Source organism: Gambusia affinis, linkage group LG06 (genome assembly GCF_019740435.1).
Source record: "Gambusia affinis linkage group LG06, SWU_Gaff_1.0, whole genome shotgun sequence".
Taxonomy (NCBI): Eukaryota; Metazoa; Chordata; class Actinopteri; order Cyprinodontiformes; family Poeciliidae; genus Gambusia; species Gambusia affinis.
The window spans coordinates 10,113,058-10,401,415 of NC_057873.1; the positions used below are offsets into that span (position 1 = coordinate 10,113,058).

The 288,358-nt window shown below is 38.4% G+C and overlaps 6 protein-coding genes and 2 long non-coding RNA genes across 15 annotated transcripts in view; 4 read left to right on the plus strand and 4 right to left on the minus strand.

Annotated features, from left to right (window-relative positions):
* Positions 1–311: 311 nt before the first annotated feature.
* Positions 312–27,758, plus strand: zgc:165508 (uncharacterized protein LOC100101652 homolog). 5 transcript variants are annotated; one of them, XM_044119614.1, is made up of 6 exons: positions 312–952; positions 6,126–6,265; positions 14,029–14,122; positions 14,231–14,413; positions 20,323–20,454; positions 21,567–27,758. In XM_044119614.1, exons 1-6 carry the CDS (start codon positions 922–924, stop codon positions 22,223–22,225), a joined length of 1,239 nt encoding a protein of 412 aa, XP_043975549.1. In that variant the 5' UTR covers positions 312–921; the 3' UTR covers positions 22,226–27,758. The 5 variants fall into 5 exon arrangements, with proteins under 5 accessions (XP_043975549.1, XP_043975550.1, XP_043975553.1 ...); XM_044119615.1 differs by having other exon boundaries at positions 325–829; XM_044119616.1 differs by lacking the exon at positions 312–952 and adding an exon at positions 2,479–2,567.
* Positions 27,759–32,319: 4,561 nt separating this feature from the next.
* LOC122832649 (heat shock protein beta-7-like) lies at positions 32,320–35,720 on the plus strand. Its single transcript, XM_044119619.1, has 3 exons — positions 32,320–32,684; positions 33,222–33,364; positions 35,407–35,720. Exons 1-3 carry the CDS (start codon positions 32,447–32,449, stop codon positions 35,596–35,598), a joined length of 573 nt encoding a protein of 190 aa, XP_043975554.1. The 5' UTR covers positions 32,320–32,446; the 3' UTR covers positions 35,599–35,720.
* Positions 35,721–38,089: 2,369 nt separating this feature from the next.
* LOC122832651 (chloride channel protein 2-like) lies at positions 38,090–118,619 on the minus strand. Its single transcript, XM_044119620.1, has 23 exons — positions 118,398–118,619; positions 117,282–117,432; positions 95,699–95,830; positions 94,697–94,825; positions 92,748–92,881; positions 91,504–91,581; positions 87,524–87,602; positions 87,068–87,193; positions 86,050–86,134; positions 83,095–83,196; positions 82,262–82,346; positions 79,485–79,640; positions 69,395–69,464; positions 68,587–68,697; positions 66,198–66,411; positions 62,802–62,935; positions 61,144–61,334; positions 59,269–59,380; positions 58,318–58,388; positions 50,359–50,397; positions 48,492–48,596; positions 43,153–43,239; positions 38,090–41,175 (listed from the first exon to the last, which is right to left on the minus strand). Exons 1-23 carry the CDS (start codon positions 118,446–118,448, stop codon positions 40,984–40,986), a joined length of 2,634 nt encoding a protein of 877 aa, XP_043975555.1. The 5' UTR covers positions 118,449–118,619; the 3' UTR covers positions 38,090–40,983.
* On the plus strand, positions 102,049–102,596 carry LOC122832653. The gene is made up of 2 exons (XR_006370855.1): positions 102,049–102,429; positions 102,505–102,596. It is a non-coding gene; the product is annotated as an uncharacterized LOC122832653 (long non-coding RNA).
* Positions 118,620–133,276: 14,657 nt separating the features above from the next.
* Positions 133,277–223,786, minus strand: LOC122832652 (chloride channel protein 2-like). Of its 2 annotated transcripts, XM_044119622.1 has the most exons (24): positions 223,430–223,786; positions 188,123–188,258; positions 173,305–173,436; positions 172,303–172,431; positions 171,486–171,619; positions 170,450–170,527; positions 167,670–167,748; positions 166,956–167,081; positions 165,668–165,752; positions 163,567–163,668; positions 162,667–162,751; positions 159,952–160,107; positions 155,289–155,358; positions 153,661–153,771; positions 151,902–152,115; positions 149,390–149,523; positions 147,838–148,028; positions 146,317–146,428; positions 144,800–144,870; positions 144,321–144,395; positions 139,913–139,951; positions 138,068–138,172; positions 135,992–136,078; positions 133,277–134,929 (listed from the first exon to the last, which is right to left on the minus strand). In XM_044119622.1, the coding sequence occupies exons 1-24, from the start codon at positions 223,478–223,480 to the stop codon at positions 134,735–134,737; spliced, it is 2,697 nt and encodes an 898-aa protein (XP_043975557.1). In that variant the 5' UTR covers positions 223,481–223,786; the 3' UTR covers positions 133,277–134,734. The 2 variants fall into 2 exon arrangements, with proteins under 2 accessions (XP_043975557.1, XP_043975556.1); XM_044119621.1 differs by lacking the exon at positions 144,321–144,395 and having other exon boundaries at positions 223,430–223,784.
* Positions 223,787–233,237: 9,451 nt separating this feature from the next.
* On the plus strand, positions 233,238–239,731 carry LOC122832654. The gene is made up of 3 exons (XR_006370856.1): positions 233,238–233,296; positions 234,154–234,218; positions 235,565–239,731. It is a non-coding gene; the product is annotated as an uncharacterized LOC122832654 (long non-coding RNA).
* A 10,130-nt stretch (positions 239,732–249,861) lies between these two features.
* On the minus strand, positions 249,862–270,762 carry chrd (chordin). Of its 2 annotated transcripts, none has more exons than XM_044119624.1 (21): positions 270,346–270,762; positions 267,282–267,385; positions 267,056–267,179; positions 264,183–264,329; positions 263,852–263,969; positions 263,540–263,627; positions 261,490–261,631; positions 261,197–261,334; positions 261,016–261,098; positions 258,495–258,642; positions 256,704–256,810; positions 256,201–256,495; positions 255,849–256,090; positions 255,251–255,364; positions 254,437–254,628; positions 254,214–254,307; positions 254,039–254,095; positions 253,774–253,877; positions 253,300–253,563; positions 253,095–253,188; positions 249,862–250,785 (listed from the first exon to the last, which is right to left on the minus strand). In XM_044119624.1, the coding sequence occupies exons 1-21, from the start codon at positions 270,488–270,490 to the stop codon at positions 250,721–250,723; spliced, it is 2,865 nt and encodes a 954-aa protein (XP_043975559.1). In that variant the 5' UTR covers positions 270,491–270,762; the 3' UTR covers positions 249,862–250,720. The 2 variants fall into 2 exon arrangements, with proteins under 2 accessions (XP_043975559.1, XP_043975560.1); XM_044119625.1 differs by having other exon boundaries at positions 249,903–250,785; positions 256,216–256,495; positions 270,346–270,761.
* Positions 270,763–283,286: 12,524 nt separating this feature from the next.
* Positions 283,287–288,358, minus strand: part of LOC122832376 (fibronectin type III and SPRY domain-containing protein 2-like) — a 9,867-nt gene continuing 4,795 nt past the window's right edge. For both annotated transcript variants that reach the window (XM_044119061.1, XM_044119060.1), the window contains 4 exons: positions 287,806–287,845; positions 287,195–287,278; positions 286,867–287,103; positions 283,287–284,951 (listed from right to left, as the gene is read on the minus strand). In XM_044119061.1, the coding sequence (XP_043974996.1) occupies positions 284,530–284,951; positions 286,867–287,103; positions 287,195–287,278; positions 287,806–287,845 (783 nt within the window). In that variant the 3' untranslated portion in view covers positions 283,287–284,529. The remainder of the gene's footprint in view (positions 284,952–286,866; positions 287,104–287,194; positions 287,279–287,805; positions 287,846–288,358) is intronic.

The window sequence follows — 288,358 nt, forward strand, 5'->3', positions numbered from 1 at the left end:
TGACAAGAAAAGTCGATCTCTTATAGTCCATTGATCTCAATGTAGAAATGATCAGTGTCTCGATATGATGACATCGTCTTTCCTCTTATCTACATCAGAGTTGCTGAAACACAGCCCTCCTTTGTCATGATGTCAGCTGGTGTAAACACGGACAGGAAATGCAATCCCAAATGAAGTCCTTGCTCCTCCTATGCGTGCACCCACAACTCCGCCCTCATGTGACTCCAGCCAATCCCGTCTCATTCCGCTCCTACACAGCGAAAAAAAAAAAAAAAAAAAAAAAAAGAAAGAAAGAAAAAAAAAGCACATTCAGGGGGCGGAAAGTCGGCGCAAGCGGTATAAGAGAGGGATAAGCATGGATTGTTTTTCTATCAACGTGTCGACTCTTCACTCTCTGACAAGAGACAGTGGACCCATGCCCAAAATGTGGCGTGGACTCGACAGAGAGTAAGGGAGAGTGGGGAGAAAACCCCAGTAACACCCGGCACACACACCCATACACACACGCCCGCACACGCACGCACAGAAACAGAGCACTGCAGCTCTCAGGTCGGGGCAGAAACCTTAACTGCTGCCTGCAGAGAAGAGCGCTGTCCCTTCGCTGTGGTGCTGAACCTTGCGGATGCTGACGCAGGGCTGAGATCCAAAGGGAGACAAGAGGTTTTAGACGAGCCGCAGAAAACTTTATGTGTATGGATTTAGAAGAAACAAGCTGCAACGCTGAGCAGAAGTGATGACCAGACCCCCCTCCAGTCCGACAGGCTTCAGTCCGGCGGTGTGAGCACAGCGGCGAAGCGGAGGACAGGGACGGAGGCTTTCCATCTGTGAGGTACGCTCTGCGTCTCTTTACACGTGGATGATTGCGGGAAGAAATGTAATAGATTACGCTTCTAAAGGGGGGGTCTACATGCAGCAGCAAGAATGGGCTGCATCAGCTCCAAAGCGCCTGTTGGTAAGAAGTGCTTTAACTTGTTCTCCTAGATTTTTTTTTTAAAAAAGCACGATGGAGGAAGCCTGTTTTAGCTTTTTCTTTTCTTTTTTTGCATTTATTTTGCTGCATCCTAACTCGACGCAGCGGCTATATACATGTGGATTTTGGACGCATGCTTTTTCAGCAATGGCACACACACATTCCAGCTGTGCTGAGTCACATACACACTAATAAGAGTCAACACTAAACCAGAACTTGGAAAGTCTCATATGCTCAAGCGAGCCAGTCAGCTCTTGAAGATATGAGGTCCAACCAAATAATTTTAGTGCTTAGCCAGAAATTAGTTCCGCTCATACAGGGTGGATTAGGTTGCAGCAGAGTTTTGGGTGGAACACCAGCACCGCTGTTAGGGTACCATGATGGTGAACAAAAAGACAATTGTATAAGTTGAACAAATATTTCTATTGATCGTTGAAATGGGAAACTTGGGAAAAAAAAAACAGCTTTTACCACTAGTAGATGGGTAGTGGCCATTACACCTTCCAGGGTTTCCCTTGGTGGCAACACTATCACATTTAAATGTATCAAAAAAGTCAATAAAAATGTTTATTGACCTGTGTGGCTAAACATTTTATGATATTACTTTTGATTTATACAAATGATTAATATAATTTGGGATCTCAAAGCGATTGTCAAGTTGTTGTTTTCTTTTTCTTCAGAAGTGGCATAACACAAAGAATGTAACAATCATGGTCCTGAATATGTCACGGTTATCTCTTGAAGTTCTTACTCTAGCTGCATTCCACACCAGGGGATCGTGCTCGCCCTTGTTGCTACCACACACTTTGTCTTCCACTCAACTTTCCATTAATGTATTTGGATACAGCACAATATGAAGAACCAGCCTCTTTAAACAGGATGTTTTGTTAATTACACTCATTGTGGAGGATGTCATTGGCTGTCTGCTGGACAACTGTCTTTCCCGTCTTGAAACATAACATTTCTGAATTTAAAAACACATTTTATCTGGTCTTATGAAATGAAAAAAATTTCGGAGTTTTCACAAAAAATAAACAAAGGCTTCCTAGAATAAACATTTGAAATATATCTCTCTGTTTATTTGTTTATTATTTAATTGATCTTTTATTTATACCGGTTGTCAGATTGCGGTTTTCAGCTTCAGTGACACCAAAACAACTCTTGTACCGTAAAACACCATGAATGGGTTAGACTTTATTCTATAGTTTATACGCGTATTTCCATGTGTGTGTTTACTTAGTATGTGTGTGTGTGTGTGTGTGTGTGTGTGTGCGCTCGCGCGTGTGTGCGTGCGTGCGTGCGTGCATGCGTGTGTGTGTGTGTGTGTGTGTGTGTGTGTGTGTGTGTGAAGAGGGTTTGCGCTTTTACGGTTGCGGTGCATTGGTGAGCATCGAGGGGCTGGGATTCTGCAGCCTAAGCATCGCGATGCTACGAGAGTTGCGAGACGCTGTTAGGGGAGCACGCTAGTGAGAAGCACACACACACTGAGGAGCTGCCGACACCATGGATGGATGCACTGTTTAAACGGCTGTTAGACTCGTGAAAGGTGCATCCTGACACCATGGTTCTGACCGCGCTGACCCAGTTTAGCTGCAAGGTAGGACCACGCTTCTTCTTTCTTTGCTCCTGCTTTGACGCAAAAATCCTCGGAGACTTTTATATGACTAGAAACGGAGTTTAAGTTAAGTACCTTTAAAATATCACAATTTTATCATAATTTATGTAGCTACTGGTTGAAGGTTGCCAGGAAACAAGGCCCCACTTTGTTCTCAGTTTCTCCGTGGACCTTTGTCTGTGTCACCCAGACCCAGACTATCACGCCTGTCTTCCACGCGAGAAATCAAACATCAGATTCGACCCACATCATCGATCCATTGCTCCTATCTCATAATAAACAAACATAGACCTTGATTTTCTCTCTAATTTTCCTGCGACCTTTACCTGCCTACAACCCTTTCTTCCAAATTGATCACACCTACGATGGAGATTGTGACACCCTTTCTCCGCGTCTCCTTGTCACGGAGTGCGTAAGGACGTGTCCATCAGTCTCAGACACCCAGACCGAGCAGCAACTCCGGCGCTCGCACGTCTCAATGCAGCCTAGGAGCGGACAGCAGCCACCTGTTTGCTGCTCTGCATGTGTGATAGACTCACTCTACCGCCTTATAGCTACACCTAGTGGGGTTGATAGCCAAAAAGTGTAAAAGACAGGAGGAAAAAAACAGAAAAAGAGGAGGGGATGGCGTCACGGCCGAGCCGAGGTCTCCCTTCCTGCGGTTTCCACGACAACAGAAACTACACATAAAGAAGAAGCGCTTCTCAGTGCCAGGAGCGCAACTGACATCAAAATAAAGACGACTAATTTTACTTAACAGCTGCAGACGTCAGTCAGAAGAACCAGATTATTTACAAATGTGTCCATTTTAGTTGGAGGCCCGTTTGATCAAAATACCCCATGGTCCCTACGATTTACTCAGATCAATGATCCACAGCCCCGAGAGCTGCTTAAAGCACATCCTTGTTCTGGTGGAATATCGGAGTAATAGAAACCGACCTCCGTCTTCTCTACTGGAGGAGATTCGTGATAAATTTGTGCATCTTTCATGCAGCTTGTTGCCGTCGTGACAACATAGGAGGCGCACATGGCACAGATTCAAAGAAGTGTTTGGTCTCTTTATAGAAGTGGGGAAATCCTTAAAATACATGCATTGTTTATTGCAGAAACAAATCCTCGAAATAAATAAAAAAGTAGAAAATTATACATTTAATTTGATTACATTAAATTAAGTTGCAGGAACAAATCCAAGTCACAGTTGATACATAATTAGCAGTTCGTTGTCAATACCTTTTTGCCATCTGGATAGAATATGGATAGTTAGTCATTCAGCTTTGCACATCTTTCTTTCAGAGCCCTGAGTCCTCTATTACAGTCCCTGCTCACCAGCTCCCCCTACAGGTTTTCTGTAGGGTTCGAGTCTTCAGACTGCTTTGGCCAAGTTGTTCTGCTTGGCCAAAGATTCTTCCTTGCTTTGGCCAAGGAAGAATGTTGACTTTGTGCCTAGTGAACCTTCTTTGTGTCCATTTGGCTCTATGTTCGGATCAGTTTAGGAGTGGAGTTTAGCAAACATAAACATGTTTATGTTTATGATGGTAAGACAGAAAATGTCTTCTTGTGCAACTGGTTTTCATGTAGATGCTGTGATGGTTGTTATGGAGACCCTGGGTTGCCATTTTTGCTGCAGCTATTGAGGTTTGTTTACTTTGCTTAGCATTGTGCTGACAGTCCATGGTGACAAGATGAATATAAGCAGTTGTCCAGCCAGCAGCCAGTGGCTAAAATGTATCGACCATTGTGTCCTATCCTATTTATACCTCAGGAAATGGGAATTCAAGGAGTTAGTAGAACCTGCTTAGAAGAAGAAATAAAAAAATGCTTCAGTTCCACTTATTTTAAAGATATTTTTTAGAGATGAGAAATGGGTGAGTTTGTCAAAATCTGTGATTTCTGCACTGCTTAAATTAAAAGCTGTTTTTCTCCTTAAATATTTGGTGCTAGATTATAAAAAGAAATTTATATCAAGCCTCTTATAGATTCTTACTAGTGAATGTATCTGTGTCTGTAAAGGGGTAAGTGCTATTGTCAGTGACCGCCATGTTTTGGAAACTGCTGTAGAAAACACATGAGCATCTCTCACTCATCACAATTACTTTCATTAGGATGGCTTAGATTCAACACAATACATCCTAGGCAACTGATCTCATCACACCCAGTTAAATAGCACATATTGAATCCTCCAGGTGGGCAACCTGAGCTGATGGAGCTAAATGTCAAGTCTTTGACCAGACAGGAGAGGGGGGTGCAGGGATTGGCTGAGCGATCAGTCAACAGTGTTTGAGATGGGTGCTGGTGGCTAATGGAGCGAGTTGTTCTTTTTACAGATAGTAACCAGAAACGGCTGCCTGCAGAGGGCTGGAAAGGAAAGCTAGGCACTGACATTTAGACGCCCACCTCTCCTAATCATGTTTTTTCCAAATCTGATTTGATGAAGGTGAGCGCGGAGGCCGGAGGCAGCGTGAGCATGTGGCCCATGGGAGCTTTCCAGGTGCTGAAATGCTCAGCGGATGGGAAACTCGATTCTTAGTGTGCAGTGGATCAGCAGACATAGGTCTACTGTGGATTGTGTCACATCAAGACGAGACTGACTCTTGTAGCCAGCCCTAATTAAAGTGATGTTTTAAACCTGTCGGCTGTTATGTGATGTTTGCAGGAAGAATTGGACTAACAAGAAACGTGTTCTCCTAAAGGTCAACAGGATGCTTTGGATATTTTCCGTGAAGACTATGTGAAGTTTCCAATAGAAGCTCCCTTTCCTTTTGAAATAATCTGTCATATTGCTTATAGCAGACCAATATTTATTTCAAAACATTCCCACTTTTAAAAAACCTTTTGATTATAAAGAAGAAAAGGTTGAGGTGCTCAACGCATGAACAGCATGGTTTAAATGGTGCATGGAAGTCACCCCTGAGCAAATTATCTCACTACACAGCCCACAGTCTCTACTAGATAAGCAGCAATAATAAGCTTACTTCAACTCATGACCAGCTACACATACAGAATGCTACATTTCAAAACCACATGAAGAGTTTTCTAAAAGGATCAACCTGAAGAGCTTTTGCATGTGTCTACAGGGTAAAAATGATACGATCTACTGACATTTTCTCAATACCCAATCCAATTCCTCATTTAAACAGACAATAGCTGATTGAAACAAAATGTTTTATCCCCTATCGTGTTTTGGTGAATGGTTTGCTTCGGAGGGGCTGCAGTCTGTAGTGAGATAAAACACATCAGGCTACATTTCGGACATTGCCTTGACTGCCCTGTGTTCCTGATGGAGGCATGGAGTTTAAAGCATTTTCTAAAGCAGTACATATGATTAGCTTAAAACTCATGGATGGCTGATTCTTGCTCCAATTAAAAAAACAAACAAACAAACTGTCCACTATGAACCCTGTGAGTAATTTTTAAATGCTATGCCAATCCTCAAATGCAGACCTTTATTAGGTTTTGGAGTGAGAATAAAGTCCAGAACCACTATGAGTTTTAAACCACGTGCTTGCTGTGACCTTCACGTGGCTCTCTTCCTCCTGACAGTGGCGGTTGATGGTTCGTTACGTGTGGACTGGAGTGCGTCCAGCTCCATGTCTGATGTCAGGCTCCTGGGGGGCACGCGGACCTGCATGGCGCGCAGACTGATACTCGGTGCACCTCTGGGTGCCCTGGACTTCAGCGAGGTGCCCTGAGTTCTCTCTTTACTCAAAGCAAAACTTTACATTTAGTGTGATTCTACAGACCATAAACTTGACAAGGGCAGCTAATTGAAGCTAACTAGTTCCACTACAACACTGCAAATGTATTTTGTTGATTTTATAAATTGATAGAGCCACAAAAAATAATGCATATTTGTGAAGTGGAAAAAAAAAAGCAAAACATACATTGGCTTTCCACAATACTGACGAATCATCATCTAAAACGTGACCTTCCTTCCCAGTCAACAATTTGAAGAAACATTTGATTTACAGCTTGAGATTTTCTCTCTATGTCTCCATCCACCTTCTTATAAACTCTGTCCCTGTAGAGGAAATGCTGTCCATGTTTGAATGTGAGGATGGTGTGTGTTCATTGTCGATTTGCAATTTTAGTTTTCCCTCATTCAAAATTTTGCAAGTAGGCCATAAAGTGTAATTATTGTCTAATTAGACCAAAACTCCTTCTTCCATGTTTTCTTTTCTTGTTGGAAAATCCCATTAAAAACATGTTACGTGTCTCAGCTGGGTGAAACAATTGTAAGAAATTATATCTTTTTTTTTGATGTCTCCACTTTTCCTTTCTTCCGAATGGAAAGCCTGTAAACATGAATAGCTCTAGTGAATGATGGAACGACCAGGGGCGGGGCTCCTCACTCTAGATCTCCTGGTGAAACGCTGTGTATATTTTGATTCCTTCTTGTTTTCTTTTTGATTTGACATGGTATTTCGGTCAATTTCAGTCTAAAAAAACGTATATAATGCATTGCAATACGAATAATTTATGTGGTCACTTATACACTTTTCTTGACTATATAAACAAGTGATGATTATAATCTCCCACTTTATGGTGTATCACATACAGAATATAAAACAATTGGGGTGTGAATACATTTGAATGCCAAAGACTGTATCTGATTTGAAGACTATTTGCTATATAGTGTATTATATTCTACACCAGATGGCTGTAACCAAAGATGCGAGTCTCTCTGGATGAAGGGGGAAATTATTTTCCCAACCTTCCAAATTGAATAATTACCTTAATAACGAAGCCATCCAAGTTTTGAAAATGTATCTTAGCCTCGGGTTCACTTTCTCTTTTATTGCTTTTCATTAACATGAACCAGTTGATTCCTAGTTATTTATTTTCCATATGGCATAATTAACAATTATTATTTAGTATGAAGATTTAAGTGTGATGTAGCTTTCCTTGTCACAAGAGTCACTTTAACTTGAGTTGTGCTTAGGAGGCGTGTGGTCTGCTCCAATGCCCTGATTGATATTTTATCAGCCTGGAAAGAATCCCAAAGCTGTTTCTAAGCTTTTGGGACTCCAGTGAGAGCTGCTACTAAAAAATGGTGTAAACACGTGACAATGGTAAACCTTTGCAGGAGTTCATGTTGACAACTTCTCCAGCAGCTCCCCAAAACAAGAAGCTTTGAAGCACTGCAGGCCTTACTATCCTCATTAAGGCTCAGCATCCACGATTCTGAAATCAATAAATCCCAACACAGTACATGAACGGTGTGATTTTATCAGCAATCCTAGGGACATTTCACCCCACAGTTCTACATCTCTTTAATTGCATGTGGTAGATCATAGACAACTGATTATCACCGGCAGAGAGACGATGATGATTGTATAAGTGATCATGTCCCCACCTGTCCCTTTTATCTTTGCACACCATCTGTGAGTCTGACGTAGTGCAGCGAGCCAGCCAGGCAATGATTAGTAACGTTTAAGTGATCCATTACGAACATACATCCAGCCTCTGCCTCCTTCTGGAAAGGGGAGGAGATATGCTATTGAACACTGGCCTCTGTGAAAGAGGAGTTGGCTAGACTGCTGAGCTCCCTGCATCACAGCGGTGACCCTCTGTAATGCCTCCCATTTCCCTGAATCCTAGACAGACATGCTGCGTCTTTGATGTAACGATGCATTCTGACGGCTGATTGTTTCCTACACAATGCACGTCTCCTCCCAGGATCTCTGATCTCACAGAGAGCAGCGGCAGCAACTGTAGCGGTCGGTCGTCCGCCGATGTTTTGAGTCTGCGACGTCATCAGCGCATCAGCCACACATGCATGCAGAGAGGAATTGTTCCATGGTGACTGGTTGCCATAGAAATGTTCCAATTGTGGGAAAGTTAAGAGAAGGGGGGAGGGTTTGAGAGGGAGAGAAAAACAGAGAGAACGCTAGAAATGTGCTGTGCCAGTGGAGAATAAAGATCCTCCCATTATTTTTCACAGCGTGAAACAGATATCTGCATGCGGGCATTTGTGACTCTCCTTCTCAGATAGTTTGGCACAATGGCTTCTAAATAGTGGTTCCCTACAGCAGGACAAAGGGCCTCTGGATAAAGAAGCATTGTTGTTTCTCACAGTTGATGTTTGCTGACTAGAAAGCAAGAGAATGTTTCACTAATTAAAGCTGCAGAACTTGGAAAAATAATTAAAATTTAAAAAAACAAAAAACAAACAAATCTCCTTCTTTTCAGTCCCAATCCAAACTGTTAATTGTTTACTACATAATACGTTATTTATGTGAAAGCCACATGGATAATTTATTCTTTTATGAAAGTCTTTCAGAAAGAAAGACTTTACAAAAATTTACATGTCCCAAGAACTTTTTCATATTTTGCCTGATTACAAATAAGCTTGTCGCAATAAGCAATTATGTCATTAGCCAGCTATTACTTGAAAATGGTCTCAAATAACAATATTATCAATCATCGCAGTAATTACCAGGGCAATCTATCATCCAGCAAAATTTGTTACTGTGGCAGACAATAACAAACTGTTATTGTCTGTCGCAATGACAATTGTGACATTATGCTGAAAGAAACCCCAAAGCATATAAAAGCCACCTCTGTGTTTCACAGTGAGAATGTTCACAGCCATGTATATGGCTAAAGGAAAAGCCATAGTGCTTTTCCTATAGTGCTTTGTATTTTTGCCAAAAAGTTAAATGTTGTTCAGTTTTGTGTTCCCTTCATGGCCTGTGGACTGCCAGACTAATATTTAACCTCTCAGTAGACTCTTCCACCTGATCTGTAGCTCTCTGCAGCTCCTCTAAAGTTACTATGGCTACATTGTCGTTGCGGGACCTAAATAGGATCCCCACAAACCTCACAAACTGACGCTGTTGTCATGGTTACGGACACTACGCAGCCGTGATGAGCTGCTATCAACCCTCGTCTTTTTAAAGTGTCCACCCGATACTACACCGTCCTTAGAAGTAAAACCTCTGGCAAAAATACAGACGTGAGGAGGAAGACACACATTCTAGGCTAAATAATTACAGTGAAGTTTAAAAGGGGCCCAATTTTAAAAAATGGGTTGGCGATATTCAGGGTGCACAGAGGGTTGTTTGATATCAGACAGAATGGATCAGGAGAGGAACTGAAGAACCAGACATCAGTCTCTTCATCTCGCAATCATTTCCTGAGACCAAAAAATACTATGAATAGCAATTTAAAGAACAAATCATACAAATAGATTAATAATAATGAATATTGTCAAGAGAAACCATTTATTTTTTCAACATTAAAAACGTTTATGAAGGTTTGTGTAGGAAAAGCGTTGATATCTTTTGATATCAAACATGTCAACATGTTTGCATACACCTCAGGAAGTATGTAGCTGCGCCTCTGGCTGCCCCTGTGTTTCCCTCTCTGGTCGCTCTGCAGTTCAGTAGGGCAGTGGGAGAAGCAGAGGTGGGAGGGAATCGAAGGAAGAGCAGAGTCAGCCAAAGAAAAATGACCCACGAGCTCAGGGTTCTGCTCACTTTAAATAATTCATACGTCTATATACTCCTTCACGTGTATATAAAACTTCAAATAGATCACAGTTTTCCTGCAAAGTGTGAGATACTTGTTTCCAATTATGTTCTGCGGTCTTGATCTTGTCCTGCTCTGCTGTAAAAACAAAAGGGATGAAAAATGTTGATGCGAATGCCAGAAAAAGACAGCAGGTTTTTATCAATACCACCTACAACACAGTGAAAATGTTGTTTTTTTTTCAGCTGTACACCTTGAAAACAAATGGAATATACTCTGTTAAAGGTATACAACATTAAGTAGCAAAGCCTTAATTTTCAGAAAAGACCAAGCAGAATATATCATCCTCAATTCCTCCAGGCTACGTGTCACGTCTCCTCCAGATTATCCTCCCCTCAGATGTGCGAGCTGCTCTGCAGCACAAGAGGATTATCCCGCCTCTGGGCAGCAGGCGATACAATCTCAAGCTTGGGATCCCCATTAATGGTGTAGGGGTTTTCTTCAAGAGCATTCTGCTAGTTGTTTGTTATTCAGGCCACTATTTTGTTTTCATTAGGAGGAATTGAAAGGTCAAAGACAGGGTGGCGCCTTTGATGACCTGAGTTGATTATTTGTGTCTTGTGTCTGCAAATGAAATGCGCTGTGCAGTAAGCAGTGACTATTAATGAGAATGGGGGAAATAGGATTTAACTTCAGAGTGACTCAACAGTTTTAAAGTTAACTCTGTGAGGTGTTTAGTTGTTGAGGAATGTTTTTTTACAAATAAACCCAGACACCTGGGTCAGCAGGGTTTCTATATTATAGTCTGGACAATTCCAGGAGGTCAGAAAGTTATTTATATTTCCAAACTTTATTCACTTTTCCTCTGTCTAAGTATTCTAACTTTATTTCCTTTCTTCTTTTCCCCTTGATACTTCCTATATTCTTTCCTTCCTTTTGACCTTCCAGCTTCAGATTTTTCTGGTAGCTTTTCAAAATTATGCCCACTGCAGAAAAAGCCACCACAAATAAACAGTTACTTAGGCCTGTCATGATAAACGATAAATCAATTAGTACAATAAATTAAAACTATCGATGTCATTTTAATTATTGCCTTTATCGTCTCTTCCGGCCTTTTTCTCTTTCTGTTGGTGACACTGAATGAAAAAAGGCTCAACTCCGGTGCTCTCCACTGACCTCTCCCTTCCTCATTTCTTTAGTATAATGTCCAGCTCACACTACACCATCTTAGAGCTGTTGGCCGATTGTCGGCCCATTTTCAAAACCTGAGAGATCACACATTAGCCAACAGAAATCCTAGGTATAACGGTTCGATCGGGTTCAATCGTGCCGTGTGGTGTCCAACAACGAGCACAAAATAATGGCTACAAGTCCAGTTAACTCATTTTAAAACCAGACATTAATCAATGCTTTACTACAATCTACCTGCAATGCATGTGGCTCTAGTGTCAGCGTAACGTCCTGACTGAATGAAAACCATTATAACCTATTTATGTCACGTTAAGAAGAACAGCTGAAAAGTTACCAGGTTCATCAACTGCGTAGCAATTTCTCTCCAACTCCTCCCCTAATCATTTCTGTATTCTTTGCACGAAATGTTTTATAAACATTAATGTTTCCACATATCATCTCCAATGTCCGCTGGACTTCTGGTTGCACTGTGTCAGCTGTTTGGGATTCCCCTCTGTAATTTCCCCTCAGAAAGCAGGAGGAGAATCCGGCTTTCTGATTGGCTACCTGTCACATTCAACAGGCTGGTTATCTCCACCAGTCGGGGAAAACCCCTGATTTAGATCAGAGTGACCTCACGATCTACCGTAACACACCACACACTACAGGATGATCGGTTACGAAATCACAAGCAACAATCTTAGAACGATCAACGTTCTAAGATTGTCGTAAGGGGAGAATGTACGTGTGAACTGACGTGTAGTGTGAACTATTGCATCAGGTAGTTGATGTGCCCATCTTCTCTAATTAAATCTAATGACTACTGAAGGGCAATATGGTATACAGACTTCATAATCTGCACTCTTTTGGTTGAATGCAGTATTTATTTACTCTTTGGTGTTTTTATTCAAGTACATGGTTGTTAATGGAGACTGAGAATCCATTTTATTTTTGTTTTTGGTTGTTTTGTTTATTTTATCATTTCCAGTGTTAAGCATTCTTTTGAAAATAAAGTCTTTGGCAGGAAATCACATGCATTATTACGTCATTTCCATTAAATCGGTGTGAAAAGGCCTTCAAGCAATATTATCGTTTATCACAATAATTTTTGAGACAATTAATAGCTCAGCAAAATTTGTTATCGTGACATGCCTACAGTTACTGCTTGTGGAAATGTTCTTTCATGTAGCCGTTACATCATTCACTCTGCCTGACTGCATTGACCCACATTAATGACATGGAAGAGTCTGCTTAGAAAAAGGCTTTTGACTGTTGATGTGTCCATCTCTCACTTGAGGACAGGTGCGTCCATAAAGAGTTAGCAGACAAAGAAACTTGTCAACACCCGATACTCCTTCTGTGGTTTGACTTTACAGAGCTCAAGGCCTGCTGGGAGTGATGGATGACCTCAGTCTTTTGTCTCCTGTCTGCTTATCTTGAATTCTTTGTGAGACAATGTTTGGATGCTAAGCTGTATCCTTTCTTTTATGCCGTTTTAATCACCATGCCCATTTAGTTCCAATCAGTTTGCAAGGATGGCGCGGGGTATGGATAGTGTGCAAAAATAAACCAATCTATGTAACCGCGAGCCCTATTTATGTTTTGCTTGTCTTTCATGTATGCATCTGTATAACATAACAATTTGTAATCCAAGAAGGATGATTACTGTTACCTTAACTAACTGCAGTTTTGCTAATTAGTCTACAGTCTAAGAAGACATGTGGCATCAAATGGCCTCAATCCATTGATGAATATTTGCGGTTTCACGTAAAATTACGGTATATAAAATGACACATTTAAGTGTATCTCTTGATGTTTTCAACATGTTTTTCATATAAGCTCTTATATTAAATGTATTTTTATTCAGTCCACTCCGCTCTTGTGCATCCAAACAGAATCCAGTGCAACTAATGTACATTAGAAGTAATCTAATTAGTAAATGGAATTCACCTTTTGTTAGAGAACAAACAGCACCATTAAGACCAAGGCACACAGCAGACAGGCAAGAAGCTAATGGTCAATCTAGCCTTCATGGAAGAGTGGCAAGCTTTCTGCCATGATCACAGGTAGCACAGAAAATATGTAGAGGATGATGTTCTGGTTAGATTAGACTATTACTTTTTGCTCTACATGAAAATAGTGGAAAACTAACACTGAAATGTGGTGGTGTCAGAATCTTGCTCTGATGGTTCTTTTCTACAATCAGAATTAATAGGGAGATGGATAGAGGTAATTGCAAGACAATGCAGCTAAAGCTACAATGCAATAATCTTAATTAATGTGCATTAGTGTGTTAGAATGGTCCAGTCAAAGTCCGGACCCCAATCCATTTGAGATTTCTAGATAGTCTAGCTAAGCTGACAGGTATTGCTTTACAATGATGGCAGGATTTATTACTTTGTGTTCGTCGATCACATAACTGTGTCACATTCCACTCTTATAAAATGTGTAAATATACAAGTGCTGTGAATGTCATTGCAAAGAACTGCATTCACAAAGCAATACAAATAAGCAGGAGTGTGTCCCTGCTTGTACAAATTGGTTTCTCACACTATGCCTGTGACTTATCAAGATTATGTATGTGTGAAAGTGTGAGTATTTGTGGATGGTGAAGAAAATCCCTGAGTTTTTAAAGAACATTAAAGTATCCCTGCTACTTTAACAACGGGATTCTCCTTTGCACCAACAAGGCAGCAGAGGTTTTCCCTCTGAGTCATAGCAGGATGTATTGAGATGTGGCTCACATTTCTGCTGAGCTCCTGAGCGACTTCAAGACCCACTCATTTATTTCTCTTCATTTCAGGTGAATGTTGATGACACCGTTGAAATGCTACCAAAATCAAGAAGAGCTCTCACCATTCAAGAGATTGCTGCTCTAGCGCGATCTTCTCTGCACGGTAAGTGCAACGGTTCATAAAAACAACTTGCTGTAATACAGTAAAATGCACTCCGCATGCACGTACTGGACCTGGTTTAGAATAACTCCCGATATATGTGTCCTGCAGGTATTTCACAGGTGGTCAAGGACCATGTGACGAAGCCTACAGCCATGGCGCAGGGCAGAGTAGCCCATCTGATAGAGTGGAAGGGATGGTGCAAGCCCATGGACACACCGGCAGCTCTGGAGTCAGACTTCAACTCTTATTCTGATCTCACTGAGGGAGAGCAAGAGGCACGCTTTGCTGCTGGTAATCTTTATGTTCACTATTTGATGGATGTTTTTTTGTGCTCCACTCCAAGTCATAGGTTGCATGAGCATATGGAAGAGTTATTTACAAAAAACAAACTCTTGGTGACCATAACAATGCTATTCTTCTTTTAACAATTATGTGGAGATATGTTTAATAAACATGTAGTTAGGTGCCATATCTGAAAGAACTCAAGTCTATGACACGTACAACACACGTAGAAATTTAGTGGTGAGATTTTATTCAAGTTAATTGCAGGGTCTATTAATTAATAAATCAAAACTAATTGCATTTTAATTGAAAACTATATTGTGACAAAATAAGCAATATTTTCATTTAAAACCCCCTTTATGTTGCTAAATAACTGAATATATACACATCAGCAACAAAAACGTTTGTTTTTAATCTGTTATTTAAGTTATTCAGCAATCAGATTGGTGCAAAATGCCTTATGCCCATTCAGCTGTCAATTGTTTCACGGATCCATATTTCTAAAATTCTTTAGAAATATGGACTGTGGATGCTGACAGTTGCATCGGAGACGTCTGTGTTTACTCCTATATGTTTTGCATTGAGATGGTATTTTAGGTTGGAATAGCTTCAGTAATAGGCTAACCCCTTTTTGCACAACTTACACACATTAGTTTTTCGAATGTCGCTTGTGCACCTGATTTACGGGCCTACCAGAAACACACAGATACTAAGGTATGCCAAAGAAATGCAATTCATTGTACTGAAAATTTTTTAACATACTTAAATCAAATTAATTAATAAAGATAGATTAATGTCATAAAGGCCATCACTTGTAGAAATCAATGTAAACTAATCACTATCGGATTGGCTTGCCTGCATATTATTGTTATTGGATCTCAGCCAGATTCACGTCTCAACAGAGTCGGGTGACTTTGTAGAATCGATTGAAATACACGGTCGTTACATGTTAACATAAACTTATGCTGCATTGCTATTTCCCATCAATACATCTTGAACGATCTTAATATTTGTTTGACATCAACTGTAGTATGCAGTATTTTACAGCTTTACTTTAAAGTACTTCACAGGGTTGTGACAAAAAAAAAGACAAAACACTGAGTCAGAGATTTAAGGAAATTAATCCATAAAATGTACGAAATTAGATTCTTAGTATTATAAGGTGTTTTTCAGTGACATTGGTGTGTCAGCAGACTTTGCAGCATTGTTCAGTGCAGAGAAAGGAGGAAATCATTTTTTTAGCCTAGAACCTGATATTTTCATGCTACTATATGTTACAGCCATGTTGGTTCATAGTTAGAAATGTTGCAGTTTCACAATAAAACCTCCAAAAAGTTCATCATCTTTGCCTTGGCATGGACAAAACAAGATGTTTGTATGTTGCTTTTTAAAGAAGCCATGATAATGAGGCGGGAAATGTTGGAGGTATCATTTAAATATTTCCAGGGACGCACAACGCTCCAACTCCAATATTTATCACTATTCCTTTACATCTCTACTTCACTCTCACTCATGAATGTTAAGCTTTTGACTTGTAAAAAATGGTTATATAAAATATCTTATTATATATGGATAGATTAAGATGTTTTGCAACACATATATAAATCTGCATTAGAAGCATGCTGGGGATGGCTTTTGCATGTGTGCATACTGGCCTTCATGTTAAACGGTCAAAGAAAGTGTTGCCACCTAAAATATTTTAAAAGGACTTTTCACTCCATTAATTTTTTGGACCAGAACAAACATGTGTTTTACACATAAAAAAAAAAAAAAAGACTTTATTGAATTTTTCTCATCCTAACTCTTCCCCCTCTTCAGACTGTTTAAGATTTGTTCATCTTTGAAAGCACTCACTTAGAGCACATCTGTGTCGTCTTTCTGCTACCCACTAACCTCGTCTCTGCCTTTTCTTTCATCCCTCCTGCCCTTTCTGTTCATTTTTTCATTTTTCTGCTCTTCTACCCGCGCTGTCCCTCCTTGTAATGCTCCTCTTTGCCCTCTGTAACACCTCCTTTTCAGTCGTTTTCACTTGCCGTCTGCTCTCTATCCATTTTTTTGCTCTGTCCCTGCAATGCAGACTCTCAAGGTTAATTTGCACAGTAAGGTTTTGCCCCTGGCTAGTGCTGCCGTGACTGAGCAATTTTCCCCTATGCCTTCTCTGTTCTGCTCCCTTATGCTTTAATCTTTAGGGTGTGATCATTCACAGGACATCTCTGCTCCTTTAGACCCCTCTCTCAACACATTAATCAACTATTATTATTATTCTCCACTCATTGAGATGTAAGGACTTTTATTGCCGCTTTGGTAAAGATGTATGGTATGAAAAGTGTAATCTCAAAATCTAGCTATTTATTAAATGTATTTTAAAAAAAAATCCCATCTTAAGTCATAATTGCTCAATAAAATGATCGGTGGTCCAATTATTGGCACCACTACGCACTTAGATCCATGTTTCTTCTATGCCATTTCAGGCTCTTTGACTATTCTTCACAATCTTTCTTGATAATCCTGACACAAGTTTCCTCTGTTATGCTCTCATCACTTCAGCTCAACTCACAGGTTTTCTGTAGTATTGATGTCTAAGGACAAAGATGATCATGGAGAAAGCTTGATTTTATACGTGGCAAAACATTTCTGTTGAATTAGACATTTGTTTTTCATCACTTTCCTGCTGAAAGACACAGCGATGAAATATTTTTACTTAACTCCTAAGTTTTTATTGAAAATATCCTGGTATCTAAAAGGAAATCAGGATGTCATTGGAAAATAGACCATAAACTGGCTAAGTAGACTCTGATCAATAAAAAAAAACAATAAAGTAGAACTTTAAGTAATTCTTTTGTACTAGGGCTAATGTTCTTCATTCATTTTAAATGAATTGTTATGTGTTTCAGTTTTTGGCTGTGATAACAGTAAAGAAATACTTAACAAAGGTTTACTCATGACAGGATTTCTTTAATGAAAGAATTTGCAATACATTATCAAACTGACCTGTGCAGCACCGTTTTATGGAAAAACTTTCAAGTACAAATGTTACAAGGTGGATTCTCAATATTTTCTGCTACTGCAGTAAAATAGGAATTTATTTTTGAGGGTTCTTTACCTGGCCAATAGGTTCAATTCATTTAATTTTAATTGAAAAATACTTTATTAACCCCAAAGGAAAAGTAAATTTTTTTGTGACTGATTTAAGGTTATAAAAGAATTTAAATGTGGTCGGTTCTGTAACGTCGTTTGAACTGGGCCGCCTAATTCTTTTTATGAAGTCATATCCTGAGAGTATCATGGTTTGTGCAGAAAATGACACCAACACTCTTCATGCTCTGGTGTTATGTTTGCATGGAAACTGCACAGAGTCATCTCTTCACTTTGCATCATCAGTGGCGCCCACTTCATTAAGTTGCTGTCAGTTTTGCTGACTCTTTTTATTTTTGTCAAGTTGCAATCCACCGATGGCGTGACGGTGAGTGAACATTCGTGTTCAAGTTACAGAATAAAGTCAGCATGTGCAAAATTGTGATAAGTAAGTGTTTGGTGTGCATGTGTGTGAGGGAGCCAGGACACACTCCGGTATACTGTTTGTGAGTGTCTGTGTAGGAGGCAACTAGGGAACTGAATATGAAGGAGGTGATGTTCTGCTGAAATACTGAGACAAATACTTCTACTCTGCATTTTGTATGAATGAAGAGATGAATGAAAGAGACAGATATGCAGTGACTGACACAGCCAGGCAACTGCTCGTAGGATATTGTATAGCATATTGAGTAAGAATACCAGTTTTATGATATTATGGTATCTGCATATACAATTAAAAATGTACAACGTAACCAAATTGCTTTTAAATAAACTAGAAAACTAGACAGTGATCAATTGAATGACAATATTATGTTTACCGTAAACCTATGATGCGTAAGACTTATTGATAATCTAAATACTAGTCAAACAATTTTGTAGACCAAATATTTAAGAAGTAATAGGAAGCTCTCTGAGTAGTTCTCTCTCTCTCATTTTGTGACATTTGGTAATAATATTGTAAATAATTTTGGTATTCCCATCTGATCTAAAAATGGTTTATCTTTTTATTTCAACTATCAACCATGTTAGTGTTGGTTCTCAAAAAAATGCTTTATCTCTGACGACAGCAAGATGCTAATAATATGATATCAGCAGATTCACCACACTGCTGGTTCTCCATCTTAAAATCTTCAGATCAGGAAAATGATTGGCTGAAAACAGCTAACCTCCCTGGTGTTGCCTCTATTCTCCCTAACATTTGAGTCCAAGAAAGCTGGGATATCATCCTGCGAACACAATGTGTCACAACTGAATAGGGTTGAAAAACACACTCGTTCACACACCAAGATTAAGAACAGTATCAATGCAGAATACCTCCCACATTTCATCATGTAAGAGTTGCACACACCAAAGTGCAGAATGTGTGTTTCATGTGGGTGCCCAGTCTTAACTATTAAATTCCTTGTATTGGTTGTGCATTGGTGACATTAAAATGAACGTTAGCAGCATGTGAATGGCTACATTCTAGATCTAAAGCTCAACCTGCACAGCTCAGCTCTGTCTGTAGGAGGATGTGCTGCTGTTTGTGAGGAGGGTTCAGGGTCCAGCCACAGTGAGGGATGAATGGGAGCATCGATCTCTCTCCCTGTGGGAAACGTCGCATGAATACTGAGCATTGAGCTGAAGAGACCGACAGGGAGACATAAAGAGATGAAGACTGAGGAGAGGAAAATCAAAACGAGGGGAAAGCGGCAGGGCCGAAAGACTGCTGGGAGGAGAAAAAGAGAGAACATGAGGAATCAGGAGAGCCAGCTGATTTGATGGAGAATTTTATTGAGAGAGACGATTGGAAGGAAGGGATGTCATGGAGGAGAACAGGGGCGAATACAGAGCAGGTAGGAAGAAGGAGGGGGAGCAGGGTGACATTAAGGAAACAAGTGAGTGACTTCCTGTCTCTGACTGGCAGCTGCCCTGATTGGAGAAGATAGGTCACTCAGATCTTAAAGGCTATTCATGAGAGCCATAGTTACACAATAAATAAATACACACGCACACACACGCACGCACACGCACACACACACCCACGCAGACAAACATGTATCCTTTCTTGGCTTTTCACTTCTTTAGCATGCTTGTGCTTGTAAATTATAAATGTTATGCCCTAACAGAACCAGATCCTTTGGTGATGGACGCTCTTCCTTTAAAACCTGCAGCCATTAAACTGATAGATTTATCAACTAGTTTAAGTGACAGAGATTCTCTAGGAACAAAAATAAAGAGTTGATCTATTTAATCTGGCCTTTGGAGCTGATGTTTAATTCTAAACTAAAGACCAATGAAATGTTCAGATCAATCTGGGACTGTAGGGTTATTGCATTGATTATTGTCCTTTTGGACTGATGACTTTGTTTTATTAGGTTGGTTTAAATGATTTTGAATTGTAGGAACAAGTAAATGTGTTTCAAGCTCCTCACTCCTCTGCCTTATGATTTTGCATTGGATGTGACTTTACTGCTTTCTAGAAAGGAATCAAGAGATGAAAGCTTTACATAAACTAGAAACACACAAATCCATCTTTTTTCACTAATGTTTCCCTCAGATTGAGCTGGCACTTCTCCTCTGTACCTCCTCCAGCTCGCAGTCTCAAAGTTACGGAGCACAACTAAACACCAAGCGACATCCGTCTTAACTGCACCAGCCAGGTGACGGCTGACGAACCTCGACTGTGTTGGGAATGCTGTCGTTTGTCCACTCTAATGCCACATTGTGCACCGCACCTCACACAGATCTCAGTCAGGCAGCAGATGACGCCGAGGCACAATGCAGCCTCCTTGTTACCATGCCAACCGTGTAATTGCCCGTGTGCATGTGCGAGCTCATGTGTGCCGTTTGTGTGTCTGCAGGTGTGGCAGAGCAGTTTGCCATCGCCGAGGCTAAGCTGAGGGCCTGGTCCTCTGTGGACGGCGACGAGTCCAATGATGACTCATATGATGAAGACTTTCTGCCTGCCAGCGAGCCCACCACACAGAGCACAGGTAAATACACACACACACACACACGCACACACGTACACGCCCACACGCACATCAGCTAAATCAAACCTCATTGATTCAAGGCTGAATTAGACACCCTCTCCCATATCCATCTCTCTTTTCTTTCCCCCTCTCTCTTTATCTTTCTTTGTCCCAGTGCCCCAGTTTTCATCCTCTCCTGACATTTTTCTGTTTGTCTGCGCAATTTGATACCCCTCCTGCAAGTTTAATATCATTTCCTCTGCTGCAGAGGCAGCATCTGTGTGGATATTGTGTGTTAGTGGGTTATAAAGGCACTCGGCAGTGTGTGCACCCTTAGCTTTCATCTTCATTACACACATCCGCCAATGCACTGCACTGCAGTTAATAACATTCATATATTCACCAGTAGCTTCTTACCTTCTGGCAGACCATATTTAGTTGGATTTCACACATGCAGACCTGTGTGTGATGACAATAGACCCTTGAGGAAATATAAGCCAAGTTGCTAATATGCTTGAAGCTCCGGTTTTACTCCACAGCTGCCTTTCAAGGCTCCTGGTGTTATCATTAAAATAAAAGATATTTTGTTCTAGTATAATGGACCTGTTCCCATTTCAAAGGTTATGAATACTTTTGCAAAGCACTTCTTCTTAATACTGTTTTGTTTTGATTCTAAGATTTTCATCTCCATGAAATCCTTACGTGAATCTTAAGGATTCTTAAGGAAAACAAAGGTACATTTGTCCAAAAGCTGCAGCATTTTATGGACTCAAACTCCAGTCCTCAAGGCCTGGTGCTGCACCTTTTAGATGTTTCCCTGCCTCAGCACACCTGACTCCAATATTAGTTCATTAGCATGGGTCAGTAGAGCTTGACTGCATGCTAATGAGGCAACTTCACCATTTAATTCCTGTGTGTAGGACAAGGGACACATCTAAAAGTTGCAGGACTCCGACTCTTGAAGACTGTAGTTTGAGACCCTTTGTAAAGTCTTCTCTGGAAGTATTTTTATAGGTACACATATTTCTTATTTCAACATCCCAAAAAAGGTATTAGCTTTACCTCCTCTTTACTATATCATCGTTGTTGTTCTTTCAAGACTTCATGCTTACAGTTTGTGTTGTTCTCTTTAGAACTGTCATCTTATCCGCCGTACTTGAAAGACCTGATCCACAGCCAGCTTTGCCAGCACCTGGGCATGCAAAGGCCCTGTTCTGAGAGCGCAGGAGGGATCGGTGAAGGGGGTGGCAGCAGAGAGCCCTCCCCCACAGCGGGCTCTCCGGACACACTCTGCTCCAGCATCTGCAGCCTCGATGAGCAGCACCCTCTGCTCCGCGATCTGAGGACTCATCGTGGTAATCACGCCCAAAACAACGCAGCTGAACTTGCTGCAAAGATCCTGTCTGCGCTGCACGGAGGGGAAGAGCTGCTGGCCCGACTTCAGAGGGTGGGACATAGTGGGCCTGGTGGGGGAGACTGTAGCTTCCACAGCTTGAGTGGGGACGGCCGGGGCAGCAGGTCCTACGGAGGTCAGGATTCTCCTTGCTACTCCATGTCTTATTCTGAAACGTATCTGTCACCTGGTGAGGATGATGACACTCCCCTCAAGGACTATGAAGGCACTGTGTGCCAGGAGAAGGTGGAGGGCCAGGGGGTGGAGTACCCTCCTGACTACGACCCACACAGGAGGGTGTCCGATGTGGCCTCCTCAGGGGTTGTTTCTCTTGACGAGGAAGAGGAAGAGGAAGAGGAGGAACTGAAGGAGAGAGCAGAAGAGCCGAACAACCAATGACTCCTTTTTTCTCATCTCAGTATTTGGGGAGGGGCTTCTTCATTTTCCGTGACAACTTCCCCTCTTCGTCATGGTGTCTGAACAGTTTGAACCTTTCGAATGATGCGTAAATCATCTGTCTTTGCCTTACACTTGCAGCATCTCAGCTCTCCTCTCCATCCGTTAAGTGCTTTGTCTCCATTCCACGTATTAACACTTTTTGTTTTGAAGGCGTCCAAACAATCCTTTTTCATCAGTGTGACAGTGAGGGCTGGACGAGACACGGTCAGTCCAGGGACTAACTCTCGGGTATGACGCCCACAGTTTTTCGGCTACGTTGTCTTCGGTGCGGTGAAAGGACTCTGCTCCAGGCAGATGGATCGACCGAGAGTCCAAACCTCTGACTTATATCTGCATGTTTTTTGCAAGTGCTGAAATCAATGGGCTGACCTGGGCTCGAGCACGTTTTTGTAATCTCAGCTGTGCTGTATCACCCCTGCCCACCTCTCCCTCTCTATCTCGTGGGTGAACAGGCTGACACTGCATCCTGGCACCTGTCCTCACCCCATCCCTCATCTCCTAACCTCTTTCCCCCATCCTTTGCAAGAGAGTAAATAGCATCCTTCTGGGCATGGCTTGCTGAGTATGCCAAACTATTTAACCCTGTCACTGTCAATTATGAGCAAATGCTGGAATGTCTTCAAAGTGACAGGAAATGGTATGTATTTAAAAAAATAATCATGTGTTCCAAATGATATGACAGAAATGATACGCTTTTGATGTACTAGTTTTCTATCGGTCATGTTGTTCATGTCATCATCATGATGGACAGCTGGCATATTGATGAACAGCCGCTCGGTGTTCCCCGGTGTTTTCTGTGGAGGAAACCTGAACTTTGCTCTTGAAAAATAAAAACTCGCAGCAGGGACACAGGAAACACAAAGAGAGAGTTCCTGAAGCGACGGCTCAACGACGGATGTTTGGCAACAAGCGACAGAAACCTATTTTCCTGTGCAGAGATGGGTTGCATTTGGAGATTTTTCTATATTTTTGTATGCGTTGTCTTGCTTTGATCTCCTTGCCTATGCGGCGTGCCAGTGTATGTGGTCTTTGCACGAAGCTAATGTGGCTGTAGATTTCTCCTGTTCTTTGTTATCACTGTGTGATATAGTCTACTGGGAAAAAAAATACAAATGTGAAATTTTCCTTTTTTTTTTTCCAAAAGAGGATACTGTGATACGGTTTTTTGCCATTTATCATGGTCCTCATGAAGAGCTCGTTTTTTTGTTTATTTAAAAACTTCTAAATATTCATCTTTTCTTCTCATGTTGACTCTTGAAAAGCTTTGCCTTTTTATTCTGTACTCTCCCTTTCTATAATGCTTGCAAAAAGGCATGTAATGTGACACGTTAAGAGCCTACTTCGTCCTCTCCATGTTGATGTACCTGAGAGAAAGTGTCTTTCATACAACTCAGGAAATCCCAGAGCATGGACCATTCTCTGGTCCATGCTCTGAACCAGAGCATGGATGCATTCATTCCCACACGCACATAGGCATGGGCTGGTTGATGGTACCAAAAAGTTACACTTTCAAAAGAGCTAAAAGTTTCTAAAATGAGTCACCAGGATCAGGATACCAAGGTTTTAAAAGAGCTACACTTTCAAAGTTGGCTTATTCTCCCTTTATATCTTCCCCAGAGAGCAACTAAGGTTGAAGATAAACATAGGCCTCATTTAGACATTTCAAGTGTATAAATAGCCCTGATTTAATATATATTCCTTAGTCTAAACCTAGGTTTAGACTAAGGAAACCAGCCTCATTTAAAGGTACTCTAACCTTAAAATATTAATAAAAAATCGGTGAGGTCCACAACAAAAATGTAATAAATCATATAAAATGCCAAAAAAAACATTCAGTGACATTCATTTGCTTCAATCCTTATAAAAGTTATCCATTCATAAACTGAGATTTTGGAGTAATAATGTGCAACAATGTGATTTGAGTTGCTGGTTCAAATCCTGCTCCCTCTGTTTCTTTAGTCAGGAAGCTTTCCTTCACCTTGCCCACTTGTGGTTGTCAGAGGACCTGATGGTAGCTATGGCTACAATGTAGCTTACCACCATAAAGTGCTTCAGAGTCCTTGATAAAACGTCAGAATTTAGAATTTGACCAGATACTAACAGCTTAGATTTTTTATGGGCTATTTAGACACTACATTGATTTCTAAAATAGAGATACTCTCTGGGATGGGTTAAAGTCTGTTATTAAAGTACTTTGAGATAGTATTTCTCTAACCAAGTGAAAATTTCCAAAGCTAATTTTTTCTGTTTAGCATTTTTGTTAACTTTGAAAACATTTAGTACCCTTAGCTTCCACTATGTAAATCTTTCCAGATTAATCATGAAGTGCTACTTTATTTCTGTAAACTTTCTGTTGAATAAAATCCGAGTTTTGGTTATCGACTGTTACAAATTCTTCAAGTAGTTAATGATTATATTCATATTCTTATTTTGAAGTGGGTGAAGACTGTTTACGTAGCTGTTCCATATTCCTCCACCTGTGATGACAGTGCAACAAATGGCATCTATTCTGTATCCAGAATGAATCGCTGGAAAACTACAGTCTGTAGCTTTACAGTAAACTCATGTCCTCCCTATTTTCTGATGGAAGTCCTGCTGTGGTCAATCAGCAATAATACTCAATACTCAGCAACTATAAAGCGGAAACCATGAGTGAAAGGTCTGAATCATTTCAGGTTCAACAAAATTGACTCTCAGATTTGTTGAGCCTCAAAATGGTAAACAAATTTCACCATTTTGAAATTTCACATTGTAACACATGACATATTGACACATGATGGTATCAATATGGTTGAATTTAGTGCACTAAATTCTAGCTCATGTTAAATGCTACAATAATATAGTGAGTTAGCATAACTAATATTTATGATTAGTGCTTTAGCGTCAATGCAACTAATTTTAGTTAGTGCTACCCACCAATAATGGCATAAAAACATAATTCAACATAATTTAAAATTTTATAAATGTTTGTACTCTTGTGTCACAATGAAGTAGTAATATTAACTATACAAACATTATTTTACCATAGGTAGGAATAGATTATTGCTTTTTTAAAATTTAAATCACATTAGTTCGATCTCGCTATATTTGTATAAATCCTTTTTTTAACATCGTGACACTGTGAAACCAAGGTTATCATTTGAGAACCTGCTACTGGCCCATGCCTAAATGTACAAGTACCACTCCTCTTTCACTCCCACCCTGCATGTGTGCACATGTTCAAGAGAAACCCTGGAATGAATCGTCATTTTCTACAGTACAACATAATTCAAGCACAGACTTGATCCCCACTTTTATGCTTTTTGTTCAAAGAAGCCTCAATGTGTGTGTTTGTATTTTGAGATTTTGTGAAGTTGTCTGTCCGACTGTGTCTCGTAAGATGTCAGCAAGCGCTCCCAGCTTGCACAATTAATTAATTCCAAATCCCCTCCAATGCAGCGATTCCCTTTAAAACAGTGTTTTGGGGTAGGTCATCTCCTGTTTGAGGCTTAACTTTTTCTGGTTTTGATGGAATAAAACTACAACTAAGGTTTGACATAGCCTCATTTACAGAAAACAGCAAATGCTAGTATTAAGAGTTAGGCAAAACCATGAAAACTCAGGGGGAACCATTGAAGCTGTGCCTTTCATACATCACCTTTGACCTCTCCAACTGCATGACTATCCTCACGTCCTCCTTGGTGTCTCTAAGACCACAGTTCAACTCCCATCCTCTCAAACAGGGATCACAGTAATGTGTACCCCTTAGACGGAGGCATCAGGAAATCCTGTTGTGTCTCCTGCAGTGACGAGAGCTTGCAGCGGGCCGATCTGCGTCACTGTCCTTTTGCTTGACATTAAAAGCCGGGCAGCGCTGGCGAAGCGAGGTCGCGCTTTTGTCCAAGCGCGGTGACGCGACCATCCCATTGTCTCACAACCTTCCCCCTTTTTCTCCCCTGTTTATCAGCTCACTCTGAGCATCTCTTGTGCATGTCTTTTCTCTGCATGTCTATCTGAATGTCCTTGCGGCTTCTCCAAGTAAAGACGGGCATCTTGGACTTTCTCTGTTTCTCACATCTACATGTATGTGTTATGACTCTTATACTTCTGAGAACTGTGACTCTGTTCATTCATCACCAAGAGAACAGTTTGTCCTCACATGGAGAGAAGCAGAAGATGTGAAGTTGATACACCAGACAGCCTGTTGAATGTGTTTCCTCTCCATCCTTCCATCACTATCCTGTCATTTTCCCTTCTTCCATCCCACCTTTCTTTGTTTCTGTCCTTTGCACCTGCTCTTTTTTTGTCTGTCAATTGCTCCTTCCTTCCCCAAAGGGAGGCTTATTACATAAATAGATGGGCGTCTTAGTGCTACCTTTGCCGAAAGGCAATTAGCCTGCAATTACAAAAACGACTGAACTTCAGGAGACGTGTATCTCTCTCTCCTTTCTATTGTTTATTGTTCTCCTTTTTCCCCTTCAATCCATCTGCTCTCTCCTCTCCCTGCTTTCTCCCCAGACCCTCATCACCAGCACAAGTTTCTAAGCGGCAGCTTTTGAGGTCAGCTGTCCCAGAAAACTCCACACCAACTTTTGTTTTCGTACCTGTCTCTCTGTATAAAAAGTGCGTGAGATTTTGTGACCCAGAACAACAGGAAACCCTTGATTCCCTTCATTGAGACACATGTCTTTCTATCCTAACATGTTCCATCTTGTTTGTGAGAGTGTCCCTGGGCAAGTAGTTTTAGCTTGTTGCTTCAGGCAACCAGTGACATTGGATACTTATCAGAGAGAAGTGCTCCAGATTCACTACATGTGTGACCGTGTGTGTGTGTGTGTGTCATCAGCTGAGGGAACCAGTGCTATAAAAAGACATCAAAACATCTGTCAGACAGTGCGAAGCAGGAGGCCGGCATAAATATTCACATGGTGGTAGTGCCCCCATCACCTTGTAACCTACTTACCATTTCAGAACAAAGCAGATGGGCCAGGGGACCGCTCTCCTCACACCCTACCAGCGATCATTGGGTCAAAACTGGCCAACACAACCAGGAGTGAGTAAAATTGCAACAGGAAGTGAATGAGGGATATACATGGTCTGTGTTTGACCCACATCAGGCTGAAATGTACAAAAATAAGACTTACAGTAGAGAAGTCCAAGGGAGTTCAGAGAGCAAAGCCATACTAGAGTCCCCTAACAGAGAGGGCAAGGTGGGCAGTAAAAGGGTAAATGGAAAGATGACCTCAGATGATTGTAGTTTTTCACACTACAAGGGATTCATTTCACCATCTGCATCAGTCAAACACATCTCCTTGCCCCTCACCTCTGTCCAAATGTCAGTCTCTTTTCTTCTTTCTTTCAATACCTTTCTTCCTCTTTTGGCTGAATGTAATTATTCAAATATAGCCACGTTGGATTGAAAAATAAATATATTTGTTTGCTGCATCTGATATTATTTAAAAAATAAAGAAAATATTGTTATTGGTCTTTGCAATACTCTGGTGTTTGTGTGGTTATCTTTTTATGTTAGCTGAAGGTCTTCTGGAGATTAAACACTTTGCCATGTCAGAGATGCACCAAACAGGATTTTAGCTGATTTACACACTTCATGTTTAGTGAAGTTTTATTCTATCAATTCAGATTTTAGCTGATTCTGATTTCAGTCACATTTTAAACAAATACAGCGTTTTAATTTTTATATGTCTTTAGCATCTTATAGTAGTGAATGTCGATGTTAGCACAGCTAGCATTTAAATGCGTTTTTAGGATCTTATTTTCATGAAAGTCTTTGTTAGCACGGCTACTATTAGAAAACAGTCAACAGTTCTGACAATCTGCCAACATTTTCAAACTCATTATGTTTCCTGGTAGAGACGCTGAAAGCTCAAAAGGATAAAACAAAACAACTTTGCTGTTTCCTGTTCAGCCTTCTTGTTATCTGCTTTAAGTCTCGCTCTCTACCATCTTCAAAAATATTATTTCCTTTGAAATACTTTCTCACAGCTCTGCTATTCCTCACATTTCATTTTGAACACCTTTATTACTGAAAGTAGCTCATCCAGACTGCTTCACTAAGAAACAGCCTTCAAACCAAAGAACGTTGTTTGCACACGCCGGTACTGCTTTTGAATAGGTCATTCACTGATTGGATAAAGATCTGACTTTTTAGGTTTCAAACAGCAACACAGGTCAAATGAAGTTTGAATCAAATCTGGCAGATTCTGATCAGCAGTCAGTCTGTTGGTGCATCTCTGTAAAATACAGTGCTCTATGACTAATCATGCATTAAACTATTGTATTTCCTCCTGCAACACCAATAATCACAGTTAACAGAGTGTAAATCAGTTTGCAGTTAGCTTACTGACACGAAGACATGATCCCTAGAAAGACTTTATGGCGGCATCAGACAGCTGAAACAGGAAATGTGGTAAAAACTGCTGATTCTTTAGGCATATTTCACTTTTCAAATGACATTGTGACTCTCTTGGGAGCTGACAGATCCATTTGTGCAAATGAAGAGATTTTATAAGAGATGACCATGTCTGAGTTAACTTGAGACTGGCTGATTTTCACACAGAGAAGTAGGTATATTCTGAAATATTCCGCAACTAAAAAGCAAATTTGAGAAACAAACAAACAAACAAAAAAACAACAACATATGGTTTCCTAACATTGCCACAGACATAGTTGAAATTCGGAAATTAGTTTTTTGTAGTAACATGAAAGTAACATAAAATACAAACACTTTGCAGCTTTGCAGAAGAGAAAACTAGTTAAAGCAAATGATGTTAAGAAGAAATCTTGTATCATATAATAAATCTGAATGCTTAAAACTTTTATATGAAGCACTAATGTGGATAAAGAAACTATTTTCCTTCACTGTGAGAGCAAAGTGCATACCTACAGCATGTTAAAAAAAACATGAAACCATAAAATCTTCAACATTTAGTCAAAATAAGTGTTAACAGTGCTCTGATGTGTGGTTTAACAGCTGTTTGCATCAGAAAAAAGAGTTGATATGAAGCACCTTTCAGAAAAATCCTATTTTTGGAATAAAATCTCATCTAGTCAAGGTTGTGAAGCACAGCGGAGTGGCATCTGATCCCCCCGGCTCAGGCAGCTCTGATAGGATCCGATCTACACCACAGACTGAAAAATCTGATTCTGAGCCTCGGGTCTGAGTGGCTGCCATTCAGGCGGTGCTCTAAAGATATGCAGTAATATCTGGGCCAAGACTTAAGTAAATCCCAGAATCTGAAGTTTTATTGTTGAACTTGAGGAGATATGTGGTCTTTTTAGTTGAAGATACAGAGACAAGAGAGCAAAACAAGGCTTCTTCTTTTCAAGTTTTTTAGTTGTTTCATTTCAATTTCTATATAAAAGATCCCTTCAACAGTCATGAAGCATTTTTTTTCAATTTTATCAGACTCTCTTCAAAATAAGACAATTCATAAATTTGAAATCGCTTCGTAGAACAACAGCATCTGGAGGACGAAGTTGTTCAATACTAATGTCAGAAATGAAGTAATAAAGAAATGTTTGAAACAAACAATTTAGTGATAAATATCATTGAGTGGGAAATAAAAGTTTAGTTATTACTATGTTATGATACTACTGAAATCAGGCTGGCCCAGTGTGAAAAAGTAATTGCCCCAAAACATTCTTTTCCAGAAAGTGATCAAACTTTCCTTTGCTGAACTCTGTGTGAGTCTAAATATTTCCATGCAGATTTCTACATTTCCTGAATGTTTTGCAGCTGCAAACACATTGACAAAGGTTGATTTAACAATGACTCAGTCATGCTCAGGAAACCTAAATGGACCTATGATGGTGTTCTCTGTGTACTTCTTGCCTCATTAACGCCATCATTTTATTTCCTCTGAGTTCAGCCATGGTGCACCGACTGACGGTCCACCATCTGGAGCGAGGCAGCTCTGGACTCTGGAGACCAAAATGTGTCATTAGGGGCTGAAACCATTCCCAGAGGAGGTACTGGGTCCCCAGTGAGGGAGTGGAAGATGAACTCCTCTACTGCCCAGTTGAGAGAAGCTGGAGAAAACATTTGAATCTACTTTCTCCCACTTTGTCTCTTTTCTATTCGCTTTCCATCCTGAATAGTAGCACCTTGCACAGGGTCAAGGTTTTAGCCTTTTCAATGACTTATTAATGTATGCTGCTTCACAAAGGCAGATGCATTTGTTCCACTGGTGGGGGAACAGATAGGAGCTGTCAGTGCTTCATATTACCTGCAGAATTACTGCTGACACAAAGTTCTCTGGGCGTGAGGCAAAAGCTGGACGGTACAAGCACAAATTATTAAAGGTATTCATCTATGTGACAGTCTTGAATGTCATAGTGATTTTAGGACAATTTGTTAATGTCATAGAAAACATGAAGGTTAACAGAGGGGTAGAAAAAGTCTACACACCCCTGTTAATATAATGCAACAGTTTTGTGATGGCACTATGTTAAACATGTTTAAAATGTTTTCAACTTTTCAGGTAATAATATCCTGTAAAGGTAAAAGTGGTTGCGGATCCTCTACTATTTTGCTTAAACCACTTTCTGATTCTGTCCCAGCATTCATTCCACCTGTCATCAGCTATAGTAAATCTGATTAACGTGAAGGAAAGCTCAGCCTCAGGAGGATTCTCTTGACATTTGCTGATTTGTGTCCTTTAGCTAAAGCTTTGGTTTACAGAGAGGCTGAAATGGAGTTTGTTGTAGTTATGAATCAGGAGAAAATAAATCCACAGTCACTGTGGTACAGCAAAGATCAATATTTGAAAAAAAAACAAAAACAAAAAAAACAACAACAACAATAGTGCAACAGTAACATTTCTACAACTGAACATTCCCCCATTATTGATAAAAAAAAGACAAAGGAATCCAGTCCTGGAAGCTGTCAAGACTCCAACAGCAGCAGCACTGAAGTACTGATTGTGTTCTGCCTGTGACAACAATGTCTTTGCTTCTTCTTGTCTTGACTAGGAGGGGAGTTGGAAAAAAAGTTTTTTTTCTGCCAAAGAAAACATCCAGATGTAACAAATGTCCTCCAATGTGTCATGAACTGATAAAACTGAAGTTAAAGACTTTAGCAACAATTCAAAAAGGTCTATTTGCTTTACAGAAGGTGTTTGTTTGTCATGTGATGGACTAGCGACCCGTCGAGGGAGTATGTGCCAACACCCGCACCTACAAGTATCAGCTAGGAAACTCAGGATGAAGAAGAACTTTATTTTTTAGAATTGCAACAAGTCTACATTATATCCAGAGCAGTGAACAAGAGAAAAGTCTCACAGCCTGAATGATTTGGAGAAGTTTTGCAGAGTAGACAGACATTGGCAAGTCAAGTTGATTCCTACCTAACAAGACTTAACAATGACATTGAATCAAAAGGTAATTCATAAAAGTATCAAGGGAAAACACAATTTTCCAACCAGTTTCTGAAAGTATTTCTATTTTTTAAATATTGTTTTCTCCTATCGTGCAAAATTTACATCACATTAAATGCAGATAAAGTCATAGCTTATAGCTTTTGTACTTATGTGGATAAGTACAAAACCAGACCAACATTCTATATCCATTCAAAGTTCGTCTTGTACACAGAAAATTGAATTCAAAAATAGCGAGCACAGATTGTTATTTTGGCTCACAGAGTGCCTCCTCAACAAGTATCCTCTGCTTTAGCTTCGCAAAGCTTTCAATTTGTTTGCAGAATAGAAAGTAAATGAGTCAGTTATGTTTGACATTGCATGCAAGGTCAGTCGTATGGACGCCCTAACCCCTCAACGGCTTTTCTATTTCTGACTACATGCCAGAAACGTCTCCAGCAGCTCTGATGGGTGTTATCTCTGGATGTGGGTATTTGTGTGTGAGAATAGGAAGCGGTCTCCGCTCATTATCAGTTTATCCGTTACACTCTTGGCCCAAGCGCTTGGACAAATTACCATTTAGGGCTAAAGCCAGAATGCATTGCAGAGGAACCAACACTGTGTCCCATGATGCAGCAGGGCTCTATAAAACCCCACAACAAAAACTCCAGGATGGTTAGTCTGAGGTCAGGAGCTGCTGGCAGACTGTCAGTGTTTAATGAGAACTCATATCTGAAGACAGATTGGCTGCATCTGGGATAGAAGTTGGTTCTCAGCAAGTTTAAAAAGGCCACCGATATCTTCAGTCATGGCATCACTGACAACTTCCAGCCGAAGATCCTCTTCCTCGTATCACTCCTCGTCACGTTATAGCACTTCCAGCTCATATCGATCTGATGGATCGCCTAATGGATCCTCTGATTCCCTGGATGCTCTTTTCGAGCCTTTTATTCACTCAGCAAATTGTTCTAGTCTTTTCAGAGAGGAGGGTTCAGCGGGGCCCGACAGTCCGCCCAAATTCAGCAGGTCATCCTTTGGGAATCCAGGTAAGAAAAACCCTTTTTTACCATCTATTTCTCACAAGTCCAGGACACAGTAACAAAAGTCAGGGGAAGAAAAGTTACAAATGAGGTCCGCACTATCAGGTAATTAACTTTAAAGATCTAGTATTTCTTTTTTTTTAGAAAGTTTTCTAGTTTGAAACTAGTTCTGCCTCAGATCCATAAAAAAGTGTCAGAGTAATCTATTGCTTTTTAAATGGATATTCCTTTCACATATTTCTTGTCATTTGTCGATAGGAATGCAAATTTGTACAGAATATTAAACCATATCCAAAAGATTTTGAAGAACTCTACTTCCTCTCCAGACTGTTTTTTCTTGTTGAAAAGCCTTTAAAAACAGACACTGTGTAATAAAGCCTGGCTTTAATACTTTTCAAAGATCATATACGTATTAATTATTAAACATAGACAAGCTCATCTGTAAAAAAATGTTTATTATTCATAAGAAGCGCAGCTGGTCTTGTGCATGAAGGTGTTTTTCAAGCCTCAGGAAGCCCTGTTTTGTATCCACTCCTCCTGTAGGTGGCACTGTGACGAACTGGCAGGGAAATGGGGTGCGATGTCTCGGTGATTCCTACTGTATGGCAGCTGACCTCAGTCAGTTCGAACCACACGACATCGTGGTGATGGCCTACAACCACCATGTCGTCATTCACGCACAGAAGGTGTGAATGTGTCTGTTTATTTTTGCCGTGAAAAGAAGTTATTGGAAATCTAAAAATGGTGGCTAACATAGGCTATTTACTGTTGCTTTACTGAGTAGCTCTACTCAGGCTGGCATGTGTTCCTAAAATCTAGCTTAACCAGAAATATGAAGTGATCTCAAAGTGAAATCAGCGACTAAAATAATTTTAGAACGACACTTGAGTTTTCAGCGCTTGTCCACAACCTTAAGTGGTCCACAAATGTATTTGAAATTCCAAGCATCCATTTAGCTACAAATCATAACTAATGTCCAATTAATCAATTATTTTATTATTTAATTTTTAAATAAATTTTTTATTAATCTTAGTTTCATGTTAAGTAGAAACACAACCATGCAGCAAATTTTACTCAGTAGCAAATTTTGACTCTGAATAAAAAGAGCAAGAGGTTGTGAAGAGTGACCCCTATCCTGTTGTCGTATTTTTTTCTATTTTTCAGTTTCACTTTCTACAATGGTTTGACTATGTTTGTTTTTTATTATATTGCATATTTAGCTATTGCTTATGTAAAAAGACAAAAAATATCCTATAAAACTAGATTTTTAACAATTATTTTTAAAAATAAAACTTAGATTTCTGTTGCCTCAGAGTACTTCCAACTTGCTGATTTTGGCCCATGTAGCAAAATGTTTGGACGCCACTGGGCTAACAGACAAAACAAAGCAACTTTACAACATGTTTAGCCTTCTTAGTATCTGTTGAAAGTCTTGCTCTCTAAATGAACCCAGGACACATTCCACTATACTACAGAGAATGGTTTCCCTTTAAAGAGCCTTCTATATCTACTCTTCTTCACTCCAAATTAAAGAATGTTATCAGTAGCACCTTGTAGTACTAGCCATGTTGAGCTTACTGATCAATAAAATCAGCTGAACTATCAGCTGATTTACCAGTTATTTAGTGTAATAAATAAAAGCCTGTTTGTTTTCCATCCCGCACACATACATATTCACAGTGTATTGTTTGTACGTCGAGAGGGGTCGGACCCACATGCCCTCAGCATACACCCCCAGCTGACTGCATCGATTCAAATAGCTCCTATTTAGAAAGCTCATTTATTTGATTAAACTCTGGATGTGAAGCACAAGCTGTTAGAATGGGATGAACATAAAAATGGAGATATTGGTATAATTATTTTTAGATACACAAAGTTATAAAAATATCAGGCACACATCACTGAAAAAGAGGATGAATTTGACATGTGTGAAAGGACTGCAATTATTTACTAAATCAGGCCCTTGTGTGTATGAAGTAGTTTCTTATTACTTTGCGCTACGTTCATAAAACCCAAATTATACCCAGTTGTCTACTTTTCAAAAATATTTCCCGCAGTTTGTAATCCCTCCTTGGTTTTTACAGCCTTTGTCTCTCAAACTGGCAAACAGATCAGCAACATTAGCACAACATAGCGTGTAATGCAGAAGAGCTAAATGAAACAACTACTGCAGGACAAATAAGATGCAAGCCTGGAACTTATGTGCTTCCTCGTCTCTGCTGAAGCTGGAAATGATGAAATTCTAACAGGCAGAATCTTTTGTAGACTTTATTTTTGTAGCCTTGTTGCTTTGCCATTTTCCACCAGATTCATTCACACCAGTGGTACTGTATATCTCTGAAATAAACTACATTTTTAACTGGTCAAGATTGTTTTTTTATTGGTTTTGCAGATAATCATCAGAAGTCAGAAAAGTTCCTCATGTAGAACAAACTGAACAGTGACAGACAGTAGAAGTAAAAAGTTCCTCAATCTGACGTAGTTTGTTACCACTGATGACCATGAAAACTCAAGTTGACCTTCTTAATCAGGCAGTGATGAAAATGTAATTTGCTGCTGTGTATACAAAAGTGCTGAACATTTATAAACTACATGCTTTACCTCTCACCTTGTTTTTTGTCTGTTTTCCATTCTTGCTCCTCTCTTGACTGACTAGAGTTCATGTTTCTGGATCATGTTTTGTTTTCCTTTGCTTCTCTCAGTCTGATGTTCTGTCTTTCTTCTTCAGGTTCTGGATGACGGGAGCATCAGTAACACCTTCACCCACAAATCCCTGTTCCCAGAGGACATGGATCCCCTGTCAGTCAGAGGGACCCTGAGCCCTGAAGGGACCCTGTGGGTGACCGTACGACGGACCACAGAGGCGAGTGAACCAGAGCCACTGGGAGTCCCTACCTACAGCAGCGAGGCTCACCTTTGACCTTTGTGTCCTCTTGATGACGATCGTAGCTTTCATTTAGATGAGTACTGATTCCAGTGAGTGGAAGTGATTTTAGTAGCGCTGGCCTTTTTGTTAATTCTTGTCATTAAAGATTATTACAAACCTGGTGTTACTGTCCACAATTGATTCTTGGGTTCCTTTTCAATTGAAATAAAATCTGAAAACACACACTTTCAGTCACATTATTACAATGTTAATTTGTGTTAATTTTGTCAAACTATAATTCATGGAAGGGTTATATTACTACTTATATTAAGACTGAAGACACAGACCTTTTTAGCTATTATTATTGCACACTGGATTATTATACTGTGAACTTGTAACAGCTTAGTTACAAATCAATCCCTCACAGCAGCAAGAACACTTTTATTTAACACTTACCTGAAGCAGACCTCACCAGCGTGGACAGATGGAGTAACAAACAACTGCTTCAAACATCCTAAATCACATAAAGTGTCATTTACAGGATTCCTTCCTCTATGTCTTCAGAGGTCTCACTTTCAGCTCAATTACACAGTGGTCAGATTTCCTATAAACATCCCATCACTCACAGAGGGTTTCAGATTAAAGGTACAACAGAGACTTTAAAAATAGTGAAAATTATTCTCCACACTCACATCAATGACAAACAGGCAGAACCTTTTGAGACGGTCCGGTTGCTTCAACCCACCGAGGAACGGAGCAGCAGCCCGCCCGACAAATGAACACGTTTAGGTCATTAAGCTTTTAAAGCAGAGCTCCAGATGCTCTCCTCAAACAGCAAAACAACAGACTTTTATGTTTGTTTACATATAGGGAATGTTCAAATGGGCAGAAAACAGACGGGCAGAGGGACTGCAAGAACATGTGCAGATGCTGTTTACTTATGTGCAAAATGGTCCAAGAAATGTTCAGTGAAAGAGCTCAGTTTGGAGATTGTTAAATGAAATCTTAAGCTTTGCATGTTAATTTATTGATAACATGAGGTATACCCCTTCTTTCCATGTCTGATCTATGTACTGAAATATGTTAACTACATCAACATCAAGATTATCTAAACAAATCCACAATGAAGGAATATTTAAGTCAATGAAAACTGGGAGTTGATATTTTTTAAATGTTCAGGTGTCTATCTCCAGCTAACGTTCCTGGCGAAAGGAACGTTAGCTGGATGAAATTTCTGGATGATGTGTTTTTATTGAATGCAACCATTCTAGCCAATCACAGATGCATATAGATTTTTATAAAATGTACGTAGCCACTACTCTACATTAGAAATTGAAATGGTCATGTAGGCTGAATACTGAACAGGAGCAGCTCACCACCTGCACTATTGCACTGTTGTAAAATAGTGCAATAGAGGACATTAGTAGTCAAGGACAATATGCTGTGTATGATCCACATAAAGCCTTAGAGAATTATATTAATATGGATGTTTTCTATTTTAGTCCCATCATTACTCTCGATTCCTGTTTTATTAGATATAAAGTACACAGATTGAGATGGATTTACAGGTATTATTGTTCTGGGGCTCATTGGGAAGTAATATAGTGAGAACATATCTTCTTTCTTAAACATCTCTCAGGAAATACTTAGCAAACAAGACCTCTTGAACTTTGACCCTTTAGGCATATCAGAGCTGTTGAGCTAGAATGCACAACAATATATTCTTTTCCTGGATCACTATCATACAGAGGATTATTTAAGAATCTGGTTTGGACTTTCTAAAACAAACTTTAATGTGATGGCTGCCTCATTTGGAAACACATCCTGTTTCTGGTCTATTTGTTTCACAGGTGATATTTAGATAAGGGATATTAGATTAAGAAGAAAGGGATTTCTCTCACTGTTGGATTGATTTACTGCACTTGATTTTGTTAACAGTTAACAGGAATATAACTCAACAAAACCTTCTCTGTGGGAAGGAACCATGGGGAACAAATCAATGCAGCAAAACAAAGAAAATCTGAATTTTCCTTTCAAACTAGCAGGAGGTTTTTATTTCTTCATACCAGCTATTTACTGATGTTATCTGTGATCTCTGTAGGTCAGTTAGACAAACTTGGGCACCATAGAAAAAAGAAAAGTTGAATCCTTTCTGTGATCACTGTAGTTTTGAGTGTTTTAAACAAAAATTCTCTTGGTGAGTGAGCAGAATATGCAAAAATGTGTATAAATCAAGATGAAGATTGACTTCTTGATTATCTGATGCAGAACATCTTTCATTTTAGGGTTCAACTGCGGACAGTCAGGTGTAGAAAAAGAAAACCTTTGACATTTGGAGGTATAAAATATTTATGACAAACTAATACAGTTTGTCATAAACTCTGTGACAAACTGCGTTTGCACCACGGGGAATGAGAGAAAAACAAAACAGGAGTCCAGGTGTGTTCCAGCTGTTGCTGGAGGGGGAATAAAAGATGACAGGACAGGAGCACAGCCGCAGGATGACTGAGACTCTCAGACAGTAAACACACTCCAACACAAACACTCGTTTGTTAAAATCATATTTATTCATCATGACGTACAAAAAAACAATGTTTTAATTTTCGATGTGAAAAATAACTCTGGAATTTTGCTCCCTCTCTCTCGCTCTGGTTTGAACCCCCTGGCTTGCTGTAATGCACAGTCCCATAAGGAGTGGAAAAAAGATCTGGGCTCATCAAAGCGGTTCTGACTGAAGGAGAGGATGGAAGGAGGCATGATAAAACTGACTGTGTGCCTGGGGAGGCTCGGATGAGAGGAGCAGCTCCTCCACACAGCCTTCCAGATAAGGTTTCCAAAAAGCCCAACTGAGGCACCAAGAGAGCAGATTACTATTGCAATGTGAATTTTAATTTCCAGAGGCTTCTGGGAAACCTCTCATCAATTAAAACAGGTCTAGAAAATGAGATGAACTACTGTTATTGCACAAATCAATTACCCACAAGCAGATCCATAGATAAAAAGAAAATGCACAACTTGTACTGTGATTAATGCGGGTTGATAAAGAGCCAGCGACCTCTCTCTGCAGCAGATGCAATGAGATGTCAGCGGCGAGGTGAAAGGACCCGGCAGAACAATGAGAATCGATGAAAAGGCGCAAACAAATGAACAGAACCAAATGAGAGGAGAGCTTTCAGCTCCCCTTGGAGTGAGCAGACACGACGGTTGCCATGGCAGCAACTGCACACTACCATGAAACACCGTCAAGCCACTTACATATTTTGGGATGAGTGCAAGAAGTGCCTGGTCTACACGTCTATGAGGAGCGAAGCAGTCCTGCACCATTTTATTCCCACTGATAAAAGAGAAGGAGGCACTTGTGGAATGAGCAAGTTCATTCCTTTAACTTCATTATTCTGGTTCTTCAGTTTGCCATCAGACACGCCTCGCAAGCTATCACCCTGTTAGTGTATTCGCACTTCACGACTTCTACAAATATCAACTGTAGAAATGTTTCAGACAGCATGTTATATATACAAAAATAGCTTTTAAATCATTGAAAAAGCGACAAAATGATAATAAATACAAAACATGAAAAATCTCCCCAGAAACCAAAAGAGAGACGAATCAACAAGGAAGCTTGGTTAAGACACAAAATCATGATTTCAGATTACAAGAATGATATTAAATATATTAATCTGTAAGTTTCTGATCCCACAAAGACCCCAATACCTGGTTATAAATCAGGTAATGAATAAAGATTACTGGATAAGAGGGAGACGCAGCAGAATGGCAGAAAATACAGGCACAAGATGGCAAATCCAAGACATCATTCATCCGGCCAATCGTCTATGTTGCTTTTGGTGCATTTTGATCATATAAAATAAATGGCTTTGCAGTTCTCTCAAATGCTTTGCATGAGAGAACTCTTCCTATTCTCTTCCTATTCTGCAGAACCAGAGAAGAAAGAAACAAGAAAAGATGCTAAAATCTATTTAAAACCACTGAAGACATTGGGAGGCTGGGAGTGTTTTTCTAAGGCAATAGAATGGTGGCAAAAATCTTAGCCTGGTCCTAAAGCATGCGTTTAAGATGTTTATGACAGGAGGTAGAAACTGGAAGAAAGGTTTTTCTCTTAATGAACACAAGAAACTATGGAAGACATGAATTATTCACTGTAAGGTATTTAGTTTTATCTTTCATGTCAGGAATTAAAAAACAGTGCTGTTACACATTCATGCCTAACAGTAGTCTAACAATAATGCAGCAGCTAAACTCTAGTTATTTTGTCCAACTGAACAAGTTAAATCACTTCCTGTTGGTCCATTATAGATTTCGGTCAGTGGTTTTAAGCAGACAATGAATATTTTATAAGTGTTTTGTACCAGTATATAGGTGTGGTTTGTCTCAGATGATATAATAACAGCTCACATAGAGTTTAAATTCAGATTGATAAGCATCCAGAGCTGCTTTTTTTCTTCTAGACAACCATTTAATTCCTGTCCTTCTGCATTCCAGTCCTCCTCATCTTCCCTAACCCTCTCAGAAACTCTGAGAGTCAGATTTAAATAAGCAGAGAACATCCACAGTCGGAGTTCACTGCTGCAAAGTGTTTGTGTGTGTTTCAGCCTCACGTCACTTGAGGCCAGAGCTACAGAATAAAGGGAGTGTACATTATGGTGCCAACAGGCCTGGCTGCACTCGGCCTAATCGCTAGACCTCGCAGTGGAGGGGTGAGCATGCACAGGAAAAGACATAAACAACAAACCACTTCATCACTTGTCCCTTTATCAGTTCAATGCTTGGTAGTGAGACAAACTGATTCTTCTAGACCTCCTGATTTATCAACACTGAACCTCGTCACAGAGGATAATAAAGACTGAAATTTGTTCTAAAGGCAGTATAAAAAATTCTATATGACAAGAGTCTATGCTGCCCTTCTTTTCATGCACATATTTTTCGCCTTTCATACATTCACACTCCCAGTACACACAAATATTACAGTATTCTTCCTTGTTGAATTTCAAGACTCAAATGGAAGACGTGCTCAACATATTTTGCATCTTCAAACCTTGATTCCAACTCTAAACACAAGCAAAAAATAAAATAAAATAAAATCTACAAAAATAAAATCCCTTTTAAAAACTCAGTCCCAGCTTTGGAGGTGACAAAAATGATACACTGTGGGACCCCAAGGGTAAATGGAGAGCAGGACACTTCCTGTGGAGTGTCTGGCTGGGCCACTGCAAGGCTCCTGGAAGAAGCACTGGGTGAGTAAAGAAGCCGAGGAGGTGGTGCTGGAGGAGGTAGAGTGGCAGATGTGGAGAGAAGATGTGGAGAGATCTGTAGCCCTGAGGAGTTTTGCATGTCTGTAGCTTTGGAGATTAAAGATCTCAATGCATCCTCCACCTCCTCTTTCCCCACCTGCACCTCTTCTTCCTTTTTGTCATCAGCTTTCCCTCACTGGGACTTCTCGTCAGACTCTGATGTGGGTTGTCCTCCTGGCAGCGACACGTTCCTGTGACGGTCCCACAGCTTATGGAGCTCTGTTGCCTCCTTGCTGCTGCTGGTCCCACTGTCCCTTAAGTTGGCCAGTGGCCGACGCACTTTCACGCCTTTTACTGTCACAGTGCCCTCGATGGCTTTGCGTAGCTAAAAGAATAAAAAGAAGTTTAGAAAAGAAAGGAATGAAAAAAGACAGTTCAAGATAATTGTTTGACTGATGTTCATCCTAAGTTGGAAAAGGAAATTAGAAATATACCCAGTCCAGTCCATCAGTTGGTTAAGTTCTACTGTAGGTTTCTTTGGGACACTTTTTTGTGTCGAGTTAAACTCTGATGTATTTTAATTTCACAAAAGGAAGACTTTTCTTTCTTTAAAATATGAAATATGTTAAACTTTATGTTTTGCACAAAGAATGAGTTTTAAATATCTTGCAAAAACATTCAATATAACAGGACTTTATTATATTGGTGAAAGGTAAATTACAGTTTTTACATCTGAAATTCTTTGGCTATTTGGTTGAAATATTTTTCACCCACTCAATACACACTTTTTGGGTTGAAGAACTATGATTAGTGTAGAAAACTGGAATCCATAAAAATGAAAATGCAAAATAATAATAATACAAACAACAGTTTTGGAAAAATAAAATGAATGTCAAAGGACCCTACATGTGTTTTACAAAACTGGAACATGTGTCTCTGAATGCGTCCTGGCAGGGATGTTTTCAAGAAAAATCTGGTCTGTCTCTGACCAAGTGTCTGGATTTTTGCCATAAAGCTAAGCAAGCTGTTCCCAGTTGAACTGCACTTGGGCTGCAGGTGTCATAAAGTCCTATTTTTGCTTTGTGAACAAAATCTCAAGATATCCGAAGAGTGTGTGTGTGTGTGTTGTTTCAGCTGAGTTCCATCTTTCTTTTAGTAGCTCATGTGGTTCGGTTGGCATCTCCAAGCCATGACTGTCAGCCTTCAGCAGAGGAGTTCAGCAGCCAAAAGTGAAGGACGTGATATAAGATTCAGCTCTTTGAAATCAGACATTATGGTTTTCAACCAGAAAGAGGCAGGCTGCCCTTTGCCTGCTGGGGCTGTATTTACCTCCTTGCCTGAGAACAAGAATGAGCTGCATAGTGCTGCTAGGGAAAGCGTTGTGTGTGGGTTTCTCCTCCAAAATCGTTTACCACTTATAATTAGATCTTGGGATTTGAAGAAGACAATGGAAATATGGATGGATTGGTGCACTACTGAGCTATAATTCATTCAGAAATGCAGGACAAAGTACAAGTATTTCAATTGTGCAGAGAAATTTAGGTTTAGCTTTTTTAGCTTCCCATTTATCAGATACAGTAAAGTATTGGCTCCACTTTATTTATACTAATCATCAATTACAGAAAAAAATCCTTACTTCATCTAAAATTTGTTTCTGATTGATTTTTACCCAAACCAGGGAGATGGTTATATAACAAAAAATAAATAAAAAATACACTTTTACACTTGAAACTTGAGACAGTTTTCAAAGTGTTTGCTTCAGATTCACACAACTTTTTCAGTCTTCCTGTTTTAGGTTGAAAACAACACAAGGAAGAAAAAAAACAAAAATTGGTTACATTTCTTCATCATATGTGCTAAACATATTGTGATATAATAGGGATGTCTGTAAAGAAGAACAGCTTTTGTCTGCTGTTGACATTTTGTCTGATGGTGGAACAAAGCACAAAAAAGCTTTAAATGTCAGGGTCCGGAAAGCAGTGCCTGCACTTAGCAACAACCCTCTCTATACTTCCTGGCCAATTGAAAAAGAGTGAGGTTTTGAGCTGTTAGGGAGGCAGGAGATATGTAAGGAGAGGAACGTGGGCAGAGGACAGACAATAGATAAGAGACAGCAATTTGCAAGAGCCTTATGTCTGCCACAGTAAATCACAGGCAGAAAAGAGGAATCATTAAAGATGACTGAAAGGCCTTTGTGTAACTGTATGCTAGTTTAGCACAGCGACAGCTCTGCTGATGAGACAGTTTTAAAAACAACAAATGTGCTGAGAGTGCTAACGGATGTCACAGATATGAGCAGAATTCGATTCTGCAATGATTTATAATCAATTCTCACAAAAAAGGAGGAAAGAACAAGACTTACCTCCTTGAGGGAAACCACCCCGATGAGACGGCCGATGCTGGTGACGTAGGCGTGGTCGAGGCCCAGCAGGGAGAAAATGGTGTGAGTCTACGGGAGATGAAAGATGGAATTAATCTATAGAGCCAACCAGAACCTTCACAGAGACAACCTGTGAATGTTTCAGGCTTGAAATGGAGAACATTTAAGGAAATGCACCACTGACTTTAATTATCCAACACTTCATTCACAAGACACTCACTGAACATGTTCAGCTAAATTGGATACAGATACTTTGGACATCTTTGGGCCTCACTTCCAAGAACATTCACACTTTAAAAGGGGGGAAAAAATAGCAGGCTAATTAGCTAGAGCTAATTACCATCACAGTTGGAAAATTGGATCAGTTTAAACTGCACATAAAAAAGCTTTTTTTTAATCTTAGCTATGGAACAATTATGAACCAAATTTTGTAGCAAAACATCTTTATTAGCGCAGTAGGCAACTAAAGAGGTTTAACAGCCACATAAGAGGTGCAACTGTATATGGAGACGCCAAATAGCTCGAAGCTAAAAATGGAAAACTGAACAGAGGAACCAATCAAAACTTTTGGAATAACAAGATACTTGATAATTCAGCTGCTGAGAGGCTATGATGTAGATTTTCATGCTATTCATGCATGAACATCTTACCCCTTTCTATACATGAGAGATGCTCCGAAATAAAAATCTGGCTCAATATTAACATCCAATATTAATATTGCATTAAGGCAGATAACTGATTGTATTATGGAGGCCAAGATGCGCAAACATAATTCAAACAGCAAATGCCTTATTGCTGAAATGTGCTATAAATGAACTTGATTGATTGAAACGAGCTGCAAACAAGTTAATTATGCAAACTCCAAAACACACAAAAAGATGCAAATGAAACAAACACTGCAAAAAGAAATTCCTGCATTTGCAGAAAACAGAAGCAAAAACATAGAAATAACAGAACAAATATAAATGAAGAATGCTGGAATCATAAACAACACGCTGGATCCATACAGAGCTGCCTAATTGGGTCAACCTTACATAAAAAGTTACTAAGCCTTTCTGTTTCAGCTGGCTGCTCTGTGATTTTTTTCTGATGAACTGCTGTTATTTTACAGTGCCACTGGTGAGGTTGTGAGATGAGTAGACTGTTACTTTCAGACAAATGGTTATAACAGCAATAAATACCTTTAAAAGGCAGTTATGTAAGGCTGGCAACAAGCTGATGGACTTGTTTGATAAAAATCTAAATCTAAATCTAAAAAGATGACAAAAAGGAGTGAGATGTTTCCATCTTGCTAAAGAATTAAAGGAACTATTGCTTGAACTTAATTATTAAAAAAAAATAAGAAGAAAAAACAGAATATTCAGCTTAAACTTTCTAAAGCACTAAGGTCTATTCACCCTGATTTTACTAAAAAAGATAAGCTTCAGAAAAACGACAGCAAGGGCTGCACAGTGGTGCAGTTGGTAGAGCTGTTGCCTTGCAGCAAGAAGGTCCTGGGTTCGATTCCCGGCCCGGGAATGCATCTTTTCCCTGTGCATGCGTGGCTTCTCTCCGGGTTCTCCGGCTTCCTCCCACAGTCCAAAAAACATGACTGTCAGGTTAATTGGTCTCTCTAAATTCTCCCTAGGAGTGAGTGTGAATGGTTGTGTGTCCTGTGTGTCTCTGTGTTGCCCTGCGACAGACTGGTGACCTGTCCAGGGTGAACCCCACCTCTCGCCCGGAACGTAGCTGGAAATAGGCCCCAGCAACCCCACCAGGGACAAGGGTGAACAGAAAATGGATGGATGGATGGAAAACGACAGCAGGATGAGGTAGTAGGACTGCTTTAAGAGCCTTTATCCAGTAGATCTACTGAATTGGGTTGACTGATCAATGACAAAAAGCTTTTTTATAACCAAAAAAGAACCTCATTCTGTATTAACAAGTAGTAATCTCCATTAATATGTTGAACTGAACAAAAACTACTAAAGTAACCCCATTCCATAACATAACTCCTGCAGGTCTGTACTGCAGGCGGTGGGTAGGATGGATCCTCTGAATATACTCTTTCCAACTAAAATTCTTCTTCAGTATCACCACTATTCTTCCATATTTAACAGTTATAAAATAATTTTTGCTTAAACAATCCTGTTAGTATCTTTGTTTGTTAGGATGACAGAAAACATTTAGATCCGCCTGAACATTAACATTTTCACCAGAACCAAAGAATCTGTTCTTTAACACGACTCTTGAAGCAATGAAGCTGCTCATTGCATTAATTAGGTCAGAATCGTTGCCAACAAAATGCTTTAATCCCTCCAGGAGAATTTTAGTGAGACACTTAGATATTTGCTTATCCAGTTAACATGATGGCTTTTCTTTTTATCCTGTGTTTGTTTGTTGCTCCGTAATTGTAAAAGTTGACTATTAAGTGGTTGAACTTTAAGATGTACGCCAATAATGAGACAATAATAATGAGCAAAATGTCTACCTTTAACCTTTAATTTAATTCATACTTCAAAAATGAAAACAGCAGAAATGAAATAGATAATGGAGATTACTATTATTTTGATTGTGTGATTAGGTTCGTTTGTGTTATTTAACAGTAATACCATATTGTTATTCAGTCATGGTCAAATGTTAAACATTAGGAACTACATCAAATAAGACAGCTCCTTTCTTCTTGTTTTTCTGCTAAAATGTAGGTAGCCTGGTTGAAGTCCAACCAGAGAAATTGAGCTTGATGGGAGAAATCCCAGACAGAAAACTGAAGGGAGATGAATTGTGGTGGAATTCCCAAGCTGCTAGGTTGGCAATAGACAATTAAAACTTTTTAAAAGGTTAAATATATATATATAAGTTGTTTGTACTTCATCCTTTACCCTGGTCATAGTAGGTATAGGGTGAATTTGTGCAGCTAGAGAAAAATAAAAAGTCTGAATCCTCAACTACTTTTCTGCTGGATAATATGGCTTTTATTTTGGAGGCAAGTTGCATTTGAGTTTTGGGAGACTTTCTCCATCTGGGATATCTGGAATTGATCCCACAGAGCACAGAAAATAAAGGCTGTGCCAAGAAAAAGATTGTGGCCTAAAAAGAGTGATTTTTAGGCTAGGGTAAGCTGTGATGTAATTTGTCAAATAGGTCTCCCAGAGGAGAATGCAGCAGCTTCACTGAGGACGCCAGCATCTCTTTAAATTGAGGTGCATTGATTGAGGCTGCTGCACAGGCTTTTTCACAATCAACTGATCAGCAGCACACCAATTATCAATTATCAGATCCCAGTTGCAACAACCTGTGTTTATATTTATTCCACATTCTTTTGACACAGAAATATAGAAAGAATCCCACCAACTATCACCAATGAATAAATGAGTCAATCATCAGAAAATGTGCCTTTGTATTTTCTTCTATAAGTGATGGCACTAAATGTTGAGGGAGACTGTGCATGATGTTGACTTTTTGCAGGATGCAAGGGAAGGAGGGAAGCGAGATGGCGCAGGATCCCTCGCTCTTAAATGTTTAAAGAGTATTCATAAAGAGCCCCGAAAACTTTGGAGAGCCACGATAGCATTATAGATGGGAGACATTAGGTGCTGCCATGGCCACTGGCAAGTCAAAGCAGCTCTATGCAGGTGTACTCTGTATGAAGTATTTCAACCCACAGCTGTGTTTGCGTGGCTGTAGACTGAGCCTCCTCAGGGCTGCAGAAATGTGAAGCAGAAAAGAAAGTAAAGAAGAGTGAAGCTCTTTTCTTTCACTCAGCATGTAATGAACTTTAACTTCAATTGTCCTTTTCTACTGTTTATAAGATGCTTACGTTGGCAGTACTCTATTCCCATGAAAACTGGATGCTGCAGTTTATCTTACTGTGCAGCAGATGAATGAAGAGGGAATAAACAAGTCAAGTGTTGTATAAACAAGCTCAGTGAGAGAGAAAAACCAAAAGGCAAAAGTTTTCCCAATGAGCTTATGAGGAAGCATTTTTTTCATTTATTTTTTAGCTCCATTGGTTTCAAAATTGTTTTATAAAACAAAACTAAGTGGTTTGGTCAGTTTGGGAACAATGCACAACTTTTCAAACCACAGACTATAATAAATTGAATCAGATTTTAGCTGTTATATTAAATTCTTTGCCCTGGACTCTAGATTGGATGTCATTTTTAGCTAAACAAAAACTTGTTTTTGTCTCTAAGACTGCCTGACTGGTTCACCAAACCTTTCACAATTCCTCACAGGCGCTTCTTGAATGTGACTGTGTAAAAGATGAAAACTGAAAATCTCTCTCAGTGGTGCATCAACTCTAAGAACTGGTTTTAAAAATCAACACACCAATCATATAAACAGTTTTACTGAGGGTCTGAGTTTTACTTTAAAATGGAATCTATAGAGCAAGAATAACTGGCTATCTTTTGAAGAAATGATAAAAAAACAACAACATCTAAAGCCATTTTAGTCAGTGATGATTTTCTCTGAAATGTTGAAAATCATAACTGCATTTTCTGTGATAAAGAACAGTTCTTTTTAAAACTTGGGGATGGTTTTGCACATGCTACCTTCAGTTACTTAAAGTTTATACAATACAAACTTAAATGTATTTTAAGAGGATTTCATGTGTCAGTCAAAAACAAATTAGCACAAGTTGAAGAATTCAGCTTTTGCTGAAAGTCAGCTTTAGTTTTGTAAATCAAAAAATTTAAATACCTGCCATTCTTTGGAAAATTGCTCAGAAATAGTAAATGTAAATTATTAAGTCTCGCCACAAATAGTTTTTTGATTTAGGTCTGGACTTTGACTGGGCCATTCTAACATGTGACTATACCTTCATGTGAACCATTTAATTGAAGCACCTGCTGTATGCGTAGGTTTTTGTGGTTCTGGAAGGTAAACTTTTATTCATGTTATCAGCCCTTTAGTGTACCAGAAGGAGAAAGGAATTCCCACAGCATGATGCTGCCACCACCAAAATGCTTGACAGTATGATGTGTCCAGGATGATGTGCAGTTCTAGTTTTTCACCACACAAAGTAATTTGACTCAAAGCAAAATGATCAGAATGCTCAGGAGTGTCAAAATACAAACGCACACCACACTTTTCAGATTTTCCCTCCACTTGACAACAATGTGCTACTTTATGTTGGTCTACCATAAAACCTCAGCATTGATGCTTATAATATGACACTGTGAGAAAACAGTCAAGGGTTGTGAATACTGTAAAGCTTAAGGGTTCTGTGCAGCTCAGAGTGGCGACCAGCTAATGCCTCTAAACACTGAGAAACACACTGAGAAGGATGCACTTTTATGCACAAAGAGAGTAAACAGCAGCTGTAACTCCAATCAGACCTTATATAGCAAAGTGCGCTCCACCAGCTGAAAAGGGGCGGGGTCAATCTTGCAGTTGTTGAAGTCGACTTGCTCATCAAGCTGCCTCTCCTCCCACTCTGCAATCTGCAAATCACACAGATTTAGAGAATCAGAGATGATCAGCAAAAACGTAACAAGACAGAAAGACGACAAAATTAGTGAGGTGCTTTGCAGTAGTGTCAGTGGTCAATACACCTCAACTAACGGGATTTTAAACATTAATCTCAGTAAGAAAAAACAAACAAAAAAAAAAAAAAACAACTAACTCCCACATTTAGAGCCTGTCTTTATTGGCTGCAAATCTGAAGACACTGTAAAAAAAAGTGTGTTCAGAAAATACTGACAGCAGCTGAAGTCTTTATGACTAATAGCCTGTGATCAGCTGACAAAAGCGTCATATTTTCCAAACCACTATTTGACACATCACTTCCATTTACTGGCACAGATGCAGCGCTGAGTGATTATAAATCAAAAGCAACCTACACTGCAATGCTGCTCAGCACCAGAGGCAAACAAAGAGAGACAAAGACAGAAGCAGTGACATGGCAGATTTATGAAAGGTGAACGTTATTCGACTGAATGAAGGGAAGAAAAAAAGGGTGAGGAATATGTTTCTGACAGAAAGGAAATGAGAGGCTCTGTTGATGGATGAATTATGAATGATGTCATATCCAAAAATATACGACTCCAGGGTTAGTGACCCATCTGGGCACATTGAAAAAAGTGAAGGGGCCAAGGTTTGTCGGACTGTGATGACATCAAGCATAATCAGACTTTCCAGTAAGACAAACATAGGCTTCAAAATGAGAACAGATTGAATGAAAAGTAGTAAGTTCCTCTGTGTGACACCATCATCAATCCTATACCTCAAAATCAGCAGATAAATCCCATCTAACAGATAACAACTAAATTCCTATAATTTCAACAACCACTTTCTTCAAAGGCTATATGTATGTTTGTTTGGAAAAGTTGCAAACTCTTTAAACATAAAAAAGAGATTTAAACTGCAGTATTTGTTACTATCAAATGTAGCTCAAAGACTAAAATATCAAAACGATCAAACTTGACTCAGATAAATCAATACAGAGGAGATTTACAACTAAATATTAATGAAATATTTACTCAATTTATGAAAATACAAATGAGACATTAAGACCATCACAAAACAAAGAGAATCATTGAATCCACAGTAGATGGACTAGTCAAACTAAATTACTGAAGACTCGTTAGAGTTCCTGTGATTTGCAAAACCTTTGCATTATTTTTTTGAAAAAAAGAGGTGATTCTTATTCTTCTCAAAAACATACCTCCATCCTATTTTGTCTCATACTTGAGAACCCAATCATCGTGTGCGTAGGATGCATTGCTACATCTCTATTTGGTAACCATTTCAGTAATTAAAAAATGCTCATAAGAAATACTTAGAAAATCATTTTCCCCTAAAAATCTTCCATTCTTCCAAGTGTTCACTCTCTCCAAATTACTAAATAAAATCCTCCACTTACTTTTCTTTGAACAGAGTTCTCATTTACAGAACAGTACACACCATCGCAGGCAGTTTATTCGTCGCAACTTTGAAACTGAACTCCTCTTACATTATTGAAGCTTCAGTCAGAGACAGAAAGGTAGTAACAATAACCTCCATGATTTCCCTCATGTTCATGTCTGGGGAGTGTCCCTACAACTGCTGCGCCCCATTTCCTTCCTTGGACAGCTCAATTCTTTAAAACACTGACTCAGACATCATCAGGGACATTTTTAAGAGCTGTCAAGATGTATAATAGTGTATTGTTCTGGGAAGTTTGTGGCACAATACAAACATTGTGTCACTAACTGTGGGTCTTACCTCATGAAGTGTCATGTCGTCTTCCACATCTCCATCATCCTGTAGATGAAAAGCAATAGAAAAGGAGGCAGTAAGAAAAAAAAATTGGTTATTTGATGTTTTAGCTAAAAACAGCTAAAACATGAAGAACGAAGAATATCAGAAACGCATGGTAAACAAATGAAAGAGTTCTGGTTTCTGGGTTATTTTCTTAAATATTTCTCATTTCTAGTCATATCCTCTACAGCTGTGAACAGAAGGCAGAGACACATGGAAGACATCAAGAATGTTATACTGCACAAATGTCTGGTGACAAATGGACAGAAATGGAACGAGAGACTAAAAGAGTGACAAGAGCACATTTAATAAGTGCACAAAACTTTATATGTGTGATGTCAAAGTAGATGATCATTATAAAGAAGGATCTGTAGTAAGTTTCAATAAAAAGCCCGATATTGTTTGACAAGTTTGAGTCGAACCAGCAAACAAACACTTTGCAGACGGCCATAATAAAATTGAATTCATGCCTCTGTGACAAATTAAGAGAAATTAACATCAAAGTAAAGATGAGTTAGAAAAAATAAATCAGATAATCCATCCTTTACTGCAGAAACAATTTCAAATTGAAACTAAAATCCAGCCATAATCATGTATTTCCTTTAGCATTTCACAAGGTTGGAACATTTAGAAAGTTTGGTAATTCAGGTTTGGAGACAGATATCTTGGATTTGTTTTAATAATGTTTTTCCAATATCAGTCTCAAACATCTCAATAAATAAAGCAAAAATATGGATGTTGTGAGGACTTGGTGACCCCATTCTTTGCTGCAGAGTTTTTTTTATCCTCCCTTCTCATCCTACTCTCTCTCTGTGGGGATGAGATTAATGTGAGTCCTCGTCCAGCTCAGTGTCCAGTGGAAGAACTGAGACTCTGTGTTACATGATAGTCATACCCCTGAGTAAAGAAGTGATGGATTGCCAATTATAAGTTCTTGAATCCTATAAATAACTGAAAACAATAAAGCTTTTACTTTACATACTTTTCATCATTTTTAATAAATTGTTAGGGGTACCAAGAATTGTTCCACTGGGAATTTTAAAAAGTCCCATCTTGACAAGTGATTTTTCTCCCTACTGAGTACAGGTTCTCAAAATGAAAGTCGGATTTTTCAGAATTTGTTTCATTGTGTGATCACGCTGCTACACTGCTGGCACCACAAGAGCCTATAAATGGGCTTGTATGAGCAGTGGGTTGTAAAATGAAAAGTCATTTACTCATGTACTCACATGCAGGTATTTACATTAACAAGACTGAATTTAGAAAAACATATGTGTGCCAGAGCAACAGAGAGATGAAGGGCGACCCAGGGGATGATGGGAACTCTGAGTTTATTTATCCTCATTGCTGCTGAAGCTGACCTGTCGCTAACCCCTAGCAACTGTCGCTGCAGGGCGTTAGGAGGTGCCCTACTGTAGCATAATGCAAACAGAGGCCAGACGTGCCTGGAGTTTATGAGACTAAACAACTATACACTCAAACACCTACTGGCACTTTATCTGAGATAAATGATAATACTGCTTCACAGACGACACAAGGACAATTTGGCCATGAACGCCATTGTTCCAGGTACAACCTTCACCAGTACATGGAAATATAGGGGGACAGTATTTATGCTTGACATGCATCTTTGTTTGCATAATGCTTTCTTATTTTTCATGAAAACACAGAAAGATGGATGTGAAAATATAAAGCTTTTAGAAAGATTAGCTGCTGAGAAAATCTAAACTTATGCTTATAGAAAATATGCACAAAAGCCTGTCGATGTCTGGGTTTGTGTGAGGTAGAGAAGAGGTTGTGAGTCCACAGTGTCTTATAAAAGTATTCACATCTCTTAAACTTTTGTGCAACGCTTCAGTATATTTTAATGGAATTCAGTGTAGAAACACCAAATAGTGCATATTTATAAAGTGGAATATTAACAATACTGTTTTTCAAAGTTTTAAAACAACAAAAATCTGAAAACCTTGAAGAGATACAGAAAAAGGGAGATTATACTTAGATTAAATTACATACGTGGATTCAATTTACCAATTAGGTGAACTAAAAGTTGTTAGCACTAGATTTTATTTTGGTGCATCCAAAGGTTATGGACAATAGTGCACACTCGACTTTTTAGATTTTAATTGGTCATGTATTGTTTGTAGTCCTTCCACTTCCAAATTAGGTGTCATTTCTGTGTGTCTATCACATAAAATCCCATTGAAGTACATCAAAATGGGCTAATATTTTTTGCAAGGCTCTGTAGATGTAACTGACAAAAATCTGTCATATTGAAATTAAAATAGCTAGGTGAGTGTACAGGTGTGTAGAGTTTTGAGTGAGTAAGAGTGCTGACATTGGGCCTCAGTGTTTGCTGAGTTTGTTCTGTGACCAAAGGACAAAAACTCAATTGTTTTTGTATATAATTTGAATTCCCCTTCAAATTATATACAAACCCCTGCAGGCAATACTGTTGCTTCCAAAACTGTATGTTATGTTACACTGACCATTTTGGTAACTAGATTTGAATTGTAACATTTGTTTGCCGTTTCTAAGTTTAATTATTTGGAATGAAGTTGGATGTAATTGGATAGGAAATAAAACCATTTGTATCTTGGTGATGAAGATACAACTTTTTTTTTATTTCAAGACGTATGATAAGACTTGAATCAACTTAAATTTAAAAAAAAATAAATAAATAAAATAAAATAAAATAAAATAACAGCATCAATAAAGTTTTGGCTGCAGCAAAGTGCCAGTAGAGTAAACACTTTATTACTTTCTGCCCACTCAGAAAATCCCCCAGCGTTCCAAATTAGAATCTTCACAGACATTATCACATTTCAGCTCACTTTCTATCTTTATATGAAAACTTGTAAATAAAAAAATTAAACTGCCCAAAAGCAAACAAAAAGATTTGTGCAAAGCAGTCATCATCACATTATGTACATTAGTTTTTTCTCTGTGAAATTCACCCTTCTTGCTTAGTTATCTATAATTACACAATAACTCCATCCTGTTCCCTGCATACTCTGCTTATCAGATGCCTGAAGGACATTTTTAATGGAGTCGGTGTCTTTGTAACACTGCTTAGAATTTGCTTCCATTAAGATCCACTCAGGCACCAGTAACATTCGACTTCGATGACCCGAGTCGTACAAAGTGGAACAACGCAAAAATACAAACATGAACTTAAATCAAATCAATCAAGCATTTCATTGTGTGCTAGATTGATAACAAAATGTTTCTCTGCAATCACTAACACAAACTAGATAATATAAAAATAAGTGTTATAAAATCTCAGCAGTTCCTGCAACCTTGCTGAAACAGAAGTCTGCTATAAAACTCCTCTCACCATCCTCTGCAGGGTTTTTTCTGTTCTGCCAAGTTGCAACTAGAATACTAGTATCATCACACTCCTGAGCTTAAATCACGATAGCAGTTTTTTCACTCATCTGGGAGGTTTCTGCACTGCATCCTTTGGTAAAGTAATCAAAGTCAAAGTTTTAATACATTTCAGAAACGGGAATGATAAAAACTGCACTGTCTAGTTATAACACAGTATGGGTAAACTGGTAAAACTGCATAGAACAAGATTTTTCACTTTCTTAGTCAGTAAACTTCCACTTTGCAATTAGGCCAAATGTGAGGTTATAAACAGCTGCTGTAATCAGTGTTAGTGAGCCAAGACCATCAATTTTTATTTCTATGCTGACTAAACAAAAACAAATGGCAGCCGAGTTGATAAGTAGAGCAAGTAAGGAGGTTGGACTCACTTTTCAAACTGCATTTTTAGTGGAACGCCCTCAAGTTTGTGAAGCCGGATGCAAAAATATGGAGATGCATGTAATCAAGCTTAGGGGTTGAAGTCTAGAGATGTCGTAGGAACTTTGTTTATTGTGTCTCTGTTTCAGAGATAACTGTTGAGTTCTTGAGTTATTTCTCATAACTCGAGAATCCAATGTTGGATAAACATGTCAAACCAGTTTTGGAATCCCACATTCTCCATTTTAATAAAATTATGTAGAATCATTTCTACAATTTGTTTATCTGAACCACTGGTTTCATTTGTTTTTGTTTTACAGAAACATCGAAAAATTTAACCAACACAACTGTAGTCGTTTTTACAGCCCTTTACGAAAGTACTCAGTCTTCTGATGGAAATGTTTGGCACAAATATTTCTCAATGACTTGCATAAACTCAACAATAAGATGGATGAAGAGAATGATGGAAATTGTCAGGAAAAACAAAAATGAACAAAAAGAAAAATACAAGCCCACAAGCGATTATAAATAAAGCACGAGGGAAGTAAGAGTGGGAGAAGAATAATGAGAGAAAACAGCGAGGAAGGAAACATCAATCTGTGCAACAGGCTCCTGATCTCATCTGCCCTCCATTAATATTTCACAGTCACAACAGAACAATGAAAGGCAGGCGGGTGCTGTGGTCAAGATGACGGAGCAACAAAAAACTGGAGGAGGATCTCGAAAAAGTCGTCAAGCATGACAAGGATGTGCAACGGGAGCACAAATCAAGGAATGGCAGAAGAACTGAGAATAGAGCTGTGAAGGGTCTGGGGTGAAGCCATAAGTTGATCTACCAGCTGCTGCAGGGATGCAAAACCTGAAATGATTCCACAAACAGGTTTTTCTGAAAGACAGGAATGACTAACATGCTCCTTGGTTCTCTTAACACCCAAAAAGATTCCTTGGTCTAACTCCTGCTCTGTCTGCCTAAGCAGGGTGATGAGCTTCACAAGTATACCCTTTAATCATTGATTAAAATCATAACTGGCAGCAGCAGATGAAGCAGAGTGTTTGCTGTCCATCAATTAATAAACATAAATAAATATTGACAGATTTGAAAATCTGACGTCAAGTAAAATTGCCTTGCAGAAATTTCCCTCCCAAGGTTACGGTAATTACTGTGTTTAAAAAAAATGCAATATAGTCTGAACATTTCAAACTAAAGCCAATCTTTCCAGTATGTAAATAAACTCCAACCCTTGGTGTGTGGAAGTTGTGCAAATTCGTGACCTGGTGCTGCTCTGGCTTTAACCAAATATTGTGGGATGCTGTCATCAGGGGCTGCAGTGATGGTTACTGTTCTTGTTCTCTTGACTGTAATCAAGCCCAAAGTGCCATGGAAAAACCAGGACAGTATGGAACAATTTGCCAGAGTAAAAGCAGACAAAAAACCCAAACACCCCATCAATTTCCAAGAAAATTGTGATTTTTTTTTTTTTTTTGCATAATATCCAAGTTGAAGTCATAAAGAAACACAAAAAGCTTTAAATGGCAGCTTCAGAGGTTTTAAAATGGTAAACTTTGTGTATGAATTCAGCTTATTTAAAGAGTAAATCTAACAGCCAGGCATCTGATTGGGGAAACTCACAGTTGTTTAACGTACCGGCTTTGTTTGGCTATTCACAAGCTTTTGTTCAGCCAATAAGTTACACATTTGAAAGAAACACAGGGCTACTTAATGCAACCACAACAAGATCTGTAACTTAGACTATAACTGTTACAAGAGACAAAAAAGGAATTTTCCACTTGGAACATTTTCTCCAGCGTTCATCTACAAGGTGTAAATGGATTCTTTAGCAGCAGAAAGAGTAGCAGGACACAAGCTGAACACAAGTTTACTATGGTAACTCTTAAAGCAACAAGGCTGCAGCAAGAAACTTTAGAGAAAAGTCTAAATACAGGACATCACTGACACAAAAGTGATTAAAGAATGGGAACTTGTCAAAAATGTAAAACCTGTAAATAAATGTGTTGGCAACAGCCAAATTTGCAGTATCGTAACTCCACAATGCTTTGAGCTATCTGAAAAGTTCCAACGGTTTCTGAAAGGGGAGATGTTGAGCTTTCTAGCCAATGTCGTGTTGTTATGCTCATTTCACTCTCATAGTAGAAAAAAGTCAAATTAATCTGAGGGGCACTCTTAATAGAGGATAAATTATGAAAATTACCACTAGATATTGAAGGTTCCAGTTGTTATGGATAAATGTGCAAAAGTATTTGCTCACAGGACATTTAAAGAACTTCGCACAATTAAAATAAGCAAAAATATCCCGGCGAAGATTTGAAACTCAAAGAGTTAATATGAAATTAGAGAAAATTCATATAATAGGTTCCTTTTTAGTGAGTTCGATACGAGTAGAAATGACTTACAGACGTCCCATGGTGCCCACCGTACAAACAAGCTTGACTAAGTATGTAATTTTCTAAAATGTATCTCAACATGTTGTGGTGAATCGATACTGGGATTCCAATTTCACTAAAACAGAGTCGCTTGGCAGTGATGCCAATTGGAGGCTTATTCATCTGTGACCTTCAGTTCACTTTTCCTCGTAATATGACATCTTTTCTTTTACTGCAAGGAATTATTACTGACTCTAACTTCAAAGAACCTTACTCTAAAATATCTAAAGTAATCCTTTAAGGTAGATCTAATTTAGGCTGTGTGGTCATACAATGTTAAGAAAATATCTTTATGGAGCAAAACTGGATATGGTACAAACAGCTTGATGAGAAGCATGGTTGAAGCACACAATACTGTCAGTGGTTTTCCTTTCCCCGTCAACAAAACTGATCAGTGTCATTTATCAGCAGCATATTTTGGTTTTACACACACCTACACACACATAGCCTGAGGCGATGCATGAGTAATGACATGACATACCTGCGCTGCAGAATGATTAAAATTTTGTACAGACTTCAATAATTGGGCTGATGGAGCCCTTTCAGAGCTTCAAGTCCAAATCAATAATACTTCTAATAGAGTAACACTAACATTATCTGAACTGCAATTCTGTCAGAAGAAAGATGTAATCTTTTATTCAGATCAAGTTATTTTCAAGGAAAAGGTTTCTTAAAAATGTAGTTGGGAGATATTGAGAATTAGCTACATATTTTCTGATACATGTATCATTATGTTTTTCTTTGATGATTTCCAACCACCAGCAGCTTAAATAAAACACGTTTGAAGCTCAAAATGAACACACTGGTGCTGGGTATTATGTTAATATTAAGATGGAGGTTCAGCTTAACCTTGTGAAGTGGGTGCTTCCATAAAAATTAAAAGATCAACAGTGCAATTAACAAAATCTCACTGTCAAAAGATGGAAACAATAAAGACAAATATTCAGGCAGTAAATCTTTATAAAATATGCTATTAGTAAATGCATCACTGTACAACGCATCAATGCATCAGTGGCACTGAGGATCCACACATCCTCTACACTGGCATCCTGTGCCAGTGTAGAGGATGCTCTACACTGGCACGATGGAACAGCTTTGGCTGAGCTCAGCCCAGATCACTGTCCATCGGCGTTTGGGATTAGCCCTGAAATGGGATGGCTGTATGACAATTGATTGATCGGTAGATGGACTTATTGGAGAGCTGATTCCAAGCATGCTGGGAGCCCAGAACGGTGGCTCTTACCACGAACGGATATCCGGACTCGTTTGGATGGCCTCCTTTGCTGAGGAGACACTGGGGTCTCCATATTGTTGTTTTTATTCCATGGTGACCAGAGACAAGCACACAAAGTTAACAACCTGAACGTCACCTTGACTTTGCAAATGCATTAATATTTTTTTAAAAGCCTCTGGAAAACACTGACATGACAAAACGTCAATGTAGTAAAACAATCCATTTGTGGGATAAAATAAAGTGGGGCAGGACACAAGACTGAGACAAAGTGAAAGATTTTAAATGGAAGCCACCTAAGATTGTGTGTGAGTGTTTTCTGAATATGTGTGTGTGAGAGAGTGGGAGGTACTGCACTGTAAAGCGTGAAGGACTGTATGTGTGAGATAGGACAGGACTGTGTGGGTGCACTGAATGGGTGAACGGCAGGATGTGAGTCGGCGTGTGTGTGTTGTGTCTGTGCTCCTGCTGATTGGCTGCATTCAAGGACATGGTTCTCTCACCTCCAGAGCTTCTACGTCTGGACTGGAGCAGAACAGGCTCTTCAACGCTATGCCGGAATGGTCCTGTGGGCCTGCAAGTGGAAAATAGAAACATTCACAATCATTGCTTGAGATTGTTTGATCAGTAGATAACTATTCTAACCACTAATGTTCTCCTTACTATTCATGATTTAATTGTTCTGATAGGAGTCTGCACTAAATCTCTCCAAAGCTTTCTTCATCAGCCACCACTTCCTAGCTGTGATCTAAAATGACCTAAAGGTGTTCCCAAACAATCTGAGAGACATTATGTCTCCAGCTGGTCCCATGTCAGTCAAAGCCCGTCTCCCATTGTGACATGTTTGAGGCACTTTTCCTAGAATGTGACAGAGTGGCTTCTCTTTATTGAGAGTCTCCTAGACTGCTGAGCTCATCTCTCTCCAATGAGGAAAAGCTTAAATACTTCAACATCAGATTTGACTCAGCTTTGCCTGATAAAGATATAGAAAAACATGAGTGATATATATCTTTGGCTTCACAACACTATTTGGGGGAACAACAGAAATACTTGCTTCTTTGTGTTTACAAAGTGAGAAATTTAGCACCAGTAGGAAGAAGGTTTGGAAGCCAATTTCAGCACTTTTTTAGGCTTCTTAGACATGTTAGCTTGTTTGATGAGAGGTCTTTAAGTACCAAAGAACCAACTGACTACTGTACTAGAGTCCAACCCAATTTGCCAGTTTATTAGGAAGATTTGTAATAAAGTCAACAGAGCCAGAACTGTGGTTCTTCCACAGTCTGTATTTATGTCACTAAACACATTGACTAGGTTGACTAGGTTGAATGACAGTCTCTTTTTATAGATTTGATAGTAAAACTAGAGTAGTGTTTAAGCCATTTATGTTCAGCCACTCAGAAGTCTTCAAGTATTACTTGGATTAAATAATTACCATTACCTTAGTAGTTACTTACTTGTCGGAAGCTTAGTGGGTCTCTCCATAACAGACGGTCTTTTCAGTGCAGGTTTCAGAGGCTTCTGACTAGCTGGGCGAGTTGGACTTAAGGCAGACTTCTCAGTAGAAATCTAAGCACAAACACAAAGATGAAATCTAAACCACCTAATCTTCCCTTAATGCTCCATCACTCTCACTAACATTGGACCCATTAGATTAATGAATGTGCTTTCAGCAGAGTGAGGAGATGGAAACAAATCAAGGGAGTGAAGGAGGCAAGACAAAAAAGAAATTGCATACAAAGACACAAGAGGCCAGTGGGAGGAATAAAGTTCAGAGGCTGAATGTGGGGCTGGCTTTGATTTAAAATTTCATGACTGCAGTGGGTTTTCTTTCAGCCATTTTCATGACCTGAAGACATTTTTGCTCAGCTATGTCATTGATGCTCAGAAAGTGGGGAAAACATCTAGTTTCAGCCTGCTTACGTGGAAAAAAAAGTTAGAATATTCATTGTTAATGATATTTTTAAAGTTTCCAGTTCCATTATATAAGGTAGTTACACTTGTGTGTCTGTCTCTCTCTAACTGAATGCATTATTCAACAAAATCTTCTGAGTTCCACTGAAATACAGAAGTGTTTCTCTGATTAGCTGCATTATGTGGGTAATATTGGTGGGACACCAAGCGTTGCAAAATAAACAAATAAACTTCTAATTGCTGAATGCATTAGGACCAGAGTTGTAATTTAAACATGGGTGTGTGTAGATTGTTGATGACTTACAGTATAGCAATTCTGAAAGACTTTATACTTTGTCTCTCGGTGAATGCTTACATCATAAGTGGTCCATCCTCGTCTTTTTCTACAGTAAATAAGCAAACTTCTAAGCTTTTTGGCTTTACATGTTTTACTTTCATTTCAAAGCAATTAAAACTGAGAGATGAGAAATAATATGGTTTTCTTTCACCATCATCTTGCATTTAGTTCCATCGCATTTCACATTAATAGTAACCAACTTTTCTGTCACTACTGAATAAAAGTGTCCTCACAGTATGTTTCACATTGTGGGGGCAGACTGTTTTCAGGGGCGATGTGCAATTCTAGTTTTTCTATATTGCATACCGTTTTGTAGGACCAAAATGTTTAATTTCTGTTTCATCTGAGTGGAGCATCTTTCTCAAAGGTTTGCTACATCTTCTGCAGGGCTTGTGGCCAACTCTGAATGACCTGGCTTGTTTCAGCAATTATTTTTTAAGTCTCTCTTCCATAGAACAGATTTGTAATGTATAACTAACAATTGTCCTGTCAATAGACTTCTGCATCTCCTAGAGTTTCCATGGACTTTTAAGCTTTTGGTAATTACTAATGCTCTCCTTTTCTGGCCTGCTAGTTTAAAAATATAAAACAAGATGTTTTCAGGTCAACTTTCTCCTGGACCTTTCTACTGTATTCTTTGGTCTTTATGATGATGTCTGCTTTCTGACCTTCTCTAACATTTCAAGGCTTCATCAAAAACTGGATTTATATTGTCACAAACTTAATGGTGTCCATTTAGTGATCAAGTGGCTTCTGTGGAAAATGGATTTTAGTTATCGACATCAAAGTAAAGCTCTTCATATTTGTGCCTGTAAACTATTTTTATGAATGAGTTATTTTGTGTTGTTAAAATTTTTGGTTGTAACTTCACACAACCAGCAATGAAATATTTATTAGATGCACTGAATATGTAATGAAGATGTTGCCCTGTAAAAATCAACTCCCAAAACTCTTCTTAAGTGAAAGAAAAAAGAAATATGAAATGGTTTCACAGAGAATCTAATACAGATTATTTAATTGAGTGATAAATTCTCTACACATTATCTTTAGATGTATTGCACTTGTCAATAAGGACTCTAACCTGCAGACGGACCTCCTGGCTGGCCCGCTGGTGCCCATCCTCGCTATCGCTGTTTGACACATCAGACAAGCGTTTTTTCTCTGCTGCAGCTCGTTCCCTGATGTACTCCATGCGTCTGCTGCGACTGAGCTGCTGGGAAAGCAGCAACTGCAGCTGGGCACGCTCTATGGAGCCCAACAGGATCATTGACTCTGGGTTAGGAGACAGAGATGCATGGGGTGAGAGCTAGAGCGACACAAAAACCAAGGAGGATAAAAAAGGGTAAGGTGGTTTATTAGCAGAGTGCAACAAAAGAAAAAGAGAAGGCAAAGGAGGAAAAACAGAAATGGCAGAAACAGATTTGGGATAAAACTGCGAGCTGAGGGCTGTGACTTTCAAACAAACAAATGTACTGTAGAGAAGTCTGCATAGTTGCGTAACAAGTGCCCAGAATGTCCAATAATTAGTGTGCATGTGTTGCCGGCTTTAAGTAACTGCCTTTGTGACGGTGCGTGCAGATTAGGTGTTTGGCTAAATGCCGCAGCTAATTGTTCCTGTACCACTGTATAATTGAAACAGTGTTGAAATACCCAATTTGCACTTTAATGAGGTGACTAAGGCCATCAGCAAGCTGTGCCCAGACAGGTTTTTTTCTATCAATAAGTCACTTTGATGAGAACAGCACTGGGATTGCAGAAACACCAGGAGTACAAAATTAGCAACACCGAACAAAGATGCCCCAGACGTTAGAGCCACTGTATCACAGATTCTGATTTGCAAAACCATTTTAAGATGTTATTTAGCCCCTTAAAAACAAATGTGTGCTAAGCTAATGTGTGGAACAAACGTCGATGAGGTTGGAGCTGTAGGTCACTGACAGCTGATTAACTACAAAAACATAAACCTGCCAGGAACAGAAGTGGCAGTTTTGGTACCATTTCTTCCAAGAATTTCTCATAAAAACATGGTCAAATATCATTGCACTGCAACGTAATAGTCATTAATATAATCTTACTTAATGCCAGCAGGGAAAAGGCTGGTACTTATACTAAATTCTTATAGTATCCATCCATCCATCCATTTTCTGTTTACCCTTGTCCCTAATGGGGTCAGGAGGGTTGCTGGTGCCTATCTCCAGCTACGTTCCGGGCGAGAATTTAATCTTTTTAATAATAAAGCAAATAATGTCAAAAAGTTATTCAGTCAATAACAGAATGTTTTTTTCCAAAACTAAAATCTTCATCTCATCATTTGTAGATTGCCTATAAAACGTATTCACTCCTTGTGAAATGATGATCAACAAAACACCCAACAGGGTGAATATTTGTTACAGACACTTTGATTACTTTAAACTGCAAGACCTGACATATTTTTTTATTTTGGGATTGGATTTACCAATTAGTAATAAATATGTGGCAGCATGGATGCACTAAATCCCAACATTTTAACTGGCAAATCGAGATTTTAACTTGTTTTCATTTTATTTGTTTCTGCCAAAGGAAAATATGAGCAGAAAAATTAGATGAGGGACCAAATGGTTTCTTGTATGGAGATAAACTACCTTCAGGTACAAATAAACCCTCACTGTGTCTTTCAGTGGTTTCACAAGACACCAGAAATGGGCTATTTACACATAACTCTGTGTTTTGCATGGATGTGTAGATTTTTTTTTAACTCACCAGCGGATTCCACTAAAGCCAGAGTCTTGAGATGTCCCGACATCAGGACGTTGTGGAGGTCTCGGTAGCAGCAGTTGAGTGTGATGTACCGTACATCCCGCACCATAATATCCTCCACACGTATGTTGTATTTCCTGAGACAAGCATGGAAGGAAAGAAGAATAAATGAAATGTACAAGGTGAAAAAAGGAGTGTTTTTTATTGTTTCATTTAGATAAGCCCAAAGGAAGAAGACAGCTGAAACGGTATTCTTTTCATTGGCTGAAAATGTATCAACACTCATGTTTAAAAGTTTATACTACACAAACATCATAATATTTACAGATATGATGACTGCACAGCCTTTCAGCTGACTGGTCAACACAATAAAAAGTCAGTATCAACACATCTTGCGGTTGTTACCACATCGCCACATGTACTTCAGGTGAAGCTGGGTGACACTGCGCGAGCACTTATCAGCTCAGCAGAATCACACGCCTCAGTACACCAGTTAGATACACTCAGATTTCTCTTCCTGCTGGAGCCGGCAAAGAACTGCAAACATGACAGCCGTCGCTTAATGGCTTCCGCTGCCAAGACCGTCAACCGTGCCAAGACACGGACTGCGGCCAAACCTCCACTTTTTCAACCGGTGACAACTTGCTGTGCTGACCTTTCCTCAGATGTAAAAAACAAAATTGATGGCCATGCTTTCCAAGCTCCAATTCAATACATATAATGTACAACTCTAGTCCAGGAGGCCTCTTAGGAAGATGAAGAAAACCTATCAATAAACTTATGTATATTAGAGCATAGGAAGAAGAAAATAACTGCAAGTAAAATTACAGTGTGTTTTGTGAAAGAACAAAACCCCTATACAGAACAAATGACTATAATTTTAAAACTATAAAACCACACCAGTTTTAAATTAGTTTCCTGAATTATGTGTATTTTCACTATTTCAGAGGCACTTTCACTATGAATTATGTATGTATAGTTCATCTTCAGCAGTAAGATGAAGAAAAACACACATGCAGGTTTTTGTTCTCACCGTCTGAAGCTAAATCAGGCCAAACATCTCTTGTTTTAGGTCAGTTAGAATAACTAAACCAAAGTCACATTAATGAGAGACATAATTGGTCGGATATGTATAGTATTGTGTCATTTTGCAATAAATTTAAATATCACAAATATTAGAAGGCCTTGAATTAGAAGGTTTTAGGTGCATTTCTGCTAACTATGTAAAAATGAACATTTTACACAGTAAACTTTTCGCATAAACATTTCAGAATTAAATTCTCAAATATAGGACTAAAAAATAAAAAACAATTTTGTCACCTTATTTTTTAAAAAGCGAAATGGTTCTTCTAGCAACAGTCAACCGTATCATCCCAAATATGAAAAAGGCCTTAAAGAAAGTTTCCTCTTTGCACTGTGCTTGCTGACAGCATTTTAATTTGCATGTGGATGAGAGAGAATAATGTAAGTGCTTGCCTCTGAATTGGCCACAGCAGCTGCCAAGGTAAATTTCCCTTGAGGTGTCAAAGGTGGGAGATATCTAATTGTTTTTCCTCTTAATTCAACAAAGTTTCCATGTAATAGCCGGGAATAGAATCTGATCAGACATCCTGCATTCTGTATAAACTGTATAACCTGAAAGGTTGGTCCATTTTTTCCCCCCAATAACACCAACTGATGCTAAATAAGACTGACACCTTGGAATCCTGGTAAAATGAATACTCTGTAACTTTTCCGTTTTTGCAGTGGCGAGGCTCAGGTTTCACTCAGGTGAGGTGGAAAAAGTGTTTAGAAAAGCAGAGGTGACAAGCGAGCTGTGATGAGAAAGGTTATGTAATAGTTTCTACATTTAGAAGTGAAAGTGTTTTTGAATAACGTATGAAATGAAGCCATTGAAAAAGACATGCATGATCATATAGAAACTGTGTAAAGTCAAATTTGTATGTGATTCAAATACCTAACTTTGCATTGCAGTCGAGAAGAAAAAAAATTCTCTTCCAAGAAGATAAATGTTGATAAATGTACATGCTGTATGTGTTGCAGAGCAGCCATTATATAAGTGTTCATTTATAGTGCTTTGTATATCCATCAAAATTGGATAATTTCAAGATTGAGCCCTCCAACCCTTTCTGTGAAATAATTATGTAATAATGTCTGACATGTTTGATGACAGATTATCCTGTCAAGGCAGAGTCAGGAGTACGCAGGAAACGTATTTTTCTTGCCACAAGTAAAGCAAAGTAGAGTTATATTGTAGGGCTTGAGACTAACGTTTTACACTAGTTTCACCTAATTATCTTTCTAAGATGCACCCAAATTTTTGGTCACATCACATTTAGACCATTTTGTTAAACAAAGACTGTTTTGCTCAAGAATAAACTGAGTGACTGAATTTGTCGCCTTGTGTACAAAGAGTTCTGTGCTAATAAACATGCTCTGCCTTTGCAGCCGAGGGGAATAACATCACTCAAAGAAATGCAAAACAAAGTCAATATTGAGACTTGTTTTGTAAAATATGCAGGAAAATTCAATATTGCCTTACATAGAGAACAAATACTCTTCAACTTGTTAGAAGATGTATGTTTGGATAATTTCAAAGCAGTCATTTGAGCTTCCCACTGCAATGGGAGCAGAGCAGAGTTGTTCGACTGATGTTTTTCTTGCAGCCTCTTGGGACCCTCTGCTCCGCAATGGAAGCGGCAGTTCAGGATGGAGCATGCAGTCCTGCCTTCTTACACAGAAGTATATAAATAATGACTTAAAGAGAATAAATTAATAAAAAAAGATCTAAAAATAAATGCTAATGTGTGTTTCTGATTGCTTGAATTTCACACCACTGTCAGTAAACAGACTTACAGAGCTTTGTTTACTTTTAAATTTTTTATAACCCACACATGCAACTTTATCAAAATGTTTTTAGAAGAATTTTCAGAGGATGGCCCAATAAGAATTGATACGTGGGAGCCACCTACTGATCCCAAGACAACAAAAACAAACAAACATAAATAAATAATTTGAGGAAGATTTCTTTCTTTAACCTGATCCTGGACACAATGCCAGTCCCTCTAGTACATGTAGTCAAATGCTGGATTTTACAATAGATAAGACAGAATATTCAATTGTGGTGGTATAGTGAAGGGAAGAGAAGCTTTTCCAGCAAAAATGATTAAGAGTGACATTTGTAACATTCTGAAAACAGCTTCACCTGTCTGTGGACAGCAGGATTACAGTCTGACAGGACTCTTGCACTGCTCTAAAAATGTTTGGCAAATTTGAAGTAGAGGTACACTGTTAAGTAAATGTAGTTTTCTTACTGTAGTTGTACAGAGTAATTTTAAAAGACAGGAGCTAATGCATATTTGCTGTAGGCTCTTCTTCAATATATTACGCTGTACGTACTCATGGTGACCCCAGCCCAGCTCTGGGAGGTAGGGCAGCTTCTTTATCCTGATAAGAGAGTCGTAGTACGACGGCTGCAAAGATTGAGCCACGGCGTTGGCCAGTATAACAGCTATTATCACCGGCAGGATGTGGGAGATCTGACCAGTCAGCTCACACACAATGACCGCAGTTGAAATGGTGTGGGTGACCGCTCCCGACAAGGCTGCAGCACCTGTGGATGGGGGAGAACAGCAGAACAGGCGACTCTCAGTGTCACAGTAAGCTCTGGAACACCAAGGGTTGTGTTAACTGAATATTTTCAGATGAATGGTTTTATGAAATGTTGCTGGAAACTTCCGAAGGCTATGATTGATTTTCACAAACTGCAATTCACACCTCTAACCCCTTTGTGCAAACATGTAGACGTTTTCAATTTTATGCACAGAATACATCGTGGAGGAAACTAAATCTAAATCCCAGTATCTGGGAGCTGAATGTGTTGAAGAGGCTTTAGAGCGCAACCTGGTTACAGATTGGTGTAGTTGGACTACTGGTGGACAGGAAGGGCATAATTTAAGTGCAATCATTTAATCTAATTGTTTAAATGTAGTAGTTGGGGTGACAGTGGGTTTTTGTCACTGTGAGTTTTAAATATGTATTTGTCTACTTGATGTGTGATGGCAAGATGTGGATTGCCTATTCTGAATGTTAATTAAGCTGTAAGAAAAACAAATGTAATTGATTTTGTTGTCATCATTTTAAAAACTGACAGGTAAAAACTGATTATAACTGATTTTATTCGACCCCGTCAGTCAAAAGATAGACAACAAAAATGCCTGGTGCAATCTCTGATCAAAACGGTCCTAAGAAGATGTTTAAGAATATCACAAATTAAGATTCTAGTATCTAAAGCTTCTTTTCTTTATAAGTTGGATCTATGTGAATGTTATTAACCTTATAAAAGTTTCCAATAACAGTAGATAAATAACAATAGATCTGATAATAAATTTCATTAGTAGTCAGGGAATTATTGTAAAACTGTTTTTCTAAATACATCAAGTTATGTTGTAGTAAAATAAATTATTAATAACCACTCACAGCAAGGAGGATAGAAATAAAATCTATTTTCACTGCTATTAATAAATCTGTCAAGATGAATCTCAATTGGCTAAAATCACTGCTGGCAAGTCAATGCTTTACAAAGACTGTAAATAAGTATAACTGGTTTTCAGGTTTCTTGTAGTGTTTTTAAAAAAGTTTAGTATTTGGTTCTCAGAGAGGTGTACCAAATACTAATCTGCTTAATCAACCATTCCAAGTCATTCTCTCATCGGTTTTATTTATCAGATCTAAAACTCTTCTTCTAGCTCTGCTCAGCTAAATAAATTCACATTCTTTTCCTATACACCCATAAAGCATAAATGGATGTAATTTAATACTGGAGGAAATCTCTGCATCAACCCCTTTTTTTTCTCCTTTCTTAGAAGTGATGTATAAAGAGTTGTATAAAATCTGGGACTAAACTGACAGAGCAGCGTGGTGTGAATGAGTCTTCATACAGACAGACAAAATGGATGAGTCCAATTTAAACAGTGGAAAAAAGAGGAACAGTAGAGAATGAGAGAATTAAAGAGAGAGCAATACAATGAGGGAATGAACAAACAGATGCTAGATAGGAGCGTTTGCACCAGCAGGTTTCATTGTTCTTTCCCATAACTTAATTAAGCCGTGTCTGCCTCCCTCCCCTCAGATAAATGCTGCTGCTGCTCTCTCCACCCATCCTAATGCTCAGTCCTTAGAGCGAGTTCTGCTGTGAGATGAAAGAGGCTCATCAGAATGTCGGGGCTGCAAAGGGCCGAGTCATCAGCTACAGCACAGCACAACAGCATCAGCCCAGAAAAAAAAGGAAAACAGCAGGCGCCGAGGCCGCAGCAGAGGCATAATCAGCACTGCTGTCAACAAGTAACACTGGATCTCATCACAGGCGCAACTTTATTGTAGATGTCTAATCAAAGTTGAAAAAAACCCCCAAAAAACTAAAATTAATCATTTTTACAACTCATATACAGTATTTTAAAAAACCCATTGAATATTTGCTAATAAAGTTCAACAACAAGTGATGATTCTGTTATGATTTACCTCTTTCAAAACAGTACTTTTGTATTCGGTTGATTTTCTTGGGTCATTTTTGTTTCCATTATGTTATATTCTCATACTATTTCATGATTTTATTTGTGGTGCATCAGAAAGTTTTGATCTTGAGCTGGGAGCTCAAACTTAGTAAGAATAAAACTATATAAATGCTACAAATAGACCAAATCAGATATTCATACTTATTCAAAAGTATAACCAGAAAGAAAAGAAGAAAAAAGTTATTCAGTAATAAATTAATGAGTGTTCAACATACCCGCAACAGCGTAGGCTCCTGGCATTATGAGATAAATGGACTCGTCAGAGTGAATGCCATCTGGGAACCAGGCTGCCATGCATTCTCCAACCAGACGACCAAACGCTGCTCCTACAACCACAGGGACACATGGATGAAGACACAAACAGTCTGACCTCGGGTTTCTGCCTACATGTAGAGAGGTAATAAACCTGAATTTATGTGCAATGGAATGACTACACCTGGTTCCAAACTATAAATATTACATTTAACACATTCCGATCTGCAGTGCTGCATCTCCCCTAGAAGAGTTACAACAGGAGTGAAAGGTGTAGATTTAGGTGAAAAGTAATTCTGCAAAGCACTGATTGCTACAACTAAGGTAAAAGATAAGACTATAAACCCCATCTGATGGATGTTGGAGGCTTAAATTGGTGGATTAGCGTCTTAAGGTGGAAAGCCAGCAACAGTGACACATCATTGTGTGTCTTAATATCTTCACATTTTGCAGACTTTTACCAAAAATTACAATTAGGACCCAATCAGGGTTCTGCCATAATAGTTCTGAACAATTATGATGAGTTTTTCATTTTAGGAAAGGGGCTGTCCTCTCAGTCACTACTTTCTTTTGCACCAGAAGCAAAAAGTTGATATGATAAACTTTTTAAAACATCCTGTGTAATTTGTCATCTCTCTCCTATTTTATCTGTTGATCCAAGTCTTTGATGGGGCTGATTAGACTTCCTAAATGACAGTCCAACTTCACCTACTCCAAAAAGACAGACTTGAGCTCACTGTTCTAAAACACACATTGTTGATTGCTCATTACCAATGACAATTATAGGCACGAAAGATCCACAGGGCACAGGCATGGTGATGGCCAAGGCAGTCATCCAAAACTAAAGAGAAAGAAAAAAATATTTGTGAGATAAAGATATAAAATGAAAGAACACGGTGGCATTTCAATTAGATATCCAAGTCCTCTGCAGTATGCCCAAACATGATAGCTAATCTGAATCTCGAATCAGCAGTGAGGGGGCGGCCATGCAAGGTTAGATTGAACCGTCACATTCATTCTTCATTTGACAAAGACCCTGAAATAAAGCTTGTGTAATGAGTGGCCTTCACCGATTGGCTGACACTACAGCAGGCAAGGAGAAAGGACAGCTAATTAAGCAAGAAAAGGGAAATGTCACTGCTGACAATGTGTTAGCATTGCTCTATGTCCACATGTGTAGGTAGACCTGTACTTAAAAGTATCAACAGATTTAGTCCACAAAGTCAGCTACACAGATATTACATAAGATACCTTGTTATTATTCATACAAACTCCACTCAATGATCACAGTATTGATCAGTTTTAATACATGATCAGTCATTACATCCTTGACACTGAAGGAAGCAAATGCAACTAAGAAGATTGGAATACATAATCAATTGTTAGCCAAAGCTAATATTAGTTTGAGGTTCAACAATGACTGCTTTAAATGTACAAACGAAGCAAAAGGTGGATCAGCGGTAGAGAAAGAGAACCATATATAAAGGTTACAATCCTTGATGCAACTGTCCCAGGTTTGATTCCCAGCAGCATGATGAGTACTGCATGTCCTGCCCTTCTGTTTCAGTCCTTTTTCCTGTCAAACTACTAATTAATAAAGGCCACCCTCTCAACATGCTATGCTGAACAGCAGCAGAAATAAAAGCATTTGGGGAAATTCACAAGTCAAGTTGATCATTGATGAGATTATTAATAGAAAGAAAATGGGAGGACAATATACCTGGCTAATTCTTATGGACATTCAGTCAGATGTAGGAACTGCTGATCTAAACATCATCCTCTGGCTGGAATAGTCAGTTTGAGTCAGCTTTAGGTACAGCTCTGTTCTGTCTGTAATTTCTTATATCTTATGGATTTGTTTTAAACTGTTGAAGTACAACTCAAATAATATTAGATAGTGCTACGTTTTATGCTGACTCAGACTCACACTGCCTACATGATGTTAAAGTTCAGCTAAAAACTGGGCTTTCTAGTATGCTTTATTTGAAGAAAAGTGGGAGAACAGATTCATGAATTGTATTTTTAAACAAAACAAAAATAAGACCAGAACTGGTGCTGCATAAGCCAAAGCACCAGTTCTTTGTATTTCCACCATGAACTTAAAAGAACTACAGGTGATGTTTTGTCTACAGTCAGCCTGTGAGATGATCTGAAATTACTCCTCGACTATTTAGGTCAGTTTGGTTTATTAATTCACTTCTTGCTTCAACATGGGACATGTCATTTATTCATCGAAGTCACACAAAATTGAGACGTTGTCACATTAAACATTTACATGCCCAAAGTGCAGCATGTGAATTGGAGTATTATACAAACTATTAGGCAAATCTCATTGCTGTATTAATCTCATAGTTTCAAATAGACTTTTTAATTACTCTCATTACTCCGTCTCTCTCCTCCCTCTCTCTTCTCTCTCTCTCTGGACCCTCTGCTCCGTCTATAGTTAGTAGTAATTAAGGCCGGCTGCCATGGTGACGTAATGCATCTCCTACTGCAACCCTGAACTGCCACCGTTTTCACACCTTGAGCAAACACACATATGTGCGTAGGTGTTAACACACCCCCACAGCACACACCATAACACATACTCTGTGACGAGAATCAAAGCTCCATGCTGCCAGACACACAAACATTTGATTACAATAAATGAGTCTCATGGGCAAAATAAAGCAGACAGTGGATTCTTCAAACTCCCTTTTCCATCGTATTGTTGCTCTTCCACCCAGACAGTAAAACACAAATGACAAAGAGAGCGTAAAGAAGGATCTCTGGACTCATAATAAAAGCTTAAACTAAAGGTTGAGGCCATGAGTTCTGTGGAAAGAATCACAGAAGTGCACCAGGGTGTCACTGTGTAGGTGTTTGATATTATCCGACAGCATTAAAAAACCCAGAAGGGGGGGAGAATGTCCATCCATCCATCCTTCCATTTTCTAACACCCTTGTTCCTAGTGCGGTTGGGAGGTGCTGGTGCCTATCTCCAGCTAACATTCTGGGCGAGAGGCAGAGTACACCCTGGACAGGTCACTAATCTGTCACAGGGCAACACAGAGACAAACAGGACAAACAACCATGCACACACACACACACACACACACACACCTAGGAAGAATTTAGAGACCAATTTTTTGGACTGTGGGAGAAAACCAGAGTACCCGAAGAGAACCCATGCATGCAGAGGGAGAACATGCAAACTGAGTGCAGAAAGACCCCGGGTCGGGAATCGAACCCAGGACTTTCTTGCTGCATGGCAACAGTGCTACCAACTGCGCCACTGTACAGCCCGAGTGGACAATGTGGCCATCAAAATTTTTTGTAAAATTCAAGTAACTCACACTGAGAACATCTGAATTGGTTTTTCTGAAACAATCACTAGGAGATGATTTTAATTAAAGTTCTAAATGTGTGCCATGTCTAACCTTTAATGTGCCGATTACTATGGTTCAAAAACTTTACAGTTTTCAGTAATCAAAAATGCAATAATCAAATCCCTGAGATTGATTTACAAAGCTTTGAAGTCTAGATAAAATAATAATAATAATAATAATAATAATAATAATAATAATAATAATAATAATAATAATAATAATAATAATAATAATAATAATAATAATAATAATAATAATAAAAACATGAAAATGACATTGTCGATCTGCAATATTCCAAAGAAACTGAAGCTTGAAAGCTGAAATACTGGAACACACTGTTGCTTCACATGCTGCTGGCTGGCGATTGCAAAGCAGCCAATCGAGAAGCACCATTTATTTTATTTACGACCGATGGACGGAGAAGAGATTAGAAAAACTGTTGAAATTAACTTAGGTGGTAATGCTAAAATGGTTTTCACTGCGCATATTAAGGTATTTATGGAATTTGAACAAAAAGGGGTAGTTAGTGTTTTTACAGTATGCAAATATTACCAGATTTCAGCTGTTTGTGGGTAGCTGTGGTCCTTGAACCACACACACAAAGAAAAAGAACACTTTTCTGAAACCTGAAAAACATTTTTGGTGCATCAAAAATATTTTTGTCAGATTAATATTTTTTATGGTAATGTGTCAATCTCCACTTTATCTTGCCACCCACGGTCTGAGTCACCCACTTTCAACAATCCCTTATTGTCCCATTTAATTTGACAGATTTGAACATCCTCCTCTCTGAGAAAAGTACTTTGAAAAACGTCAAACAGACATTATTATCCACTATTGAGAGATGAGGAAAAAAAAAAATCATTGGAATAAAAGCAGAAAGCACAATGTACACAGATGAATGCAAAAACTGACAAAAATTGACAAGTCTGGGTTACGGATTTATTTTTTATGGTCCAACAGAACTACTCGTTACTACTTTTGAGCAAAATGGAAATTTTATTTTCATGCTTTAAATGATTTTCTGAACATCTGAGTCATGAGTCTTAAAAAGACAAAAGTGGTCCGATCACTGTAGAGAAAGTTTAGTGTCAATCTGCACAAAACCTTTTGCACATAAATATTAATATTAAACGTAATGTTGGGATCGGCCTCTATTAAGATGAAATAGCTGACGACTCTTTACAGAGCACCTCGTCTGCAAGGTGTAGATGACAGGGTAATATGATCCAGCTGCTTGTTTGCACAGAAACATCCACTCAAACACAGGTGAATGTGACAAGATGCTGCCAGCTGTGTCGTGTCCATCCCCATAGGACAGCAGTCTTTACCATGGCAACCACTCTGACGTCTGTAAAGTTACAGTGGCCAACAAATCCCCTGTGGCTCAGGGTTACATCCGAGATAAACTAATGGAAAGATCCCTGTAGGCTGTTAATGTCCCTCGATGTATTTTTAATAAGTCACTGATGGAAAACGTACCCTTACTATAGCCATGTCATGTTACAGATTGAATGCTATTGGTGGTTAAAACTCCTGCACTGAAGGTTTAGTCTAGAAACCTTCATGTTTATAAATCATGTTTAGTTTAAAGCTAACATACTGACAGAGCAGCACCATGTCTGTAATATGTGTACTGTTTTTAAGCAAATATGTTGTCATGGGGTGTTGGCTGGTGTTGGTCAAGGGGGAACTTTCTTTAAGAAATATGAAGATATTAGAACAATATTTGAAGAAAAAAATGCCTCAACTCTGTCTCTCAGGGTCTCACAGCCCGAACAAACAGTAGAAGCTGCTTCTATTTAAAATAGTTGGTTCTGAGTTTTCTTTAATCAATAACAACCTCCACACTCACGGTATTAGGAATTTGTGCGATAGTGCTCAGTATGGAGTGATCACTGATCAGGAAGGATCATAATTAAGTCTCTATCCTGTTCAGTTTCATTTGTCATATGCAAGTTAAGAAAGTCAGCAATGCAATGAAGAGCTTTGCATGAGAAGAACTGTTCAAATGGCTATAAAATAAAGTAGTACTAGCATGGAATGGAAGTAAAAAATTAAATAAATCAATGAATATATAATATTTACAACTGCAGAAGAAATTTACCAAACAATAGAGTAAAATATACACTGCAGGACAAATAAAGTATAGGTAGTATTTCATAGTATTTCACAGATGATAATATGGCTTAGACGATTATTGTATTAACGTTGAGATGAGTTAAGATAGTAAGGTAGTGACATATATGATAGTCATAAGGTGCAGCAGTTATAGACATAAGTGTCACAAATGTGTCTTAGTGCAGTATTATTGTTGAGAGTTAACCACATAGCAACAGAGTTTAGTGACAGTTTGTGGATAATACTCGTCTTTAAGTCTTTTTGTGTGTGGTGGCCGGTTCCTGTACCATAAACTAGAGAGTAGCAGTTGGAAAAGTTTTTGTGCTGACTGGGTGCACTCACCACCCATTCAGCACCCATTCCAGTCAACTTCTAGGCATGACATTGTCTTACAATAACATTGACTTTGAGAGCAACATAATCTGACCTGCTCTCCAGGATTCATTAACCTGTTTCTTGCTTCCCCTGTTTTATGATTGCAGTGGAAGACCAGTTCATTATAGTTGTTTACAAAGATCTGAGGTGACAACCTGAAAAAGCTGATGTTGAGAATTTGATGCTTTTTGATTTGCATTGATTCTGATCACGAATCAACAGCACAACGTCTACATTGAAACGCGTATTTTTCCTAAAATGAGCATCACATACCTGCAGAAGCATCAGTACATGTAGAACATTTGTTATGGGATTAACCAACTCACATGAAGGGAAGGCTAAATAAATCTTGAAATATCAAGATTTGTTTTAAAATCAGCTGATGATATGTGGGTTAAGCACGACTATTTGTCCTGCCAGGACTAATGCTACACTCAATTACGTTTCCTAACTATTACTGTAACAAATCTTATGGAGCAGAAATGACTCACTCCCCCGGAGGAATCATTAATTTTTAATCTGATTTAATCGACTCACTGTATGTCTCACAGAAGAGATTCACGGCCATCAGACATAATTATGAGGATTTCCAACCACAACCTGAATGGAGACTTCAGTAAGCCAAGGTTTTAAAACAAGAAAATAACTCTACAGCATGAAAAGCTTTGATGTTTAAAAACCTTCAAGGAGCAGCCAGAAAACACAGAAGGAATCCTAAATTAAAATCCATTTAGAATATTCCTAATGAACCGCATGAATTTTGAAGGTGGCTTTAATAAGACGTATTATTTATAGACCTGCTTCAGGCTTATACTATTTTCAAGGGAGAGGAAGTAGTTATTGTATTCAGTTCAATTCAAAAACGGATATTACATCTTCAGAAGTTGTTGGCAAGTCTGGACAGGCAGGCAAAGTTAGATTTAAGCAGCCAGAAACATGCATGTCTGAAAAGGGACTGTGTTTATACCTACACCATTAGCAGGAACAGCAAACATTACCAGAAGTCCCAGAACACAACAACTTTAAAAACAAACAAGTTATTCCTCAATCGAGCAATAAAAACAGTCATGAGACAGTTTGTCCCTATCAAGGTATGCCAGACTTAAATTTTTTTTTTCTTCTTTTTTTAAATTTAAAACTGCAGAAAAACTTTAGGTCAAATCATTGACTTCTTTCTGATAGTATAGAACGGAGATGATGTTAAACTTGCCCCTCCCCTCTGTTGCTGGTCAGCACACATTGCTGGTCAGCACACTGAAAGAAGGCAACTACATATATTTTTTTTCTGTAAAATACATGCAACTGAGGGGATTTTTTTTTACTCAAGGTCGCCATACTAAAATGTTCTCAGCTCATGTCAAATGTTGAAATATCTAAATAAAGTTGGAGCAGGTTGACCAAGAAACTAATATAAGCAAAATGCTGTGAAAGATCCAAAATAGGCTGTTTGTAGGAGACCAGCTGGTCTATTAAGAGGCCAGGGCAATAATGGCTCTTCTGTGCAAAGCTGATAAAGGTGTAATTTCAGCTTTATTAGCAGCCACTATACGCTCAGAAAAGAAAAGCAAAGATTTTCACACATTTCACACTTCTAGATAAAACACTGGATTATTTTTAAAAATGACCATGTTTGTGACACTCTCATTAGTGCTAATGTTTCTATTATTGTTTCTCTAAGTCTTTATGTATCTGCATAAAGCCTCTCAATAAGTTGTTGTGTGCCAAATTTCATTTTAAGCAGATATTTCTACCTTAATCAAGGCAATCTGCGCCCGAGGTAGTGTGACTAAGATTGAATCTGTACTTTAATCCCAAACATGATAATAATATGCTATGGTCAGGTCAAGCAACTGAAAAAGTAATTGCTACAAATGGGTGCCAATGAAAAATAAAACCATTGTGGTTCCTTTTCAGCCACTTGGGTAACATATTCTCAAAATAACATTGCATTTGTTTGAGCCAATGCAATGTGGGTAAAACACACTGATTAAACCAAAGCCCCTGAAATACATTGAAGTTCTCCCCAATTAGCCTCATGGTAAGACAGAATTCTTAATACCAGTTCAAATACTTTAATATAACCCATTTCAAGCTATTGGACAAGAACAGCTATAACTACATAGTCATTTGACTTTATGTTTTTCACTATAATTTGATGAAACATGGATCTGACATCTGACATCAAAGCTAAATAATGTGTTGCAAATTTATTCGAATCTATTGAAGTACAACCTTTTCAGATTGCAGAAAGGGTCATTGCTAAGTACTACAATTAACATTTACCATTACAAAAACAGATTTTTATATTGAAAGAATTGATACTTTATAGATGGAATAAATCATTACAGCTCTTCAACAAATATTGCTTCCAAATAACTCATTTAGTAAAACTAACAGACTTTTATCTAAGAAGATTGCACCAGATGTAGCTCGAATTAACTGAATGCTTTTGAAGTAAATGAACAACACTAGAGATTGGAGAATGATCTAGGTTTTAATAAATGTGTTTGTTGTACAATCATGGCCACTGCTGTATTTTGGTTGGTACTACTTTGTCAAGCGCAAGGTTACACTGTGATTCTGCTATAAAGTAATAACTCTCCTTGTGTTTGGGCCAGATTGGAGCAGTCTTATAGAGAAATAGTATTTTGTTTGGATTGCTGTGTCTTAGTTGGACAGCCTTTACATTGGTTAAGGGCAGCTTAAAGCAATCTGAAAATGAAACAGGAAAACACATATCCTCTTTCATTTAATTAGGATGTGGATTTTCATTTTGTTATTCAAGTCAAAGAAAAGTGACCACAAAAACTGTAAGACTACATGAGTTATCAAGAACTAAAGGGTACAAATGTCAATGCTATCAGTTATGACGGACAATGGAGGACATTTATACTCAATCAGCTGGAAGAGCTGTATGAACCTGTGTGTAAACCATTTTCAGAGGACAGTGCTTCTTCCCAGGAGCCCCTCCTAGATTCCCACTCCAATTACAGTCCAGTCAGCTCTGTGACACTATAAAGCACACACACTGCTGTTTAAAGACAGACAGCAGAGGACACACACCTGCATTAATATACCCGTTTCACCCTGAGAGCTCATAACAGTGCAAAACTAAAAATAACATTGAATTATTATGAATGGCAAATTGGTTAGCAGCTTTGAGAGTGCACAAAGCAGCTAACCAATGAGCTGTGCTGAAACTAGCATCTTCACAGTAAGTGCCAACATTTCACTGTCACAGCTTAATCAGGGCAAGTTGCTAGTTGTTAGCACAGCTGAAGCTGATGGAGAACTGTGCAAACACCTTTTCTATTCATCACTGGAAACAGTGTATCATAAGTTTCAGCATGAAAAAGGGAGCATCAAGATAAGATGGCTGCCAGGGTGAATAAAAGAACCAGTCATTATAGAGAAGAAGCGGGAGTGAGAGCAATCTCGCCTTTGAAAATCACCAGGCTGAACCCAGCAAAACCAAAGGCTGTAATTAGACCGAGCCATTACAGCCTCGCTTTGCATGTCGAGTCAGGGTGATGGAGATAGAGAGAGGACATTAGTCAGGACATGGCGTCAAATACATGCTCAACTGCTCAACAAGGTTTGTTCAGGTGGCGTTTTATGTTTACAATTTTCATCTGTTTTAATATTACCATGTAGTACCATGTCTAAATGTTTTGGATCATATATGGAGTGCTGGAATAATTGAATTTGTTTATAGTGTCACTAATCAGTGTTAGTGCAAACATTTATGCAAACAGTTCCTGCTGTCACTGCGTTAACACAGCGCCCTCTGGACCGACACAGAGCTACAATTGGACCCCAGAAGACAGTGGTTATTAGACTGTGTGCTAATCTCTTTTAAAAATGTTACTTCTCCATTCTGTACCTCAAGTATTCAGACTTTCCAACCTTTCCAGAGTTGTGCAGCTGAGGTGAGAACTGACAGTGATAATCTACTGAATGTTGTAGCTCCTTACATCTCTCCCATCTGTCTCATCACCCGTCACCAGTGAGCTCTGTCATCAGCGCTGTGGGATAATCGAAGACTGCGATCATGTTACGTTAGCAGAGAAGAGCTGCTGCTATTCTGCTCCCCAGCTGAGCATAAGGCACAAATTCAAATTGCACAGAGACAGACAGTTCGTTCTTATTCCGCTGATTTTCAATAAGCAGATACGTTTTCAGCTCTTACAGTTGAGAGACAACATAAAGCATGACAGCTGCTTAGGAAATGTATGGGAAAAAAATGTTCAAATGTTCAAAAGGTTTCACAGCAGGGATATCCCAATCCAATCCCAGGTATGGAATTGGGGTCCTACTTACAGGAGCTTTAAATGATCAATGTAAAATCCCAGATGAAAACCTTCTGCCGATACCTGATATTGTGTAGTCTGTAACTGTACAACTGTGGCAACCACAGGTAATAAAAACTCCCATTTCTCTCTGCAAAACTAGCAAAAATGCACACTCCTCTGGTATTTCCAAATACCAGAAGACTGCCTGAGCTGTGCAGAGGGCAGCTGAAACACCAATCATTCAATATGAAAACATTAAAAGCATATTGATGAACCAGGAGAATAACTAATATTGGCGTGTCCTGAATATCTTTGTAAAGGTAATTTACTAATATACTCAGACAATACTAATAAGAATTTATACTGATATTTTACAACAACATAAACCTTGTGATTTTTAAGCAAATTGATACCAATTATGAATTGGTTTTGAAGTGAGTATTGCTGTCAAAACAGATAAATGGCCTTAATTCGTTCTCTTCTTGTGCTAGCCATAGTTCCCGTCAAAGAAAGGTTGCTTTGCACAGAATGGGCCTCTAATGTATTGAATCTTTTGCTAATAATATTTCCTCAGAAATTACAGTTTCCAAGCTTCAACATGAGTTTCAGCCGCAGTGAAGACGGCTTTAGGGCTGTCACCTTCAGCAGAGTCCTCTACAGACGTGTGGTACCACCATTGTAAAGCTTTCTCAAATTTGTTCCTACCTTCATGATGACGAAGAGGACCAGTGTGACGAAGACATTGACTTGTGGGTGTATCCAGGCTTGGGCTTTTCCCATGTAGTCAAATTCCTCAGCAATTCCCTGTTTTGCCCATGTCCGGTTGTCAAATAAAGTCCTCAGAGACTCCTCTTGAGTCAACTACAAATCACAGGAAATAATAATTACAAGTCAGAATCAGGTACCAGCACTTTGTTAATCAATTGTTTGTAATATAATTGCAAATTATGTAGATTTATGGACTACTAAATAGTGTGTATTCAGTCTGTAAATCAAAAGGTAACTAAGTCTAGACAATTAAACTGTTTTTATATAAAATTGTGTTTTTCTAATATTTATCCAGACCTGAAATATTCCATGTTTACCCAGACTTTTCAAGACTGTAAGAACCCTCTTCATTTCCTAACATTAAACCCAGAAAGTTCATATTACTAGCAAACATGGGAAGACAGAAACATACTATTCAGTCCCTGGAAGTATACAAGTTGCCGTGTCCACAGAAAAACAACCAGAACTCTTAACAGCTTTGTGATCTTCTGTTACGCTTGTGTCAAACTCCACATATAACTCTGTCTCTTGTGCAGAGATGGATTGACTGCAAGAGGAAGAATGTCAGACAGTCCATCTGCCAGTTATGTGGAAAAGCCTGGTTACCGGGAAACATGGTGCCACAATGAACCAGTTTCACTTTCTCTGAACTAAACAACTACACTTACTGTCGGCACACATCTTTCTTTCGGGACAAACAAAAGAGAGATGGTTGTAACTGGAAAGAAGCACTGACTGTCCCTGATATCCTCGCATTATTTTGTAATATTTAACCCCAACAGATGTCAAATGTTTCTGGTGAAAATTCTGTAGTTGATCTACGAATAGATAATCTTGCAAAAAGAGAACTTTTATGGGAACCTTTTTTGCCTCAAATATCTCCTCCAGGGCTCAGAGCAAAAACAAAATACAAACTGTTAACAGGTTCTTTCAAGTTGAATTTGAGATGATTTTCATTTAGTTGCCGTTGTTTTTGCTTTTTCCTCATGCTCACACCTGCTTGTTTACAGCTATCCATGGTTGTTAATGTGACAATTGTGTTTTTGAGCTTAATTATAACGCATTTAGAATTTAGAAAATCTGAGGTTTGGGCCCAGATTCACAGCAGGTTTTAATGGAAAGGCCTCCTCTGAATGTGAGCACAGGAAAAGATGATGAGCTCAAGGTTTTACAAAATGTCACCAGAGACTTAAATTTTACAATCTCTGTCAGGGATTATGCTGTGACAAAATCATCTGGAGCCGGACAAAAATCACATCAGCTGCAGACAGTGATGGAGATAAAGTTCCCACTGGCAGAGATGATGATGAAGAGTGTGCCAGGAAGACAAAGGAACCACAAATACAAATTTCTGAGTGGGTACTCCAAAGAGAGGAGCTTTAAAAGTAAGCCAGCATGGGCAGAGCTTCAGAAGTCTTCAACACTTTCTTATTTGGAGCCAAGGTAAAGAGAGGGAGTCAATCTGTGTGTGTGTTTGTGTATTGAGTGTACAAAGGATGGAGAGTCTATTCCTTTTCTAATTCCAATTACCCGGTTGAAGGGGATAAAATCAGAGAAGGCACAACACATGCTCATGAGTCATCCCTGGAGCAAAAGGACAATATGCTCGTCCATGTCTCCAGTGTCCAGTGTTAAGCTATTATGACCAGAGGCTTAGAAAAAAATAATGAGTTTTTATGTTATTGGACAATTTAACCCAGGGGTGGGCAATCCTGGTCCTCGAGGGCCGGTGTCCTGCAACTTTTAGATGTCTCCCTGGTCCAACAGGGAGACGCTTGAATCCAATAGCTGAATCACCTCCTAAGTGCAGTCAAGATCTCCAGAGTCCTGCTAATGACCTCATTATTTGACTCAGGTGTGTAGAAGTAGAGACACATCTAAAAGTTGCAGGAGACTGGCCCTCGAGGCCTGGAGTTGCCCACCTCCGATAGATGCTACAATCGTATCGATCAACCTCTAGCTGTAAACAGAGTACATTCTTACAGCCTTTAGCATATAGCTCCTTATCGGTACAGACCAAACAAAGAACCATCAAAGTCTGTTGTAGCAGTCCGGAGGATCAGCTGGGATGCCTCCAGAAAATGCAGCTCTCTTTTAACTAACTTTTGCACAAAATATCAGATGTTTCTAACCATTAAGTCATAGTGGATAAAGCTGAAAATGTAACCATTAAAGTCCTATCTGGCCTACTTTTCATACATGATCTTTCCAACACTGAACCACAAAGCTACTTCACAATATGAATCAGGCATATCCATAATGTGACGCCTGATAACCTCCTGCTAGTGTTGGTTAAGTTTTGTAATGCATCCTTGAGGCGCTCTCTGTTTCATTTGATCTTCATTCACTGTTTGGATTGACTGTTGAATGCTCTGGAAACAGTCTGCTACACATCACTCTATTCATGATGCTACCACTTCAGCTCGCTGGTCACTATTCTCCAAATTCCAGCAAAGTAAAATTGGAAATTATTTATGTGATCACTGCTGATCATCAGAGGTACCAGACAACCTTGAATTCATCCCAATCCTTCTGGTTTTCTTTTAGTAGGTGTAAATCATTAGCGTGACATTGACTATGAAGAAATGCATGTCTGAATTGTGTTTCGGTGAACAAAACAGGCAATTATTTAAGGTCAAAACCTGCAAAGCAATGCAGTTTATGCAAAAGAGTATTATTTCTGTCATAACTTTTGAAAGATGTTGGAACCATACCTTTGCAGCCATAAACTGTCCAAATCCAGGAGGAAATGTCAGTGTTGAAATCAGTAAAGTGACCAGAGCTGGATACAGCAGTCGGCTGAAAGAGTAAGAGGTAAAAAGAAAAATAAATTCTCTTCGTATTTGCAGTTTATCACTTTGAAGAGTAAATATGCTGTAAGTTCAAGAAGCAGCCATGTTGAAAAACGCAATCCTTGAGATCCTTATCATCATAGCAGTTAGTTATCACACAAATTTAAAATGTTCAATGATTATCAAGAAATATATGTGTAGCTGTTACTATTGGCTTTAAATGAACAGCCCAGAATGTGTCAAAGTGATTAAACAGATAATAAAATTTGTGTTTGTTCATGCCTTCACAATTTTCACTGAAATACAAAAAGCTTAGAATAAGATGTCTGTAAAACCTTTTATTATTGTATCATAATAAAGTACCACAAAAAAGGTTTTCAGGGGTATGATCTTGAAATGCCACTTTAAAACTGTTTTAAGCTTATTGTTACTGTATGAGTCCTGCATACTGTTTCTATGATTTGTTAATGGTACAAAAGCAACTGAGTTTCCTGCTGGGTTGAAGGAGTTGATTTCTCATCAGGCTTGGGTTAAAAGATGCTTAATCAAAGAAAACGTTTGGAACTCTTTGGGTTGTTTTGACCATTTCTTCTATTTTGAACTTCTCAAAATACAGTAGACTACTGTATACATGCATAGAGCCCACAAACACATCCTAGTGTGTGACTCATATGAAACAATGCAGAAAAATTTAGGCTGGGCGCAGGGTGCAAGTTTCTCCTGAGACATCCGTCACATACTTCACATGTACTCACTTCTTCATGAGGAATTTGTTGATGGTATTTTGTTTTCTGATGAACTGGACAATCAGTCGGTTCAGGTAGACGAACAAAGCACCAATGAGTCCACTGGCAATACTGCAGACAGAGAAACTGGGCAGTTAGTCCTGTTTTCCCTGTACGGTGTGATGAAGCAAAATGAAACTAAATTGTATAAATTAGTTCAAGAGTAAACAAAGCAACGCATCAAGTCTTCTGTACCACCTCCATACGTTGCTCTCAGTGCATTTGGCCACAATAAAAACAATAGGAATGTAATGAGGCTCTAATGCACTGGAGGCGGGTGTCAGGAGTAAGTGCAAATGTGATTCAGTGAAGCCATAAAATGAGTATTGGTCAGGGAGAGAGATGATGTGGAGGAGCAGCATTAATGTAAATACAGAAAAGCACAAAAGAATAATAGAACAAAGACGAAATGGAGGAAGAAAATTGCTGGACTTAAAACCAAGAGACTAAAGCTAAGAGTGAGACAGACGGAGCGCGCTGTCAGCTGAGGAAGTGTGGGGGAGTTGGAGAAAAGCCGAAGGAGAGGTTTATATAAGTACACATTTAAAAGCGCTGTGGGAGACCTCTTTATGGAAGCCAGAAGAAGAGAAAGAAACAGGAAATAAGTGAGTGTGTGTGTGTATATAATACTTGCTGCATTATTAATTCCATCAACTATGTTTGAATAAATAATGACCAGGATGATGAGGTAGTCTTTAACACCCTGATGAGGCATAAAGAAAACAGCAGGTAAGCTTCTGGGTTCCTTTTTTCCTAAAAAATAAGCAACAATTTTTGTTGGTCTAATTTCAGTTTTGGCCAAAATTAGTGCTAGGTCTCATGGGGTGCTGATCGAGGAGGTGTTAGGTAATGGTGGAGTTGGGTAAAGCTCTCCCTAATCTGTTTTATTGCTTATTTTTATTGAAACAAAATTCCAGAGAGTCCTAAGAAGGCTCGGAGGAGAACATGCAACAAATATCTTACTGGATCAGAGGAAGAGAAAAAGCTGAGAAAAAGCTCAGAAGATGCTACATTCACCTCAACCTTTTAAGAACTTCTCAGACTTGCATTTCACTAAATAGGGTCATTGTACACACAAACTACTCAGGACTACATTCAGTTCATTCTCTATTGGAAACCTCAAAGCTTCTCAAAAAACAGTTTGTTGAGAAAATCCTCTATGAAGTTCAAATAAGAGCTACATTAAAGCTCATCACTGGGTGCATTCATCTCCATATGTATGTTGTTCTGTGCAGTAATGAGGTCGAGTTTCACCAAGCGAGCTACTTCTGACGCCTGAAGGTGTAACAAACAGCAAGTGGAATAGGAAGGAACTCTTCAAAGACTTGCCCTTGGCAGCATGCAGCGCAGCACAAACCGGTCCTGGCCTAGTTGACTGAGACAATGACCAACTTTCCCTGCTACATGGATCGTAGTGAGGGGAGATGGATGGATAAGCTCTCTGTTCCACAAATATGTTGGCACCGAGAGCAACAAAGTGAAACTGAGACTAAGCATTCCAGGGGCCCTGTTGATGTCCAGGCTGGAAAGAATATTTAGAGCAAAAAGCATCAGAGTAAGAGTAAAAGCTGAACAATAAGTCATGTTCTTAAACAGCACATTAACAGCTAATCCAAAAATGGCAATCTTTCACTCTGAAAAACAGTGACGGATGGAAGGCAGAGGAAGAAATGAGAGCATCCGTCCTATCTCTGCCCCAACTTTTATTTTTTTTTTCAGGGCTTTCTGTATCATTCACAGTCAGGAAAAGCCCTGAAGCTATGACAGAATAAAATAGGACATCCCTCAGAGAACAGGCAGCTGCTGAACAGGGCTGAATTATCCATGTCAGGAGACTTATGCAGGCCACCCTGAGGAAACACCCTCCAAATGCTGCAGCAAGTCAAGATTCTTCCATTATAAATGGGATCACCTGTCACGACTTAAGGAAACATGCGTTTTTGTTGATTTGCTACCTTCTGCACCTTTATGGTTTAAAAATGGATCTTTTGCTGTAAATGACTAGGTACAATTTGTGTTGAACAACATTTTTTTATCTAAATTGTCAAACTCCTTTCAAGGGAGGGTATTCTGCAACTTTTACACAGTTTTCTGCTTCATCACACCTCAATCAAACAATGATATGGTTCACAGGAAACAACTCTTCAGGACCTGAGAGATAATTCCACCATTTTCCTAAAGTCTGCTTAGCAATTATGAGTGACCGAAAAAAAAAATCTTTTGGTTATTTTTAACTACTATCCAAGTGCAGAAAAATAGCAGCTACAGGCAATGGCATTTGTGTTTTTTGTTCTTCCAGAATGTGTGATGCTGTCGATCTGCTTTGCCCTTAAGTCTATCAGTAATCATTGATTGCAAGTTGTAGACAATCTAGAACAGGAGACTGCTACCTTTAGAATCAAAAGAGCCATTTTGCCCACAGACAAGCAAAAAAAAACAAACAAAAAAAAAACACACACACACACATTTAGAGTTGCAAAGGTTATGTATTTTAGATAAATATCTACTAGATATTTTCGGTTTTGATTTCTAAATTTTAACATGAAGAAAATCCTCAAACCTTTGCAGAAAGAGAACGGATAGTTTCCTCTATGGGTTGTTGATATTCGTGGAAAATTATGTGAAAAATATTTTTAAAAGAAATTTTTTGTTGAACAAATATTAAATATTAATATTAAATACTAATATTAAATATTAATATTAAGTCTTAATATCAAATGTTAATATGAAGTATTAAATTAAATATTGAACAAATATTTCAACAAATGTGTAAGTTTTATGCAATTATTTAAAACAAATTCCATTATTAAAAAACTGTAAAGCTCCTAAAACCTACATTTGTTCCGTATTTTTAAATGTCAAGAGTCATTGTGGAAGATCCAGAGAGCCACAGGTTGAAGACCTTTGACCTTGGGGAAAACTCACCCAAGGACAGCGAAGGCAGGAAGCTCCAGAAGGTTAAAGGGAAATTCCAAACGGAAACTGGTTTGTAAAAGTGCTGTGATGGTCTCTGAATAAGCAGAAACATTCAGAAAGTGAGAAAATAGAACAAGCCACAACAAAACACACAATATTGGTAATGTGAGGTCCAAATTGAAGGTTTTAATTGTAGGTGTTTCAGTTCTCTGTGCAGGTACAACTACAGTTCATGCTTTGTTTCTAATTACAAAAAGCAACCTTGCCCTGCAGACCAGAACTCCTGCCAGCACACAGTAGACAGATGGCTAGAGAAAATTAGGTGTTGGAAATAAATGGTAGTAGCCAACAGATCACTGGGGACCTGCAGTGCAGCTCTGCAAACCAATTCTTGTTCCTGTACAGTGGCAATACATTTCAGTCTGCTACCAGAGTTTCTAATATTCCACTGAATTCAGATGTTATTACCACCAACAGGAAATGTTAACTTCTCAGAAAGGTAATGATGTATGCCATAATACAAAGAGCGGATTCAGACATAAGTATTGAGTCATACAGTTCAGGTTCTTCTTCCTGTTTGATAAGTTACTTATTATTCATTACAGGACAATTTAACAAGCTGAGAATATTATTCCAAATGGTTTTCAACAGCTTACAATTTCATGTTGCTGAAATATGATAGGTTTGTTGTAATTTGTTGTAGCTAGACCTCAAAGGACCTGAAAATGTGTTTCCAAACTAATAAATAATAGGTAAAATATACTTAACATAAAATTTTAAGAATTGTGGTAAAGTAAACTTCAGTAACATGATATTTAGGTTAAACTTCTTCCAATCTTTTATATGTGCACTAATTTTTAATAGTCGGACAAACATTCTTTTAACAATTTAAAATTTGTTAAGTTTTAGCAGATGGTGTTTTGCTCTGATTAGTGAATATGTGTGGTACAATAGGTTCAGCATTAAACTGCTGAGCTGTTAGGTGGTTGGTTAACAACATGATATAATCTGAGCATAATGACGTTACCTTGGTCTCCTTTCCAGACAGCCAGCAGTCTGAAGATGAAGGCACTGACAGTAGCTGCCAAGAACCCTCTCCAGTAGTTCCTCACAGCAAAGAATGTGACTGTTGCTTCAATACTGAACAACACACCTGCAACACAAGGCAGAACAGTAAATTGTGGCATATCTTTCCTACAGACATATCTTAGAACATTATGGGATTGGAAGAGAGCTGTTTAAATGTGTGATGGTTAAACAACAAAATATGGTGTGTGATGTGAAAACTGCTTCTTTGAGCAAGTCCCCCCCAGATCTCGTATGTTGGACAAGGTAGTTCAATGTGTTCTGAAGAATTTTAAATCAAAGATTTGGATCAAATATTTCAGTGATTTTAACTTTGATATAAAAGTTGTTTTCAAAATAACTGTAGAATTAATTGGACTAATTCAATCAAAACAATTAATTTGTCCTGCAAACTCACCTCCTACGGGGGCAGCAAAGCAGCAGGCCAGTCCCACCGCACAGGCTGCCACCAGCATCTCAGTCTTTCTCAACTCATTCTGAAACACAGGTACAAAATGACAAATTTATTTTATTTTAAAAACAAACAAAAAAAACTAATGATATGAGAGATGAGTTGTAAATTTATACAATCGTCTTCAAGCATTTAGAAGCATTTAAGGATTGTTTTTTTTTTTTCAATTTAGCAAGACAATGAATTTATTGACAGGTTACCATTACAGTCAATTACCGTACATATCTACAGAAGGTACCAGAAACAGGACCATTAAATTGCATCAGTTAGAAAAAATCAATTAATTAAATAATTAAAATCTTGAAAAGACTGGCAAACCCTTAAAGGAACCAACAAGACAAAACAGTTCATATAATATCAGACACATCTAATTCAGTACTTTTCTTACTGAAAATTACTAATTTCCTTTCTTTGGGTATGGAGTTTCAGTGTAAAACACAATAAACCAGATAATTGAAGAGCAGAAAAACAAAGATTGTTCCACCTTTTTGCAGGAGAAAGTGGATCAAGGTGCATTCTGAGAAATTGAGTTTTTTTTTCCTTTGACCATTTAAATCTCCTTGGTTCCCAGGAGACTGAAGTCCTTCAAGCAGCATTGTAATGTGAAAGACCGGTTAGAAGCACTTGTATTTTTCTCATTGTTCTGAGGCTTTAGCATGTGGTGCTACTTCTGACATGCACACATCTCACATCAGAAAGCAACTAATGCTTATTCTGACCCAAATATTGATGGATGAAAATATTTTACCTGAGAGAGAAACTCAACTAAAGTGGATGCTGATAATAAATCTTCCTACTTTTTATTTTTCCTGGACATATATACTGAATATTAGACAAGTCTATGGACTGATTATGCCAAAAAAAAAACACAATTTCTTATGGCATCTGACAAGTGACTTTTGGTCCCAGCAGTATTGGATAAAACTTGTAAAACTCTTATCATTGGATACTTATTTAAATACTGTCCCTCTTCCTCACAGTGGTAGTCATTTTGATAGGACAAAGAAAGGGAAGCATGCTGGGAAATGTAGCTGATTTACCTTAATCCCTACCAGACCCGACTCCTTCTTGTGGCAGGAGAGCAAGAGACAGCGTTAACAGGCAGAGAACAAATGATTAAACTGTGTGAATCAGCGCAGCCATTTGAATGTTTTAGCATTTACACTCCATCACCTCACGTTCACAGATCTGAATAAAAACATGTTATGCAATTAGGTCCAACTAGCCCTGTACAAATAATGACATTCTCCACATGCATATAAGCCTCTCATCCCATTTTTGTGCTGTAAAGTACAGCACTCTGGAAAGAAAAGCTGCTTTTTCACAGCCCACAGGTTACATTAGCATACTGTACTTAAAACTGTGGAGAGGCCCGGATCCAGCAGCAGTGGCACACTTCACTCATGCATAACTCTTTCTATTAAAATGCTATAAAGTGCAACACATGACTCTCCGGGGATGAGGAGCCACTAAGAACATTAGATGGAAACAATGATGATAATAAAAATGATGCATGTGAAGATGGACAAATGAAAAGAGGAAAAATGGTCGAATGAAAAATTTTAAATGAAGACAGAAATGTGACAAGTGGTGTAAGATGCATGTCAAATTAGAGATGCCCACTTGATCCATTCTTGCATTCATTTAGATTTGGGTATGGTGTGTAGCTTTTTAGGATCTTTTTAGCCTACTTTATTTTGTCAGACGTTCTGCTCAAGTGAATCTTGATTCTACAGGTCTGACAAAAACAAACCTGGGTGTGGTTTGTGAAATTCAATTCCACTTTCTAAAATGGATTCCATCATAGTTCATTTATGATTTATCATACGAAGGTAGTTATTTTTCCACATAGTTTAGGTTTTGATAACATTTTCCTTGTTGGGAAATAACAAGGAAAATGTTATAAAGCTAAATGTAGCTTTATTTAAAAGCTACATTTTGTATTGATTCTGCGTAAATTTCTCAAATTTTTATCTTAACATTTGAGTGTGACAAAAAGCAAAAACAAAAGTAATTTGTCAGATGGCAGATAGTTTTGTTTATGTAACACAAACATTCCAGCTCTATCTGCGCCACCTATTTAGGAAGCTGGCACTAACCTGAAAAGATTTACGGAGCAATAAATCTTTCCAGAACTGTTGTGAATTTTGTGACCATAGATGCATCGAGGAGGAAGTTTTCAATTGAACTGCCCTCAGCGCTGCTTTCAAACCCTCCAGTTTCTCCCACAGTTCATTCCCCAAAGAGAGCAGCTCACATCTCATCACAAGGAAAGATGAGAGTCAGAGAGAAACTCTGCTTCCTGTCAGATCCCACACTGTTCTCCCAATGGATAAAACTCCAACCCCACTGAAACACAGAGTTGTTGGAAACTGTGCAGCTTGTTGACAAATAAAGGGCAATTAAACATTTATAAAATAAGTTAATAATAGATGTTAAATTTATGTAAAAGATATTGGAGAATATGAGAGAAGGGGAGAAAATCAGCATTTTGAGCCTTAGTGATAAACCTTAATTTCTGCATAATACGTAACCACATAAAAAAAGTTACGTAACATTTTAATGAACTGTATACGGTGTCTTGTGGATCTAGACACTCCCCTTGAACTTCTTCCTATTTTACATTATAACGATCAATATCAATGTATTTTACTGACATATTATGTGACCAAGACCAAATAGTAATAGAGGCAGAAATGTTTACCCGTTCTTCTTTTCTAAGTAGATCAAGCTCAGTCAGACTGGAGAAAGGAACTTTTTGAATCTCAAATCCTGCTGCAGATTCTTAGTTGGACATATATCTGGAGTTTAACTGGCCTACCCCAACACCTGAAACTAAGCCGTTACATTTCAGCTGCATTTATGGTTGCAGTCCCACTAAAATATGAATCTCTGTCCCATTCTCCAGTCTTTCACAACCTCTAATAGATTTTCAATAAGATCATCCCAGACGATCAGCTCTGACCAGCAACTCTGTTCCTTCTAAAGACAAGTTTCTCCACAACATGATACTTCCACCACCATGTTTCACTGATGTGATGCTGAGTTCCGGGTGATCAAGTGTTGTTCCCTCCACAAATAACTTTTTGCATGAAAGCTAAAGCACTTAATTTTGGTCCCACATGAATTAAGTGGGACCACTTAATTCAGTGATCCCACTGAATTAAGTGGGACCAAAACTCTTTTTTTAAAAGAGTTTTTAAAAAAACTCTTTTATTTTAAAAAAGAGTTTTTTTCTTGAAACTATAGTCCAAATGTGGTGCCTAATTCCTGGGGAGTGTTGAACTTTTTGGATGACGTCTCCATGGTAATGACCTCACCTTCCTCCAAGTCCTTAGATGTGGAGACTGAATGAAGTAGATACTTTAGGAGCTCTGTTCAACACCCAACAATAACTTCAGTGCTGGTCCTTTCTAAGTTGCTGGACGGTTTCCCAGAACTTCTCAGAATTCGTCAAACCCCTAGGTTGTTGGATATCACACTAAGGAGGGCTAAAAATTAATCCACTCTGAATCTTTAAGCATTTCATTTATAAATATTTTTGAAAACCTGTGTATATTTTATCCTTCCACTTCAAAAATATACGGAAGAGGATTAGGGCCACCAAAAAAAAAAAAAAGAATTCTGAGATTAAAGTCGGAATTCTGACTTTAAAGTCAGATTTTTTTTTCTTTTTTCGGTGGCCCTAATCCTCTTTCGTACAAATATGCACTAATTAATGGTTTTTATTTGTAAACCTTAACAAAATAGAAAGAAATAAAATGAAATAAAATGTGAAACAAGTTTGATTGGTATGAATAACATTGAAAGAATCTAGAGAAACAGCAAAGTAGACATCCCAATATTGCTAGTGGCACTGAAATTAATGCAGTAGAAATAGAGAATAGTGAATCCTTATGAGTCATACCAAAATCTGTGAAACTCACCTCATAGTTTCCTCCAAACAGAGACATAAACTTGCTGAGCAGAGCAGCACACAAACTGGCAATGTGCACAAAGGGACTCTGACAGGAGGAAACATAGAAGTCATGAGACAGACGCAATCACTTCAGGTTAAGAACCACTTTACAACCCCTCCCTATTTACTCTAAGTCACATGTGACAACATGCAGGGGCTCTATGAAAAAAAATCAAAGTGTAACTGATAGGATTAAAAGAGAATTAGAAGGGGGTGCACAGATAAAGAGGAGGAAGAGGTCTGTGCTGAATCAAAACTACAGATGCTGCTGCAGTGATGCGTAAGCAAAAGACCCTCAGGGGTTTCTGTGTACATGTGTGTTTTAGCATTTCTCACCTTTGAAGGCCCATGTTTCCAACAAATACTACAATGTGAGGACCCATTACTTATTATGGGGCCTCATAAGAAGAAGTGCTGTTGCTGGGTTACAGACAAGGTTTAGGACTAAGATGTAAATTGATTTCAGGTTTAGGGTGATTCATAGAAATGAATGGAAGTCAATGCACAGTCCTGATTTAACAGTGGAGATGTGTATTCCTGAAAATCCCTGCTTAAAATACTTTTGGAAAAACAACAGACTACATTAAAATCTACTCAGTTAATATAAACACATCTTCCAAGAAAATAAATAATTTCTTCTCATCAGATTAAAAGACACTCCATGTAAATTGCAAAGGGTTTATTTCCTCCCAGATTTCACTTACTGCACTACACCTAAACTCCGACTAATGTGATTAGAGAAATTTGAAAATTTTTCAAGTATTCTTGAAAAATCTCAGCTTAAAAGTTCCAAGCAAAATTCTTGATGAATGTCCACCTCAAACACCAAATGTCTTAGTCATACTGCATTTCTCTTTTGCCATTAAGGATCTGTGATTGTGTTAAAAATAACATATAGTCAGAACATTTGAGGCAATTAAATGCAAACCCATGACTGCATAAATGAATAATTCTTAATAACTATGCAGCTGTACATTCCTCAACATGAGTAAGAGCGGCCTTTAAACCTACAAGTCGTGCACTGCAACAAGTGAGTCAGTGATTCACAAAGTTGCCAGCTTGTGCAGTGTGGGTCAATGTGTGTTGTCCCTACATCGTTCATTGGCCTGGTTGTGTTCAGATCACAAACTGATGCTGCCATTATGGCAGGGTGGAGGATGAATATTGATGCTGCTGCATCTGCATGGGTGTGGGCCTGTGTGTGTGTGTTACCTCCTTGCCCAGAGGCATGCCACTGCCCAGGGCGCAGACGAGCCCAATGACTTTGGCCACAAACGTTTTGAAAGTGAGGAACTCCTTCAGCACCACCCCTCGCAGGATGGTCTTCATCTCGGGAATGCCTGAACCTGCAGGACAGAAGGCGAATGATTAGCAGCTGACATTTCAGTCAGAGTTGATTCATGACTTTAAATATTTATGACAGAACTGCAGAATATTAACACATATCTAACAAGTTTTCTTTATTTATCCAACCAACATGCCCAGGCTCGCTGGGAGTGGGTTGTTGGGGTGACTGGGACCCATCATTAGTTTGTGGTTTTCACACTACAAACACAAGCCTGACCCATACAAATGAATGCATAACTTTGGAGTCAAAGTCTAGACCAAAGTCTGAGACGAGACGCTTCATTCAATATGACTGAGCTTGAGAAAAGAATGGGTCTCTCTAGCTCACTAGCTTTGATTTAGGAATCTCTAGACAACATATTTGAATGTGTATATGTGTATTAATAATAATTATTAATAGTTAATAATTACTAAGCATTAGTAATGCTTAATAATGCATTTAACTCTCCCATCCCTGCATTCCGATACAGAGGAATGGAGGTAAAAACTTACCAAATTTCTGCTGGAAAAGCCTTCAGATTTTTAGGAGGACACCCATCACTTTAGCCTCTGTTTGTGACAGTCAAGTCTCCTCCTAACCCGCCAGAGTGTACTTACATACTGTGCTACACTGCATTCAAATAAACCAAACCTGAATACCAGGAAGTACTGATGTGTTCAGGACACTAGTGGGGGATTTACTGTTCTTTCCCAAACTTGTAGAGAAACAGGAAGGGCTATCTAGGGGAATGAATGTGAGGATTTCTGAGAAGGTTTTTACTTTCCGGTCAGAGGTTTCTAATTCAGTTATTGTGAATATTAATGTTAAAAATGCATTTTAACAAGCCTTTTACAGTATACTAATATACAACAAAAAAATCTGATTTATTTTAAAAAGACTTGCTTTATTCATTTAAAAAAGAAAAAAAAAACTGTCTTTAGGCTCCAGCTAACAACCATGTTAGTAATTGATTATTTCAACAATTATTCAGACAATTAATCATCTAAAATGAATTGGCACATTTTGCAAATTTTTCATTTATCCACTGAAACCTTTTCATTCAATATCAGAAAAACATTAAAATATGCAATTAAATAATCCAATTCTGTTTCAATTAAACATAGCAATTCTTTAGTGGATGCTTGATCATTTGCTGCAAAGGATGCAACTGCAACTACAAAAAATACTTCTAACAATATGGAAGGGGCAGCATTATGCAGAGGGACAGCATCATTGCCAGTAGCACTGCTGCACTGTTCAGAGCTGAGGAAACAAAGACCAAAGACTACTTCCAAATTCATGGATGTTTCAAATGAACATCCATGAATTTGGAGCATAATCTAATACATCTATTAATTCTAGCCTGAAAAGTTGAGAACTCATCATGGGATCTGCCATTTCTAATAAGAGTGTCAAATGTCCATGCAGAAGCTGGTTGATGGCAACATAATGCTCAATGATCCACCTTCCTAAGGGACATCTATCCAAATGTTATTGGAGGTGTTTCTCTTGTTTACTATCTCTGTAAATGAGAGAAAACTAACAATACATTCCAGCTTCTACACAAAGTTCTTGGTTTAAAAAAAGTTGAGTTGTTGGGTCATTATTTATTACATGTCCTAAAACAATTGTATACTCATCATGACTGGAAATGTATCAAATCTTAAAACTGATTGACTGGTTGTGAAATTTTGGTCAAATATAAATTTAAAAAGAAGAAAGGCTACACCTTCACCCAGTGGTAAATAAATGCATTCTGTGTTTGTGTTTTTGTTTTGAAAGGCCTAAACCACCATCCTGTCCAGTTGTGTGTCCGTCTGTGTGTTTGTCATACCAACAGCCTGGGGAGCGAGGATCTGAGTGAAGCCGGCAGAGAAGGTGATCAGAACCAGAGGGCAAGTGACCCAGGCCAGGTACTGCAGGAACACGTTACTGTCCAGTCTATCATACATCCAATTCTGTGCTGTGGAAACACACATAGGTAGAGCCAACAGGTGTATATAAACAACAAAATTAGAGCAACAGCACAGACACAGGAGGGAGGTTGTGTATTCATGCAGGGTTGGACTGTGTGGGAGAAACAGGCCTCTTGGATCATTTAAAAACAAGCGGGTTGAATCCAGTTCAGTACCAACTGGAGCAAACAGATCTCTGTTAGTTTATTTTACCTTCATTTCATTTAGAAGTTTGTTTTAATTAGACAATATCCTGTTAAATTTCAAACCAGGTTTACAATCTTACCTATATTTTCAAGTGTTTATCCATATAAACCTCCCATTATCCATCCTGACATTTAAGACTAATCAAATATTTTTGCTCACTCACCATTGACTTCTCCTAATTTATGCCAATTTATCTTTTATGAACTTATCCTACGATGCAGTATCCCACCAAGATATGTCCAATCAAATTTATCAGCACATTCTTATCCTAGGCATCAACTTCCATTGGGTTTTGAAAAGGCTCCAGGGTAACTGCAATATTCTACAAACTCTTCTTTTTATTTCACATCACGTAAACATGATGGATATGAGTTTTGATCCAGGTGAGAAACTGCCTTACTCAAAGTGATCCAAACACTAATTTCCATCAACCTTAAGCCTATTCCTGTTACTAACTCAGCAATAAAGTGAGAGGCTTGCAACATATTCCAAAGTGAAGATGACTTGTGTTGGCAGGCCTGAAATTGCTCTGTATTAGGCAAAAAGTAAAATCTAAGTGTTTTAAATTGGTTGTCAAGCCTCAACATATTGATCACAGACATTGGAGTTTAACAAGAACTTTAAATACGACAAGTAGAACATTTTGCTGATAATAGCCACCTCTGCTCTCTCACCTTGTAGGAAGACAGCGATGCAGATGTCTACAACCCAGCTGAGGAGGCCCGTGACCAGTCCAAGCAGGATCAGGACGATCCAGTCCTCTCTGATTAGTGAGATCAGGAATTTTTGGCAGCGAACTGTGCAAACTGCAGGAAGACAACAGAACATGTTAGCTGAGGGGCATTACACAGATCAGAGCCGTGTTTCAGTCCAGGAATTAGTTGATATTAAAAAGTGCATTCCCAAAAACTAAGACATAAACTGTCACTGCATTCTGAGTGTTGAAAACGGCTGTGTACTGAACTGATGAAGAATTAATTTGTACACATCAGGCAGACGCTACCTGGCCCCCCTGCTAGTCATGCATATTTCCTCCCTGGATAGCAGAGCTACTGCTCTGAAACCATTTGATCTGTGATCAGGAATGGAAAATTTAAATGGTTTTGTGTCAGTGCTTTTCAATACTTTCCCTGGTGCACAAAAGTCTCCCCAAAGCATCATGCTGCCACAACATTTCACTGCAGGAATTGTTTATGCATCTTTTGCGAAGTGTTAGTTTTCCAACCATATGAAGTTCAGAATGTGCTTGTGGCCTGACAAACTATAAGAAGTTCAAGGAGTGTGAACAGTTTTGACAGGCGTGATGGTTTAAGACACAGTTAAATATGCTGCACCCAACTAACTAGGCTCTGGTACACCGTTTAACAGAAATACTCATCATGACTAATTGCTGGAGCTGAACATTAGCTTGATTGTGAAATAGAGCAGCAGTCTCATTAGCAGGTGCGCACACAGTAGGGTTTATATATTTCTCCACGGCAGAAAAAAAAGTGACATTTAGAAAAATGTTCTGGCATCTTTCAGCAGGTTTACATTATCTAAAGAAAAAAAACTTCACACTCCCCTCAGTAGAAGAAAATGGCAAAATCAATAGTCTGAGTACAGCAGTATTCATAATTTATTACAGCTATCGCTCCTTCTTTTTCTCTCTGAGCCAAACAACTCTCCTTAAATGCCACTGCTCTGCAACCATTTGCTCTGTGATCAGGAATGGAAAATTTAAATGCTTTTGTGTCAGTGCTTTTCAATCAGATAAGATAAAAAGTCCATTTGAATCAAACAAACTGGACTTTTACAGTCTTGTTACGTTCCTATAATAATATTCATGGTACATTCATTCAGTCAAATACAAAGGATGCAACAGAACTGAACACCATAAGAAAAAAAAAAACACTAAATGATGATGTTCTTGGTGAATATTGAACATCATACTGATCTACACCTCTCCTCTCATAGAGTACCACCTCAGCCAATATCATCAACATCAGCTTTTTGCATTAAATTTGTGGATACTGCTTGCATGGAAATTGTGATATCAATCAATTAATTGATTGTAACTCTGTTATATAGCGAAGCAAAATAACCAAATGAACCTTGCTGTTCATTTGTTTCATTTAACACAGAGAAGAGCTTTCATTAATGAATGGTGATTATTTTCTTGCCCAATCTGGGGAAATTTAAATGAGATTTTATCGTCATGGAGCTGCTCCGGTTGTCATGGGAGCTTGGTTCTCCGGTCCACAAGTCATGAAAAGGCCTGTTGCTTGGCACCTGGACATATTTGATATTTTTAAAGGACCATTTTGATCTTGCATAACAAAACTAACAATCTTGACCATATTCTGTCAGAAAGATGGATGTAGTTCCAGTGCAGATTGGACTCCGCCAGAGCTCTTTTTTGTCCCTTTTCCTGAATGTAAATCAGAAGTTAATAAAAAAATTTTTAAAAAACAGCATAAAAAATATTTGAAGGTCCTGTGCATGCAGTCATTCTGATGGTAGAGAAAGGGAAAATACAGCCGTTGAAGCGGAGGATGAGGTGAGGAGAAAATACTGCAGGGATTGGAAAGAAAACCACATGCACACATTCTCCAATTAACACCTTGAGCTGTGAACTGAGGCAAAAGCTGTGAGAAACACATCCCCCATCGCACAGATTTGCCTGTGCTTTCCATCACTCCATCTCCAATTTTGTGACAGATCAGAGGAACAGGACTTGTACTTGAGTATATTTAGCTTTATGTGTTATGTGAGTGCATGTGCGCATGCTTGTGCGTCATCTCACCCACGGGCCGTCTGTGTTCCTACACCCCTTCTGTCATCCAGTCAATGTAAGAAAAGTGTGTGTGTCTGCATGCACACATGTAGCCATGACTTCCTTGTGCTTCTGCGCAGAGTGTCTATGTGCCTTTAAAACATCATGTGTAATTTGGACTCTTTGTATGTATAAATTCGTTAGCATACAGTGCTTGATGGCTTTTCAGCACAGATTTCAGATTTATTCGTATCCCAAATAGGGTAATTAATCTTACAGACACAGAAACACAGCGGTCCAACAGACTAGATGCTGCCTTTATTCTTCATGGCATGCAATAAGCAGCATGTTCCTTCCCAGTGACTCTTATCGGCAGAGTCACCCCATGCATCCTTCCCCGATCCCTTCATCCATCCTTAAATCACATTCAACCTCTGTCTTGGCTTCTGAGCTCCACATCTCCCTCCCTCTCTCTCTCTCTCTTGCAGGTCTTAATTGAAACTGTTCACTCCTCTTTTACACTCTTTCCTTTTCTCTGCACTCCTTCCTTCTATTCCGTTTTTAGTTTTACATGCACACTTGCTCAATCTCTCCTCACCAAGAGACATAGTGCCCACAAACCTGCTGAGACTAATTTAGGTTGCCTTGGATACACAGTGCATCAAGCTCCTCGGTCTGACATTAGGGAACTGCCTTAGAGAGTGGCCGTTTCTGCGTCACTCCCGTCTATATATTTTTTGTCAAATTTAAAGAACTACTGAACCATCTCCAATCACCCAATTGTTAACGATTTATCTGAGCATTTCAGATAAAGTTGTGGGGGGCAGATTTAATGTGGCATGTAAACATCTGCACACCTAGAATAGCTCTTTGCAACTACAGCAGACTGTGTTTGCATGACCTTTAGACAGAACAAAACCATTTTGGAAACCAACACTGGTCCCATTCTGCTGTGATTTTACTGTGAAAATGAGGAAAATAGAAAAGCAGAGTGAACACACACCTCTGAAGACCAACACTACCGGTCCATAATCCTCATTACTGCTTCCACTGAAAACCCAATTATTCAAATCACTCCTTCATATATTATGCAAGGTGACAGCCTTCTAAGGGTGTAAAAGGCCTAAAAGGCTGACCATTAATACACCATTTTTGCTCGGTCATGGCAATGAGGCATGCTCCCTCTTTGTGTCTATGTGGCTCCACATTCATTATGGAGCTTCATGCATGAGGCAGAGATTCAATTAGAAACGGCTCGCTGTGTTTAAAACCACCTGCTTAATTAGATCAAGAGGAGCACAGATGAACGTCACCGTTCGGATCATTTGAGTTTTAAATGCCAATGCTGACTGATACTGGATGGATTTAACCAAAACTGATGCTTGTCACCAATAGGTGTACAGACGCACACACCCGCACACACCCACCCACGCCCACACACACACGCACATGCACATGCCCACACACACACACGAGTTAAAGATTTTCATAAATTGTCAAATTACTTTCAGGATTTTTACAAACAGTGTCCTATCTGAGTTGCATCAGATTTTAATTTAACCAAGTGCAAGTAAAAAAGAAGCAGTTCAAAACAAAAGAGCTAAAAGAAGTTTGGATTGGGATTCAGAGTAAGAAATGTATTATTCTTCTGGTCTTGAATTAAACAATGGCTTAATTAGCTCGTCAGCATGCTATCAAGTTCTCTAGCAACATGCCAACAATCAGTTCCTTTGATCAAAGTGTGCCAAAACAGGAAAACATCTAAAACTTGCAGGACAGAACATGAAGAAGGACTTTGGACCCCACTATTTAAGGGCTGGACATACCTCCAAGGTTACATCAGCCCCATAGTGCTCACGGAGAAACATGCTCTTCTATTCATTTTTGAGCGCATCTGTATTTTACTCAAAAATAAATTGCTTTTTACAGCAGCCTTATCAGGGAAGATAATGTGATGTTTATAAAATTTCCACAAACAAAAGAAGAATACCAAAGATCTCATCAAAATCTTCAGAATGTATAATTTTTGTAACCTTTTTAAAAAGTGGATCTCTTCTGCATGTATTTTTTTTCTTATTCTGCTCATGATCTGACCAGCCATTTCTGTCGTCTGCACAACCTGCATGCTGACACACATCTAAGCTCCACATGTAGATGTACCCATTGGGTCGCAAAATTTACATCATACGGTATTCGTGTTCCAGTAAACAGTAGCAGCTCAACATAAAGATTTGAATATGATTTTAGAAACTTCAAGCATGGATTGGTTTGAAAGTATTCTATGAAAGCTCTTGCTACAAGAACCCAGGTTGGTTCCGAGTGTTTGCCTCTTACAGATTCCTAAATAAATCAAAGAATCAATGCGATTTCAGTGAAAAATAAACTAATTCTGTAAATGAGCCAATGCAGAACAAGGGAAAAAATAAATAAGCAATAAGAATGGAGATTACTAAATAAAGGAAAGACCTTACAAAACAAATCGGTCCCTAAGGAAAACAAAGAAATGTCGTTAGAGAAATAATGATAGAAATGTGAATCTGTAAATGTTTGTTCTGCTACATAATGTGACCATCGTCATTCCTGTGAACCCTGCAACTGCAACATCTCGTTCTCCTGACTCGTCTATTCATTAATTCCTCTATCCATTCCTCCTCCGCTCCCTTTTCGTGTTGATATGTTCTCTATGCTAATAAAATGAAGAGGGAGGGGATGCTTATGTAAATGTTCTGTAGCAGCCACTGCGTCGGTCCCCAGCGAGCAGCCAAAGCATCTCGTCTCGCGCTCAATCACTCGCCGAGTAACGACTGTTGTGGCACCAGTCTTATGGCTGCAGAACAATGTCTGCTTAATGAGGTGGAATGGTGTGTCTGCACGGACACACATGCAACACCAGATCAGGGGCTGGGACAAATCCGCCACCTTATTATACATAAATAGCTTGGGTGTGCTTCGTTAATTGCAGGCTTTAGGGTGTGTGTTTAAGTCATCTACAGGAGGGTAACGTTAAACCTACGCACCAAACCGGGTCGTCATTCCTCAATTTAAAGCTTAAGTAGAGCAAGGATGACAAATGCCTTGCAATACATATTAAAGATGCTTTCAAGAAATAAACAGTTTCTGCTCTGGATCCAAATTCTCATTAAAGGAGGATCATCACATGCTAAATACCAAATGCTGTAATCTAAGTTTCAGGCCTCATTTTGATTGTTAAGGAGCACCTTACCACCTCTGCATAACTTTAAACTGATTTTTTTAATACTTACTTTTGTGACTTAATACTCTCATGAGAAAAATCTGCCGCCAAAAATACAAGTTTGTCACACAGGAGAAAATGTAGCTTTGAGACGTTTTTCTGTTCAATCTTCTAAGGCGACGGCAGAAACGACACAGTCAGCATAAAAAAACTGCAGGTCCGAACCTTAATGTTACAGCGCTTATAGTCTGAAACTGTACCTTAATGTTTTCAAAGCATAGAAAGTTTGCTATGTTCACAGATATTCAATAAGTAATGTGTAAGAGGCATATCTCAATAAAGGATTGATCACACAGAGTAGCAATAGCTGAGAGGCCTCGTCTCCTAAAAATCAATTAATTATTTAGTAAGGATTGTACTTCAGAACATAAATATTTTAAAACCTTCAAATATTGCTTTGGATAAAGAATTTTCTTCCTCTTTTGCCAGAAGCGGCTGCTAAAATATGACGGAAATTTTAGAAAAGTTTTCTTGCCTGTGTTCGCTCGAAGTTTTCTTTTTGTCCTTTAACATCTCAGAGTCTACCAGTTTGACATTTCATGTCTGTCAAGTAGGACAAAATTAATGCTTAGGAGGAGAGTTTGATTACAAATTGATTCAACTATTGACCAGCACAATTATACCGTCTCCAAACAGAAAGAACAATAATCACAGCACCAGTAGAGTGTCACTCTGCTGTTTCACATTAAATTGTTGCCCACATGCTGCTGCAGTGTTATTGATCTTTGTGTGCAGTTTGCAAATGCTTATAAAACGCAATAAATTAAGCTTAATTTAAATGTCCTTCACTGCTGAGCAATACAACCAACTTAAAGCTGACATTTACAGCAGATAACAGGAACTAATCAATGAATTTCTTGTCAAGGTTGTGGATGCAATTATCAGTTAAACAATTGCACAATGTACTTTGGGAGAGATCCGAACTATGGAAATATTATTTTAGTTGACCAAACCTTTATTTTTTGGCTTTGAGCATTCCTAGAGTTATTTATAATCACCCCATTAATCCTACTGTTAGGTACTGGGGTTTTTGGTTTCTTTTTAGTTGTGGGTTGGGTTCCTTTTCTTTGTGTCAACCGCTAGAGGGTGCCAGAAGCTGCCGTCCCGGAGGGGTGTGTCGGATTCCCGACACACCGGTTGCTGATCACTCATCTGCTCGGCTGTTCAAGAGGAGCTGACCGACACTCATTCAACGCCTGAGTGTTAACCTGCAATGGTGCTGCACTGGAAACGTGAAGTTCCCTTCCGAGAACTTATTCCGCTTGTTCTTACCTGTCCGCCCTCCGCCGCCGTCTACTACCTCTGGACCCTTGGAACCTCAAAATACCCACTCGAAGATCCTCCCCGATCCTACGGCCCGGAACTCCCCCCCCAGCTCGTAATCCACCTCGCCACAAGTAAGACCACTCCTTTCCTTCGAAGCTCCCAATTCCCATCACCTGAAACTCACCATCTGTCTGTTACCTTCCTAGTGTGTCAGCAGACCGCGAGCCGCTCCCTGGGAGACGCTTCCCGCCCGCGATACATCACCCTTTTTTCTTTGTAAAATAAACCTTTAACGGAACATCTATTCTCTTGTCGTGTTCTGCATGTGGGTTAGGAAAGTTGAGCCAAACATGACACCTACATAACTCATGACCAATGCTTTTCAATAACAATAAAATGTGTCTGCAGTCATGTCATAATCTATTTTCAGGTATCTGCTTGAAATTTTCAAATTCTTGGAATACAAATATTTAACTGCAAACAGATGATCTCTGTTTACTAATTAGGTTACTTCTGAAGGCATTTTGTTACACTTGGTTTGATGAAGGAATATATGAATAAAGGGGCTTAATACGATTCATTACTTCATCTCAGTTTCTTTTTACACTGAGCTGGAGCTGGAGCTCTGAATTTCCTTTAAGTCATTGATTAATTTTTAACTGTCAGCTCCACATAAACACAAAATCAATACAATGGCCCTTACACCACCCTTTGTGAATGCATTAGTCTTTTTTTTCCATCTTTCCATGAAGTCACTTTTCTTCTGTCTCCACCAAGTCTATAAAAATGACTATAACAACCAACTTCACCCTGACCCCTTGATTTCTGAGGCTGCCTTCGCTCCAGGCATGGGGATTTGCTAAAAATCAATAACTAGAAAGTAAAAAGGCACAAATCAACTATATGCAGTTGTTAATTAATTTTATTGGATGTTTGCAGCTGTTTTAATTTAAGTTATCATTCGAAGATGAATCACTGAAACAAACTCATTGAAACAAACAGAATGTGAGCGTAGAGCACTCTTCAATCATTTTAAGTGCTGTACAAATGCAAGCTATTTGCCATTTACTCTAATTGGAGATCATTGTCTTGTACAAGATACAACCTTAGAGAAGAAGAAATTGGTTTACAGAAAAGTTCATGTTCATGTTGGCTCAGGGTTAGGGTTAGGTTCTGGTGGCATCAATACAAGCCCCTTAGTCGGTGTTCTTGGTGTGAGGAAATGTATCTTGGACCAATACATGAAAATCTTTTTAGAAAATCTGTCAACCTGTCTCCAAGAAATCTCACCACAAGTTGTATATGAACAGTCTTTAACTGAATTCCCATAATCTTTCACATTCATTACATTCATCAAGGGCCGCTGAGTCTGAGATGGAGCTCTTGAGTTTTTTTGTAATTTATTTGAGCGTGCCACAGATGGATTCACAGCTAATCTTGATAGAGTGCAGATAGGTGATGCTCCAACATGTTCTCCATTTATGGGTGCTATTTTACACAAGAACTAAATGACTCAATCATTTAGAAATTGTATTAAAACAGTATCTCAACAATTGGAAAACTGACATCTTTTCTTCCTGATGTCAGAAGAAAACTCCATGGAGGACTTAAGGTTTTTTAACTATGCAAATCTGGGCAGATTTATGTATGTGTAGCTTGAATAATTAAACAATTGCTAATCTCCCTCTTGTGACACGTTCAGCGAGATCAAAATGAAGAAGTTGTTTGATTTCCTGCACTCCAGCCTAGAAAACCAAAACTCACAGGATGGATTGCAGACTCTCCCCAATTCTTTTTTTCATTCTCTCTCTTCTGCTCCTCTCTTTTCATCGTCATTCATTTCATCAATCTCCTCTCCAGACTTCTGAAATCAACTCCTCCACTCATCTCTTTACTTTCATTTTCTGTGTTAACTTTCCACCTCTTTCCATTTCAAATCATGCTTTCATTACAGCTTTGCATCCATTCATTTCTCCAGCTTTCTATTTCACTATAGTTTGCCCTTTTCTTGCCCCGCCTTCTCATCACAAACACACACACTCTCTATTGCAGACTCAGCACTTTTGTTCTGCAGCCCTCTGCAGACATTGAAGTGTGCTGATTTACACTTTTACCACCTACCGTACCAAGCCGCAGAGCAAAACTACGGCCCACCCAGTATCTGCACTATCTTTCAAAAGTGACAAGAACATGCATAGCGTATGTATTCACCATGTTCTCTTTGCTCATACATAAAAGAATAAAGTAGAAACACATTTGAGTTTACAAACTGCACCATATATAATGACCTAAACACAACTAATAAAAGGAGGGGAAAACAAACAAAAGCTGGAAATGCAGAGTATTGCTCAAACCCCAGAGGTTCACCCACCAGCAAGTCAACAGCCCAAAACTTACATCCAGGGTTATGATGCTGAATTAGGATGCCTCCAGTTTAAAAATTCAGTTTTTAAACGGGACCTCAGTTAGGTCCAATTTAAAACCTAATCGTTAATCTAAACAAGAATTTAAAACTGATGTCCACATATACCCAAATTCAGCTTGACTGAGGTCAAGTCATTATTCTTATTGTTTTGTCAAAGAAGGACGAGCAAAACATTTGCTTCAAGACCTGCAAAGCTGATTGAGACAAACTACAGAAAGCCTTCCACTGGTTTTCTCTAGAAAGCTGATTTAACAAGGTGCTGTCTCAGATAGGCTGAAAACAGAGGCACATCTGAGGTTTTAGATATATTCCTCTTCATAAAAATGCACTACATTGTGTTAATCTGACATTTAAATTCCAATAAAATACATTGAGGTTTGTGGCTGTAATGAGACAAAATGTAAAAAAAATATATATATATATTAATGGAGAATGACCAATTTCGCAAAGGCTGCAGTGACAAGCTATTGACTCCTAGTTTACTGCATAGCCTAACCAGAAGTATTCAGTTCCCCAATCACATGGACACATGTTTGCATGGCTATCTTTGTGGGGACTTTTCATCAACTTCCACTCATTTCTACAGCCTAAACGTTACCCTTATCCTAACCCTAACTCTACCCATTACATAACCAACCCTAACCAAAACTCAATTCACATCTTATTCCTAAATCTAACCCTAGACCCAAAAACAGTGTTTCCCCTTGTGGGGACCAGGCTTCGGTCCCCACCCACAAGAAGCAGTGGATCTCCACAATGTAGTATGTGTCAGGAAAATGGTCCCCACAAGGTATTACAAACAAATGCACACACACACACACACACACACACACACACACACACACACACACACACATATCTATATGAAGACATTGTTTCCAACTACACATTAGGGCTGGAGGCGAGCAGTAATAAGGCCAGGCTGGTGGAGTTAGTCTTTACTGACACAGCAAAATAGCAATGTTAAGCACACTGAGGTATTTTCTTGTTGGTTGTTGATTAATAAGAAGCCAGAAGTTGTAAGTGTATAATGTTGTGTGTGTCACAGAGCTGTTTTGAAATTTTATCGCACAGAGACAACCACTGGAGCTCGAGTCTGCAGAGCTTTTTCTGATATTAATGGTGGGGGTATTAAGACATCACAAAGCATTGGAAAATGTTTGGAAGCATTACAGCAGTGCAGAAACACTTAATGACCATTTAATACATATTATTGACAAAGTAGTACTGCAGCTGTAGTAATGGAGAGGTGAAATTGAGGGTTTAATTTTAGTTGATGAAGGCAGACTGGGGGTTATACATTTTGTTGTTTGTTTACCAGAGATAATTGTTACACAATGCACAGCTGGGGTCATTGGTGTCCTTGTGATGCATAATTGTGAGATGTAAAGAAAGGGACATGCATTCCCTTTTTATAACAAAAACCTGTAAATGTGGCATGCTTTGGTATTCCAAGTCAATATTCTTAGAATTACGCTTCACAGCAAATACATCAGTAAGTGCTTTGGTGGAAAATTGCTCAAGTGCAGTTAGATTAAATAGAAAGAATGTGAGAAGAAATGTTTAAGTCTTGCCACATATTCCAAATTGTAAATGTGCTGGTCCATTATAAAACAAATTAACAAAACATTGATATTTTTGGCTTAATGCAAGTTCCAGGTATATGAATGATTTTGCAAGCAACTGGAGAACCTATACAAATATTGAAGTATTAGAAAAATCATGCAATCCATGTTACTTTTGTGAATACCTGAGCAAATCAATAAATGTGAAAGCTGTTTTGATCACCCTCTAGTGGCCGGCTGTGCTCTAGTCCGTCACAATATCAGATCATCACAACGCAGTTATTATTGATGCAAAATACACCAAACCTATTACTTGTAAATTAATGTGTAAGGACTTAAAATGGGAATCTCAGACTACGTCTCCCTCTGGCATCACAATTATGAAAAAATAAATGAAAGGGGTAAAACGTTTACACCTTTCAGCCCAGTCTGGAAACAAATCAGTAAGGTATGGAGGGAAAGTGAGTTGTGGACAGGCTCTGGTCTCACTGAGGATTAGAGAGTAATAACTCAAAACATGGGGCTCAAATGGATGGTGCAGAAGGCGCACAGTAACCCTCAGCTTGCACACAGCCTAAGAGGAGGGACAATAAAAGCTGATGGATTGTCTTCCAAGAGGGAAGTGAAGAGAGCTGAGTGGTAAGAGCAAACAAGAAAAAGTGAAGGAAAGGTCAGAGAGGTTGGAAAAAGACAGAAAGTGAGATCAAGATAATTGAGATCAGGAAGATGAAACAAAGATTTAATACAACAAATCAGATTAGCAGGGAAAGGTTAAGAAATGAGGCATACAACAGATAAAACAAGTTTGAAACTAGACTTTAAAAAGCTAGTAGAAAAGTAACATCTAAATTCTTTGTGGCCTTTGACAAATAAGCCTCAGTTTTACGGTGAGGAGTTGCCCTGTATAAAGCATGTGCTGTAATCACAATCCAAACACATAAAAATTAATCATGGCATTAATAAAACTCCACTGTTTATGGTAGAAGCTGCAGTAAACCCATCAACAGCAATGAGGTAAGTGATTTACAGTAACCTCAGGATCACATTGGAAAACTGCAGTCCCCCTGATCTGTGGCCCAAACTGCACTTCATCAAGGCATTCATTTGTTTGTAACTCCTGCCAACTGTTGGACTGGGTAATACTGCAGTTTGAGCTCAAAACCATGATACAAAAAATATTTCCAGAAGTTGCTCTAAAATCTAAATTAATCTGGCTAAACTTGAGATCAATTATTCCTTCACCACTTTATTATTAAGTTAAAGGAAGAATCCATTCACCACCCTTCCTCATGGCTGCATGCTCCATCTTACCCTGCTCTCCCTCATTATTCACCCTCAGAGTCCTGCATTTTTCAGAGTGTTTCGACAGACTGTGAGGAATTCGACCAGGGTGCAGCATTATTCTTTAAAACAGCTCCCAGTGGCTTTAGAAACTCAATGACTTTGGCAACCCAGTGAGTCTCTCTGGTGACGGCTGTTGGGATGGATGGTCTAACCTCTCATTACACCATCGGAAGATTATATTTGTTGAAAGTCAGAGTTAAAATGCTATTTGCAGCACCATGTAATGTAATTGGGATAGTTCCCTGCAGCGTGCTCAAACACAACAGTCTTTGAGGAAGTAGAGATTTTGATTCTCCAACAGAATGTTTTTCCAGCAATTTAACCATTCCCCACTTGTGGGCCGGTGTCAGAGAGAACTAGCTTGGACTTTCAGCCTTGGCCACGTTAGCAGTTGTTTCTCTCCTTCTAACTATTTTTCACATAGTTGAATAGTTGATTTATAATTCCTTTAGTCCGCTTTAAATCACAAGACTAAGCTGATACAATCTTCTCTCTAAAAGCACCAGACAGTTCTTTCAAGACCTTAGTCTCACTTCATCAAGGAGAACAAACCAAATTTGAGTACAAACTTGTATGTATATTTAACTATTTAAAATGTGTGGGGGTGTTCAAATTTGTTCCTCACCAGAAGTTGTTTTTTAATTAAATTTTACAGAAAAATATATTTGATGTTTTTTTGTTGTTGTTGTTGTTAATGTGTTTGTTTTTACTATTTATAATTATGAATTTCATGTTTCAGAAACGACAACTTTTTCAGTTAATAGGAAAATTACAATATATTTAGTCCAATATATTCAAGTAGTGGATCCATTTAAGCCTCATCTATGACCCCAGTGCTTGTTGAACATCTTGCCTTCCATTGACTATCGTTGATATGTCATGATTACTACAGACTGAATATCTTAAAACAGACAAATGATTACAAAGCTTGAAGTGTTCAACTGTATTACCTAAACAGCGGTCACTGTGTATGTTCCATACAGAATGCAGGTGTTTACCTTACTCTTGAGATTTTTAAAGATTTCTAACATCTTCAGTTAGAAATCCAGCTTCCTAATAGATACTGGAAGCTCTAAACAACAAAGCAGTAATATTGTTGTAAACAAATGTGCCTTGTTTGTTATAAGTTTCTGTCTCTCTTTAATGATGAGCCCCAGATATGTCTCAAGATGAATTAAACCCATTTTTCTTTGGGGCTTTTAACAACCTTTTGTGCCTCACTGATTTTGAATCAGTTTTCAATCAGCCTCCTTTAGTAAGAGCTTCCACACCAACAAATTTTACCTTAATCCAGTGGCACACAGCTAGAGTTTTTGTTTTAGCTTCAGAGGCTTTACCACCTTGTGAAAGGTGCACAAATGTTACACATAACATTTCCATGTGATTAGTCCTGGCTGTATTTAGTGCCATATTCACTCTATCTATCCCATCTTTAAGATGGCAATAATAAATGTGAGTTAGTGCAGCAGTCAGCAACTTTTCAGTGTACTGATCAACCATGTGGACCTGGGTCACAACCTGCATAGTGAAAGCAATGTAACAGCAGCTCAAGATCTCTCACACACACAGCTCGAGTGGCAGAGGATCAAATATTGAGCAGGTCTGGTCTCCCTGGTTACTTGATATATTAAAGTGAAAGTTCCACCAACTCTGTGTGTATGCGAGTGTCACATGCCCTGTTTCCTGGACCTGGCAGGTGCCTCAATGTGAATGATACTTGAACACCCCCGCCATGCGTCAGCATGGAGCACAACAAACATGCGCCCATGAACAGGACACACGTGGCTTCTGCATAGTGCTGAAAAGCTCATTGAATGCACATGGTGGAGCTAAATGTGCTCTTCAATCACAGGTCAGGTTAATGTTTCACGACCAGATAATCAACTAAATGCTACTCATGCAAAACAAGAAAAATTGTCCCATGTACTGTTGCACCTTTGACATTTATCAGAGCTATGACTTAATAAGCCACAAGGTCGGGAATTTCTTTTAATCAAATGGGTAAAAATGAATACAGAACATCTGGCTTAAAATGAACATAAAACAAGCAGTTTAAAATTAATCAACTTTACTTTTTGTTCTATTGTCACAGTCACGAAACACAGGAAACCCTCCATTACGGCTGTAAAAGAACAGAGCTTTTACAGCTACATACTTCAGTATCAAAGTCATAGTTCAGTATGTTTCAATCGAGAGAAACAAAAACTTGCTATTTAACTGGAATTAAGCATTTTTTTATTATTATTTTTTTAATAAGACTGTACAAACACTTAACAATCAGATGCACTTAATGGATCATAAAAGCACAGCTGTATTCTACCCAGTGTTCTGGACTGGTTGATTAATGTAGGCAGTTGGATTTGGACTTTCACTGATTATTCTTCAGTATCAGTGTTTCCATTCACCCTGATGTTGTTTCAGGAGAGTAATTCAATTCTGTTTTTTTCTGGTGTCACTTTTAAAGTTGCAATACAATCTAGCTTTGTGAACTTAGTGTTGCAGATAAAGGTTCTGCCTGTGTTCAGATGTTATTATTTGATACATGTGTGCACTGAACCACGCATGACTGCACCGGACACAGTCTGCATGAATGTTGTTACACTCCTACCTCCTATTAAAAAAAAAAAAAAAAGGTTTTTGCAGTTTTTCTAGTTTTAAGCACACAAAATAACAACTGTATTCCTCACTTTTATGCTTTACTAAACAAAAACAAAGCCTGTGATACAGTACAGCCCCCCATTCAATAGCCTCAACAGCAGTAACTAAATTATGTGTCACTCTAAATTGTAACACTGCTTTAGTTCATTGATGTTTGTTGACATTAGTTTCTCTTTAAAACTTCCACTACAAAATTTCAATCACTCTGCAGTCTACACTTTGCTTGGAACACTACATTTTTCTTTTTTGGCCATCCTCATATATTTCTAAGGAATGTCTGTAGAGCTTTGGCTGTCACTGGTATGTTCTTGGAAGGTGGAGTTTTTTTTAAAGTGAATGCCAGGTCTAAAAGATTAGACACACAGTGACAAGCATCTTCATCAGAATCCTTATACCTCCCAAAATATCTACTGGTACATTCCCATCTGTTTATGTTGATCTTGGCTTTTATGAAACAATTGCTGCTAACACACCGTTTGGCTTATTAGATTGTGGTGTATAAGCGTTTTCTAGAAGAGAACTCTGAAGTCTCACTGGTTAGCTCTGGCTGAATGTCTGTGTCCTTTGAAAAATGTCTGTGTCCAGGCATTTCATCAGGTGATTTTCTGGCCTGACATTTTCATCCAGCTTCTATCATTATCAAAGAAGGATAGGTGAAGGAACACGGACAGGAACAAAGCAACGACCACAAGATAGGTGATGAAGGCGAAAAGACAAGGGCAAAAAAAATTTTTGATAGATGAACACGAAAGCATGTGTGCGCCATTGGTCGCTAGGTGCCTACCGGTCACCATGGCAACATGTGGTGCCATGCTGAGCTCCTGCTGACATCACACCTGTTGAGGCAAAACGTGTGTGCGTGCCATCTTGGAGCCAATTATATGACATATCAGTGCAAGGTGGATTGAAAGTGAGAGAAGGAACAAGTCAGGGGACAGAAAACAAAACGGCAGCTGTGACGATTTTATCACCTCATGGAGAAAGCTGCTAATATCGTGTGTTAAAGTGTGTTGCCCCTAGGAGGCTGAGCATGGAAGAGGGGGACAGTGAACAACAAGCCTGAGAAAGGATTCTTCATGCAGACTCTCGCATGCTTACAAATGATTCTCTCTGCAGCAATGCGGACAAAGTAATGAACATGAAGAGGGAGGGGGGGAGAAAGACAGTTGACTAGAAGTTGTTGTTTTTTTCTATGCAGAATCTGTTGGTTTCTGGTATCAAAATAAGCCGGTTAGTTAGATAAAAGAAAGCTTTAATTTACAGAAAAGAACACTTTCGCTCTGGAAATATTTTGAGTCCTCCAAGATCCATACAGTCTCGACATGGTACCTGCAGGATCCCTACCTATCACTCTTATGAACACAAATCATTTTACAACTACAGCTGATAAAACTACAAGCAATCCATCCGGAAAGCAGGTGGTTGCAGCAGGTAACCTGACTAATAATGCAACTAATATCAGAATATTAGACTCCCAGAATTCATCCAAAAATAAAATGGTATTTTACTCTGCACAAATTAACTCAATGAATGTTTATTCTATATTTTTGCTTACATCTATGAATCAGTATGGTATGGGAACCACTGTTCTGTGAGTAACATTAAGGTTACAGAAATACAATATTATTTAAGCAACAGAAAGAATAGTTGGTTTTCTGCTTTAAATTCTCTTAGAGCATGTGGCACGTTTTTGTTCAAGGTTTAATTTAGCACAGTTATACCTTGAATCCATGTTTTTGTTAAAGATCATCATGCCTTAAAACCTCAGGACCTTAACTGATTTTAAATTGCGTCTTCTCTTTTACAAGAAAAATGACATATTTTCAAAATGACATAAAGAAAGAAAACAAACTGAAACTGATGTGGATTTGTCTTGGCAAGTATAATCCTCTCACTAAAGAAAGCTTACCTGGGATTTCAATTGTGGCGTCACGGTGAGTTACATTCTACGGCTGCACACTAGCAATGATTATACCTTTTGTGTATGGATCTATTTTTTCCTGGCATCTTCAGAATTTCATGCCTTCCACCTTTAGAACAAAAGTACAAAAAGTCACATCTGATTTTCAAACTGAAAGATTTTCTCAGATAAATACTGCTATCCCTTTAAGATTAATCTCTTCACAAAATGTAGAATAATATCTAAATTCATATACAATTTTTGTGAAGGATCCATTGATGTAGTGTGAACAGGAAAGCTGACAGGATGCTCCTGAATGCCCAGAGATTATACTCAGACACACACAAATAAAAAACTCATCCGCAGAGGAAGAGAAGCCCTGCCAGGATCCCACTTCCTCCATGAAGTCCACGTTTCATCTCTGCCAGAGCTCCTCCAACTGCTGCCTCCGTCACAATGCAGCACTGTAAAGTTCAACGCCGCCCCCTGCTGACCAATGCACACACAGCAACAAGCCTTTCCCCACAGACTGCACCGGCTGGTTGAACAGCCAACAGTTGGTGAAAATACCATATGCTCACTCCTGCGGCACTTGTTTTTCTATTTATGCTCTCCAAATGGAGGCATTGAGGGGGATGAAAATCATTCAGCTTTGCAGCTCAGAGTTACTGTCAGGTTTAATGAGGCCAGACTGTTTTAAGGGAAAACTTCCATTTAACAGCACAAAGAAATGCTTAATTATTTGTGCTTTGAATTAACCAGGAAACAATTAGGTTTTGCAGAAAATATCAATCTGTATTTATATCTAGAGCCATAAAATAACATTTAAAGAGGAACTATCATCTATGACCTACACAATAAATATTGATATTTTTCACATAAAAATAATTCATTTTAAGTTCCTTTTGGAATGAGCTGATTTAGGGCTTATTGTCACTTTTATGCAAATAAACTGCTGCTAGCTGCATCCCCAATCTCAATACTTGTATTCGAACTTTATATATACATGATAAAATGGCTGAAAAATAAAGTTACATCTCTGACCCTTGCGAGACTCCTGCACAACCATTGTGGAACAGCAACTCAGGTCAGCGTGTAAAACCTGCTGACCAGCTCCACTCTGATTGTGTCTCCAGACACCAAAAAACATTAAATTATTGACAGAAAACAGTTTGGGATTTATGCTTGCACTGCTTCTAGAAGTTTAACATATTATGCCCCCTTTAAAGAATATATCTGAACATTTCTCACCATGGAAGAATAATAAAAAAATTATATATTTATATTTTTAGAAAGTTCAATCAGAGGATATAAAAACTTGATCAAAGTTCATAGGACCATTTACTGAACAGCATGTATGAATGCCTTTATTTAACAGAGTGTGTGTCCTTTAACCCCCAGCTGATGGAGGCAGATGGTTACCCTTCCTTTGTCTGGTTCTGCTCAGGGTCTCGTCTCCATCATGACACTTCATCCCATGTACACTAAAAATAAAGGACTACAGTAAAGACCGCATTCAGTCTTCATTTATTTTCTTCTTCTTTCTTCTCCCTCTTTTCTATTTGACAATCAGAAATTATATAAAGACTAATGAAAGGTCAATCAATTAAGATCAATGAATTAAAATGCATCGGTCTAATCAGGATATTTATAAATTCGCTTTACTTCATTACACTCTGTTTCTTGAATTGGGTTTAATTAAGAAAAAGTGAATGAGAACTTGAATTAATTTTTGTTTAATATAAACTTTACTTGAAATAAAAACAATAGATGATGAAAATTCTATCCGTTTTCTCTCTGCCTCAAGAAGATTTGTTGTGAATAACTGTGGTCTGCAAGTCAAACTGAATGAATGTTTCTGTTCCAGCTTGTTGCAAAGCTTGAAAACATGTTATAAAACCTGAGATAGCTACAAGAGACGCAAGAGTGCTATGTAGAATGAAAGTCATAAGTCACTATAACATTATACATTATTGACTCAATAAGAATCAAATTGGATTCTAGCAAATAAAATAAAAAAATTGTATTATGAAATTGAAACCCAATTGCACAACACTCAGGTGAGAAGAGAACAGATATATTACTGGATATTTTTTTAATCTAGAGTTGCAGCTGTGCAGCTTGTTAATCTTAACAAGCTCACAGCTTTCTGCTTGCTTGGTCTTGAACAAATGAACAGTTTCCTGAAAAAAAAAGACCAATTCAGCTTTTCTGTAGCCTTGTAAAGGTCAAAGGTGAAGCCACAGCTGCTGATGCAAGATTGAACCCAATCTTGTAAGGGAATGAAAGATGTGGGGTGCAACCAGTGGGGCAAGGAAAGCCTGACTTTAAATGAAGGACTTGAAGGATTTGCAGGTGAAATTTGGGCCATTTGGTTTTACAGGTTCAAGACAACAGATACAGCAACTCAAGGAAATTGAAATTACAGAGTGAAACCAAATAAAGCAAAACTAAGGTTGGACTTTGTGTTTAAGATTTTTTTTTGTATGTTATGCTCAGATAGATTCAAAATCATTAACCTTAAATCATCATTATGCTCATTTACTGGTGCAGTTCAGTGGTGTGATTGTTGTTGCATCCAGAAATAGACAGACAAAAAAAAAGAAAAAGAAAAAGAAAAACAGAATATGTTTCCTGATCAATTACCATGTGCCTCATTTGATGGCTTGGACATGTGAGAATGTTTTTTTAGGGGACGGAGGGGTTTGCAAACAAAAAATAAAAATGCACAACACAAGTTGAAGCAAATGAAAAAACAAAAGTCTATTTTATTTTGAAAATAAAATGGGCCAAATACAAAACTTGGACATAACCACATGTGAAAGTTTACCAAGACTTTATGGCAGCCATTTCTGCAGTTTTCAGCTAGTAAAGGATAAAAAGTGTTCTGTGCAGAGAATAAATTTGGGAATTTGGAATCAAACTCCAAAGTAGGGAATTAGGAAAATAAACTAAATAGAAAAACTAACCAAGATATGATGGTTTATTGACAAGCAATATTATAAAGTTATTGACTAATTTCACTGAAAACTCTTGACTTGTTGCTTTAACACTTGAAAAGCCAAGTTCTTTGATTAGCAACTGCTAGTAATCAGAATATTCTTATTTATTTCTTCAAAATAACAAAATCCAACCTGATTGTGTTTACATATGAACAGACAATAGTCGTCTGAACCGCCACGAGTCAGCTGCGACTCATCGACAATCTGCAACACTGTTGGCAATAACTACAGACATGATACCTGTTGCTCAAGCTGCTCCGCTGTCACTGCGTTTTACTGAGAAGAATATCTGGAGTGGGGCTGGTACAGCTTGTACAGCCCCAGTCTCTCTTTCTGTCTCTCTCTCATACACTGAAGACAGCTGAAAAGATGACAGCCTCCTTGGGGACAGAGATGGCTCATGATAAGCTGGTAATGCCGTTGCCTGCAGCATTCAGCATCATTGCACTGCAACAAATGAGCAAGACTGCGTGCAAATGCGAGTGTGTGTTATGGATAAAATATAGATAAATATGGGCCTCCTGTAAGCAGTGCATTTCTTTTTGTTTGTACTCACACAACACATTATCTGCAGCCATAAAGCACATAAAATGACAAAGTGTCTGAATGCGACAGATTCCCAAGTACTTTGATTCTCTACAGAATGTTTAATGGCTCTCCCTTGCTGTGTGTTCATTTCTGCCTTTTTTCCTGCAGGCGTACAAGTGAGCATAAGGCTGAACTGCTGTCCAAACAACTTCTCTCATAATTGCAACAACCTGCTGAGCTAATCAATTGAATCACTGGCCCCTCTACAGGTGTTCTGATCCATCTGAAGAGTACAAGAGCTGGTGGAGTAATGGAAGACTGATTCATCAGCTGCCAGGAAAAACAACACTGAAGCTCATTAGGAATATGAGAACAGAGGACACTCATACACACAAATCTGCTTATTGGGACAAAACAGTGTTCAAGCTGCCTGCATTTATGCTTTGGCGACACTAGAGGGCTCCCTGCTGTCACAGAATGAGAAGTGACACCAGGCTGATGAGTTGTATATATTGGCAAACTCTGGGGTTTCTTATTTAGAACAGAAATGAGCAAAACGAGGTGAGGTCAGTTAAAGAGCAACACAGTTGACACAAATGCGATCAGGCTTTCTCCGTTGTTGCTCCTATTCCAGATCAGAGCTGAGTAAAGTCTGGGTCATTTTAAAACGCTTCTTAAAACTTTTTGCTCTCATACACACACCCTTGTTTTCACTACTAACAAACCAGAGGAAGGTGAAGGACGGTTCACGTGGATCCCCTGTTCACTGCAGGGCTCTGAACGTTCACGTGATGCTGACAGACTATGAAGAAGAAATTCTTGTTATGATGATTGTCTGATGCTGCTTAATTTATAGCTTTCTGATTTGTTGTCCAGGACAGCTTGAGCTTCCTTAGCAATTGAGCATTGAGAACCACATCCAGTTCAGACCCAAAAAAAGAGGTTCCAGCATTGTATTTCTGTCACTAAAATAATGAAAACAATCAGGCAGTGATGATAAATCATCACAATGGTTGATTAGGCCTACATAGTGTCAGATCTATGCTCTAATCTGTGTTTACACCCACTTTTGACTCAGATTTTTTTACTAAATGATTTAAAAAAATAATTAATATACTGTGATATTGTACTGGGAGACAATAACTAATTAAAAAGAGGCGCCAGGTTGAAATTAAAAGGCCTTCATAACAAATCCTTAATGACATTATTGCAGTCAGAGGTCTGAATCTTATTAAGAGTGATCCAATCACTGGACTGACAGTTCCTCTTAAGTATGATGTTAAATTACCTTTTTCAGGTCACTCACTTATGAAGGCCACTCACTTTTGCACAGCAGACCTGATTATCGAACACTCAGAAACATGATAGTCAGAGCAGCTACGTCCTACAGGTGCAGATGTGAAGACCCTGATATGAATCAATCCAAACTGCATTTAAACCAAAAGGGAAAAAAATAAGTTTGTAGATAAAAGCTACGACCTTTACTCTGAATTTAAAGATTACTTCTGCAGCTTCACATGAACCACATTCTGACCAATAGGAGTTGCTTGCTTGTACTTACTGCGGCACTTGGCGCAGCGTCCCTTGTTGTACTCCAGAGAGTCCAGGGTCCGGCTGCGCTCACTGATAGACCGCCTCTGCCCGCTCTCCCTCAGCCGGGCTGCCTCCTCTTTGACGGTTACCCCGAGTTCCTGGGCGTACCGCCCATACATCTATAGAGAAGAAAAGTGACACATTTAGGTCTGAAATGAATGGACATATCCATTAGTATAATGTCCAGGATGCAAAAACTATTACTGGAAAAAACAGAGGCCTCTTGAATCATTATTGGTATTAATCGCTGCCAGGAATCTTGGGTCCCATGACAAAAAATGTAATTGCAGTATGTAACTGTAATTAAAAATACGTTTTCTCCATATTTGTTAAAACTGTCACCATGTTGTGACAGTTTGTTATGAGACAGGTAATCTGTGAAAACAATCAATCTCCTCCACCTCCTACCTATTGCTAGCTAAAGTAATGCAACGTTCCAACCAAAGCAACCAATCAGAACCAGTAGGACGCTCTTAACGCTGTCAGTCAACCTCATTCACTCACTGCTAAATGTGCTAAAGGTTGGAAAACAACTTATTACAGGAAAAATGTTAATCTGCTGTCATTGGTAGCTATGCTAACTATGCTGAATGGTTGATAATCTCACACAGTCTACCCACTTCTCGGAAAAAAAAAACTGGGTTACAAATAGACAATTTTACGTTTTTCTTTCACTGTCTATTTTTTTGAAAACCTAACTTTGTTATTTGTCTTTGCAGCACAGTCCTTATTGTCTTGTACTGACTTCTGCTGAACACGAAGTGCTTCAACCAGGAAAGAACCATTTCATGCAGATCCAGGGGGATGATTTAGGGCAAGTGTGTGCTTCTTGGTCTGGGAGTGGTGACATTTCATTTTTACTGCTTTGAATTTTAGAAAGCACAATATAATTAATTTTGTAATTGACAGGGCCCCTTGTTTTTAATTTCTATGAACAAAAAATAAATAAATAAATAAATAAAAAATTGTGGAGGGCCCCCTGTTGGTTAGGGGCCCTTGGAATTGTCTTAACTTTTACCCCCTATACGGCGCCCATGGCCGTGTATAAATACGAAGGCGCCAAAATGCAACAAGTGAAACTCACCAAAGTTTGTTCATACTGCAGGGCTGGCTGGTCCGTACCGTACCCCGCCATGGCTCTGTTCCGTACCTCACCCGGCGACTAGATGGAGGGATTTTCGGCTTGGAAGTGACAAGAAACCCGGTCAGCGACGTCTCTCTGTGCGCTGGCTGGTTAAAGCATCAGTCTGTCTCAAGTGTCCGTACAGCAGTTCACTACTAGGTGAACTCTAACTTCACACCTGTCTTTGTTATTGTGCTAAAACGCTTCATTCTTATAGCTTTAGTTCCCAGCAAGAAACGCGCGAGGCGGGACTTGAGTGTGGAGTGGAGCCCAGCCTCCTTCCATTTGACAGTTCAAATTGTCCTTGCAAAACCTATGCTAAGATTCAAGTCTTTTTCCAATACCTTAAAATTATTGCCATTTATCCAGCATTTACAAGAAAACTTAACGACCACCTGATTGTTGGTTTCCTTTTTCCTGACAAAACAATCTTGAGTGAGACCATCGGGAATCTACAGAACATAGAGAAAATCTTATTAAGGCAAAAATTGTTGTAAATATCAATTAGAATATCAGTAGTGATTTCGTCTTTCTCTTTCTTTGACCTCTTTTAATACATAGTGCTCTTTCCCCATCAAAAACTTTCCACAAGAGGTACAGGATGCTCTGACCAGTTGCCATAAGTTTTGCCCTTGTCAAATTCACTTTGAGAACAATATGTTTACTTTTTCATAATTTTATTATATAAAAAAAATATAATATTTATATTTGTGTCAGAATGGGTTGTATGTCAAATGTTCAGATTAAAAAATCAAATGTACCTTTAAATGAATGAGATTATTTTGTAATGATAAATTTACCCAAAAGCTTAGAGTGTCTCCTAGAAAGCCCATGTCTTAGCTGTATTTTTCCAAGAACTGTTCCTCTGGGGACAGAAATAAAACCTCTATTTACAATGTGTGTACAGCTCACATCCATAAGTGGAAAATTTTTCAAAGTATTTGATGTCAAAAGATGAGATTTTGATTTTTCAGGTCAGTTGAGCAAAGGATAGCTCTTTCTGAAGTTCATCTTGTGGTTGACAGAATTTGTCTTGAGAATCTTGATTAAAAGAAACTGAAGTGTTTGATGTTCTGTGTCAGTCAAGGGCGTAAATCCCATCTCATTATTAGGGTGGACCTTAAATAGGAAAATTTCTTAAGAGCAACCACATTCAAGCTGCTGGACCAAAAATGATAAGTAATGGACATCAAATATGCTTTATTTTCAGTAAGCAGCCTGCAGAGAAGTAAAACTAAAATTAAAATTTTGCTTAGTTTTGTTCAGTCTGACAATATATTCTCTGCTACACCTTTACAAAAATTTAAGGTTCTAAATACAAAAGTTTTAATGAGTAACTACTCTTAATAAAATTCCTCATAAACATTGATTTATAGAAATGGCTCCCAATACAAGTTAAGGGCTATTTAACTTATAGCTTAAGTTTCTTTATTTTTAAGCCTTTTTAGTTTTTACATGTCCTGGGTCACTGAGAACAAATAAGTAGATAGAAATGAATGTATGGGGAGTATCATAATTTAAATGTAACACTTAAAGCACCAGGCTTAATATGAAAAAATATTCAGATTTTATTTTAGGGGCTCTACGTTGAAGATGGTGAGAAATAAAGGCAGCCTTCTGTTTTTTCTATTTGTTCTCTCTTCTGGTCTCGGCTCCCACAGACTTTTCTTCAATGATTTCTTTTGGGGGGAGACAATTGTAGACTTTTCCAAGATTGGGGGGATCCGGACCCCCGACCCCTGTCCCTGCGATTTACACCTATGATGGCAGTGATGTGAAAGAAATATGGGAAAATCTATTCATAACTGTCAACAGGGGGTTCACCTTAACACGGAAGAACAAAAACACTCAGCCTTTATAGATTATTAAAAAAAAATGTGTGTGTTAATTATTTGACTGCTTTGTGCAATGCATGTTTGAAAGTGACAGCGTTTGTGGCTTAAAGTCCTTAAGAAATCAATCATGTAATGTTTAAACGCTTGCCTGCCAGCTCGCTCTACAGTAAATGCCACAGGTTCACCATCATGTGGTCAAGTAATTTCAAGAAAGTCGATCTTATTGAGATTTTACATCTGGCCTTAACTTAAAAATGTGATGTTGCTTTTATCAAATAAAAAGCTTTTTGTATGAATGATGTTGCTGTTGTGGTTGTTTTTATGTTGTTTTTTAGATTTGGGTGCTGAACTTTGAACCCAGGCAATCAATGGGTGAAGACACTGAGGCTGTAACCATCCTCTGTAACGCCAGAAAATCTTTAGTTATACACTCAAATAGTGCTGTACTAGGCATTTCATTGGAATAACAAGCCTTCCTCTGTTACAGCAGCTGTTTCAAGGTTAAACAAGTATTCCAAGAAGCTACCAATTTGCAGTGGAAAATGGCTGGAGGTATCAGATAAACACAAATACTCAGCCTCAGGATCAGCCAACCAACCATTTTCCATCAGTTACCCAGATCGGGGTCATGGTGGCTACAGTACTACAAGATGAAAAACTGATTTCAGTCATTTATTCATCCTGACCGTTATTTTCAAATGACCAAAAAAATAAAATAGAAGGTGGCCACCAAGCACCAGGCACCTTGTCTGATGTTAAAGAAGCACTCAGACCACTTAAAATTTTATTTTGTCATGTTACACTTGATGTATTTCATAGGGATTGTAGGTCAGATGCCAACAATAAAATGTGCATAATTGAAAAGTGGACAAAGTTGCAGCCATAAGATAACAAGTCTGCTGTGTTAGGATCTTGGGTTGTTTAGAGTTGTTTTGTAGTTTGATTTGATTCTAATTTATGTTATCTTAAATACCTTGAAATAAGCTGCAGTCTGACTGCAGATAAATATTTTCCATGTTGGTGGCTAAACAGGGTATACTGCATGCAAAAGAGAAAATACTTTAATTTCTATGTCTTTCTGTTCAGACACAAAGCTGAACTGACAGAACAAACACATCTGGAGGTGTCAGCCCCATCTGATTCACATGGATGATTTACTGCTGGCTGTCTCTGTACAGCTTCTGCACTCCCTTCTGTGAGGACAGATGAACAGCTGGGTGCTCTTCTAGCAAGTCATGATAACAAAGAAATAAAAAATGATAATGTGCCACTTCCCACTTGTTTGATATTTCACTGGTTTCAAGTTTTTTTTCCTAATTCTTAATTATTTTTCTTAACTTATTAAGAAATACCTGAAAACAATATAACTTCACCTCTCACTACACAGACTAACTGTAGATCAGCTTTTCTACATGCTTCATGTCTTTGTTCCAGAACACCTTATTCAAATGACTGCATGACTTTTTCCTTTCTTCTTTCTTTAAGTTTTGTCCTCTAGATATTTCTGCACTTTTCCCCATAACACTGCCTATTGCTTCAAGATTTTATTCCCTTGAGTCATTAAATTTTGTGCCATACACTTTCTATTTTCAAATGATGGTTTAAACAAAACCCAGCCCTATCAGCTTTCTCCCCAGCCTGTCTGCTGTATTCTTTGGTCTTCATCATGTTTGTTTACTAATGTTCTCTAACAAACCTCCGAGGCCTTTTAAGAAGCATCTCCATTTATACAGATGATGAATTAGACCCAAATGGACTCAATTTAGTATCAATTGGTCCCACAAGACGTTGTTCAGAGGTAATAATAAAAGGTCAAAACACAAATGTACACTTCCCTTTTAAGATGTATAAAAAATTACCTTGTGTTAGTCTACGACTTAAAATCCCAGGTTTTTGGTTGAAAGATAAGAAAAATGGAAAAAAAAATTAAGAACAATGAATACTTTTGCGATTATTTACTTACTGTGTATATGCATGTGTTGCTGCACCAGAGGTGACTGATTGAAAAGTGATGTTAAAATTCAAACTTCATAGTTATGGGATCTGAATCCTTTCCCCCCCAAACCTCAATTGGAGCAATTTTATGGTAAATGTGTTAATAGAGAGACTGAATGGTGAAGCTGTAGTTGTTTATTTTGTTTGCAGCAAGAAAGTCCTAGGTTTGAATCCTAGCCTGGGGATTCCTTGGGAGTGTATGGACTCTTTCTGACTTGGGAAAATAAAGCAAATAGAATCCTACAGAAAATTTGCTGGGCCCTTTGATATCTGTTTCTACTGCTCAAAAAGTAACTTTTCAATGAGACGTCATCTGGAAAACATAAACTTCACACAGAAACAGATCTAAAAAATACTGAAACACTTGAAACCCCTCTAAATGTAAACAAAAAAAATTGTTGATTTCATTTACGTTGTGTCCTTACTTGAATGGATAAAAATGTATTACATGTTATATGCAAATCTGTTCATCTCTGATTTCTTAAAATATTGCAAGAAAAAAAAATACTCAGATTGGAATAATCAGGGAATGACAAAGTTATGTGACAAGCACAGAAGATAGGGCCTTCATAGCTATGTTATTGTTTCATTATTCATAGATGAATTACTCGGCAATTTTTAAGAACAATATTTTAAAGACGTTTTACATGACAGGAGCAAAGGGAGCAACATGATGAGCACCACACTGCAGGAAATGAATAATTCAGGCAGCAGCTGAAAGAGCATCTGGCTGGTTTAGAGGCGTCTTAGGTCCATTCAGTCATGTACTATGTCTTAAGAATTCTACATATATTATAATTTTGACATCTGAGATCAGTACAGTTTTACATTTGTGTCATTTTGACAAACCTTTTACTTTTTCCTCATCATAAACTCACTGCCAACACTCCAACAACATGCATGTTAAGCTAATTGGAAGTACCGTATTTTATGGACTATAGAGCGCACCATGCTATAAGCCGCACCTACAATAAAAAATGAAAAAAAAACTTGGAAAGTACATATCGGTTTTCTCGGACACAGCCCCGGAATCTGCTGGATTTATTAAGGACGCAGCCCTCCGTCTCCAACGCTGAACCATGGCTCCATTCACGCAGAGTTTACATGCAGCGGCTCTATTTCCCTCCTGTACTGCCAGATCGATAGCTCTCAACATTATATGAGTTTGAAAACATTTCTCCTGCTGCTAGCTCGTGCTTGTTCTAAATGAAAATTAACACTTCCTACTTTGATTTCCAAATTTGACTTCCAATTACTCACTTCCTGGTAAAGAGCCCCCTTGCAATTGAAGAAAAATCCACAGAGAAGCTCCATTGGGCTATAACTTTGTTTATTTTTGTAATTGTAAACAAAAATGTCCATTAATAAAAAATAAGTAAATAATAATAATACATAAGCCGCATGGTTCAAAGCGTAGAAAAAAGTAGTGGCTTATAGTCTGAAAAATACGGTATTACAAATGTTATTTAATAGTTTAGACATTTTAGCTTTAAAACCAACACTCCGGCCCCTAATTGTGAATACTGTCACAATTACTTTAAAAAGGAAAAGAAGCTGTTGCTTCCAATAGCAACAGGTCACAGGTCACAGGTCTTTCCAAAACACTGGTCTTTGTTTGTAATAGCACAGAACGCACCAAGCCCTTTGCATCCTGGTTTACACTCAAGACTTTAGTCATCATCCATGATCCTCTTGGAGCTGTAGAGTCTGAAATTAAGACAACATCTCCAGGAATGAGACATCTTTTAGTTTTTGTCCATTTTTGTCTTTCCTGCATCAGAGGTAAGTACTCAGAAAGCCATCTTTCCCAGAACAGCTTTCCCATGTATTGCACTTGTTTCCACCTTTTCCTGACATAAAGATATTTTTGGTTGAACAGTCCTGATGGCAAAACTGGGTTGTTTTTCAGCAACAACAAATGGTTGGGTGTGAGTGCCTCAAGATAATTTGACTCATCTGAAACTTTGGTAATGGGTCTGTCATTCAATATGGCTTCAACTTCACAAAAGATTATTTAAAGTCCTTCATCCTCCAAAACTTGTTCTTTAAGAACTGAGACCAAAATACCTCTATTGGAATGAATCAGACACTCCCTAACTCCACCTTTGCAAGAGGCTGCAGGGATGTTTCACGTTCCATTTGATTCCATCCTGCACAAAAGCATTTTGAATTTTAGCATGGTTCAATTCAGCCAAACTCTTTCAGCTTTTGATTTGCACCAACAAAATTTGTGGCATTATCAGATCTAAATGTAACTTATTAGCAAACAGCTTGAAGATGGTGATTTTGACCATTTTTATGGTAACAAAGATAGATAGATGACCATTACACAAAAATATAAAACACATTTTTATCAACTAAATCCTACAATATCAACTAAATATTAGTTTTCAAATATGCAACAACTTACAGAATTACATTTGAGAAAGAAAAAATAAATAATACAAGTAGTATTTAGTTCTTGTGGAGTACATAATGTGGTTGCCAGAAAGAACTTGGTTCTTGTTCATGAAGCTTCGAGGAAAATAATTAATTTCTCTGCTCTTGTTGAATATGCACTATACCTGCCAGCAATACCTGATGTTTGGCAGGGTGACTCCATTGAAGTTAACATGCAGATAAATTCCTTCCAGCAAATTATTTCTTTCTTCAACTTTTACTTCATTATTGATGCTGGATAAGATCCTAGCTAGGACATGTTGATTTTTATTACTTAAATTAATGTAACCTAAGCTAACCCAATCAAAACAACTGTACATTATTAACATCAATAACATCAGGGTGTATTTTAAAATGTATTTTTTTATAGGTGACACACGAACACAGCAAAACTGAGAGCAGAAAGCTGGAAAATAAAATAAAGCTAGAAAATCTATTCAGACAGAAACTCTTAAAGCAGACACAGCAAAAAACACTCGGGAAGAATTAGCAGAAGCAAGCCAAGATATGAAGGTTCAGTGATGAATAGAGATTACGTAAATAAACACCTGCATTCTCTGCCCTACAAACATTCATTTGCATTAGGCCAGCAAAATGATTTATCAAAATCCTTATCAGATTTGTTGGCAAGATATCTGAATTTTAAAAAGAAGAGGAACATATTTATTCAGGGGTGTTGGGAGATGGGTCAGAATATCTGAGAAAAGTGTTAGAAGAAGAACAGTTGTTTTATTTGAGTTACTATTGGAGCCTCTCCATGCCTCTATGTTCAATAAAGTGAATTAGGCTCCAGAATCAGGCTTCCTCTATGCACTCAACACATGCACAGAGGAAACCATTTATCAGCACAGTGCAGAAAATGTTTTGACACCTACATGCACAACATAGCTACATTTTAGAGAAGCAACTTAGAAAATGTACAAATAATAAAAACATTGTTATCCAAGCTTACCATCTTGATTAACTCTTTTGTGTGATATGAGATGTCCTTGAATTGTTCCATTAAAAACAAGATCACATAAAATAAACTGTTCGCCTTTCCACTGGATGTGTAAAACAGTTGCTCTATCCAGCTGCCAAGCAAACTTTATGCCTGCATGGAAATATTTTCCATCAGTTGAGTTTTGCTCACGCTATCTGCATGCTGCACTTGGAGACTTATTGCAGTTTTTTTGCATATGAAGACTTCCACTAAGTTTGCAGTGATTGTTCATGTCAGCACCACCAGCAGTACAGGGAATTGCAAACCAATTCCCCGTACTGCAAAGTTGCATCACAGCAAGAAGGAAGTTCTGAGGTGTTTGTTTTTTACAAGCATGGGTGGCAATTTTTGAAGAACTCTGGTTTTCTGAAAAACATGCATCCCAAGTTAAAGAAAGATTCTAAGCCAACCTTAGGCACTCACACAAACAGCCTGGTTCACAGAAAAAATGTTTTGTAGTAGAAACACGCCCACAGTGACCCTTTAAAATCACCTTAGATTACTTTTAAAGCTTTAGCTTCACACCACTGACACATTATATCTGTGTCCCGTTTAGATGTTGCTATCCATATTTCTTCTTTTTTGTCTTTGCCTGCAGGAGCCTCTGCAAGTGAAAACAAGAAAGAGGAGCTGAATGAAATCTTGCACATTTTAGAGAGTGTGTGCTTCATTTTTTTGTGATGGCCAAACCCAGGGCCACACTACTATGTCCATAACTTTTTTTATGCACAATTTATTTTTTTATACAAACACAACACTTTAGATTCAATAAAACATTTATTAGTTGATTTGGATACATTTTAAGTAAGTGTACTCTCTTTAGTTAGCCCTATTGTGTCTTATTTGTTCTGATCAGCCAGTAAATATATATATATATATATATATATATATATATATATATATATATATATATATATATATATATATCTATATATATATATATATATATATATATATATATATATATATATATATATATATATATATACACACACACACACACACACCCCTGTGGGTATATATGGAGAGACTCAGACGAAGAAGACAGTGATTAAAAAGGTTTATTGACATACAGTACAGACCAAAGGTTTGGACACACAGTTGTGTCCAAACCTTTGGTCTGTACTGTACATGAATTAAAGTTCTTTGGAGCTTGGGTCCCATCCGAGGACATCGAGCTGTGAATTGTAATTAGGTTGGATGAGCATTCATGATGCTGGTTAGGAATGCAAGCATGCCTAAAGATGAAACTCTGAAACAAGTTGGTGAACTGATTATTCTGGAACAATTTTTGAGAATGCTGTGTCTTGAGCTTCAGGTCTGGATCAAGGAGCACAAGCCGAAGTCTGCTGCAAAAGCTGCTACTCTGGCTGATGTGTTTGTAACTGCCAGAAGTAGGAGTCAGCCATGGAGCAACAGTGCATGGAGAGCTGCCAAAGACTTGCGTTGGTTACAATCCTCTCAGCTTCATCACAGTTAGACAATCACAATTTTCATAACAGATTTTCAGGAGGATTATTGAAGTATTCTTGTGGTGGAACTCCCAAACTTGGACACCATAGAAAAAAGAAATGTTTAATCCTTTCTAGGATTATTTGACATTTTCATACACTGGTCTAGCAACACTGTTATTTTGGTTCTGATTTGTTCTTTTTGTATACTTTTTTATGGGCAATGATCATATTTCTGACTCCATCTCTGCCTGACTTTCTAAATTTACAGCCAGACAGATTTTTTCAAGAGGAGCAACAAGAGCAAATGAGGCGATTAGCAGTGCTTACCAACAACTTAAGGTCTCACCAGGACTTGTTACTGTGAAACATTGTTGCTACTGCCCTGATAATGAGCATTTTATAATGGTCATAAACTGCAACAATCTTCAGTCAGAGGTTTCTTCAGAATTATTGCAAGACTGATGGCTACTGAAGATCAATCTGTAAGAAAATGTTTCACCGCCATGATCCTTTAAAGATGGAAAAGTAGGTAATTTCCTAATCTGACTCTTGGAAGTCAGTACACAAAAATCCATCCTATAGAAAAAGTGATGCACTACTAAAATCTTTGTTAAGTAAGGCCGCCCAGACCTAACTGACCTACAGAGATCACAGATAACATAAGTGAATATCTGGTATGAACAAAAGAAAACCTCCTGCTAGTTTGAAAGGAATATTCAGATTCTCTTTGTTTTGGTGCATTGATTTGTTCCCCATGGTTCATTCCCTTTTGTTGAGCTATATTCCTGTTAACTGTTAAAATCAATTTCAAAGTTCTGCCTGTTTGTCATCGATGTGAGTGTGAAGAATAATTTTCACTGTTTTTAAAGTCTCTGTTGTACCTTTAATCTGAAACCCTCTGTGAGTGATGGGATGTTTATAGCAAATCTGACCACTGTGTAATTGAGCTGAAAGTGAGAACTCTGAAGACATAGAGGAAGGAATCCTGTAAATGACACTTTATGTGATTTAGGATGTTTGAAGCAGTTGTTTGTTACTCCATTTGTCCACGGTGGTGAGGTCTGCTTCAGGTAAGTGTTAAATAAAAGTGTTCTTGCTGCTGTGAGGGATTGATTTGTAACTAAGCTGTTACAAGTTCACAGTATAATATTCCAGGGTTGATAGTTGATAGTTGATAGTTAAAAAGGTCTGTGTCATGAATCTTAATATAAGTAGTAATATAACCTTCCATGAATTATAATTTGACAAAATCAGCACAAATTAATATTGTAATAATGTGACTGAAAGTGTGTGTTTTCAGGTTTTATTTCAATTGAAAGGAACCCAAGAATCAATTGTGGACAGTAACACCAGGTTTGTAATAATCTTTAATGACAAGAATTAACAAAAAGGCCAGCGCTACTAAAATCACTTCCACTCCCTGGAATCAGTACTCATCTAAACGAAAGCTATAATTGTCATCGAGAGGACACAAAGGTCAAAGGTGAGCCTCGCTGCTGTAGGTAGTCTGTCGTATGGTCACCCACAGGGTCCCTTGGGGGCTCAAGTTCCCTCTGACTGACAGGGGATCCATGTCCTCTGGGAACAGGGATTTGTGGGTGAAGGTGTTACTGATGCTCCCATCATCCAGAACCTGAAGAAGACAGAACATTAGATGGAGAGAAGCAAAGGAAAACGAAACATGATCCAGAAACATGAACTCTAGTCAGTCAAGAGAGGAGCAAGAATGGAAAACAGACAAAAAACAAGGTGAGAGGTAAAACATGTAGTTTATAAATGTTCAGCACTTTTGTATACACAGCAGCAAATTACATTTTCATCACTGCCTGATTAAGAAGGTCAACTTGAGTTTTCATGGTCATCAGTGGTAACAAACTACGTCAGATTGGGGAACTTTTTACTTCTACTGTCTGTCACTGTTCTGTTTGTTCTACATGAGGAACCTTTCTGACTTCTGATGATTATCTGCAAAATCAATAAAGAAAGTGGAAAGAACAAATGGAACTGTGAAAAGCAGATGAAGAAAATGTACTGAAACAACTGGCAGGCCATGGCTAGAATGTTTAGAGTTGGTAAAGCTGTACATGAGAATTACACCCAGACAGGAAGAGGTAACAGCATTTGAAATAATTCATGGAAGACCATACACATTACCTGTGTTCTCTCCAGATTTACAGAAAGCAGGTGAGGAGCAAACATTGGCAGATTATATGATCAGGACTCTGAAACAGAAAGAGGTGTAAAATACAAATTTACTGTACTCTAACCCCCCCACCCCCCCACAAAACCAGTCCATTCAAGCCAGGAGATTGGGTCTACATTAAAGTTATCAAAAGAAAGAACTGGGCCAGCCCATGGTGGGAGGGACAATTCCTAGTGCTGATAACTACACCAACTGCAGTAAATATTGCTGAGAGACCTAGATCTGTGTCACTGTAAGTTGCAGAAAGTGTTAGACCCCTAACACTGGGGAAGTGGGGGGGAAGTCTGACTACAAAGGGGTCTCACCATTTAGTATGGGTCGTCTCAACGTCAGGGAAGAATCCAACAAATCCTCACTTTGCTAGGAAATAGGGTGTCATAACATCTCTGTATACTGAGCAGCAATGGAATTTCCATATGTTAGATGGATTGTCTGCTGTGTTGTGAATGCTGCATGTTTACTGTCTTGGAGAAAAACCTGTGGAAGCCTGAGGAATCCTCCTGTAGGCAAAAAGGTGGTATGGCAACCACTGATCACAGTCAGAGCCTGTATAATGAAAAAACTTACAAAGCATTTATTTGAGGGTTTGGTTAAAACACTCCGTTGCCTTGATATCCTCCGGATGATGGATATCAACCATCCTTCTGTGGGTGATATGGTGTTGTCCTCATGCTCCTGATGCCCAACAGCTTATAGACCTGTTTCAAATGTGTGGACATAAAGTTAGTGCCTTGATCAGTTAGAATCTCCTGTGGGAATCCAACCTTTGACAAAAGTTCAACCAGTGAGGAAGCCACATGTTTTGCTTCAACAGTCTTTAAAGTAAAAAGTTCAGGATATCTTGTTGCATAGACTGTAATGCAATAAAGCAATTTCCAGATTTCCTTTTTTCCACCATCCCAAGACGTAGAAAAGGTGTGCCAATGATGGGAAGGGGTTGAAGTGGTGTTTTGGTAGGGACTCTAATTGAGGGTTTATGGCAGTCAGGGCAGCTTCTGCAAAATAGAGCAACATCTGATCTTAAACCAGGCCAGAAAAAGTACCGCTTAATGCGAGCAGTGGTCTTATACTTCCCAAGGTGGCTGGCCCAGGGAATATGGTGTTCCAAAATCAGCACTGTCGCATGAGAATTCGTAGGGAAAATTAACTGCTTAAGCTTAATCTGGCCATGTTGATGGTATAAAATGCCATCTTGCAGTATATACTGCTCTTTATTTGTATCAGATCCTACAGAGGCCTCCCCTCTAGCCTTCAGCAACCGGGCAGACAAAGTTGGATCATTCTGCTGCATTTGTCTGATATTTGTGGGTATTGAAAAACCCAGTTGTATATATGTATATATGGAGCCACTTCAACTGAACTCACCCAGTGCATGTTGAAATTACTTATGCCTTCTTTGACTGCATGGCTTCCGAGACTTCCCAGGTTCTGTCTGCAACTCAGCCTCGAAAAAAGGTAAAGCACTGAGTGTGGCAAAATGCTCATCTTGATTTTTAGCTTGGGCTCTGGTTACAGCCACATTACAGCTCTGCACATCTGTCAATAATCATAGATGACAGGCAGATCCTCCCCAAGAACTACAGGATAGGGTAGGTTATCAGCTACCACAACCTTCAACAGATAGGGAGCCCCCTGCACCTCAACAAACATATCAGCAGTGGGGTCTGATTTCTCATCACCATGTACACAGCAAACTGATATTGTTTCAGAACAGCATATACAATTTGTTGGTACATGGTTCTTGTGCACTAGAGTCTGTATGCTGCCAGTATCTACTTAAGCATTCATTTCATGTCCAGCATTCTTCACTGGAATGACTTTATTTGGCTGCTTTATTTCAGGTTAAATTTCCATATTCTGGTAAGGCACAAAACACATTTGAGCAAACTTAGTTTGATTCTTGGGGGACATGGGCTTGGTGTGATCTTCTTGCCCACAGAGGTAACACACTAGTGGCCTTTGAACTGGCTTAGAAGTCTGGTTTTCTCTTAAAAAAGGCTTAACCACACCTGTTGCTAACTTCTGATTAGGCAGGGTAATTCCTGTCACTTATCACTGTAGTTTTGAGTGTTTTAAACAAAAACTCGCTTGGTTGTGTGAGCAGAATATGCAAAAATGTGTATATCAGGATGAAGATTATCTGATGCAGATCTTGATTATCTGATGCGGAACATCTTTCATTTTAGGGTTCAACCGCGGATAGTCGGGTGTGGAAAAAGAAAACCTTTGACATTTGGAGGTATAAAATATTTATGACAAACTAAACAATCTAAAGGCTTGAGTAGTGCTGCGTTTGCACCACAGGGAATGAGAAAAACAAAACAGGAGTCCAGGTGTGTTCCAGCTGTCACTGGAGGGGAAATTAAAGATGACAGGACAGGAGCACAGCCGCAGGATGACTGAGACTCTCAGACGGTAAACACACTCCAACACAAACACTCGTTTGTTTAAATCATATTTATTCATCATGACGTACAAAAAAACAATGTTTTAATTTTCGATGTGAAAAATAACTCTGGAATTTTGCTCCCTCTCTCGCTCTGGTTTGGACCCCATTGCTTGCTGTAATGCACAGTCCCATAAGGAGTGGAAAAAAGATCTGGGCTCATCAAAGCGGTTCTGACTGAAGGAGAGGATGGAAGGAAGCATGATAAAACTGACTGTGTGCCTGGGGAGGCTCGGATGAGAGGAGCAGCTCCACCACACAGCCTTCCAGATAAGGTTTCCAAAAAGCCCAACTGAGGCACCAAGAGAGCAGATTACTATTGCAATGTGAATTTTAATTTCCAGAGGCTTCTGGGAAACCTTCCTCTACAAAGAGTCAAAGACCTTACCATGCTACTTCTGCTTGTATACATAAATCTTTTTACTCTTTTCAGATTTCTTTACAAAAATAAGGTTATCTTGCATTCATGTCATCAATTAAAACAGGTCTAGAAAATGAGATGAACTACTGTTATTGCACAAATCAATTACCCACAAGCAGATCCATCAATAAAAAGAAAATGTACAACTTGTACTGTGATTAATGTGGGCTGATAAAGAGCCAGCGATCTTGCTCTGCAGCAGATGCAATGAGATGTCAGCGGCGAGGTGAAAGGACCCGGCAGAACAATGAGAATCGATGAAAATGGCAGCAATTGCACATTACCGTGAAACACCATCAAGCCACTTACATATTTTGAGATGAGTGCAAGAAGTGCCTGGTCTACACGTCTATGAGGAGCGAAGCAGTCCTGCACCATTTTATTCCCACTGATAAAAGAGAAGGAGGCACTTGTGGAATGAGCAAGTTCATTCCTTTAACTTCATTATTCTGGTTCATCAGTTTGCCATCAGACACGCCTCGCAAGCTATCACCCTGTTAGTGTATTCGCACTTCACGAATTCTACAAATCTCAACTGTAGAAATGTTTCAGACAGCATGTTAAATATACAAAAATAGCTTTTAAATCATTAAAAAAGCGACAAAAAAATAAAAAATACAAAACATGAAAAATCTCCCCAGAAACAAAAAGAGAGAAAAATTAACAAGGAAGCTTGGTTAAGACACAAAATCATGATTTCAGATTATAAGAATGATATTAAATATATTAATCTGTAAATTTCTGTGCCCACAAAGACCCCAATACCTGGTTATAAATCAAGTAATGAATAAAGATGACTGGATAAGAGGGAGACGCAGCAGAATGGCAGAAAATACAGGCACAAGATGGCAAATCCAAGACATCATTCATCTGGCCAATCGTCTGTGTTGCTTTTGGTGCATTTTGATCATATAAAATAAATGCCACATGCTTTCTCTCATGCAAAGCCATGCTTTGTCGCTGCAGACGCTTCCTATTCTGCAGAACCAGAGAAGAAAGAAACAAGAAAAGATGCTAAAATCTATTTAAAACCACTGAAGACATTGGGAGGCTGGGAGTGTTTTCCTAAGGCAATAGAATGGTGGCAAAAATCTTAGCCTGGTCCTAAAGCATGCGTTTAAGATGTTTATGACAGGAGGGAGAAACTGGAAGAAAGGGTTTTCTCTTAATGAACACAAGAAACTATGGAAGACATAAATTATTCACTGTAAGGTATTTAGTTTTATCTGTCATGTCAGGAATTAGAAAACAGTGCTGTTACACATTCATGCCTAACAGTAGTCTAACAATAATGCAGCAGCTAAACTCTAGTTATTTTGTCCAACTGAACAAGTTAAATCACTCCCTGTTGGTCCATTATAGATTTCGGTCAGTGGTTTTAAGCAGACAATGAATATTTTATAAGTGTTTTGTACCAGTATATAGGTGTGGTTTGTCTCAGATGATATAATAACAGCTCACATAGAGTTTAAATTCAGATTGATAAGCATCCAGAGCTGCTTTTTTTCTTCTAGACAACCATTTAATTCTTGTCCTTCTGCATTCCAGTCCTCCTCCTCTTCCCTAACCCTCTCAGAAACTCTGAGAGTCAGATTTAAATAAGCAGAGAACATCCACAGTCGGAGTGCACTGCTGCAAAGTGTTTGTGTGCGTTTCAGCCTCACGTCACTTGAGGCCAGAGCTACAGAATAAAGGGAGTGTACATTATGGCGCCAACAGGCCTGGCTGCACTCGGCCTAATCGCTAGACCTCGCAGTGGAGGGGTGAGCATGCACAGGAAAAGACATAAACAACAAACCACTTCATCACTTGTCCCTTTATCAGTTCAATGCTTGGTAGTGAGACAAACTGATTCTTCTAGACCTCCTGATTTATCAACACTGAACCTCATCACAGAGGACAATAAAGACTGAAATTTGTTCTAAAGGCAGTATAAAAAATTCTATATGACAAGAGTCTATGCTGCCCTTCTTTTTATGCACATACTTTTCTCCTTTCATACATTCACACTCCCCGTACACACAAATATTACAGTATTCTTCCTTGTTGAATTTCAGGACTCAAATGGAAGACGTGCTCAACATATTTTGCATCTTCAAACCTTGATTCCAACTCTAAACACAAGCAAAAAAAAAAAAAAAAAAAAAAAAAGTCTACAAAACAAATCCCTTTTAAAAAACTCAGTCCCAGCTTTGGAGTTGACAAAAATGATACACTGTGGGACCCCAAGGGTAAATGGAGAGCAGGACACTTCCTGTGGAGTGTCTGGCTGGGCCACTGCAAGGCTCCTGGAAGAAGCACTGGGTGAGTAAAGAAGCCGAGGAGGTGGTGCTGGAGGAGGTAGAGTGGCAGATGTGGAGAGAAGAGAGAACGGCATAGGAGAACTTTCTATATTTAAATAATGATCTGTAGCCCTGAGGAGTTTTGCATGTTTGTAGCTTTGGGGATTGAAGATCTCAATGCATCCTCCACCTCCTCTTCCCCCACCTGCACCTCTTCTTCCTTTTTGTCCTCAGCTGTCCCTCACTGGGACTTCTCGTCAGACTCTGATGTGGGTTGTCCTCCTGGCAGCGACACGTTCCTGTGACGGTCCCACAGCTTATGGAGCTCTGTTGCTTCCGTCTCGCTGCTGCTGGTCCCACTGTCCCTGAAGCTGGCCAGAGGAGGTCGCACCTTCACGCCTTTTACTGTTACAGAGCCCTCGATGGCTTTGCGTAGCTAAAAGAATAAAGAGAAGTTTAGAAAAGAAAGAAACGAAAAAAAAGACAGTTCAAGATAATTGTTTGACTGACGTTCATCCAAAGTTGTAAAAGGAAACTAGAAATATACCCAGTCCAGTCCATCAGTTGGTTATGTTCTACTGTTGGTTTCTTTGGGACACTTTTTTGTGTCGAGTTAAACTCTGATGTATTTTGATTTCACAAAAGGAAGACTTTTCTTCCTTTTAAATATGAAATATGTAAAACTTTATGTTTTGCACAAAGAATGAGTTTTAAATATCTTTATTTATACTATTCATCAATTGCAGAAAGAAATCCTAATTTAATCTAAAATTTGTTTCTGATTGATTTTTACCTAAACCAGGGAGGTGGTTATATAACAAAAAAAACAAAACACTTTTACACTTGAAACTTTAGACAGTTTTCAATGTGTTTGCTTCAGACTCACACAACTTTTTCAGTTAAAAAAACAATAGTCTTCCTGTTTTAGGTTGAAAACAACACAAGGAAGAAAAAAAAACATAAAAATTGGTTACATTTCTTCATCATATGTGCTAAACATATTGTGATATAATAGGAATGTCTGTAAAGAAGAACAGCTTTTGTCTGCTGTTGACTTTTTGTCTGATGGCGGAACAAAGCACAAAAAAGCTTTAAATGTCAGGGTCCGGAAAGCAGTGCCTGCACTTAGCAACAACCCTCTCTCTACTTCCTGGCCAATTGAAAAAGAGTGAGGTTTTGAGCTGTTAGGGAGGCAGGAGATATGTAAGGAGAGGAACATGGGCAGAGGACAGACAATAGATAAGAGACAGCAATTTGCAAGAGCCTTATGTCTGCCACAGTAAATCACAGGCAGAAAAGAGGAATCATTGAAGATGACTGAAAGGCCTTTGTGTAACTGTATGCTAGTTTAGCACAGCGACAGCTCTGCTAATGAGACAGTTTTAAAAACAACAAATGTGCTGAGAGTGCTAACGGATGTCACAGATATGAGCAGAATTCGATTCTGCAATGATTTATAATCAATTCTCACAAAAAAGGAGGAAAGAACCAGACTTACCTCCTTGAGGGAAACCACCCCGATGAGACGGCCGATGCTGGTGACGTAGGCGTGGTCGAGGCCCAGCAGGGAGAAAATGGTGTGAGTCTACGGGAGATGAAAGATGGAATTAATCTATAGAGCCAACCAGAACCTTCACAGAGACAACCTGTGAATGTTTCAGGCTTGAAATGGAGAACATTTAAGGAAATGCACCACTGACTTTAATTATCGAACACTTCATTCACAAGACACTCACTGAACATGTTCAGCTAAATTGGATACAGATACTTTGGACATCTTTGGGCCTCACTTTCAAGAACATTCACACTTTAAAAGGGGGGAAAAATACTATCCCTGCAGTTGCTAATTAGCCAAAGCTAATTACCATCACAGTTGGAAAATTGGATCCGTTTAAACTGCACATAAAAAAGCTTTTTTTATCTTAGCTATGGAACAATTATGAACCAAATTTTGTAGCAAAACATCTTTATTAGCGCAGTAGGCAACTAAAGAGGTTTAACAGCCACATAAGAGGTGCAACTGTATATGGAGATGCCAAATAGCTCGAAGCTAAAAATGGAAAACTGAACAGAGGAACCAACATACGTGTTGAAGTGAGATAAAAGTGAAATATTGTGGTTCAGCCTGTTTCAAAACTTCTGGAATAATCAGACACTTGACAATTCAGCTGCTGAGAGGCTAATTACATAATTTTTGTTATTTAATAATTAAAACTGAAGAAAAGCTGTCATGGTGTAGATTTTTATGCTAACCAGGCATTAACAGCTTTCCTGTTTCTATACACACTATACATGAGAGATGCTCCGAAATAAAAATCTGGCTCAATATTAACATCCAATATTAATATTGCCATTAAGGCAGTTAACTGATTGTACTACGGTGGCCAAGATGTGCAAACGCAATTCAAACAGGTGTAAACGCACAGCAAACGCCTTATTGCTGAAATGTGCTATAAATAAACTTGATTGATTGAAATGAGCTGCAAACAAGTTAATTATGCAAACTCCAAAACACACAAAAAAAGAAGCAAATAAAACAGACAAACACTGCAAAAAGAAATTCCTGCATTTGCAGAAAACAGAAGCAAAAACATAGAAATAACAGAACAAATACAAATGAAGAATGCTGGAATCATAAACAACACGCTGGATACAGACAGAGTTGTCTCTGAAATGTTGAAAGTCATGACTTTGCATTTCCTGTGATAGAAAAACCCCATCTTTTTAAAACATAGGAATGTTTTTGCTCATGCTAGCTTTAGTTACTTAAAGTTTGTACAATACAAACTTAAATGTATTTTAAGAGGATTTTATGTGTTTGTCTAAAACAAATTAGCACATAGCTACAAATTCATTATTCATTATAAAATGGTGGCAAGCACTTTAAATCCAGCTTTTGCTGAAAGTCAGCTTTAGTTCTGCAAATCTAAAAATTTAAATACCTGCCATTCTTAGAAAAATAGCTCAAACTTGGTAAATGTAAATTATTAAGTCTCACCACAAATAGTTTTTTGATTTAGGTCTGGACTTTGACTGGGCCATTCTAACATGTGACTATACCTTCATGTGAACCATTTAATTGAAGCACCTGCTGTATGCGTAGGTTTTTGTGGTTCTGGAAGGTAAACTTTTATTCATGTTATCAGCCCTTTACTGTACCAGAAGGAGAAAGGAATTCCCACAGCATGATGCTGCCACCACCAAAATGCAGTATGATGTGCAGTTCTAGTTTTTCACCACACAAAGTAATTTGACTCAAAGCAAAAGATTGGTCTCATCTGATCAGAATGCTCAGGAGTGTCAAAATACAAACGCACACCACACTTTTCAGATTTTCCCTCCACTTCACAACAATGTGCTCCTTTATGTTGGTCTACCATAAAACCTCAGCATTGATGCTTATAATATGACACTGTGAGAAAACAGTCAAGGATTGTGAATACTGTAAAGCTTAAGGGTTCTGTACAGCTCAGAGTGGCGACCTATTAATGCCTCTAAACACTGAGAAACACACTGAGAAGGATGCACTTTTATGCACAAAGAGAGTAAACAGCAGCTGTAGCTTCAACCAGACCTTATGCAGTGAAGTGCGCTCCACCAGCTGAAAAGGGGCGGGGTCAATCTTGCAGTTGTTGAAGTCGACTTGCTCATCAAGCTGCCTCTCCTCCCACTCTGCAATCTGCAAATCACACAGATTTAGAGAATCAGAGATGATCAGCAAAAACGTAACAAGACAGAAAGACGACAAAAATAGTGAGGTGCTTTGCAGTAGTGTCAGTGGTCAATACACCTCAACTAACAGGATTTTAAACATTAATCTCAGTAAGAAAAAAAAACAAAAAAAACAAAAAACAACTAACTCCCACATTTAGAGCCTGTCTTTATTGACTATAAATCTGAAGACACTGTAAAAAAAAGTGTGTTCAGAAAATACTGACAGCAGCTGAAGTCTTTATGACTATCAGCCTGTGATCAGCTGACAAAAGCATCATATTTTCCAAACCACTATTTGACACATCACTTCCATTTACTGGCACAGATGCAGCGCTGAGTGATTATAAATCAAAAGCAACCTACACTGCAATGCTGCTCAGCACCAGAGGCAAACAAAAGGAGACAAAGACAGAAGCAGTGACATGGCAGATTTATGAAAGGTGAACGTTATTCGACTGAATGAAGGGAAGAAAAAAAGGGTGAGGAATATGTTTCTGACAGAAAGGAAATGAGAGGCTCTGTTGATGGATGAATTATGAATGATGTCATATCCAAAAATATACGACTCCAGGGTTAGTGACCCATCTGGGCACATTGAAAAAAGTGAAGGGGCCAAGGTTTGTCGGACTGTGATGACATCAAGCATAATCAGACTTTCCAGTAAGACAAACATAGGCTTCAAAATGAGAACAGATTGAATGAAAAGTAGTAAGTTCCTCTGTGTGACACCATCAGAAAACCCTAACCCTCAAAATCAGCAGATAAATCCCATCTAACAGATAACTAAATTCCTATAATTTCAACAACCGCTTTCTTCAAAGGCTATATGTATGTTTGTTTGGAAAAGTTGCAAACTCTTTAAACATAAAAAAGAGATTTAAACTGCAGTATTTGTTACTATCAAATGTAGCTCAAAGACTAAAATATCAAAACGATCAAACTTGACTCAGATAAATCAATACAGAGATTTACAGCTAAATATTAATGAAATATTTACTCAATTTCTGAAAATACAAATGACACATTAAGACCATCACAAAACAAAGAGAATCATTGAATCCACAGTAGATAGACTAGTCAAACTAAATTACTGAAGACTCGTTAGAGTTCCTGTGATTTGCAAAACCTTTGCATTATTTTTTTAAAAAAAAGAGGTGATTCTTATTCTTCTCAAAAACATACCTCCATCCTATTTTGTCTCATACTTGAGGACCCAATCATCGTGTGCGTAGGATGCATTGCTACATCTCTATTTGGTAACCATTTCAGTAATTAAAAAATGCTCATAAAAAATACTTAGAAAATCATTTTCCCCTAAAAATCTTCCATTCTTCCAAGTGTTCACTCTCTCCAAATTACCAAATAAAATCCTCCACTTACTTTTCTTTGAACAGCGTTCTCATTTACAGAACAGTACACACCATCCCAGGCAGTTTATTCGTCGCAACTTTGAAACTGAACTCCTCTTACATTATTGAAGCTTCAGTCAGAGACAGAAAGGTAGTAACCATAACCTCCATGATTTCCCTCATGTTCATGTCTGGGGAGTGTCCCTACAACTGCTGCGCCCCATTTCCTTTATTCTCAATACTGACTCAGACATCATCAGGGACATTTTTAAGAGCTGTCAAGATGTATAATAGTGTATTGTTCTGGGAAGTTTGTGGCACAATACAAACATTGTGTCACTAACTGTGGGTCTTACCTCACGAAGTGTCATGTCGTCTTCCACATCTCCATCATCCTGTAGATGAAAAACAGTAGAAAAGGAGGCAGTAAGAAAAAAAAATTGGTTATTTGATGTTTTAGCTAAAAACAGCTAAAACATGAAGAACGAAGAATATCAGAAACGCATGGTAAACAAATGAAAGAGTTCTGGTTTCTGGGTTATTTTCTTAAATATTTCTCATTTCTAGTCATATCCTCTACAGCTGTGAACAGAAGGCAGAGACACATGGAAGACATCAAGAACGTTATACTGCACCAATGTCTGGTGACAAATGGACAGAAATGGAACGAGAGACTAAAAGAGTGACAATAGCACATTTAATAAGTGCACAAAACTTTATATGTGTGATGTCAAAGTAGATGATCATTATAAAGAAGGATCTGTAGTAAGTTTCAATAAAAAGCCCGATATTGTTGTTTGACAAGTTTGAGTCGAACCAGCAAACAAACACTTTGCAGACGGCCATAATAAAATTGAATTTATGCCTCTGTGTGACAAATTAAGACTAATTAACATCAAAGTAAAGATGAGTTAGAAAAAATAAATCAGATAATCCATCCTTTACTGCGGAAACAATGGAGTCAGTGTCTTTGTAACGCTGCTTAGAATTTGCTTCCATTAAGATCCACTCAGGCACCAGTAACATTCGACTTCGATGACCCGAGTCGTACAAAGTGGAACAACGAAAAAATACAAACATGAACTTAAATCAAATCAATCAAGCATTTCATTGTGTGCTAGATTGATAACAAAATGTTTCTCTGCAATCACTAACACAAACTAGATAATATAAAAATAAGTGTTATAAAATCTCAGCAGTTCCTGCAACCTTGCTGTAACAGAAGTCTGCTATAAAACTCCTCTCACCATCCTCTGCAGGGTTTTTCTTTTTCTGCCATGTTGCAACTAGAATACTAGTATCATCACACTCCTGAGCTTAAATCACGATAGCAGTTTTTTCACTCATCTGGGAGGTTTCTGCACTGCATCCTTTGCAAAAGTAATCAAAGTCAAAGTTTTATTTCCATTTCAGAATCGGGAATGATAAAAACTGCACTGTCTAGTTATAACACTGTATGGATAAACTGGTAAAAAAATGGATAAGTAGAGCAAGTAAGGAGGTTGGACTCACTTTTCAAACTGCATTTTTAGTGGAACGCCCTCAAGTTTGTGAAGCCGGATGCAAAAATATGGAGATGCATGTAATCAAGCTTAGGGGTTGAAGTCTAGATGTCATAGGAACTTTGTTTATTGTGTCTCTGTTTCAGAGATAATTGTTGAGTTCTTGAGTTATTTCTCATAACTCGAGAATCCAATGTTGGATAAACATGTCAAACCAGTTTTGGAATCCTACATTCTCCATTTTAATAAAATTATGTAGAATCATTTCTACAATTTGTTTATCTGAACCACTGGTTTCATTTGTTTTTATTTTACAGAAACATTGAAAAATTTAACCAACACAACTGTAGTCGTTTTTACAGCCCTTTACGAAAGTACTCAGTCTTCTGATGGCAATTTTTGGCACAAATATTTCTCAATGACTTGCATAAACTCAACAATAAGATGGATGAAGAGAATGATGGAAATTGTCAGGAAAAACAAAAATGAACAAAAAGAAAAATACAAGCCCACAAGCGATTATAAATAAAGCACGAGGGAAGTAAGAGTGGAAGAAGAATAATGAGAGAAAACAGCGAGGAAGGAAACATCAATCTGTGCAACAGGCTCCTGATCTCATCTGCCCTGCATTAATATTTCACAGTCACAATAGAACAATGAAAGGCAGGCGGGTGCTGTGGTCAAGATGACGGAGCAACAAAAAACTGGAGGAGGATCTCGAAAAAGTCATCAAGCATGACAAGGATGTGCAACGGGAGCACAAATCAAGGAATGGCAGAAGAACTGAGAATAGAGCTGTGAAGGGTCTGGGGTGAAGTCATAAGTTGATCTACCAGCTGCTGCAGGGATGCAAAACCTGAAATGATTCCACAAACAGGTTTTTCTGAAAGACAGGAATGACTAACATGATCCTTGGTTCTCTTAACTCTCAAAAAGATTCCTTGGTCTAACTCCTGCCTAAGCACAGACTGGGTGATGAGCTTCACAAGTATACCCTTTAATCATTGATTAAAATCATAACTGGCAGCAGCAGATGAAGCAGAGTGTTTGCTGTCCATCAATTAATAAACATAAATAAATATTGACAGACTTGAAAATCTGACGTCAAGTAAAATTGCCTTGCAGAAATTTGCCTCCCAAGGTCATGGTAATTACTGTGTTTAAAAAAAATGCAATATAGTCTGAACATTTCAAACTAAAGCCAATCTTTCCAGTATGTAAATAAACTCCAACCCTTGGTGTGTGGAAGTTGTGCAAATTCGTGACCTGGTGCTGCTCTGGCTTTAACCAAATATTGTGGGATGCTGTCATCAGGGGCTGCAGTGATGGTTACTGTTCTTGTTCTCTTGACTGTAATCAAGCCCAAAGTGCCATGGAAAAACCAGGACAGTATGGAACAATTTGCCAGAGTAAAAGCAGACAAAAAACCCAAACACCCCATCAATTTCCAAGAAAATTGTGATTTTTTTTTTTCTTTGCATAATATCTGAGTTGAAGTCATAAAGAAACACCCAAAGCTTTAAATGGCAGCTTCGGAGGTTTTAAAATGGTAAACTTTGTGTATAAATTCAGCTTATTTAAAGAGTAAATCTAACAGCCAGGCATCTGATTGTTTGGCTATTCACAAGCTTTTGTTATTGGCTTCAGCCAATAAGTTACATGTCTGAAAGAAACACATGGCTACTTAATGCAACCACAACAAGACATGTAACTTAGACTATTAATGTTTCAAGAGACAAACAAGGAATTTTTCACTTGGGACATTTTCTCCAGCATTCATCTACATTGCTATGATAAGACAGGATAAGGATAAGACAAGGCAGATCATATATCACATATTATATACGTTATTTAAATAATGAGTGGAGAACAGTACTACTGGATGCTTACAAACAGGTGAATGCATTCAGACGGATTTATGTTGAAATAAACTGTTTGATTTGAGCAGCTGAAATTGTTTGATTGTCATGCAAAGTCAGCTGATCCAGTGGAATAATTTTTAAAAATTCCCAATTAGATGCTCATTTCACTAATTGACATGCATTGCTGCATGAGTAATTGCACGATGGCATGGGTTAGATCCCAGGAAGCATTATTTTGTTTGAGGTGGTGTCAGATCTTTATCAATTATCTGATATTAAATGTAATGCTACATGCAAGGATTCAACCCGATGTCGCTCTATGCAGTTAAATATATGGGATGAAAGAAAAGGCTACAACAGAGTGTAAAGGATTATTTTATTAGGTCACTACAGAAACAGGGCGGGGCCTGCTCTGGGAGGCAGTCACTGATTGGACACCTCGGGTGACATCCAAGATGAAAGACAGCATGCTTGACTGAAATATGCAGAACACTTGACCAAAACTCCACTGAATGTTGGTTGTAGTCTTCGCCAAATGGACCATTTTGTAAAAATGAATGAAGAGCTTTCTGTAATGTTTCTGTATATTTAGAACCAAAAGCATCAAGTTAAAGTGTCTCTCCTTTAAGCTCCTCTGACATTAAAGAGGTCATTATATCAAAAAAAGTACAAACACACACACAGCTTCCTAACTTTTTTTTTTTTTATTTATTTATTTATTTTTTTTAATTAAATTTTCCAAATGGATATACAAAAATTTACATACAGCTTCCTAACTTTTATAAAATTCTTTCAAAAATTGTCTACAGAGTTAAAAATGTTGTTAGGTTTAGGAATTATACTGTAAGGTCTACAAAGACACCAATTATGTGGGTTATAATCACTTATTACTTATGGTTAAAGGTTCAAAGCATCTTACTGGTATATATTCGCATGCCATTGTTTTTAACCAACAGTTGAATTTTTTCCTTTTTATTTTAATGTGGTCCATTGTTCAAGGTAAAATGATATATTTTTAACTAATGATACAAGGACACTTTGAGGGAGTGGAATCAATAATAGGCAGCAGTGAAATGTTATCAGTCAAGTGTTCTGTATGTCTCCTGACCAGCAGACCAATGGAAACTGGTTAAGCTGTATGGATCAAAGCCAGAACCTACAATATCAACTATTAAAGGCAGTGAAAGGTCAGTGGTCAGGTAACAGGTTGGATCAGAAAGAGGATGCTCTACACTGGCACGATGGGACAGTTTTGGCTGAGCTCAGCCCAGATCACTGTCCATCGGCGTTCGGGATTAGCCCTGAAATGGGATGGCTGTATGACAATTGATTGATCGGTAGATGGACTTATTGCAGAGCTGATTCCAAGCATGCTGGGAGCCTAGAACGGTGGCTCTTACCACGACGGATATCCGGACTCGTTTGGATGGCCTCCTTTGCTCAGGAGACACTGGGGTCTCCATATTGTTGTTTTTCTTCCAGAGACAAGCACACAAAGTTAACAACCTGAACGTCACCTTGACTTTGTAAATGAATTATTTTTTTTAAAAGCCTCTGGAAAACACTGACATGACAAAACGTCAATGTAGTAAAACAATCCATTTGTGGGATAAAATAAAGTGGGGCAGGACACAAGACTGAGACAAAGTGAAAGATTTTAAATGGAAGCCACCTAAGATTGTGTGTGAGTGTTTTCTGAATATGTGTGTGTGAGAGAGTGGGAGGTACTGTACTGTAAAGCGTGAAGGACTGTATGTGAGAGATAGGACAGGACTGTGTGGGTGCACTGAATGGGTGAACGGCAGGATGTGAGTCGGCGTGTGTGTGTTGTGTCTGTGCTCCTGCTGATTGGCTGCATTCAAGGACATGGTTCTCTCACCTCCAGAGCTTCTACGTCTGGACTGGAGCAGAACAGGCTCTTCAACGCTATGCCGGAATGGTCCTGTGGGCCTGCAAGTGGAAAATAGAAACATTCACAATCATTGCTTGAGATTGTTTGATCAGTAGATAACTCTTCAAACCACTAATGTTCTCCTTACTATTCATGATTTAATTGTTCTGATAGGAGTCTGCACTAAATCTCTCCAAAGCTTTCTTCATCAGCCACCACTTCCTAGCTGTGATCTAAAATGACCTAAAGGTGTTCCCAAACAATCTGAGAGACATTCTGTCTCCAGCTGGTCCCATGTCAGTCAAAGCCCGTCTCCCATTGTGACATGTTTGAGGCACCTTTCCTAGAATGTGACAGCTTCTCTTTATTGAGAGTCTCCTAGACTGCTGAGCTCATCTCTCTCCAATGAGGAAAAGCTTAAATACTTCAACATCAGATTTGGCTCAGCTTTGCCTGATAAAGATATAGAAAAACATGAGTGATATACATCTTTGGCTTCACAACACTCTTTGGGGGAACAACAGAAATACTTGCTTCTTTGTGTTTACAAAGTGAGAAATTTAGCACCAATAGGAAGAAGGTTTGGAAGCCAACTTCAGCACTTTTTTAGGCTTCTTAGACATGTTAGCATGTTTGATGAGAGGTCTTTAAGTACCAAAGAACCAACTGACTACTGTACTAGAGTCGAACCAAATTTGCCAGTTTATTAGGAAGGTTTGTAATAAAGTCAACAGAGCCAGAACTGTGGTTCTTCCACAGTCTGTATTTATGTCACTAAACACTTTGTCTAGGGAAGTCTCAGTACTGTGGTGAGCAGAGAAACCAAACTGAAAGACAAATGGGTTCCTCCTTTAAGAGTTTGAAATACAGCTTTTTCAATAATTTTTCTGAATGGAAGGTTAAAAATTGACCTATGATTCTGCAGTAAGGAATTTTCAAGTTTGTTATTTTTTATCAGTGTCGTTTTTAAAGCCTGGGGGAAAACACCTGATGAGAGGGATGAGTTAACTATTTGAATCAGAGCAGATGCAACGACAGGAAGTACTTTCTTAAGGAAAGCTGTGGATAGGAGGAGCTTAATTGTTTTTTAATTTCTTCCAGGTTTTTGTGGCTGAGTTGGTGAAATTTTTTTCATTTTCTCTGCATTTCTCAATTTTTTGGAATAGGAATAGAAGTGAAATTGATGTTAATGTGCAATTTAACTGTCTATTTTTTACATTTTCTCTGTAAGAGAGTTGGCAAAGTCATTGTAGGCTCATATAAAGTTCAGTAACAGGAGGGTTTGTCAACCTATTAACTCTAGCAAATAAGGCACAAGGATTGTTGATATTTTTACTATTGATTTCTGAGAAGAATGCCTCCTTTCCATGTTTCAAGGTTGAATTTCTTTTTATAGATTTGGTAATAAAACTAGAGTAGTGTTTAAGCCATTTATGTTCAGCCACTCAGAAGTCTTCAAGTATTACTTGGATTAAATAATTACCATTACCTTAGTAGTTACTTACTTGTCGGAAGCTTAGTGGGTCTCTCCATAACAGACGGTCTTTTCAGTGCAGGTTTCAGAGGCTTCTGACTAGCTGGACGAGTTGGACTGAAGGTGGACTCCTCAGTAGAAATCTAAGCACAAACACAAAGATGAAATCTAAACCACCTAATCTTCCCTTAATGCTCCATCACTCTCACTAACATTGGACCCATTAGATTAATGAATGTGCTTTCAGCAGAGTGAGGAGATGGAAACAAATCAAGGGAGTGAAGGAGGCAAGACAAAAAAGAAATTGCATACAAAGACACAAGAGGCCAGTGGGAGGAATAAAGTTCAGAGGCTGAATGTGGGGCTGGCTTTGATTTAAAATTTCATGACTGCAGTGGGTTTTCTTTCAGCCATTTTCATGACCTGAAGACATTTTTGCTCAGCTATGTCATTGATGCTCAGAAAGTGGGGAAAACATCTAGTTTCAGCCTGCTTACGTGGAAAAAAAAGTTAGAATATTCATTGTTAATGATATTTTTAAAGTTTCCAGTTCCATTATATAAGGTAGTTACACTTGTGTGTCTGTCTCTCTCTAACTGAATGCATTATTCAACAAAATCTTCTGAGTTCCACTGAAAGACAGAAGTGTTTCTCTGATTAGCTGGATTATGTGGGTAATATTGGTGGGACACCAAGCGTTGCAAAATAAACAAATAAACTTCTAATTGCTGAATGCATTAGGACCAGAGTTGTAATTTAAACATGGGTGTGTGTAGATTGTTGATGACTTACAGTATAGCAATTCTGAAAGACTTAATACTTTGCATCCATCTCAAGGGTTTGCTACATCTTCTGCAGGGCTTGTGGCAAACTCTAAATGACCTGGCTTGTTTCAGCAATTATTTTTTACGTCTCTCTTCCATAGAACAGATTTGTAATGTATAACTAACAATTGTCCTGTCAATAGACTTCTGCATCTCCTAGAGTTTCCATGGACTTTTAAGCTTTTGGTAATTACTAATGCTCTCCTTTTCTGGCCTGCTAGTTTAAAAATATAAAACAAGATGTTTTCAGGTCAACTTTCTCCTGGACCTTTCTACTGTATTCTTTGGTCTTTATGATGATGTCTGCTTTCTGACCTTCTCTAACATTTCAAGGCTTCATCAAAAACTGGATTTATATTGTCACAAACTTAACGGTGTCCATTTAGTGATCAAGTGGCTTCTGTGGAAAATGGATTTTAGTTATCGACATCAAAGTAAAGCTCTTCATATTTGTGCTTGTAAACTATTTTTATTAATGAGTTATTTTGTGTTGCTAAAATTTTTGGTTGTAACCTCACACAACCAGCAATGAAATATTTATTAGATGTACTGAATATGTAATGAAGATGTTGCCCTGTAAAAATCAACTCCCAAAACTCTTCTTAAGTGAAAGAAAAAAGAAATATGAAATGGTTTCAGAGAAAATCTAATACAGATTATTTAATTGAGTGATAAATTCTCTACACATTATCTTTAGATGTATTGCACTTGTCAATAAGGACTCTAACCTGGAAACGGACCTCCTGGCTGGCCCGCTGGTGCCCATCCTCGCTATCGCTGTTTGACACATCAGACAAGCGTTTTTTCTCTGCTGCAGCTCGTTCCCTGATGTACTCCATGCGTCTGCTGCGACTGAGCTGCTGGGAAAGCAGCGACTGCAGCTGGGCACGCTCTATGGAGCCCAACAGGATCATTGACTCTGGGTTAGGAGACAGAGATGCATGGGGTGAGAGCAAGAGCGATACAAAAACCAAGGAGGATAAAAAGGGTAAGGTGGTTTATTAGCAGAGTGCAACAAAAGAAAAAGAGAAGGCAAAGGAGGAAAAACAGAAATGGTAGAAAGAGATTTAGGGACAAATTGCGAGTGACTTTCAAACAAACAAATGTACTGTAGAGAAGTCTGCATAGTTGCGTAACAAGTTCCCAGAATGTCCAATAATTAGTGTGCATGTGTTGCCGGCTTTAAGTAACTGCCTTTGTGACGGTGCGTGCAGATTAGGTGTTTGGCTAAATGCCGCAGCTAATTGTTCCTGTACCACTGTATAATTGAAACAGTGTTGAAATACCCAATTTGCACTTTAATGAGGTGACTAAGGCCATCAGCAAGCTGTGCCCAGACAGGTTTTTTTCTATCAATAAGTCACTTTGATGAGAACAGCACTGGGATTGCAGAAATTTTGAATGTAATGCCAGCTGGAGGGCACACCAGGAGTACAAAATTAGCAACACCGAACAAAGATGCCCCAGACGTCAGAGCCACTGTATCACAGATTCTGATTTGCAAAACCATTTTAAGATGTTATTTAGCCCCTTAAAAACAAATGTGTGCTAAGCTAATGTGTGGAACAAACGTCGATGAGGTTGGAGCTGTAGGTCACTGACAGCTGATTAACTACAAAAACATAAACCTGCCAGGAACAGAAGTGGCAGTTTTGGTACCATTTCTTCCAAGAATTTCTCATAAAAACATGGTCAAATATCATTGCACTGCAACGTAATAGTCATTAATATAATCTTACTTGCTTATAGTATAAGAATTTTAATCTTTTTAATAATAAAGCAAATAATGTCAAAAAGTTTTTCAGTGAATAACAGAATGTTTTTTTCCAAAACTCAAATCCTCATCTCATCATTTGTATATTGCCTATAAAACGTATTCACTCCTTGTGAAATGATGATCAACAAAACACCCAACAGGGTGAATATTTGTTACAGACACTTTGATTACTTTAAACTGCAAGACCTGACATATTTGTTTATTTTGGGATTGGGTTTACCAATTAGTAATAAATATTTGGCAGCATGGATGCACTAAATCCCACCATTTTAACTGGCAAATCGAGATTTTAACTTGTTTTCATTTTATTTGTTTCTGCCAAAGAAAAATATGAGCAGAAAAATTAGATGAGGGACCAAATGGTTTCTTGTATGGAGATAAACTACCTTCAGGTACAAATAAACCCTCACTGTGTCTTTCAGTGGTTTCACAAGACACCAGAAATGGGCTATTTACACATAACTCTGTGTTTTGCATGGATGTGTAGATTCTTTTTAACTCACCAGCGGATTCCACTAAAGCCAGAGTCTTGAGATGTCCCGACATCAGGACGTTGTGGAGGTCTCGGTAGCAGCAGTTGAGTGTGATGTATCGTACATCCCGCACCATAATATCCTCCACACGGATGTTGTATTTCCTGAGACAAGCATGGAAGGAAAGAAGAATAAATGAAATGTACAAGGTGAGAAAAGGAGTGTTTTTTTATTGTTTCATTGAGATGAGCCCAAAGGAAGAAGAACGCTGAAACGGTACATGCTGTAAGTGTTGCAGAGCAGCCATTATATAAGTGTTCCTTTATAGTATATATAATTTCACAATTGAGCTCTCCAACCCTTTCTGTGGAATAATTATGTAATAATGTTAGAATTGTAAATAATATCCTATATATATGCTCATCATTATCTAAAAATACTGTGGCATTCTTTTTGAGTTTCTCTGGAAGTTGTGATACAAATGTCTGCAGGAAGCTGATAAGCGTTCCAAATTGGAAGCAGATACCAGCCACTCTGGGGCCAAAACTGAGAGCTGGCCTGATAGTGAAAACACCCAAAGGCTAAAGGTCAAAGCTTGTGACCCAGAGACACGGGAACTACGCTTGAGACCTTCCATCCACAAAGACAGGCGTCCATTCTATTGAAAAGATTTATCAGTGTTTGTTAGCAGCTGGGTTTTTGTTGCCCCTACCCTTCCAGCAGCTGCTAACTTGTGTAATCAGGGCTCTCTAATCCTAACAAAAAGAGGAGTAGCAAGAGAGGAATCTCAGCATGAGTTTGGAGACTGTAATAATCACTCTCCTCTATTCCTGTCCTAAAATACAAATTTAACCACTTGTCTCCCTTTTCTTTTTGTCTGTTTAAAAGCGTTTAGGTTGATTGAACTTGACAAATAATGTCAGACATGTTTGATGACAAATTATCTTGTCGAGGCAGAGTGAGGAGTACATAGTAAGAATATTTTTCTTTCTACAATCAAAGGAAAGTAGAGTTATATTGTAGGCCTTGAGACTAACGTTTTACACTAGTTTCACCTAACTATCTTTCTAAGATGCACCCAAATTTTTGGTCACATCACATTTAGACCCTTTTGTTAAACAAAGACTGTTTTGCTCAAGAATACACTGGGTGACTGAATTTGTCGCCTTGTGTACAAAGAGTTCTGTGCTAATAAACATGCTCTGCCTTTGCAGCCGAGGGGAATAACATCACTCAAAGAAATGCAAAACAAAGTCAATATTGAGATGTGTTTTGTAAAATATGCAGGAAAATTAGATCTGTGCCTTACATAGAGAACAAATACTCTTAAACTTGTTAGAAGATGTATGTTTGGATAATTTCAAAGCAGTCATTTGAGCTTCCCACTGCAATGGGAGCAGAGCAGAGTTGTTCGACTGATGTTTTTCTTGCAGCCTCTTGGGACCCTCTGCTCCGCAATGGAAGAGGCAGTTCAGGATGGAGCATGCAGTCCTGCCTTCTTACACAGAAGTATATGTAAATAATGACTTAAAGAGAATAAATTAATAAAAAAATCTAAAAATAAATGCTAATGTGCGTATCTGATTGCTTGAATTTCACACCACTGTCAGTAAACAGACTTACAGAGCTTTGTTTACTTTTAAATTTTTTATAACCCACACATGCAACTTTATCAAAATGTTTTTAGAAGAATTTTCAGAGGATGGCTCAATAAGAATTGATACGTGGGAGTCACCTACTGATCCCAAGACAACAAAAACAAACAAACATAAATAAATAAATTGAGGAAGATTTCTTTCTTTAACCTGATCCTGGACACAATACCAGTCCCTCTAGTACATGTAGTCAAATGCTGGATTTTGCAATAGATAAGACAGAATATTCAATTGTGGTGGTATAGTGAAGGGAAGAGAAGCTTTTCCAGCAAAAATTATTAAGAGTGACATTCGTTGTGTCCTTATCGCGAACTAGTTAATGAAGGACACATTTAGGTTATTGTTCCAATGTAACAATTTGCAGATATCCAAGCAAAACTGTCAAATGCCAAGAGCAAATGTTTGAACGGGTGTATCTCTGAGGACACCCAGCGAATCCTGCAAAGGAAAAGAACCTCAATACAGAAAATCTATCAACAAAAACTGATAAAGCTACGGTTAAAGCCAGAAGTTTACATGCACTCAATACAAATACTTGTTTTTTGTCCTTCATTGTTTGAAGTTAAATCAGATCAAAGTTCAAAAAAATATTTGCCCTCAAGTCAAACCATCTTCAAGCTACTGTTTTTATGGATGTATTAATGAAATGAGGAATAAATGTTGTACTAGTCTAAAGACTGAAAACAGCTTCACCTGTCTGTGGACAGCAGGATTACATTTTGACAGGACTCTTGCACTGCTCTAAAAATGTTTGGCAAATTTGAAGTAGAGGTACACTGTTAAGTAAATGTAGTTTTCTTACTGTAGTTGTACAGAGTAATTTTAAAAGACAGGAGCTAATGCATATTTGCTGTAGGCTCTTCTTCAATATATTACGCTGTACGTACTCATGGTGACCCCAGCCCAGCTCTGGGAGGTAGGGCAGCTTCTTGATCCTGATAATAGAGTCGTAGAGCGACGGCTGCAAAGATTGAGCCACGGCGTTGGCCAGTATAACAGCTATCATCACCGGCAGGATGTGGGAGATCTGACCAGTCAGCTCAAACACAATGACCGCAGTTGAAACGGTGTGGGTGACCGCTCCCGACAAGGCTGCAGCACCTGTGGATGGGGGAGAACAGCAGAACAGGCGACTCTCAGTGTCACAGTAAGCTCTGGAACACCAAGGGTTGTGTTAACTGAATATTTTCAGATGATGAATGGTTTTATGAAATGTTGCTGGAAACTTCAGAAGGCCATGAGTGATTTTCACAAACTGCAATTCACACCTCTAACCCCTTTGTGCAATCATGTAGACGTTTTCAATTTTATGCACAGAGTACATCGTGGAGGAAACTTAATCTAAATCCCAGTATCTGGGAGCTGAGAGTGTTGAAGAGGCTTTAGAGCGCAACCTGGTTACAGATTGGTGTAGTTGGACTACTGGTGGACAGGAAGGGCATAATTTAAGTGCAATCATTTAATTTAATTTTTATATGTAGTAGTTGGGGTGATAGTGGGTTTTTGTCACTGTGAGTTTTAAATATGTATTTGTCTACTTGATGTGTGATGGCAAGATGTGGATTGTCTGTACTGAATATTAAATAAGCTGAAGGAAAAACAAATGTAAATGTCAGACTCTGCTAGGCTAAATAAATTCACATTCTTTTCCTATACACCCACAGAGGAAAAAAATTGACCCATGCATCTAATTTAATGCTGGAGGAAATCTCTGCATCGACCCCTTTCTTTTTCCTTTTGTTAAAAGTGATGTGAACTAAACTGACAGAGCAGCGTGGTGTGAATGAGTCTTCATACAGACAGACAAAATGGATGAGTCCAATTTAAACAGTGGAAAAAAGAGGAACAGTAGGGAATGATAGAATTAAAGAGAGAGCAATACAAAGAGGGAATGAACAAACAGATGCTAGATAGGAGCGTTTGCACCAGCAGGTTTCATTGTTCTTTCCCATAACTTAATTAAGCCGTGTCTGCCTCCCTCCCCTCAGATAAATGCTGCTGCTGTTCTCTCCACCCATCCTAATGCTCAGTCCTTAGAGCGAGTTCTGCTGTGAGATGAAAGAGGCTCATCAGAATGTCGGGCCTGCAAAGGGCTGAGTCATCAGCTACAGCACAGCACAACAGCATCAGCCCAGAAAAAAAAGGAAAACAGCAGGCGCCGAGGCCGCAGCAGAGGCATAATCAGCACTGCTGTCAACAAGTAACACTGGATCTCATCACAGGCGCAACTTTATTGTAGATGTCTAATCAAAGTTGGAAAAAACCCCCCAAAAAACTAAAATTAATAATTTTTACCACTCATCTACAGTATTTAAAAAAACCCATTGAATATTTGCTAATAAAGTTCAACAACAAGTGATGATTCTGTTATGATTTACCTCTTTCAAAACAGTATTTTTGTATTCGGTTGATTTTCTTGGGTCATTTTTGTTTCCATTATGTTCAATTCTCATACTATTTCATGATTTTATTTGTGGTGCATCAGAAAGTTTTGATCTTGAGCTGGGAGCTCAAACTTAGTAAGAATAAAACTATATGAATGCTACAAATAGACCAAATCAGATATTCATACTTATTCAAAAGTATAACCAGAAAGAAAAGAAGAAAAAAGTTATTCAGTAATAAATTAATGAGTGTTCAACATACCCACAACAGCGTAGCCTCCTGGCACTATGGGATAAATGGACTCATCAGAGTGAATGCCATCTGGGAACCAGGCTGCCATGCATTCTCCAACCAGACGACCAAACGCTGCTCCTACAACCACAGGGACACATGGATGAAGACACAAACAGTCTGACCTCGGGTTTCTGCCTACATGTAGAGAGGTAATAAATCTGAATTTATGTACAATGGAATGACTACACCTGGTTCCAAACTATAAATATTACATTTAACACATTCCGTTCTGCAGTGCTACATCTCCCCTAGAAGAGTTACAACAGGAGTGAAAGGTGTAGATTTAGGTGTAAAGTAATTCTGCAAAGCACTGATTGCTACAACTAAGGTAAAAGATAAGACTATAAACCCCATCTGATGGATGTAGGAGGCTTAAATTGGTGGATTAGCGTCTTAAGGTGGAATGTCAGCAATAGTGACATCTGGTTCCACAGAAATCTCCACCTTTAGGAGGTAGAAACCTATTTCTTAAAAACATACTGGGCATTTTGCTGATTAAAATTGTATAAATAAAACATAAAAGTTTTTTGTGTTTAGTTTTCTAATACTGATTTGTGCAACTAGGCTAAATCTTATGGAAAAAAATTAGGGCACCCTATCAAATATTCATCTCTTTAAACAAAAATGTTTTGGGTTATAATCATGTTTCGGGATCCAGTTCTAATTAGATGCAGATGCTCTCATATTTCCCTCAAGTACTTTTAATACACAACTGTATTCACGGTGAATTCTATGATGGTGATGATCAACAGGACCTGCTGCAGCAAAGCAGACCCAAACCATAGCACTTCCTCTGCCATACTACACAGTTGGTATGAGGTTGTTTTGCTGGAATGATTCATTTAGACAAACATGCTCTTTATTCTTGTGTCCAAATATTTCAAATTTTGTCTCATCTGTCCATAATTCTTTTTCCTTGTACACCTCTATTAAAGTTAAACTCGAGAAGGTTTTTTTTATTGTACATGTATGGTACTGTGATCGGATTATAGGCTTTATGGAAACTTATGTTAGCTTTTTATGATCTACTTTCAGTGTTATCTTGCTTGGAGAGCAAATATATTCCTCATCGCATTTTGCATTTTTATTACATTATACAAAAAATCTTTAACATACTCATATTTCTCAATATTTGTATAGTTGATATGAAATATTCACATATGCTGATATCTTAGAAAAACACAGACTATCACTGTGGGTCTTAATATCTTTACATTTTGCAGACATTTAACAAAAAGGAAATGGACTCTACTGAGTTTTCTTATTACGATTAGGACCCAATCAGTGTTCTGCCATAATAGTTCTGAACAATTATAATGGGTTTTTCATTGCTTTTAGGAAAGGGGTTGTCCTCTCAGTTACTACTTTCTTTTGGTTGCACAAGAAGCAAAAAGTTGATACGATAAACTGATCCTGTAATAAGACTTTTTAAAACACCCTGTGTAATCTGTCATCTCTCTCTCCTATTTTATCTGTTGATCCAAATCTTTGATGGGGCTGATTAGACTTCCTAAATGACAGTCCAACTCCAGTTTGTCCATAAAGACAGACTGGAGCTCACTGTTCTAAAACACATATTGTTGATTGCTCATTACCAATGACAAACACAGGCATGAAAGCTCCACAGGGCACAGGGATGGTGGTGGCCAAGGCTGACATCCAAAACTAAAGAGAAAGAAAAAAATATTTGTGAGATAAAGATATGAAATGAAAGAACAAGGTGGCATTTCAATTAGATATCCAAGTCCTATGCAGTATGCCCAAACATGATAGCTAATCTGAATCTCGAAGCAGCAGTGAGGGGGCGGCCATGCAAGGTTAGATTGAACCGTCACATTCATTCTTCATTTGACAAAGACCCTGAAATAAAGCTTGTGTAATGAGTGGCCTTCACCGATTGGCTGACACTATAGCAGGCAAGGAGAAAGGACAGCTAATTAAGCAAGAAAAGGGAAATGTCACTGCTGACAATGTGTTAGCATTGCTCTATGTCCACATGTGTAGGTAGACCTGTACTTAAAAGTATCAACAGATTTAGTCCACAAAGTCAGCTACACAGATATTACATAAGATACCTTGTTATTATTCATACAAACTCCACTCAATGATCACAGTATTGATCAGTTTTAATGCATGTTCAGTCATTACATCCTTGACACTGAAGGAAGCAAATGCAACTAAGATTGGAATACATAATCAATTGTTAGCCAAAGCTAATATTAGTTTGAGGTTCAACAATGACTGCTTTAAATGTACAAATGAAGCAAAAGGTGGATCAGCAGTAGAGAAAGAGAACCATATATAAAGGTTACAATCCTTGATGCAACTGTCCCAGGTTTGATTCCCAGCAGCATGATGAGTACTGCATGTCCTGCCCTTCTGTTTCAGTCCTTTTTCCTGTCAAACTACTAATTAATAAAGGCCACCCTCTCAACATGCTATGCTGAACAGCAGCAGAAATATAAGCATTTGGGGAAATTCACAAGTCAAGTTGATCATTGATGAGATTATTGATAGAAAGAAAATGGGTGGACAATATACCTGGCTAATTCTTATGGACATTCAGTCAGATGTAGGAACTGCTGATCTAAACATCATCCTCTGGCTGGAATAGTCAGTTTGAGTCAGCTTTAGGTACAGCTCTGTTCTGTCTGTAATTTCTTATATCTTATGGATTTGTTTTAAACTGTTGAAGTACAATCAAATAATATTAGATAGTGCTACATTTTATGCTGACTCAGACTCACACTGCCTACATGATGTTAAAGTTCAGCTAAAAACTGGGCTTTCTAGTATGCTTTATTTGAAGAAAAGTGGGAGGACAGATTCATGAATTGTATTTTTAAACAAAACAAAAATAAGACCAGAACTGGTGCTGCATAAGCCAAAGCACCAGTTCTTTGTATTTCCACCATGAACACACATATGTGCGTAGGTGTTAACACACCCCCACAGCACACACCATAACACGTACTCTGTGACGAGAATCAAAGCTCCATGCTGCCAGACACACAAACATTTGATTACAATAAATGAGTCTCATGGGCAAAATAAAGCAGACAGTGGATTCTTCAGACTCCCTTTTCCATCGTATTGTTGCTCTTCCACCCAGACAGTAAAACACAAATGAGAAAGAGAGCGTAAAGAAGGATCTCTGGACTCATAATAAAAGCTTAAACTAAAGGTTGAGGCCATGAGTTCTGTGGAAAGAATCACAGAAGTGCACCAGGGTGTCACTGTGTAGGTGTTTGATATTATCCGACAGCATTAAAAAACCCAGAAGGGGGTGAGAATGTGGCCTTCTAAATTTTTTGTAAAATTCAAGTCACTCACACTGAGAGCAGCTGAATGTGTTTTCTGAAACAATCACTAGGAGATTATTTTAATTAAAGTTCTAAATGTGTGCCATATGTAACCTTTAATGTAATAATAATAATAATAATAATAATAATAAAACTTGAAAATGACATTGTATATCTGCAATATTCCAAAGAAACTTAAGCTGAAATACCTAAACACACTGTTATTTCACATGTTTAATACAATAATGGCCAAGATCTGATAATGGCCCTGCTGTCTACAGGGTGTAGATGACAGGGTAATATGATCCAGCTACTTGTTTGCACAGAAACATCCACTCAAACACAGGTGAATACGATAAGCTGCTGCCGGCTGTGTCGATTCCATCCCCATAGGACAGCAGTCTTTACCATGGCAACCCCTCTGAAGTCTGTAAAGTTCCAGTGGCCAACAAATCCCCTGTGGCTCAGGGTTACATCCAAGATAAACTAATGGAAAGATCCCTGTAGGCTGTTAATGTCCCTCCATGTATTTTTAATAAGTCACAGATGGAAAATGTACCCTTACTATAGCCATGTCATGTTACAGATTGAATGCTATTGGTGGTTAAAACTCCTGCACTGAAAGTTTATATACATACATAATACACATACACACATAATTAGGATGTGAATTTTCATTTTGTTATTCAAGTCAAGAAAAAATGACCACAAAAACTCTAAGAATACATGAGTTATCAAGAGCTAAAGGGAACAAATGTCAGTTATGACGGACAATGGAGGACATTTATACTCAATCAGCTGGAAGAGCTGTATGAACCTGTGTGTAAACCATTTTCAGAGGACAGTGCTTCTTCCCAGGAGCCCCTCCTAGATTCCCACTCCAATTACAGTCCAGTCAGCTCTGTGACACTATAAGGCACACACACTGCTGTTTAAAGACAGACAGCAGAGGACACACACCTGCATTAATATACCCGTTTCACCCTGAGAGCTCATAACAACACAAGACTAAAAATAACATTGAATTATTATGAATGGCAAATTGGTTAGCAGCTTTGAGAGTGCACAAAGCAGCTAACCAATGAGCTGTGCTGAAACTAGCATCTTCACAGTAAGTGCCAACATTTCACTGTCACAGCTTAATCAGGGCAAGTTGCTAGTTGTTAGCAGAGCTGAAGCTGATGGACAACTGTGCAAACACCTTTTCTATTCATCACTGGAAACAGTGTATCATAAGTTTCTGCATGAAAAAGGGAGCATCAAGATAAGATGGCTGCCAGGGTGAATAAAAGAACCAGTCATTATAGAGAAGAAGCGGGAGTGAGAGCAATCTCGCCTTTGAAAATCACCAGGCTGAACCCAGCAAAACAGAAGGCTGTAATTAGACCGAGCCATTACAACCTCGCTTTGCATGTCGAGTCAGGGTGATGGAGATAGAGAGAGGACATTAGTCAGGACATGGCGTCAAATACATGCTCAACTGCTCAACAAGGTTTGTTCAGGTGGCGTTTTATACATCATATCATTTGCAGTGGTGCTTCCAGAAATATTTCACAGGGGCCGCCAGATTAGTAAATATTTTGGGGTGACACACCTAAAAAATAAATGGATAATTTTTCCACAGTTGGACAATGAAGGATATTTCTATTCAGTGTTAGTGCAAACATTTATGCAAACAGTTCCTGCTGCCACTGCGTTAACACAGCGCCCTCTGGACCGACACAGAGCTACAGCTACAGTGGTTATTAGACTGTGTGCTAACCTCTTTTAAAAGATGTTACTTCTCCAAGAATGGGGAAACACTCAATTTTATGCACACACTGACACAAGCTGTTACATGTTATGATGTGTGCATCACTGGCAGAGCGACATGTTAAGAACTTGTTTCCTGTCGCACACACGTTGCCTTTGTGTACGGACTGTTTGTACACACTCTGGTGTAGGCTTCGTCCCCTGTATGTTATAAAGGATAATAACGAAACTTAATGTTTAAAATGCTGATTACACCAGAGTGGAGCTGGTGAATGCAACTCATAGTTTGAATGAGAGGAAGGGGAATGTGTTTCAAAAACTGATTACATCTAAGAGGTTGGTTATAAAAAGGATAAAATAATTTTAAGAGGAAAATGTTCAATTTACATGCAAATATACTTTAAAAACAAAGTAAACTTCTTCTGGGTGCTCAAATTCACTGACTGAAGTCTTTCAAGAACAGCAGGTGCAATAATGCTAATCTTTAAATGTCTGTACCACTGCATAACTGGAATTATAGAAGGAAAAATAAGCTACTGTTTGAATTAGCTCACTTCAGCCAGCTGGGTAAAAGGGAAGTAAGAAAGAGAAAATTATAAAAGTGAATATAATAAACATTATTGGCCTAAAACACCGGTAGTCACCAGGATAAAAAAAAAAAATCCAAAAACTATTGGCAATAGAAAAAGAACATATTGGTCGACCACTAGTTTAGCTTTAAGAGTACAAACACCAATCATTCAATATTAAGAAATTAAAAGCGGGTTAATGATCTAAGAGAATAACTAATATTGGCGTAGGCTGAATATCTTTGTAAAGGTAATTTGCTAATATACTTACACAATACTAACATGAATGTATATTGATATTGTACAACAATATAAACCTTGTGATTTTTAAGCAAATTGATACCAATTATGAATTGGTTTTGAAGTGAGTATTGCTGTCAAAACAGATAAATGGCCTTAATTTGTTCTCTTCATGTGCTAGCCATAGTTCCCGTCAAAGATAGGTTGCTTTGCACAGAATCGGCCTCTAATGTACTGAATCTTTTGCTAATAATATTTCCTCACAAATTACAGTTTCCAAGCTTCAACATGAGTTTCAGCCGCAGTGAAGACGGCTTTAGGGCTGTCACCTTCAGCAGAGTCCTCTACAGACGTGTGATACCACCATTGTAAAGCTTTCTCAACTTTGTTCCTACCTTCATGATGATGAAAAGGACCAGTGTGACGAAGACATTGATTTGTGGGTGTTTCCAGGCTTGGGAGTTTCCAATATAGTCAAATTCCTCTGCAATTCCCTGTTTTGCCCATGTCCGGTTGTCCAACAAAGTCACCAGAGACTCCCCCTGAGTCAACTACAAATCACAGGAAATATTAATTACAAGTCAGAGTCAGGTACCATCACTTTTTGCATCAATTGTTTGTAATATAATTACAAATTAGATTTATTTAATAGTGGATTTAATAGTCCATTAGATTTATGGACTATTAAATAGTGGGTATTCAGTCTGTAAATCAAAAGCTAAAATACTGATGAATAAATTGTTAAATTGAAATTGTGATGTGGCAAATTAAAAATGAAACCTGCCATTTATATATCAGGGCAAAACAGTACTGTTGGAATTATGTCTCTAGTAACATGGAGAAGGTAACTAAGTCTAGACAATTAAACTGTTTTTATATAAAATTGTGTTTTTCTAATATTTATCCAGACCTGAAATATTCCATGTTTACCCAGACTTTTCAAGACTGTAAGAATCCTCTTCATTTCCTAACATTAAACCCATAAAGCTCATATTACTAGCAAACATGGGAAGACAGAAACATACTATTCAGTCCCTGGAAGTATACAAGTTGCTGTGTCCACAGAAAAACAACCAGAACTCTTAACAGCTTTGTGATCTTCTGTTACGCTTGTGTCAAACTCCACAGAGAACTCTGTCTCTTGTGCAGAGATGGATTGACTGCAAGAGGAAGAATGTTAGACAGTCCATCTGCCAGCTATGTGGAAAAGCCTGGTTACCGGGAAACATGGTGCCACAATGAACCAGTTTCACTTTCTCTGAACTAAACAACTACACTTACTGTCGGCACACATCTTTCTTTCGGGACAAACTAAAGAGAGATGGTTGTAACTGGAAAGAAGCACTGACTGTCACTGATATCCTCACATTATTTTGTAATATTTAACCCCAACAGATGTCAAATGTTTCTGGCGAAAATGTAGTTGATCTACGAATAGATAATCTTGCAAAAAGAGAACTTTTATGGGAACCTTTTTTGCCTCAAATATCTCCTCCAGGGCTCAGAACAAACACAAAATACAAACTGTTAGCAGGTTCTTTCAAGTTGAATTTGAGATGATTTTCATTTACTTGCCATTGTTTTTGCTTTTTCCTCATGCTCACACCTGCTTGTTTACAGCTATCCATGATTGTTAAAGTGGCAATTGTGATTTTGAGCTTAATTATAACGCATTTAGAATTTAGAAAATCTGAGGTTTGGGCCCAGATTCACAGCAGGTTTTAATGGAAAGGTCTCCTCTGAATGTGAGCACAGGAAAAGATGATGAGCTCAAGTTTTTACAAAATGTCACCAGAGATTAAAATTTTACAATCTCTGTCAGGGATTATGCTGTGACAAAATCATCTGGAGCCGGACAAAAATCACATCAGCTGCAGACAGTGATGGAGATAAAGTTCCCACTGGCAGAGATGATGATGAAGAGTGTGCCAGGAAGACAAAGGAACCACAAATACAAATTTCTGAGTGGGTACTCCAAAGAGAGGAGCTTTAAGAGTAAGCCAGCATGGGCAGAGCTTCAGAAGTCTTCAACACTTTCTTATTTGGAGCCAAGGTAAAGAGAGGGAGTCAATCTGTGTGTGTGTTTGTGTATTGAGTGTACAAAGGATGGAGAGTCTATTCCTTTTCTAATTCCGATTATTAACCGGATGAAGGGGATAAAATCAGAGAAGGCACAACACATGCTCATGAGTCATCCCTGGAGCAAAAGGACAATATGGTCGTCCATGTCTCCAGTGTACACTGATGAGTCACTAGCACTCACAGGCACATTTATACCCCTTTAAGCTATTATGCTACAATCATGTCTACCAACCTCTAGCTGTAAACAGAGTACACTCTTACAGCTTTTAGCATATAGCTCCTTATCGGTACAAACCAACCAAAGAACCACCAAAGTCTGTTGTAGCAGTCTGGAGAATCTGCTGGGATGCCTCCAGAAAATGCAGCTCTCTTTTGACTAACTTTTTACAAACATGATTCTTCCTTTAGCTTAATGGACAAAATATCAGATGTTTGGGTTTCCAACCATTCAGGCAACAGTCATTGTGGAAAAAGCTGAAAATGTAACCATTAAAGTCCTATCTGGCCTACTTTTCATACATGATCTTTCCAACACTGAACGTTACTTCACAATATGAATCAGGCATATCCATAATGTGACGCCTGATAACCTCCTGCTAGTGCTGGTTAAGTTTTGTAATGTGTCCTTGAGGCGCTCTCTGTTTCATTTGATCTTCATTCACTGTTTGGATTGACTGTTGAATGCTCTGGAAACAGTCTGCTACACATCACTCTACTCATGATGCTACCACTTCAGCTCACTGGTCACCATTCTCCAAATTCCAGCAAAGTAAAATTGGAAATTATTTATGTGATCACTGCTGATTATCAGAGGTACCAGACAACCTTGAATTCATCCCAATCCTTCTGGTTTTCTTTTAGTAGGTGTAAATCATTAGCGTGACGTTGACTATGAAGAAATGCATGTCTGAATTGTGTTTCGGTGAACAAAACAGGCAATTATTTAAGGTCAAAACCTGCAAAGCAATGCAGTTTATGCAAAAGAGTATTATTTCTGTCATAACTTTTGAAAGATGTTGGAACCATACCTTTCCAGCCATAAACTGTCCAAATCCAGGAGGAAATGTCAGTGTTGAAATCAGTAAAGTGACCAGAGCTGGATACAGCAGTCGCCTAAAAGAGTAAGAAATGAAAATTAAAAAAAATATATATAGACATGCATTTTTCCATATTTGCACTTCATCACTCTAAAGAGTAAACATGCTGTAAGTTCAAGAAGCAGCCATGTTGAAAAACGCAATCCTTGAGATCATCATCATCAAAGTGGTTAGTTATCACACAAATTTAAAATGTTCAATGATTATCAAGAAATATATGTTTAGCTGTTACTGTTGTCTTTAAATGAACAGCCCAGAATGTGTCAAAGTGAATAAACAGATAATACAATTTGTGTTTGTTCATGCCTTCACAATTTTCACTGAAATACAAAAAGCTTAGAATAAGATGTCTGTAAAACCTTTTATTATTGTATCATAATAAAGTACCACAAAAGAGGTTTTCAGGGGTATGATCTTGAAATGCCACTTTAAAACTGTTTTAAAAAATGTTTTCCAGTTGCCATCAGCCTCTGACTTCATGAAATGGAAAGTGTAACTTATTGTTACTGTAGGAGTCCTGCATACTGTTTCTATGATTTGTTAATGGTACAAAAGCAACTGAGTTTCCTGCTGGGTTGAAGGAGTTGATTTCTCATCAGGCTTGGGTTAAAAGATGCTTAATCAAAGAAAACGTTTGGAACTCTTTGTGTTGATTTTACCATTTCTTCTATTTTGAACTTCTAAAACTACAGAAAACAGCTTTATACATGTGTTAGTGAGCACAATGCCCACAAACACATCTTATTGTGTGACTCATGCAGAAAAATTTAGGCTGGGCGCAGGGTGCATGTTTCTCCTGAGACATCCGTCACATACTTCACATGTACTCACTTCTTCATGAGGAATTTGTTGATGGTCTTTTGCTTCCTGATGAACTGGACAATCAGTCGGTTTAGATAGACGAACAAAGCACCACCAAATCCACTGGCAATACTGCAGACAGAGAAACAGGGCAGTTAGTCCTGTTTTCCCTGTACGGTGTGATGAAGCACTCTGCATGATCAAAGTGAAACTAAATTGAATAAATTAGTTCAAGAGTAAACAAAGCAACGCATCAAGTCTTCTGTACCACCTCCATACGTTGCTCTCAGTGCATTTGGCCACAGTAAAAACAATAGGAATGTAATGAGGCTCTAATGCACTGGAGGCGGGTGTCAGGAGTAAGTGCAAATGTGATTCAGTGAAGCCATAAAATGAGTATTGGTCAGGGAGAGAGATGATGTGGAGGAGCAGCATTAATGTAAATACAGAAAAGAACAAAAGAATAATAGAACAAAGACGAAATGGAGGAAGAAAATTGCTGGACTTAAAACCAAGAGACTAAAGCTAAGAGTGAGACAGACGGAGCGCGCTGTCAGCTGAGGAAGTGTGGGGGAGTTGGAGAAAAGCCGAAGGAGAGGTTTATATAAGTACACATTTAAAAGCGCTGTGGGAGACCTCTTTATGGAAGCCAGAAGAAGATAAAGAAACAGGAAATAAGTGAGTGTGTGTGTGTATATAATACTTGCTGCATTATTAATTCCATCAACTATGTTTGAATAAATAATGACCAGGATGATGAGGTAGTCTTTAACACCCTGATGAGGCATAAAGAAAATAGCAGGTAAGCTTTTGGTTTCTTTTTTTCCTCAAAAATAAGCAACAATTTTTGTTGGTTCAGAAGATGCTACATTCACCTCAACCTTTTAAGAACTTCTCAGACTTGCATTTCACTAAATAGGGTCATTGTACACACAAACTACTCAGGACTACATTCAGTTCATCCTCTATTGGATACCTCAAAGCTTCTCAAAAAACAGTTTGTTGAGAAAATCCTCTATGAAGTTCAAATAAGAGCTGCATTAAAGCTCATCACTGGGTGCATTCATCTCCATATGTATGTTGTTCTGTGCAGTATGAGGTCGAGTTTCACCAAGCGAGCTACTTCTGACGCCTGAAGGTGTAACAAACAGCAAGTGGAATAGGAAGGAACTCTTCAAAGATGTGGCCTGCAAGTCAAGATTCTTCCATTATAAATGGGATCACCTGTCACAACTTAAGGAAACGTGTGTTTTTGTTGATTTGCTACCTTTTGCACCTTTATGGTTTAAAAATGGATCTTTTGCTGTAAATGACTAGGTACAATTTGTGCTGAACAACATTTTTTTATCTAAATTGTCAAACTCCTTTCAAGGGAGGGTATTCTGCAACTTTTACACAGTTTTCTGCTTCATCACACCTCAATCAAACAATGATATGGTTCACAGGAAACAACTCTTCAGGACCTGAGAGATAATTCCACCATTTTCCTAAAGTCTGCTTAGCAATTATGAGTAACCGAAAAAAATCTTTTGGTTATTTTTAACTACTATACAAGTGCAGAAAAAGAGCAGCTACAGGCAATGGCATTTGTGTTTTTTGTTCTTCCAGAATGTGTGATGCTGTCGATCTGCTTTGCCCTTAAGTCTATCAGTAATCATTGATTGCAAGTTGTAGACAATCTAGAACAGGAGACTGCAACCTTTAGAATCAAAAGAGCCATTTTGCCCACAAACAAGCAAAAAAAACAAAAAAAACACACACATTTAGAGTTGCAAAGGTTATGTATTTTAGATAAATATCTACTAGATATTTTTAATTTCGATTTTTAAGGTTTAACATAAAGAAAATCCTCAAACGTTTGCAGAAAGAGAACGGATAGTTTCCTCTATGGGTTGTTGATATTCGTGGAAAATTATGTGAAAAATATTTTTAAGAAAAAATATTCTGTTAAACTAATATTTCTGGTACTGTTGTGTAAGTTTTATGCATTTTTTATAAAAAATTGCAGTTATTAAAAAAACTGTAAAGCTCCTAAAACCTACATCTGTTCCGTATTTTTAAATGTCAAGAGTCATTGTGGAAGATCCAGAGAGCCACAGGTTGAAGACCTTTGACCTTGGGGAAAACTCACCCAATGACAGCGAAGGCAGGAAGCTCCTGAAGGTCAAAGGGAAAATCCAAACGGAAACGGGTTTTGAAAAGTGCTGTGATGGTCTCTGAATAAGCAGAAACATCCAGAAAGTGAGAAAATAGAACAAGCCACAACAAAACACAATATTAGTAATGTGAGGTCCAAATTGAAGGTTTTAATTGCAGGTGTTTCAGTTCTCTGTGCAGGTACAACTACAGTTCATGCTTTGTTTCTAATTACAAAAAGCAACCTTGCCCTGCAGACCAGAACTCCTGCCAGCACACAGTAGACAGATGGCTAGAGAAAATTAGGTGTGGGAAATAACTGGTAGTAGCCAACAGATCACTGGGGACCTGCAGTGCAGCTCTGCAAACCAATTCTTGTTCCTGTACAGTGGCAATACATTTCAGTCTGCTACCAGAGTTTCTAATATTTCGCTGAATTCAGATGTTATTACCACCAACAGGAAATGTTAACTTCTCAGAAAGGTAATGATGTATGCCATAATACAAAGAGCGGATTCAGACATAAGTATTGAGTCATACAGTTCAGGTTCTTCTTCCTGTTTGATAAGTTACTTATTATTCATTACAGGACAATTTAACAAGCTGAGAATATTATTCTAAACGGTTTTCAACAGCTTATAATTGTAGCAGCCAGTATTTATGATGCTGGAGTGAAACTCCCATAGTTACTGATTTAAAATTCTGCAGCAATTTGAGAAAAAAAGTTATTTTAAAAGTCTGAATGTTTTAAAAGGTACTAACCAGTGGCGCAAATAAAATAAATCAATCAAATGCAGTGTCATATAAGACTGCATCTAACCCCTTTAAATGTAGTCAGATGTATTTATATACAATAAAAGAATAAAATATAGCGGCTTACAATTTTTCTGTGCACTTGAAAATGTTTCATCATATTTCATGTTGCTGAAATATGATAGGTTTGTTGTAATTTGTTGTAGCTAGACCACAAAGGACCTGAAAATGTGTTTCCAAACTAATAAATAATAGGTAAAATATACTTAACATAAAATTTTAAGAATTGTGGTAAAATAAACTTCGGTAACATCATATTAAGGTTAAACTTATTCCAATCTTTTATATGTGCACTAATTTTTAATAGTCGGACAAACATTCTTTTAAAAATTTTACATTTTTTAAGTTTTAGCAGATGGTGTTTTGCTCTGATTAGTGAATATGTGTGGTACAATAGGTTCAGCATTAAACTGCTGAGCTGTTAGGTGGTTGGTTAACAACATGATATAATCTGAGCATAATGACATTACCTTCGTCTCTGCTCCAGACAGCCAGCACTCTGAAGATGAAGGCACTGAAGGTAGCTGCAAAGAACCCTCTCCAGTAGTTCCGCACAGCAAAGAATGTGGATGTTACTTCAATACTGAACAACACACCTGCAACACAAGGCAGAACAGTAAATTGTGGCATATCTTTCCTACAGACATATCTTAGAACATTATGGGATTGGAAGAGAGCTGTTTAAATGTGTGATGGTTAAACAACAAAATATGGTGTGTGATATGAAAACTGCTTCTTTGAGCAAGTCCCCCCCAGATCTCATATGTTGGACAAGGTAGTTCAATGTGTTCTGAAGAATTTTAAATCAAAGATTTGGATCAAATATTTCAGTGATTTTAACTTTGATATAAAAGTTGGTTCAATACTAAGAACAAACAAAGTAAAACTTTGAAATTAAGTATCTTTTGTAAAAGCCTTGAAAATCTGATCTGCTACTGAAATACATTTCATCACGGCTATTTTAATTCCTCTAATGTAATTGGAATGATGGCCACTACTTCTCATCATCATCTTCCCTTTTTCTTATTAGTTGTACTTTGATCATTTCAGGTTATGGTATCGTACTTAACCTTTATTTTTATGCACTATGGCCAACAGTTGTTTTGAAATAACTTTAGAATTAGTTGGACTAATTCAATCAAACTTACAGTAAGCAAAACAATTAATTTGTCCTGCAAACTTACCTCCTATAGGGGCAGCAAAGCAGCAGCCCACTCCCACCGCACAGGCTGCCGCAAGCATCTCGATGTTTCTCGACTCATTCTGAAACACAGGTACAGAATGATACATTTATTTTTTTTAAAAACCTAATGAAATGGGAGATTAGTTAGTTAGTATTTATAAGAATTTAAGAATTATTTTTCTTTCATTTTAGCAAGTCACTCAATTTATTGACAGGTTACCATTACAGTCAAATACAAACCAATTACATATCTACAGAAGGTACCAGAAACAGGAGCGTTAAATTGCATCAGTAAAAAAATATATATATATATTGAAAAGACTGGCAAAACCTTAATGGGACCAACAAGACAAAACAGTTCATAGAATATTAGACATGTCTAATTCAGTACTTTTCTTACTGAAAATGACTCATTTCCTTTCTTTGGGTACAGAGTTTCAGTGCAAAACATAATAAACCAGATGAGTGAAGAGCAAAAAAACAAAGATTGTTCCACCTTTTTGCAGGAGAAAGTGGATCAACGTGCATTCTGAGAAATTGAGTTTTTTTTTTTCTTTGACCATTTAAATTTACCTACCTTGGTTCCCAGGAGACTGAAGTCCTTCAAGCAGCATTGTAATGTGAAAGACCGGTTAGAAGCACTTGTATTTCTCTCATTGTTCTGAGGCTTTAGCATGTGGTGCTACTTCTGAAATGCACACATCTCACATCAGAAAGCAACTAAAGCTTATTCTGACCCAAATATTGATGGTTGAAAATATTTTAGCTGAGAGAGAAACTCAACTAAAGTGGATGTTGATAATAAAACTTTCTACTTTTTATTTTACTGAATATTAGGCAAGTGTATGGATTGATTTTTGCCAAAAACGACCAAATTTTCTTATGGTGTTCGACAAGTGACTTTTGGTCCCAGCAGTATTGGATAAAACTTGTAAAACTCTTATCATTGGATACTTATTTAAAGACTATCCATCTTCCTCACAGTGGTAGTCATTTTGATAGGACAAAGAAAGGGAAGCATGCTGGGAAATGTAGCTGATTTACCTTAATCCCTACCAGACCCGACTCCTCCTTGTGGCAGGAGAGCAAGAGACAGCGTTAACAGGCAGAGAACAAATGATTAAACTGTGTGAATCAGCGCAGCCATTTGAATGTTTTAGCATTTACACTCCATCACCTCACGTTCACAGATCTGAATAAAAACATGTTATGCAATTAGGTCCAACTAGCCCTCTACAAATAATGACATTCTCCACATGCATATAAGCCTCTCATCCCATTTTTGTGCTGTAAAGTACAGCACTCTGGAAAGAAAAGCTGCTTTTTCACAGCCCACAGGTTACATTAGCATACTGTACTTAAAACTGTGGAGAGGCCCGGATCCAGCAGCAGTGGCACACTTCACTCATGCATAACTCTTTCTATTAAAATGCTATAAAGTGCAACACATGACTCTCCGGGGATGAGGAGCCACTAAGAACATTAGATGGAAACAATGATGATAATAAAAATGATGCATGTGAAGATGGACAAATGAAAAGAGGAAAAATGGTCGAATGAAAGATTTTAAATGAAGACAGAAATGTGACAAGTGGTGTAAGATGCATGTCAAATTAGAGATGCCCACTTGATCCATTCTTGCATTCATTTAGATTTGGGTATGGTGTGTAGCTTTTTGGGATCTTTTTAGCCTACTTTATTTTTTAAACTTTAGCTTTAATAACATAAAGCTATATAATTTTTAAAGTTTAATCAGTAATACTTTTAAAACAAATTTATGTCAGATCATGATTTCTTGGTTAATGTCAAGTTGTCATAACAAAGACATTTTGAATAATGTCAACTTTGTATCAAAAGTGCCATGATTTACCGGATGACACTTTATGATAACAGTCAAATACTCATGAAGACTTAGTCGTTTTCATGACAAGTGTTATGTCATGTTTATGATGGGGTCAAGGCAGTTTTATTCATAACCCATCAAATAAAGTGTTACCGATCATCCCAGACGATCAGCTCTGACCAGCAACTCTGTTCCTTCTAAAGACAAGTTTCTCCACAACATGATACTCCCACCACCATGTTTCACTGATGTGATGCTGAGTTCAGGGTGATCAAGTGTTGTTCCCTCCACAAATAACTTTTTGCATGAAAGCTAAAGCACTTAATTTTGGTCCCACCTGAACAGAATACATTTTTAAAGAGTTTTTTTTCTTGAAACTATAGTCCAAATATGATGCCTAATTCCTGGGGAGTGTTTATCTTTTTGGGTGACGTCTCCATGGTAATGACCTCACCTTCCTCCAAGTCCTTAGATATGGACACTGAATGAAGTAGATACTTTAGGAGCTCTGTTCAACACCCAACAATAACTTCAGTGCTGGTCCTTTCTAAGTTGCTGGATGGTTTCCCAGAACTTCTCAGAATTCGTCAAACCCCTAGGTTGTTGGATATCACACTAAGGAGGAGGGCTAAAAATTAATCCACTCTGAATTTTTAAGCATTTCATTGGTAAATATTTTTGAAAACCTGTGTATATTTTATCCTTCCACTTCACAAATATGCACTAATTAATGGTTTTTATTTGTAAAAATTAACAAAATAGAAAGAAATAACATGAGATAAAATGTGAAACAAGTTTGATTGGTATGAATAACATTGCAAGAAGTTAGAGTAAAAGCAAAGTAGACATCCCAATATTGCTAGTGGCACTGAAATTAATGGAGCAGAAATAGAGAATAGTGAATCTTTATGAGTCATACCAAAATCTGTGAAACTCACCTCATAGATTCCTCCAAACAGAGACATAAACTTGCTGAGCAGAGCAGCACACAAACTGGCAATGTGCACAAAGGGACCCTGACAGGAGGAAACATAGAAGTCATGAGACAGACGCAATCACTTCAGGTTAAGAACCACTTTACAACCCCTCCCTATTTACTCTAAGTCACATGTGACAGCATGCAGGGGCTCTATGAAAAAAAATCAAAGTGTAACTGATGGGATTAAAAGAGAATTAGAAGGGGGTGCACAGATAAAGAGGAGGAAGAGGTCTGTGCTGAATCCAAACTACAGATGCTGCTGCAGTGATGCGTAAGCAAAAGACCCTCAGGGGTTTCTGTGTACATGTGTGTTTTAGCATTTCTCACCTTTGAAGGCCCATGTTTCCAACAAATACTACAATGTGAGGACCCGTTACTTATTATGGGGCCTCATAAGAAGAAGTGCTGTTGCTGGGTTACAGACAAGGTTTAGGACTAAGATGTAAATTGATTTCAGGTTTAGGGTGATTCATAGAAATGAATGGAAGTCAATGCACAGTCCTGATGAAGATAGAAAGATTTAATATTTGTCTTTACGTGTGGGAATAAAGATTTCCGATGAGGCATTTTTTAACAGTGGAGATGTGTATTCCTGAAAATCCCTGCTTAAAATACTTTTGGAAAAACAACAGACTACATTAAAATCTACTCAGTTAATATAAACACATCTTCCAAGAAAATAAATAATTTCTTCTCATCAGATTAAAAGACACTCCATGTAAATTGCAAGGGGTTTATTTCCTCCCAGATTTCACTTACTGCACTACACCTAAACTCCGACTAATGTGATTAGAGAAATTTGAAAATTGTTCAAGTATTCTTGAAAAATCTCAGCTTAAAAATTCCAAGCAAAATTCTTGATGAATGTCCACCTCAAACACCAAATGTCTTAGTCATACTGCATTTCTCTTTTGAGGCAGCCATTATGGCAGGGTGGAGGATGAATATTGGTGCTGCTGCATCTGCATGGGTGTGGGCGTGTGCGTGTGTGTTACCTCCTTGCCAAGAGGCATGCCACTGCCCAGGGCGCAGGTGAGCCCGATGACTTTGGCCACAAATGTTTTGAAAGTCAGGTACTCCTTCAGCACCACCCCTCGCAAGATGGTCTTCATTTCGGGAATGCCTGAACCTGCAGGACAGAAGGCGAGTGATAAGCAGCTGACATTTCAGTCAGAGTTTATTCATGACTAGCTGAACAGCTGAAAAGTTACCGGGTTTAATTATAGTTTATCATGACAGGCTTATAAACATGGCATTTGTTTAGAGCATGCTTGATCATTTGCTGCAAAGGATGCATTAGGAACTACAAAAACATACCTCTAACAACAAGGAGGGGGCAGCACTATGCTGAGGGACAGCATTATTGCCAGTGGCAATGCTGGACTGTTCAGAGCTGAGGAAACAATGACCGAAGGCTACTTCCAAATACATGGATGTTTCAAAAGGAGCATAATCTAATATGTCTACTAATTCTAGCCTGAAAAGTTGAGGACTCATCGTGGGAGCTGCCATTTCTAATAAGAGTGTCAAATATCCAGTGATAGATTTGAAAATAATATTCCATATACTCAAAATTAACATATAGGACTGTGAGATTCTTTTGTTTTCTTCTGTAATGTGTGTTTTGTGAGAGATGTCTGCAGGAAGCTGATAACATGCCAAATTGGAAGTAGATGCTAGCCACTCTGGAGACAAAACTAAGAGCTGGCCTGATAAGGAAAACACCCAAATACATTGTGTTTGTGTTTTTGTTTTGAAAGGCCTGGACCTCTGTCCTGTTTGGTTGTGTGTCTGTCTGTGTGTTTGTCATACCAACAGCCTGGGGAGCGAGGATCTGAGTGAAGCCGGCAGAGAAGGTGATCAGAACCACAGGGTAGGTGACCCAGGCCAGGTACTGCAGAAACACGTTACTGTCCAGACCACCATACATCCACTTCTGTGCTGTGGAAACACACATAGGTAGAGCCAACAGGTGTATATAAACAACAAAATTAGAGCAACAGCACAGACACAGGAGGGAGGTTGTGTATTCCTGCAGGGTTGGACTGTGTGGGAGAAACAGGCCTCTTGGATCATTTAAAAACAAGCGGGTTGAATCCAGTTCAGTACCAACTGGAGCAAACAGATCTCTGTTAGTTTATTTTACCTTCATTTCATTTAGAAGTTTGTTTTAATTAGACAACATCCTGTTAAATTTCAAACCAGGTTTACAATCTTACCTACATTTTCAAGCGTTTATCCACATAAACCTCCCATTATCCATCCTGACATTTAAGACTAATCAAATATTTTTGCTCACTCACCTTTGACTTCTCCTAATTTATGCCAATTTATCTTTTATGAACTTAACCTACGATGCAGTATCCCACCAAGATATGTCCAATCAAATTTATCAGCACATTCTTATCCTAGGCATCAACTTCCATTGGGTTTTGAAAAGGCTCCAGGGTAACTACAATATTCTACAAACTCTTCTTTTTATTTCACATCACGTAAACATGATGGATATGAGTTTTGATCCAGGTGAGAAACTGCCTTACTCAAAGTGATCCAAACACTAATTTCCATCAACCTTAAGCCTATTCCTGTTACTAACTCAGCAATAAAGTGAGAGGCTTGCAACATATTCCAAAGTGAAGATGACTTGTGTTGGCAGGCCTGAAATTGCTCTGTATTAGGCAAAAAGTAAAATCTAAGTGTTTTAAATTGGTTGTCAAGCCTCAACATATTGATCACAGACATTGGAGTTTAACAAGAACTTTAAATACGACAAGTAGAACATTTTGCTGATAATAGCCACCTCTGCTGCCTCACCTTGTAGGCAGATAGCGATGCAGAAGTCTACAACCCAGCTGACGAGGGCCATCACCAGTCCAAGCAGGATCAGGAAGATCCAGTCCTCTCCAACTCGTGAGATCAGGAATTTTTGGCAGCGAACTGTGCAAACTGCAGGAAGACAACAGAACATGTTAGCTGAGGGGCATTACACAGATCAGAGCCGTGTTTCAGTCCAGGAATTAGTTGATATTAAAAAGTGCATTCCCAAAAACTAAGACATAAACTGTCACTGCATTCTGAGTGTTGAAAACGGCTGTGCACTGAACTGATGAAGAATTAATTTGTACACATCATGCAGACGCTACCTGGCCCCCCTGCTAGTCATGCATATTTCCTCCAAGGATAGCAGCGGTAAGACTTCAATACTGGTACACAAAAGCCTCCACACAGCACCATGCTGCCACAACATTTCACTGCAGGAATTGTTTATGCATCTTTTGCGAAGTGTTAGTTTTCCACCATATAAAGTTCAGAATATGCTTGTGGCCTGACAAACTATAAGAAGTTCAAGGAGTGTGAACAGTTTTGACAGGCGTGATGGTTTAAGACACAGTTAAATATGCTGCACCCAACTAACTAGGCTCTGGTACACCGTTTAACAGAAATACTCATCATGACTAATTGCTGGAGCTGAACATTAGCTTGACTGTGAAATAGAGCAGCAGTCTCATTAGCAGGTGCTCACACAGTAGGGTTTATATATTTCTCCACGGCAGAAAAAAAAGTGACATTTAGAAAAATGTTCTGGCATCTTTCAGCAGGTTTTCATCTTCTAAAGAAAAAAAACCCTTCATACTCCTCTCAGTAGAAGAAAATGGCAAAATCAATAGTCTGAGCACAGCAGTATTCATAATTTATTACAGCTATCGCTCCTTCTTTTTCTCTCTGAGCCAAACAACTCTCCTTAAATGCCACTGCTCTGCAACCATTTGCTCTGTGATCAGGAATGGAAAATTTAAATGCTTTTGTGTCGGTGCTTTTCAATCAGATAAGATAAAAAGTCCATTTGAATCAAACAAACTGGACTTTTACAGTCTTGTTACGTTCCTATAATAATATTCATGGTACATTCATTCAGTCAAATACAAAGGATGCAACAGAACTGAACACCATAAGAAAAAAAAAAAAAACACTAAATGATGATGTTCTTGGTGAATATTGAACATCATACTGATCTACACCTCTCCTCTCATAGATTACCACCTCAGCCAATATCATCAACATCAGCTTTTTGCATTAAATTTGTGAGGATACTGCTTGCATGGAAATTATGATATCAATCAATTAATTGATTGTAACTCTGTTATATAGCGATGCAAAATAACCAAATGAACCTTGCTGTTCATTTGTTTCATTTAACAAAGAGAAGAGCTTCCATTAATGAATGGTGATTATTTTCTTGCCCAATCTGGGGAAGTTTAAATGAGATTTTATCTTCGTGGAGCTGCTGCGGTTGTCATGGGAGCTTGGTTCTCCGGTCCACAAGTCATGAAAAGGCCTGTTGCTTGGCACCTGGACATATTTGATATTTTTAAAGGATCATTTTGATCTTGCATAACAAAACTAACAATCTTGACCATATTCTGTCAGAAAGATGGATGTAGTTCCAGTACAGATTGGACTCCGCCAGAGCTCTTTTTTGTCCCTATTCCTGTTTGTGGCAGTTCGAACTCGCTGAAGGAAATGAGACTGAAGCACCTTAGGATGTCCCACTGATTTACATTCAGAAAAAAGAAGACATTATTTTTTCTGAATGTAAATCAGGAGTTAATAAAAGAAAAACTCATAAAAAACATTTGAAGGTGCTGTGCATGCAGTCATTCTTATGGTAGAGAAAGGGAAAATACAGCCGTTGGAGCGGAGGATGAGGTGAGGAGAAAATACTGCAGGGATTGGAAAGAAAACCACACGCACACATTCTCCAATTAACACCTTGAGCTGTGAACGGAGGCAAAAGCTGCAAGAAATGTTTCCACTAGCGCACAGATTGTTAGAAATATTTAGTATATGTTATCTGCTGTGTTCTTATGTTCACCCTGTTTGATGTGTTAAGTTATTGTGCTGTTCTCCCATTGTTCTGTGAGTTTTCAGTTCCTGCCTTACAGCAGAAGGACCTAACAGGAGCTGAACTCAACCATCAGTCCGTAGGTGTGGCATGCCTGCACTCAAGATAACAGAAGAAATAACTGAAGAAATAGCAACAATATGTAACTGACTTTAAATAACAAGACAGACTAAGGAAAAAAAAGGAGGGTACGGCAAAACTTGCTTCAGGGCAATAGGAGATTGCAACTGAAGCAAGTCTCTGTTCCATTTCTCCTTGCAAGTAAATCTAAACTCTCTTGTCTTTCTCCATTTTGTGTGGTGTTTAAATTCAAGTACCTCAGGTCTAACTCCTTTTGAAACTTTGTTTGGGAATCCATTTAGGATACCTCAGTTTAACAACCAATGGGAAACAAATGATGAAGCTTATGGACCTGGTAGCTATAGATTTTGAGTTCTCCATTTGTCGGTGTGCTATAAATAAAAATGTAGACCGAATAAATTACATCCACTATAATGTACAGAAATTAGGAAACTGGACACAGGGAGGATTTGAGGCTGCGAATGATCAGTTTGCTGCTACCTCTCTCATGGCATTCCAGAACAGAATTGCCCTCGTCATGCTGCTGTCTAAGGAGGGAGGAGTGTGTGTGCTGTTTGGAGAGCAGTGCTGCGCATTCATCCCAAAACAACACAGCCGCAGACGGCAGCCTCACGAAGGTAATCGAGGGGCTTCGCACCCTGGATGGGAAGATAAAAGGCCACTCAGGAGTGGACACGTCCACGTGGGACTCATGGATAGATGCCTTTGGGAAATATTGCACTCTCATCTCCTCCGTCTTGGTTTTCATTGCAGTATTTGCTGCTGTTCTTACTTTATGTGGCTGTTGTTGTATTCCATGCCTTGTTGAGCTGTTCTCTGATTGTTCTGTGAGTTTTCAGTTCCTGCCTTACAGTAGAAGGAACTAACAGCAACTGAACTCAACCATCAGCTCATAGGTGTGGCGTGCTTGCACTCAAAATAACAGAAGAAATAACTAAAGAAACAGCAACTGGACAGGTTTGTCTGTGCTTTCCATTACTCCATCTCCAATTTTGTGGCAGATCAGAGGAACAGGACATGAGTATATTTAGCTTTATGTGTTATGTGAGTGCATGTGCGTCATCTCAACCACAGGCTGTCTGTGGTCCTACACCCCTTGTGTCATCCAGTCAAAGTAAGAAAAGTGTGTGCATGTGTGTCTGCATGCACACATGTAGGCATGACTTCCTTGTGTTTCTGCGCAAAGTGCCTATGTGCCTTTACAACATCAAGTGTAATTTGGGCTCTTTGGATGTATAAATCCATTAACTTACAGTGCTTGATGGCTTTTCAGCAAAGACACAGAAACACAGCGGTCCTACAGACAAGATGCTGCCTTTATTCTTCATGGCATGCAATAAGCAGCATGTTCCTTCCCAGTGACCTATCGGCAGAGTCACCCCATCCATCCTCCTCTGATCCATTCATCCATCTTTAAATCACATTCAACCTCTGTCTTGGCTTCTGAGCTCCACATCTCCCTCTCTCTTACAGGTCTTATTTGAAACTCTTCACTCGTCTTTCCTTTTCTCTGCACTCCTTCCTTCTATTCCATTTTTAGTCTTACATGCACACTTGCTCAATCTCTCCTCACCAAGAGACATAGTGCCTACTATGTCTCTTGGTGAGGCATTTAGGTTGCCTTGGATACACAGTGCATCAAGCTCCTCGGTCTGACATTAGGGAACTGCCTTAGAGAGTGGCCGTTTCTGCGTCACTCCCGTCTATATATTTTTTTGTCAAATTTAAAGAACTACTGAACCATCTCCAACCAACCAATTGTTAACGATTTATCTGAGCACTTCAAATAAAGTTGTGGGGGGAAGATTTAATGTGGCATGTAAACATCTGCACACCTAGAATAGCTCTTTGCAACTACAGCAGACTGTGTTTGCATGACCTTTAGACAGAACAAAACCATTTTAGAAACCAACACTGGTCCCATTCTGCTGTGATTTTACTGTGAAAATGAGGAAAATAGAAAAGCAGAGTGAACACACACCTCTGAAGACCAACACTACCAGTCCATAATCCTCATTACTGCTTCCACTGAAAACCCAATTATTCAAATCACTCCTTCATATATTATGCAAGGTGACAGCCTTATAAGGGTGTTAAAGGCCTAAATATACTAATATACCATTTTTGCTCGGTCATGGCAATGAGGCATGCTCCCTCTTTGTGTCTATGTGGCTCCACATTCATTATGGAGCTTCATGCATGAGGCAGAGATTCAATTAGAAACGGCTCGCTGTGTTTAACACCACCTGCTTAATTAGATCAAGAGGAGCACAGATGAACGTCACCATTCGGATCATTTGAGTTTTAAATGCCAATGCTGACTGATACTGGATGGATTCAACTAAAACTGATGCTTGGCGCCAATCGGTGTACACACGCACTAGTTAAAGGTTTTTCATAAGTTGTCAAATTATTTTCAGGATTTTTATAGACAGTCATATCCTGCAGTCCAGCCTAGAAAACTCACAGGATGGATTGCAGACTCTCCCCAATTCTTTTTTTTCATTCTCTCTCTTCTGCTCCTCTCTTTTCATCGTCATTCATTTAATCAATCTCCTCTCCAGACTTCTGAAATCAACTCCTCCACTCATCTCTTTACTTTCATTTTCTGTGTTAACTTTCCACCTCTTTCCATTTCAAATCATGCTTTCATTACAGATTTGCATCCATTCATTTCTCCAGCTTTCTATTTCACTATAGTTTGCCCTTTTCTTGCCCCGCCTTCTCATCACAAACACACACACTCTCTATTGCAGACTCAGCACTTTTGTTCTGCAGCCCTCTGCAGACATTGAAGTGTGCCGATTTACACTTTTACAACCTACCGTACCAAGCCTCAGAGCAAAACTACGGCACACACAGTATCTGCACTATCTTTCAAAAGTGACAAGAACATGCATAGCGTATGTATTCACCATGTTCTCTTTGCTCATACATAAAAGAATAAAGTAGAAACACATTTGAATTTACAAACTACACCATATATAATGACCTAAACACAACTAATAAAAGGAGGGGAAAACACACAAAAGCTGGAAATGCAGAGAATTGCTCAAACCACAAACCCCAGAGGTTCACCCACCAGCAAGTCAACAGCCCAAAACTTACATCCAGGGTTATGATGCTGAATTAGGATGCCTCCAGTTTAAAAATTCAGTTTTTAAATGGGACCTCAGGTAGGTCCAATTTAAAACCTAACTGTTAATCTAAACAAGAATTTAAAACTGATGTCCACATATACCCAAATTCAGCTTGACTGAGGTCAAGTCATTATTTTTATTGTTTTGTCAAAGAAGGATGAGCAAAACATTTGCTTCAAGACCTGCAAAGCTGATTGAGACAAACTCCAGAAAGCCTTCCACTGGTTTTCTCTAGAAAGCTGATTTAACAAGGTGCTGTCTCAGATAGGCTGAAAACAGAGGCACATCTGAGGTTTTAGATATATTCCTCTTCATAAAAATGCACTACATTGTGTTAATCTGACATTTAAATTCCAATAAAATACATTGAGGTTTGTGGCTGTAATGAGACAAAATGTAAAAAAATATATATATATATATTAATGGAGAATGACCAATTTCGCAATGGCTGCAGTGACAAGCTATTGACTCCTAGTTTACTGCATAGCCTAACCAGAAGTATTCAGTTCCCCAATCACATGGACACATGTTTGCATGGCTATCTTTGTGGGGACTTTTCATCAACTTCCATTCATTTCTACAACCTAAACGTTACCCTTATCCTAACCCTAACTCTACCCATTACATACCCAACCCTAACCAAAACTCAAGTCACACCTTAGTCCTAAATCTAACCCCTGACCCAAAAACAGCGTTTCCCCTTGTGGGGACCAGGCTTCGGTCCCCACAAGAAGCAGTGGATCTCCACAATGTAGTATGTGTCAGGAAAATGGTCCCCACAAGGTATCACAAACAAATGCACACACACACACACACACACGCACACGCAGCCATGCACCCACACACACGCCCACACACATATCTATATGAAGACATTGTTTCCAACTACACATTAGGGCTGGAGGTGAGCAGTAATAAGGCCAGGCTGGTGGAGTTAGTCTTTACTGACACAGCAAAATAGCAATGTTAAGCACACTGAGGTATTTTCTTGTTGGTTGTTGATTAATAAGAAGCCAGAAGTTGTAAGTGTATAATGTTGTGTGTGTCACAGAGCTGTTTTGAAACTTTATTGCACAGAGACAACCACTGGAGTTTGAGTCTGCAGAGCTTTTTCTGATATTAATGGTGGGGGTATTAAGACATCACAAAGCACTGGAAAATGTTTGGAAGCATTACAGCAGTGCAGAAACACTTAATGACCATTTAATACATATTATTGACAAAGTAGTACTGCAGCTGTAGTAATGGAGAGCTGAAATTGAGAGTTTAATTTTAGTTGATGAAGGCAGACTCGGGGTTATACATTTTGTTTACCAGAGATAAAATCCTGGGCTGGGGCCTCCAGAACATATGGGTACCCTGACCCTGGAGAACAAACAAACCATATGAAATTGTTACACAATGCACAGCTTGCGTATGTGCATTTTTTTCTCTTCAAGATTCCATTTTTCATTCCATCACTTAAGGAAAAAAAAAGTTAAGTACATAATGTCATTACTTTGTGATGGATGTAGGCCCTGTTCACATGCAGCAGTTTAACAAATGAACAAGGTAACAGAAAAGACTGATGGGGCAATGTGGGGAGAACCGGGGTAAGAGATAATGTTGTCATTGGTGTCCTTGTGATGCATAATTGTGAGATGTAAAGAAAGGGACATGCATTCCCTTTTTATAACAAAAACCTGTAAATGTGGCATGCTTTGGTATCCAAGTCAATATTCTTAGAATTACGCTTCACAGCAAATACATCAGTAAGTGCTTTGGTGGAAAATTACTCAAGTGCAGTTACTCAAGTTCCAGGTGTATGAATGATTTTGCAAGCAACTGGAGAACCTATACAAATATTGAAGTATTAGAAAAATCATGCAATCCATGTTACTTTTGTGAATACCTGAGCAAATCAATGAATAAATGTGAAAGCTGTTTTGATCACCCTCTAGTGGCCGGCTGTGCTCTAGTCCGTCACAATATCAGATCATCACAACGCAGTTATTATTGATGCAAAATACACCAAACCTATTACTTGTAAATTAATGTGTAAGGACTTAAAATAGGAACCTCAGACTACGTCTCCCTCTGGCATCACAATTATGAAAAAATAAATGAATGGGGTAAAACGTTTACACCTTTCAGGCCAGTCTGGAAACAAATCAGTAAGGTATGGAGGGAAAGTGAGTTGTGGACAGGCTCTGGTCTCACTGAGGATTAGAGAGTAATAACTCAAAACATGGGGCTCAAATGGATGGAGCAGAAGGCGCACAGTAACCCTTTTGCTTCAGCTTGCACACAGCCAAAGAGGAGGGACAATAAAAGCTGATGGATTGTCTTCCAAGAGGGAAGTGAAGAGAGCTGAGTGGTAAGAGCAAACAAGAAAAAGTGAAGGAAAGGTCAGAGAGGTTGGAAAAAGACAGAAAGTGAGATCAAAATAATTGAGATCAGGAAGATGAAGCAAAGATTTAATACAACAAATCAGATTAGCAGGGAAAGGTTGCGAAATGAGGCATACAACAGATAAAACAAGTTTGAAACTAGACTTTAAAAAATTGGATAGCAAAGTAACATCTAAATTCTTTGTGTCCTTTGACGAATAAGCCTCAGTTTTACGGTGAGGAGTTGCCCTGTATAAAGCATATGCTGTAATCACAATCCAAACACATAAAAATTAATCATGGCATTAATAAAACTCCACTGTTTATGGTAGAAGCTGCAGTAAAGCCCATCAACAGCAATGAGGTAAGTGATTTACAGTAACCTCAGGATCACATTGGAAAACTGCAGTCCCCCTGATCTGTGGCCCAAACTGCACTTCATCAAGGCATTCATTTGTTTTCACTGTAACTCCTGCCAACTGTTGGACTGGGTAATACTGCAGTTTGAGCTCAAAATCATGATACAAAAAATATTTCCAGAAGTTGCTCTAAAATCTAAATTAACCTGACTAAACTTGAGATCAATTATTCCTTCACCACTTTATTATTAAGTTAAAGGAAGAATCCATTCACCACCCTTCCTCAGTTCTGCATGCTCCATCTTATCCTGCTCTCCCTCATTATTCACCCTCAAATCCTGCATTTTTCAGAGTGTTTCGACAGACTGTGAGGAATTCGACCAGGGTGCAGCATTATTCTATAAAACAGCTCCCAGTGGCTTTAGAAACTCAATGACTTTGGCGACCCAGTGAGTCTCTCTGGTGACGGCTGTTGGGATGGATGGTCTAACCTCTCATTACACCATCGGAAGATTATATTTGTTGAAAGTCAGAGTTAAAATGCTGTTTGCAGCACCATGTAATGTAATTGGGAAAGGTTTAGAGTGCACTGGTACAGGAGATGCACACAAGCAGACATTTCATTCAGATTTTGTGTTGCAGGATTCCCTCTCAGGAGAAGAGATATTTTAACAGCTGAACTGACTCTATGATGGATTGTATTATATATCAAAACAACTTTGAAGTATTGCAAACATTTGTTATTCTCGTTAATCTTCATTTTAATTGACAACCTTTACTATTTTCAAATGGTTTTATTGTCAAAAAATGTATCCTTTCATCAGTTTTACCCAATTGCCCCAGTCAATTTTTTACAGCTATTTAACACACTAAAATTATTTATCTTGTGTCTTTGCTTACAGCTACTTTGTGGGTCAGAAGCAGAAGTACGGGAACCACTGTTCTGTGAGTAACATTAAGGTTACTGAAAAACAATGTTATTTAAGCAACAGAAAGAATAGTTGGTTTTCTGCTTTAAATTCTCTTAGATCATGTGGCACGTTTTTGTTCAAGGTTTAATTTAGCACAGTTATACCTTGAATCCATGTTTTTGTTAAAGATCATCATGCCTTAAAACCTCAGGACCTTAACTGATTTTAAATTGCGTCTTGTCTTTTACAAGAAAAACAAATATATATATATATATATATATATATATATATATATATATATATATATATATATATATATATATATAAAAGAAAGAAAACAAACTGAAACTGATGTGGATTTGTCTTGGCAAGTATAACCCTCTCACTAAAGAAAGCTTACCTGGGATTTCAATTGTGGCGTCGCGGTGAGTTACATTCTACGGCTGCACACTAGCAATGATTATACCTTTTGTGTATGGATCTATTTTTTCCTGGCATCTTCAGAATTTCATGCCTTCCACCTTTAGAACAAAAGTACAAAAAGTCACATCTGATTTTCAAACTGAAAGATTTTCTCAGATAAATACTGCTATCCCTTTAAGATTAATCTCTTCACAAAATGTAGAATAATATCTAAATTCATATACAATTTTTGTGAAGGATCCATTGATGTAGTGTGAACAGGAAAGCTGACAGGATGCTCCTGAATGCCCAGAGATTATACTCAGACACACACAAATAAAAAACTCATCCGCAGAGGAAGAGAAGCCCTGCCAGGATCCCACTTCCTCCATGAAGTCCACGTTTCATCTCTGCCAGAGCTCCTCCAACTGCTGCCTCCAACTGCTGCCTCCGTCACAATGCAGCACTGTAAAGTTCAACGCCGCCCCCTGCTGACCAATGCACACACAGCAACAAGCCTTTCCCCACAGACTGCACCGGCTGGTTGAACAGCCAACAGTTGGTGAAAATACCATATGCTCACTCCTGCGGCACTTGTTTTTCTATTTATGCTCTCCAAATGGAGGCATTGAGGGGGATGAAAATCATTCAGCTTTGCAGCTCAGAGTTACTGTCGGGTTTAATGAGGCCAGACTGTTTTAAGGGAAAACTTCCATTTAACAGCACAAAGAAATGCTTCATTATTTGTGCTTTGAATTAACCAGAAAACAATTAGGTTTTGCAGAAAAGATCAATCTGTATTTATATCTAGAGCCATAAAATAACATGAAAAGAGGAACTATCATCTATGACCTACACAAAAAATATTGATAATAATATATTTTAAGTTCCTTTCGGAATGAGCTGATTTAGGGCTTATTGTCACTTATGCAAATAAACTGCTGCTGGCTGCAACCCCAATCTCAATATTTGTGAATTTATTTATTGTTATTTTAAAAACAAATGGTACATCTCTGACCCTTGCGAAACTCCTGCACAACCATCAAGGAGCAGCAACCCTTCCTGGATGTGAACAACTCTTGTCTTTTCCAGCAGGTCAGCGTGTAAAACCTGCTGACCAGCTCCACTCCGATTGTGTCTCCAGACACCAAAAAACATTAAATTATTGACAGAAAACAGTTTGGGATTTATGCTTGCACTGCTTCCAGAAGTTTTACATATTATGCCCCCTTTAAAGAATATATCTGAACATTTTTCACTATGGAAGAATAACAAAAAAATATATATATTTATGTTTTACAAAGTTCAATCAGAGAATATAAAAACTTGATCAACATTCATAGGACTATTTACTGAACAGCATGTATGAATGCCTTTATTTAACAGAGTGTGTGTCCTTTAACCCCCAGCTGATGGAGGCAGATGGTTACCCTTCCTTTGTCTGGTTCTGCTCAGGGTCTCGTCTCCATCATGACACTTCATCCCATGTACACTAAAAATAAAGGACTACAGTAAAGACCGCATTCAGTCTTAATTCATTGATCTTAATTGATTGATCTTTCATTAGTCTTTATATAATTCCTGACTGTCAAATAGAAAAGAGGGAGAAGAAAATAAATTAAGATCAATGAATTAAAATGCATCGGTCTAATCAGGATTTTTACAGATTCACTTTACTTCATTACACTCTGTTTCTTGAATTGGGTTTATTTAGGAAGACGTGAATAAAAACTTGAATTAGTTTTTGTTTAATATAAACTTTACTTGCAATAAAAACAATAGATGATGAAAATTCTATCCGTTTTCTCTCTGCCTCAAGAAGATTTGTTGTGAATAACTGTGGTCTGCAAGTCAAACTGAATGAATGTTTCTGTTCCAGCTTGTTGCAAAGCTTGAAAACATGTTATAAAACCTGAGATAGCTACAAGAGACGCAAGAGTGCTATGTAGAATGAAAGTGGTAAAATGAGGGATATAACAATAAATCCTCCTCACAAGTCACTATAACATTATACATTATTGACTCAATAAGAATCAAATTGGATTCTAGCAAATAATAAAAAAAAATTGTATTATGAAATTGAAACCCAATTGCACAACACTCATGTGAGAAGAGAACAGATATATTACTGGATATTTTTTTAATCTAGAGTTGCAGCTGTGCAGCTTGTTAATCTTAACAAGCTCACAGCTTTCTGCTTGCTTGGTCTTGAACAAATGAACAGTTTTCTGAAAAAAAAAAAGACCAATTCAGCTTTTCTGTAGCCTTGTAAAGGTCAAAGGTGAAGCCACAGTTGCTGATGCAAGATTGAACCCAATCTTGTAAGGGAATGAAAGATGTGGGGTGCAACCAGTGGGGCAAGGAAAGCCGGACTTTAAATGAAGAACTTGAAGGATTTGCAGGTGAAATTTGGGCCATTTGGTTTTACAGGTTCAAGACAACAGATACAGCAACTCAAGGAAATTGAGATTACAGAGTGAAACCAAATAAATCAAAACTAAGGTTGGACTTTGTGTTTAAGATTTTTTTTGTGTGTTATGCTCAGATAGATTCAAAATCATTAACCATAAGTCATCATTATGCTCATTTACTGGTGCAGTTCAGTGGTGTGATTGTTGTTGCATCCAGAAATAAAGACAGACAAAAAAAAAAAAAAAAAGAAAGCAAAAAACAGAATATGTTTCCTGATCAATTACCATGTGCCTCATTTGATGGCTTGGACATGTGAGAATGTTTTTTTAGGGGGCGGAGGGGTTTGCAAACAAAAAATAAAAATGCACAACACAAGTTGAAGCAAATGAAAAAACAAAAGTCTATTTTATTTTGAAAATAAAATGGGCCAAATACAAAACTTGGACATAAGCACATGTGAAAGCGTACAAAGACTCTATGGCAGTCATTTCTGCAATTTTCAGCTAGTAAAGGATAAAAAGTGTTCTGTGCAGAGAATAAATTTGGGAATTTGGAATTAAACTCCAAAGTAGGGAATTAGGAAAATAAACTAAATAGAAAAACTAACCAAGGTATGATGATTTATTGACAAGCAATATTATAAAGCTATTGACTAATTTCACTGAAAACTCTTGACTTGTTGCTTTAACACTTGAAAGGCCAAGTTCTTTGATTAGCAACTGCTAGTAATCAGAATATTCTTATTTATTTCTTCAAATTAACAAAATCCAACCTGATCGTGTTTACATATGAACAGACAATAGTCGTCTGAACCGCCACGAGTCAGCTGCGACTCATCGACAATCTGCGACACTGCTGGCAATAACTACAGACATGATACCTGTTGCTCAAGCTGCTCCGCTGTTTTACGGAGAAGAATATCTGGAGTGGGGCTGGTACAGCTTGTACAGCCCCAGTCTCTCTTTCTGTCTCTCTCTCATACACTGAAGACAGCTGAAAAGATGACAACCTCCTTGGGGACAGAGATGGCTCATGATAAGCTGGTAATGCCGTTGGCTGCAGCATTCAGCATCATTACACTGCAACAAATGAGCAAGACTGCGTGCAAATGCGAGTGTGTGTTATGGATAAAATATAGATAAATATGGGCCACATAAAAGGACAAAGTATCTGAATGTGTCAGATTCCCAAGTACTTTCATCCTCTACAGAATGTAGAACTGTGTGTTCATATCTGCCTTTTTTCCTACAAGTGAGCATAAGGCTGAACTGCTGTCCAAACAACTTCTCTCATAATTGCAACAACCTGCTGAGCTAATCAATTGAATCACTGGCCCCTCTACAGGTGTTCTGATCCATCTGAAGAGTACAAGAGCTGGTGGAGTAATGGAAGACTGATTCATCAGCTGCCAGGAAAAACGGTGTTCAAGCTGCCTGTAGTTATGCTTTGGCGACACTAGAGGGCTCCCTGCTGTCACAGAATGAGAAGTGACACCAGGCTGATGAGTTGTATATATTGGCAAACTCTGGGGTTTCTTATTTAGAACAGAAATGAGCAAAACGAGGTGAGGTCAGTTAAAGAGCAACACAGTTGACACAAATGCAATCAGGCTTTCTCCGTTGTTGCTCCTATTCCAGATCAGAGCTGAGTAAAGTCTGGGTCATTTTAAAACGCTTCTTAAAACTTTTATTCTTAGCATCTAATTGAAACTTGACTTTTATTGCTAACTTTTCGGTTGTTATGTTTTAGTTATATTTTCGCTTTCGTCAGTTTATTCTATTGTGTTATTATCTTTGTACAACACTTTCGTGCAGTTTTATACTGTTTTTAAAAGTGTCAAGTTTTAAAAACTTAACATTGACAATTGATATTAGCTCTAAACTCAATAACATCTTGACAATGCTGAAGGGTTAAATTTTTGGGGTTCAATAAATTGTTTCATAACAGAAGAAAAATATTCCAGATTTTACATCTTATAGGGCTATTTGGACAGTGTGTATTTCGTCTTAAAAGTTAGACATACTGGTGAGGAACACTCCAGAGTTATCGAGTAAGGTGAAATCAGAAGCCTTTTCTCATCTGCCACATGAATCTCAAAGAATTCCTCCAACTCCAGTAAATGGCCCATATTTTCCTGTTGTGTGTTCTGCTTTATCTCACTTCATTTTATAACTCAGTCACACACACTTGCTCACACACACACACCCTTGTTTTTACTACTAACAAACCAGAGGAAGGTGAAGGACGGTTCACGTGGATCCCCTGTTCACTGCAGGGCTCTGAACATTGACGTAATGCTGACAGACTATGAAGAAGAAATTCTTGTTATGATGATTGTCTGATGCTGCTTAATTTATAGCTTTCTGATTTGTTGTCCAGGACAGCTTGAGCTTCCTTAGCAATTGAGCATTGAGAACCACATCCAGTTCAGACCCAAAAAAAGAGGTTCCAGCATTGTATTTCTGTCACTAAAGTAATGAAAACAATCAGGCAGTGATGAGAAATCATCACAATGGTTGATTAGGCCTACATAGTGTCAGATCTATGCTCTAATCTGTGTTTACACCCACTTTTGACTCAGATTTTTTAAATAAATTATTTAAAAAGATAATTAATATATTGTGATATTGTACTGGGAGACAATAACTAATTAAAAAGAGGCGCCAAGTTGAAATTAAAAGGCCTTCATAACAAATCCTTAATGACATTATTGCAGTCAGAGGTCTGAATCTTATTAAGAGTGATCCAATCACTGGACTGACAGCTCCTCTTAAGTATGATGTTAAATGACCTTTTTCAGGTCACTCACTTATGAAGGCCACTCACTTTTGCACAGCAGACCTGATTATCGAACACTCAGAAACATGATAGTCAGAGCAGCTACGTCCTACAGGTGCAGATGTGAAGACCCTGATAAGAATCAATCCAAACTGCATTTAAACCAAAAGGGAAAAAAATAAGTTTGTAGATAAAAGCTACGACACTTACTTTGAATTTAAAGATTACTTCTGCAGCTTCACATTCTGACTAATAGGAGTAGCTTGCTTGTACTTACTGCGGCACTTGGCGCAGCGTCCCTTGTCATACTCCAGCAGGTCCCGGGTCCGGCTGCGCCTCTGCCCGCTCTCCCTCAGCCGGGCTGCCTCCTCTTTGGCGTACGCCCCAAGTTCCTGGGTGTAACGCCCATACATCTACAGGGGAGAAAAGTGACACAGTTTGCCCTGAGATGAATGGACATATCCATCAGTTTAAAGTCCAGGATGCAGAAACTCCAAATTTTAGCGACCTAGTCTATTACTGGAACCATCTTTGGTATTAATCAGTTTTTCGCTCAAGTGTGGAGAGGACCCACAATATGATGTGTGACGTGATAGAGTATTGATGGTAAAATTCTCACAGTCAGGAGCTTGTAGCCATCATATAACACTAGAATAAATGTTTAATTCTTTAAAAGTATTACATCTTTAGAGTCGATTTTACCAAGCTCTTCCTTTAAAACACATATATTACTTTTACTGTGTGCTTCCTTCACTTTGTGTTCATTTCTACTTGAATCATAAAATTCAGCACCATCTTACAGACTTCATACAGGGCAAACCTAAACATGTACTCTGCAATTTACACTGGCAAAAAGAAAAATTATCAGAAAATATCTCACCACAAAAAGTATGACATGTTCACATACAGAGTGTTGAGTCAGCAGTACAAGAAACAGGAAGAACACAGTTTTACATACTATTCCTCCAAAACATTCTTTGTCATTAGAATGGAACAAGAGAATCGATTTTCCTCTTGGCCACCCATAACAAGGCTCCAAATTTTTTCAAAAAGTTCACACAGGCTCACATTACCGCCAAGATCAATAAATAGAAAGTTTTATCAAACAATGTCTTGCAAAAGCTTTCATACCTTATGGAAATTGCTCACATTACAACCAACTTATAATTCATCAGTATTCAACAGATGTTCCTTGAAGATTTGTTAAGAACATTAGTTTAGGAAAAACCAAGGAATACAGCAGACAGGAGAGGTTTAGAGCAGGAGTTGGGTCTCACGCTTTGAACATAAACAGAGAACTATTCAATCTAAATATAAAATAATAAAAATTGATAAAAAGTTTCTACACCTACATGCAAAATGTTGTGTGGTTCTCAATGAAAGAAGTTCTCAATGAAAAAGGGTGGGAGCAGCTTCATGGTTAGGGGACTTTGAATAAACTATTAGCTTTCATACAACTGGCACTAAAAAAAAGTGCAGATTTTTTCCATCAGCACTTTTGATTACAATTACTTCCCTTTTTAACTCAAACACAATTATTCTTGTAACTGCACAGCAAAGTAATAGATGTATTGCTATTTATTCTTAAACACTCAGATGACCTTCACTAGATGTCAATGTATGTTGGCAGAAAACAGGACCTCAAAGCAGTTCTCATGCTTCTTTGAATTCATTTTCCATTGCCCGGCAAAATAAACTGGTTGGATAACTTGAGGGAATACAGAAATTTGTGCATTCACCCATATAAACAGAAACACACAGAGAGCTCAACAGCTGCACCTTGTAACAGTGTCTGCAATATACACAACTACACCTATTTCTATTTCATCCCTACTGACCGCCAGAGGGCAGTGCTGAAAGCACTGATTGCTCCTTTCGTGCATACGCCATTCAAGCAATAATATCAACAGAGTCAAACCTCAACATTCACTCTGCCATTTACACAGGCCATAAGAAAAGTTATCAGAAAAGACGGCACCACAAAAAGTATTACATGTTCACATACAGAGTGTTAAGTCAGCAGTACAAAAAACAGGAAGAATGCAGTTTAACATACTATTCCTCCAAAACATTCTTTGTCATTAGAATGGAACAAGAGAACTGATTTTCCTCTTGGCCACCCATAACAAGGCTCCAAATTTTTTCAAAAAGTTCACACAGGCTCACATTACTGCCAAGAAAGCCAAATAGAAAGTTTTATCAAACAATGTCTTGCAAAAGTTTTCATACCTTTTGGAAATTGCTCACATTACAACCAACTTATAATTCATCAGTATTCAACAGATGTTCCTTGAAGATTTGTTAAGAATATTAGTTTAGGAAAAACCAAAGAACACAGCAGACAGGAGAGGTTTAGAGCAGGAGTTGGGTCTCACGCTTTGAACATAAACAGAGAAGTATTCAATCTAAATATAAAATAAGAAAAATGTTATAGGCCTATATGCAAAATGTTGTGTGGTTCTCAATGAAAGAAGTTCTCAATGAAAAAGGGTGGGAGCAGCTTCATGGTTAGGGGACTTTGAATAAACTATAAGCTTTCATACAACTAGCACTAAAAAAAGTGCAGATTTTTTCCATTAGCATTTTGATTACAATTACTTCCCTTTTTAACTCAAACAATTATTCTTGTAACTGCACAGCAAAGTAATAGATATACTGCTATTTATTCTTAAACACTCAGATGGCCTCCACTAGATGTCCACACCTAGTGGACATCTAGCTTTTAGGTCCTGGCATAAAACAGGACCTAAAAGCAGTTCTTTTGCTTCTTTGAATTCATTCTCCATTGCCCGGCAAAATAAACTGGTTGGATAACTTGAGGGAATACACACATTTGTGCATTCACCCACATAAACACAAACACACACAGAGCTCAACTGTTGCACCTTGTAACACTGTCTGCAGTATACACAATTACAATTCTATTTTTAGACACACTCTCACACAAACCTGCATATGTCTGCTCAGGGTATATGAGAACAATAAAGCCTCACAGTTCATGGTAGTATAATGATTTCAACAGGTTGAGGAAGACAGGAATTCATTAGGGCTGAAACGATTCCTCGAGTGATTCGAGTACCTCGATTGTTAAATTTCCTCAAGGAAAATGTATTTGTGCCGTGCTCTTACTTCCACTTGAGTTGTTGACGAAAGCTAAGTGTTAGTAGCATAACGTCCCGTTTTCAAGTTCGGCCTGGGAGGATTTTGTTGATTGATGATAATGTGTAGGTGTTTGTCGTTTTTCAGGGGACCAATAAGCATCCTTAAAATGGCTGGCACGATGCCTGCAGTACGGCAGAATTTATTTCACATCTGTGTCAACATCGTGCGGCACGTAGCAGTTTCTGTGTGTGACAAGCGAAGGTGTCAAATCCCGTCACCAACAAACACAAAAGCTATAAATGTCTGGGCAAGGTGAGAGTTCATCTATTTAATTGACTGAAGCTGAATGCATGAACGAAAAGCTGCAGTATAGACATTTTTTTTTATAAGCGTATTTGTAAGCCTGCCTCTTTATTATTGAATTGAATATAATTTCAGATTTTTGTATAACTTTTCTTCAGGTTAACTTAGAAAGTTAACCCTTACCCTATGATTCTTGAGAAGATGGACAAAACAGGTCCTATGGAAAAAGCACAACATTTGAATAAAATATACACAAAATATATTTTTTTCAAATATCTGACTAAACTAACCTGGGCCATGTGAGCACAACAATGTATGTTTTCCCGGTGTTTGCTGAATATTTTTTATTTCATTTTACTCACTGGTTTGTCACCATCTTCAGTTCTGTGTCAACTCCGTCATGCACTGTCAATGCCGTCAGATTGACTTTATGTTGTTTTTTGTTTTAAATATTTCTTTTGTTTCTTGAGAAGCATTTCTCTGTAAAACTGTAATAGAGTCATTAAAATAAATATAAAATTATTTTTGTCAGATGGTGATGACATAGTTCTGGGTCAGGTCCATTAAAAATGTAATTTTCAAAAACCATGTTGCAACTGGGGGCCTACACCTTAGCATCTTTACATTTCCAAAACGTTATTTGTCATATTTGTATACATAAGCTTGAGGAATAATTTTTAAAAAATTTGGGGGAACATTTAAACCCATTTTGTCCCGTTTCTCAAGACTCACTGATTGTTACGAGTCAGTTTTCTAAACTACAGAAAAGTTACTGTTACGGAAGCTCAACAGTGAAAATTTGGACTGATGTTGATATGTGATAGTAATACTGCTGTCATGTTAGATTTACCAATGTTTTACATTATCTTTTTTTTTTATTCTTACGATAGTCGGATAAAAAAGTACTAAAATATTTGTTTACAACAGCCCTAGAATTCATGGAATTCAATGGAAACAAGGAATGGAGGATATTTTGGGAAAACATCAACTGGCAGTTCAGCTTATGGACCACCACCTAGTTGGATTTGTACTTTTGAAAACTGAAATCAAACTGAGAATTCAGCCAATTTGAGGAAAGGTTGACTGCTGCCATTTCCCACAGCTGCAAGCACATCTTGAGCAAGTCCTGCCCATATCAAGTATTCTTGGTATTTGTAAAGGCTCACCACATGTGTCACTAAGGTCAATGAAGTTCCAGCAAAAATCAGCACAAATACAGACTTTACGCAAAAGATCAGAGGTCAAATGTGCATGATCACACTTGATACTTTATAAGACAAATATTGCTCAACCATACAGAAACACTGATATTTTCATGCAGGAGACATGTCTAGGTTTCTGTTCCTAATTATAATGGGTCAAAGTTATTGCCTGGTACTTTACATCCCAAGTAGTGCCCAAGCTCATTTCATAGAGGAACATGTATTTAGAGCTTTAATATGTTCAATAAGACTGAACACTGTCAATGCCTTTGAAGAGCAACAGATTTTATTGTGTGAACATGCACTTATGTCATCTTCTATCAGTCTGACCCATTTTGACATGTTTTTCTCCATGCCCCTTATGCAGCCATCCAGAACATGCATAAACCATTTGCCCTTTGATATGATTAGATCCCTACTTCACACAACCCATGTGCATCTCCAGTCATTTCAGTCAAAGAGTCATGCTCCTTTTGAATGAGTAGTATGTGCAACACAAATTGTAATCAACCAAAAGGTTCAATTTGTTTTCTGCTTTTAAGTGGTAGGCAGGAGCTTTATGACCCATGTACAACATGTTTAATGTTGGTGAATCAGTGTTCCTGCTTTATGTCATTGATTATTATCATTAGGACTTTATGATGTCAGGCTGAGTCAATTAAACTGGCCAGATATGTAGACCATGAAACTTAAATTGAAACTTTGTACTAAATAGTACTTCCATATGGTCCTGTGTGATTGTAATGTTGCCCACTTCCTAAATTATCCGGATCAAAGTTCAGTGACATGAACTACAGTCTACTGGTCGCACTTTGTATAGAATGGACCTATATCGCGACAACTATTGTTATTGTTTCATTGCCCAGTCCTATTCACCTGAATCTTTACAAACCTCACACATGCTGCCACGGTTCTATGAGGTGAGAAGAGAATTTATCCTAGCAACCATAATTATTCAGCCTGATTCTACTTGAACTCTTGTGAATTTAACTGATGTGGTGAAGCTTTTGAGATTTTTGGGGTTTCTCTGAGGCTCACTTTGCTTATCTTGGGATAAAAAAAAAAATGAGCCTGTACAATCAAGAATGTGTTACACTGTGGTGAGAAATTTACTTCGAGGCAATAAATAAATAAAATCAACAAATTTCAAACGTAAAAAACCTAGAGTTTTCAATCTTCATTCTCACGTTCCTCTTCATAGAGAAGATTGACGGGCTATGAGGACTCCATATACCTTGCTGAGTTCATGTAAAAGCCCAATATGGGAGAAATAGTAAACAGTGGTACAGATTTGGGGTTTCTGGCATCGAAGGCCAACTGCTGCTCGTGCAAAGATGGCATTCTCCATGGCCTTCTCAGCCACATCCATGATTGTCAACCCTAAGTTTTAATTAAATGAGTAGACTTCAAACGGGACGGAAACTCCAAGGACCCAAAAATGAGGGGCAAAAATAGGCCCTCTGAGATGCACCCCCTCTGAAATCTGCATCTGAGTGGAGGAGGAAAACAAACAGACCCATCCAAAACAAAGACATTACTGCTTGAAAGCCTGTCATTATGCTGAGCATAGTCAGAAAAGGCCACATGGCCAAGCCTGCCTGCTTTACTAAATTGATCCCAGATGAAGGGGTTGTCCTGCACTCAGTGTCCTCATTATGTGGGCAACAGAGAGCACGGAAGACACATGGTAAACAGAAAGGGGCTTCACTGGTGTGGAGGTACAGAGAGCACCCCCCCATTTATAAAATTTGTCAGGATTTGATCTCAAGGTCGATTTCTGACCTTGAGACCTTTACAACATGTCTTCCCAACGTCTCTCTCAGCCATTTTACTTTCTAATTACTGTCAATGAACCCCACCAGTGCCAACAAAATAGGAACTGGGGATCTTTCCAGTTTCTATTCGGAACAGTACATAATGAAGTGGGGTATTGCACAGCAATGATTTTCTCCAAACAATTAAAAATTTGGTTAAACACGTTTCAAAAAGCTGATATTAACTCAAACTGAATGTAAAGCATGGATAAGAAAATAACGCATAAACCCCATGTTTAGTTTGCTGTTATGTCTGAAAATATTTGCCAAGAAATTTCACTTTTCAATTGATTGTCTGTAGGGTGGAATATGAGTTTCTAATTACCGTAAGATTAAATGACATAAGGGAAAGATTCTTTAGTACCACAACTTTGTTTACACAAAACTCTGAAGCAAAAGTGCACAACATGATGTAATTGTGTTTTTGTAAAACAGAAAAGCACCAAAGAGCAAATAATCAAGTATGGGTAAAATAATATTTAAAAAAACAGCATTACTTTACATTTACTTTTTAAAAGAGTATATTTAAAAACAAATTAAGTTGACCTAAGTAATTTAAAGGCAAGTTTAGAATATAAAACACAATATATAGAACTAATAAATGAAAACATTCCACAACTCACAAATAAGTTTTACACAGCATCAATAATAAGAACCCTGTTTTTCATACTAAACCAGAGCAGAAATCATGGTGAGAGAGATGTTGATTCATCAATCTGAGATTCAAAAATGTGTACCGTAATTGTGTTGCCAGTCTGTGAAGACATTTAAAATATCATAAAATAAAAGCTAATTAATTCAAGCTAAAACTGCTGTAATCTTCCTTCAGTTCAAGTAAGAAGATGTGCCGGTGGATACAAAGCAAAGACTTTCAGGAAAGAAGGGAAATGTGCCTTTCTCAGGCAATCACCTTGGAAATCTTTTATTAAGGCTCTTAAGGGTAATATCTCCCAGAATGTTATGTGTCCACACCTTTCCAGTCTTCCAAGTGGCTATAATGCATTAGTGTAACTACTGCAAATAAATGATCTTAGTTGATTTTTCTTTGCTTCCTCAAAATATTAAGTAAATCTAAAAGTAAAGAGATAAAGAATAAAGATACATCTTTGTTCTTACAGAAATCTATTCGTTTCTCTAGTTATCTTACACAGCATTGTGCAAGGTTCAAAGCAAATTACAAACAAGACCTGAAATGAGCAGACAAGAGTCCAAAATATACATGAAGAGCACAAGTGATCTGAAAGCACGCACGTGCACAGCTGGCTGCAATCCATCTAGTAAAGCCTAAATGACTGCTTGACTTCAGAGCAGAACAGCTCGCTTTGCCTAATGAGCTTCCTGATCGAGTGTATGTGTGTGTGATTTCTGCTGTGGGAATAAAAGTGGTGCTCTAAAAGCAGAGAAAGAGCAGAGGAGGTGGTATTCTGTCCCAATATCTGAACTTCCTTTTAAAAACATGGACCCATACATTAACAGATAGAGGCACTGCAAGCCTGTCAGCACATTTGTTTGCAGAGGAAGGAAGAAAGTAGATTTTTAGAAATCCTTGTATAGGGGAACAGATGAGAAGGAAACATAAAAGGTGGTCAACTTGACTGGGAAAACACTGTAATATGGATATAGAATTTATTTGAAATGAAAAGCAACAGTAATAAATGGAGAAGCCCATGTCTCTCTACTTTGACAAAAAGTCTGTATAGAATCATGGTCTTCAAGGCCATGATAATGCTAATCACTTAAATAAAAAAAAAAGCAGGTGGACCTTCTGTCTTGGTTTACAACTGTGGTCCAGATGCTTTCTACTCAAGAACTCAGGTATTTAATAATACTTAATGAAGCAATCTTACAGTGATTTTGTGATTTAAATGCTGTATCTATGCTCACTTGGCTCATGGGTCCATTAACCATCCTGTGATTCAGTCCATCCTTGCTCTAACCAGCTTTAACCCGACATCCAACAAACGGTTGCTGTGTACTTTTTCACATTCAAAACAGAACTGTCCAAAATCTGATTGGAGTTTATCTTGGCCTTTTAGTTTTTTTGAATTTTCAGAAATATTTATTTCCACTGGTCCTAAAGCTGAACTGTATGTTCTATTCAAAAGAGGGGGGGGGGCACTAAATCCCAAAGAAAAAGCCAAGAAGAACAAGTGAGATGAATAAGATTTACAGTAAGTAACAGTTTCCTATTTCTCCAGAGGGGTACCCCAGGGGGCATCTTGAAAGTCTTGTGTGCTTGTGCCAGGCTGCCATGCCAACGTCTGGGCCTCTCTCACACTGATTTAGGGCTGCACAGACAGAAGGAAGAAAAGGAGGAAGGATGGACATATGACAAATGGACAAGAAAGCTGCTGGAGGTGTATGGCAGTCATGGAAGAATTACAAAAAAAGAAGTTAAAGAAAGTAAGAAGTGCTGGGTTGATGTGTGTGTGTGTGTGTGAAAGAAAAGTTGTGACATTTGGCACAGTGTACCGCATCCACTCTACAGTGTGAGCTGAATTCAGAGCGTAAATGTGCATCAGTAAGACGAGAGGAAAAAAAAGCAGGGACTGAAAGAGTTCCGCTTAGCACACAGTGATCGGTTGAAGATTAATGATAGAGGCCTCACCTGTCTGCTGCAAGCCTTCATTCGATTGCTACCAAACATATATCACAACAATCCACTTAAGAAATTATTTCTATTCCAGCTGTTCCATTACGCTTTTATTTGCATCTCCTCGTTTCTGCTACATGACTATAATTATCCTATCTAATAAGCTGCAGTTTCCCCTCAGGAAAACGAAGCACAGACACAAAGCAACTTTGTCTCTTTGGATCTCTGTGTCTGTGTCTCTGGCACCATGAGCCACAATGTGCAGCTGCACATTGGCATTAGTGCCACGTCTTAAGCAGAGGAACTGCCAGCGACACTGCAAAGTGCTGACATTCACCTGTGGAGTGGGAGCGTGTGAGCAGCAGGTGCACTCTCCTCCTGCCCATTAAGAAAACCCATATTTACTTGGGCACTTCTTGCTGTATTGGCAGAGTGCAAGCCAACTCCTTCCAAGTGGTTCAGTTTTACCCACCTTTGTCCCCCCTTCAAAAGGTATAGAAAGTCCTGGAGCTCTTGTAAGGCATACTGATGTGTTTCTGAAGCCAAATGAGTTCATTCAGATGACTTCAAGATAGCCCCAGAATTATTAAGACCAGGTTTAACAAAGAGTGGCCTATCACATAAAACCTCACTAACACCCATTAACATTAACATCCTATTCTGTCTCTCTGTTCTCCTGCAGTTCTACCTCAGCATTGTTTTGGTAAATGCTTCCATTGTTCCTGTACGTGTGAGAAAACTGATCTGAGCTAATCTCATGTCGCGTGATGAAGCTAAGGAAGTTAGTCACTTGGAGAGGGATAAAAGTTGTTTGTATTTTGAGTGCAAGTGTGTAAGGTTCTTCATGGACTTTAATGCAAACCAATAAAGGCAGCACTGGTACACACAATATTTGGTTCCTTTTATTTTATTTAACAATTAATGATTTTTTTTTTTTTTATCTCAGTCTAAAAGCCAATAAAAAAAAGCATAAAAAATATTAAATGGAATGCATAAAATTGTATAAACCCAAAATTGAGTCTTTTGGAATCATTGTTAATCGATGAAGTTGAATCGGATGTGTATGTTTTTCACAAGGGGATGGTGTTGACCATGCAGTATTTGTTTGGGCATGTGATAGTGATGCAGGCCAGGATTGGAGGTTGTTTACCTGAAGTGAAGAAGCAACATCGGCAGTTTGGTTTTTCACAGTGTCGAGAAGGTAGGGAAATACATAACGTAGATAAATAATCATGATTGCCCAAAACACCAAAAATAATATCAGATATTGGTCCAAATATTTATATTGGACCATCCGTACTGTAAACCGTGCAATAAAGAGGGAAACATGCAATTGTTTATTTTACCAGGACTTTGGATGGTGGATGTCAGGACCAAAAAATAAAACTCCTGAAGGGGACATCCCGACTGAATTGTAAAATAGATTCATAACAACTAATTTGGGTGGTATTTAGCCTTGATTCAATGTTGATCTGCAGAGCTCTAAGCATCATGGACATTTAAAATAAAGGAAAACTATCTGTGAGGTTCAGTTTATAATACCTTTGAATTTTTCTCTAGTCTTGTTAGATCACCATAATTTTTAGAAAATTTTCTACAAGAACAAAAGTTTGACAATAAAAGTCTTAAACATGCCCTTGGACTGAGATGAGCAAAAATGGCTTTAAAAAGAAAAACAAACACTTTCCTCTCCTTTCATTTTGTTGAAATTAAAAAAAGGTCAGAGGGAAAGATTTAACTGAACTCCATGTGAATTAAATGTAAATATACACAATTCCCACATATATTAGTGGAAATTCTGATAGTTTAGTGTTCATTTTAGAAACACTTTAGAAGAGCCCCAATAGGTAGTGAAGGCAGCACTAATAAAGTAATGGGTAGAGGGTACAGCAGGTGATGTGGTGCAGTGCAGCTTTATGCTGATGGTTGCAGGTTTGTCTTTTTACTTCTCAAACACAAAACTCACACACATACACACCAGTTGATGGGATATTGTCTCAGACAGCCTTAATTCCATTACAAATATTGACATATTGACAAAAGTTGCCCACCTTGCACTAAGCAGTGTCCCTCATTAAGTTAAGCTGTGTGTTAAAGTGTGTGTGGGGGACACTGCGGCTGCTGGATCCTCCAAGATTTTATTTTATTATTCATCCTCTCACCTGGGTCTGTATCAGACTTTCTCACATGCAGTTTTCCCCTCCTCACTCACATTGGAATCTTGTTTATGTTATGACTCTCAAATTTCAGTCTCTCAAGCTGCACCCCCTTCTCAAGTTTTCTCAGGATCTCGTAAACTCTACCTTCAGATGCTGAGATCCTTTATTATTTTGGGTTCCATCTTTGGTCTTTCTGTAAATGTAACCTGTTTTCTGTTTTTTTATTTTATTTTAAAGATAAAAGTGTTTGTGGACTCCCTTATCAGCGCAAGTTGTTGTGACACTTATTGTCACAGCTGTGTTTGCTCTGACAGACTTCAGTTATGAATTTGCTGGACATTGTGTCCCCGTCTTTCATGTGTTTGTGTGAAAGTCTGTACAGGCCTGTGCAATGACCGAGTCTTCCCACGTCCCAACTGAGCACGTGTGAGAGAGACAGAGAGAAAGAAAACAAAGATTCATTGTGCTCAAATGTCTTTCCTCCCTGCAGACCTCACTCTGTCTCACCCATATTCTTGCTGGCACTGCATTAATCTTTCCATGCACCATTTCATCTTCATCATCTGAAAATAAAACTCATTATCTGCCCTTTCTCACTTTGATCTGGACTAACAAACAATGGTTGTTTACAGCGTAGCATAATGATCAGTTTGACAATCTAAAAAAAAAAAATTTAAAAAATGTAAAAAAAAAAAAAAAATCTACATTTGAAGTGTTTTCAAAGATTTAGCATTAGGTGAAATATTTCTTTATACAGACTTGTTTGCAGAAAGATTGAAAAAAAAAAATGCAACAATGCTCTAATTTTTCTGACTGTAAAAATAACAGATCACAAACAAATCTAATATCAATAACTGCTCAGATTTATGACCCTGTCTAGTTTTCAGTGTTGAATGTGATCAGTGATCACCTCTAAACACTAAACTGCTGGCAACTGGAGGAGCATTTCTATCTTTATTCTATGTACGCATAGTAACAACGAAGGTGACATAATATGAAGAACAGTTATGGTAGTGTGGGGTCACAAGGTCTCCACCTTCCTCACCTAGAAATCGGCACCGACTCACAGAAAAGAATTATTACCCCGTAAACTTTGACCGTTACATTTTAAACTCAAACCTCAATGTATGGAATTTAAAAAAAGTCAGTTTCCCAAATTAATCAGAGAGTGTATCCAGCTTTTCGGTGAACACCTCAGAGGCTCGTTAACTGACTTTGGAGAAAAACATCATAATGATAACCAAAAACCCAGGAAGTCAGGCAGCAGGTTGTGGAGAACTTGAGGAACTTAATCCTGAACACTTCATCTGCACCTTTAAAAGTAAGGACGACTGCAGCATTATTCATTCATTTCTTCTGGAACTGGTTAGAAGACGGTTGGAGTTAAACACCTAAGAACACTTTAAAGACACCTGGTAGAAACTGCAAATGACACCTCCAGCAGGATAATGACCCAAGAGGCCTAGACAAAGCCTTGGGCTGGCAGACAAGTATGTGCTCTTATTCACTCTATTTTTAGCTCAAGTGTAAAGAGATAAAGATATGGATAGGTTAACACATTGTTAGGTTATAAAGCAATAATCCAAGCAGCTAACGGATGCATGGGAGGAGCTCGAGAGATAAAAAGCTCAGATGGGAGAATTTGGTGAAAGGCCAGCTATTAGCCGCACCCACTGTAAATCTGGACATTATGAAAGACTGACCAAAAGAAAGCCACTATGAAAGAATCCCATTAGAAGATTTATAGTCTGAACTCAACCTGAATCTGACCCAAAATTGTAACATTTCTTTAGCTGTTATACAGCTAAAGAAATTGATTTTTTTTTTTATTGATTGATTTTTTTAAAATCTGGCTATGTAAAGCTGATACAACACATCTTTAAAGGACTTCCAGTGGTTCCACAAAATAACGACCCAGCGGGTGCCGAATCTCTATGCATGGCACAAATTTCAGATGAGTATTATAGTAAAGCAGAGTGGATACAAATGTACACTATATAAAACTATTGGTTTTTTTTAGCTTCCACTTCACAATTATGTTGTGCGTTTGTTTTGGTCCATCACAAAAGATCCCAGTTAATACAATGCAGTTTGTACTTGAAAAATGGAACAAAATTATGCAAATGAACACTTCTGTGTGGCCCTCTATGGAAACGAAAGGACACAATGTTAACCCCAGGGCTGCCTTATTAGCTGCCAGAAACAAAGGTTGGGAATCAGCAGACTAGATAAATGTAACATGTTAACATCTCTATGGTGTTGAGCACATTGTTGATATAGTCTCTCCTACAAGCATTATGAATCCCACAACTGGCTTAAGTGTTGCTTCAGGGCCGGAGAACATGAGCAGAGGATTTTCTTCCTCATTTATTTTTACTCGGCTGTCAGCAATGCTGGCTAAGGCATTCACCTAATGGGAATATGTCAGCTAGAAGTTCCTCTTCACTGACATACTCACAGTTGTGTCCCTTGTCCTCACATTGTGTGTGTGTGCATGTGTGGGTGTGTGTGTGGGATGATGAGCAAAGACGGGGGTGGTCTGGCTGTAGGAGACCACATCATAACAGTAACGTAGGTTAAGAAATGTGCCTGCTGTCACACTCCAAACAGGTACTGTTACATAAATTCCACACTTTCACAGTGTACTTTTTTCTGACCTTGAAATTTTTCCATAACACAATCAACATCTGATCACCAAGATACTACCCATGGTTTTATGATCAACAACAGCAGAATTACTACAATGAAAAGCTGTCCCTGCCCTGAACAATCAACTCAATAAATGTGAGTTCGGAAAAAGCCGTCTACATTTGTGTACATACATTATAAGCAAGACGTCCTGTTCCCAACTCCTTTTTTGGTTTGAGTAGAAATTAACTGTTTTTATAGCTAGATATCCCTTTAAATCAGAAAAGCTCCCAAATAAATCCAATAAAACAACCTACTTTATTGGTCTGGGATCAGCGTTAGATACATTGCCATGGGAAAATCATTTTGGAGTACCTTCCCTAAGCCCTCCATCTTGAAAACAGTCACTAAGCTCAAGCACCTGAACCAGAGAAAAAAAACTCACTTCACTCTCGTGTTTTACAAAAACCATTAGCTGATGGTGAGTTACGAGGTAAGTAATAGAGCGCTCCAAATAAATGTACGAGCATATTTATTGGAACACGAAACAGAACTCTTTTCAACAAGATCACAGGAAACAAACATCATATATGGTAAAGATAAGCCATTGGAAACCAGTCTCAGACAGTGCTGTCCAATGTTTGTCTCCTAAACAATGTCCAATATAGCAAGTCTAGCAGTTTCCCCAAATTAAGAAATTTTGAACTAAAATCTGTCTGGACATCAGTTCTCTGACATACAGAGAGCAGAGCTGACTGCAACATGAGTGGGTTTTCATCTACTGAGGATTTTATGGATATGAGCAACATTAAGAGAGCTGCCAGTCCCCTCTCTGCAGAGAGATACTTACCTGCAGCCCAGCTGGAGCTAAATTCCCATCAAAACACACCACCATTAACAGACTGATCCATTTCAATAACAGCAGTCTTAAATGTACCCCAAAAACACACATCATAACCCCCTACAGCTCAAAGCTCTGCTCTTAATAAAATATTAAAAGTTTTTGTTCTCCCTTCTCAACATAGGTGGACATATTGTTACGTTATGATTGCATATCTACTCTGTGTTTGTATGGCTTAAATTACAGTATGGATAAGTAGTATTTGATACGCAGCAAATTTTTGACGTTTTTCCACTAAACAGAATGTAGAAGTCTGTAATTTTAATAAAAACTAAAAGTATCCAAAAAAAAGTTACATTGCATGATTTTTAATAATTATTTTGCATTTTGTACCGAAGTTGCGGTTAAACGTTTCTATTTAACGACCCTTGGCAGATGACGAAAGCCAACAAAGAATAAATGTGAATGATGTCACATTATTTCTGAATGAGACCAACAATACTTTCAGCTCATGACATAAAATGCAGAAAAACATTGTTATACATATTTAAAATACATGTAAAGTAAAATGTACATTATTTAGTAGCAGTAGGAATAATTAACTTCTTTTAAATCCAAGCAAAAACATGGTTCTGTAAATATTGTAATGATATGTTTTGTCCAGTAAGATTCTCATATGGCTGCGGTTATATTCTATGACGTTACGTAAACGTGTTTTGTCAAGTTTCAAATTTATCAAATAATAATTGCATATACATTTTCAAAACCTCTTCTCCACGCTCAAAAAGTGTCAAAGTTGCCCATCTTACAGAGGTTCTTGTGAGGGACAAAGAAGCTTCTCACCTCTTGTTTTTCCCCAGTTCTCCTGGGGAGTGTGTAGTCTTTAATTTGTGGGTTTGTAGCAGCTATATGAGGAAAATGTGGCTGCACTTTGTTTAACTGCGACACCACTCCACCCTCCTGCTATACTGTATTAATTTATCTTCTAGACACCTATGCAAATCTTCTGAATTCATCTTGCAAAAATTTGGGAAAGAGTGCAAGGCAAAGTAAGGTGTGTGGTGTAATTAATTTAAAGCTAATGACAGCAATCTGTCTTTCAGCAAGGGGATGTCAATAGGTGAAAAGCCATACCCATACCCAACTGATTAAATCCATCCACTTTTGATCCAGCCCACCTAACTCCTCTATAATAAAACTGTGGTTGCATTAAGTGGTGTTATGTTAGGCTTTCGAGTTGTGTGGGAGTGTGTGTGCATCATTCTTGGTGCATGGAGCAGCATACAGATGAGTAATTATAGGCTGTACAGACAGGGAATTGGCAGATACAATCATGCATCCATATGTTTTCAGGGTAGTGTTGTTGGCTTGTGTGTACAAGGTCAGTGGAGTCATATTGTTCAAGCTGATACAATAATCAATCAATGAGCAAGACAAAGAACTGCCTCTGTTAAATACTTGCACACAAACACCTTTGACCCAATGGGACTAAGTCAGCTACTGTGGCTAGCAAGCTATTAGACATAAAAGCCATAACACTCCGGCTTACTGGGACAGAGGAAGTGTTTTTGTCAACTTTTATTGAGTCCAAAGGGTGTGTGTGTGCGCGAAGAGCCAGCTCTTTGATTAATCAGGGCACATGGGATGATTGCCTAGCTTGTCTCCGTCTCGTTACAAAGTAGTAAACTTCATCCATGTCATTTCCAACTCAGCTTGCAGACTCACCATGCATTCAAAAGTTGCAGAAAGTTATAGGAATTTGGATGAAGCAAAAAAAATTGACCACCACCGATGTCTATTAAAACTATTAAATTTTTAGGGCTTCCCTTCTTGTTCTGCCAGTGACATATTATTGCTGTGTCTGGAGCTAGAAATTGATAGAGTAATAATGCTCAAATCAAAGAATGGTGAAGAAAGAATGAGCCAAAAAGTATAGATCTCAACTGGAATTAGCTTCTTTAGCTGGGTGGCTGGTCTCAACCTTAGAGGAAGGGTAAAGAGTTCCATTATAACAGCTAAGAGCAGAACAGCAGATGAGGATGTTTCAGGCATCTGATCAAGATGCTTCCTGAGAGATTCTCTGTTTAGATCCAACTGGAAAGAGAGCCTAGCACAAATGCAGAAACCACAAGGAGACTGTTTATCCCTTTTAATCTTTGAAGATCCAGAAAATGTTGGAGCATGTCACTAGGCAGGTGGATGAGTGGGTGCCTTCTTGGGCCTCACCACCTGAAATATGATGAAGAGGAGCCACTCTACCTGCCCTTATTGCACAACTTCTTCCAAAAAAATGGGAATGGCCAAGCTTTGTTTGGTAAGTAAAAGTCACAGACTCAAACATTTCTTCCAAACTTTGTAAAATATTAACTTAAAGTTTAAACAGTTTCCACACTAGAGAAAACTGTGCGACATGCATTATAACATCACCCATAGGTAGATTTAGTGACAAAAGATCTAAACTAACCATTTTAAAGTCACTCATTTCCTGAGTGCAGCCACTTTATCTTCGTATGACCACAGGGAGATAACCTCCAAAGCCAACAGATTATAACTTAACCTGCAGAAACCACACATGAAACATAATCTGTAACAGCTCATTGTTCACACAAGTCATGCCCTACATACATAGAAAAAAAGGAATTTAAAATTACTTATCACCTCTCTGACATTAACCCATCAGACTTGCATGAATGGTTAATGACCTCCATCTTTGTTGTTGGATTTCATAATTTCAGCTCTTCTACTCTGCATAGCTATTTAGCTGGAATGCACTAAGGTATCTTGTCTCTAAAGACAAAGATGGAGATGGCATGTACATATGGAAAAAGTGTGAGGAAAAAGTCAGTAAAAGAGAGTACCTGTAAAGAAAACCAATTCAAAGCAAGGCTTTCATAATGACTCCGGTGAAAAACGGCAATGCGATGAAGAAATTGGCATTCTAAAGAAAAGTGGCTGATTTCTAATTGATCAACCCTGAAGGCAAGACAACTTTATTTGCACCTTTCAGTCAGAGACAACTCAAAGTGTTCGTACAAAGAAGTTAAAAGCAACATCGGAAAAAACCCAAACAGATTAAAATTATATGAACTGATCAGTTGATCAGCAAGAAAATAAAAAAACAGGTCTTTGATCAATGAAGACATTATTTCTAGGTCCTATCAAGTGTTGAAAATCTCAGAGTAGATGTTGATAGTAAGTGACAAAGGTTAAAAATGAAGTCAGCGGATAAACAGATTTTAGAAGCTTTTCAAAATTAAACAGAAAAGTGTAATGTATGAGATAGGATCTATAGTTTTGCCTAAAACTATTCACTTTTTTAAAAATCTGTTTTGTTGATTAATTGAAATTGCATGTCAAAAATAATCAATATTCTTTTTAATTTAGAAATATTTACTTTTATGACATAACTGCTGACTGCTTTAATATTCAAATTCCATAATCTTCCAGATGAAAGACTGCCAAACTTTAAAGAATACATGCAAACATTTATTATAGATATGTATATTATTCTGTTTTGGTGGGGTAAAAGCCAAACATCTTTCTGTACTTTAAGATTTCCATGTCTAAGGGACAATACAACTTCTCAATGGCTTAAAAAAAATTCTCTTTTATTACAAATCTGAAATATTTTTTAAAAGCTAGTTATTCCTCTTATTTACCCACATTGTATGCTTGTTTGTGTTAAGAGCCCAAGATAAACCAGTAAGGTATTATCACAGTCTAATCTTTATCACTGCATTGATATTACAAGAAGTAATACAGTAACCAATGTCCACATTCATATCTTTATGAATATATATGTGCATGTGTGCGGAGGAGAGAGATAGCATTTCTCACCTCGTAGGACCTTTTTTTTTTTCTTTTTACAAATGCCACATTATGAGGACTCCCTGCTCTTTAGGGAGCCCAAACAGAGGATAGTTTAGGGTTAGGGATGGGCATGTACGGATAATGGATGGGTTTAGAATAAGGATCAGGCTACAAAAATAAAAAAAAATATGAATGAAGTCCATGCAAAGATATACTATGTGTGTGTGCGCGTGTGTGGGGTTGCGCACGCGCAAGCACAAGACATTGAAAACCAAGGTATTGCATAAACAGCACAGTGCTACCAAGGTCGAGTGTCCTTAGTGTAAAATTCTTCGTCATATCATGGCATGTGTTTTTCAAATTGCACAACAAAGCTAGACAAAATATTAGACGGTGCTCTAGAGAAGTCCTTGTGTTAGAGGCTCTTCAGAGTTCTCCCTCCCTCAGTGAGAAGTGGAGCGTAGAGGAGGAGACGAGTGCAGAGCTGCTGAAGCTTGGGCCAACTTATTAGCAGAAGATCGATGTATGCGAGCCTCCAACTCCGGCAGTGGAATGTGGAACAATGAGCAGCCACACACTTTATACAAGTATGGCAGGGACAGAGGTATTAAGGTAGAGGGAGCAAAATATGTATTGATATTGATCCAAGCAACATGAATACAGTACAGGTTTCCCTTTGGTGCAGTCACACACAAACACGGTGTCAGGTGTTGCAGCACAGAGGTACCAGTTATGGGATGATGAGCACAGCCGTAGGCGACCAGCTTACAAAAAGCTCACACCCACCTGCAGTAAAAATAAGACATGCAGTGGGAACCCAGACAGAGAGCAGCTGGCAGGACATGAGCGCTTGGGTGACCCAACAAGCTTAAATAGTAGATGATTTACATGTGCCAAATGCAACAAAAACTATTCTACTGTTTGAATGAGCTGAACTTAAACAAAATGGGAACACAGGGTACAAATCAATTTTTTTGTTTTTCAGAGCAAAATCACAGATTCTAGTTCTCCTTCTCCTTCAAAATTAAGATATTCTAACTGCAGTAAAATTATCTCATGAAGATAAAATATTCTACAGCCTCAAGGCAAACGTAGGGACTTACAAATAAAAACAAGCATTTTGAATATATCTATTTAGCAATTTGTAGAAATTTGGTTCACACTTTGAAAAAGTTTTTTTGCCTTTTGTCAAAAAAAAAAGCCAAATTTTTGTGACAATGAAGGATTTGTTAAAACATCAAAGGGAGTCATTTATCAAGATTTTCTACAGAAACCAGATTTATTTATCATATTTGTATTCTCCCTCCCAGTAAACATTGAATACTTTAGAGCAGAAAATAGCCCAAACAGATAAGGTTTGCAGGAGCATTCAGTAGTGATGCATATAAAATTTATATCCCAAACATTTAAAGTGTGACTCTCAGTTTTGAATAAAAGCAGAGTATTGTTATTAATTTTATCCCTGATCCTCATTCGTTACCAATAGAATTGTTCCTCAATGGATCTCTATTGTTGAATGTACTAACCAGGTTGCCCAGGGGTGGCATCAGGTGGCACTGCAGTCTAACCAGCACAATGCTCCTCATTCTGTTATAACGCACTTCACCCATGTGAAAGTGAGGAGAGAGGGCTTTACATAAACACACCCATCATGCCGTAGATATCGTTTTGACTTGAAACTGTTCACAGAACTCTAGATTAGAGATGGGACCCAGGATTTTGCCTCTCCCAACTGAGAACAAGTCCTAATCCAAACATCAGCCGCAGGCTTTGGTATTACTGGAAGGCTTTCTTTCAATTTACAAAACATAGCTTGCCTCTGTTCAGTGACACATGTAGCAAAACAGAAAGAAGAAAACAAACTACAAGATGAAAATTTCATTAAGCATTTTAAGGCCATACAAAAATTTCCAACTGGCTAACTGGGCTGAAATATGTTTTCAGCCAAAATGTGTTTTAATAAAAACTAGATGACTAAGATACGTTTTCAATGTTTTGGAAACAAAATTAAGCATCCAACACTTGCCAGCCTAAACCGTTCTCAAAGTTCTACTGAGAGTATGCATGGCCTGTTTGATTTCACTGAAGGACTGGAAATTGCAGGATATACACAGAAATATACGTATATATATTTTACTTTCAAGTTATTTATAAGTGAAGAAAATAAAAGGCAATGATCTCAGTAAAACTTTGCTGCAACACAGGAGATGCAGTATTTACTTTTTCAGGAATGTTTTTAGATTTTCTTCCAGAAAGAGGTATTGGGTTTTCCTGCTTTACAAAAATTCTCCACAGGATACCATTTGAAAGGCAATGATAGAGGTGGCCCTGAATTTGAGAGGTGAACGTGAGCCGCTATGAATCTGTGTGCATGTTCTCCGAGTTGAATACCAAATGTGATATAACCCCCCCGGGTTGTTTGATTCTGATCCTCAAAGCTAAAGCTGCAGAGATTGACATCAGACGACACACAGACGCCTCAGCCTTGTGTTCTTCATGCAGATGGGTCAAAGACGGATGATGCAACTGCAGCACCAGGAGTCCAGAGACACGCTTTATAAACACACTATCGCCAGTATCCCTTACTAACCACAAATTAAATATTACATTAATTAATTAGAAAGCATCCAGGAGCTTTCAAACATTGTACTTAAGGTTGACATGATGATTTGACCCTGGTCTGATTTGAATTGTTGATCAGATCCATCTAAACTGAGCTCTTAAACCACATTGGAAGAAATAATCAATGCTCTTAGGGAGCTCTAAATAAAAACATTACCATTAGAAATGCATTCTTCATCCTACGACTAATTCGCAAAAGAACAAAATTTGGATTTTTCAAAAGATATAGAAATAAACTACTTGCAAGTACATCTGGCTTAATGTTTCCACAACCTCTTCAAGCTTTCAACTTCTAAGGGAGACTCAAAATAAGTTATGTGTTGCAAGATGTTATCAAGTTGCAAGAACAGCATGGGACTCTCCAAAATTGTAGCAGTTCTACCTTAAATACTTAGTTGAACTTAGATGCTAATTAATTGTTCCAAACTAATCTCATGTTTCCCTTTCTACATACTTGGGCTCACTGTTCTGCCACATCTCAAGTTTTTGGCTGGAGTATTACTTTTATCCCCAACACTATCTTGCTTGCCTATCTCTCCTGACAAAATAAATCCCCACAGCATGATGCTACCATAACTATTTTTCAACATAGTAGTGTGATCATGGTAATTTCCACTTTTTTTGCCTCAGTTTTTAGCATTTAGCTTAACTTGTCAATCTTGGTCTCATTTGATTAAAGCTCATTCCATGTGTTCTGTATCCTTCAAATGATCTATGTAGGCTTCCAGTGCCATACTTGCTCTGTAACACTTAAGTCACATTAATCAAGTGACCACATGACAGTGTAAGAGTATTTAAAAAATTGATCTGGAGGCCATGCATTTTATTAAAGGGCATTAGAGTAAAGAGGACTGAATACAAATATTTCAGATTTATCTTATTTTCTCCCTACTTCACTCATCTGCTGGTCTGTGTTGACCTTTCCGACAAAATCCCATTAAAAACACACAGAAGATTGATGTTGCATAATGTCAAAATATGGAGAGGCTCAAGGTATATAAATATTTCTTCAAGGCACTGTAACTTAATCTGAAATGTAACAAAACACATAAATCACATTCAAATAGAGTTGCACACTCCTCCTCTGAAAGCAAACTGAAAACAGGCTTGCCAGAAGTAAAGGACATGCAGCTTTGAGGTGAAAAGAACAAATGAAATTAAAAAATAAAACTGAAAAGTGAAAGGCGAATCAGCTCCTGAACTAACCAGCTAATGCACCAATCGCTCACGTAACTGCAGCTGGGCACCGTGGGCAGCCCTTCTGACAAAGCGTAGGAGTTTGTGTGTGTTGAATGTGCATCTTCCATTTATGGATGTTGTTCAGTTTATGCAGGGTATCCATGTTGTGTGTAGAGTATGTGTGTGTGTGCCTGTGGGAGGACTAATCTTGTGCTGCGGTTAGAGTGACGAGGGGTGTTCAAAGGCACCCGGTCATTCTCCAGGGATGAAGAATCTTGCGGAATTTGTTTGCAGGAAGAGGGAAAGCAACAACAAGGATAGACCAAATGCACAAATGCTATATTTGTTAAAGAAAATATTTTGGGCAGAAGAAAAAAAAAAAAAAAAGGCATACAGAAGCTGTAAAAAAGAATGGGCATGGAAAAACAAAGAATCGTTCAAGGTATGAGATAGAGATCACACCCCTTTAATAATGTAAGGGCAAAACTAAGTTAGGACCTTTAAAGTAATAATTAAATCTGTGACAGCTGACAAGATTAGGGAATTCAATGGAAAGTCTTCCTGGAAAGCAGTTTTACAAGTTCTTGGAGCTCTTGGATACAAGGACTCCTTGATACCTAGGAGATAAAACACATAAGTCAGCTGTCTACTACCATCAAGATCTGTCTGATCATGGAGTACCTGTTTTTTTTTTTTTTGGTTTGTTCAGAGAGGGGAAAGTTACACAGTGTGTACTTCTTTCTTTGCAATATTTGAATTGTAATTAGCATAGGATCTCTGAAACTTCATCTCCCATTTCATCAACTATCAGTCTACCTTTTATGCAGACTCCCTGACAGAAATTAGTGGGGTGGACTACACTTAAACCTCTGATGTGTTCTAACATCTATCACGTTTCAACATCTGCTCCAAGAGTCATTCTAACCTGGCTTCAGAGGCACTTGTTTGAACTGTTTGTAGGATTAGCAGGATTAATTCTACTGTAAACCAGCCATGTATAAACTGCTTTGATTCAGGCTTATTAGTAGTGTGAACAAAATAGAAAAAAAAAAATCTGAGTCAGCAGATGCAGGCTTAGCATTCCAAAGTCAAAAATGATGACAAATAAACACAGATATTAAGGTGGGGTCTTTATCTCAAAGGTTTTACAATGTGTCTAAAATTTGTCAACTGTACAGTAGTTTGTATTTCTACAATAAAAGATACTGGAAAGGCCATCTAGATCAGCTGATATAGTAAGACTTTTTACCCATCTTAAGAATTGTCTGCATCTGGAGCATACTCGTTTAATGACACAAGCAACTGCAAATAGAGATACAATGATTCGATTTTTGTGGCAGATTTAGAACTTAGCAGAAAGAACCTTCCTTTTGCATGGTAAAAATCTCACATTGCACTACCCAAATGAACTACGGACATTTCTCACACCTGGTTGTCTGGCAGATTTGGTTCTATAAGGATCTACAATAGTCATTTGCACTCTCACACCTCTCCAAATGAACCGGATTTATTTATTTTTTTACTTTTTATTTTCATTTTCAATAACCGTTTTATATCAACACATACACATATCCACCCCTGTCACAATTCACATCTGATTTATGCAGACCATTCCAGACATTTGACCCATATCAAGCAAACTGGTCATACAATTCCAGCTCTGCCAAAAGTCTTCCAGGGAATGTTGATGGAGGAAACACTCCAACAGAGATACATTTCCTTCAGATAGACGTTAGACCCATTAGGAGACACTTATATTCGTCAACATCTATGGCTATATATTTGAACCGGATTTTTAAGCAAACAAACTAGAGTTTTATTAAGCAAACCAAACAGGGCTGGTGTGGATGCACCCTCAGTATGTCAAAAAAAGAAAATCTTTACATCCGTGAGTTTTCTTTAGTTGATAGCAACATCAGCATCTTATAGTGTTGCATTTCATGTGACCCGGTTGAACTTGCATATGGGGAGTTTGCAAATCTGTGAACGGTCAGATTTCACAGAAACCTCTTACAATTCACAGTTGATCAAAATGAAGTCATTCCACTTGCTGATTTTTTGCATCTCTAATTATAAATGCACTTGTTCTTAAAGAGACAGGAATTATACACATTAAAATAGCTTCCATCTTGCAGGAACAGTGTTTTCATTTTAGTCTCCTTTAAATAAATTTTATTTCATTTGAGCTCAACATTACTGCTAGCTAAATTATTCATCCTGATGCCAAATTCTAACATTGAGGGAATGGTCATAAAATCAGAGTCAGAACCACTTGTTGGAATTACCAACACTACAATTACAATAGCACTGCTTGGCCAGATGTTGTTTGTTTGTTTAAGACCTACCTTATAACATGCATAAAAGGTATTTGCATGTTAAACTGCAGTCTTACTTGAACACCACTAGTTTCATCCTGGCCAAACATCAAGCAGTGTGTGTGTGTGTGTGTGTGTGCGTGTGTGTGTGTGTGTGTGTGTGTGTGTGTGTGTGTCAGAGCTCAAACAGGGCAGGAGGAAACAGGTGGGCTTCAGGGTCCAGGACCTATTAAGTGTGTGACACACAAAGACTCATCTGTGTGTTAGCTTGTCTGTGATGGTTAATAACCAGCATTTGATGAATCAAAGCATCTTTCCTCTTGCTCTCCAATCTGTCAGCACTGTGCCTGTGCTGCCAAAGGGGAAGCAGATCTACTTTTCTAGGGGCCTGTGAACCGCCAAAGTGTGCTTAATTACACTCCACTGAGGGCAAGCCAGCAGCAATTAAGACAGCAGGGAAACAAGAGAGCGACTGCTTTAATTTGGAGTTGATGAACACAGGACAGAGCTGGAGAGGGTCTTTTACACCAAAGAGGAAGGTGATGCTGGAAAATAATGTTACAATCCCATTTATTTAACACAGTCCTTACACTTCAAAAGAATAACCACCACATTAGGTCAATATCCCAGGGAAATATCAGATTTATTTTGCTTCTAATTTGTAGTTTTCAAAGCACTTAATCTATGTGAATGTGTAAGTTAACAACTCCTCAGAATTAAGGAAATTACTTTGTGAAATAGACAGTTGTTTGTGACCAAATATCAAATTTATATTAAATAAAAGGCAGAAGAGTTTCTGGTGTCACATTTTTAGGTCAATATTATGGTGACAATAACCTCTCACCACACACGCAAGGAGACAAGTCAATGTGGAAACTTAATGGTAGAGAATGTGCTGATGAAGGTGTGGATATATAAACAGAGGCAAGCAGTCTCAGTGTGGGAGGTCAGTGATGACAGCAGATCAAGATGGGGCAAAAAGCTGCTCTCTTATTGGATGATGAAGCGGACAGGACAGGAAGGACAGGAAGGCATTAAGTTTAGACCAGGGTCTATGTCAATAGCCCTCAGCTGCAGTCTTCTTCTGGCTCCTAAATAGTAAGGCATTTAAGGAGAATGTAAAAGGTTACACTAATGTGGGTATGTGAACTTTGGAGACTTAAATATGTCAGCTTTAAAAATCACAAGCTAAACCATGCTAAACACATTCTGATCCCAACTCAGGTTAATATTCATGGGATTTCCTCCATTCCAGAGATGAGAAAATTTAACTAGAAATGTAAAATTAGCCAAGGTTGAGATAGTTCCCAGCAATAATATGCAGACCCAGACATGGACTATGAATGCAAACACCATTGCCACTAAACATTTTCCTGCTTACTCCCTTCAGCATTTATATATTTGTCGCAAAGTCATTACAAGTATCCTAGCTATGCACAAGGTTAGGGCCTTTAAGCAGCCAAGGTAGATACAGCTGAATGTAATCTTATGTCCTCAACAGGATATGCCAGCATAATTGAGTTTATCTGGGATATGTTGAAAGTAAACTCAACTCAGGACATGAAAAGTCTCATAGCAGACACGCACAGCTGATAATGAACTGAACATCCTCTGATGTGTCAACGTTGAGTTTATTACAGCAAGAAGTCACCTAGAGGTAATCTGGCTTTTTTTTTTGTTCTGACTGTGCATCAGTGTGAAACAATTGAAAAAGAAAGAATCATTCAGATAAAGCAGTGCCTGCGCTGGACATCTAACAGCTGACTTTCTGGACAGTGTCTATAGTCGAGCAGGATTCCAAAACAATGTATGAGATGCTATTCCAACAATAAAACACTGTTTAACTCAGTGGTTCCCAAAGTGTGGGGTGCACCCTCTATGGGGTTGAGCAGGGGTGGCTCAGGAAGTAGTATGGATGAATAAAAAACTAACAAAAAAAAAACTGTTACACAAAAGTGTTTCACTGTAAAGACGGATTGTAGTGTGTTTTGTTGCAACCTGAAGTGTGAAATAAACTTACGTGGAGTTTAGAAAACAAAATATGTGTATAGGTTTTTGTGTGGTTGAACGATGTGCGCCCAGTTGATTTTGTTTTTCTTTTGTGGGAGTGTTATTGTAATCCATAGGGGGGCACAGAAAATCTTTGGGAACCTCTGGTTAACTTGAAGTATTTTTAGACAAAAACAACTGACTCCTGAATATGATGTGGGATTGTAGAAAAACAGAATCTTTGAAAACAAATCTGCATGCTGTTCACTAACAAGCAATCAGTACACAGCCAAAGGGTACAACCCTATCTGAAGGAACAATATTGACTGGCTGAAAGGCTGTCTCGAACCGGAAAGGGAAAAAACCTTAAGAGTCACACTATGGAGAAGGTGAACATGTTTGTGTAAAGGTCTGTGCTAAATAAAGGTAGAATAGGGTACAATGCCAGAAGCACAGAAAAAACATTATATGGCAATAAAGGAGGGCTTCACTTTTTAGGAAACATTAAAAAAAAAGAATGTTTTCTTCTTTTAACTACTTAACTTGTTCTGTTTGTCATCTTATAAGCTCAACTGTTTTTGTGGAACGGGCTTTTCAGAAAGCACCCATACAGGATGTTCTGTTCCGACAACTAAGATGCATTTTACTCACTGTTGAACTTGCAAAAGTGTTCTCAACGTTTTACCCATTTTGTCACATCAAAAGCACAGACTTTAGTATTAGGTAACAGAAAATACTACTGAATTCTTTGACAAAAAAAGACTTCAAATAAAAAAAAAAAAAAAAAAAGAAGTGTGATCTAGTTCCCATAAGTCAGTATTTATTAAAAAGTCAGTATGAAAAAGTACTGACTTATGTACATCTTGAAAAAACATTTCAATGCAATTACAGCTCCAAGCCTGTAGCCTCCTTATAAACTTTATACATCTAGAGGCAGGACATTTTTGCCTAAACTTTGCATAATAACCCCAGCTCAGATGGTCAGACAATTTAAATTTTAAATGGCATATTTCTGCACACAAATATGAGATCATTTTAAAGCACTTTAAAAGACAATATATTTAAAATTCATGGTTCAGTTTATAGAATATTGCCCAACATATTTTATACAAGAACTACAGATTTTCCAAACTAATTTTTGTATTGCTCACTCCATTTTCTGTCATTTTTAACATATAAATTCAAATATTTATTGTTAAAATACCTCTATGCACATTTAACTATATATATTTTTTTCCACCCCTGGAAAATGCTTAAATGAGATCCAATACGTTTCCAGACTTCACAAAGCCCCATTATTTTCCCTCACTACAATTGAACCCTAAAGCTAATCTTTTTTATGTTTGCAGTCAACTTGAAGCTTTTCATTAACTTTTTTCTGCAGAGCTCTGATATTCAGAGGGTTTTGCCTCAACCGGCCTCCATTTAATTGAGATCTTAAGTTTTCTATTCTGTGTGACAAAACTCTTCTCAAGATTTGAGAGCAGGTTGAAATAATGTATGGTACTAATGAAAAGGCACGCCTCAACACTTCAAAGAGGCTCATGTGTAATCATTCAAGCTCTGTCTCTCTCTCTCTCTCTCTCTCTCTCTCTCTCTCTCTGCGATTAATCATCAACAAAACCCAAAAAGTATCAGAGAACAAAGAGCAAGCAGATGCACACTTTTTGATTTCAACTGAACACACTCTCCACATTTGCTTTGATTTGTTTTGCATGTCTAATTCACTGTTATTACAACTAGTTCCTCAGTATGAGAGCAAATGTTTTGTTTTGATTGTATTATTGTTTGGCCTAAACTTTTCTTTTAGCTTAACCCTTGACTGTGGCAATTTATCAGGACTGTTTGTGAAGAAAGCAAACAGTGATGGATAAGAAAAGAGCTAAATAAAAGCAATTTGTTGGTCTTTAGTAACACTGTGACAACTTTTGATGCTTATCTGCAGATAAAGTCAGCCCTGATAAAGCAAACACTTGTCTTCACACTCAAGAAAAGGGTCAAGGGGTGTGCCATGGTGGCGTAGGGGATAGCGCGACCCATGTCTGGAGGCCTTGAGTCCTCAACGCGGCTGTCGCAGGTTCGACTCCCGGACCAGACGATATTTGCCGCATGTCTTCCCCCCTCTCTTTCCCCCTTTACTGTCAGCCTACTTTCATATAAGGGACACTAGAGCCCACAAAAGATCCCCTGGAGGGGTTAAAAAAAAAAAAAAAAAAAAAAAAAAAAAAAAGGGTCAAGGAGCTGTTGACCCATCTTGAAAAATAAAAGGAGAATTATTTACCCGTGAGGTAAGTTTATGTGGACAGTGAGGGGAAAGGGAAATTTCCACCATAAAGGCAAAATGCAAGAGCAATGCACAAAACACAGGATAAAGAAAAATATGCCATCATAATACATGATTTCATTTATAATGCCCTTTATGTCAAATTGAAATCTTAAAGGGCACAGTAAAGAACACAATATGAAAATATCTATGGGATCGTTAACAAGTCATAATATTTCTCAATAGCAGTTTCACTTTTACGGTTTTCTACCTACTTTGTGCAAAAAAGATCCCAAGGCACAATAATAATAAAAAAAAAATTAAAATACATAAACCAAGGGGCGAAACCAAGGAAGGACTTTGCTTCAATCGCACCAAAATTTTCCATCAAACCCATGTTGCAGTATCGGAAATGTCTTTACTGACTCACAAAAGAATTCCTGAAGTTATACACAATGAAGAGTAAAACATACCACAACAAGTAAGCTTTGGAAAAACGCCAAACGAGATGAACAATCAAAATTTTCCCCTGGTGGAAACTTAATGAACTTTGATATTTGTTGATCGGAAATTGTTCCACTTTCAATTTAATCAAAAATTACTGTTTCATTTCGCGTGTTAAATTTATCCAATATGTATGTCATATCTCAATCCATTTATCAAGTCGAGTGCAACTAAGTGTTTACAGTAGAGTTACAAATGGAAATTTATTCATGAATCTAAAACAAAACAAAAAATTCTAAAAACATAGATACATATATTTTTTGTCATTTTATACTACTTAAGTTTGTTTTCAAAATTAGACCTTAAAATTAGCTTGCAAGGCCCAGCACTTGGCAGAAGCAAGATAATAGGCTCATTATTAAACTTCCATCTAAAATAAAGTTTTGCACGTTCTATGTTTAGACCGTGTTTAAGTCAGGATATAGTTTTAGGGAAGTTTGGCATTCTCTGCACATCACTGAATACTTCACAATGATGACATATGGTGATGGCAACATCATGCTGTGATGATGCTTTGGTGTGAAACAATGCTAAAAAAAATAAAATCAATTCAAAAATACTTCAGCGCAAAGAAAGACTGCATGTTGTTGCAACTCACATCATCCAGATATCTTGAAAGAGATGTCATGGATGGTGATGCTGTGGGAGGATCTCTGGTAGCAACAAATCTGAAGAGGCCTCTGACAAAAGACTGTTTCAGTAAAGCAGTCTCATGACCACCATGATGAGCAGCAGAGACAATATTCTAAATTAATATGTCATGGATGACACCATCTTTCATTAGCAAGCACTGCTAATCCATCTCATCTGGTTTTGCTGCTCCTTTTTAAAATCTTAAATCTTCTGACTACAATCATTACTGAAAGACTTCTTCAAAGTATAAAATCTGTTTCTTGTGAATCTTAAATCTTTCTATAGCTAGAAAGCCAGTCAGAGAGTCAAGGACATGGTTCTTGCCCATTATGATCGATGAAAAAGATGACTTGAACCTCTTCCTTCTCTCTCTGCTCTTTGGTCCTGCTCTGCATCCATGAAGCATTATTTTTAACTCCTCGGGGATTTGGAGATCAGGTTCATTTGAAATAATCATCAGCTACTTCTAGTTGTAAAAATATCTTATTGTCATGATTACATAACTGTTCCAATATAAAAACCTAAGAGCAAAATTCCTTTTCATTTGCTAAACATCCAAACCCAGAAGGAATAAGTGTCCAAACATGCAGTGTTTCTACCAAAATAACTAACACAAGTCTACAAAAAGAACAAATCAGAAGCAATGTCACAAATATTCTAACATGCTGCCCCCAATTATATAAATTTGTTAGCGGTTTCACATGACATTCGGCTGAGGTTCATTTTTCAGCACTACAACAACCCTATATGTATCATTCATTATTTGTTTTAATCAAACTTTATACCCTGAAAAAGTTCAAGGAATATGAATATCTTTGCAATTTAGTAGGCATGGAGATAAATTCTGTTGTTCAAAGTATTGGGATGCAGACATGGATTATTATACAACAGAAATGAATTAGACAAGAGCCAAACCTTATTAACTCTGTTAATCTAATATGAAATATTTTAAAACCATACCACATGCTATCACATGGAGGCACAAGTAAAACAGCCGATCTTACCTGCTATCATAAATTTCACCACCAAATCTCCCTATAATTCGGAGAAGACAAAGCCAATTACAAAGCTCATTACAACTGCTACCACAATGGATCAGCAGCCATCGAGTTACTAGGAGTCTAATACAAAACTAGGATAGCTATTGACACAGAATCCTGTTACCATAACAGCACATGGGACCTCGAGACCTCTGTTGGGGTCACTAATCAACAAAAATGGGGTCTTGACATATTCTTGTAAATTAAACAATACCAAAATTATAACAAGCAAATGTATTATGTTAATTTTAAGAAAACAGAACTTACAAAAAATAAAATTAATATATTGATGACATCATTACACCCTGTTTAACTGCTTCATATTCTGAGTCATAAATCTCTTTCATTGTGATTTTTGTGGGTCTTAAGGTTAAATTTTTGGGAACTACTGCTCTAATAAGTACAATGGGTGAGCCAAATTAGAGCAGTGCAAGAGAGTCACATGGGTTTAACTTTGAAAGGGCTTAAAAACATAGAAGAGAAACAATAGATCACCATGAAAAATTTTGTTTTAGTTGGTTCCTTGTTTTTTTCCAAAGAATGGGTACAGATTTTAAAAAGTGTATTCTGTGATAAATTGCACACGTGGGACTGCAAGTTACTGCATTTTAGCCTTCTACATAAACATTAACCAACTAGACATTTTCATTCCTTATACCCAAGTTTAGATACACCAAGTGCTCTTACACTTTCAGAGTGCAACATTGTCAAATGCCTCTAAGCTCAGTTGGTAAACAACATTCAAACACATGTGGGAACAGAAACAAAAAAAGTCTGGTTTAAAAACTGAAAAAAATACTTTCTGATGATCAGGTCATATTACCTGCATGCCTTTGAGAGGCAGAGTCTAAAAACTGGGCAATATCGTTAGCAAATCACTAATCACATTCTGCATAAAACAAATTTTTAAGCACATTTATCAGAAAATACTGAAATTTTCCAAGTCGACCAATGAGTTTTAACAATACATGAAAGCCGATAAGCTGGGAAGAAACTTTCATCTTATGCCTCCATTTTATGGGAAACAGATGGACAAATTAAATTATGCTTATTTAAAAAGAGTTATGGTTAAGGGTACAGTATGATTTACGCCCAGTGTTTGGCACAATTACTGATAAAATTCAACATATAGCCGCACTTTTATTGGAGTGATTCAGATAAACAGTCTTTTATTGGGGGAAAAATACTTGTCACGCCTCGTGAAATGAGAGTTATTAACTATACACTTCAAGAAAGGGACACAATCAATGCCATTATACAGCACATAAAATGTTACCTTTGATCACATGAAGAAAAGGGCCTAATATTGCTGATAAAACAAATGATTGACAATTGACTCCCTCAATAACGAGTGAATATGCACAGGAGACATATCTACAGATCAGGCATTTATAAATGTGAACTGATCTTTCAGTTTGAGGTTTACCAACGCCAGCTGCGCCGGATTCATTTTTGAGGTGGGGGAGCCATGGGGTGTTTCGTCACCTCTGTTACGCACTTTGAACGTCAGGCGCACGCACTTGTTCAACTGATATGATGGGACCTGTCAATCAATTCAGTGGGTTTGTCGCAATTTGTCCTGAAGTAAACAGTAAACAACCCTTATCTGGAGGTCAACGTTTTTGGGTCTACAATGCGCTGCGATCTAGCTAGATTTGATGATTGCTTGCTATTAAATGCGCTGCGGTCTTAGTGATTTGGTGGAAAATAATCTGAAAAAAATGTTAAATGTTGTCAGTGGGGAACATGCAGAAGGCATCTTTACACAGAGCATTTCCAAAAAAATGGAAAAAAAAACAAAAAAACCTTTGGGGGACTGTTATGCGATCTGGAACCTTTAGAATTTGGTCCAGATCTCAGTGCTGTAAGTTTTATTTGTACCTCTGTCTGCACATAAACATAGAGAGATGTCAGTCACGGATTGTAAGAGTTGTGTGCAACCTGTGTAAAAGTTTGGTGGGACCAACGAAGGGGCAAGGCAGGGCTGTAAAGTGGGGGGCCAATGGCCCCCTGATCCCCCCTGTTCCGGCGCCTATGACCAACGGTACTTTGAGGCAGGTTTTTCGTCTTAGAGCTTGGCACTCCTGACCCCGCCAGCTTTTCTCTACAGCCAGCTTTTCATTCTCTCTCACAACCGAACCACACTGGCCTCTTTGAGCATCCGCTGCCCACAACAAAACCCACATAACCATCACGACTGCCAATATCACACAAAGACACCATGTTACTACAGCCCACAGCGAGGAGATGGAAAGGCGGCAGGAGGGGGGAACTGATGGTAAACGAGGTTACTCTCATTTTGAAACGGTTTTCTATTTTTGTTTGGTTCTATGTAGTTTATGCCATTGTTTTGCAGCTGGGTTGAGGAGAGTTGGACAACAGCCGTCGGGTTTTTACTTATTTATTTTTCTCCCTTACAGAGAGCCGTAGGGCCGAGCACGAGACCTGTCAGGGTGACGGAGTGTCCAGTGCTGAATCAGCGGGTCGCAAGTTGTGTAATCTCTCACACAACTGCACACACAGATTAACAGAACACAGCGTGGGGGGAGGAGGGGACTGTTTTTCCTTTAACAAAGAAACTTTTTCAAATAGAGGAAACAGAGGCCTAAAGTGGTGTTACAGCTGTGGTTGCTCTTAATTTAAAGCCTCAGTGCTACTGAACTGGTCCGTATAAAACCAGAAATAAAATGGGGATTCTTTTGGCCTGACAGAAGTTTTATCCAGAAACGTCCACACAAAGTTCCCTCTTTACCAACGTGAGGAACATGCTGAAGATCTCTGCTCCACAAAGACACATCCAAGCACTCAGAAGTGACTTATAAAGTATCTTCCTACAGTTTCACAAGACAACACAATACCTTAGAAAATACATGAAATAAAAATATAACCATTTGTTAGTAGTAAATTAATAAATAACATGCTTTTCTTAGAGAAATCTCATTGAAAACATTAAAAAGAGAAGCCAATGAAAGAAGGAGCACAGCAGACAAGCCAGAGGTAAAGCAAGGTTAGGTTTTAAAACAATACTAATCTACTACGAAATCTAGAAACTTGACATGTCACGCAAGCAGAGCTTTAATCAGAAAATCCCTCTATGCAACTCCGGAGAAGCTGCACAAATCTACAACTCAGGTGTACACTCTGTAAATCCATTCATTGTGGAAGCATTTGTTGCAAGAAACCCAAACCCATAAAAAGTCACTTTTGCAGTAGAGGACACAACAAACATGGTCAGATGAACCTTGTGGCATTAATGCTAAACAGTACGAGAGAAACTGAACATCCACACGGTGCATCATGGAACACCTTAAAACACATTAAAGTTTAAGACAACTTTATTACAAGTTTTACAAGGCATTGCAGTGTAAGAGTTCAATGTTAGTCAGGTTCAGCCTAATAAAAACAACCAAAAGCTCAGCACAGACTTTCTTTGAGATGGCCAATATTTATGCAAAGTGCATCAGTAACCTATGAGCCTAAAACTGTGACCCAACAGCCAGCACAACTATCCCCAACTGCACAACTGTCACTTGCACCAACACACTGAACATTATTTCACACTCGGGCTCGCCCAAGCAGCACTGAACACATCTATTGTCTGATGTTAATGGAACCGCCGCACTGACACATACAGTAACCATTATGACAGCTGTCAACATAACATTCTGCTAATCGTACTTGATTAATATTTAATTTGAGCTGCACCCATACAAGTCTTGCATTTTTTTGCACACCAGTTTATTTTAAAGGAGTTAGCAAGGAAAACTAATTGCACATGCAGCAAAAACTTTCATATTTTAAGGTTTAGTCACCTGAATGTCAAATGTACAGTTTGGCTCAAAATTATTGCTACACATGGAAGATTAAGATTAATTGTTCAAACATGATATCTTTTTGGAGATGCATGTGACTTTTTGGAAACTGCCTTTTTGGATGAATGAAATTACTTTGTAATCCAAAACTGCCATAGGGTATGAATAATTACAAGACTAACAATATATACTTTGTGAATTGAAAGAGGGGAGCTTTCTCATCTTTTTTTATGTTTCATTCAAGCCTGGCAAAAATCTAGTCTTAAAAAGGTAGGACACTGGCTGAATCTGAATCCAGATGTTGACAGCGAGCCGCTTCGCTCTGTGCTTGTAAAGTCAATTAATATATCCTGCTTAACACTTTAGAAACGTCACTATAGCCAACTGTGTCACCTTGTCTGTGTACGTGGAATGCGCAATAAAGCCTTCAGGAACACATAAGAGACGGACAGCTCCTGTACGCGCGAGAAAACAAAACAAGTTGAACTTCGTTCAAAATATGTTGAAACAAGTTTGTCATTCTGCTCACTCCTGATTTACAGACTCAGACTTGAGTTTTTAGCATGTAAATGTCACGATGGATCATTCGGCTCATGTATTTTTCACAGTTTCCTTGTATTTTCACTCCAAGTAAACTTTGAACAACATTCTGCTGTTTAGCTACCAGATGTTTGCGGGGAAAACCAGGTGGTACAATCCGTCAATCCTGTTTTCCGAGACTAAGGAGAGCCGTGGATAAATACGAAAGTGCCAAAATGCAACAAGTGAAACTCACCAAAGTTTGTTCATACTGCAGGGCTCGCTGGTCCGAACCGTCCCCCGCCATGGCTCTGCTCCGTACCTCACCCGGCGACTAGATGTAGGGACTTTCGGCTTGGAAGTGACAAGAAACCCGGTCAGCGACGTCTCTCCGCGCGCTGGCTGGTTAAAGCATCAGTCTGTCTCAAGTGTCCGTACAGCAGTTCACTAGGTGAACTCTAACTTCACGCTGCGCCTCTGTTATCGTGCTAAAACGCTTCATTTTATAGCTTTAGTTCCCAGTAAGAAACACGCGCGAGGCGGGACTTGAGTGTGGAGTGGAGCCCAGCCTCCTTCCATAAGCAGTCAATCAAGGCGAAAAGAAACTCGCTGTGTGGAACCTTCACCTGAGCTCATAAACAAGAAGAAAAAAACCTTCATTGAACATTAGTAGGGAATTCCTTCTGCCCAGGTGGATGGTGATTGCCAGGGTTTCCGCATTGTATATAACAGCATAAACTCTCGCAGGCCACTTTATTTAAGTACAGAATCAAATGTTTCATGTCATTTAAGTCAAGACAAGTTAATTTGATCAGCACATTTCAGCAACAAGGCAGTTCAAAATTCTTTACTTTAATACAGCAACCAATTATGAAACGAGCAGTATACATAAAATGCTGAAATGTTAAACATTGATCAATATTCTATATTTATCAATCAAAGGCAACTCTAAACAAGTGGGTTTTCAGAGTTGATTTGAAGGAACTTAGTGTTTTAGCTGTTTTGAAGGTTACTGGGAGTTTGTTCCAGATTTGTGGAGCGTAAAAACTAAATATTTCTTCTCCATGTTTGGTTCTGGTTTTAGGGATGAAGGGTAGATTTACATCAGAACATCTTATTGGTCTGGAGGATTGGTACAACGACAACACCTTACCTTAATGTATTTTGGTGCTAATCAAAATACATTGATCAGGCATTTGTAAAATAAAAGTATTTCAAAGCACAGCCTCTCGCCTTTTGAACGTTTAAGATAGGCACCAGCACCCCTCGCAACCCATCTAGGGATAAGCGTGTAAGAAGATGAATGGATGGATGATTCTTTAATCTTAGAAATGTTCTTCAGGTGACAGAAGGCCAACTTTGTAATTGTCTTTATGTGTCTTTGAATGTTCAGGTCTAGGTCCATCACTGTCCATATGGACACAGATTTTGGGCCTGATCATTAGATTCTAGCTGTAATAATAAAAGCTATGTGTTGACTCTAGATATTTCCTCTTTAGGTCCCAAGATAATAATAATAATAATAATAATAATAATAATAATAATAATAATAATAATAATAATAATAATAATAATAATAATAATAATAATAATAATAATCTTATAAAGTAGAAAAATAGGAGAGTAAAGTGTAACCTGCTAAGGCAGGGGTGGGCAATCCTGGTCCTGATTGTGAAACACGAATTGTAGTAACACCAGCATTGTCAGTAGTTTCTTCTGTGGATTTTAGGAAGCAGGTATGTTTTGCGTCATACTATGTTTGAGCTAGGGATTCTTTGTCAGAAAAGATCCATTTATTCTGTTTATAAGACAATGGACACCGGTATGTTTTACCATTGCATTCTGGAACCCGTTCTCAAACTGTGCTGTTGTCAGAGAAAACATTCGGTGGTTTCATGTAAATGTACAGTACAAACACGACAAAACTCTTCCATTTTCACCTGAAATTGTTGTCGTGTGAACAGGGCCTAACTCAGCTGAGTGGAATCCAGTCAAAGGTGTATACATGTTTGTTTCTGTAATACTCACATAAATTAATAATGTATTACACCTTTGAATGACACTTGAATATATTTTCCATTATTAAAAAAATGTTTTGAAAGTCTGTTACCAGTGTTCAAACCCTGCTAACGTCTCTAGATGATAAAGGTTTCACTATCAGAGGACAGTTCACTTCATATTATTGTCTAATAAATCCTAAGTAGAGCTTTACAATCAAGTCTGTGTCACAACTCTAAAATTATTTTTGAACATCTCTGCATCTCTGGTTCTAATGACTTAATGTATTGGCTTTTTGCAATGGAAACCATTTTTTTGCTTTATCTTTTTGATTCATTCTCTTCAAAAAGGACAGTATTATGTATTTTGTAGGTACATGGTATCACTTTGTAGCACGATGAAGTAACTATGTGACCGTCAATTGTTATGGAAATGCTTCATACATCAATTATTGAAACCATTGCATACACTGACCTTAGAGGCAGTACTCTTAAGATTGGTCCAGTTAATTGGTAGTGTTAGAGACTTGACTCCTCACAGTGACTGCCTAAAACTGCCTCAGACATTCTTAGTATTTCCATAACTGTTTAAACCTCTGCACTTTGTTTTTGATTGCCTGGAGTCTGGCTAAAACAATTATCACTGCTCTGCGACTATGACATAAAAGATTCTCCTTGTTGGGTGAATTGCCATAAAATTGTGATTAAGTACTAATTTCAATTGTATGTAGAAAATACAGCCTGCTAACTTGACATACCTCCTTTGTAGATGGGTGCCAAAAAGGTAGAGTGCCTAAATCCAAAGGAGATTTTTGTGGACATCCAAACATATCATCATTCATGGAGGTCAGTTAAAAAGTTTAGATTATACCTAATTTACATTGTCATCTGCTAAGCTACTTTGAGGGAATGTCTTAAATCATCTTATATTATAATCTGCAGAGATTTTTTTCTGAAAGACCTGGTGGGATTACCAAAAAATGCGATCACTTTACTAGTTTGACAGCATTCATCTAACCTATTCAGTGCTGTAGTGTACTTTCTTTTATGTTGTAGTAAATGTGCACACTAAAAACAGTCATGCATTTGTAACAGATAGAAAAGTGTGTATGTATGTGTATGTGAATTTTATCCAAAATAATAATAACAAAAGTATGTATTTATAATGAGATTTTTAATCGATGCATATGTTTAGAAACACCTAGTGGTGTGATGTGTAACTGCATGCAACGGGTCCTTCAGGCCCTCTCACGGCTTCCCTCACTAGCAACCCTCAGAATGAGTGAAACAGCTCTTCACTACTTTATTTATTTATTTTACTTAAGGTCATATTTTTCCAGTTTAAAAATTAACGAAATACTGTAATAACGTCTACAAATATAATTTGTATTCGTGGTTGGGGTGGAAAAATATGACCCTATGAGTGGGAGCTGCCAGTTGGTGTTCGTGGCTGACCAGTCACGACACCAACTGTGTCTTCTTTTATTTTTCAGCTGTGGGGCCACTTGCATGCAGTTATAAATCACATTGTGAAGAGTGTTTCATTCTGTGTCATACTAGTGAAGAAGGTGACAAACAACCAAGCGAGGAAGGTTACACTGGTGCCGTGACGAGCGAGGAAGGTTACACATTGCCTGACCTTAAGTCAAACTGTAGCATATTCCACCATTCACCCTGAGGCCCTGTTTACACAACAATTTCTGGTGAAAATTGAAGTTTTGTTGTATTTGTAGTGTACATTTACATGAAACCACCGAATGTTTTCTCTGACAACGGCACAGTTTGAGAACGGGTTCCAGAATGAAATGGTGAAACGTACCGGTGTCCGTTGTTTTGTAAACAGAATAAATTGATCTTTTCTGACAGGGAATCCCTAGCTCAAGCACAGTATGACGCAAAACACAGCTGCTTCCTAAAATCCACAGAAGAAGAAACTATTGACAATGCTGGTGTTACTACAATTCGTGTTTCCCCATCAGATACGGTTCCCCCAGCGTCTCTTCACCGCTCCTCACCCCCCAGGTAACAAAATACACTTGTGCTTGTTCAGCGCTCTTATCTAGAGAACTAAGGACACCGTGAAAGCTCAAACAACGTGTTTCAGCAAAGTTATCCCACATTTTTCCATCTGAGTCCTAATCAGACGCACATGGTAGTGTGCACATGGTACCTGAAGGGGAAACGCGAATCTACTGGCTTTCAAGTACGTAGAGCATTAAAAAAGTGTTAATTAAACGTGCGCGCTTAGTTTCAAAGGACTTAACACCAACTAGTGGCTTGGCGAGAGCATTACACCTTTTCGATCTGTACTGTTACTGTAAACAAAGATTGTATTTGGAATGTCTTCATCTAAATGTGTTAACAGAAACGAAACCAAAATTAAATTTTTGTTGGATCATTGTCATCTTAAAAGGGCAGATGGTACTGGAACCCAAAACCCCAATGGTTTGAATTCTGGTTGGCAAACCTTGCTTTGACAGTGCAAATTGTCCCTGCAAAACCTATGCTAAGAGTTAAGTCTTTTTCCAATACCTTAAAATTATTAAGGTATCAATGTCATTTATCCAGCATTTACAAGAAAACTTACAACCACCTGAGTGTTGGTTTCCCTTTTCCTGACAAAACAATCCTGAGTGAAACCGTCAGGAATCTACAGAACATAGAGAAAATCTTATTAAGGCAAAAATAATGGTAAGTATCTGTTAGGATATCAGTAGTGATACATGCCTATTTTGTTCTTTCTCTTTCTTTGACCTCTTTAAATACATAGTGCTCTTTGCCGATCGAAAACTCTCCACAAGAGGTACAGGATGCTCTGACCAGTTGCCATCACAGTTTTGCCCTTGTCAAATTTACTTTGAGGACAATATGTTTACTTTTTTCATAATCTTATGATATAAAAACATACAATACTTATTTTTGTGTCAGAATGTGTTGTATGTCAAATGTAAAGATTTAACAATCAAATGTACCTTTAGTTGAATGAGATTATTTTGTAATTATAAATTTACCAAAACGCTTAGAGTGTCTCCTAGAAGGCCAATTTTTTTGCTGTATTTTTCCAAGAACTGTTCCTCTGGGAACAGAAATAAAACCTCTATTTACTATGTGTGTACAGGTCACACCCATGTGAGTACATCATTACTGAAAGATTTCTTCTAAGCATAAAATCTGTTTCTAGTGAATCCACTGTACTTTGGATGAATAAGTGGAAAACCTTTCAAAGTATTTGATGTCAAAAGATCAGATTTTAACGTCAGTTCAATTGAGCAATGGATCGCTCTTGCGGTTGTGGTTGACTGAATTTGCCTTGAGAAGCTTGATAAAAAAGAAACTGAAGTGTTTGATGTTCTGTGGGAGTGATGTGAAAGAAATATGGAAAAATCTATTCAGAGCTGTCAACAGGGGGTTCACCTTAACACGGAAGAACAAAAACACTCAGCCTTTATAGATTGTTAAAAAATGTGTGTGTTATTGTGTTAATGATTAGACTGACTGCTTTGTGCAATGCATGTTTGAAAGTGACAGCGTTTGTGGCTTAAAGTCCTTAAGAAATCAATCATGTAATGTTTAAACGCTTGCCTGCCAGCTCGCTCTACAGTAAATGCCACAGGTTCACCATCATGTGGTCAAGTAATTTCAAGAAAGTCGATCTTATTGAGATTTTACATCTGGCCTTAACTTAAAAATGTAATGTTGCTTTTATCAAATAAAAAGCTTTTTGTATGAATGATGTTGCTGTTGTGGTTGTTGTTTTTATATTGTTTTTTAGATTTGGTTGCTGAACTTTGAACCCAGGCAATCAATGGCTGAAGACACTGAGGCTGTAACCATTCTCTGTAACGCCAGAAAATCTTTAGTTATACACTCAAATAGTGCTGTACTAAGCATTTCATTTGAATAACAATCCTTCCTCTGTTACAGCAGCTGTTTCAAGGTTAAACAAGTATTCCAAGAAGCTACTAATTTGCAGTGGAAAATGGCTGGAGGTATCAGATAAACACAAATACTCACCCTCAGGATCAGCCAACCAACCATTTTCCATCAGTTACTCAGATCAGGGTCATGGTGGCAACAGTACTACAAGATGGAAAACTGATTTCAGTCATTTTTGTATCCTGACCGTTATTTTAAAATGACCAATAAAATAAAATAGAAGGTGGCCACCAAGCACCAGGCACCTTGTCTGATGTTAAAGAAGCACTCAGACCACTTAAACTGCCAACAATAAAATGTGCATAATTGAACAGTTTATGTGTATTTTGGAGGTGAATGTTCTTCACCACAGCTGGGGGCTCTATTCAGTGAGCATGTGATGAACTGTATCTTTAAGAAGCCTGAATGTTTTTCGTTTGTTTTGTTTTTGCTGGGTGGACTTTCATCTGCCTCAGCTGCGGCAACCAGGACCCTGATATGCTGCCGACATTATCATGCACCACCACAGTCTCACTGTGGAAGTTGTCTTCATGGTGTGGTCTTAATCTGGTGTGAATGGAGACCTAATTTTCTGAAACCACTGAAAACTGGGATTTAGGCCGTTTACTTCAGCACCTATTTAAAACGGATTATTAAAAAGATTCAGAAATAAATGTGAAATAAATTCAGAAATACAAACACAAGAGTTGAGGGGGGGGGGGAAACAGTTTCCTTCTGGTATCACAGCATCCTGCGTCAAAGCTGATTGCTTGATTTGTTTAGAGAGGTCAGTGTGATCCATGCCAAAGATTACAGCACATAAATCACAGAAAAATGAGAGGCTGTTTTTTTCTGTAGGACATTATGATTCCTTTAGGCAATTTTTCGTGTGAATCAGAAAAAGTCACATGAATTTTTCTGATTCACATAATTTTCTGATTCTTGAGAGCAACTTTGACTTTTAAGTCAAAGTTGCATGAGGTCATAATGCGCCCTCTTTTGGTTTAATAATAAATGACCTAATTTGACTGAAACTAGTTTTAAAATACTCTGCAGATTGATACGCTATTGCTGTGATTCTTAAGATTCCTCAGATTACACTTATTGGGCTGCGACAGACTGGCGACCTGTCCAGGGTGTACCCCGCCTCTCGCCTGGAACGTAGCTGGAGATGGGCACCAGCAACCCTCCCAACCACATGAGGGACATGGATGGATGGACACTTATTGGATAAGATTTTTTCCTTTTGTTCATTCTGTTTTTCCAGGTTAATAAATTCACGAAACAATGTTAGTCATAAAAATAACACAATCATTCACCTGCCTTTACACAAAGGTAAATGGCTATTGCTTGACTGCAGGACAACTTGTTTGCTAAAGGTTTGCGAGTGTGATAAATGAATCCCTGAGGGGTAAAACACTTACAGATGCTCAGACAGATTTTACCAAAGACATCGGACTGATGTAGGACGACTTCTGCTTTTAGCTGTGGGAAGACATGAACAAATAGAGTGCAGTTTTATCAATGTTCAATTGATTTTTAGATCCACATTGCATTGGGTATGAAGGTAATTAACTAGGACACTTTATGTTCCAAAAGAATAAACTAGTAGTTTAATCAACCACTAGCTGGAGGGCCAGTTGGAGATTATAGGTCAGTGAAACAGAGAGACTTAAGAAGTGAGACACTTGCTTTGAAAGTGTGTTAGGAGGAGCATGAGTAAGTTGCTTATTAAGTCAAAACAAAGTCTTAAATTTTTTTTGATTAACACAGAAAAAAAAAGAATTTGATATACTTCTGTTTGTTCACATGAAGATAGTCTGAGGGATTCGGCTCCATTGGATGGGTAATGTCTAGCTGTTGGTTTGGTTGACTTTCACAACACACTTAAAACTGTGACCATCTGCTTTTTCAAAGTGCTATCACAAAAATCTGTCCAATATGAGCAGAGAGGAACAGCGGACTATCCAGCATGTTGCTCTGTGTACATGAGACAAATGCATCAGCTCAGAAAGAGAGAGAGAGGAGGAAGATTGTGTGCTGCAATGGTTACATATGATGGTTCATCATTTAGTTCACGTTCTCTCTTTTGTTCTCCAGATAGTCCATTTGCTTTGCCATTGTAAGGACACCATAGAAGCACGCAAACTGAGACCAATGCTTGCAGATGCACAACAGGTAACATGATTAGTCCAGAGATTGAATGAATGTCTCATGGCATGCCATTTGCCTGGGTTGGTTTACCCACAATGCCTCATGTTGCAAACCAAGAGCTTTTATTTGACATATCATGAACGCAATGATGTTTATTATTTCATAATATTTCATGACAACTTGTGGATTGCCCTGTAAATGTAAAGTTTTGGGGTTTTCAGTACTTAGCTTGAGCATATTCAAATTGAGGCATACAGTTAGTCCAACAATATGAGTCCTCCTGTGAGTCGAGTTACTGCATTGTCCATGGTATGTGTTAACCTATGGCAATATTTCATGACATCTAATCCATTTCATTTCTATGAAAGGTCTCTCTGATCTGTAGGGTTTGAGTGGAACAAATTTCCAGGCTTGAAGTGGATTTTTGTGGAAGAGCACTCTGCCTCTTTTTAATGCCATAAAAAATGAGGTTTAACCCACTTTAGGCCTCTGATTGTTGCCTCAGTCCTTCTGAATAGGAGCTTCTGTTTCCACACAGCTGAAACAGCGTATTGAATTTCTAGTTTACTTAACATGCTATTTACAAGAACAATAAAGATTCATAGCAGGAATATCACAGGGTATGACAGACTGTCCTTGATGTAGACTTCAAATTCACAATACTGAATATAACATTTAAAAACTAACACAGTCAAGGCCGGAAATACCTGTTAGACTTTAATTTCAATTTATTTTTAATTACCCAATAAATTTGTTTGTAACTGCAATAGGATAGCCCAAAGCAAAAGTCTGAGTATGTGGGAGCCTTTACTCAGCAACTCAAGTAAATACTCTTGTCTTTCCTATTTACCTGCTATTTTGCTTTGTTTTGCTATTTTGTTAATCTTATAAAGAGTTAAATATGCTTCAAAACATCCAAACTTGTATTTTGGATGGAAGCATTTATGCACTGTACATTATCACTGGTTAATTTGATGACACAATATGCAAGCCATTTAAACAATTAATCAAATTTTAAGAACTTAAAGGAAACACAATGAGTTTGTCCTGAAGACATTCAATACAGGATTGGAATTCTAACCTACATGGATGCATGGTTAGAGGTGACCTAGATGTCATGGACTTGATTTTTATTTGTGCAATTGTTAAACACTTAACTTGGATAAAATGACTTGTGGGCATTTTTGTTTTGTTTCCACCTAAAAATACTGAAAGAAAAGGCAAGTTAGACCCTCATAAGTAAAACACAGCTTGATACTATACTTAAAACTCAGAATTTCAGATGCTATGTTAATTTACAATATATGTAGGCTATTTTAGATGCACTGTTATTTGGAGAAACACTCACTCCCTAGTGCATCAGAGTTTATCATTATACTCCAGTCAGATTGGGTTTGTCACATTGCTTTTAAATCCCTGTTTTAGGCACTGTTGTCTTAAGTCTCCAAACATTTTTCCAGACTTCATCTTCCAGACAGGACAAATCATGAAAAAATAAATATGTTTTTGTATTAAATGGTAAATGGACTGAACTTATATAGCACTTTTCCAGTTATTTTAATCACTCAAAGCGTTTTACCCTAGAGTCACATTCACCCATTCGCACTCACACACACTTTTATACACCGATACACAGATCGGTAGGCAATTTGGGGTTAAGTGCCTTGCACATTGACATGTGGCAGGAGGAAGCTGGAATCAACCTTCCGATCGCAAGACGACTACTCTACTAAAGAGCCACAGTCGCCGCAACTCACACTCTAGCTCAGGAGTCTCAAACTCCAGTCCTCGAGGGCCGCTGTACTGCAGTTTTTAGATGTGGCACAGGTACAAAACACTGGAATGAAATGCCTTAATTACCTCCTCCTTGTGTAGATCAGTTCTCCAGAGCCTTGCTAATGACCTAATTATTCTATTCAGGTATGGTGCAGCAGAGGCACATCTAAAAGTTGCAGGACAGCGGCCTTTGAGGACTGGAGTTTGAGACCCCTGCCTGGAGACTTTGCTGTCACTACTTTCCTTCTGGCTGGCTAATGTCTTCGGCATTGCTGCCCTAGGTTGGTGTTTTAGATTTAATTGCATCATTTTTCAGCAACTTTCTAAAAGTTGGCCTGCTCCATGATTGACTTTTAATTTTTTAAATTCTATTTCATAATTTTGAGGATGAAACTGAATCAAATTTCAGCTTCAAGCCTGAGCACAGCTGAAAAGGATTATTTGCATAATAATATATTACTTCTGGCCCTCCATCTGCATTGGGTAACGTCGGTGCTACGGCAACTGAAACCCAGCAATAAGCCGCATGGTTCAAAGCGTGGGGAAAATGCAACGGCTTATAGTCCAAAAAATATGGTATTTGCTTTGATTTAACTGAATTTAAGCTGGAGAGTTGATTACTAAACGAGGAGCAGGTGGTTGACTAAAAACTCGGTGTTGCTGTGAGGAAAAGCAAGAAACTGAAGTTGAACTGAGGACATGGGAGAAATGGCCGGCAGGGAGCAGAATATATAAAATATAAAAACAAAGCAAAAGCCAAAGACCTTGACAGCTCGGAAAACATAGCAAAATTTAAATTCATTACTAAACATGGCTGAGTTATTGCTTTTTAGAGGCAATAATGATAAACAGATCAACGGAAGATAAGATGGTACTTTAACCCTTTGAGGCCCTGCTCTGATTTGGAGTGCATTAAAAAGCCTTTTCAACAAACTTTAAAAGGTCTGTTGTGTCTGCACCCCACAGCAGAAACTGAATAAGGCTGTTTTCTATTCTCTAGCAGACCTTCTGTAACTGGGAGACAATTTCTCTGCAGAGGAAAAAAAGCCACCCAGCCTAACAAGTTGAACTCCTTAGTCAGGATTCCTAGCTCCACCTGCTAAACTGCTACCACCTGACTCACGGTTTTGTATTTAAGGAGAATTTCTGACTCAAGTTTCAAAGTGCCATCCAGTGAGAGTCTTCGGGAACATTCTGCAGAAGGTGAGTGCATTTTCTATGATAGAAATAAGGTTTTGAGTAAAATCGGAAGGCTTTAAATAATGCCAGTGCTGATGTAACAAAGCTATTTTGATACAGAAATCAAGCATCATCAGCTCAACATCAGTATCCATGTACATTGAGTAAAAATAGATATGGAGAACCATAGAGGCTTGAAAAGGAACTTCCAGCCACAAAAAAGTAAATGTAACTTATCAAAAAAAACAGCTTGAAGATGTTAATTTTGACCATTGTATTGGTAACAAAGATGGATAGACCATCATTACACAAACATATAAAACACATTTTTATCAACTGAAGTTTTCAAATATGCAACAAAATTATTTCTAAATGTGTGCAGAAGCCATTCAAAGAATTACATTTGAGAAAGGAAAAATAAATAATACAAGTAGCATTTAGTTCTTGTGGAGTACATAATGTGGTTGCCAGAAAGAACTTGTTCTTGTCCTTGAAGCGTTTAAGAAAATAATTAATTTCTCTGCTCTTGTTGAATATGCATTATACCTGCCAGCAATACCTGATGTTTGGCAGGGTGACTCCATTGAAGTTAACATGCAGATAAATTCCTTCCAGCAAATAATTTTTTTCTTCAACTTTTACTTCATTATTGATGCTGGATAAAATCCTAGCTAGAACATGTAAAAACAATGTATTTGCAAATGTAACTAATTTAGAAGCCATTTGATTGTTATTTTAAATTTTATTTATACATGTAATCTCATTCAAACACCAGCTGTCATTTCCATAATAAAATATAATTTATAGATTATACTTATGATCAAACTTGTAGCACAGGATAAGAATGCTAATTTATTTCTTGCTTTGAAAAATTCAAATGGCTTTATCCTTCAAAATGTGGTGCAATGAGAACCCTCACGCTATCTGCATGCTGCACTTGGAGACTTATTGCAGTTTTTTTGCATATGAAGACTTCAACTAAGTTTGCAGTGATTGTTCATGTCAGCACCACCAGCAGTACGGGGAATTGGTTTGCAATTCCCCGTACTGCAAAGTTGCATCACAACAAGAAGGAAGTTCTGAGGTGTTTGTTTTGTACAAGCATGGGTGGAATTTTTCAAAGAACTCTGGTTTTCTGAAAAACATGCATCCCAAGTTAAAGAAAGATTCTAAGCCAACCTTAGGCACTCACAGAAACAGCCTGAAAAAATGAAAATAGAAAAAATGTTTTGTAGTAGAAACACGCCCACAGTGACCCTTTAAAATCACATTTACTTTTAAAGCTTTAGCTTCACACCACTGACACATTATATCTGTGTCCCATTTAGGTGTTGTTATCAATATTTCTTCTTTTTTGTCTTTGCCTGCAGGAGCCTCTGCAAGTGAAAACAAGAAAGAGGAGCCGAATGAAATCTTGCACATTTTAGAGAGCGCGTGCTTCATTCAACCCTATTTTTCTAAAATATCTTGTGACTCCTCCTGTTTTTAACTCGATCCATCACATTTCTTGCACCAGAAGCGGGCCTGTCTGCTCGCTGTGAGTGACTTCATTAGCTTTAGCTGTGTAATCTCAGTGTGAGGCAGTCTTTTTCTACACCCTCCATCAATGGACAAGCCATGAATAAATTACCAAGTCCTTTGGTGGAGAAGTCATTACTCATATAGAGATTGAAGAAGCACCTGTGAGAGTTTGTCGGCAAAGCAAAGAAACATTCAGGATAAACAGCTTGTCAACATCATCTCTCTCTCACACACAGTAAGCACACATATTTTTAGTTATATATATATATTTTTTGTAATTTAGCCATTAAATCCCAGCAGAGCCAAACATCCCCAATAAAGAGGTCACCATCGGACACAAAAGAACCCCAAACTTCAAATTGTTTGATGAAAAAAAGCACAAGTATTTTAGTTTAACAGTTCCCTCACGTAATTGCCTCTGACTTAAACTACAGGAGTACTGGAAATTTCTAAGGAGGCCAAGAGTGATGGTGAGGAGATGATTCTCGAGAGGAGAAATGGGGAGATGACTGATGTTTTCCCAATGAGAAACAGGCCTCAGCGAGCAGCTGACAGATGGAACAGGTGCAATATAAAAAAAATAAATAAAAATAAAAAAGTTCTGAAGGAATTTCACATTATAACAAAGCCAGTTAGATTATTGTTATCCCTGTATGGTACCATATCACCCCCAGGCAACAAACCATTTCTGGACTGTCACAATGCATTTTGCTGAATGATGTAGCTCTTTAAAAAGGAAACCATAGGAAACCAAAAATATTGCTTGAATTTGTCATGACTTTCAGAAAACTAAACCCATATTTTTTTTTTCTTTCTTTTGTGGCAGACTGCTGGAGTACCCATAGACCTAGTTAAAAACTTCCTATAAATGCTAAATGGCCTGTACTCACTTCACCCAGTCCTGAGGACTCCAAACTGCTTTACACAACATAATTGTAAGCTACATTGTAGCTATAGCTGCATTGTCTGACAGAAGCAAGGCTACCATAAGTAAAGTATCTTGGACAAAGACAACGGCTGAGTTGGAAAAAGCCAGAACAATCATGTTTCAATCAGAATAATATGAAATAGGCAAAGGGATCTCAAATAATAGCATGTTATCCTGATTCATATTCAAAGACAGATAATAAAAAAGTAATTGACATCTATTTGTATGGAAAGGGTTACAGAACAAATGTTGAACTCCAACTAGAGTCCAATATCCACAAAATGAGAAAACATGGATCAGTGGTGAATTATCCCAAGACTGGCCAGCCTACCAAAATTACTTCAGGAGGACATGAATTAATAATCCAAGAGGACACAAAAGAATCAAGAACATCAAAAGCCACATACACCATGCTTGGCTCAGTTAAGAAGAGTGTTGATGATTCAAGAATGAGAAAGAGATGAGGTCCAAGACAAAGTCCATTGCTCAAAAAAAAGAAAACAACGGTTTGTGTTTTGGTGTGTGCGCGTGTGGGTGTGTGTGTGCGTGTGTGTGTGTGTGTGTGTGTGTGTATGACTCAACCCAAAGTTGCAGAGCAAATGTAGGCAGTGAATGAAGCTGAATAACTTTATAAAAGAAATATCTACAAAAACATACAATAAACAATGGAGAACCAAAGACAAACAGGAACAGGATGAAAAGAAGTGGACAGTAATGGCAGAATCCAGCAGCGAGTGAATGTATGGGGCTTTCAAACAGAGGAGTTTGATTACCAATAAAGAACAGGTGACTGATCGGTTGCAAGTGAGAGAAGGGACCTGACAAGCAAACGGAGAGAGACAGAGAAAGAGACAGAGAGAGAGACATCAAGAGTATCACCAAGAGGAAAGCAGGGAAAACAAAACTGTAACCAAACAGAAAGTAACTTAATTTATTCTAACTAAAATAACTAAGGCTTGCACAGATCAACAAATGAACAAAACTACAACCCATAAAAAACCCCAACACAACCCAGGATTCTGACGGTTTCTGAACATCCTGAAGGAACTACAAGTTTAATTGGGTGATATAAAAAGACAATGCTGCACAGAATCCATGATTAATAAGACTAATTTTAGAGTAACCTCATCAAAATCTGGACTCGCATCTGATTGATTTATGGCCTGCCCTTAAACTGGTTGTTCAAGTTCAAAAACCCTCTAATTTGGCTGACATAAAAATTACTTTGTAAATGAGGGTAGACCAAAAAATTTCCCACTGCAATGTAAAAGGCTGTTTGTCGGTGATCACAACTGGATGACAGTTGGCACCAAGCGTGTAATAATGGCATAAATGTTATATCAACAGACTTGAGTGGTCTATTCTAAGTTACAGGCACCAGAAATGATCACTATTTGTTTTTATGGTCTTGAAGGAGGGCCTTTAGTTGTGTCTGGAGCTATTTTCAAATGTTTTTTTATGGTGAATCAAAGTATCATAGCTTTATAGTTCCACTAAATCATTAAAGGTCCACTGCAAATGAACAAGTATCTACTCAGCAAGTGACAACCTCATTTAGGAAGTAGAACAGACCAGTAAATGTGAAAACTGTTTGTTAAATTACTCACAGTTTTATATACATAAAAAAGCAAAAAAAAATTCAAAATCAAATTCTACATTTCTGTTCCAAATGAATGAATGACTTCTGGTGGTATATTTAAGTTTTTGAAGTGTGCAGTGGTTGAGGTAGGTGCAGTGGTTGTTTTAGGCCCCCTAGTGGAACAATCAATGTACAGTTGAAGTCAGAGTTTGACTGAAGGAGGTTCTTTCTCTGAATTTGGTGCATTTTGTGTCTCACAGGTTTATCTCAAAGATTTTCACATAATGCAAACCACATTTTTGGAGAAATATCCATGTGTCTTGGTATTATAACATGCAAATATATTTTAAAAATGATGTGAAAAATTTTATGGATTGTTGAAGCCTAGACGTCAGCCAAATGAGCATGTCCACACTGACCAATGTTTTAAAAGTTTTAAAATTTTCACTGAATATAAAACAAATAAAAGTAGCCAGTAACTGCAAGTTATTTGTACCATTATAAAATAACTATATACATATTTTTTTTATTTAGGTATACTTTAACTTAAATAAAGGAAATATGAAAAGAATACATAAATTATTTATAAAATAGCACTTTATAATCATGACCCTCCAGTTGTGTTCAACCCTGTAACAACATACTAATCTCTCCTTTTCATAAATAATGGTTCAGCCCAATTTCCTCAGCACCCTGAAAGTGACATCACTCAAGTCTCTTCCCACTCAGACTGTAAAGAGACTTAAGTGTATAGTTTCTTACCTATATTTGATTATTTTTAATCCAAATATCGTCATCGTCAAGCTCAACCTTTCAACACTTTCACATGTAAATTATATTTATTGTTGTTTGGGAAAAAGTAAAGAATGGTCTTTTGAAACACATATAATTTTTTTGTTTTCATTATATCATATGTGGCTTCATACCCTAGCTGATGTGGACTTATGGCAACTTTTAGTGAAAATCTTCAAACCCGTAATGTTCAACCCCGTTATAAAAATTATGATTTTGTTACGGGGTTGAATTTAAAGCATCCGAAGTGACAAAGAAATTTGTAACAATGTTACAAATTTCTTTGTAACATTGTTACAACATTGTGCACATTGTGCACTTTATGCATGAAAGTGCACTTTATGCACTTTCATGCATAAAGTGGGGAAACATGTTTTCTTGGAGGTTTCTTGGAGTCCTTCAATAGATGCAGAATTCAAAAACACAATTTTTTGTGGTGTATTTTTAAGTAGACTGAGACCCCAAAATGTACCGAATTCAGAGAATCGCCCAGGAGTTTCTGGTTGGTGCTGCAGGTGTAACTGGGTCTATATTAATAGCTGTATATTTTCACAACATGTTTTCTTTAATGTACGGTATTTGTCCGCTTATACTTGACTGTCCTTGTGTTCCTTTGTGTCTGCTACAAGGAGTTTGATCCTCCAGCTCCGCCTTACTTTCTTCTTCTTTAGTTCAGGGTCTTCCATTATAAATATTAAGTTATTAATTTCCTCTTCCCTTTTGTTACTCATTCCACTAGGGAGAAGCAAGTTTTATAATCCATTGAAATCCTTTCATTTATATTGTTCAAATGTTTATTTTTCCTTCTGTATTAATGATAGGTGTTTGGATATTTTCATTTGAGTTGCTATTACGTTTTTATAACATTTGATGCAATCTAACACTATTATTTTGTATAGATTGGGTTGGAGAACTAGAGCACATGCTATGTGCTAATGCTAATATCTCCCGATTGACAGATTAAATAAGCGGAGACCGCCTCCAAACCCAGATTTGGTGTTTTGTGGTTTGTCCGATCACCATATAGCACACACAACGCAGAAGTCCACCGGTCACACAGGCCTTCAGTCTCCTGCGTTTGATCTCACGATGGTGGAACCAAAGGCAACTTGTCGCCTCTAGCAGGTTCAGTTTTGTGCCAAGTTTCTGAATTTCTCTTTACGTAGAAGAGGCATGACTAAAATGTCTATTTGCACAAATTAGAGATTTTTTTTTAAATTTTTTTTTACATTTTATTTCCCGAAAGAAGAGGCCCTTATTATGTGTGTAAAGATCAGCCACTAAAAAAAGCCTTTTGATTTGAGAGCCAGCTGCTGATGCACAGCTATCATAAGCATCTTGTGACACAATGAGCTTTAGCCACCACACCGAGTCGAGGCCTTGGTTGGTTGGTCGGCAAGCCTAGTCACATGCATAATGACTATTAGCATGTAAGGAAAAACAAAGGGTGGTAAGGCCACCGGACTGGAAGCTGGCTGGATCATGGAAGCTTACTGATGGTGAAGGTGTGCAAAGATCTCCAAACAAAGCTCTGCCTCTGAAGTTAAATATTCAATATTATCCTCAGTTTGTAGGCCCCCTCAATCCCACAAATATTCATCAAGAACATTGGGGTGTTTATTAAACAAAAACCTCTTTGCACACTTTCCAGTACTCCTGTAGTTTAAGTCAGAGGCAATTACTTGAGGCAACTGTTAAACTGAAATACCTGCAGGACTTGTTTTTTTAAAATCAAACATCAATCACTATTAAACATCTAAGACTCTAATAGGGCTGTCTGCAAAAAAACGCTGTGAAATAGTCCAGACAGCCACACGGAGAAAAGACTGGAGTCTGGACTGTCTGAGTTAAATGTATTGATCTGATTCATTCACTATTCAATCACTATTAAACATCTAAGACTCTAATAGGGCTGTCTGCAAAAAAACGCTGTGAAATAGTCCAGACAGCCACACGGAGAAAAGACTGGAGTCTGGACTGTCTGAGTTAAATGTATTGATCTGATTCATTAATTAATAAACATAACACCACCAATGCATGTCGCAAAATAAGTAACATACTTGTGTGTTAGTTTTCCAAACAGAGCTGTTTCCAATACAACATTGTAACTTAAAAATAAGCTAATTTGCAAATTAGCTTATTTTTCTGACAGTTTCATTTTATATTCTGCAGCAAATGGATTAATAAACATGCCTGAATAAATCTTTTTCTTAGTGCTGATATGTTGTGAAATGAACTGAGTCAGAACTTTCTTAAAAGTAAAAAAAAAAGAAATCACAATTAACGTGAGCTGCTAAAGATCCACAGGCAGCAAGTAGTGACATTTTATAGCACAATCAAGTAACCATATTACCTTCAATTTTTATAAAAATTCTATGTATGTCAAATATGACTTAAAAGAAATTTCACTTTGTAAATTAGTGCACTGAAATTGAGCCTCTGTCTTTTTAAAAACACCTGCTCTTTAAGATCTTACATACATAGTCCAGGAGGACCATGAGTTTAAGATTCTATCCAAAACCAAACCTTAAACTGTTCAGCAGGTGCACGTTGTATAAAACAACATTTACAGCAATTTGTGTGTCAGGAAAGCATGAACAATCATTCCCATCTCAGTATTCGACACTCTTTACCAATATTAAAGACTTTCCATTGTCAGACGAATCTCAATAAAATACTTTAAAATTTGTGGATGGAATGCGTGCTGTGGTGGCGTAGGGGATAGCGCAACCCACGTTTGGAGGCCTTGGGCCCTTGACGCGGCCGTCGCGGGTTCGATTTCTGGACCCATCGACATTTGCCGCATGTCTTCCCCCCTCTCTTTTCCTCTCAGCCTATTTTCAAATAGGGGACACTAGAGCCCACAAAAGATCCCCTGGAGGGGGAAAAAAAATTGTGGATGGAATGTGTGAAAAGTTCTGGGATTTTTTTTTTTTTTTTTTTGTCAATTCACTAGAAAAACTGTTGTGCAGCTATTTCTCTAGACTTTCAGCAGTAAAGAAAGACAAATCTATAAATACTAAGAACTGATGTTTTTTTTTTTTGTTTTTGTTTTTTTTTTTTTTCAAAAAGCGCAACCAGCATTTTTAAGTGATGCAGCAAAATTAATTGATAATTACCAAATTAAACCATCCACAGTTTTTTTTGTTGTTGTTTTTTTTAAATACGGATCTTGCATGAGTAGCACTGTGGACTAGCCTCTTCTTTTGCTCCTGGTATATATTTTTTGTTTGCTTTTACAACTTTAAAACTTTCAGAAATCAAAGTTATAGAATAATTTTACCAAGATGCTTAAGCTAGTCTGAATCTTAACAGATGCTAATGCCAGAAAGTATTAAAAAGGCTCCTCTTAGAAACAGAGTAAAAGTTGTATACCTCTCAACTCTGTTTTAAAAAATCACTGTTTCATGCAGAATAATTATATTAATATTCAAATGCATAAGTGAAATAAATTCAAATGAATTAAAAGAGTTAAACACTTTAATTTATCACCATATAATCTACAAAATCAGATAACGACTTTAGCTTCCAACAATGCTGCTGCCATATTTATGTTTGTTTTTTACAGTGCAGGGATGGAATCCACTTCCTATTAAGAGGAGAAAACCCTTTCTGGATTCTAACAACTTTGTAGAATGCTCCTGTCGCCCCCTGATTGAATGGCGCCCACTGTGGTGTGCCATATTATCCACATCAACAGCAACCATTAAAAACGTGTCTTACAACATGTCATGTTTTCAGTGTAACATCAAGGTTGAAACTGAGTAAAGTTTTATAGATGCAGATTTGCATTATAAAAAGGAACAACTCTGAGACATTATAGATGTTAGACTACAGCTTATCTCCTTTATCAACTAATGCTTCTACTTTACTTTACTTCACATCTGCCCATTAACTAATTATGCTGCGTGTCAAATTGAAGCGGCGGTTCTCTCCCCTGCCAGCCCTTTAAATCCCATGTGACATGTTGCTGTTAATTTTCACACAAGCGCAGACAGCAGGCATGCAGACGCACCGTGCGCAACGCACTCACCATACTGTCCTGGGACTTTCTGGGTGATCCCAGTGTGTCCGGTGAGTCCCCAGAAGACGTCCTGAAGCGACGGTGAGCGGTGAGTCACCTGCTGCTCTCCATCTCTCCCCCTCAAAGCGCTGAGGGTGAATGTTGGGGAGGGTAAAGGGAAGGCTGGAGACCCAGCGGGTCCCAGATCCAAGCACTGACTGACAAAGTTGACTCAAGGCAACAGTTAACTCCTCTGAGAGCTTGACTGAGTGATCCTGGAGTCTCAGGCGACCAGCAGCGACAGTGTGATGGGAGGAATCCCCTGCAACAGCCTCAACTTCAAGTAAAAACGTGGCGAAAACACACAAAGTCTTTGCCTGACAGCGCCCTGCTCAGGAATGACAGCATTTCTTTAAGATAACCGCTGAACGACGGGAAGATGCTCTTCGTGGCATTCAACAGCCGCTGCGTGTTGCATTGCGGGTGTTTTGCCGCTGCAGGATCCCCTCGCGGTCACACTCGGATGCACACGAAAAATCAACGAGTTCATGGATGAAACCATCCGTTTCATCTGTCGGTCCAGATGTGCGGACTCCCGGCGCGCACTTTCACGGGACTGGACAGCCTGAGAGACGGCGGGGCCGAGTGGGAAGAGGTGAGGGCGCAGCGGAGTGCGCATCTCTGAGTGAGGCACGCCACGCCGGTGCGGGATGAGAGCGCGGAGGAGAGCTACCTACCTGTGGGAGGCTCTGGAGAACCGAGTTGAGATGGGAACATGATTTGGAAGATATCCGTTTCTGCTGTGCGCAGGAGGGCAGCGGCAGGTTCCCACACAGCGCCACATTAAAGCTTTATAAACACAATCCACAAGGTCTGGCATGTTTGTTTGATAAATGAAATCCAAAATTTAAAAAACAAATGCTTTGTATTTAGTTAAATATAAAACGTGTAGCAAAAAAGCAAAAACTGCAAAAATCTGAGAAGAAAAATACTTTTTTTTTTTTTACAGTAATGAATTTATATCCAACCCTCAGCTCAATTCTTGAGCATAAAAAGTGCTTTGATGTATTCTAATTATGAAGCAAAATTATTTAAAGTAACTCTGGCTTTTGTTTGAGCCATTTAATCTGTTTTAAAATGTCCCCGTAGTTGGTACAAAAACCAGCATCTTCAGCTGGTTGAAAGGTAGTTTTGAGCTGCAAACTTTGAGGTGATTCACTGCAGAAGCAACAAAATCTTACAAAGAATTTTTTTGCTTTGTTTCTAGAGCAAATATCTTACTACGCTTGAAACAAGGCAAAACTAACTTACATGTAATGATTGAGCAGGAATAGGAGCTTGCGTCATGTCGAAAAATTTCTTAATATTGATGAAAAAATACAGGTTTCACAGGCAGATTATTTCACTTACAACATGGGAAAAATGTCTTCTCGTCTTGTCAGTGTTGAGCTTCTGATGAGGCAACCCCAAATCTGTAGATTGTCCTGCAATTACTCTTGTGAGTAGAAAATGTTACTTTCGTTTTTCTGTTTTCAAATCATTTCTAGAAGACACAATTTTACTCCCTGCAGTGTGAGACGTTGCCCACGTTTCCTCAGTGCAAGATTGGTTTGGGCCTTTCTGGGCTGTTGAGACACCTGAGACTCAACAGCCTGAACTCTCTCCATTAGAAAGTTTAATCTTTAATCAGCCAGCTTCATTTCCAGCCAACAATCATGTGAAAGTGAGCTACTAATAATTGTCTCTGGGACGCTCCATTGCGACCCCAGGCCCTTCTCAGCCACCCATCAGGTTAGAAGCACTCAGAAGGTAGAGGAGTCAATAAAGTCATTTGTGGCTTCTCCTCAATTTCTCTCCATTTGCACACAGATAGCATTACAACGGCTGAGATCCCAAAGTTTATTAATCCATGTGATTGTGTTTTGAAATCTGGATTTAGATTTAATTACATCTTAAATCCCCCTGGTTGGAGGAATCCAAGGTTAAAAGGTCACATAAAAAAATGAAACTTCTCGGCTGACTCAGTCCAGTCATTGCTGCTATGATGAGTCAAAATAAAGCAGCTGGTGCATTTTTACTTTGGTTATCTGAAATTCAGTTCATTTGCAGAAGCATGTGTGTACAAAACAAACATTTCGCTTTGTTTTGTAGATTGGAAAACGAAAATTTACATCCATATTCTCTAGTGCTTCTTGCATCCAAACATTTAATTCCATCAGTGTTTGATACAAAAAGAAGAAGAAAAACTAAACTGTTAGTTTGTTTGCTCTGTCCGAATATGGAATGGCAGAATTTTTCTCTGCATTTATTGCTCAATTAATGATAATGACAGTGACTCAAGTCTGTCTCATGGATATATTATTGGACATTTTTGTAAGTGTTCACATTCTCAGAGGTTCACACTGAAGATGTGAAAAGATCACTTCCTGCATCGAGACACTGGAACCTGAAGTTCTTTAGAAAGATTAATGCTTTAGGGAGCAGAAGAAATGGAACTTGTTGCTTCTTTGAGGCAACAAATGCTCTGTGTATTTTTGAAAGGGTTCTATATTGCCTGAAGATGCAGCAGAAAAACTCAATTTTATATACTAAATGTCAGGTATGATGGAGGTATTATCATTCTGGGGGCTCTGCTTCATTGTATGTTTCTGCCATGTAGCATAAAGTTGGTGGGATATGCAAACGTGAGAAAGGTCTCCAGCATGTGGGAGATGAGCTGAGAGAGTCTGTTCTTCTGATGCCAACTTAACAGTTTTAATGCTTCCAAGACAAGGAGAATAAAACAGAATCAATTACACACAACATATTTTAAGATGTTAATGCATGGGACATCATGAACGATTGTTGTTCTCTGAAACCTCCACACAGAACTTTCAGAGAACAGCTGTGATTGTAGTAGAAGTAATGACCGACTGACTTTGTCAAATCTGGCTCTGCTGTCACTTCTGAAGGCGCAGCAGAGCAAGAAACTACAATAAAAGCTGCAGGAAGTCCATGGCCCAGTGGAAGAAGAGACATGCAGGGAGCTGCAGCTGTCATGTCCAATAACTCCTGTTGTTACTCATTAGGATCCTTCTTCCATTGGTAACTTGAATATGTAACCCCACAAGTTATTTATTGAATTTCATCTCACAAATATTACAACCCCTTAGCTTAAGAGTTGATGCACACCTATAGATTTTTTATCCCATTTTCTTCTCCTGAAAAATAGTTTAGACTCAGTCGGTTTGGATGCGGAGCACCTGTGAATATATATTTTCAATTACTGCCAAAAAAATTGAAATTATATTTAGCTATGGACTTTATAATTTGCTGAAAAGGAATAGTCTGGTAAAAATAGCATGTACGGCAGAGCTTCCATGCCACTGCTGAGCAAAAGACCACAAAGGTCGTTCACCTCTGGCATGAAAGTAGCACTTATTAGGTTTAGGCAGCTATATAGTTTTACTTTTTTCCCTTGGTTTACATGGCTATTTTCCCTAATTGATGAAATCACATTTTTGATTCATTTAAATTATGTTTTTCTCCCATGAAACATTGTGTGACAATCTATAACATTCAGTTGTGACATAAAAGTCATGACAGAAGAGACCAGTAGGGCACAAAAATAAAAATTCACAGCACTGTAAGAGAACTGGTTGTCCCCCAGATACCAAATATCTCCAGTGCCAATAAACTCAGCAGCGCATTTATATGGCAGAAAACAAAGCGAAACCTCAGCCTCTCCAAATCGTAACGGTCAGATGACGATAGATGTGTGCAGTTCATCTTTAAAATGTTTTTTTTTCCTCCCAAAGAGAAATTAAATGTCATAACTCATCTCATCCGAGACAAGTGAGCTCTTCACTCAACTGTTTGAGAAGTTCTACACAGAGAGAAAAAGTAAAGCATCCAAGCTTTTGCCCTCTACAACACAAGGTGTTTGGCCATGTATAAAGCATCAGGTGTTTTCCTTTCATCCCCAGCCCAGAGGGGTTTCATTGATGCAAGCACAGTCTCAACACAAAGGTGAGATTCATAAGAGATTACAGTCAAAATCCTTTTGATATGATAAAAAAAAAAAAAACTGTTTGTTCCATCTTCAGAGTGACCTACCTGCAGTTTGAAGGTTGGAAAAACTAATCAGGCCACAGCAAATCAGCAGAGGTAAAATAATTATAATTGTTTTCCCGTAACTTTGCCTTTCACTGTTTGAAGACTTTTTCTCTTTGAGCTGTATCAGTGGAGCGGCCGGGAAACAGGAGTGCCGTCAATTTAAAAAAAGAAAGAAAAAAAAAAGCATCCTGGAGAAGTGTTGCAAGCTTAGGAACCGGTTTACGATGCTATATATAGCTCGTGAAAGTACAGGCTGTTAAACACTGTAAATCCCTATTTTATGGCTGTGAAAATGTCAGTTCAGATGTTCACAGCAGAGGGCAGCAGTGGTGAAATATTGATGAGGCTCTGCTCACTCAGCTGGAGTCTGTTCAGCAGTGTGAGACAAAGACATCTTTTACCTCGACTTTTACAGCATTTCCTTTGGTAAGCGCCGTTTACACTTGTCCTGTTATTTCCTACAGGACACGTTTTATTAGATTTATCCTTCTGAGTAAAGTTACAAATGGTGTCACCTCTATTTTAACACTTGTGGGTCACTAATTGCAAATACCCAGACAAGTTATCAAGACATGAAATCAGATAAACTGGATTTCCAGGGGTTGTACACTAAAAACCGTGACTGCATAATGGTTTAAGGTGTTGAAAGGATCGTAAATAGATAACAGATAAATATAAAGCCTGTAGTACAGACCACTGTATAGATTTTCACATTTACTTTACAGGGCTTATAAAAAGTATTCACCTCTTTGGGTGTTTTACCATTTTTATTGCTTCACCAAATCAAACAAGTGCAACAAAATTGTGATTTTCTTTCTTCTTCTTCTATTTTTATTTATTTATTTTTTTACAAAAAGAAAGACAAAAATCTTCTTTTGAGAAATTATTTCAAAGGTCTGACACTATCAAACGTTCCTGTATAATGTGTTAAAAGTCAAAATTGAAAACAATTTAACCACAATTTAACGTACTTATTTGCTTTAGCACCTAAATAAGTTAGAAAAAAATGTAATCTCTGGTGATACATAAATTAACAAAAACGTCCGTCATTAAAAAGGTTTATGCTTTACAATCCTGTAAAAAAAAATATTTGGGCTTTTCTGTTTTTGTTCTGTTTAAGTTCTGTTTTTTTATGTTTCACAGCATCAAACTACATTTAAATGATTTATTCAAACAGAACCTGCATAGATCCAGCAGTAATAGACCCAAAGTCTTAAATAAAAAAATAGATTATAATAAAAGCTAATAGACATTTCCTTATTTAACAAGTAGAGCCATTATATTTGACTGAGTCAGATTTCTCATCGCTTAATAAATACAATTCTGATTTAAAAGCTTTTTTTCTGTATTTTGATCAGGTGGCTATCTTTGTTATGAAATGCTGTAGCATCTGAAACATTTAAATGTGACCACAAAACACAAACAAACAAACAACAAAAGAAAAAGTCTGAGTTGTTTGGTTTTGTTGACAATTCAAGGATGTAAAACAGACATTTTAATGTTGCTACTTCCTATTACTATGCCTCTGTAAAGCAGCTAAGTTTAGGCATCTGCTGTCAGACTGCATTCTAGCCAAATCCTTCATTTTATATTATGTAATTTCCGTTTTTAGAATATTTATAAATAAGGTTTGATAAACAGTCAAGAGTGTGTTTTTGTGATCATCAAAGCTGGACTCACAGCACAGTCCTAAGTTAACTTGTCAAGAAGAAAAATGAAGGAGTATAAATCACCGTCTTACTGGAACAGTGCTGTGATGACACTCATGGAAACTAGAAAATAGTTTTGAATTTGGAAAATCTTTTGTTTATAGTTTTCATTCTCTCGCTCTCTCTCTCTCTCTCTTTCTCTCTCTCTCTCTGTGCTTACATGGGATTTCTCCAGGTTTTCTAGCTGTTTCTTGTTTTATTAATCGTCTCTTTAAGGACTTTTTAATTTGCTGTTCTTTGTAAAAAAAAAGGTATTTTTTACATAATAAAATTAAAACTGAAAAATATTATTTCTAAGAAAGAACATCCTTACTTTTCAACAAAAATCTTTTGTACAGAGACACGTGTACTAGCGGGAAAAAATACAAATAAAAAAATCATGTAGTTATTGTGTATCCATTTTTGTGATTTAGAGGACTGTAGATGTGAATTAGCTCATCAAATGGTGACATTGGCATTTGACCTGTACATAGTCTGTTTTTCAAATAAGTTAATCATCATAGTGTAGTAATGTATTTTGACCAGGAGAGGGCAGCAGTCACAGTTTTATAGCGGTGTGTTGGAAAAACTGCTGGCAACAATGTGTGTGTTCCAGGTTCAGGATTTTGGACATGTGTCAGTCTGTGAGTGTCTGTTTATGTTTCCCACCTCCTCTCTCCCGTGCTGTAAGTTTAATGTCACTAAACAGCATACTGTGTGCTTTCCCTGTGTGTTTGCCTTTTTTTCTTCCCCTGCGTGTGTGTGTGTCTGTGTATGAATCTTTATTGATCACATGTGCTGTCTCAGGAAAAATTGCAAGCTAGAAAATGAATAGAAAGCAAAATAGAAAAGGAAGAAGGAGATAGAGGAAAATAGAGAAAAGAGATGGTACGGATTTGTCGAAGAGAGCTTCTCTGACGTGATTCTCAGCAATTGCTCTGATATTCGTAGAAACATGACATTGCGGAATTTAAAGAAGCGTGGTAAAATCCCAGCAGCTAAAAGAGGAAATGGGTCTATAACTCTAGCAACTATATCTATAAATCAGCAGACATTTCCTCTTTTACTAACAAAACCTTTTTATTTTGTTTCAACAGTATTCAATAAATACAAAATACAAACTGCTTCATATTTCACAATGATGAAAAACGCAAAAATAAAAATGACTAAAAGCAAAACGGGAAGAACCAAAGCTCAGGCGAAATGATATAAACAGAAGGTGTTTTAATGCTCTATCCCAGAAAAACTGAGCGATCCTTTCAGGAATGAGAGTCATACAGAGTGGAAATATTTTCTTACATCAGACAAAAGCTGTAGGCGTGTGGGCACGGATACTCTTCTTCTATTCACTTACTCACACTTTAAAAAAACCAAAGGAAGTAAAAGAAAGACACACAGATACCTACATTCACACACTCGCGCCTTCTTAAGTAACATTTTCCATTGCTGTGTCCAGTGGGAGCTGCAGTAACTATGGCTATGCTTCAAAAATAAGCTCTGTCGACACAAACTGCTTTTTTCTCCCAACATTTACTACCGTATTTAAAATCCACCTGGATTTCAGTCCAATGAACAGCTGCGTTGGACCTACAGCTTCGCCTTTCACCCATTTAGGAACAGTTAAACTCCAACAAACACTGAAGGCAGCATGTGAGTAACACTAGGATGGTCCTCTCCAAAGCTTTACCGCTTCACTTAAAGTCCTTATTTTGCATTTGCAATCCCTTCAGTCTCTGCATGGCTCTCCTCTTTACAATCTTGAAGCTGATAACAGGGTGGGTGTTGGGTCAGGAGAGATAAGGGGGCCCCAGTGTGCAGCTCTGGGTAAAAGTCCATGTGGGATGAGGAGGAGGAGAAGGACGCTGTTTTCTAGTAAAGGGGGTTTGGTGCTCATCTCTGATGTGGGGACATTCCACATCCTCATTGTTTCCAGGTTCGTCTTTTGCCTGGTGTTTTTGTCATCAGATCAGCTTCCTCTTTCTGATCTAGGAAGAAGATAAGAAAATGAATGAGAAATGTGATACAAAATTGTTTGTTTCACAGATGTAACTATTCTAAAGGAACAGTTACATCTGACAGTCAGACATGAGCGGTCTGACTGTCAAACTGCTCATGTTTGACAGTCAGAGGTTCTGTATATGATGAACAAATATCACACAGATACTTTAAAAACAGTCAAAACAACAAATAAAAAAACCCCCTTTGAGTTAATTGTCAATAAAAAGCTCAGAATCAGTTGCCAATGCTATGTTGGTTAGCAGCTAACAGCTAGCCAATTGTGGTTTTCCCACTGTGTTCATAGATTATTTTATTTTGTCTATCACTAATACTTCTTTCTAAGACTAAAAAAAAAAGAATAAATGTTGCTGCACCAGCAGTTTTTAAAGTAGAAGAAGATTTTCCAGTGCTTATGTAATTGCGTGCTGTCAACCAGAATGGCAACAGGGTGTTAACAGCTGCCTCTGCCAACACAGAAGTGCAACGCTATTGCCAACTCCACAGCAGGGATTTAGTCAGCTGCCCTAAAAGTTGCTAGAAGTCACTAATAAGATTAAGTCCTAATTTGCAGACAATGTGCCTGGAAGCAGCAGCAGAAGAGATGAATAATGTTATGGGTGAGACAAAAAAGATATGTAGAGAAAAGAATTAAAATATGTTTTGAACTTTTTATGTTGGTTTAGTTTTCTGCAGGAAAAATTGTTAGATTTATTCTTTGTTTTATTTTTTTTGTTTTTTTGCAGGGGTGGGCACTCCTGGTCCTCGACGGCCGGTGTCCTGCAATTCCTCAGGGGTCCCCTCTTCTTCTGGACACTTTTACATCTAAAAAATGTCCTGCAATTTTTAGATGTATCTCTACTTCAACACACCTGAGTCAAATAATGAGGTCATTAGCAGCACCTGACTGCACTTGGGAGGTGATTCAGTTATTGGATTCAGGTGTGTTGGTCCAGGGAGACATCTAAGAGTTGCAGGACACCGGCCCTCGAGGACCTGTTGTGCCCACCCCTGGGTTAGAGGAATCTGAAAACTAGCTAATAATAGCTGGAAACGTTGCAATACAACTCAAGAACTACAACAAACAACACTTTCACATCTAGGCAGTGTTGTAGTACTAGAGTCTCAGGATTTTATTTCAAGACCAGTCAAGACCACAACTGTGAACATATCATTAAACTTACAGCATACTGTCCAGTTTATTTGTTAATATGTTTGTTTTCACCTGATGCAAAACGCACCGATTAAAATCCTAGCAATAACATGACTTACCAATTACGTGTTTCTGTAATTGGCACTTTGACTCGCACGCGGCGCTCCAAGACATGCACAGTGGTTTTCTTTGAGCGGTTGAAGATGTGTGTCTAATTGTCAGTAATAGAATTGCACTGCATAAATAAGAAATCCGATGGCGACAGCTAATTCAGCAGCACTTTGCTTTCACAGATGGTGGGGACTACGTCTAACGTTTTTTTGTCACTTAGAGAAAGGTAAGCTCCGTTGACGTGATGGTAGCAAAGCTAGCTGTACAGAGACACATAAGCATTGTGATGAAAAAAAGTCACTCATTGCACTGAATTATTGTGCGGAGGTGTCACATAAATGGGACAACACTGTGTCCAGAAGTCTGCAATATAATGATGTAACATTCACGAACGAGCCGAATCTTCTGAACTTCTCTGTAGTAACAAAATAGGACTGGAGCGTCACCAAGAGCCGTTCTTTGTTGCTCTTTGTACAATGCGGTAGCTATCATTATTTTATTTAATTATATACATTGATATTTATTTAATTACCAAATAAATAAAACACAAGTACGAAAGAGCACGCAGAGGATGCGCCTTTGATTGTTTTGTTCAAAGTGTCAACTGTAATGTAACTGTAAGTATTTAATATCTAGGTGTCTTAGTGGAATGTGAATATTTCAGATCAATTCGATTAGCAATTTCTATTATATTTCACATTTTATTGTGTCATGTAGCGCAGGGCTTTGGTCTCGACGTCCCTCGGTCTTGGTCTTGTCTCGGTACGTTTTGGTCTTGGTCTTGTCTTGATCTCGGGTTAGGTGGTCTTGACTACAACACTGCATCTAGGCATGCAGTAATAGTTTTGATTTGTTTTAAAGACATAGATTTGCATTTAAATATTAAATTTTAATGCACTCCTCATAAAAATATTGTCACTTTTCTAAAATAATGGCCTAAGGTATTTGCCAAAAGTGATTTTGGCAAAGAAAATAACTTAGGTCATTATTTTAGGAAGGTGACAATATGTAAATCGACATGTCTTCATTCCTTACCAGCACAATCAGGACAGCATGAGCTCTCCGTACGGGTGATATTAGAACAGGTCAGCACAGGACATTGTTTCCTTTGACACTTGGTTATTCCATGCTGTAGAGAAAAAAAGAATGAAAAAGCAATATTAGGAGTTTCTTCATTTGATGGAAAAAATTAGATTTCATTTGCATTTCAGCAAAAAACATGTAGCTCCTTCATGCTTACATCACACCAGCAGTTGATGCACTTCATCTCGCCCACCAGCGGCACCCAGGGGTGCCAGCTGTCGCTGTTCTGGTAGAAGTTCTTTCCAAATTTGCAGTAGCGTGGGCCGTCCGCTTGCATCATGTCGCTGTGCTCCAGGCCTGCAGGGGTCCTCTCTTCTTCTGGACACTCCTTGCAGCAGTCAGAGGGGCTGCGTCTTACTGGCTGACTGCAAGTCAGTACGGGACACGTCACCTTCTCACAGTGTACCTCCCCTGTAGAGCCCTGGGGTTAAAACAACAACAGATTGGAAACAGTTTCTCTTAGGAAAAATGTGACTTTTCTTTCCAGTTGTATGGACATTCTTAAAGTACAGAGGAGAATTTTTCTCTACCCTTCACATTCTTTGCAGCCTAATACAACACAAACGACCCGTAAAGAGCCTCTGAGATGTAAACTCAGCCAGATGTGAGCCTATTTATTGATGTTTATTACCTTGCAAGTGCAGACTGCACATTTAATATATCCAAAGGGAGGAACAAAGGGATGCCATGTGGTCCCTGGGGCATGCATCTTCTGGTCGCCCTCAAAGTAACAACCTGAGTGATGGGAAATGCAAGCCAAGAGGGTTGTTATGGGTAAGACAGGGGCTTTAGAGTTAATCTGTGAGCTAAAATCTCATAAACAAAACAGCAGTTAGAAAACATAAAAGACAAAGGAAGTTAAAAAATAGAGAAGAGTAATAACACCATAACACCACCTTCTAGATGTTCCTCCACCATCTCTGGTACTTTTATGTCCGTGGGCTCCCTCCTTTCTGCACATGGAGAGAATAGTCATAAAATGGTTATTAGCTTGAAACTTATGGATGGTAATGGAGAGCACTCTAACATCTATGAATGACTTTAAAATCCTCAACATAATGTTGACCGAACCATCACAGGCAGAACAGCACTTGTCCTCGGGTTGAATGGTTCTGGAGCAGGTCAACTCTGGACAAATAACTGGATCACAGATCACTGTTCGCTTCTACAAATGGGGGAAAAAAAAAAGTTTTATAAAATCAGAGTAAATATGCTAATGTTAGCCCAGCACTTCATCAAAATTTCTTGCATAAAAACATCGCCATGTGCAGCAAGAGGTGAGTGCTCTTTTTACCTGGCAGCTGCATGTGAAACACTTGTCATAGCTGGGAGTCCAGCGGGAACCATGAGCGTGATACTGGTTCTCAAAGAAGCAGGTGTTTGGATCTTTCTTCAGCTCCTCGGGGTCATTCAGGAAAAGGTCATCAAACTCAGGCTCCTCTACCTCTGCTGGGGCACCAGGTTTACAGCTGTTTGGGACATGCACCTGGAAATGCATCATCAATTGGAGTCAGATGGAGAGGGAGGGCATTTGAACAAAAAAGAAAAGTAAAAGTGTGTGTGAAATGTGTAGAGAATTAAATTGGGATGAAAGACGACCTCACAAAGTGATCAACGATTACTCCTGTGGGGTTTACAGCCAACTGTGGTCTCTTTGTATGTTCCTGTAGGCCAATAAAATGAACTAAACGCTCTGTAGAGAAACAGCTGCCAGTGAAAACAATAACCACCTGAAAGACTCGGGTGGTTAAAGAAGCTGCAGGACTTTTAGAATACAGAGCACCTTCTCTAAATACCACATTTTAAAAAGCATAGTGCCCTGCCAGTTTTGTGAATCAGGTCTGCCAGATCCCCCTCACTGCCTGTTTCATAGCTTTTTGGCAAACAGCAAACACTTTGCTTCTAACATTTACTCTTCCTGATTCTCAGCACCTGTGTTTAATCTGTAAAATCCCAAAGGAAACATGCAACAAATTGTGTCATTCAAGCTAATTGCTAAGTCCTTGGTAACTATTGTGGAAGTTGGTGGCTTAACAAACTTCCACAATAGTTTCACTAAAGTGAGGCAACGACATTAAAATTAGTGACCACGTGACTTAAACGCATACCTGTCCTCGTATTTCTCCCTGAGGATTCAGCTTGGTGCTGACTTGGATGAAGGCTGTTCCCAGGTCCAAATGTTGCAGTAGTTCAATGCTCATGTCCTTTAAAACCCCCTGTGCCTGCAGGGTAGACACAATACTATAGATATCATATTTTATTAAAACATTTTTAGAGTGATGCACGAAGAAAAGAATATGTATGTTTTTTAAGTGTTTTCTTTCATTGTATATCCTACTTTTCATTGTATATCCCTGTGATCCCTTTGACTGATGCTGAGTTAGCGATATTAGCAGTATTTAGTTTTCCTTTCCAATACAAACTTATCTTGTTTCTTATCAGACACCATGTTCGATGCCAAATACAGGCTGGAATGGTAATAAAAATATTTAATAGTTACAGTTTAACATTGCATATTTGCACCTAATAAGTGAGTCAAATGTGATTATTGATTGCCCTGCTTTAAAGTCAAAATATTTTTGCATCATTAATGCATGTTAATATGTAATACAACTTTAAATTTTTTATATTCAAAGCAAAACAAAAACTTTAACTTCTGACCTGAATGGTCTACAGTAACATTTGTAAGCAGACAAGCGGACGGACCTGAGAGCCATAGAAACCCGTCAAGAGCCTCTTGTGATTTGTGCTGCTGTCATCCAGCTCTCCGATCTCTGCTAGTCCGTGTAGGTGGGCGTTCATGGTCACGTCATCCGTCTTACTAAGACCTGCGACGATTATCTCGTAGTGCAGATGGCACTGTTTATCCACAGACACCCAGGCGTGGCCAGATGCTCCAGTTCGTACCGGTGGAGACACAAAATGCCCAGCCAGAGGAGTGGGCAGCTCTTGAAGAAACAAAAAATGAAAGAAAAAGACACTAAATGTAGTATATTTTCAAAGCAAGTCAATGTACTTTTTTTACTGTTTAGATGTTTCTTAATCTGTTTGTACTCACTCCACTGGTCCTCACCATGTCTGGGTACCTCCAGGCCACTGTAAGGCTGGACCTTGATTTGCCCCCTGAGCTCTCCTTCATGGCTGTGTGCTGTGGCTACGTTGATGAAGAGTTCGTTTTGCAGCAGCATGTGGATATGTCGGGCCTCCAGTCGACTCCAGCTGCCCACCGCCTGCCCAGTCGCCCTGCTATACTCCCCAGTTAAATCGTAAAGGACAGAGCGCTTGTTTCGACGCCGCGGCTTCAGCTCTATTGTGAGACCCACAATGTCACTTGTGAGACCTGCGACCTGAACCTGCAGAACACCAAGAGACCCAAGCATTGAACACCCCATTCATTCTAAATGTGCTTTTAGAAAAATATGAAGATTCTGCTATTTGACCCAACAACATTTTAGTATACAGAGAAGGTCATTGTTTAGTCTGTGGAATCAAAACCTCAGAAAGGGAAGTTTCCTGAAAACAAAAACACAAACATTGTTTATGAGTAAAAGAGACTGATACCTGGTAGTCCAGCGTCCCATTATCATGGAGGTTAAAGATGGCAGAACCCACCCCTCCTGTCTTCCCTGGAATCAACGCATCGCCGCTGGACATCACACTCTGAATAGCTGAATTGGACAAAGAGATTCATGTAAAAATGTAAATATCAAGGACTTCATAATTTCTCTCTTAATTTATCCATCACACACAACAAAAGAAGTTGAAATTAAGTTTTCTTTTTGGTTGAGTAAAGAAAGTTAACAAGCTATTCCTACTTGTGTTCTGCAACAGCAGAAGCACACATCTGAGTCATTTTTTGTTATAGCTTTGTCTGTTATTGTGAAAAATTAAGTTTAATCATAGCCAAGAATCTGTGTCTGCTTATGTCACACCAAAAACATCCATGCTGCTGCACACAAACAACTTTGCATAAGAAAGTTACAGAAAGGTTATGTCTGAGATTGAGGTATATTCTGGTGAATGAAGTGAGCCTTATAAAGACTGAGCTGAGGGGGACAGAAGGTAATAAGTAACAGAAGTGGAGAGAAAGTTTTCAATATGAGACAAAGAGGGAACAACAGCATACACGAGAACTGATGCCAAAGCTGCACAAAGAGGATAGCGGATGGAGGGACTGAGACATGGAGGAGACAGAGAGGGAAAGAAGAAATTTGGACCTGAATTCTTACCAGATTACGTCACATGCTGTTAATCAAAACGCTGGAACCCCGACACAAGGAATCAGGTCCAGCACACTGACCTTGGCAGCAACCATGTGTGTGTGTGCGTGTGCGTGTGTGTGTGTGTGTGTGTATACACATTTTACAAACAAGCATATTTTTTTTGTTATAAATCCCAGTCTGCGACAATAAAAAACTTGAAATCAAAGCATTTCACAGCAATGGACACATGATGATTAAGTTCAAATAGTAATGGTGTGCTGCACAGAAAAGAACGTGTTCATGATTTTATATTTGAAGAAAACTTGGGCAGTCCACAGCATTCCTAAAACCCTTTTCTAACGGCTACACACACACACACACCCACACACGCCTGCAGACCGTTGGTGAGACAGCAAGTCCAACATTAGGTCTATAAACATAGTTTCCCCACATTGATAAGACTTGAAAGAAAGGACGCAGAAAGTATTTTATGGAGGATGACAAAACCAGCCACAGATGGATGAACAGCAAGCAGTACTGCAGCAACACAACCCATGTTTTTAACTGTGTTCTTTTTCTCTGCTTCTCAGAACCAGATCCAAGAGTTTTTAAAAAAAGTACTTCTTGAACCTTTTCACATTTTGTCAAGTAACAACAACAAATTTTATTGTGCTTTACTGGGATTTTAAAATGGAAGAAGACTGCTATATCATTTCCAGAATTTTCAACAAATTAAGACATGGAACGTGTGGCAGGCATCTGTATTCAGTCCACTGTAATCTGGGCCCAAAACTAACCCAAAGTATAGACCCAAAACTAACTCAGCATCTGTGGGGAACTTCACAAGATGCTTTCTGTCCAATCTGATACTGTTTGAACTGTTTTGCAAAGAAAAATTGGAAAAACCTTGCATCTCTATTTAAGTCTTTACTAGCCAGATGTCTGTACTCCCAAAACTAGCAGACATGCCCAAGACTTGCAGCTGACTCCAAAGAATGAACACTACTTGGAAGTAACACTTTTTGTAAAAAAAATATCAAAAACCACTGAGCATTTTTCTTCCTTTTCACAATAATGTTCTATTTAGTGTTTATCTAACACCTGTACTCCATCAGTTAGTATTCAGGTTTCTTAGAGCAAAATCACTCACTGTCACAAGATTTTCTCCCAGTGATGAAGCCAGAGATTTGTCGGAGATCCTGATCCTCGGTTGCCACGGCGATTTCCAGCTGACCACGAGATAGCCAAAACAACTCTCGGCTGTTCAGGTCTGTCAGCACCTCAGCAAAGTCTGGATCCTGTACAAATTTAAATTGTTAGCACACAGCTAAAAGAGTTTTTGTGTCACAGAAAGCCACAAATGGTAAAAAAAAACAAAAAAAAAAAACAATAAACATTTCACTAAAAATTAATTACTGTCTTCAAAAGCTGGAATGAAAATGTCACAATGAAGTGTTAGATCTTGTAGACATGAGGTTTATGCAACATTAACTTGTCACCAGAGTAACCACCCCCCAACTTCTTTAAATGAAAGACAGGCTCGTTATTTGTGTCCAGCTCCATTTGTTTGTGTTTGTTCTAAACAAAAATGGAACAGAGAGCAAAACAAATCACGTGGCAGCTAAATCATCTTGAGGTTGAATAAATACGACGGTCGCAAAGACATGACAGAGCCCAAATCCATTAGAGACACAAACATCTCTGCTACGCAACAACGCGACCCCATAATCACCCCACTCACACACGCGCAATTTGACTCGAGGCAAAAATATGGTTCAAATTTTTTTTCAGTGGTTTCACACTGAAAGGCCTCTGACTTAAAGCGGGAGTGACACTATTCCATGAAGAGGTTGAGAAATGCTGGATTAATAGGACACGTGTATGAGTGTGTCAAAGAAATGTTACTTTTATGACCCTCAGGCCTTGGTTCAATATAAATATACACGAAGCATAAATCCACAGAGCGAGCAGCCAAAGCAGCTCAGAAATAGAGGGGAGGCACTGAGAGAGGGTTATGTTGCTGGAGAAAAAAAATGGACCGAATAATGAGGGGGAGGCAATGTGCAGATGGATATATTAGGGTCTGGTGTTAATGGAGCGGGGCAGTAACACAGCAGTAATAAGGCTGCTTGTCTATGTGTACTATTTCACAATATATCACGTTATAACCACAAGCTTTAATATGTCTTTTTGGGATCTTTTAAGCTATAGAAATCTAAAGCACTGTTTTCAACATATTTTTTTACGAAATAAAAACCTGAAAAGGTCCATCAAGCAATATCTGCAGATGCAAGCCTTATGTCTCTTCCAGCTTTGCACATTTAAATTCAGAAAATGTATACACATCCTATTATACAAAGTAGCTCAAGCTCAGTCAAAAAGGAACATGAGCAAATGTGAACAACAATTTTGAAATCTTTCCATAAATTCCCAGTTAACTTACTAGACCATTTTATAATATGCATAGCTTTATATTTTTAGAATTGGCATCCTAATGAAAACCGGATGTTTGCCTCAGATGATTTTGTTTCCAGTTCTGCCCTACATTTTCTGATCAGCTTCTTTTTTCCTGCAGAAAAAAAAAATGCATGTTCACAGTGTATTGCTGGCACCACCATGTTTCAGTGTTGGGGTTGTTAATGTCCAGAGTTAGTTTGTGTTTTGAAATTTGTTCCAGTTTTGGTCTAATCTGTTTAAATAATTTCCTACTTAATGCAGTTCTCCAGATGCACCATACTTGCAAATGACTTTATTGAAGGCTATCAGAGGAAACAGGACTGAATACATTTTCATGGGGAATTTTTTAGACTTTGATTTGTAAAAGAAAACTTTACATAATTTTCCCTCCACCTTAGTGTAGTATCATATAAAATTCTAAAAAAATATATACTGATGTTTAAATTTGTAATGTCTTAAATTGTTAAAGGGTTTGACAAGCATGAACACTTAAAGCATATAAGCTAAATATTGTCTTGGGTTTGAAATAATACGTAATATGTTGGGAGCTTGGCTTTTTAGTCATTGTGTAGTTAAATAGGTCAGAAAGCAGTGGCTAAGCTCAAATCTTACACAATATTTGTCAAGGACACATTCTGTAAACAGACGGATCAAAGGAGAAACATCGTCCCTTCCTGGCAGAATTAAAACCAGACGCACCTTTCAACACCCCCTCCGCCCTCCTCTCCTTATACTAAGCCCACAGACCACTAACCACTGACATGTGTGAGAGGTGGCGCATCCTTTTTTAGCCCCACGCTTCCCTTTATGTCTCAAACCCTGCCACTATCTGTCTCGTGCCAAACTCTCCACACACACTTTCCCTTTTCTTTTGTTTCCTCGCACCTCCATAAATTTTCCCTCACCGTCTGTCAGGATGCTGAGCTGTGATCCAAGCGTCACAGTAACTTTGCTAGGATGTGGCGAGGAAACCACATCCGTCTCCTTGAGTAGTTGGGAACGGGGCGGGGGCAACAGAGGGACTTTGGCGATGTGACATAAGTTTCTAACCAGAAACAAGACTTAGCTCCTAAACATTCAGAGCAAAACATTTTCCCCTAAAACTCTCCCCTGTCTTATAATAGTCAGCATAAAACTAATCTTTTTCAAAATCATTATTAGTTCTTTCTATCTCTGACCAAACTGATAATGATGGATGTGTAATTGTTACTCACGTTAGAGGTGATGTTGGACCGGATCTCTCTTAGGACATGTTGGCGGTACATCAGCTGGACTCGGATTGGGACCAAAACAGGCTCTGAGGAGAAAGAGTTTTGTTTTTTTTCATTTAACTGATATAACTTTATTAAGAATCACATCTTAGTTTCAGTGTCCCCTCTTGTGTATCTTCTTCACCTATGTCCTTGTGTCTGATGAGGCCCTGCAGAATGAGGATGAAGTGAAGGTTGTTCTCACTGTCACTCAGCGTCAGCATGGCAATGCCTCCCATTCCTGCATTCTCTTCCTCTGAGGTCAGCACTGAACTGAATGTCTCTGCACATAATAAGCATGCAACATGAGTTATCAGCCCATGCATTTAAACATTTTCTATCAGCTTTCTTTTGCATTACTTAAGACTCAACAAAATCGATGCGTTGAAGATAACAGGAATAAGAGTGCATGCAGTAAAAACACACATGCAGTCTCACCGGCAAACAGCGCTCTGTGTTTGATGATCTTTCCAACCACCTCTTCTCGTCTGCCTGTGGATGTGGTCATGCTGATGCGCAGTTGCTCAGACTGCAGCTTTCGCAAGAGAGGTTTCGCCACGTTTTTCCAAGCTCCACAGATCTGCAAACAAACACAGACCAAAACAGGTGCAGTTTTGGAGACATTTAGGATGCAAATGCACATGAACAACGGATTTAGAATACATCGGGCCTTTTTCAGTTCTTCCTGGAAGCACATTTAGACAAAGTGCCTGCAGTGTTTAAAATTTCTTCTCAATATCAATCCATCAGTTCTGTGAAGGCCTCAGAGGCTAGTTGGAGAAGATTAGTGAAAAAAAAGCATCTTGAAACACATAGGAACAAAGCAGATAGGTGAGGGAAAGTTAGAGCTTTAAGTCCCAAGTTTGGGATATTTTTATGAAAATGTAGCAGAAACATCAATCCTGTTTGGAATTTGCCTCAAGTCATGTAGGAGTCAGATAAAAGTGAAACTGAATGCTTTTGCTTACACACAAAAGCCTATGTTTTGTGTGATGGGGAATTAATGAAGCACATCACTCCATGGTGGCAGCATCATGTCTTAGAAATACTGTTATTTAGCAGAAATATTAAAACTGGTCAGAGTTAAATGGGAGATATCAGACAGCGCTAGAAGAAAACCTACATTATGCTGCAAAAGACTTGATACAACCAGAACTACAATGGAATGATTTCAATCAAGGCATTTCCAAATGTGTTGAAATGATCCAGTCAAAGTTCAGATCTAAATATACTTGAAAATCCACGGCAAGCCTAATAGGTTATACTCTTCAGAAATGGTTTCCATCCACTCTAACTGAGCTTGTCCTATTTTGTCAATATTGAGGAAAAATGTTTCCATTTCTGTAAATGGTAAAGGAATATACCAACAAGACTTGCATCTGTAATTACAGCCAAAGATGATCCTACATTGCATTGATTTAAGAGGTTTAATAAAAACAAGCATCCTTTCAATGGTTTACTTAAAAAACATTATTTTTTTTTATTCCACTTAACTTTTATGCACTACTTTGTTTTTTGCCTTGTCACAACAAATCACAATGATATACATTAATATATAATAAGATATACATTAGTTATTGCTATAACGTGACAATATGTGAAAAGTTTGAGGGTCATGAATACTTTTGCAAAACACTGTAAATAAAAGCAGATAGGGAACACGTTGCCATCTGCTAGATCCATAAAGTTTTGTGATCGTGCATTGAACTCTTGGCCACAGCGCTTTAACATAAAACCAAAACTTCTTCCTCTGAGCTGAGGGAAGAAATGTGGCAGACTGCCGACACCTCATAACTCCGAGTTCAGGAGTAATCTCCATTTTAATTAGCAATACTCTCTGTCGCCATGCTAAGCAGTGATGTAACGTGTGAAAAATTCCCTCTCTTTCTTTCTCTCTCTCCCTTAAAGTCCTGCTTCAACAAACTCCCCTCCTCCTTTCTTTTTCAGAGCCACAGTGTTTTCTCTGAGGTCCTCTGGAGCTTTACTCTGACATTTATCTAAAAATAATAATAGGCCAATTTCTGGGACCTGTATTTAGGGGGCTCCTGTCTCACTGAACAGTGTTTGTGTTCAAAGTGGAATGTGAAGATGTGTGTATTTTGGAAGGAAATCACATATAGTAATGCAGACAAACCTTAGGGAGCATCCAGTGAAGTATAGGTAACCTGATTTATCAATACAAAACTGACTTAAACCTGAACAGTTGTTGTGACTGACTGTGTGCTAATAATGACTGTAATCAGTTTGAAGTTCAGAAAGCCAATAGGAAGTGTCACCGACTCACTGTGTGTTTATTGTTTATGATGTTACTGTGAGTTATGAGAAAACAAATCAGAGTCTGAGCACACAGTCCCGCTGTAAAAGCATCCATCATGTCGCTGCTTGGTTTCCCTGCATCTCTCAGGAAACACATGTGTGCGAAACCAAATACAACTCAGATGGAGCCAAAAGGATATGATTGTCTGCTCCCATGAAAGTAATGTCTTACCATGTCCGTCTGTCCTTTGGGGACTTTATATTCAAAAGCAGGAGTCCCATCTGAGTCCAAGATGGCTATTTTACTGGGGCGGCCGATTCTGGAGAGCAAGGGTAAAGTTTCACTTAGATGCGAGTATAAAAACAGGCAGCAAAAGCAAAAAAAAATAAAAAATAGTTCTCATTCAGATTAAGAACATTCCATTTTACTCCATTTTGTCAACAGTCATAACAAAATTAGTTTTTGAACAGCAGATACAATACCAAAAAAAGTCAAGGGAAACTAATCAAAAGACTTGTTTCTTCTGGAGAAAACTGGTTTTACCTTTGGTATGTAACAGAAAAGGTCAGCGTGGTTCTTGTCAAAGAAAGACGGACTCTGGCAACTCCGCTGGAGCTGGGCAGCCATGAGTCTGTCACTCCGGTCAGTAACGCCACAAAGTCTGTAGAGGGTAAGAAAGGGCATAGCAAACTCATCACTCTACTCTGTAGATAAATGTGGCAAATTAAATATTACATTTCCATTTATTCTTCCCACCTACATAATGAAAGAGTGAACATCGGGTTTTATCTATTTGTGGGTGTGCAAGCGTGTGCGAGCGTGTGTGGGCATGTGCGTGTAGGCATGCGTGTATGTGTGTGCGCGTCTCCTGTACCTGTGCGGCTTTCTCCAAGGCCTGTGTCCTCAGAGCTCAGGTAGGATCTGTCATTGTAGGATTTGTGGAGGTCGTCCTCTTTGCCCTTTTCATGGAAATACTCAAAGGTCTCCAGCATAATATCAGTCCGCTTTTTGTCAACCGCACCTGCAGAATTTAAAAAATAAGTCACTTTATTGTACTAAATTAAGCAGCTGTCCTATTCGTTGCCTTCCGCTTATCAAAGATGGGTCAAAGTGGTGAAAGGTCAATTGACCTGCTTGATCCATACCTTGTGACCATATGTGGGTGTCTGTGGTCCTGATACTAGTATATTGAAATTGGCTGAGCTCATTGTTGACAGGAACGAAACCCAGATTATTATAAATAAGTTTTCAGTCTGTCTATTTCTGTCCCACTCCTTCCTACCGTCACTTGTTAACCAGACGCTAAAATTTTGCTTTAGCCAGACAGAACATACTCAAAGGTTTCCATTCTCAAAACTCAGTACAGAACGCCAATCTGCCTCTCCAGTCTGTTTGCCATTCTAAGTTTATTTTTAATTTTGTGAAGTCATTGTGAAGTCATTTTTGTATGGATTCCTGAGATTAACCACTTTTTCATTATTATATTTTGGTTTTTACTTAGTACTTGTCTTTGAAAAAAGGTCCGTACCAGGTAAAATAAACCACATAAATCCAAACAATTCAAAACACGTTCGGTCAGAGTATCCTCCAACGTCTGGCCCACATATGAACCCCAAAGCCTGGCCATTGTGCAAACAGTGTGACAAATAGGTATGTGAGATCTGGCAGGATTGAAACTGATTTTGGCTGATTAGACATATGACCAAAATAATATGGAGGTCTCCATCTTCATGACATCTTAGAGTTTCTCCCTCCTCGTTTCTTGGCCAGGAACAGCTATCCAGCACTGTGTCTTATAGCTGATGAGCTTCAGGAGGATTGGAAGTGACACTGGCGTGCGATCTCAACAAAGACCCACTGTTCCTCACAAACTGCTGTGCATCCTGATGTAATGTGGAGCCCTCACAACTCCACACACACATGCACAAACACATAGTAACACATGCAGGGGTGCTTGTTCAGCCAATTACAGTCTTCTGACATGTTCTTGAGAATGAAAACCACACGCTGCCTCTTAGTCATCCAAATGTTATTTCTCCCAAGGTTGTTTTCTGACATGCTCAGTCGAAGTGTCTGCCTATCCTTCCTGTGTCTGATTTACACACACACAAATATCACACACGTGCACCCCTACACAGAAGTGAGTATATATATATATATATATATATATATATATATATATATATATATATATATATATATATATATATATATATATATATATATATATATGTGGCTGGCACAAAACACCCACAAGCCTCCTTCAACTCCTCTCTGAAGTTCTTCTGGGTTGCGTCATCCTCACTTCTCCTTGCTTAGCTATACTGTATCTTCAGGTGCACCAAGTAATAAAACACACACATGTGCATACACAAACACACATTTTCCATCACTTGTACAAACATACCAGGTGTGATGGTGCCAAGGCTAAGACAAACACACTCAACCTTTTCCTTAAGACGTAACCACAACACATACACGCACACACACACACACACATAAAGGGGGCTGAACAGTTCTTACGAACACACACAACATAAAGTCCAACAGTGCTCTACCTTTACTTTCCATTCCATTACCAGACACCCAGAAAAACACCCACCCAGTGTGTGTTTGTGTGTGTTTGTGCAGGGCAGCTCTCCAGCTCTGTAATAAGGCGGAATTGTGTGTGCAGGATTGCAGAGGCAAGGTAGGTGGCTTTCACTTATGGCCAAATTAGTGGAAAATCAATTAAGATGTTGGATGCATCCACCAGCTGTTCTGAAATCTAACTAGTCAACATGTGACTACATCATGAATATTCATATGAGGTCAAAAAAAGGAGACAAGTAAGAAAGGGAGTGCTTATTTTTTGCTGTCATGGTGGGATGGAATGAATGTTAAATTGTATTTTAAATATTTTTGGCTGAAAAATTTGGAGCGCATTTGTAATCGGGCATCTTTGCTTTGATACTACTAAACACATTTAATAGCAATCAGTTATTCTCACCAGTTTCCTAATTAGTAAATAGAGTCCAGTTGTGTTTAATTTGTTCTCAGTAAATCCAGCTGTTTGAGAATATTGGAGAACAAACAGCCTCATGAAAACTAAGAAACACTGCAGATCAGTCAGGGAGAAAGTTATAGAGAAGTTAAGATTAAAGAATGATTTGGCTAACAGAGCAAGCTTTGAATATTTCATAGTGCTGTTCAATGTATCGTCTGCAAATGGAAAGAGAATGACCAAGACATGGCGTCCCAATTACACTGAAAAGCTGAGAAAAGACTAAATTAAACTGAGACCAAAAGGTCTGTGTAAACTGATGGCTGCAAAATGCTTAAGACTGTGACAGAACTTCATCTTTCAGGATGACAAGGACCATAAACAAGCAACCATAACTAAAATAAAACACTTTACACAAAAGCATATTACTGTGACATAAACGCATATTCCAGACCTGTAAAAGCCGAAAATAATTGGAAAGACTTGTGTGTTTGTGAACATCCCAAACACACAATTTGTTTTTGATTTCTACTTGAAATAACAAAAAAACAGGTATAGTTTTCCTTCTACGACTTGGTGTTGGTATATTATCCAGGATCCCAATAAAACACACAAATAATTATGGTTGTAATATGAAAAATGGAGAACAGCTCAAAAGGAAGCTTTTGCAAGATCCTGCCAGCCAAAAGCTATATGGAATTAGAACAATCTAAACTGATCCTTTGTGGGAAACAGGTGTTGAGTTTGAGGCAGAGCATGAGTACCTTTCTGACAGGTTCTACAGCAGTGTCCTGGAAGCAGAACAGAGTCGTCACAGTCCAGCGTGGGACAGTCCTGTTTGATGTTTCTGCAGTTCACTTTACCCGACACCTTCCTGCGACTCTTTTGCTGCCAGACAAGCAAATACACCTTTAGTGTGAATGTTCTTTTCATTAAATAATACACAATCTGCGATAATAAAGAGTGGAATCAGAGTCCAACAAGACTTACAGGTTCACAGTGGCACTGGACACAGTGCATGACACCAAAGGGCTCCCCTAGATCTGGGTGCCAGGTCTCCTCCAAGGAGTAAAATCGACCTCCAAAGGAGCATCCTGTGAAACACCCCATGCTGATTAAACATCAGGTTGTTTTACGTACTATTCTCTGATTTTTTTTTTTTTTTTTGAACAGAAAATAAGTAAATTAGAACACATATAGAGCTTTATTGACAAATACATGAAACAAAAAAAAACCAAAATGAGGACTATGGCTTATCACAGGATGCCTATCCACTAGAGGGCGTCACAAGTGCTTTTTTTTTTTTTTTTTTTTTTAAACTCACTTAGTTTTCTGTTGGTTATTCACATTTTCATTCAAAACGAGTGGGCTTGTGTTATATTTGAGAGATATGTGACAGTATAAGTAGTGTGAACTGCATCTGTGGTCAAAATATAAAATACTTATATTAGTTAGACTCAAATTAGACCGATCCACACTGATTGCAAAGATTAGTGTGAAATTAATTAGATTTTTATTTTAATTTTGAAGAATAAAAAAGGAAAAAAATGACATGTCTTATGCTTTTTTAGTCATTAGGACCTCCTTGGTTGGTATAATAAACAAAATAAGCTGTTGGGTGTAAAAGTAGAATAACTGGTTTCAGAATTTCAGTCAACAAACCTGCATGTTTTGACATTTTTCTTAATGACAAATTACAAGGACTAAACCACCATTTTAATACTTAACAAGCAATAGATCTCAAAAACTTTCCTGCCCAGGCATGTAGGAGTTAAACAAAACTTCCTGGATGCCTTTGGAGTTTTGGTGCCCTCATCCTGTCTAATCTAAATGAGCCAGAAAAAAATATGGGGGAGACCATGCCAATATCTTCTTATAAAGTCTGCCGTAAATCACAGGAAAAGGCTCTTTCAGTTGTTTTACAGTGCAATTTAAAGTTTATAGATAATATGAAACCATAAAACACCAGAAAGACTTGAAAATAAATAGGAAGACTGTACAGAAAAAACTGCAAAATGTTAATACCCAAGAGATTATGTAAACCTCTTGGTTATTATGATAACCAAAAGGTCAATCAAATCCAAGAAGCTAAAATGTAAATGTGAAGTTTCTTGTTAGTTTAAGGCTCCTCAAGGACAGTCATGATTCTAAAATGTTCTAGTTGATCGTATATTGTCTTTATGGCAGATAAAATAGCACTTCGTGTTATTATTATTATTATTATTATTATTATTATTATTATTATTATTATTATTATTATTATTATTATTATTATTATTATTATTATTATTATTATATTTCTTCAAGAATAATTGAGCCTTTGTCACACTGAGGCCCTACAGGAGTATTACAGTTATTCGTATTTGGGGAACTGCCCACAAGCAGTGTGTATAACACTCACAAAGTTTTACCACATTATAATTACAATAAAGTGACTGCACACTTTAAACACACCAACTAACTTACAGAGCCAAACTGTGAGCAGCTCGCTTTGCCTGCCACTTGTCTGTCTTTGCTCAAATAAATCATTCTGCAGGAGCCAGCTCTTGTAATGGAAAGTCGATTGATTACAGTTTCCAGCTCTGAATTACATGGTATAAGGCAGTGGTTACCACGAAGATCCTCACTAGTTTGAACTCTTAGGAGTAGTTACCTTATAAAAACCACATCGAGTCCTGCGTGAATCAAAAGGCATTCGCAGCAGTTATGACTCAGAGGTGTGGCGCTTGCTTTAGGAGAAAACAGGAGGCAACACTACAGGAAGTTTGAAGGGAAATGTGTGAAGATAAAACATGTGTCATTAGGCTGGGAGACTTTTAGATGTTATCTTTATTTTTATGTGAGTCTCACAGCCTTGACTTGTAGGAGCCACATAGCAACACTCAGAAATTAGCTTACCATTCCTCACTTTAGCAGAGAGTCAGAAATTGGCTGCCAACTTCAGCATTGTGGCCAACTTCACAAAACCCAACTCAAATGTTGACCAAGACTGTGAATTTGGCGTCCTATATGAAATTTCAACATTGGACTAAAAAGTTATTTTACTTTTTTTTTTCTTACCTTATTCACAACATCAGAGAGTGAAATCATCTTATAAACTACACCACCAAGTCATGTTAAACCTGAAGCTTAATTATGCTGCATTCAGGAGAGATTCCATAAAACACACCCTGTGATTTGCTAAACCTTCATTTAATTTGTAGTTTGTTTGCTTTTTTTGTACAAAAAGTCAATTTTAAGGCCAATTTGACTTGTTTGCAACCTCTTATCTTAAAAACCTGCAATACTATTGGTAAAGCCCAAAAATTGCCCTCATTGAATTTCCACAAACTTATTGAAGGTTTCACAAATCACACTGTTTTATAGTGGTATGAATTTTGACTAATTTATTCTAAGTTTGACCAGTCTATGTAATATTGCTTTTAAAATGAATCCACCTTTAGCTAGCAAACCAAAAAACCACATTAGAACAGTTCCATCCAAGAAACTTGCAATGCCAGATGTGACATGTCTAATTTTTTTTAGATTTTTTAAGATGGACGACAAACAAAAGAACGTTAAATGTTTCCAATTTAAAAATAGTTCATGATTATAAAATCATAAATACCATTTTATAGAAAGTAGGCTATATTAGATTTTGCAAAAGCAAAATTAAGTTAATTCAGAGTTATTACATGTGTTAAAATAGCCCTTTAGACATTTGACATATAAGATAATAAGTTAAGGATTATTTTAGTTCTTTTTTCCCCATTGAATAGACTAATATTTATTTCTAAGCTTTCATTTCTTAAAAATCCACAAAATTTGAGCTTAAGCCACTTCATGCTCAATGCTGCCCTCGGAGTCTACTTTATGAAACGTTTTAGAATAAGTTTTGCGCTTTAAATAAATGTCTTCATTGGCTCTCTGCGTAATTTGCAGGCGGTCCAGAAGGCAGCCATATTTTTAAAAAACGGAACACATATGTAAGGGGTTTCGCTAGCCTATCACAGGGTCAAGTTCAGAGGCAGACAGTAAATATGGTAAGTATCGGCAACAACGCTGGCACACTCACCTGCCAAGCCTTTGGAGGGCACCGGCTCCCTCTCGGACTGGATGGGCAGCGCAGGAGTCTTGAGGCGCGAGGCTGTCCCGGTGGGAAGCCACCACGCGCAGCTCAGAGCGCACAGCAAGCAGCGGAGCGCGCGGGAAGCCAGCATCCCAAACTCTCCACAAAGCAAGCTTTAGTTTCTCTCTCCTCAATAAACACCCAGCAATTTCTTATTCTTTTGGACCTTGTCAGCGCAAATTCTCACTCAAGCTCACGGAAAAATTGTAGTGTCCTCGTCGCCTCCAACTGTCCGTTTTTATTAGGTAAAAAGTCGCCTGTTTTAAATCATCAATCTCAGCCAAACAGAGGTATTTTTTTCCCCTCAGTCAGGACACAAAGTAACTGTACTGTGTGTATTTCCCCCCAAAATGAGCAGCCTCTTCAGAGCCGCCCCTCTCTGTTTTATAGCCTCCTTCTGACAGCTTGAAGCAGCCACCGGTCGGAAGGAGGAGGAGGGAGAGGGGGCCTGAAGAGATGAAGGATGGGTTAGAGGGGGTGATGGAAAGGGAAATGGACGCCTTGACAATTCACTGCAGCCTAAGATATGGAAATGAGTTAGCGTCTGATTTATTGTGTCTACAGCTGCAAAGATCAGGTAAAAAAAAAAAAAAATATATATATAGATATATATATATATATATATGGATTGAGAAAAACACATTAACTAATAAAAACTTTAAACTAGATACAAAAAATAAATGTTGAAGTGTGAAGTATTAGACATTAGAATGTTTTAAGTAGGCACATTAGTTTGTAAATATAATGTTCAAAACCTAACTATTTTAAATACACATGTGTGGTTTTCCAAACATATCAGAGGATTCAGTTGGAAAATGTGCAGTATCAATAATTTTATTGATCCCGAGGACCAAACTGAGGAGACTGATTGAAAAACAGCATTTGCTTAAATCACTAAAACCATTTTTTTCCCTTTATGCTGCATTGCACTACTAAAAGAAATTGGTAAATTAAGTAAATTTTACTATAGCTTCCTATTAAATAAATGGAACTTTCAATAATTCTAACATTAGTTACTGATAACCAGTCTAACCAAAACAATTTTATTAGATTTTTGCTGCAGATGTTTGTTTAGTCAGCTTTTATTTTCACTTGTTGACCAGCAGAGAATGGTAAGATTTATTAATACGGATTATAATTAACCTGTCAATTTATTAGATCATACTAATTGTTATATGACTTGTGATTGTTTCAAGACAAAAAAGGATGGATATGTTTGTATCCATCTTTCTCTACAGGCACAGAGCAAAATTCAAATATAAAGAAGGTCAGATTTGCTCTAACGTGTATAATGCATATCTGACCTTATTTATCACCTTGTTGGAAGTTTTAAAAAGTTTATTTGCAGTTCAGTAGTGATCTGTACCTTTATCTCAAACATTTGCCTTTGAGAGTATTTTCCCTATTAAACTCACATAATTTACAAATAATTTAAATTGGCCCAAATAGAATATATGGAAATTCTCACACCAATTGTATTGCCTGAAATTGTGACATATTGTTTTATTGGGGTATGCTAAGACTTTCCAAAGATGAGAATGACTCTGAACATATATGGGAAAGGCATTTCTTTCCTTTTTTTGTGCTTTAGCATTCCCTAAAATTCAGTTTGCTCTGATTCTGTAATGACTATAAAACTAAACCTTCTACATGCTCTTTGACCATGTCAGTGATTAAAATGCATCTGTTTAACACTGCAAGGAAGACGAATGCATTTCTCTAATTCAGTGTATTTCAAACCTGCTTCTCAAGGCACATTGCCCTTCATGTTTCAGATATTGCCTTGCTTTAACACACCTAATTGCAGTTCTGTTAAACAGCCATCAATTGAAATTAAGTGTGGTGAAGGAGGGAAATATCTAAAACATGCAGGACAGTGTACCCTGAAGACCAGGGTTGAGAAACATTGCTCTAAATTAAGCATCCTGATTAAAATCGAGCCATATAAAATGTATGCAAATTTCTACAGCAGTCTTACATTAATCAAATTGTAATTTTATTTTTAATAGAAATTGGGTTTTTTTCAGTGTTTGGTTTTGATTGGTTGGCTTTCTGTGCACTCCTCGTTTCTGTCATTCTAATAGCTTTGACAGCACCAAATGCTCCACTATTTGGGTTAACTGCTCGTCTTTTGGTCCCTTCATGGATTTATGACTATCCTGCGCCTATTTTCACACTCTGCAGCAATAAAGACTCCTCTGTATGATGGGAAGCACCTCGAGGTCATCTGACACCCACACAAAGTGCAGCTACATGAGCGCTCCTGTTGAGTGAATGAGTGAATCTCCAGATCATGTACAGTAAGGAATGTCTGAGTGGTTGCCTTTTATTTTTTTATTTATTTATTTTTTCAAATGTGCTTGGAGCTTCAGGGCCTAAGCTACTTAACAGAAACAAATGAAAATAGTTGGAATGCTTCACGCCAGATTTTCTTGGCATTCTGCTCCTACTGGATTGCCTACAAGCTGGAGGAAGAATCTCACTTAGTGAGACTTGCAGCCTAATGCTGCTGTTTAACCTGAAGGCGGTTTAACCCCAACAATTTTACAGTTCACCGAGCTCAATATGGGGCTGCACAAGGGGGGGGAAATTTATTGGGACCTATTTAGATCTGCAAAATGTTCCCATCAAACAAAAGCTGCATGTGAGGTAACAGTCCAGTTCCTCGCAGTGGTCCCTTTGGGAGAGGGGGGGGCACAAGCGACGCAAGTTTACATCACTATAGCTGCCCCCGCTTGATTTATGGTGGAGAGTTCAGGAATTGTCAGGCCAGCTGTGTCCCTGAGCTGTTTGGAATAAATGATTAATCAAGGGATGTTGGGAAAGGATATTGATTAGGTCTGTGTTTTGGCTTGAGAGAGCCAAAAATCACTCTAAAAATGGGCTACTGGTTAATCTCAAGAGTCGTCTATGAAGGTGCCAAGAGTCAGAGTCAGAAACGCATGAAGAGGTGCGAACTAAAGGTATCGTTTTTATGCAAATTATGTGGCTCCTGTGGGGCCCCACTTCCACATGGGTGTGAGGATTCACGCAGCCTACAGACTCTGTGTCCCACCCTGCCATTGGGATTGATGATGGACTGTTTGCTGTTCATCATGGAGCGATAAGTGACGGCTTTTGTTAAGCGCTGCAGTGATTCATTAAGCAGACTGGATGCTACGTTGTCTATTAGAGTTAATACAACCCAGTACACACTGGGATGCTCACAGGAGCGTTTGGTGTGTATTGAAGGTGGACAGTGCGATTTCAGCCGTTTATCAAAAAAAGTCAGACATGACCTAAAAAAATTCCTGACTCTGACTGCGTTGCAGGCCTGTTTCCAGTCTATACCCAGCAACCCCATTGCGGTGGACTATAAAAAGGAATTTTGGAGGATATTAAATATTAGCAGGGCTGCAAAGTGGCACAGTTGGTAGAGCTGTTGCCTTGCAGCAAGAAGGTCCTGGGTTCGATTCCCGGCCCGGGGTCTTTCTGCATGGAGTTTGCATGTTCTCCCTGTGCATGCGTGGGTTCTCTCCGGGTTCTCCGGCTTCCTCCCACAGTCCAAAAACATGACTGTCAGGTTAATTGGGCTCTCTAAATTCTCCCTAGGTGTGAGTGTGTGTGCGCATGGTTGTTTGTCTTGTATATTCTTGTATGTATCTTGTGTGTTGCCCTGCGACAGACTGGCGACCTGTCCAGGGTGTACCCCGCCTCTCGCCCCGGACGCAGCTGGAGATGGGCACCAGCAACCCTCCCGACCCCATTAGGGAAGAAGGGTGTAAGAAAATGGATGGATGGATGGATTAAATATTAGCCATTGGCATTATCTACACAATAATTAAGCATATTAGGATATACAGGGGTTGGTTGTCACACTTTTTGCTATCAACACAGATACACTTTTACTTTTTTGCAATGAATTTTCACAAAAAAAATACCCATCATTGACATTCTTAACACTTCATGACAAGCGAATGTAGCTCAGTTGGTTGTCCGCATATCAATGTGACTTTTATTTATTTTTTCTCATAAAGACGTCAGTAAGGTTAGACATGGGCTAGAGAGACCAGATCAGTCGCATATTTTCATGAAAGGATGCAGTTGGGTTCTGTTTATTTTTCAAATTACTTAAGAAAATGAATCTGGCAACAAAACCGATTGCATTGAGTCACTGACTTGCAGAACAAAACTGCTCCTGGACAAGCATGTAACGAAAGAGAAGAGTTGCTTTCATTACTTTTACTTTTCACTGCTAAAATCCTCCTTGACTTCCTCTTGTCAAAGTTGCTAGCACACTATAAAAGGAGTTCTGGATGCAAGCATATTAGCCATTGTTGATTTCTAGAGCAGTCACATTTGTTTGATAATGTTATGTTCATTAATGGTAATGTGTTAACATGAGCAAATAGTAAGGCTGTGTCATCTATGTTGGTTCTATAATGAATGAATCGATCAATTTACTAAAAGTTATTAACTGTCAAAGGAATGTTTTTCTGTTGAAGTGAAACTTAACTTTGCATCCAGCATAGGCTAGTTTAGCTACAGCGCTGATGCTAAAGTCAGACTTGGTAGCGTGTTTCTTGACTTGCCAATGGAGTTCTTACTGTCAAGAAAAAGATTTACATGACACATTGACAGAATAGATCCATAAAGAAGGGATCCACTGATCCGACCAACTCTACTATACTTTAATGTGTTATCATACATTTCTGAGTTTTAATTTCTTAGAATTAGTAAAAGATAAAAAATGGTTCAGCAAGATCTTGGGACATGATGAAAGTTTTGTATCCAACAGAAAGTGAAGGAACTAGAATATCATCCATTTATCCAAAGCATCTATCTCTAGCGTCTAATTTTCATTAAAGTTGCGAAACAGTAGTGGTCTTCTTTTGTGTTTGCACCCCCAACAAATGGTGGCTTTTAATGCTATTAATAAATTCAGGCTCTCCACGGATTATTATTATTATTATTATTATTATTATTATTATTATTATTATTATTATTATTATTATTATTATTTTTTTTTTTTTTTTTTTTGGTTCTTCTGTACCTGATTTGCCAATACAGCAAAGTTCTTATTTTTGTTACATTAGTGTTGTTAACAAACAAGATAAGCCAAACAATCTTAATTAAAAAGTACATTTCAAGAATTGGTCAAAATTTAAGTAGTCTTTCAGCCTTTACACTCACAATTATTACTCAGAAACACTGATTCAAGTTGACCCAAATAAAATGTACCAATTTTATTTTATTTTTTTTACTCTATCTGCTTGCTTTATCAGAGATGTTGCCTTTTGAAACATCAGACCAGCTCCTTACAGATTTGAGAAAAGCAATTTTCATTTTTTGTGCAGTAAGATTCCTGGAAATTCAATGTTTGTGCAAAATCTGCCATGATTATTAAAACAAACAATTTATTAGCACTGTAGGCATGTTTATACTAATAGCCTTTATTTGTGTAAGGTGATTGTTGAGAAGAAGGATACTAATGTATTTTGGCCTCAGAACAGTGGCCATCATTCAGTTGTGGTATTTTAGTTTATTTGGTGATTACATAGTAATTTAATTTCAATTAGAAAACTATCCCCTTGCTTTTGGACCGCTAGAGAAAATGGCCAGAAGAAAAACAAACATTCAAATCCAGAGAAATCGATTTCAAATTATCCGCTGCCTTCAACTTTATAAGCCTTTTAACATTCCAAACGTTCAATCAAATATACATACATGTATATATATATATATATATATATATATATATATATATATATATATATATATATATATATATATATATATATATATTCCAACAGATCCAAGTTTTCATCTCTTGCCCATTTCCGCTTCGTTGTCCGCCTCGTTGTTCCAGTAGCCCATTTATCATCAAGGTGCTCTGGTTCCCCAGCACCTGACGCAGACCTTGTTTGGCCGGGCGACGTCTGAGCCGGCATGTTTCCTTGCTTCTTTGTGTCTCTCATGTTATGAGGTAGGCTGTAGCTCGAAGGATCTTGCCTAAGGACCCAGACAGGATAGCGCCCTTTTTTTTTCCGGTTTCGACCTGGATTCGAACCCGGGTCGACCGGGTGAAAACCCGCTGACTTATCTATTGAGCTATCCTGCCAGCTACCTTGATGAGGTCACAAGAAAAAGAGCCACAACCAAATACCTCCAACGAATAAGACAAGTCCTGAGAAGCCAGCTCAATGGCAAGAACAAGATCCGTGCAATAAACAGCTATGCCCTACCAGTAATCAGGTACCCTGCAGGAATAATTAGCTGGCCAAAGGAGGAGATACAGGCCACAGATGTTAAGACCCGGAAACTACTAACAATGCACGGAGGGTTCCACCCCAAATCCAGCACACTGAGACTCTACACGAACCGCAAAGAAGGAGGCAGAGGACTAGTGAGTGTGAGAACCACTATCCAAGACGAGACATCCAAGATCCATAGATACATCAGGGACAAAGCCTCAACAGACAATGTGCTCAGTGAATGTCTCAAACAATGGGGAACAGAACCTGAGGTGCCGGAGGAACCATCATGGGAGGACAAGCCCCTGCATGGGATGTACACCGCAACAACCAAGTGGCTGACATCAGAAAGTCCTACCAATGGCTGGAAAAAGCTGGACTGAAGGACAGCACAGAGGCCCTCATCATGGCCGCCCAGGAACAGGCCCTAAACACCAGAGCAATTGAGGCCCAGATCTACCACACCAGACAAGACCCAAGGTGTAGGTTGTGCAAGGAGGCCCCTGAGACAGTCCAACACATAACAGCAGGGTGCAAGATACTGGCAGGGAAAGAATACATGGAACGACACAACCAAGTGGCAGGCATAGTGTACAGAAACATCTGTGCAGAATATGGACTGGAACCCCCAAGATCAAAGTGGGAAACACCCCCGAAGGTAGTGGAGAATGACCGAGCTAAGATCCTGTGGGACTTCCAGATCCAGACAGACAAAATGGTGAGGGCGAACCAACCAGACATAGTCGTGGTGGATAAACAACAGAGGAAAGCCGTTGTGGTGGATGTGGCAATACCAAGTGACTGCAACATCAGGAAAAAGGAGCATGAAAAACTAGAGAAATACCAGGGCCTAAGGGAGGAACTGGAGAGGGCCTGGAAGGTGAAGACCACAGTGGTGCCTGTGGTCATCGGGACCCTCGGGGCAGTCACCCCCAAACTGGAACAGTGGCTACAACAGATCCCAGGAACAACATCAGACATCTCAGTCCAGAAATGTGCAGTCCTAGGCACAGCCAAGATACTGCGCAGAACCCTCAAGCTCCCAGGCCTCTGGTAGAGGACCCGAGCTAAGAGGAAGAAGAATCACCACCCGCGGTGGGTGAGAAGGGAATTTTTTTTTTTATATATATAGTTATTCATTCTCGCTGCGATCCCTGGAGAGCTCTCAGGACAACCTGATATGAATTCACGGTTGAAATGGGTGTGTGTGTGCGCGTGTGTGTGTGTGTGTGTGTGTGTGTCGGGGGGGAAGCGGATTTTTGCAAATGAGACATCATTAAAATTATATTATCCCCGTTGTGTGCGTGGGAGGCAGTAAATCACGCACAAAGTTGCAGGATGGATCCCTGCATGATCGTGGAGACTTTATTTTCCCCTTGGCGCGCTGTGTCTGCAGCAGACATTTTAGTTTGCAAGTGATAAACGCTTCTCCCTGCTGCAGGGCGCAGAGAAGCGGGGGACCGCATCCTGTTTGCTGCTTGGACGGGGAGGTGCGAGTCGCGGATGGCCTGGCAGATGTGCCGCACACACCCCACCTGTTCCTCATCACACGTGGAACTGCAGCGCTGATGTTCGTGCTTTAACTATTTTCTCTTCATTCTGGGAAAAACATAATCCTGTGGTTATTTAGGCCCTCGACTAATATCTCTCCGCCAATTCTCAACACCCTTTCGTACCCGAGTGTCGCCATTTCGTGCGCTTCCAGTTCCATTTCGTATCCACGTAGGCTATACGTAGATCACGTCAGGTGATTTTTGTTAGTTTTTTTCGCATTGATAAAAAAAATAGTAACTAATACTCAGATATAAATTGATCAAATTTAGCCTATGGTGTCCTATTTCAATTAATGATTTGGATTTTTCCAAGTAGCCAATTTCGGTGTTTTTTTTTTTTTTTTTTTGCGTACATTTATTTTGCGTTCAAACCAAATTCTTTACGGTATAACCCATAAAAAACGCCAGATAATCAGCTTATGACCTCGATAACTCTAAAAACACACACTTAGCTTAAAACTGACTATGTTTATTTTTACTTGAGGAAACTGGGTTTACAAGTACAAAGAGCCAGTGTACTCATATGGTAAAAGTGCAAAAATGACCCCAGCGCAACAGAAATCTTCACTTCACGACAAATACTGTCCGAAACAAGGAGTGAAACGGTGAAAGTCACTATAAGCTCAAGAAATTCTGGGAAACGAAACAACCAAAAATTCAAAGGCAAGAATGGTGAAGGGGCTGAGATGACTAGCATTTTTTTAAACCCGAGCTATTTGTTTATAGGATGACAACATTTTGTTGCTGCAAAAAGCAAAGCGCTCCAAGCTTTTTATGGTGACATAATCTGATTTATTTATTTATTTATTTTTGCCATATCAGGAAAGGGAACTCATCGCCTTTGCACTCTTTGGATTTGGTGCGCATTCAAGGTTATTGCAGAAGAGGAAGGCTCTCTTGTTCTTTCTCAAGAGTTGCAAACCTTCTCGTTGGCTGCACCAGGATGTAAAGCTGTAAAGAAAAGAAAGAGAACTAAAAAAGAAATGGCTCTTAAAGGCAAACCGGTGGAGTGACACAACAGCGGTGCGCACTGTGCTGTTTCCATCCACTGTTATGCTGATGCTCATCATGATGGTAATAAGAGGCAGCCCGTTCAGTTGTAAAACTAATTTCGTGGGGCTGCTGTCCGCCTGGCAACTGGGGCAGGTGGTGGGGGGGCTAATGGCCCCCTCTGTCCCTCACACAATATGCAAACGGGGGAAGTCTTGCGGGGCTGATGTTTATTCAAACAAATGGGATCAATTGGCAGACATGGTCGAAACTCTGAAAAGAAAAGTGCACCTCCTTTCTTCTCACCATCTCTAATTTCCGAAGCGAGAGAGGCGATGGAGCGGTGTTACAATAATTACTGCGAGCAATTAGCGACTGAGAGCCAGGATATACCGAGAGCTGGGAGTGGAGGGACCGCTTAGTTTATTTTGACACCTTAGAGAGAGCAGCTGAGCAACATTCCCAACATCAGACATCATGCATTAAAAAGATATTTCTGCAGAGGGAATATGGCACGAATGGCCCTTAATTCTGGATGGGTTTCCAATAGAAAATCATTAATTTGGCACATAGAAGGAAGCGAGGCTTAATAAAAGTAACAACATCCCACTGATTTAACTTTAAAAGTATTTACTAATTTTATTTTAAAAACAAAACCGGCCACTTCTCACATTTTTCTGCTACACTCCAATTTGCATTATTTGTTGCTGTGAAGGATTACAAAAGGAAGGAGCATGAATGTCTTGTTTGAAACAGTGGGAAGGAGAAAACCTCTTCTTGTCTTGTCCTCTGCTATACAGTGAAGCTGTTCCATTGCTCACGTGCCTGCTGATTATTTCTTTCTCAAGCCAGAGTATGGGAGAACCAGCATGACTTTCATGCTATGTCAGATTATCCATCTTGGTTGAGATAATCCAGGCCTTTTGTATTATACCTCAAGTGATCAAAAGTGGCTGGCCTGTTGTTTTCCTGTTCCCTGTTCAGTTGGAGTTTACCTAAAGCCTCAAGCAGAGCATCTCTCTTACCTTCAAGCCACACCCTAGTTCAGAAACACCACCTGGAAAATTCACCTTTCTTCATATGAGCTCATCCGCGGTTCTACACATTTGTTCCACTAATCCTATTAGCCTGCACGTCTCCCCTCAACAGGAAACAAAGAAAGAAAACATTCCTCCCACTAGGATCACTTATTTCCCAGCAAGCTCCCTGCCACAAGTAAGAACACAGCATAATTATTTCACCCTGCTTATTAACGTGTCATGTTAATAAGCATGACACGTTAATTTCTGTAACAAATTCCAACTCTCCAACTCTCTCAAACAAACACAGCAGCACAATTTAGGTTTGTACATTTGCATCCGAATGAAAAAAGACAGAAAAGACGATGAGACCAAAGTAGAGTTGGTTGGCCATCATTCCTAGTGCTGTGTCTGCTACAACAAATAAAGCAGCAGAACAAAGAATTCTTCCCAACAGTCAGGCAGAGTGGTGGTGATTTGGACAATTTGCAATGACTGAATCAAAGTGAACTCATCTGTTTCCAAAGTGCTCCAGAGTCAACAGTCCCGAATAAGCCATACGGAAAATGACTTAAAATATCTTAAAGTTATTGCTGTCAAACTATTGGATGGGATGTACTTAATATTTCAAACACAAACTGCACAATTGTCTTCATATTTGCTTTGTAAATACAAGACTGTGTGAAATCTCTTGTGAGTTATGGGAAACTTGACGTCATAGTTAAATAATTTTAGAATATGGTAAAGATGAGATCATCTTTATGTCCTACTATGTAAAACACTTGGAGTTCTATTTTTTTTTAACCATCTGCTCTTAAGCCCCATGTAGATTCTCTTAAAGCTCACGTTCAAAAAGCCAGAATCCATCCAGCGGAAGCTGCCAGATTCAGGCACACAAGCCACAATGCATTAGCCATCCTTCCCGGCAGACATCCCCCCCTCCCCAACACCCATCCAGTCGGCTCTTTGAAATCTGCATCACTTTGGTCTCATTTCTGTTTACAAGAGTCAAATTGCTTCCACACACTTTATTTGTGAAAGTTGAAAAATACGCAGAAAAAGAGAAAGAGAACAAGGACAGACAGAGAGAGCTGCACCAAGAAGTAGTCACAGCGGATGCATTTCTTTAAAAAAAATAAAAATAAAAAAATAAAAAACTAGTGCGGTAAAGACCTCAACCATTAAATATCAACACACACAGTCATTCCCAATGAGTGGCCAGAGAGGCAACAGGCTAACAAGCTTCTCTTTGACTCAGCACTTCTTTAACCCATCTTAACCAAGTTCATGCAGCCACAAAATGATGATCCTTCAGTGGAAAATTAGCTCAAACACCACAGACACTAGCAAAAGCTCCCCTTAATTATAGAACTCCTTTTGATACTGTACATGTTGTCTGCATATGTCAGAGCTCGTTGTTCAAGTCGTCGTTATCGGTAACATTAAAATGCACTTTATATGATCTGGGTAAACACACTCGAGTTCTCAAAAAGGCACGGAAAAACAGGAAGCTTAGTATGAGCCTTGAGAGAATTGTTCACTTGGCTTGACCCAGTCAGAAGTCAAGCGGTCACAGACAGAATGAGTGAGAATATAAGTTGTGCCAAATGTGAATTGTTGTCAGCACCGGATTGGGCTTGCAGTCATGAAGATGAAGGGAAAAAATGGGAAAAGTTTATAAGATGATTCGTCACTGTGATTCACAATAAAAGAGTCGGATCCCAACACACAGATCCAGACGAGTGCAGAAAAAAACATAAAGGTTTATCCTTCATTTGGCAAAGCAATAATATGCAATTTATTTGTTTTTGTGCACCAGCTTAGAAACCAGGAAAGTGGATTTCATCGTCTCAACCTTTTTTATTCAGTCCATGATCAAGGTGCAAAATGAGAGAATGCACTTCGACAAAGTTAAGAAAAAGAATCTGGTTACTGTGACAAAAAACTAACTCACAAATTATCTCTAGAGTTTGAAGTTAATAGGATTGCACAAACTAAAGGAGTCCTTATGAGACCTCCCAGAAGCCTACCAGTGCTGTTGTTTCCTTATGTGTAGCAAAGGCCAAAAAATCAGGTCATAAAGGATGCAGTGGTTGAGTTTTGCATATTAAATTTGCCATAACATGAAGAATGATTATATACATAACATAAAAAGCAAAGAGCTGAAGTGGTGGCTTGTAAGACATGCAAACTTGCAACATATTCAAGAACAATATGACCTAAATGAAAAAAAGATCATAAGCCAAAAGAAAAAAAAATTAACCTTTCAGTTTTTCATTAAATGCTTTACTAATCTCTAAAACAAAGGCTGTCATCCAGTAAAACTCAATATTTTCAAGTCAGTTAGTTTTTTTTCTCCTGGATTAGAAATACCACATTTTTCTGGGGTCTGGTTGTGATTTCTGGAAAAAAACATTTATTTAGTTTTATTTTCGATGGGCAATGCCTTGTTTCACTATTTTAAAAAAAAAGAAAAAAGAGAGATCCCATTCGATTGTAAAGTTCATTCTGTTCTTTTGGCCACACTCTGATCTTCCACCAAACCTCATAATGTTGAACTGATTGGTTTTGGTCTTATTGTGCAGACAAATGACTGTTGTAATGCTAACAAGTGGTGCTGTGTTCGTGCTGTGTTCTTTCTAATTTGTAGTCTCTGGTGCCAGAAGGATTAACACTGAGATAATCACAGATGCTATTAACAGAATGTTTTCTTCGGAAAAATGAAAGCACTATGCAAGAAAGCTGCAATTTAAACACCAGAAAAGAAAATATAAAACGAAAGCACAGGAACAGAATGTAGACGGTGAAAAGAAAAACTCCAAGTCCATTTTGAGAAACATAAATTCTGACTAACCATGGACCTTCCAGACACAAGAGTCTCTATGCTACAAAACACGGTCACTGCACTCAGGTGATCTCCTATCTGCTCATAGAGAGAGCCTCCGCTGAATTACGTCTGTCACTTTAAAGGGATGAATATCTTTGCAAACACATATTTTTTATGTTACAGCTTTCTATTTATTATTACGCCGTTTAGAAAACGACTTTATAGAGTTTGGCACAAACAAATGATAAAAATACATACACTCACATACATCGCATCACAGGAGGAAATCCTTCAGGATTATTTCTTTATATTTGCTTTATTTAACATCTAAATTACATGCTCTGTTTAGCTCCAGATACTGATCCTTACGACATCTATAACAACAATTTCTCATGACTTTACCACAGTCCAACATTACACACTCCCCCAAACATTCACAATTTTGAGCCAGAAGCTTTTACCACTGAATACAGGAAAAAAAACAAAACTGTTTTATGGCCCCAATCAGATAAGATCAAGTATCAGTTTCTGCTAATCTTTTACACAAACTGAACATGCTAAGAAATTGAACACAGTTATACAGATTTTCTACTGTGACCTTTTGTGTTCAATCTACTTACTGACAAAATGAGCACACATAACCATTCAGAGATTATTTTAAAAAGTAAGCATGTCATAATTATTTTTCACTGCATCTTAAAGCAAAGTTTCTGCTGCTACATCTTTTCTACGTATTTGGCATGGAGATCGTTTGGAATGCCTTTCTCAGCTTATTTTTTTTATATCAATTCATCACCTACTGACATGCATGCTGTTACTCTTTCTCCCTCTCAGTTCTCTGGCTTTCTCTTGGCTCTTTTGAAGTCGTTGGGTGTCCTGTGGTTTTCAAAAAGGTCAGAAAGGACAGCCCTACTGTTCCTTCGAAGACAGGCGGTGGGATAAATGTATGTTACCACCTGTCATTGCTGCTCCATGTCAACACCACTGGTGTCACTGTACTCACGCCTCATCACCTCACCCCCTGTCGCTCATGCATTGTTTCCTCCTGCGCAAACACACACCAAAATGCACGAGTGGCTGGGCAAACTTTTAAAGCGGCGCTATACACAACGTGTGTTTCCATAGTGTGGGACACCTACTGTCCAACAGCCGGCACACAGAGACAAATCAAGGAGTCCTGCTGGCAAAATCCCACCCTTTCCTCACACTTCATATAACCCAGGACTCTTTCTGGCCCAAGCCCAAATCAGTGGGGGTGGTTCAGCTGAGAGAAAGGGCTGGATCCCAGGGAGAGAGTCAATTGCAGGTCCGGGTTCAAGTAGAGAATGAAAAAGGGTAGCCATAGTACGCCAAGATGGAAAATTAGCCTTTCAAATGGCAGTTAAACATCAAACCAGCCAGAGAATCTGTGGGTGTTCCCTGTGAACCGAAGCTTTTAGAAGCTCTTCTTATTCTAGATGAATTTCCTTCCACAGACTCCAAAGGATGATCCAAAAATTAAGAAATTTTTAGTTTGATGATGCCAGTTTCTCAAACTTTTGGATCACTGTTTTCACTGACTGGAATGGAACCTCTCTGTGCCACCAAACACTATTTGGACCACAAGGACCCCTAAAAGTCGAGTGCTTACCCAGAAATACAAAAGGAGGTGTTGGAAGGCCACAGTGTAACCTCAGCTTGCCCTGTCCTAGACCCAGAGCCGGGAGTACCCCGGAAGGGCTGAAGCGGGTCGGCAGTGTGACAAGATGCTCCTGGGTCAGCGGGTTGTGGAAACTCAGAATCCCGCCTTCAAAACTGAGGAATATCCCAAGGGTTTTGATCCTGGGCGGGACAGTGTCGATAGGCTCACAGCTTCCATCGTACACTGCATGAAAAGCCGAGACATTTCTCTCCAGCCACCAGCCGTTACATCCATCTGATGAGATTACACCTAGGAAGACAAACATGCAAAGATTACAGAGTGAAGTTAAAGAGATGTTCCTGCAGTCAATGCAGTGTTTAAAATTTATACAATGAGATGAATAAGACGACTTGAATAAAGTACATTTTGTTAAAAAGGATTTTATTACTACACAGTCATTGTGTATGTCATTGTCAGCCTAATTAACCCTAGTGTTCGTTTAGATCTGAGGAATTTTCCAATAAAGCAAAGAAGTGACCTAATTAGAAATCACTCAATGAACTTTAGATTGACATTTCGTGGTCTTGTTTTCTCAGTTACTACTTTTGAGATTAAGGTCACATTTAATGACCCAGGATAGGCAAAGCTTCAGATGTTGGACAGACAATACACCTTCTGACTCAAGATAACTTTCTCCGTGTCGGTTGATGGGCTTCGAATAGCTTATAAATGACCTTAGAACCCATCAAAGTTTAATGGGTTTGCTTCTCTACATTCATCGCTGACGTCTTTAAGCATAGCTTTGTTAGCAGACATCTTTATGTTACAGTGCACCTGCTTTTAAGAAGGCCGACCCGTTTGCTAATGATCGTTAATAAGTGTAATTTGAGGTGCTTTTCCACTGACAAGTCACCCACCAAGCAGTTAATGAGCAGTTCGGTTTTACCCCAGGTAGTGACCTTTTCCATTATATGGTCTGTTCCTTACTATGGTGGACAAGACGTGAGCGGGCAGCAGCAGTGGTCAACTCTCCACTGATGTTTGTACCAACACTCAGCAATGGAGAACCTTGAGGTTCTGGTTCAGAGAGACTCAAATAAACCCAGATATTTTATGTTGTCATGTTGAAATTCATTGCTGGTCCAAACATGATGGCAAAGACTCAGATCAGTTGATTATTTTGCTATACAAATAAGTATATACACATTATAAATTATAATTTTAAATGTGCAATCTTTTGGATTTAGGTAATGTAGTCAAAACATGTAAACTAGTAGCCATGCATGAACTTATTATTTTTAATCCAAATAAAAAGCTAAATTCACATCACAATCTAACAGTATGTAGGTCTGGTGTTTCACAAGTATTTCACAAACTGCATCTCCATCAGAAAGCTGACCACTGTTTATCTCTTCTTTATTGCTGACCATTTCACTATAATCATCTTGTAGCAGAGTTGAAATCTTTACAAACCAATGTTGATCGTGTTTGTGACTTTTCCAGTCATTGCAGGAGCATAGACAACACTGAAAGGATGAGAAAAAATAATTAGGATATTTTTTTCTGTATCCTGTTTTTAGAATTTCATCCTATCAATCGAACTCCATGTTCTTACGAACTTAGAGATGGTGCTCTGCAGTTACTCAGGTTAGGAATATGCTCTGTAAAATATAACTCTTTGAATCCTAGAGATTATCTGAAGTGCAGCATTTGTACTTCAGTGAATCATTCACAGAAGAAAGCCTCTTAGGTTATCAACATTTTTGTCCACATTCTGTGTTTAGATTTGTGTTTGTTGCGTAATACCAAAGAGGAGGCATCTGATTTGTCCAAAATTTCCTCTGTTGCATGACAATAAACCCAAACATGCAAGGAAAAAGAAAAACAAAGAGTCGTGCAACAGATGGTACAGAGCCCTGATGTCAACATCCTGGAGTCAGTCTGGGGTTACATGAAGAAACTGCGGATGCTGGGATTACTGCAGTGACTATCACTACCAATGCTTAAATAATGACCAATAATTGATCAGTGCTTCCAACATCTTTATTCCCACGACCAATGAAGGTGAATCAGAAAGAGCCCGTGTGTGTTCACTGTCATTGTGCACTTTATTGTGGGTGTAGGTATAAACAAGCGCAGTCTTGCTGAGTAAGGGTGAGGGCTTCTGGAAGGAATGAATCAACTGGCATCAACCCAGTTCAACCACAACCAACAGAGTTCTTACCAACTCTGTAGACGGAGCTGTTACAGACATCCACCTCCCAGTAGTACTGCCCCCGAGCAATGATGACATCAGCGCTCACATGAGGAAAAAGCCCTGTGGAGTCAGGGGTCAGCGCAGGATTTCTGATCGGAGGATGTGGGTCTGAAAAACCACTGTCACTGTAGGTCACTGTGAGGAGGGTGTTTGACAGACGGAGGGGTGGTGGGACAGATGAAGGGTCCAGGGAGAAGTGCAGCCCTAAAATGATTCATATCAAGAATAGTTCTTAAAAACTTATGCACATATCATCGTTCTTTTGTAGGCAGGAAAATCCAGCTTGATTTCTGACCATAGACACTCTGCTCCATCTCCTCTTCTAGCAGGTCTACAGCACCATCCACTGGCAAGACAAAGGAGCTGTGTGCATTAGAGCCTGAGTCAAACAGAAAATATTTGGTGAGCAGGTTAGCTGATCCTAAAAGACAGCAGGTCAAAAGACAGCTGAAATCATAACTTTTTGTTAGAACACCTGGTAGATGTTGCACTCAGACAGTTAAATCATTTCAGCTGTAGAAGGACTGGTCAGCCTCTACAGTGGTCCTGGTCAATTGTGTAGTTTGCTTGGAAACATCTAGCCACTATGGCCACAATGACTAAAATGATTGTTGCAAGTTTATCTGAGCATCCCTCCACATAAACAAGAGCAAAACTTTGTATAAAAATCTTAGAAGAGCTGAAAGTACCGTCATATCACAGAGGTAGACGTATTTCTGGGAACAATGCAGAAAAATCCCCTAAACAACATGTTTACAGGTTATGAGGCAAAAAAATGTTTGTCTATCTTTTTTGTCTTTTCGTTTTGTTGAAACTAAAGAAGACAGCCTTAAGCAGAAACTCAAAACTGCTTTACTTCTTCACAAAACTATAAACTATTCCTCAAAAGAAGCGTACTATACTTACACCTTTTACTGCCCAGTGTCGATTTGCAATCACTGTCCTCCTATGGAAAATAATGACAACTCATTTTAAAGACACAGAGCATGAAAATAAATTCATTGTTGGCACAAGACTGACATCAGAAAAATTAAATGTATCATCAAAATTAACTAAAACCCTTGTACTGTAAATACTGAGGCAGAAAAGGAAACCTTGATGCAAATATATTTTTCCCTTCCCATATTCAGACCTCAGAGTGGGATGCTGAGGGAGACAGGAAGCGGCATGAGAGATGAGAGAATAAAAATCAAGTCAAGTCAAATTTATTAGACTATGCATAGCGTAGAACTTTTCAGCTATGCGAAGGCTTTACACAGATAAAAATGGTGATGAAATCAAAATGCTACTTGATGAAAGACTAGGTGAAAAAATAAGAACTGATGTCAAGAGATGACATAGTATGAGATTTAAACCTCACACAAGTGTCAAAAAGACCGACAATGTTTTCACAGTTAACATTAATGGTGACTGTTGTCACCAAATATGTAAAAAAGCATATTTTAATTAAAAAAAAAAT

Bases quoted from the DNA above. Each gene is read 5' to 3' on its own strand.
- zgc:165508 (XM_044119614.1), top strand. From the start codon at position 922: ATGGGCTGCATCAGCTCCAAAGCGCCTGTTG. The intron at 953-6,125 runs GTAAGAAGTGCT...TCCTCCTGACAG, and splicing joins CAGCTCCAAAGCGCCTGTTG to TGGCGGTTGATGGTTCGTTA. The intron at 6,266-14,028 runs GTGCCCTGAGTT...TCTTCATTTCAG, and splicing joins GTGCCCTGGACTTCAGCGAG to GTGAATGTTGATGACACCGT.
- LOC122832649 (XM_044119619.1), top strand. From the start codon at position 32,447: ATGGCATCACTGACAACTTCCAGCCGAAGATCCTCTTCCTCGTATCAC. The intron at 32,685-33,221 runs GTAAGAAAAACC...CTCCTCCTGTAG, and splicing joins GTCATCCTTTGGGAATCCAG to GTGGCACTGTGACGAACTGG. The intron at 33,365-35,406 runs GTGTGAATGTGT...TTTCTTCTTCAG, and splicing joins TCGTCATTCACGCACAGAAG to GTTCTGGATGACGGGAGCAT.
- LOC122832651 (XM_044119620.1), bottom strand. From the start codon at position 118,448: ATGGCGGGGTACGGTACGGACCAGCCAGCCCTGCAGTATGAACAAACT. The intron at 50,398-58,317 runs GTGAGAGAACCA...TTTCATCTACAG, and splicing joins CAGACGTAGAAGCTCTGGAG to GATGATGGAGATGTGGAAGA. The intron at 43,240-48,491 runs GTCTGATTGGAG...CATCTCCCGTAG, and splicing joins AGCGCACTTTGCTATATAAG to ACTCACACCATTTTCTCCCT.
- LOC122832652 (XM_044119622.1), bottom strand. From the start codon at position 223,480: ATGGCGGGGGACGGTTCGGACCAGCGAGCCCTGCAGTATGAACAAACT. The intron at 139,952-144,320 runs GTAAGAGCCACC...TTTCATCTACAG, and splicing joins GAGTCCGGATATCCGTCGTG to GATGATGGAGATGTGGAAGA. The intron at 136,079-138,067 runs GTCTGGTTGAAG...CATCTCCCGTAG, and splicing joins AGCGCACTTCACTGCATAAG to ACTCACACCATTTTCTCCCT.
- chrd (XM_044119624.1), bottom strand. From the start codon at position 270,490: ATGCTGGCTTCCCGCGCGCTCCGCTGCTTGCTGTGCGCTCTGAGCTGC. The intron at 256,811-258,494 runs GTGAGTGATTTT...TGTCCAATTCAG, and splicing joins TGGGAGAAAATCTTGTGACA to CTATTCAGAGTGTGATGTCC. The intron at 253,564-253,773 runs GTAATAAACATC...TTTTAACCCCAG, and splicing joins GTGCAGTCTGCACTTGCAAG to GGCTCTACAGGGGAGGTACA.